At 39.4% G+C, this 283,261-nt stretch overlaps 14 protein-coding genes and 1 pseudogene across 26 annotated transcripts; 6 read left to right on the top strand and 9 right to left on the bottom strand.

The window, feature by feature from the left end:
• Positions 1-460: 460 nt before the first annotated feature.
• On the bottom strand, positions 461-23,587 carry rb1 (retinoblastoma 1). Its single transcript, XM_042498862.1, has 27 exons — positions 23,364-23,587; positions 22,592-22,712; positions 21,588-21,691; positions 21,174-21,308; positions 21,048-21,086; positions 20,849-20,898; positions 20,491-20,601; positions 17,850-17,995; positions 17,654-17,731; positions 16,321-16,430; positions 16,152-16,229; positions 15,109-15,196; positions 14,897-15,013; positions 14,728-14,784; positions 14,398-14,429; positions 14,174-14,250; positions 13,805-14,028; positions 5,109-5,224; positions 4,559-4,713; positions 4,042-4,187; positions 3,789-3,893; positions 3,254-3,367; positions 2,975-3,123; positions 2,092-2,122; positions 1,849-1,991; positions 1,647-1,693; positions 461-1,535 (listed from the first exon to the last, which is right to left on the bottom strand). Exons 1-27 carry the CDS (start codon positions 23,468-23,470, stop codon positions 1,471-1,473), a joined length of 2,745 nt encoding a protein of 914 aa, XP_042354796.1. The 5' UTR covers positions 23,471-23,587; the 3' UTR covers positions 461-1,470.
• On the top strand, positions 6,825-9,083 carry LOC121952290 (lysophosphatidic acid receptor 6-like). Its single transcript, XM_042498863.1, has one exon. It carries the CDS (start codon positions 7,419-7,421, stop codon positions 8,502-8,504), a length of 1,086 nt encoding a protein of 361 aa, XP_042354797.1. The 5' UTR covers positions 6,825-7,418; the 3' UTR covers positions 8,505-9,083.
• LOC121952291 (lysophosphatidic acid receptor 6-like) lies at positions 9,517-13,398 on the top strand. Its single transcript, XM_042498864.1, has one exon. The coding sequence runs from the start codon at positions 12,317-12,319 to the stop codon at positions 13,295-13,297; it is 981 nt and encodes a 326-aa protein (XP_042354798.1). The 5' UTR covers positions 9,517-12,316; the 3' UTR covers positions 13,298-13,398.
• Positions 23,588-25,105: 1,518 nt separating the features above from the next.
• Positions 25,106-40,654, bottom strand: slc6a7 (solute carrier family 6 member 7). The gene is made up of 14 exons (XM_042499384.1): positions 40,401-40,654; positions 37,343-37,580; positions 36,712-36,843; positions 34,536-34,734; positions 33,071-33,209; positions 32,823-32,957; positions 32,023-32,126; positions 31,822-31,946; positions 29,776-29,888; positions 29,544-29,681; positions 29,344-29,443; positions 28,284-28,402; positions 27,337-27,510; positions 25,106-27,181 (listed from the first exon to the last, which is right to left on the bottom strand). Exons 1-14 carry the CDS (start codon positions 40,464-40,466, stop codon positions 27,011-27,013), a joined length of 1,953 nt encoding a protein of 650 aa, XP_042355318.1. The 5' UTR covers positions 40,467-40,654; the 3' UTR covers positions 25,106-27,010.
• Positions 40,655-43,416: 2,762 nt separating this feature from the next.
• Positions 43,417-47,444, top strand: LOC121952611 (annotated as a pseudogene).
• A 681-nt stretch (positions 47,445-48,125) lies between these two features.
• On the bottom strand, positions 48,126-66,368 carry taf1 (TAF1 RNA polymerase II, TATA box binding protein (TBP)-associated factor). Of its 5 annotated transcripts, none has more exons than XM_042498826.1 (40): positions 66,029-66,368; positions 65,582-65,696; positions 65,161-65,290; positions 64,965-65,081; positions 64,486-64,608; positions 63,993-64,234; positions 63,636-63,851; positions 63,289-63,531; positions 62,971-63,202; positions 62,704-62,811; positions 62,415-62,582; positions 61,943-62,070; positions 61,071-61,178; positions 60,751-60,924; positions 60,458-60,631; positions 60,146-60,250; positions 59,861-60,061; positions 59,634-59,775; positions 59,099-59,229; positions 58,939-59,019; positions 58,692-58,841; positions 58,472-58,591; positions 57,981-58,156; positions 57,650-57,882; positions 57,350-57,557; positions 56,513-56,678; positions 56,120-56,331; positions 55,801-55,909; positions 55,608-55,706; positions 55,072-55,249; positions 54,133-54,200; positions 53,917-54,039; positions 53,710-53,802; positions 53,500-53,584; positions 53,294-53,361; positions 52,051-52,167; positions 51,281-51,376; positions 50,467-50,686; positions 50,049-50,220; positions 48,126-48,974 (listed from the first exon to the last, which is right to left on the bottom strand). In XM_042498826.1, exons 2-40 carry the CDS (start codon positions 65,693-65,695, stop codon positions 48,752-48,754), a joined length of 5,853 nt encoding a protein of 1,950 aa, XP_042354760.1. In that variant the 5' UTR covers position 65,696; positions 66,029-66,368; the 3' UTR covers positions 48,126-48,751. The 5 variants fall into 5 exon arrangements, with proteins under 5 accessions (XP_042354760.1, XP_042354759.1, XP_042354758.1 ...); XM_042498825.1 differs by having other exon boundaries at positions 53,917-54,036; positions 56,507-56,678; XM_042498824.1 differs by having other exon boundaries at positions 56,507-56,678; positions 66,029-66,367.
• Positions 66,369-67,385: 1,017 nt separating this feature from the next.
• fam76b (family with sequence similarity 76 member B) lies at positions 67,386-74,238 on the bottom strand. The gene is made up of 10 exons (XM_042499827.1): positions 73,709-74,238; positions 72,823-72,887; positions 72,674-72,728; positions 72,380-72,535; positions 72,104-72,291; positions 71,434-71,484; positions 71,257-71,334; positions 70,158-70,293; positions 69,952-70,053; positions 67,386-68,526 (listed from the first exon to the last, which is right to left on the bottom strand). The coding sequence occupies exons 1-10, from the start codon at positions 73,793-73,795 to the stop codon at positions 68,437-68,439; spliced, it is 1,008 nt and encodes a 335-aa protein (XP_042355761.1). The 5' UTR covers positions 73,796-74,238; the 3' UTR covers positions 67,386-68,436.
• A 3,639-nt stretch (positions 74,239-77,877) lies between these two features.
• On the bottom strand, positions 77,878-85,017 carry mtmr2 (myotubularin related protein 2). Of its 4 annotated transcripts, none has more exons than XM_042499716.1 (16): positions 84,794-85,017; positions 83,405-83,507; positions 83,286-83,309; positions 83,079-83,142; positions 82,835-82,929; positions 82,649-82,753; positions 82,213-82,317; positions 82,044-82,127; positions 81,809-81,958; positions 81,527-81,715; positions 81,219-81,404; positions 80,002-80,208; positions 79,819-79,911; positions 79,620-79,733; positions 79,311-79,487; positions 77,878-79,200 (listed from the first exon to the last, which is right to left on the bottom strand). In XM_042499716.1, exons 1-16 carry the CDS (start codon positions 84,871-84,873, stop codon positions 79,036-79,038), a joined length of 1,941 nt encoding a protein of 646 aa, XP_042355650.1. In that variant the 5' UTR covers positions 84,874-85,017; the 3' UTR covers positions 77,878-79,035. The 4 variants fall into 4 exon arrangements, with proteins under 4 accessions (XP_042355650.1, XP_042355649.1, XP_042355648.1 ...); XM_042499715.1 differs by having other exon boundaries at positions 83,079-83,145; XM_042499714.1 differs by having other exon boundaries at positions 83,274-83,309.
• A 1,234-nt stretch (positions 85,018-86,251) lies between these two features.
• Positions 86,252-88,650, bottom strand: cwc15 (CWC15 spliceosome associated protein homolog). Its single transcript, XM_042499665.1, has 7 exons — positions 88,586-88,650; positions 87,642-87,789; positions 87,369-87,481; positions 87,133-87,233; positions 86,942-87,052; positions 86,676-86,812; positions 86,252-86,595 (listed from the first exon to the last, which is right to left on the bottom strand). The coding sequence occupies exons 2-7, from the start codon at positions 87,776-87,778 to the stop codon at positions 86,466-86,468; spliced, it is 729 nt and encodes a 242-aa protein (XP_042355599.1). The 5' UTR covers positions 87,779-87,789; positions 88,586-88,650; the 3' UTR covers positions 86,252-86,465.
• A 3,716-nt stretch (positions 88,651-92,366) lies between these two features.
• si:dkey-125i10.3 (dextranase) lies at positions 92,367-104,072 on the top strand. Of its 3 annotated transcripts, none has more exons than XM_042499088.1 (10): positions 92,367-92,491; positions 93,246-93,277; positions 93,386-93,497; positions 94,315-94,392; positions 100,665-100,724; positions 100,903-100,995; positions 101,106-102,701; positions 102,825-102,881; positions 103,041-103,140; positions 103,268-104,072. In XM_042499088.1, the coding sequence occupies exons 2-10, from the start codon at positions 93,268-93,270 to the stop codon at positions 103,379-103,381; spliced, it is 2,220 nt and encodes a 739-aa protein (XP_042355022.1). In that variant the 5' UTR covers positions 92,367-92,491; positions 93,246-93,267; the 3' UTR covers positions 103,382-104,072. The 3 variants fall into 3 exon arrangements, with proteins under 3 accessions (XP_042355022.1, XP_042355025.1, XP_042355023.1); XM_042499091.1 differs by having other exon boundaries at positions 100,906-100,995; XM_042499089.1 differs by lacking the exon at positions 92,367-92,491 and having other exon boundaries at positions 93,113-93,277.
• Positions 95,568-99,080, bottom strand: si:rp71-1d10.8 (MFS-type transporter clz9). Its single transcript, XM_042499092.1, has 2 exons — positions 98,800-99,080; positions 95,568-97,708 (listed from the first exon to the last, which is right to left on the bottom strand). The coding sequence occupies exon 2, from the start codon at positions 97,700-97,702 to the stop codon at positions 96,416-96,418; it is 1,287 nt and encodes a 428-aa protein (XP_042355026.1). The 5' UTR covers positions 97,703-97,708; positions 98,800-99,080; the 3' UTR covers positions 95,568-96,415.
• On the bottom strand, positions 104,071-112,905 carry plp1b (proteolipid protein 1b). 2 transcript variants are annotated; one of them, XM_042499093.1, is made up of 7 exons: positions 110,373-110,546; positions 109,831-110,017; positions 109,572-109,728; positions 109,163-109,340; positions 108,832-108,905; positions 107,994-108,059; positions 104,071-104,898 (listed from the first exon to the last, which is right to left on the bottom strand). In XM_042499093.1, exons 1-7 carry the CDS (start codon positions 110,410-110,412, stop codon positions 104,827-104,829), a joined length of 774 nt encoding a protein of 257 aa, XP_042355027.1. In that variant the 5' UTR covers positions 110,413-110,546; the 3' UTR covers positions 104,071-104,826. The 2 variants fall into 2 exon arrangements, with proteins under 2 accessions (XP_042355027.1, XP_042355028.1); XM_042499094.1 differs by lacking the exon at positions 110,373-110,546 and adding an exon at positions 112,801-112,905 and having other exon boundaries at positions 104,144-104,898.
• A 4,826-nt stretch (positions 112,906-117,731) lies between these two features.
• Positions 117,732-138,280, bottom strand: nlgn3b (neuroligin 3b). Of its 2 annotated transcripts, XM_042499876.1 has the most exons (7): positions 138,048-138,280; positions 134,109-134,773; positions 131,040-131,099; positions 129,993-130,142; positions 128,109-128,294; positions 124,258-125,047; positions 117,732-119,324 (listed from the first exon to the last, which is right to left on the bottom strand). In XM_042499876.1, exons 2-7 carry the CDS (start codon positions 134,587-134,589, stop codon positions 118,529-118,531), a joined length of 2,463 nt encoding a protein of 820 aa, XP_042355810.1. In that variant the 5' UTR covers positions 134,590-134,773; positions 138,048-138,280; the 3' UTR covers positions 117,732-118,528. The 2 variants fall into 2 exon arrangements, with proteins under 2 accessions (XP_042355810.1, XP_042355812.1); XM_042499878.1 differs by lacking the exon at positions 131,040-131,099.
• Positions 138,281-144,120: 5,840 nt separating this feature from the next.
• On the top strand, positions 144,121-154,527 carry cchcr1 (coiled-coil alpha-helical rod protein 1). 2 transcript variants are annotated; one of them, XM_042499379.1, is made up of 19 exons: positions 144,121-144,460; positions 145,028-145,322; positions 145,426-145,593; positions 145,725-145,842; positions 146,075-146,269; positions 146,437-146,600; positions 146,699-146,813; positions 147,022-147,132; positions 147,714-147,857; positions 148,533-148,643; positions 148,909-149,015; positions 149,164-149,276; positions 149,376-149,448; positions 150,414-150,532; positions 150,649-150,837; positions 152,980-153,081; positions 153,247-153,380; positions 153,455-153,596; positions 153,691-154,527. In XM_042499379.1, exons 1-19 carry the CDS (start codon positions 144,391-144,393, stop codon positions 153,819-153,821), a joined length of 2,601 nt encoding a protein of 866 aa, XP_042355313.1. In that variant the 5' UTR covers positions 144,121-144,390; the 3' UTR covers positions 153,822-154,527. The 2 variants fall into 2 exon arrangements, with proteins under 2 accessions (XP_042355313.1, XP_042355314.1); XM_042499380.1 differs by lacking the exon at positions 146,075-146,269.
• Positions 154,528-173,340: 18,813 nt separating this feature from the next.
• On the top strand, positions 173,341-262,115 carry gria3a (glutamate receptor, ionotropic, AMPA 3a). Its single transcript, XM_042499938.1, has 16 exons — positions 173,341-173,617; positions 174,018-174,176; positions 190,885-191,124; positions 213,079-213,266; positions 225,895-225,948; positions 226,199-226,360; positions 226,721-226,888; positions 228,763-228,867; positions 231,607-231,714; positions 234,880-235,086; positions 237,473-237,846; positions 241,076-241,274; positions 249,771-250,018; positions 258,179-258,293; positions 259,390-259,638; positions 260,633-262,115. Exons 1-15 carry the CDS (start codon positions 173,530-173,532, stop codon positions 259,633-259,635), a joined length of 2,661 nt encoding a protein of 886 aa, XP_042355872.1. The 5' UTR covers positions 173,341-173,529; the 3' UTR covers positions 259,636-259,638; positions 260,633-262,115.
• Positions 262,116-283,261: the final 21,146 nt, after the last annotated feature.

The following is a 283,261-nucleotide window of genomic DNA, read 5'->3' on the forward strand; positions in this document are numbered from 1 at the left end:
AGAATTTGAAGAATTTAAAGAATTTAACAATCATCTTACCCTCGAGATGCTTTTTAGGACACAGGACCCTGGACGATAACTTCCCATCGAGAGATGAGAAACAGGGCAGGTGATTCTTGAGAAAGAGGAACTCAACTTTGTCATGTTTCTGGTTCATAAACAACACTCATAGTATTTTTCTCTAAAGGGGGGGTCACCATAAAGCAACTCTCCATAAAGTGTGTTAAACACAAACCAAAAACAAAGCCAAGTATGAGAAGACATTTATAAAACTAGAACAAAACACAACAGTCCTCTCTAAAAAGCAAAAATAACAGCGTAACTTGACATCATGATGCTCTGCAGTCTATCAGCTGGTGAGACGATAAATGTGGTGGCATCTGTACAAAGTAATGCAGAAACAAAATCTTATTTTCAAAAGAAATATTTACTACATTTTCAAGGAACTACTTCAATAAAGTACAATATAAACACATTTTAATTTAAAAACTCTGGTAATTGACATTTCTAGCAATATTTTACCTTGGTATACTTTTCTGGAGTGAAGTCCACATATTAATGCTCTATGTGGTGTGTATTCATGCTAACAATTTTACCCACAAGATTTCTCAGAAATCTCCCTATTCCACAAATTAAGATTAACCAATTTATGTATAAAATGTAACATGAAAAAAAATCCTCCAGTTGAAACAAATAAGAAGGTGTTTGCATTCATTGTAGGATGTATATTTTTACCAACCAAATATAAAACAAAAGTTGCTCTAAAACTATACACAAAGAGAAAAACCTGTCGACCAAATCTTATGAAACTTCATGAATTTCGTTTGAGTGCAAATTATATACTATATAATTTTCCTTACTGTTTAATTTTGTTTCTTTTCCAAGCCGTTCCAGACAAGTTTACAAGTCAAACATCACTTTAAAAGTAAAACAGTTGCATGTAAAGACATATGGATTTCCCTCTCAAGATGACAACTAATCCTTTTTGAGGAGATTGATCATGATTTAACACCTGAAATGTTGCATCATGATTGAAACATATGAAATGTCAAAATCTGAAAAGACTGTCAAAAAGAGAAAAGGACAACATTTGAAGGTCCTGATGGTGGTAAGACGCAACCAATTATTTACCAGAAAACCAGAAAATGCTCGAGTGAAAACAATGATTTCTTTAACACCCACAAATTAATACCACTCTTAAAAACAAACACACTAAATCTCCAACAAGTCCAAATTCAAATGAAATTCAATGTTGATCATTATTTTGTTAAAACACTCAGTGAAAGCATCAACAAAAAAAAGAGGAGAAAGTCCTCTATATTCACATATTACTCCTCAAAGACAAAGTTAAATACAAACTAAAATCCAATACTAAATGTACAGAGACACTAGTGTCTCGCTTTGTTTGTGAACAAACAAGTAGTGTTCACTTTGTGATAAACAGTGCAGGTCAGTCAGTAGGTTGTAGAGTTACTCCTTCCTTGATTCTGCGTCCTCCTTCATCTTCTGCTCCTGCATGCGACTCCGAGTGGAGCCTGCATCAAACAAATCATCAATATGTCAGAGGAACATATTAAAAATCCCAAAGCATTAAAAGTAAGAATAATAAAGAAGAATTTGGAATATATGAAGCAGTTTTGACTTACTCATCTCTGCAAGCTTCTGTATGAGTGTAGAATCTCCTCCAGATTTGCTGTGAATTTAAATATATTTAGTTGAAATATGTGGGTGTATAGCATGAGAAATTCTATGTTTTAAATGAACGCTGTGAAGGCTCCTGACTTTGATGTGCAGTTATTATTCTGGCTGCAAGTGCACTATAGCGAATATGACACCATTTGGACCAACCTGCCATCAGCCTCGTCTTGCCCGTCCACATCGAAGCGTAACCTCTTCAGAGGCTTTGGAGTGGAGCCGAGATCCAGAGTCCTCTTAAAGGAGTGATTGTTGCTGTTGACCATCTGATTGATCTTCTGGAACCTATTGGACAGCTGCAGATGAAAACAGAAACAACAGACAGAGTGAGGAAAATCACTGTTACTGCAGATTCTCCTTTAATTCACAACTAAGCAAACAAAAAGAGGCTCTTACCCCAAAAGATTCACCGATTGACACCAGCATTCTGTAAAGGCAAAAAAACTCAAATGAGAAAAATCATGTGCAATTTTGCTTTTCTAAAAACAATGTGAGGGATCGTGCTACTTTATACGTGCGCTTGAAAAACCTTTTTTCTTTTTTCAACGATCAGTTAATAGGAGCCCTTATTTTCCACTCGCACACAGTTCTTGGAGCTCCTTGACAAGAGCCCCACAACACAGGCAATTCTGCGCTGGCTCGACACTCGCACATTGATGCTCAAGCGCTATGTGTGAACTATTTAAAGACGCAATCCAAGAGGCTCGCAGACACTCAACAAATATCTATCAGTCTAAATATCTGGACCTGTCGGGGACTTTGTCGGTGAGCTATATCCAACAAGAGCACAAGACACGGGTACAGGACTGAGACAAGTGGCACTATACGCTTCTCAAGGTATTGGTGTGTATGTGTGTCTGAGATGAAAGAGAGTGACAGAGAGAGGGGAGGAGAAAATAGAAGGTGGACTATTGCACATGATATTTGTGTACAAAAAGTTATTAGGCTAATGACTTACATGAAACCTTGCTGTTCACTTTTTGTTTTTATTTTTAACTAACATCCACCCAGCCCGAGTTGTGATTCGACCTGTGCATCACATGACATACTCACTGGAGATTCCTCCTGGGGAAACACCTTGTGGTGTGTGAACCCCTTGGCCGGTCAGTCACAGAGTGTGAAAACCACAACAAGCTCAAGACTCACGATTACATGACAGCAAGTCGTGTGGTGTGAACAGCAGTGATTTGATGACTTTGAGAGTTGTGTAGCGTGAAGTTAGCTTAAGCTGTCCAAAAGAGATGTGCCATCTGATCTACCATGAACCTGCAGCACTCACCTGGAGCGAGGAGTCATGATCCCTGGAGACATGCGTGGGCTTTTCATAGGGGAGATGTACACATTGTTGCTCCCAGGCACACGCAGAGGTGAATTGGGGAACTTGTAGGGGCTGCGTGGGATTTGTGGGATTGGAGAGAGGGTAGGTGGCTACATAAAAAAAAAAAACCAAAAAAAAAACAACCCAGCAACAATTAGAGGTTATATTTACTGTGCAAATTGATCTGATTGCGCATGTAATTACATCAAAATGTAGTTCCTAAGGTGGGAGGTGTCTTACCCTGGTAGATGCATACTGCAGGATGTTGGTTTTAAGCTTCTGCATGAACACTTGGTTGTAGAAAACAATGATGGAGTCATAGTGGCCCTCAGTGATCAACACATGCTTAAACGTCTGCAATGTACAGTGTGACACAAAGAAATGCAATGTTTAAAATTACTCAGCAAGAACAGAGATTAAAACAAGAAAAAACAGTCTGAATGCCGATAAATTATCGAAATTAAAAGGCAGATTTTACAAAACCTGGGGCCCATTGATAAACAATGTGAATAACCTACCTGGCCTGGAACTTTGAATTCCTGTAGGTGCTAAATGCACTATGGTGCACGTCTTGTTGTTTTCTGTTTTGTTTTGTGATTTGTTTGTTTGTTTTTCTCTTTATTTCCTCCATCCATGTCTCTTTACTTTTCTGTTCATGTATGAACTTTCGGTTGATATCTTTTGTTAATATTTGTCTGATAAACTGAAAAAAATCTCTATAAATAAAGTGTTGAAAAATATCTATTTTTAAAAAATTAAAATTAAAAGGCGTCACCTCCTGGCTGGTGTTGGGCATGTTCTTGTATGCTGTGACGATGGTCTTGAAGCGCAGATCGACACTCTTCACTTTACATATGGCATACATGGCTGACATCATCAACTACAAGGACAATGAGAAGCAATTTAAGATAAAAAAAAAAACAACAGATGCAAGCGAATGAATGAGTAAAGAAAAATAAGACAAAGAGCAAAAGAATAACAGTGAAAAAGCAAATTAAAAGCAGAGAGACAGAAAGCAGTCGTGCTACCTGGTCGAGGTGCCGGTCTCTCATCAGCTCGTGCTCGTGCTGCAGAGTGTGCTGGAACAGGGTCCAAATGATGGGCTCCAGCTCAGGGTGGGAAGACAGCAGGTAGGAGCAGAGGATCTTCAGCCTTGTGTAGGCCAGGCGGTACACTACAGAGAGAGGACACAACAGACACAGTTGGACACGGAGGAAAAAACGAGGGATTTGTGTCCTCAACAGAAAAAAACAATAAATATTAGTGGTCATTGTTACTTTATGGTTATACAAATGTAGTGACTTGTGTTAATAATTAAGTCATTTAAACTAAACTAAACTTAAATTGGGAATCCATCACTGCTGAGCAAAGGTTAAAGATTACTGATTTTTTTTTTTTGTAACATAACCTATCATGAGTAGAATTTGAGAGAATCTGTTATTATAGATACCCAGATAAATCTAATGTTTTGTATGTCTTGTGGGAAATATAAATAAACTAAAAAGTGTCTGGGAAAAATATGTAGAAGCGGGTACAAAATTTTACATTTTTTATAGAAGAGGCTGAGAGAGTTGGACTTTGGGAGTCGTGGAGTCGGGCCGGCAGGCTGGGTGGGAGGCTGAGAGGAAGCTTGAGAGCTGGGTGTGGCCGGGGACTCAGGAGGCAAGACACGAAGGCCAGGACGCATTGGGGACAGGTACCTGTTAGGACAGTGGAGAATCCAATTGGGCCCCATCAGTAACAACATCGACGTTAAAATAAAATTCGAAAAATTAATTAATTTCCATTAAATGCACACCACAAATCACAAATAATAGCTGAGTTTAGAATAATGTGGATGAACAGGTTCAAAGTCACAGAAAGTAAGGCCCAGAGTGTGCATAGGTCATGGAATTTCACGGGTATCTTTTTTATCTTTTTTTTTTTTTTTAACATGACTCCCGACTCTGACGTCATCGCAAGTGACAAGCTATTTCCTTTATGACTCACAGTGGTTTCACAACAGCTTTAGGGGTCTTTGGGTTTAAAAAGAAGGTCTCCTAGCTGCTGCATACCAGCCAGTGACACACAAACAGGTTGCGGATGTGTAACTCACAGGTCAGCTGCGGTGTGGTTGTGCTGCAGCGGTTGGCTGAAGCTGGCTGGAGTCTCGACCTGCTCTGCTGCTCCGCCCTCATGCTCCTGTTTCAGCAGCTCAAACAGCGGGGAGCCCTGCAGAGACACAAGCACAGATATTTACATTTAACTTGACACCAACTAGGGCTAAACAATTAACAAAAAATATTGCAATCAGACCAATTGCAATATCCAGATCCCAGGAGCTTCAATTTGGGTAAAATGTGTCTCAATATACTATTATAAATGAAGCACTGTGTTGCTACAGACATGCCTTGGACAACAAATCATATACAAGTACTAAGGGAACCTGCTTTTGTTACAGACCCCAGCGAAAATCCCATCATCATTACTTTTATGTTTTTTCTGCGACAGTTAAATGCAAAAATTACCATACCTACAAAAATCATGACTCATATTTTAATAGTGGCTTCTATTTTATTTTGCATATCATGCAGCTCTGACATCAAATGCATCTACATCCCGTTGAGAATGACGCACCGTTTACTGGAATTAAGTTCAAGAAAATAAACCTAAACCAAAAGGGGAAAACCTTCAGAAAGCTAATATGAGGGAAGTTTTTCCACCTCTGCTGTGGCTCAAAGATTCAACTTTTACTGATGCTAATTCCATTTTTACCAGCATCATTTAGCCAACCAACGCCTCAAAGCTTTGCAAAAATAAAACACCAAAACAGAAGCTATTCTTCTCAGTTTGAAGTCATGAAGTCTTTCACGGCTCCGTACTACACTTTATCTGCTAAATAATCACAACAATGTCACTGGAGTTTCTGCTGTCTGTATATTGTAATCTCTGCAGTCTTACTGACAAAGAAACCACAGCAGAAACAAGAATTACAGAACTTACTGTAGTTTTGTGTTGAACTGCATTATAACATTTGGAGGAATTTGTTGTTCAAAAGAAAAAACAAATACAAATTAATTTATTTATCAATTGCCACTAGTTTGTATTATTTCAACAACTCAATAAAGAGCCAGTCTGTTTTTCCCCAAAATGCAGCACTGATCAAGTATCAGCGCAACAAGAAAAAAATTTCTAATCAAACTTTAGGCATCTAATCTCCTTTGAAAAACCCCACCTGTCTAATTATAACTATGACCTTATTTATAGATCCTTTCTTCATTTTATGTTGACCAAAGGACACTCCGTATAGTATCCTATTTGATTTTAGTGACAATCACTGTATAATAATACTCTCTCAATACCAGCACAGCAAAAACCACACCCATACACACACACACACACACACACACACACACAGAGTTATCCTTTGCACTTGTCAAACAGCATTGAACTCATTCTCATACAGAGCAACTGTGCAGACAAGAATATCAGCAAAAACACACTGAGACAGAAAATGAGTGATGAGATCATACAGGGAAGTGGGTGTGGTTTACTACTCAGCAGTTTACACATTGCATGCAGGTGCTGACATGCTCTTAGTACATTCTTCATGTCACACACATCCCACACCCGGCTGATGCCACAGACACATTTCAAAAGTACACACGAGACTGCTTTAACAGCGCTCATTCATCAGCTGCAGAAAAAGTTCTGTTCATTGTCAAGATATGGGAGGTTGATCTAAACACACCTACAGCCCTACTTTAAGTTTGTAATGTAAAAGAAAATTGTGGATCACACCAATTTCTGATAAGAGTGTCATTATTCACATTTTCTATAGCAGCGATGGGAGGACTTTGGCCCCGCAGGACGCTCCTCCCTCCTTGTTTCGACAGCCCAGTGAGTTCTTTGTGTCAGAGCGTGACTGGCAGCCTGCTACATACAAGCTTTCTGATATACAACCAGGCAGGAGATAAAACCGCTGTTGCATATGAATAACAATCACCACGCCCCCCCAGGGCTGCTGCAGGAACAGACAGGAAACGAGAAGGGAAGAGCCACTCGACTGCTCACGGAGTTGAGAAGAAGCACATGACTCTTCTCTCAAAAGGATAAACATTTCAACTTTGAGAGACAACTGCAAGAGACTGAAAACTTCACTTAAACGAGGATTGTTGGATACGCAGGACAACTTTCACGTACAGAAAAAAGGACTTTGGATGCTAACACAGGTATTTTGTGGAGTTGCTGTGCAGTTTTTCATAACAAAACCACACAAACTGAGAGGACTTTAGTATTTCACGACTGTTTTTCCTTCCTAAATGAAAGAGAAACTGGCCGTGTGTGCTGCACATGGTTATATTAACAAGCTGGATTTGGATTTTCATGACCGACTGTGAGGAGACTCTTTTTATCTGGTTTAAAAATGTACAACAGCACAGCACAAACTCTGAGCTTCACTCAAAGTAACATGAGTTGCAACAAGAGTGATGACTTCAAGTATCCTATGTATAGCGCAGTTTTCAGCCTGGTGTTTGTCGTTGGACTGATATTCAACTCGGTGGCTGTGTACATTTTTGCCTGTACGCTGAAGCTGCGGAACGAGACCACGACGTACATGATAAACCTTGTCGTTTCAGACTCTCTCTTTGTCCTCAGCCTGCCTTTTCGGATTGTTTACTTCATAAAACGTCACTGGATGTTTGGTGATGTCCTCTGCAAGATCTCCGTGGCCCTGTTCTACACCAACATGTACGGCAGCATCCTCTTCCTCACCTGCATCAGTGTGGACCGCTTTCTGGCCATTGTGCACCCGTTACGGTCACAGACAATTCGTACTAAAAGGAATGCCAAACTGGCCTGCTGCATGGTGTGGGTGATGGTTCTCTCCGGAAGTATACCCACTGGGATTTTTTTGGAAACCTCTTCGGAAAGAAATGCAGAGAAACATTTCTGCTTTGAAAACTACTCCAAAAAACAGTGGAAGGCTGAGCTGTCCAAGGTGGTGGTGTTCATTGAGACGGTGGGCTTCATCATCCCACTGTTGGTCAACGTCTTCTGCTCCATCAAGGTGCTACAGACGCTGAGGAATCCCCAAACCATCAGCCGCGGAGGGAACCTCAACAAGGCAAAAATCTTGAGGATGATCATTGTGCATCTGCTCATCTTTTGCTTCTGTTTTATCCCCTACAATGTTAATCTCATCTTCTACGCGCTGGTCCGAACCAAAGCCCTAAAGGGATGTTACACAGAGCATGTGGTCAGAACCATCTACCCCATTGCTCTGTGCATAGCGGTGACCAACTGCTGCTTTGATCCAGTCATTTACTACTTTACTTCAGAAACCATTCAGAGCTCCATCAAACGCAAATCTGCGCGATGGCAAAACGGCACCAAGCTATTCGACAGACTGCAGATGGACAGCACACACAGCAGTCCAGTGACAACACCCAAAAGCCTGACACTGCGGGCTCTGAGATCTAAAATATTTGACGACGAGTCTACAGTCTAATGACAACTCTTTCATGGGACATGATTATTGATTCAGTAATTGCTGGTGAAATCTGATTCGAATCAGAGGATTTAGGTGGAACCAGAGTGACCTTAAAGACCATAACATCGTAAACACAACAGTCACTAATGAGTTACTCTCTCACCTACTGGACTCCACACAGACTTTAGACTGGGAGTGGAACAAATCGAGGAGGAAACATTTGAAGTGTGTTGCAGCATAAAGACGCTTTATCAGACTGCTGATTCAAAACACACAAGTTAAAGCTCTTCATTCTTATGAGTTTGTAATGTGTATTAGTGGCAATGACAGATGTACAAGCCATGCTCATGTGCACAGTGCAGCTTTTTGCACACAAGACTTTGTAATTGTAGTCTAATTCCTCAGAGCAGCTTCTCCTTTGGGAAAATTCTGCTTTGGCAATGCTGAACCAGTATTACAACTCTTTTTTAATGTGCTGTACTGTGCAATTTTCAAGTAATTGTGGCCTCACTCCACCTTTTAAGCACTTTGTAGAGCAAAACGTTCTATAACAGCTTTGAACCCCTTACACGAAAATAAAAGAGTTGTGAGTTAAAAGGGTTGTTGAGTTTGAAATTCACTACCTATTTAAAAGAGAGGGGTATTGTGAAATATTTCACATTAGCCAGGAATTAGTTTTTCATATGAAGCTCTCTTTGGGTGCCACCAAATAATTTGTCTAGACAGATTAGTCATGCAGGTACCAACAACACAGCTACAGGCACAGTTGACCGGTGCCATTAATGACTCAATATGTTTTAAAAAAGAGATTACAGGTGTGGTCTATATTTGACAGGTGCACTGCACTAACACTGCAGACGGCCTTCTGAGTGGTCGTTTCTGCAGAAAATATTGTGAACTAAAAACGTCAAAGTTTGATGAAAATCATTTCAAAAGACCTAAGCAAAACCGACTCCGTGTCTCTTTCCAAATAGGTAGGAGACACCTTACAGTACAGATGGAAAATGGTGCAGCATGAATATTTGTTCATTCTTGTAAAAATTTGAGTGCTGCAAGACTGAGCACCACTGCATTCCTGTTGAGAGGCTTAGCCTGAGGGGTCTGCGCTGACACTCCTCTCAACCGCAGCCCTACATTGTGAAACCTGAGCAGACGAGCGACAACATGCCTCTTGAGGGAGAAGTACGTTTACAAAATAGAGCACTGTGGTGGTTGCTGCAATCCTGAGACAGATTCTGTGAAAAATCTGCAGTGTTAACCTAAAACTGGCATCCTTGAGACAAGTAAAACAACTGGCCGTTTCTTCAGTTCTTATTTTGCCACGTTGGGCTCCTTTTACTTTCTCACAAACAGACTTACAATTAATATGCAGCTGGACTTTTTCCCCCCAACACAAATCAAACATTTATACTGAATTAATGGTGTCAGCAGAAAATGACATTTGGCCTTAAAGCTAAAGTAATATTTACGATTTTATCAATTACACTTATGATGATATTAATACAGTTTAGTTTCTCCAAAGAGGGTTAATTAATCAAACAGTAAAAAACATTTTGCATTTCCATTTATAACAATAATCATAAAATGAAGGTTTATTTTTAAGAGCACAGGATAATAAATCTTGATCAGTTATTTCTCTTTCAAGACGTGGTTAATCATATGTCCTTACATGTATTTATCCAATTAAAATTTATATTACTAGGGCCTAGTGGTTTACAGCCAACTATGTGTCCTATCTGCCAAATATTTTCTTAATTAATATTATTTAAACAGAGAACTAACTAGGGCCACCCTGCTTTAATTACTTCCATATTTGATAGAGGAACTCTAATGTGATTTTCAGGTGCTAAGACTAACATACACATTCATTACTGTCAAAAGACTTGTCCTGAAGGTTTGAAGTTTACTTCTGACTAATTTAGTCAAAATATTTCCCTCCTTGTTTCTGATAGTCATGGACTGGGATCTACGCTGACTTGCTGCTCCTTTACAGCGCTGGTCCCAAGTCTGAGACACGTGAAAGCCTGCTGTATGGTGACAGCACCTTCTTTCAGTGAATTATTGCTATTTCTTTATCTAACGGCCTGACATATACAGTTAATGATTTACTCCAATCACTCGTGTAGCTTTTTAAAAAGCAGCCATAAACATGACTTCCACCATGACAGTAATGAAACAATCTGTGTTTTTTTTTTTACTGTGAGATTGATAACAGACTCCAGGTCACAAAGAAACCTAGTTGGCTCAAATCAGATAAAGAGTCTATCATCAGGTCAACCCGGTTATCAGTAGTTTTAAAGATCATTCATTATTTTGATGAAATGAGCTAGAAATTAGGTAGCAAGAACAAACCACGAGCGGTGTTTGCAGGAGAGGAGAGAGGAAGAGAGCGAGAGAGGGGGAGAGACCCTGACCTGTGGTTGAGTGTGGGTGTAAACTGCTTCAGTCAGTAGCAGGTGCACAGTTACAGCATCCTGACAAGTTATCCTGCTGCTGAACACCAGCGGTCACTGCATCCATGAGATCCTCAACCGGTGAGTGATGACGTTTTCCGTTTCAATATTCTTCTTAGTTGAATTAATTGCACTTCAGTTCTACACGCGCAGCATATAGACAAATTAAGTTAAATGAAGATTAAAATGAACTGTATCAAATTATCAATGTTTGGTGGAAATTTGAAATTTCGTAGATTTCCTGATGAAGAGAAAGAATCATCTTTTTTGTATTCAAAATTTGAGGGTTTCTTGGGCTTCTTAAATTCTAGAAGATCACATCAAGATCAACTCAGCAGTTTAGATACTCATCAGACACTTAGTATTGGTGATAACGGACTCAGTTTTTATCACATCCCCAAAGCAGACAACAAAAGAAACTCAGGATTATGTGACTTGCAAAAAATGGTCAGACTTTGAGAAAAAAATGTTTTTAAATGCCTTATCATGTCATATAAAATAATTAAAACAATAATGAAAAGAAATACTTTAATTTAACTGAAAATAATAATGTAGTAATGATAAGTGTTCTTGTATTCAAATTAACCTCACATTTCTTTAATTTAATATTCAAGGGCAGAGTATAATATAATGTTAAGATAATACCAGGAGCTCTCTTGTAAGTCCTCGGTCAGTGGTATTGTTTCAGTTCAAATCAATGTGTTTGACTCCCTAAATACCAAAAAAAAACAACAAAAAAGACAAAAAAAGTTGAATTATCTAAATGACGGAGGAAAAAATGACCAAAATCATGACATATGCTAAACTCACTCAGAAGCGCATCGATAAAGACGTCTGACAGTCAGACCCTCGATGATAATGACTGAATGACGCTAAACTGAACACCTTCTTACACACCACAAACTGCAGCCTCTAAATGACCAAGCTCAATCACCACTTCTGACAATCTTATCAAAAGTTAAACTTCCAGGCTTCAATAAATGTAAATTTACTGCAGGACAACAGTATTATATTGTGAGGTGGTTCTTTTTTTTCCCACTCTGCGTGTAATGAAACCAAATGTTTGCTTGTTTTACGAGCAGGAAGATGCAGTTAAAACTTAATTGACTGACTGTTGTCTTGCATATTAAATATGAATTCAGCTGTGTTAGTGGTGGCAGTGTGTTCATCTCACCCTGTCACTTCAGCAAATTTACAATCCATAAAACACCAGACATTCCACTTTATTATTTACTTGTCAACAGGTTGAACTCCAGTAGAAGCAACTGAACATGTTCCTTCCTCCCATCTGATGTTTGCTTCAACCAACTGAATTTCTTCTGGATATGAGAGCGACACTGTGATTTAAACTGCTGGAGCAGCTAATCATTTTGGGACATGGAGCTTTGGAATATGACTGATGTGCCAGGCAAGCCATTCTCACCTCTGTCTAACTGCACTGTGGACACCAGCTACCGCTTCACCTTCTATCAGGTGTCCTACGGGGTCATCTTCCTGCTGGGGTTGACCACCAACAGCCTGGCTCTGCGCAGACTGTGTTTATCTCCCTGCACCATGAACAGCACCGTAATTTACATGGCCAGCCTGTCAGTGGCTGATTTGTTTTTTCTAATCTCTCTTCCCCTGAGAATCTACTACTACCACCAAAAGGCCAGAACCTTGTCCTCCAAAACTGGAGACCCATCGGGTTGGTCTCCTGGGATGCCGTTCTGCCACCTCGCATTCACCCTCAAATACATCAGCCTGTACGGAGGCATCTTCTTCCTCGTCTGCATTGCTGTAGACCGTTATTTTGCTGTAGTGCACCCGCTGGCGTCCACACTCCGCAGGCTGCGTGCTGCACAGCTGGTGAGTGGGGGGATCTGGTGCCTGGTGCTGGGGCTCAGTGTGAGTCTGCCTCTGCTGCGCTCTGCAGTATCTCACCAACAACAGCCCTGTCTGCTGGACCCATCCTCGCAACGCCACCGCGCCATCATCCTGGTATCTCTGGGCTTAGTCACGGGCTTATTTCTGCTGCCCACTCTGTTACTTCTCTGCAGCTACTGCAGAGTGCTGAGAGTGCTTCGCCAGCCGAGACACCGCTCCCGCAGCCGTCAGCACACTCTAACGGTTATTTACTGGGTGCTAGGCGTCTTCCTGCTGTGTTTCGTCCCCTATCACATCAACCTTCTGGGATACACCCTCACACATGTGGGGCTGCTGCCCCATTGTGGCCTGGCTAAGGTGACCAAGGCTGTGCACCCAGTGGTGCTATCGTTAGCAAGCTCCAACTGCTGCCTCAACCCACTCATCTACTATTTCTCCAGCAGCCTGGTGCACAAGGAGGCGCCCGGTGGTGGAGGGAGCGGCAGCCACTGACTGAGACTGTTTCACACCACAACTGATGGAGACGTTTTCTTATCATCTTAATCCACTACTTAACTGACAGATTCACTCAATACACCAGGACTGTGTCTATTCTTACTGAGTATCCTGTTACCCATAGTGTGTGCACTGCTTTGACAGTTTAACTGTTGTAATAAATATGCAAACTTTATATCTTTGGCAGGACTTGCAATGTTGAACAGGTTTTGTGCGTGTGTGTGTGTTTATGTTCACCTCCGAGTTCAGTGCCGTGCATGGAAGCAATTGTCAACTTAGTTATTTTCTTCAGTACATACAATTCAAAAAAATTTTTTATGTTTATGTTGATCTTTTATCTAATTTATGTTATTCTTGAACAGTGGTAATTAATAATAGGGATCTCTTTTTTTGTCATGGGACAATAAACGCTATATGTTTATATTTACAGTGTCTGTGCGTCTTTTTTGCGTCATTAACATGCTCTGTGAGCATACTTTAGCAGTGATGAGAGATAGAACTGACCGTCCTCCATGCAATCCTCTCCATGATGAGGTTCTCGCAGGTCTCCAGGTGTTTGACGATATCTTTGCTCAGAGTGGGCTCGGCCTTGATGAAGCTCTCGATGACTTTGTAGAAGTCAAAGGCGGTGAGGCTGACCACATCCAGTATCCAGGGGAAGCACACGTCTGTTTCAACTGGGTCACCCCCACCTCCATGGTTGTATCCTCCAGTCTTGAAACTGCTCTCTTATCATTAGGAGCAAAAAAACATTTTTACAGCTTATCCCACATCTGCAGGAAGTGTTAACATTTACGTGTATGATAACCGCAAGACACAACACAGTTGTTTCAGAATTAGTACATGACTTCGTAGGAAAATTACGGCACACACCTCCATACGTTGCCATCACCACCTCCAAAGAGCAGGCAAGCAAGGATGTGTGAAATGTGACGTCATTGAGGAGTTTACTGGAATTAAAATATGGTGTGGTTTAAAAGGAAGTAATACTTCATCACTAATTAACATCTCACTCAGAATTTAAAAAAAAAAAAGAGTAAGCATCACCACTGACTAGATTCATAACTGTGATACATTAGAAATTGAACAACACATACCTGAAATTTTGTACAGACAGCCGCTTCTCTTCCTACAGAATTGGGGGGTGGGGGGCAACACAAATATGAATTGTTAAAGAAATGTTCACAATCATGTTACGTGAATTGTTTTTTCTGCTCTCCACTCTGTTCTGTAAACAAAAGTTATAAAACACAGAAAGTGACAAAAAGTCTCTAAATATGTTCAATATTATTCATATTAGTAAATCGGGGGACTGCTACATCTGAACTAACCTGATCTCCTGAATAAATAAATAAATAAATAAATAAAAACGATACAAATACAAAAATCACTTAATAATGAAAAAAAAAAAAAATTAAGTCAAGTACCGATTTCAGCATGGCCTCCATGACTTTGTAATACAGTCGGACACCAAGTTTAAATCTCTGGAAGACAAAAGAAATATATGATATATATATATATATCAAACATTAAAAATGTTGAGCATAGCAGTTATTGTCATTGTTGCTCACTGTCCTCTTCAATATTAGTTCATACCTGCCACCCGAGCACGACACAGCGTGGGCCGACTGCCTGCCCGAACCTTTGGCTGAATGTCTGTCCCAGTGTCTCCAAACGCTTCAGCACGTCCTGCGTCGGGTCCACTGTGCAATTCTGATCACAGTAAAGAGGAAAATACATCAAATTGAGGCAGTGAGATGCAGTTTCATGGGACACGTTAATTAGTGGCAAAACTGCTAGAGACCCACTTTAAAATATGTAGCCAGGTTAGTAGACGGCTGATCCCCACTGGAGGTGAGATCGCCCCTCAGCTGCTGAATGGAGGTCATGGCAGCTCTAATGAGACAAAATAAAAATCAGGAAAAACATGAGCAATTCACATGATGAAATATTCCCAATAATCTGCATACAGGGCAAAAATGTAACAACATTCTCATATATTTGGTTTCCCATTTGCACATTCGGTGAATATTAAGTTTGCTTTTACATTTATTTTATTTTTTTTTAAATCTTTACAGATATTATGGTATTATTTCATATTTTGTACAGAAAGCAATTATTAAAACACCTTGTTCATCTTTACTTTTTCACACCAACTGTGACAAGGTCACAAAGAAAAAAAAGCACTAAAGTATGTACTAAGTCAGTTTCTTAACTGTAATTTTGTACATCTTTTAATTTTTACTTTGAATTTTTTGATACTTTGATGGATTTTAAAAAAGGAGAAAAGATTAGATTATTAGATAGATTATTACCATAAACACTGTTCTTTTTTTATTCCCTAATGCCGCGATAATTTACATCTTTCTGTGGACAGTGTTCATGTGTTTCAGTCGGGAGAAGATTCTTTGTAACATAGGTAAACATGTCACAGAATTGTTTACCGATTGGCTGCTGGTTTTCTCTGGCCACGATTCACCGCCTAAAGTTAAACTATCTCAATTTTTTTAGATTGGCAGCACTTCACCAGAGGATCAAACTGCCATAGATTGCCATAGCTACTGCATGGCAGCTCGCTGCAGGCCGCAGGCTGCAGGCCGCGCTGCGCCATTGCTTGGTGTGTTTTTGGTGTAATAACTATGAACATTCACTTGAGCAACCTCCAAATTCACCAGTTGACAGATGAGCAACTAATAGTGTATACAGGCTCTCAAGCAAGAAGGTTTGACACTGTAGATATGTTAAAAAGGCCCTGCTGAAAGGTAAATATGAGTACTCAGTCCTTCTCCTCCGTAATGATTGTTAACCATCACTAAAACAAGGACAGGTGAGTGAGTGAGTGACTGCTAACCTGACTGGAGTCTGGGGAGGGATGATTACGGTATCTTCATCTGGCAGGTTCTTCTTTGGCGTTCTCTCTACCTGCGATCTGATAACAAGAGATTATTAAACACTTTTCTCTAAATTCCTTTACCAGACCAACATCAAAACACTGAATAGTGAAGAAAAGAAGAAATTACATTTCGACTTTAGGCGCAAGAACAGTCTCGTGTCCGTCAAAAAACAGACGTCCATCAAAGTCTCTGCTCTTGAGGTAGTGCTCTTCATATTGTTGGTTGATGTCATTCGCCTGTGAGGAAAATCAAAGGTTGACGTTACTCACTGGGGTCAGGAAGCACCTTCCTCCATACCACTGTAAAAGCAAGGTTGTTACAAGATGTGCAGTGCATAACATTAGAGAGACGAAAGAGTGCTCTATTACACTTTTTATATATTATCTAAATCCAAAACTATAAATGCTAAATTGTACTATTGTCTATCAAAGCCATGTACGTTGCCTTTTGCAGTTATAAATTATTTCTTCATTGTACATGAGCTGTATATGTTACCAACACTGTATTTAAGGAGCAAAAAAATCACCACAACCTTGTATAAAAACAATTTAGCTGTTTTGGCTGACTACTCCAATATTGCTGCTATGGTGAACTCCAACGAAGCATCAAAATTCCTGAGCTAAATGCATGATTTAAAATATTGATCTAAATACCAGATCTGCAGTTATAGAGATCAGACAATGATATAGAGTCAGACTAGAAATCCCTGTTGGTGGTACTTTAAACAGCCTGAGGCTTGTATAACTGTGTCACTACATGAATGCAAAAATCATTGGAGAAAACAAAAGTAGAAACAACAATAATTTGGCTTTAAACACAGTTTGCCGCATAGGTGTAAGTCTTGCCTTCATACTCCTCATCTCACTGTTCACATTAGCCAGCTAACTCTAAAAGACTTGTCTAAACATAATATAATTGCAAACGTGCCAGAGTCTGTCTGCCTCTATCTGATCAGATCTCAATCTCAAAAAGGTAAACATGTCTGAAATAATGAAAGGTTCCAACTTGTCCGCAGACTGAATCGCAGGCACATCTGTGTTGTTAAATAATCTGGAACGAAATCCCATTAAAAACGCAGGAGGTTTTTTTCCTGTTTACCCAGGCCCCTCATTGCTCAGATCAATAAGGTGAAAAGATTCTTTACATAAGACACTAAATAGCTGTCAGTTACTGGGGTGATGTAGCAGTAAAGTAAATATGTTTAGTATCTTCTTCAGAGGATTGAGTCGGTGTCAGCAAACAGTAGCATCCTGTCTCCTTTGTTTTCATACCTCCCTCTGCAATACACTCCCCTGCCTCACTACAAAGGATCCCCAGCCTGAGTACACATTTTCCTGACACCATGTATGTAAAACCAAACACGACAGCTGTCAGGCACTCAAACGTTCGACATAAAGAGATAACTCATGGAAACAGTAAGCGAAGAGACCAAAACGTAAAGCAGGTGCCTCCCCCCTACCTGAGGAAAATCGGGTGATCTCGAAAGATCCAGTGAGTCCAGGAAAGCCGTGAAACTGGTCTGGTATACATTCTTCACCTGCAAATACAATTAGCATAAAGGGATAAATGAGGCCAAATACACACAAAAAGGAGGGCAAAGAAATGTTTTTTTTAGTGTAATGACTGTAAGAGCTATAAGAAGACAGGGCTCAGACCTCTTCTGCATTGCATTCATTCTCTTTGCACAGAGTTTTGAGAAGCTGCAAATCCACCTCTGGCTCCGGAGGTCGGGTTTTGGCTTTGCTCTGGTTGCGGCGAGATGTTCGTGTCGGAGGGCTCTGAACTTTGCTGATAGCAGATTCTGAGAGAAAAACATTTAAAGGCTTAGAAGATCTCTGGAAGCCATAAACAATAAATCCTTTCATGAAAAAAATATCCAAATTTGACATTCTGTTTTTCATTCTCCATGGCTGCAAAACATGACTGACAGATATACAGCTATATACAGATACAATACTATGCTGTACTGTATTATACTACACTATAATGTACTATACTATAGCATGCTATAAACTTAATACTATACTGTGCCATACTATACTAGACTATACTTTACTATACCATAATATACTCTACTATACTATAGCATGATATAGTACACTATACTACCAGCATAATATAATATAATATAAAATAATATACTTTACTATATATATTAAAAAGCCACAATAGCTAAGACAGAGTGCTGTACATCAGGGAAAATAAAATCTAAAAACATAACACATAAAACAAGCTACAGCACAATAAAACAAGAACAATAAAATGAATAAAAACAGCAGTCATTAAAAACAATTAAAGCAAAATAAAATCAGTTTCATTCAATAAAAATCAATGCCTCACGCTGGGTTGAAGGCCAAGGAGTAAAAATGCGTTTTAAGACGGATTTTAAAAATGGACAGTGAAGGTGCCTGTCTAAGGTACAACGGTAAGCTGTTCCATAAATTAGGAGCCACAATAGAAAAGGCTCTGTCCCCTCTGAGCTTCTGCTGGATTTAGGGATTTCTAGGAGCAGCTGATCAGCTACCCTGAGATACTGGGCTGGAACATAGGGATGAAGCAGCTCAGAGAGGTAAGAAGGAGCAAGACCATTTAAAGATTTAAAAACAAATAAAAGAATTTTAAAATGTACTCTAAAATGCACGGGCAGCCAGTGGAGCGAAGCCAGAATAGGTGTGATGTGATCTCTCTTTCTTGTACCAGTTAAAAAACGTGCAGCAGCATTTTGAACCAGCTACAGATGAGATATAGAGGACTGGCTGACTCCAACATAAAGTGCATTACAGTAATCCATGTGGGACGTAATAGAGGCTTGGATTACTGTTTCAAAGTGCTGTCTAAGAAGGACTGATTTTACCTTTGCCAGCCTGCTTAAATGGAAAAAGCTGGACTTCACTACAGAATGTATTTAAAATCACTGTCCATCATAAAACCAAGGTCCCTAACTGTGGGCTTCACATAAGGTGGTAAGGGGCTCAAGTTAACAAGGGGGGGGGGGGGGGGGGGGGGGGAGTCAGGAAATCGAGCGTTGCACTATTGCATTTTTAAAATTTGCAGGAACCACACCGGATGACAGACTGCTATTAATAAAAGAGAGAAATGACTGTCTTATACTAGGAAAACCTCTCTAAAAAATCTAGGAGGGACAGCATCGCAGAGAGAACCTGGGGGCTTAATATGGCCATCCCCATCCTCTGAAAACAACAGAGTCACAGGCTCAAACTGGATAAAAAACAGCAAAACAAGGAACAATGGCAGAAGGATCAGAGGCAGGAGCTGAGATGAGAGCCCTGGTGGTGGCCACCTTATCAGTACTATACTATACTATTACTATACTATACTATACTATACTATACTATAGCATGCTATACTGTATTGTCCTGTGCTGTGCTGTGCTGTGCTGTGCTGTGCTATTGAGCGAATCCAGCTCCCTGGATGTGTGAGGACGCTGGTGTGAATTTCGCTGCATCACAATCCGAGGAAGAAAAAATATTTTTTCGTCTAAATCCTGATCTGTTGCTCAGGTATTGTTCAGTTTGTCTGTTTGTTTGTGTTATGTTATTCAACTGTGTAAGCGTCCAAGGGAATTGTGAAAGTCGCTATATAAATCTAAGATATTATAATTATCATTATACTATACTATACTATACTGTACTGTACTGTACTGTACTGTACTATAATACACTATACCGTGCTATACCATGGTATACTATGCTGTATTGTACACTTTTAGGTAAACAACTTGAAATCACATTAGGTATACAGCAACAGAAATTCTTTGACTTTTCAGACTCTAAAAGGTAACACCACCCAAAATAAAAATTCTAATATGTTATATCCATTTGAAGTTGACTCAACTTTTTTGAACACGAGCTACTTTCTCTCAAAGCCAGAAACAAGAGAAGGAAGACTCAAACTTGTGATATCAAAAAATATCGTTTGGAGCTGCTCCATAAACGACGAATGCAATCGTGGTTTTGTGGCTCCACAAAATCTGATTTGTGAATCTGATTTTGTGGATCCTAATTCTATTTTCTTATAGTGTTCTCATATAACATTCCAGCAGCCCCAGACTTTAAAGCCTATGATATCACAGATTTGACTTTTTGCACTCGAGTTTTTGTGTTTGGCAGAGTTGTTCACGTTCACTTATATTGCTGGACTGTCTTGGACAAAAGAAATAACGTGTAAATTTAGCAAATGGGTGTAGTTCCCCATTAAGAGCTGGTTGCACAATAAGAAGTCAGAAAAGTGTGTGAGATAAAGGCAGAAGTTGAAGTGCATGACACTGAAGCTTACTGTAAAGAGGCTGCAGGAGGTCAGGAGGGCAGCGCTTAATGAACAGCTCCAGCGTGCAAAGCAGAAGTTGGAATGATATGACCAGGTCATCTTCCATCTGCAAGGCCCTTCCTGCAAACAGCGGACACACAAAACACGAGAAGCATCATCACAATACTACCGCCGCCGACTAAAAACAACAGAACTGTTACTGGACTGTAACTGAGGAGAAACATTTTCCAACTAATCTGAGCTCTACAGCTGAGCGCAAGAGAGGAAGGAAAGACGCTGGAGCAACATGAAAACTGTTCCATAAAGTGTGTTAACAGCTTGGTCCTACTTGTTTTTGTCGTTGTTAATGTGTTAAGAGTTAACCTACCTTTGGCCAAAAGAAACATGGTCCAGCAGCTCCGCATGGTCTCCCTCTCCCTTGGAAAAGAGACACTGAACCATTACTCATAAACATGCACCACATCTTTTAAAACAAGAACTCAATTTTCAAACAAGACCATAAAGGTACGAAAAAAAGAGCGTCACAAGTAAATTTTACTCATGTGGTAAAGAAGTCTCCAACTTACTGGTCATCAGAAACCAAAGCAAAGATTTTCTTGCATGTTCTGAAACACAACAGAAGTTATCAGCTACTATTTTGCCCTAAACAGTCCCATATGAATCACCTGTATCACACTGATATGTTCACTCACTTCTCAAACCGCTGGTAGAGAGCCAGCGTTACGTCGTACTTTTTCTCCAGGCGTGTCAGAGCTGAATTCACCTTGGTGCTTATAGTATCCAAGTTCACATCCAACTTCCTCACCAGAGCCACAAACTGCTTCACACTACAAAAACAAAAGATTTGAGTGAGAGCTCAATAAAAATTGCATAACACTGAGCATAGAAGTAAGGATACAATTGTAAAACCAAACGTAAAGTATTCAGAAATTTTTTCAAACTACAAAAAAAAAAAATCCTCATTATTGCGTCTCGGGTTGGTCCTAGCTTGTATTTGGACCAGTGTGCATAAAGCAACCATGTGTTATCCTTTCACAGAATGTCTATTGAAATGACTGATATCACATGCAATAATGTTATGAGTAACATGCATCATGAAGACTTACTTCAGACTGACTGCCTTCAGAACCTGAGTTAAGGTGAAACAGGAGACATCCATGTCTGTTGCTGACACAAACAGACAAGCCCCCCACACCTTTTTCTGACTGTCCTGAAATGAAATGAGAAAAAAAAAACATGGTTTATAATTTCTATATAATAACATGCAATATTATTTTATTGACTAATGTGCTAGTGAGGAATGTTAATATGAGCACCCGGTGTAAAAAAAAAAAAAAAAAAATATGACCAGCTTTGTTATAGACTGTCTCAATTTCCTTTAACAGTGTCAGAGTGAAAATTAAAATAACATTTGAAATGAGTGTTAAAGACAAACTTGGACCAATCACAACAGGCCAAGAAAGAGGCTCACACATGCACAATGTGCCACATCACCAGATTAGTATAAACTGGCATACTGGCCAAAACTAATTATCACCAAATTTTAAACTCAGTCTCAATGATACATAAGACTTTTGACAGTGTTTATGAAACATCTCTCTGCTACTTTTTTGCAGTGTATCCTCATCTGTTTTCCTTTCACCGGTGATGAAAAGGTAACTATTTCAAAGAAATGTATTTGGATGTCTTTTTTTATTAACTTGCATTTTTTGAGTAAAATCAGTGACTATATTTGCACACAAGTCAATGTTTGATGCCATATTCAGTTACTGTTTGAAAGGCAAAAACAACATTGTAGTCTGCAGTTTTTGTGTTATGCCACAAATACTGCGGATGATGCACTGACCTTTGATTTGAACATTATTTCCCTTTTAAAGCAAAACTGAGAAGCTTTTCCTAAAGCATCACATGTGTGGAGAGGGTTTGGTGTAGAAGACATGTTCATTTTATTTTTTACAGTCAGGATGCCACAATGAGCTCACTCCAAAAGGGGATTTTTTAAATTGAATTATTGGGTAGTTTTCACCCAGAGTTACACAATTTCCACCCATGCCTTAAACTTTGCTTTGACAGGACAGTCAACACAACCACAACATAAGTATATACATACGGAAATTTCATCCATGGACTCTTGAACAGTTTTCCACAGCGTCCAGGCACGGTCACACACCAGGTCTGTCACACGCAGGCTCTTACACAGGGTCACAAACTCAGCATCCTTGTCTCTGTGTCTAGAGGATGGAGGCCATACATCAAAATCATGGCGAACACAAACACAGTTTCAGGACAGATGACAACAATTGGTATTGGCCCTGAAAAACAATATCAGTCGACCTCTAATATATATAAAGTATCTATGTATAACAAAACAACACAGTGAATTCTCTAGACAATAGGACATTAGTAAAATGTTGTAGAGTGCATAGGCATAAATACGGAATATTTACAGTGATAATCATAAACGCTAAAAACTATGAATGGACTTTAAAAACAGATGGTGTGATGCTGTGATAGTGAGGCACTGTGGAAGTTGTTGTTACATGGATATTGACACTTACACGCTGTCAGACTCAGAGGTGTATATTTTAACAGTGTTATAACTCATTTTACATTTGTGACTAAAAAGCTATAGTTCGTGTCAAGCGTTGAGAAACCTTTAAACTCACTGCTATTAGCGCTAAATACAGGCCGGACTTAGTTTTAAGCTGCTAGCTAGTAAGATATCAGTTAAGCTAACTAGCTAGCAAAACACCGACAAAAAAACAGCGTAACATTAGACTACAGTGTTAAAAAAACTTCTTTTAGTAACTAACTAAAAACCTGACTACCGAAATTAGTTGCTGGTGTTAAAACCTGGACGAGACAAAAATAACGTGTCTTACTTTTTAACGGATAACTCGGGACTCTCCTTCTTGTCTGCAGAGACACTTTCAGCACTCTTCAGCTCCTTGTTCTGTGTCGTCCCAGAGCTTCGCTTTTTAGGTGGCATCTTTGTATCCACTTACCTAGCAGGTTAATATGAAAATAAAATACAGTATTGCGTCTGCAGGCGACAAATAAGGTTGACAAAATTTAAAGCCCACTCCACGAGTACCGTGGCAACAATACAACACAACCGAACTGACTTCCTGAAACCGTAGTGAAGGGGGTGTTCGTTTTGTTTCACCGAAGTGCGCGTCGGAGTGCCGGTGCTGGCGGTGTCTCGGGGTTTAGACGCCCCCCAGAGTTAACCTACACTCTGCCTATATATTAACCCTCTCACTGGGGTTTGGTGATCGTATATCTCTGTTTAAACCCCACTATGTAAACACTTAACTTAAAATAACCGGGTTATAGTTTTATGTTTATCCTAAACTCTCTGTGACATTATGACCGGCACGGAGTGCGTTCACCAGGATCACGTGACACAACACAAACGAACTAACCCAAACCTATAAGACGAAAACGCGGGAAAATATCTACGCAACATCCGCTCATTTGCATTTATCCCGCCATCCAGAAGAGTCACAAAGGACTTCGCCTTTCTGTTACTCATACTGTAGATATGGAGTTGACGGCTCGTCATTTCAGTTAAACTAATGCAAACTATGTATTTCGTGCATGTTAAATTTGTGGCCGCATTTCACTTCGTTTACCTTGAGTATGTTTGTTTTTAACCTTTTTACATGTTGTTACGCGCTGATGTCGCTGATGTTACTCCTCAAAGAAACATATATTTCAGCACTATAACATAAGCATATAATCATCATGGTATCTTTCATATAATGCAGACCGCTAATATGAGTTTCAGTAAGCGACGATGGATTAAATATGTGCCTCCTGCTAATCTTTGGGCGACCACTGCCCTCTTGTGGTCACATTTTGTTATTGACATGACGACAAGGTACATGCTGAAAGCTGTCACTTTGTCACCTCAATTACATTTAAAATGTCCTGTTTTCTCTCTGTGTATTTGTTGTTTGTATGTGTCTGATTTCATTCAATATACTCCATCAGCAGGCCACCATATGATCAATGTAAATGTATTAAGTCAAAACAAATAATCTATGTGAACTATGAAAACTCAGGTCAGTAGAACTGATCTTAGCTTTCTACACATACCTGACTCAGAGTGTCTATAAGTCTCAGACACTTATATTTAACACTTTTTAAGACCCTTTCAAAATGATTTTAAACTTAATTCAAGATGAATTTTTGGGACAAATCACCTTTTTCTAATTCAAACACTGCAGGTGAGTGTAATGGCTATTATGTGGTCCTGTGTGGAGGTAAGTTTTATGTAAGTGAGTCAGGTTACATTTGCCAATAGGTAAGTGTTAAGTAGAAAGAAATTATTAGGTTCACTGATAGGTTTAAAGATGACAACTGAGTCAGAAATGTAGATTTTCTTGCAGAAGAGCTTGACTCATTTTAATAAAAAAATTGAATAAATGAATAGAGGAAAAATGTGTCAATTAAGACCTCATAAATTAAGATTTAAGACTATTTAATAACTTTTAAGTCTTTTATAAAATTGAATTTAAGACTTTTTTAGATTTTAAATGGACCTGCAGATACTCAGTTACAGTTTCATCAGACATCACTGAAAGAAAAATATTCAAAACAACAAAAGAATTGGCAAATGTGAAGACAATATCAGCATTCAATCGTGCGGAGCAATATGCAGGAGAATAGCATATTGCAGTGTGTAAAAAAGGCAAAACAATTTGTTAAAATTAGAGGAGTTTCATGACATGACATACAATCCTAAGACAAAAAAAAACATTCCTAATCAAAGGTTTTAAAGTAGTGATCCAGCTTGAAAGATGGTTTTAGAGAGAAAACAATGGTCCTTATTTAAGTACTCGTGATAGAGAGACTTTTAAAAATGCAAACTTTGCTGACTGGTAGGTTTTATTTTATCTGCCATCGTCCTACTTATTGGCAATAGGACACTAAAGAGAGCACATGCTCTTGGAAACCATTTTTAAGTAAACAGCCTGGGAAAACAAACCCTGGGGAATGAAATCTTTAGACATTCAAGATGATCCCAAAATGTTTGTCATCTGTGAAAGAAGTGGTTAACAAATGTTCTTTATATGGGACAGTCTATTTAATCCACCCACTTCAAAAGATCAACACATTCATTCGACAGATGTTTTCAAGTAAGCTGTGTTATCTGGGTGAAGCTTTTTTGAAATTCTTCATATGATTAGTCCCTTTATGTCCCAAGTTAAATTTCATCGGTAGCAAAGGGTCTCGTAAAAATAGTTGTTAAATGTTGTAAAATGTGGTCAATTTGCCAATAAATAACATTTAAACAACTGGTTCCCCTAGCAGGCTGTTAAATCAGTGCAACATCTGCAGCCTCTGAAAGATATGAAACATAATCAAGAGTGATGCAATGACATCAGTCATTGTCTTTTACTCTATGAGCGCCTCTCCAGATAATACATTTCACAATGATATGCAGTGACTTAAAGGAGCAGCGTGTAAGATTATGTGGTATCCAGTGGAGAGATCTGCAGATTGCAACCAGTTGAAACTTCAGCCTTCTGCTGATCATAAAATATTGGTCAAGATACCTTCAGTGTTCAGGAGGTCGGGACGATTCTTATTTTCTGGTGATTACACACTAAAAAAAACACAGTTATTATTTTATATTCCATTTCTGCCAATATATTTCCTTAAATCCTACACAGTGGACCTTTAGGGAGGGCTTTCTATAATAAATAGCAGAGGGGAAACTGACATTGAAGAACCATCAAAGCAGAGTAAACATTAAAAAACTAAAACCAACATGTGTGTAGTTAGTTTTTTTATGATGAGAAAGGATAGTTAGTCCCGCTTAAAAAGGATTTCTACAATACTTGTATAGAAAGAATGTAAATATGTCGGAATTTTCTGCTGAATCTTTGAAATGCAGGAGTTCAGACATATACAGACAGTGCTTAGAAGTTCCTTTGGCAAGTTCTTAAAATGTATTTATTTATTCTAGCGGTAATTCTAGCAATCGTAATTTTTAAAAAAGTTAAATGGATTAAAAGTATTCCTGACTCATTTATTCTGGCAGGCTGATGATCTGTGGTCGCCTCTGCGGGTCCATCAGAGGTCGTTGAAGGTAAAGATCCAGAGTCACTGCAGTCTCTGTCCCTCCTCGTCGCACACGATGAATTAAAACTTGATAATGACTGCTGTCAGTCAAAATGAATTGCACTATGCTACCATGATAATAAATAAGATCAGCAGATGTCCTGCTCGATCATTATCATCCAAAATGTCCATCTAAGAGGAAGATGATCCAAACTTGTAACCTTACATTCTACATGATGTAAATTAAAAAAAAAGTTAAAAAATACATTTTGAATGTCAATAATGATATAAATACAGCAATAATCCACACTGCCCTGCAGGACACCGTCTGCTCAGACGCGGCCACCAGAGCCTAGCTGGGGCGAATTATGTACATCACAAATAAAAATAAATTCCTCTGTCTCTTGACAACGTAGTTTGTTCATCACTAAGCGTTCTTCACTGCTCTCCGGTGCCGTCACGCCTGGCTCCCCATCTCCCACGTCATCGCAGTAAAGTCCATGTCTGTGAGCGTGACGGTGAATGGAGCCTCCACCCTCTCAGGTTCCACGCGCTCCTCCACTCTGCCGGTGCTGTTCAAGTTGTTCACCCTCCAGGAATTCAGAGGTCGAATCGATTTCTTGAAACGCTGAAAAGAGAAGCAAGAGAAAGTCATAAACCTCCCTACGCAGGCCATTTTATCCACCAGCTTTGCATGTTTAGACAGTTACAGCAGTGAGTGTGATCATGGCAGAGGTGTAACCGGACCTCACAGTGACAGAATGACATAATGGTGATACTGACGTCTCTCAGTGTTCCAGTTTCCTTGCTGATGGCCACGATGGCCCAGATGAGGATCTGTAGACAGCAGGTCGCCCCCATGCACACTCCCAGCGCTTTACCCCACAGTGGATACACATAGGAGCCGTAGCGGAGCGATGTTCTGTACATCTCAATGAAGATGTAGGTCAGGATGAACTAGAGTGAGCAGAGGAATGTGTCAGCTGAACAAAAAGGCAACAATGGCAACAGAAGAAGAGTGAATGAGGAGGCCAGCACACAAATGCTACAAGGGGGGGGACTCAGATTGAATGTCAGTTTCTCCTCTTGAATTATTCAGAACTGCTCTTGTGAAGATTTCTGCCCAGTTGGCTTCATTTCAGAGTAGTGACATTATTTTCATTTTGTTGGTGAAACTTTTGCAGGAGTTGGTCATTAAGTTATCATACTTTGTTCTCCTCCAGTTTGATCATCAATGGGATTTTTTTCAACATACTGCGACAGCACAGTGTCTCCCTCCGCATCAGATTACCCTTTGACTGTATGTGCTACATTTCTATATCAAGTAGCCTGGCTGTAAATGGGGATTTTGCTTCAGGTGACAAGAACAGCAGAAATAAAAGAGGGACTGACGTAACATGGATTGTGTAGGTGATGCAAACCAACAATACAGTAAGGCCATAATATGAGATTTAACTCAGCGGTAACGTTTCAGCCTGTACTGAGGGTCATTGCTTTGGTATAGTTATGTCTTAATTTGGAAAGAAATGAACATGAACCTGAAAACATTATCTGAAACCTATCAATTTCAGTGCATTTGGATTTTTAGACAAGATATCAAATAGCACAATAAGCCCGCTGAGTTTGTGGAAGTTTAATAGATTCTAAAAAGCATTAATCACATTAATTACAGATAATCAACGCTGATGTCATATTGTGCATACGAACAACATACTGATGTGTTTACTCACCAGCAGAAGAAACGGAGTGCAGAAAACCCAGCATGCTTTGAAGTAAAGCAGCACTTTGGTGCACCAGGGAGGGCAGTGACGGATCATATCAATGATGTCCTGACAAAACTGGTTCACTCCTAACAGAAAAGTTCACAAAGAGATCAAGGTTAGGACCCCAGCCAAGACATAACTGAGATAGCAGAGAATTAAATATATTCAATGTTTCGACAAAACGGTGAAAACTGAAAAAAAAATTGAGATAAAATATGATCTGATAAGCAGTATATGGAAGCAAATCAGAGACATAAGTATTTGAATTTTTAAGTCACTGAATACTTAATAATGGAATTTAAACACAGTTGAATTCATAGCATTGAAATAGTTTACGTATATCAATGTATTTGTTTTTAATTCACCTCTCCAAGATTAAAATGTGGAATTTTATTGGGTGGTACATCCTTTAATTTTTTTCTGCTTATGTGCAATTGACTGAACACAAACATTCAGGCTGGATTGAATTTGACCAAATTTGTATGTAAATAATGTTCTATTTGAATTTTTCAACCTGAATATTTTTTTAAGATCTGAATTTGACAAATTAAATTTGAGCAACTGGAATCTATTTTTATTGAAATTCTTAATTTGAATTTTTGTGGGTATGAATTTTTAGTTGTGGACTGTGAAAATGCTAAATCAAGAAAATTTTTACATTTGAATTTTAAAGAGAATGCATGAAGTGAACTCATGGCCAATTCAGATACATGGTTTTAAAAGTAAGATATTTCAATACTGTGCGGTGGTGTTTAAATTTCAGTATCAAGTATTCAGTGGCTTCTGAAGTCAAATACTTATGTCTCTTATTTGACTCCACAGTAATCGTAAAAAAAAAACCCTGCTGGATATCAGTGCAGCTGTAAAACAGAAACTGCGTTCGCTCTGAAGCATTTACAGCACAAAAAGTTATGTTTCTCTTCCTTTGCAACTTGCTAAACATCATGATTCCTGGTTAACTCGTATGAAGGAAAGATGTGGTCAGAGAGGAGTTTGATGTGAAGGTTAGGGGTTTGTGATGGGCTACCGTAGAAGAAGGAGATGCCGATGCACATGAAGAGGGTGATGATGATGAGGCCGAAACTAGTGCTGAAGGAGTCAATGAGAGTGAACCAGTAAATCCCTCCCTAAGAAGACACAGGCAGCACGGGGGAAAATGTGAGTGTGATCACAGAGAAGACGCATTTACAGTCAAATGAATCACTTCCTGCAGTTGAACACACTCACATTAGTCACTAACAGGAGACCCATCAGGTAGAAGCAGAAACACAGAGCGCCCAAGAACAAGGACTTGTGCAGCGTGTTTGCTCTGAGGTGTGGAAACTCGTCCAGCACGGCCGTAGTGATGCCCTCCATGTTGCCAAACTGTGACGCAGCAGAGCAGAAGGTATCAAACAAAGGGAGGCCGACTCATACGTCTTTATTTCTGCTCATATCTTTGAGTGGAGTGTGGCCTTACCAGCGTATCGATCCCCAGCATGAACAGCATGAGGAAGAACATGATGGACCAAAACACAGAGCCTGGCAACAGAGCAAGGGCCTCTGGGTAAGCAACGAAGGCCAGTCCAGGACCTGAAGGCAAAAAGGAATACATCTTGTTCAACAAGGAAATGTAAACATGAGGGGTCGACAGATTATTGGCCTGGGTGTTTATTGGGGCCGATATTTGGTAGTTTGCCAATTATCTGTATCTGAGTTTTATTTTAATGATCGAAAACAAAATAAATTAATTTAAATTAAAGCTTTCCTATAAAAGCCCTCCCCAAAAATCTTTCAAAAAAGAGGTTGCTGTGAATTGCTGTATTTTATGTTGAGAGTTTCAGTTTGATTAAACAAACACAATTAAAGGCATTCAAACAGTCAGTCAAAGTTTTGTGTTGGAGTTTTTTATTTTACAAATGCTAAATCTCAACAGAAAGATTTTCGTTTTTATTTTAAATAGCTATTATCGGTCTTATTAACTACTAATAATCAGCATCCGCCCTAAAAAACCAAATATCAGTCGACCCCTATACACAACACATTAGTTTAATACAATATACAGAAGTGATTTTGGTTTTCACATATAATTTTTTTTTTTTTTTTAAAAAGGTGGATATTAAGTTAATATCATTCAATTTAGAAATACAGAGTTTTCCTTCCAAATTTTATAATATGTATGAGTAAAATACTGACAATCCAAAAAAGCCTCATCGTTTTTTTCTCTGTTATTATGCCGTTGCGTTTCCTGCATTACACTCAACTTAGTAGCTTACTAAATTGTTAGTCTCTGCATTGGAGGTTTCGGGTTTTGTTGATGGTGCCGTGTCAAAGTCTGTTCCCTCGTCGATATGTTTCCCCTTTAAGACAGCAGTTGGCTTTCAGATTTGTGATGTCTCTAATCAGGCTTGCACGGCATATGTTTGAATCTCAGTTTTTAGGGAAGTGCGCTGCCATCGCCCCTGTCAAAAGTGAAAACTCTAGTGTCAAACTTTGCACAGATACAAAGCAGTCTAGGCCAGGTCGGACATTTTAAGGGTTGTAACATATTTTTGAATGAAGGGGATTTTAAATCACGACCTAAATACCCATATATCCCATCAAATACAGTGGTTCTCAAACTGTGGGGCAGGCCCCTGGGGGTGCATAGAGCTGCTGCAGGTGGGGCATGGTTGACCAGGGCAAGAAGCATGGAGTGAAACAAAGCTGAATGAATATGATTTATGTAGGGAACCTAAACAAACAACAGTTTGCTGATGCTATCAAGCTCACCTTTACTTCACTAAAATTCAACATGGATCCTTTTTCAGCAGTTGCTTCCCCAATTATTGTTAATGATTGATAAAAAAATGGTGGGGGAAGGGGCATTAACTTTCCCCTCTGAAGGGGAACATGACAGAGAACATTTGAGAATCACTGCACACACACCGTGCTCCGTCTAATTTTCAAATGGTCATCATGTATGACCCAGTGAGATTTTTTTTTTAAATTGCAAATAGTTAAAATTAAAAAATGCTTTATTTATGACACCTGAAAAAATATTATATGATGTAATGTAACAACCTTCAGCTTTTCAGAAAATTAGGGGTCACTCTATTAACATTCTGCCTTCTTTTGATTTCACCGATTACAGGGAAGCGACTGTTCCTTGACGAACCTTAACTTAAACTTTTATGTTGATTATGTTATATTGATTTTTGTTAATATTATATATATATTGTCCTCCTTTTCTGTCTTTTTTGTGGCGTTTTTTGGGGGTTGGGTTTTGTTTTTTACTTCTTTTGTTTGTTTGTGTATATAAATATCTTTGTACTTTTTTTCTTTTAAAAAATAATAATTTTAAATTCCCAAATGGAAACCTGACACATTTTTGGAAGTGCACCTGCACTGTGATTTAAGCATCTGCTAATAATAATAAATCTTAAAAAAAAAAAAAAAGAACAGTGGTGAAGTGCTGGATTTATTGAGTCTGGTCAGTCTAGATTAAAGAAGATCCACCAGATTACTGAACAAAATGTATCTGTACCTGTATCCGCCACCTTTCCGACAGGCACTCCCTTCTTCCATGCCATGTGACCCAGGATTGAGAAAATAGCAAATCCAGCAAAGAAGCTGGTGCTGCAGTTTCCTGTTGTGATGATCAAAGTGTCCCTGAAATCAAAACACAAAATTAAGAGGACTGAACCCGCAACAACAGAGCAAATGGTACAGCAGAGCAGAAACTTACCTGATGACATTGTTGTCAAACTTATTGTAAGAGGCCATAGAAAGCAGCCCTCCAACCCCAATACCTAAGGAGTAGAAGATCTGTGAGGCAGCATCGTTCCACACCTGCAGTAACAGAAATAAACCTTAAATATAAAGCAGTGACAAATCATCACAGTGTTGACAGCAGGGTTCCTACAGCTTAAGACAAATTACATTTAATACTTTTAAAGACATTTTTAATGCCACTTGGGGTGAAATTTAAGCTTTACTTTTACAAAAACAAAACCTGGAAGATAAAAAAACAACAAAACAAAACAAATAAACAAACAAACAAAAATTTTTTGAAAATTCATTTTTACATAGAGTTAGGGGCAGAGTTAAGTGTTTTATTGTAACATAAAACATTATATTTTTGGTCAAGTGAAAAAGTTAGATATGGATAGAGTTGGGAAATACCTAGCATTTACTGGTGAGCTTTATCATGACTTTTGAGTTTCTTACTCTATGTGGAATTCCACTGCTGTGACTCCTGTTATGAAGAGTTTAAGAGGAAGGACTCAGTAAATTATTTTTAAAAAAGAAAAATATTTGACCAATTATTTTGAGATTTTACAATGCAACGTCAGAAAAAGGCAAAAAAAGCCCAACTTCCCAATGCATTAGCATATTTTAGACTTTTGAAAGGGTGATTTAAGACATTTAATACCAACTAACGCCTTATTTTAATATTAATGAATTCAATGCCTTTTAAGACTTTTCAAGGATCTGCGGGAACCCTTGTGACAGACTCCTCAGCCATCAGTGTAGAATCAGACATACCTGTGCATTAGATAATTGGCTCCAGTCTGGCGTGAGGTAGAAAGCAATGCCCTGAAGAGAGCCCTCCAGTGTAGCTCCTCTGATGATTAAAACAATGAGCACAAAGTATGGGAAGGTAGCGGTTACATAAACCACCTGAAAGCACAGACAGCACAGACACATTAGATAAGATATGGCAGCAAAGGGCAGGACTGTGTGTGTGTGTATTTTGCGGGAGCTGACAATAACAACATTGTGTTGATATTCACCTTGCCAGAGCTGCGGATGCCCTTCAGCATACACAGGAAGATGATGATCCAGGCAGCCAGAAGGCACAGTGCCAAGGGCCACCGGACAGGGCCCGGGTCGTGGAGGCCCGCACTGTGCACAACACCCAGCACACGCTCACTGCAGGACACAAGTCAAACACAGGTATATAAACAGCACGCCTTTTACCACATGTGTTACGCTTTAACTGACGTACAATAAAAAAGGCACGGTTGTTGTGTTGGATTTATTAATGACCATGAAGGCATCTGCCTGAAGAAAAAGACCAAGATTCATACTGCTGAGTATGCCAAGCCTACGTCAGTCAGAAGTGCCAGATTTTACTAGGGAAATGGCCTCTGAATGCTTTTTGAGAGTAGGCTCTGGTGACCGGTTCAGCGAACTGACCTTGATATTGTCTCATGCCTCTGAACCCTGTTGGTTTGTTTACTGCATATCAATAAACCCGTTCTTTCACTTGAAGCAGCCAGTAAGCTGTCATTTAGGCATTGTGGCTGAGTAACAACTTTTTCCACCATATTCACAACATTGCACAACCTTTAAAATAAAATGTATTCAGAGAGCTGATAAGTAACAGTGATGCTTACAATATAAAGTATTACACCCATAAGACCTAACAAGTCGAGTCAGGTCAAGTCAATTTTATTTATAGAGCCCATTATCATAAAACATGGTTTGCCTCAGAGGGCTTTACAGTGTACGACATCCCTCTGCCCTTAGACCCTCACATCACCTCAGGAAAAACTCCTGAAAAAGAACCCCTGCAACGGGGAAAAAAAAGAAAGAAACCTCAGGAAGAGCAGCAGAGGATGATGAGGGATGCCTCTTCCAGGACAGACAGACGTGCAATAGATGTCGTAAATAACAAATGAAATACAATCGTGGCAAAAAGGAAAGAGAAAGAGAGAGGGGAGGAAAGGGGGAGATAGAGGGAGAGAGGCACAGCAATAATAGAAACAACTGTTGTTTTTAAAAAATCATCATGTTAAAAGTTGGAGCTCTCATGTGTTATGCGGGTTTCATATGGTATGATGAATTATATTTGCACACATTATAAAAACTGTTGCCACAAAGTCCTGAGTCATGTAAGATGAAAAAGGTGACAGGTTAATCACTTTAAAGGGCCAGAAACCATTTATAAGACTGTCAGAAAAAGTGGACAAATATGTGATATCAAATGACCCTTAAAATAAATATAAAAACTATTAAGTTGCATGGTGACGTACAGTAGAGATTCAACAGTCTAAAGAGGTCTACTGTAATGAAATACTTTGGGTCAAGTGTTTCAAAACATGCATTATCAATTTCATTATCGGTTTCTTTTCATGTCTTCTCTTGTTTGTTTGGTTTTTTTTGCTATGTGTGTATGGTTGTGTATTTTTACATGTTTGTATACATTTGTGATTAAAATAGATAAATTAAATAAATTAAGACAGACAAACTTACTTCCAGAATTTTTCAGTGGGGCTGAGGCTTTTATTGCCGGTGGTGCTGTTTCCGCAGAGACCTGCGTTGGCGAAAGCTTCACAGGACCAGGGCAGAGGGCTCTGGAACGAGCTGAACAGGTAGTAAAACGTCCACGCTATAATGACGTTATAGTACAGGCACACCAGTATGGACACACAGAGCATCCCTATGCCAATACCTGCAAGAAGAGACGCAGTCTTAAGCATCTCAGAAAAACAGGACATTATCCCCTTGCACTACTGTGTAAGGAGATACTGTATGAGACAGGATACATCAGTTAGATCATTTTAATATAGAGGAAGCTATGAACATCCTGTTGCATGAAGTGGTAATTGAACTTGTCAAAATCAAAAAAAGATATTGGTGTGAGTTGTTGAGTGCTGGAGATTTCAGCTGCAGAGGTGTCTGCCCTCTCTTAAGTATAATGCTCAGTTTGTGGTGCTCAAAGCACCAAAACATACATTTGAAAAATCTAACAGCAATGTCTCTTTCTGAAAATCACAACCCTGCTTACTTAAGATAATCCACAGACCTTGTTGTAAGCAGTTTGATAGAGGAACTCTATTATTTTTACCGAACTAGATAAACCAGCCGTATCACTACACAGAGGGAGGCTTAGGCCGGAGATATAGTTGCTGTTAACTATGCGTACGTGTGTGCATGATGGCTGCCATGCATCCCCTGCTTCGGTTTTTGGCGCATCTGCTGTGCACGTTCTCAAAAATTAAGGTGATGTGGATGCAAGATGCAGTATGTGTATGAACAGCAGGGGCAGTGTTGAGGCCGAGCGGATGTGACACAGTAAACACAGCAGCGGGGATTACAGATGGGCATAATTTAGAGGCCTTTTGTACTACCTAAATTGTCGCCGCTGTCACCTTTTCTGCCTTGATCTCAGCATTAACATGATAGTAACATCCTCCCGTGACGCCATGTCTGTTGTTTACATCCCACACATCCAGTATTTGTATATGGCCTAAGCTCTCTCGTACTAGAGGTATCCTCCAGTAACGTGTCCCGTATAGGTAAGTATAAATACAAAAACGCTCATGATGCAGTCGGACACGTACGTGAACACATGGTCAAACACTAACTATTTTTGGCCTTAGATTGTGACATGTATGAGAGGTTTGTGCTCATCCAAACAAAAGATATGATCATAAATGACACCCTCCTCAGTTAAGCTGTATGGTAGCTAACTCATTGGTGCTAGGTGAGCAAGCAGTAGATGCACAGAAAGAGACTTTGCTATTAAGTTTTCTAAATGTATTTGTTTTTGGTGCTTTGAGCACAACAAGCCGAGTGCCATCTAGTTCCATTATATTGGAGAGAAGGCGGACATCTCTACAGCCAAAATCTCCACAGCAACTCACACCAAAACAATCTAGATTGATAACAGCATTACAGGCAAGAGGGAAAATATGTATTTTTTATTTGGGGTCGAACTGTCCTTCTAAGCTGCTAGTGGCTCATACGGTGATGGATGCTTATCTCTTTTAAAGAGCTCTGTTATCTTGCAGATTTTGGGGTGAACCATCCATTTAAATACAGCTTTCCAGACACTTAATGTTATGCTTGTTTACCAGAAACTATTAACTTTCTTTTATAATACCTGGAGCAACTCCATCTCTCATAATTCAGCCTGCCAAGTGGCTGTTGACATTTCCAGTTTAAAATAAAGACTATTCTTATGAAAAAACCTGCTTTTCTGGCTCTATTTTTAGGAGTTCCTGCAGGTTTCCTCATCAGATGTTTATATTTAGCAAGTGAGTTGCAGAACTTTCAGGAATTTTTAAGCTCAGCCACATGACGTGTATCAGTGAGGCGGCAAACTGATCACAGAAAGTCAGTTATTTCCTCGACTTTACTGTTAGCCCGGACTTACTGGTGACACGGGGATTGTGATGTCAACGTGAGGTCCTGCGTACTCACATCATTACACATGCTTCAAACTGGAAGCTCGAGATTCCTGGATAATTAATATGGAGGTGTGATCTGATTTTTCTGTACTGTTTGACACGGTCTAACTAATTGCATGAGGTCACCACCCTGACATAATTATCTCTGAAGGGTTTTGAGTTTGTGATGCTGAATCACGGCGGATGCAGATGTATAAATAATACTGGGCTGAAAACATGATACAGGAGGTTGTTACCTTTGAGCAGAGGGCAGCACTTCCACACAGTGATGGGACCAGCTGCTCCGTACTGGCCTAAACTTAGCTCCATGAGGAAGAGAGGAACACCCGTCACAAAGAGCATAATGAAGTAGGGGATGAGGAACACACCTGTGAAGAATAAAAAATCAAGCAGTTTGAGGAAAGGTGGCGCTGGAGGAGAAATCCACTGCAGTTATTTTGTGTTGCTATGTGTAGACGGCTTGCAGAGGCAGGTTTAACTTAAACAATCTCTGTCTAGGTGGCAGCTGCACAGACTGATGTTATTCTACTTTACTGTAAGTCAAGCTCCAACATGTTTGAATCCACGTGGAGATGCACACTGCAATAAGCTGGGTTAGACACTGTGTCTGGTGTGCAATCATGGAAAACTTAAAGGATTAGAAAATGTTTTGTGTTTTAGCTCCCTGTGCTGAAGGCTGCCATGGAGACCTCTGGACTAAGGGGAAGATAAGCCATTATGATTAGGACAGTGCACACCCAAGGGCAGGGCGACGAGGGCCTCTTGTCCAAATGGGTGTAACAAATTATTATAGACGTACAGTGCACCCAGGCATTTGAAGCATTTGAGACTTCAGAGGGCAGCGAATTATTCTTGGAGGCAGCTCACCTCCTCCATTGCGGTAACAAAGGTACGGGAACCGCCACACGTTCCCCAGTCCCACGCAGTATCCGATACAGGAGAGCAGGAACTCGTACTTCCCTCCCCACTGCTCCCTCTGGACAATCGGAGTTGGAGAGGGTGCACGACTCGAGGCCCGGGAGTCAAACTGTGGCTGTGGTGCAGGCGTAGCTGTGGAGTTGTGGCCATTTTGAGCGACAGTATGCCCGTTCAAGTGTACTGAATTCTAGGGAAAAAAAGTGAGAATGAAAATATAAATAATATAGTTGTGAATCAAAATCTGTATTTGACCAGTTTTCACTTTTCATGATCAGGTTGTCAAGTTGTTCATATATGGATCATGTAGAGAAGATAGATAGATAGATAGATAGATAGATAGATAGATAGATACTGCATTAGTCAATCAACAGAAAATTAATCAATGCCAATTTTAATAATTAATTATTATTTAAGTACAGTACCAAGTGCAAAAAATCCCCAAAACAATAAAAGATTTGCTGCTCAGAGGTGCAACTGTAAAACAAGTTTTGTGTAAGGTTGGTGCCGTCTGTCTATCATAAAACCGCCAACTGGACTATTTCTTACTCTTCCACCTCTAAACATGAGAGGAACTATTTTCTCAAGTCAGGTCGCAGGGGGAAGCCCAATTAAGATAACAGCATGGCTTCTGCTTCTGCTACACGCTGTTACTGTCATTGTTATGTATTTAGGATAAATAATTTATCGATTATTACAGTGACACATACAGTAACCATAGTATTATTAAAACGATTCTAAATAATCAATAATATGTGATATTCAGAGGCAGAGAGTACGGAAGAGGGTTATATGACCAGGCATGAGGGGAAATTAATCAAAAGAGGAAGTTTTTTTTAATGTCACCATAAAGTTGAAATGTCAAGAATAAAGTCAAACTTTCCGCATTAATGGCAGGAATATGAAAAAAAAAATCAGGAGCTGAAATCATCTTGTCTTTTTTTGCATTTGGAGAATGTCAAGAAATGTCGAAAAATAAAGTTGACATTTCAAGATTAATGTTGAACTTATGAGAATAAATCAAATGACAACATAGTGTATATGTCTATCTTAACAAAATGCCTTGTGTGTTGCCTTGGTGCCTTGTGTTGAATTAAATTGTACTGGTTTTAGTAACAAGTAAACTATATATTCTTTAATTTTACCAGAGTGTGGTTTAAAGTATTGGGACTTTGAAGAGATTGTGCTGAAAGCTGTGTCTGTTTAGAGGGAAATACTACGCAAACTTGGAGAGGCAGCTGCATTCGTGCAAGCTGAAATAGCTAGCAATGGACAGATACACAGATATTGAAGGTAACACCTGCGTGGAAGACAAAAAGGATATGTTGTAACACAAGACACTATTTGATGGAGTGGAGGAGGTGACTTTATTCTTAGCATTTCGACTTTATTCTCAACATTTCAACTTATTCTCATCAATCTGACTTTATTCTTGACATATTGACTTTATTCTGCACATTTCAACTTTATTTTCAAAATGCTAGATTAAAAAAAAATTGTCTTTTTTTTTGTTGTGCGTGGTGCCTACAACTCTTGCATAACAGACTTCAAAGCATGACCCAGGAAGCTGAGAAGCTGAGGCATTTTGCACAATGTGAAGTGGTGACAAGATGACTTAACAAAGGAATGTATTGACAAATTGCCGTACCAAGAGTGAACCGAGGACAGAATAAGAGTACATGAACAGCATCAAAGACTGTGCTAAAAGAATTATATATATATATATATATATATATATATATATATATATATATACAATACAAGAAGCATTATATATCATTTACAATCATTTTCGGTTACTATATATTATAGTAATATTTTTAATATTTTCTCAATTACTTCCTTGATTCATTGATTTAGTCATTAAAATATACATATGACTTAATTTAACCATTAAGGGCCCCACTGTGATTCAAAATCTTTGTTCAAATGTCCTGGCAAAGACAGCAGTATCAAAAGTTTACTTATTTCACGTAATGGAGAAGCTGAAACTTTAATGTTTTGTGTTTATTAGGTATAGAGGGGAAAAAAATCAATACAGCACTGTATTGTGATATTTTGGATGGCAAAATTGTATCGATACACAGCTGCCAAATGCATTTATATATATAAGTGTATTAAAATAAAAGATTATTAATAGTGCAAATACACAATAAACTTTTAGTAATCCATCAGATGATACAGATGTTGTTTTCTTGCCTTTTGGACACATAATTTGTTGTAATAAAGTTCATGTATCGCAATATATTTTATTGCAATACTGCGCATATCAAAACACATTTAAAATCACAAATATATTGTATCATGACTTAAGTGTTGTGATAATATTATACAGTGTAGTCTCTGGGGATTCCCATCTCTAGTATTTAGTATTCATACTTTCAAAAAATTACAGCAATAATTCATCGACTGCATAAATTATTGCCGATTAGTTTTGTCCTAATCGACAAATCGATTAATCAACTGATCGTTACAGCTTTAATAATTTGAATAACCATTTCCATTTCTGAGGACTTTCTAGTGCTGAGAAAAGACTAGGCCAACTGTAAATGACATAAATAGGGCTAAATGAGAAAACGGGAGCTGAGTACAGCAGAAAAAAAGCAAACATCGTGTAAATAACACACAGCTACACCTCAGGAGACAAATCAGTGTGATGCCAACGCCTCGATAATGCTGGAAACGGAACTAAACACATCAAAACATAACCTCTGTGGTGTAAAAACATGAGAAAAGTCTGTGTAAACACATCTGTTGAGTAAATGCACTGAGCTCAGGCTTTATCTCTCCTGTCTACAGCGGTTAGCTGAAGACAAGCCCCGGAGGTGAGACAGCGATGTGGACGGACAGGTTGGACTACTTCATTTAAAGAAATGTTAGCTGTCCTGCCACGACCGGGCAGGCTACACCTCCTGGAGTCCCGTGAGGTGAAATTAAACCACTCGTGAAGGTGTCCAACGCTGTTTTCAGAGCCTAAAGTGAGTCTGAACAAACAAAGCTCCGCTCCTACCTGCGCGGTGGGTGCACTTGCTCCAGCGGGGCTCCCGGGTGCTGCTTTGCCGCTTTCGTCCTGCATTTCCCCCGCAGCGGCACAGGTGGTGCTTCACTGTGTTACCTGTCGCTGGTTAATCCACATTTTAAACAGGAGAGTCCTCTTAGAAGTGCGCCATGTTGCTGTAGTTTCAGTGGCAGGTGAAGACGTGCGGTCGGTCGGTGTTAACTCAGTGAGACACAGCAGGGAGACATCAGCGATGACGAAGAGGAAGCAGGCCGGTGGGCGGTGAGGTGAAGGACAGGAGGCAGGGCGCAAGTGCAGCAGCTACCAGACACCTCCTCCTCATTCTCCTCCTTCTCCTCCCCCTTCTCCTCCTCCTCTCCCTCCTGCTCACCTGCTTTGTTTTGTAAGAGGTGACGACAGGGTTGATACAAAGATGTTTCGGGAGGGGCAGGTGAGTCGTGGGGAGCTACCTCGTGTGGTAAACTTAATAATTCGTAAAGTCTTTACCCAAAAGAATATAGTCATACCATTAGTTTTGTAGTGAAGTGCAAGTTTTGGGCTATTAAAACTACGGGTTGACCGATATTGGTTTTTCAGGACTAATACCGATACCAGATATTAGTAGCTGATGAGACCGATAACCAATATTTGGAACATATATATTGACAATAAAAATAAAAATATTTCCTTAAATACATAAAATTTGCAATATAACAAACACTAAGACAAAACTTTAAGTGCCTTTAGCAAACTCAGCATCATACAGTATACAGCAAGTTCCCAGCAACTTCCCTTATTATTAAGTCAAGTGAAAACTTAAATAAAATATGGATAAACACAAATGGCTCCCTGACGTTTTACACAGTAAAAAGTTCCTCCCATGCTGACACTTTCTTTGCACTTTTTAATAAATCAATTTTATCGCTGATCACTAAAATAAAATGCCAATACAGATAATCTGCAAAATGCCAAATATTGGCCCCCAGTAGTCAGCCAGGCCGATAATCTGTCGACCCCTGGTTAAAACTTTATGGACTCTGGTTTACACCACCAACACAAACAGCAATAGTGGGGTTAAAGTTGTAAATTCCCATGTTAAAAATACTTTAAATGAACAGGTAGTAGGCTACATTAGCTAAAATGTTATTACAATGGAGCATGGAGAATTATATAAAAAACAAACAAAGTGTAGGCCTAAGTAAAAATGACAAGTGATTGAGTTTGACTGAGTTTCTGTACTGTGGCCTTAAAGGTCCAGTGTGTCACATTAATTAGTTAATAATCACCTGATAATAAGAATTGTTGTGTTTTCGTTAGAATGAGCCTTTTCTATCTACGATATGGAACGGGTCCTCTTCAACAGAGTCCGCCATTTTGTAACTACAGTAACCCAGAATGGACAAACCAAACACTTTCTCAATAGAGCCATTCACATATACATCAGCAACCACAGTACTCACACATGCCTGGTACACGAGAAAAGTTTAATCTCTGCCACAGAATCCTACGCACTGGACCCATGAATAGATTATTCATCAGGCCCAAAGTGTCAGAGTCTCCCCTGGCTTTAACCTGCAAAAAGTCAATCAAATAAACATGTACAGACCAGGAGGAGAATCATTATGACATGAAAAGAAACATAAAAAGACAACAAAAAGATGCAAAGGTACTGCAAAGAGACAAAATAACTACAAAGAGACATTAATCAACCACAAGATGACACAACATTTCCAAAACAGACACAGAATTATCTAAAATCATATAAAATTGCTGAATAACTACAAAGAGAGGCAAGCCCAAAGCCTGTTTGTCTTGGTACTTTATGTAGGAGAGGTGTTGGGGCCTTTTTTATATCTGGGCCCAGAAGCCCAAAATGTTTCCCCTGACTATAAATATAGGCCCATTTAATCCACAATTTCTATACCCCCAACAATTAAAAGAAATATACAAATATCCATACCAGACTTGGTGTATGCATACATGAACTCTTTAATAAATACTCATATATTTATACCCATATTCTCCTTGTTCTTCACAGGAAATTATGCATCTTCTTGCTTCTTGTCTTTTTTTTTTATGATATGGTCCCACAAAGCTCACAGCCACTTAAAAAGAGTATTTACAATCTATAATACAGTAAATGCAACCTTTTTAACCATCATGTTCAGTGGTGGGTCAGTTAATTTAATGTCCATATCTTCAGTATAACCTCATTTAAAGTTCTGAAGTGTTTTTTATAAATTAGGGTTAATGTTAAAAAAACAAAGTAGCACTTGATCCCTGGTGTTTGGGTGAGAAAGGTGGAGACTTTGAGGTATCACTCACGTGTTTGCGAGAGAAGCTGTAAATCTTTTGTTAATCAGCTTGTGTGTGTGCGTGTGTGTGTTAAAGAAAGAGAGAGAAGCAGTCTCTGACCACACTTCACAGTACAACTTCCTCGGGTGTGTTGGGTGCATTTGAAAGCGCTCAACCACAAATGCTCAGCAATAGCATTTATTGTGAGAAACAATGAAACCAGCTGCACACTATCATCTGTCTGTTAACACTACAGTCTGAGAAATAAGTCCTCCTTTGTGTGCTGAATGTTAAAGAGTTAAAATTTCCATGACAGCTAAATGTGACATGATGACTCAACCGAGGGAGCAAACAGATACTTCTATCAACTGTTTCCATGGCTATAGGTATTGTTACTTCTATCAGTCGTGATGGTGTGATGTTGAGTGGCTCTTTTTTTTTCTTAGTAGCAACTCATGGACTCTTTAATCCACATAAGCCCATGATGCTCCTTTAAATCCATCCAATCTGTCGGGTGTCTGTACTTAACAGCCCCACTCAACAGATCTGGGTCAATGGATGGTAGAGTGAAGTGTTGGTGCTGTCTGTGCAGAGTAACAATTGGGATCTTAGATAGTTTAAAATGGACATTTAGCCCAATTTTGTCCAGTTAACATCCTTGTTATGTTGATTTGAGGTGGAACAACACATAACTGGAGGAGAGCTTGAAGAAGTAAGAAGGTTCACTGAAAAAATGGAACTTCAGAATCAGTTTGAGGGTGATTGGAGTCAGTATTTTTGCACTCGGCCATCAGTGGACTTTGACGCAAGTACAAATCTTCCTTGCAGTGAGTTCACAAGCAGCTCTGTGAAGCTGGACGGCAATTCAGATCAATACTGCAGCATCTGGACGGACGATGAGCAGGCAAGAGACAAGAGTTGCAACAATCGGTCATTTGCCCTGGATGCGAGAATAAGACTAGATCATTTGAAATCAGCGTGTAATTCCCCCTTGCCTCGCCGTGCCAAGGATGGGATGTTGTTCAACTTCAACTGTCAAAAAGACCACTCGGACAGTGAGGAGGCACGGGAAGAAGAGTCTGCTTTAGACTTGGTGGAGCTCCTTGATGTAGAGGACGATGTGCAGGATGAAGAGAGCTGGTAGGCGCCATCAGACCTTTAGAAAAATCATCTGAGGGTGCATTGTAGGTGGGAAAAAGTTTCGAATGATCTCTGATCTGACTTTAGTAAAGTTGTGACAATATTAAATCTGAAAACAGGACAGAAACCTATAGGTTGATCTATTGTTGAAGTCACCAAACAATGTAAAAACATGTTAAAAAGGGAAAGTTCACCCTAAAATCAAAACTACATATTTTTCCTCTTGCATTTACCGTTCTCTTACCTAGCACCACTGGGCTGTTACAGCTCAGCTGAGAAGGAAACCATTTATGTTTACACCTTACGCTATCATGAGCTTCTCATCCATGAGTAGATGCACACTTCCTCCTGTGTGGCAATATGGTTGGTGGGTCCCTTTAAGGTGCTAGTGGCTCACATGGTGGTGGATGCTAATCAGGAAAGCGATGACTATGATTAACAGATATTTGACGTGAAAACTCTTCTGAAGAGCACTGTTCTGTAGCAGGAGTGGGATATGTTTTCAGTGAATAATGCTTTTCTCATAGGTTATACGAGTCTCCAAAGAAGCAGCAGTCTGTGGAGAGAAGCGAGTCTGCTCTCAGGTGGTGTCGACATGTCCTGGATAACCCCAGTCCTGAGATGGAGACGGCATGTCGTTCACTGATAAATAAGCTGGATAAAAGTAAGCAGCCAGCACAGACTCAGTCATTGTCCTGCAAATATATATATATTTATTAAAAAATATTTTTCGAAGAGTGATCTTGGGCAAATTGTGATTTGTGATATTAGGCTTTCTAAATAAAATTTAGTTGAAAATTGTATAAAGTTGGTCACAGGTTTAGGTAATGCCCTCTTTCTGTATTGTCAGGATCAAGTGGTCATTTCTATAGACGTCCTGCAGTTTTGCATCATAATTTGGGCTCCTCTACGGACAAAAAATCTGTCAGCACGACACACAAGAATATCTCTAACACTTCAGGTAATATAATAATGAGAGCTTAGGATGCTTCATGGAACTTCATGCAGAAATATCCCATTTTTAAGGGAATATTCACATAGAAGACCTCTGTGTTTGTCCAAAGAAAATTCTATAAGATCATGTTTTTTTCGTAGCAATTGATTGGCATTTATTAATCTGCACAGATGATGAACTGAACATCAACCATGACTTCATAAACTCAAGCTACAAACTGCAGGACATCACAGACGTCCACATTATGGCTCGTATACAGGAAGCCAGTGAGTAAAGAGGAGTGTTTTTGATGATCTTATTTACAATGCATACTCACTGAAGGCTGATTGCAATAACCTAAGTCCATATTTTTTAGGTCTGCGACAGGACTACGTTTCCACGCCTGCTGGGAGAAGCCCTGAGTCATCGCTGAAGTTTCCGCCCTACTTTAACACTACTGGTGAAAATATAGGTGACTTCACTCCAGGAAATAAAACTGAGGCTTTGTCTTCCTCCTGTTGGCAGCCTGGTCTGTCGCCACTGAGGTCTTCCTCTTACCAGTCACCGACATCAGCAGCGAGGCAGGGCTGCCAAAGTCCAAGACTGGCCAGACTTCACGAGCAGGTCACCCAGTTTAAGATGCTGAAACTCGCTCAGAATCAAGGTACACAGAGCACGCACATTTTCTTCAGTTTATCTGTATTTTTTAGTATAATAGTACCAGACATTTTCTATTATGTTTTCATTAACAACCTACTCCAGGATTACCACAGGCCTCATTAGGTTTGAGTCCAAACGCAGGATATTAAAGGTCCAGTGTGTGGGATTTAGTGGCATCTAGGGCTGAATGAGTGACTTAGTGGGAATGGAACAGCTCTGTAGCCTATTTGGATATAAACGCCTCATTCTAATGTAACAAAAACAGAAAAAAAAAATTTTTCAGGTAAAACCAAATTTTATTTTGAACCACAATATTCACCACTGCTCATTAAAACAACAAAAATACACATTTTTGTGGTATTATTTTTGCTTTAGTAAAATGTAGCCTGTTACATAATGGAAACCCCTTCCTCTACTTTTTTTAATTTTATTTTTGGAATCACTGAGAAACAAACAAACAAAAAGCAGGTGGCTGGCCACGTGACCTGAGAAGTTTACTGAATTAAACTAAATATAAGCTGGCGCTGGAGTGAATTTATTTCCTATGTTGGGACCTGCACATAAATCGGGATGCCGTATTATCTTCATTTAGCTCAGAAAGCAGCTGCCAGACAGTCTGGAGAGGTGATAGTGTCTATGTAGCCACATCCCTTGGATCTTTTCAAGGGCCCAGCCATTTGTATAGGTGGACCTAGATGTGATGACCCTGATGTGTTTTGCAGCATCACCCGGCACGACCAGATCTCCTCGGGGCACCAGCCTCCGCTCCCTCCAGGTTGTGAGGAACAGCAGAAGTTTAGACACTGATGACGATGAATCTGCTGAACAAATCCCCACTTCACCATCAGGTTTGAATCTGTTTCCTCACATAATAGCACCACAACAAAACACTGCAATCATTTTTTAGAAAATATTTTAACACCTGTCCAAGCAGTCCAAACTGATTTTGATTATTTTCTCAGGTGCGTCATCTGTCACAAATGGGTCGAGCTGCTGGTCTCCGTCACTTCCTGCAGCGCCTGTGAACTCCAACAGCTCGATGCACTCAGTGAGAACGTCCTCAGACCGTACGGCGGCCGTCAAGAGACTCCTGAGGTCTCAGTCTCTCAGCCCCTGCAGGATCCCTCACCCTGCTAAAAGATACCTGTCTCTTCATGGGCGTGTTTTTGCCTCACCTGACAGGTCAATCACAGTGGCTTGGGGTGGAAATGTGCACTCCACTCAAAGGTGAAAGATGAGTCACTGATTGTAATATTATGACAAGGCAGAATCAAAACATTAAGACACTGCTGTCTTCTATCTTGAATTAATTTTATTTGTGTGATAATGAAAGCGAAACATGCTTTTTTTCTGCAGTTTGTTCTGGGGTTTTTGCAAACATGCTGCATAACAACTAATTCTTAACATTCACAGACTAGTTAGAAATATTGGCACAACATGAGTAATTCAGAGTTTATCAGTGTGGAACATAAAGTTGATTTGTGATGTAGAATTCAATGCTGATTTGAATGTGGAAGTGCAGTTCAACTTGATTTAAGTGCGGCTGATACCAGAATAGGCTGTTTTCTGCAGAATTGTTGCAACAGGAAGTGTGCAGTTCACCATCATAAAAGAACTACACAATTGACTTGTGTTCAATAAGCAGTGTGTGTTACCAGGAAATAGATTCAAGTGTGGTTTTGGTGCAGTTTTTTTCTGAAAACGTATTCTGTGTTGATTGTTGCAACATTTTGATGGTGTTTTTACATTGACGACATGATTTAGACTGACCCAATTAATGCATGGCAGTTTCAACTGTTTCCCAAATCCTTATTTAATCTTTTAGATGAGTCTACTATATATAGCACAGCTCTCATGGACGTTCTCTCAGGGAGGTTACATTTCTTTAATTGTGTTCCAGTATTTCACCTGCCGTCAAATACTGTTTGCATTGCTTTAGTACTTTTCCTTTCTTTGAATCCGTCAAAAGCCTGTTGTGTTCAGCTCTCTTTGATCTCTGATCTTTGTACCTGAATGAGATCCATGAACCTGCTCTACATGCAGCACAAATGAAATGTTTGAAGAATGAAGTCATTGAATGTTAATTATGTTTTTTTTTTTTTTTTTTTTTTTAACAAAAATACTAAAATGTAGTCAATTAATAACAATTTTAGAAGAGATGCTTTTAATAGTCTCCTGGCAGCACAGTTCTGTTGGAGTACCCTCTGCCGTCCATAATGTCTTTGAACATGTTTTATATGTATTTTTAAATGTATTCAGCGATGGCAGCTGTGGTGGTCTTACTGAGCTCTAGACAAGATATTCTCCGTAAAACGTATCACTACTCATAACTGAGGAAAACGCTATAAAAAAAGAAATGATGACAAAACTTACTTTCTTTATACTTAATAATGTTGATTTTCTGTTTGATTGTCTTCTATATAAGAAAGGAACTACATAATCAGCACATGAAAAGCTCAGGTGCATAGGTGTAGGTTTGGGGTCCTTAATTTCCTGCATTCTTTTTATTTTTTCATACCTCAAATTGTGCATGCGTAAATGTCTTTAATATTGTCAAAAATAATTTTCCTCTGCTACTTTCACATTTTATGTTTGGACCGATTAATTAAAAAAAATAACCAATAGATTTATCAAGGGTCAAAATAATTATTGGTTCAAGCTCAAGGCAGCACGCACGATAACAAGTCTCTTTAGTAGAAACGAAAGCACGGATGTAAGAAACGATGTTGTTTACAGTATTATTTGCACCTGTGTTTCTCCTGTGATGACCTGCCAGAATGTCTGCCATGTTTTTCGGCCACTAACCCGTCAATAAAATCCTAATCCCAAACCCAGTCTTGTTTTAACTCATTATGCATTAAATATTAAATTTGAAATACGTGTTTGAACATTAAATGATCTCATACTGCAGTTCAATGTCTGTTACTAATATATGATTTTTTTAAAGAAAGAGCTGTGTGTTAACAGTATGTTGCAGCATGTTTATTCTATTTTTCAATAAGGAGGTGGGATAGAAAAAACAGACTGGCTTAACTATTAGCACAGGTTACGAAAGAGTTAAAACAGTGCAAAAGGACTGTACACAAACTTTCATGTTTAGAGACACACACGGAACATGATATTCAACTTATAAAAGGCAAACTGAGATTTACAATGTGCTGTGTGTGTCTATACGGTGTGTAAAACAGAGGAGGAAGCTATAAACATTATTCATTTATGATCATTTACAAAAAAAGTATGTACAAAACATTTTTCTGAGAAATCTCAATTTTAAAACTGTGATTATGAACAATGTTCTTTTTTTTAATACTGCGGATAAAATAAGAAAATGTCACTAGTTGTCTGAGTCCATGTCGCTGTCTCCTCCTATGGATCTGAATTCTTCGCTCTCCTCGTCTTCACTGAGCTGGACCTGCGAGAGCACAGCCGGGCCTCTCCTCCGTGCTTCATCTTCCTCATCTTCCTCCTCCTCTTCGCTGATGCCGTATTCTTCTCCATTTCCCATACTGGAGGCCTGCATCTGACTGCGGCTCTCAGTCTCATCGTAGCTGCCGTAACTGACATGGAAGAGAGGGAAGTAAGGAGATGGAAATGAACAACAGCTATAAACTGTGCAGCTAATCGGTTTCATGCACGGAATTGGAACTATGTCATGTGGCATTGTCTCTATTAAATAAAATGAAATTCAGTTCAAGTAAACATAATCCTCAGGGACTCTGAAATCAAACTCTCTTTCCAAAACCATGGTTGGCATTTTCAAACAAAAGCCATTCAGTGTATTTACATTTTGGTTTTTACAAGCAGTTTTACTGTTCGTGGCGGAGTCCGCCATTCTCATTCTGAATTAAAGTTACCAACCTACCTACACCTGTGGGATTCATAGGAAAGGATGATTGAAATTGAGCCTTACTGTTCATATTTCACCTCACTGATGTCAGCTTCAGTTTCCTGTTCATGCTCTCACTGCTATATTAAAGCTGTATTAGGTTACTACTAATACAAGCTAAACATTTCCCACTGCTGCTGCTTCACATTAAAAGCATTTAACTGCTGAACGATGGGTCAGCATTTATTATGAATCAATCACAGAACACAAAGTCAAAGTATCCACTTAAGGAGTGTTTGCTGCAGTATTAAACAGCATTTCTTTTTATACCACAAAGAAATCTAAAGTATTCCAACCTGATGTGAACATTAGAATAAGCTATGTCATGCAGATATAACTGTAGTTTATATGTCATAGAACATTTTAAGACTTTTTGTTGCATTTTCCTAAGATAACCCGATGAAGTCCCAAAACATTTATGTTCCAAATACATTTCCTATTGTTAATGGTGTAACAGACAGTGAGCTGGAGTTAATGTTCTATTATTATCGGCCCAGTGTCTTCTACTCATCTGTTGACCCGCAGACATAGGCCCGTTTGTACGTGGGGCGCCTGGTCTACCAGAGAAGCTACTGGGTGCCCCATTATATTTTTAGTAGATGAATAAAAAATGTCTTACGTTCCCTGTAGAAAAAAATAATCCCAAAAGAGAAACTTAAATTAATTTCTTTTAAAACTTTGAGACTTCAGTCATCTGCATTCTTGTGTACTGCTACAGTATTTTTGGCTCCTGGGTTGGTTGTACCTGACATTGCTGTCTTCCATGTGAGGCTCATCAGGCCCGTCGCCATCATATGACATCATGCTCTCGTCTTGCTCCATGCCCATGCGGGCGGTGTCTTGAGCTCTCCGTGGAGGTGCAGGTCGCACATCTACCTCTCTGTCAGAGTCACTGCCGCTCTCGGACAGGTGTATAGCTGAAAGGAGACATACGACCAATTAGGATGTTACACATACCACAAAAGGCTGCACATGATAGATAGAGGACTGTCAATTCATATCCATTTTGTTTATGGAGTTTATCTGTCATTCTCAATTATCTATCTACAACACAATACTGCTGTCATCTTATATTACAAGGTCATGCTTTTTTTGCTTCTCTTCTGTTCATATTGTTTAGTACATCTGTGGCCATGTTCTGCTGCCGCTGCAGACGGACTTACAGGAGAAAGGGTTGTCGCCCTCCTCTTCGCTGGCGTCATCTTCTCCGTCAGACATGAGCAGATCCTGGTACAGCACGCTGGCTTGTGCTGGGCGGTTAGATAGTCCGTCATCTTCCTCCTCCTCCTCCTCTTCCTCCTGGTCGTGCACGCGTCTGCGAGGCGGCAGCAGCATGTCCTCTTCATCATCTTCGTCCTCTAGATCTCCGTCTGCATCCTCTGCCTAAAGAGACAGGCCAGACAGGTAAGTCATAGATAAATTAGTGAGCAAACTGAAATGTGAGAATAAGGATTTCAAATAAAAAATAAAGAAAAACAAATACTTAAAACACTTATTCAAAGTAAATGCTAGTGACATCTTTTAACCATTTTTAAAATGTGTTTTTCTTTTCAACATAGACAGGCATTGCTTAGCGTCACCAGAAATAACAGGAAAGGAGAAAGTTGACCAGAGGTCCCCGCTGAGTACCAAGCTTGCTCAAATGTTATTGGAGCACAGAGCGAAAAGGGGCGGGACTTAGGAAGGTCTGAAAGCATCAAATAAATCCAGAATTAAACTGATAATACAAAATACCCTGTGTCAGCAGAATCAGTCAATCCAACTACAATAATGATTGGAGAGTGGTATGTATTTACCTCACATAGTTTGTTAAATAAGAAATTGAAGGCCGCAACAATGACATAGCCTGAAATTCAAGTGATTTTGATATAGTTACTTGCAGAAATATGTAAAGTACTTTTTCATTAGTGTGTAAATGTACAGCAGTGGTGACCTCATATCAGCTCCATGACCTTTAGATAAATCTGTCTTTCTTACAGGAGCAGGAGTCTTGGGTTTGCCATCATCTTCCTCCTCAAAGCCTTCAATGTCCACATCTGACTCTTCCTCCCCGGGTCTTCTGCTGTGGCGACCCTGAGGGGCAGGATGATAAAAGTCTGAGTAAACTCTTGCCCAAAGACAGCGGCAAGAGGCAAATTAACTGCACTCATTTTACTCTGTGATGTTTCTGTAATGTTCTAGTGTGACAATCTAACATGAGAAGGCACAACAAAAGCCTGTAATGAAGCTGGGTGCTCTGAGGATGGTCTGAGGAGAGGTGGCATGTGGTGGCGAGCCATATTTCTGTCTCTCTCCATACCTGCCCCCCTCTCTTCTCTGGAGCAACCACTAGAGGTCCCTCAGAGAAAAGGCTGCTGGTCTCTCTGGGCAGACTCCCTGAAGCCCCGCTGTCAAACAGATCAGCAGGCTGGCCGACAGCGCACAGAGCGGCGCGCACAAAGGGACAGACGGGACAAGACGGCAGGAGTGACGGAGAAAAACAGGGTGGGAGAAAGGAGACACTACAGTGAGGAAACTAGACTGCAGAGATTAAACATGAAAGTCTGGAAAGGAGAGTTAGTGCAAAGACAGAGTGAAGAAATACAAGGAGCCAGGAGAGCTACAAGGTGTGGCAAGGAGACTACTGCACAAGGAAAAGTTTAGGCTGCCTGCTGTGGTACGCTATGAACAGCTTAATTTGCAATGTATCTAGATACCACAGTTTACAATGCTAGTAAATAAAAACTGAGCCCTGGCTGCTCTCCTACCTGCGGTGTGTACGGCCCAGGCGTCATTGGGTCCAGGCACTCCAAGTCTGCTGCGTCCAGAGCCGCCTCTTTAGCGGTCGAGATGTCCTTCTCCAACTGGGTCAAGTGCTCATCGTACTGCAGGCAAAACAGATGATTATTATAACAATGACTCTTTTTCCTGGTCCTAGCCCGAATCAAATCTAAGAAACATGGCAAATTATTACAGCAATTTGACAACAGATGTATCACATTTTTTTATTAAATGCAGCCCCCCTGTGTTGTACATTTGTACACTATGCCTAATATTGCATAGATTTTCTTAAACTATTTCTATACTAATAGGGTGTTTGAAAGGAGGGATAACTATTCTTTAGCTATAGAAAGTTTATCATAACAGTACATTTAAAATAATACCCTATACATGCAAAGCAATCCACTATCATTCTGAATATGACAATATTGTGAATTTGATGTTGGTCATGTAAATAGCATATTCCGATCCCATATTCTGAATCAGGCCGTATTCCAAACATAGCATTTTCCAATTAAGAATTGTGGGATATGTCACTTTTATTCAGTTGTATAACAGCACATTTGGAATATGCATATCAACAGGGCTTTTACTGCGATTTGCAACACGTCCTCTTTCCTGTGCATTTTTGTTTATGCATAGTTCACAAACCAACTCGCCAACACTTTGCAAGGCTGTGGGGCAGAGATGTATGTCGACAATAAACATCCTATTTCTGCTCAGAAGGAGAAACACACCTACTTTTAAACAATATGAAAGACTTGGTTTATTGGATTTGTGCAATTACTGCAACGCCGAACTTCTCAAGAAGGTGGCTGAAGGAATGTCAAAGGGAGGCTGGTTTTGTACGGTCCAACAAGTCCACCACCGGTGGAAGACTTTATTCCATTTTGATGCAAAGCAGTTAAATGACAAGTGGCACCAGATGCTCCACTTTTCCATATATTGACATGATAAATGGCATATCCAACAGAGTATCCACAGCTGCATGTCTATGGAAATATTAGTGGACTATTCTTTTTAATTAATCATGTAAATAGCTATTAGCTTTTTTGAAATAAGGTACAAAAATGTTCCTTTTTTTTGCAGTCACTGTTCCCTGCATTTTTCTGCAGCAAGTCTGAGAAAATGGTAAAGCTCAGCCAAACGTAACTTCCTGCATAAATACTCATTAACATGACACCTCTCTTCATTAACAGGGGGCAAACTAAAAGCAAAGACCCAACGTACCTCTGCCAAAGTTTGCTTGCACACATTGACAATATCCAGGGCTGTCTTAGTGTATGGACTGTCTGGGCCTGTAAAAAAAAAAAAAAAAAAAGTGAGTAATGGTGCTTCAAACAACATCTTTACTAAACTATAGAACTCTGTTCCAAGTAAGACAGACGAGAGACTGACCTGAAAGGTCACAATAACAGTGATGTCAACTCACTTACCATTGTACTTGATACTGTTGGTGTGGATGAGACTGACATCTGAAAGGAACGACTCTCTGTTCTGATATTTGTGTTTGGAGATGTACTGTTGAACCATGAAATACAGACACACAGAGAGGCACAGATTTTTAAATTCAATTGTATTGCCAATATCAAACATATTAAATGAGTTTTCTTGTTTCAAAGGTTGACACCTTGTAAGACTCTCACCTTGCGGATGCTCTCCAGATCCATTGGGTTCACTATCACCTTGTAATAATCAGGCACAAACTTTTTGTTGACGGGATGGTGAAACGGCCATGACTGTGGTGAAAGGAAGAGTTAAGGAATGAGATCAATAACTTTTTCTGCGTTTGAACTGATTAGTGCTCTTACATGGACTTAGGTACAAGAACATGGTAAGAAGGTTTGACTCACATCAGGAACAACCATCATCTTCTGGGTCACGATGTTGTCCAGGATGAAGGAGAAGGCCACCTGATCGTCATCATCCAGCAAAGGGTTGATGGCTTTCTCCAGCCTCACCAGCCTGTCCTCCTTCTACACACACACACAGTGTTAATGAGTATTGACAAAATTGACAAAAGAGCAGGATGATGTGAAATGAGACAAAACATTCACATTAACACTCACCTCTTTCAGTTTGGTATCGCACAGGTCCAGCATGGACTGTGCAACCTGTGTTATTGGATGTTTTGCTCCTAGTGAAACAAAAACAAAGAGCTGTCTTAGCACAATGATACGGGTTTAAAGTCTCTCTAAAACCAGAGTAAGACCTGAATCTGTTTTCAGGAGGGGTGATTAACGGTCTGATTTCCACTGCATAGTTCAGCTCCACTCAACTGTCAGCATAAGCAGGATTCTCAGCTGATCACCATAGCAATATTGTATGAAAATGTTAAACTTCTTCGTCCTTGGTTTAAGGCAGGAGTGCTGCCATTTTTTGAAAATCTGGGTTGGGTGATTACAAGAATTCCCTACTGACTGTAGTGCAGCTATTTAAAAATGGCCAGTTTGCACTGGATGTCCCGTGTTGTGCTACTGATGATTATCTCTGACATTCAGTGGTGTAGGAGTCAGAATGTGTATTTAGTCTGTGTGGTTCATTATTTGTTTAGGATTCACACGTTCTTTTGATCACTTTTATTTCAAGTCATTCTTACTGACACTAGGGTGTGGTTTATCATCGTTTTGTTCATTCACAGGCGGTACTTAGACAAAGAGGGTGAGTGGGCTCCGATATTTTCTGTTTACCGTCTCATTATGTCACGTTATATCAAGTTTTTGTTAATGAACACCATAAAACGTATTAATATGAATTGATCTGAACAACTTAACACAGTTAAGAGCCTGATGAGCCTCTTTATGGCTTTTTTTCATCGATAGCATTGCGCTGCATGTTTTATCTCCACCTTTGAGTTTTGGCTCAGCTAGCTTTGAACTTTGACCAGGGCAACACCAAGAAAGTATTTTTGTCAATGGAAAACCGAAAAAGAACGGTTTCATGCAAGTTGTATTGAGCCGTGCTGTACCATGCAGTGAAAATCAGGCTAAACGTTCTAATATCTTTACCATTGTAGGTTGCGCTGTTCTTGACGATAACTTCGACTGCTTCACGGAACTCCTCTCTCGATGGATACATGCGTTTGCGAACATTCTCCCTCAGCGTCTGCAGGTCCATGGGCCGAGTGATGATCTTATAGTAGTCCTTGACAACCTTGGCATTGACTGGTGTGTGGAATGGATACGTCTACATAGAACAGACAGAAGTAGTGAATGAATGAATGCTTATATTTTTATGCCACCTAGTGGCCCATCTCTCACGGGATTATATGACACCTTTGCAACAAGATGCACAATAGTCCATAGTACATGTTTCATTACATGAAGATAGCTACCGGTATTGCTGGCAAACAAAAAAACAAAAACATTTTACAAAGAAAAGACGAGAAAAATAAATAAAATAAAATAAAATAAAATAAAAATAATAATAATAAATTACATTGGCAAAAAAAAATGAGACAAGAAGGTGAGACAGTAGAGCAGTAAAGGAGACTGGACACAGTACATGTTGCTGAGGTGGATAAGTGTGTGCCTGCAGATCTTACATTGGGGTGATCCCGCATGTCATTGATGATGCTCTCCAGCACAGAAGACAAGGTCACCATGGGGTCAGTGCGTCTGCGGTGGATGGCCTTGTGTGGTTTCTGCGAATATTATAAAACAAAAACAGTTTGAAAGATCAGCTTAAAAGAATCTCAGTTCAAAATGTGCAAGAACAAGCTGTAAAACATCACTTACATTGAGGTAGTCACAGTGCACAGCGTTGCCTACGCGTCTCTTCTTCTTTGGTGGGAGCTGTTGTTTGGGGAACTTGAGGACTAAAGATTTTCTTCGCACCTCATCAGCACTGTAGCAGAGAAAAAATGTTTGGATCTGCAGCGGCTATACGCTATTCATCTCTCTAACACTGTGTCAAAGTGACTTATGTCCATGACCCATATTTAAAAATACCACCCTAATTTATAACTGGGAGAATCTTGCAGAAAATGCAAAAATCAGAGTACAGATCAGAATTATTTTCAATGGTTGCAGATGTGAAACAAGGACAATTCATTACCTCTCTATGAGCTGTTTGCCCAGCACAATCTTGGTGCCCTCCACCTTGATCAGCTCCTCATTGTCATTATGGATTACGGTCTTCTCCAGCTCCTCCTCCTGCTCCTCTGTCATGGCAACTGGGTTAGAAGGCGGGGCATTGGTTTGATAGTACAGCGGGCAGAACTTATTGGTCCTCATGTGTCCAATGGCTCCACACGCGCCGCACTTTAACTAGGGAAAAGAGGCAAACATTAAGGAACACGACAAATAATCTGCCTGTGCTATGTGACAGTAATACTGAAAGAACAATACACATTGAAAGCCATAGGTTTGCATTTAGCTGGGTACCAAAAAGCTGGAGAGGAAAGAGTAATAGAGAAGTATAGTACTGAATCGGCAAGCTTACTTTTACCTTGAGGTCTGGTCTCTCTTTGACCTTCTTGGCCTTCTTCTCAGGAGGTCCCTTGATCTTGTCTTTCTCTTGGTTTCTCTTCAGCCTCCTCAGCTGCTCCTGAATACGCCGGCGCTCCTTCCTCATCTCTTCTCTGTGCTGCTCATCAAAGAGGGCAAACTTTCGTCTGCAACCACAAAGAGACACAGTCCTCGCTGTTTTACATTCACTTTTTCAGTCAACGGTATGGAAGTGGCATTTCTATGATATAAGTTCTTATTAGGCTAACCGCCTGGTTAACACTGGATGCTACAGTATTAACACACAGGACCTTTGGCATATTTCATATATATAAAAACAGACTAATTTAACAGTGATTATGATTTGATATAAATGCAAAACATAAGGCAAATACTTCAAAATAAACAGCATGTTGTGTACAGTCGCATCAAAACTAATATGCATGCTAATTATCAAAGCCGTCATCAGGATTTGATGTTCCCATATCAAGCTACACGCCTACTCGGATCTCCATGGTCACCCTGGCTGAAGCTTAAGTAGGAGCGCCCCCATGTTCCGACAGAAAACAAATGCAAATTTGTAAATTAATTGTAACGGCACAGGATACACATGATTATGTCTGATTTTCGAAATAAGATGTAAATACATGTATGAAAATAAGATTATTTGGAATATATTAACAGGATGTATTTAAAAAAACGACACCTGTGCCTCCTATATTATGAAATCCCTCTAAATTGTGAAGGAAATTATGAAATTATTAAAAATAGTATGAAAATGAGTGCACTGTTTTTACATTCAAATTCACTGATATTAATTGATTAGAGGGAGACTAACATGAATTCATCGTCCTTGGTGGTTCTGATCCTGGTGTAGGCGTCGATGACGGAAGCTTTTCGTACTGTCTCGCAGCGGACATACTCCTTGCCGTCCTCATCCCTGAAAGTGCGATAGATCTTGAGTCGCCGTCCTGTGGCTGAGGAGTTGAGGCTGGTAACGGAGGAAGTGTCGTCGTCTTTGTGGGAGCTGGTGGACAGGGAGCTGGCTGTAGAGTGAAGGGAAGTTAAGCTTACAGTTAGAGACACAAACTAACTCAGGTATGTCCTCAGTGCACCGCTCTCTGACTTTCAGACTCACACAAGCCTTTGCGCCTCTCCTTGCGTCCCTTGTGGTCACGATCGCTCTCCTCGCCCATCAGCATCCTCTGCAGCTCCTTCCTCTCCTGCTCTTCCCTCTCTCGGGAAAGCTGGGAGCTCGTTTTCTTGTTCTGCAGCATGTTCTCAATGTTCTTCCCCATCTCCTCAAAGTCACTGTCCTCTGCTGAGCTGCTGTCTGTGTCTGTGGAGAGCACCTCTGTTGACTCAAGCACTCTGTGGTGGTTGTGGTGGGGGGACGACAAGAAAAAGAACTCAAGTTGTGCTCAGAAGGAATCCTAAATAACATATAAAACCCTAAATAAGACTCTCACTTGTTCTGAAGATCAAAGATCCTCTGGCACTCTTCCTTGTAGCGCTCCTGGTGTTCAGCAACAGAGAAACGAGAGCCTCTGGCGAACTTGCTCATGGGTCCCTCGCCTGAACGGGCCTGCTCTGTGGACATGGTTCTCACCACGTCAATCACCTCCCAGCGTGAGAGCTTCTTAATCTAATACACATACAAACACACGATTTAACAAGCCTTAAAAATAGGGTAAAAAACACAACCTAAAAGTAAAGTTTCATTTCCTGCATTTGTCCTGCATTCCTGCATAACAAATCTCACCTGCACAAGTTTTTGCACATGCTCCAGTTACCGTGAATAAAAGATGGTAGAATAGACTATTTAAGTTATCCAGTGCTGTGATATACACAATGATTATCATACAGATCAAAACTTAGATCCTCTAATAGGGGATGTTCTCTTTAAGCACTAGGCTGTCCTACATCTGCTTCATGTGTTTGCATATCATCACGGTCTTACCTCTTCCTCTGGAACGCCGAACTTGCGCAGCAGCTGCTTTGCATTCTTCAGTGAGAGTCTCCTCAGGTCAGCGTCTGTCCCTGTCACTGTTTTCTTAGCAGGCTGTGGCTCTTTGTCATCCTGAAAGAAATGCACAAGATCAAGTTTCCAGCCTCCATTTTAACACAATGCGGAACAAAGGAAGGCAGATTTTTACTTTGGCAGATTTTTTACGTCTTACCTTTTGTTGAGTGGGCTTGTTGGGTACTTTGACGTAGGAGAAACCTTCTCCGCAGCCTGTAGGATCAGCCACGCCTGTAACTTCCAACAGGCATTTCCCCTTCATGGCAGAAATGAAAGCTCTTGTTGTGTTCCAAGGAGCCGTCCGCACCTAGGATGTTTGAGACAGGATCAGGATCAAGTTGGGTTTTTTTTTTGTTATGTCAAGTCTTCAACGCTTCGTTGTGAGAAAGCGCTTGGATCAATACCTCATCATCGATCTTCATTTGAAAGTCCTCTTCGTTCTCCTCCTCTGGAGCAAAGAAGGATTTCTCGCCATATCCAGCATCCTAATGGGGTAAAATAATAAAGTGAAGCCGTGCCACTTGTGTTAACCATCTATGGATATTTATAGGCAGACACTGTTACCTTGAGCCTTTGCTCTGCCACAAGCATGCTATAATAAGCACAACACTGCTCTGGAGACACCATGGCCCTGATTTCCTCCTCTGTAGGCAACCTGAAGTCCGGCTTCAGCACCCACCAGTTAGAATCCATTCCTGGCACGTGGACAAGACACAGTGAGACAATTTATTGTATCTGCAACCTTCAACTTGAAGACAAAATGCAGCATTATAAGGAAAAAACATGTCCTTCCTTCCAGCTTCCATTATAGGTATATGCACATTAGAAAAAGCATTGTAAAAAAAGCATGACCTGCTTAAACTGTCCTTATACTACAGCTTACCTTTTGTGAAAAATCCATAGAAGTTGTACAGAGATCTTTCCCTTTTCTGATTCCTGTCTGTCAATTCAAGGCACACATACTGCTGACCTCATGCACAGTACTTCTAAATAACCTCAACACTGCCCTGATATGACACAACTGAGTTAGGTTAGTCCAAAAAATGATGATGATCACTGAGAAGCGGGCGCACAGGGTTAATGAATGAGCGTGAACTACCTGTGCGTTTGAAGTCAGCGCACAGTTTTAGTCGTTTCCTGATGCTGCTCTCTGAGTGTGAGGGAAAGGCTTTCTTTATGTCTTCCATGCGGATTCTGCGTGGCCGGTCTTTGCTCTTCCAGAACAAGCGGTAAATGAACACCTGCAGAGCACAGATGAGACAGGTGAGCATCCACAGCAGCAGCTCAAGTTTTTTTTGGAGAATTCAGGCAAAATAAAAAACATACTTGTAGGAAGTCTCTGATGTGTGTATTGGCTCGTTTGGAGTTGGGCCCAGGAACTTCAAACAAGGGGCACTGCTGTCCAACTACAAAAATGTCCACAATCTCTCTGATGTAAAGGCCGTGACGTGTTCGTAGAACCAAGAAATCAGTCTCTGGCATCTTGTGCAGGTAGATCGGAGCACGGAAAAGGTTGTTTTCAAATGCCTAAAAGAAAAAGACATCTCACGGTTTGCCATGATAACAGACCGACCATTGGAATACTGAGACTTTGACCGTGACGGTGCTAACCTGGAGCAGCTGTCCAGGGTGAAGAGAACCCAGGAAAGGTGATGTGTGGCAGTACACGGTCTCTCCATATTTACAGTCTGGTGCTCCAGGATCTTTTCCAGGTTTCTGAAGAATAAAGTAACAATGCCATAATGTCTTTTAACAACTCAGTCAAATAAAGCATGGAGTCAAATGTCATTGAGTTGAATTTGACGATCTGAAATAAACACTGCAATGAAATACAAAACATTTCTGCAAATAAATATGACAATCACAGCATGTCTTTACTAACAAAATGCAAAGTCATGGCTGGGAAACAAAACCTAGACTCACCCTTTTGTAGTAGTTTTTGATTTTTGTGGCCAAGCCAACTTGCATGATGAGAGGGGGGTATTCTTCGCTGTACTCTGCCAGGATCAGATCTCCATCTTTGCCTGTCAGGTCCTGCGGGGTTCGCATGAAGAACATGTCCCCTCCCCCTGATGCCTGCCGCTCCTGCTCCCTCATCTATAGTAAAAAATATTAAAACATTCACTCAGAGCACAATAAATGTTGTAGAAAAATGGTGAAACACTACGAGGTTATCTGTTTATAGAGTAATAGCGCTCTTTTGAGCAGGGCCCCACCTTGGCCTTCTTCTTGATGTGTTTGAGCAGCGGCTGGACAGGATGGGGACCTGGCTGAGCCAAAGCCCCAAACGAGTACTTCTTCAGAGTCGGCCGATGGAACTGGCGCAGCTTCATGGGCCCCATGTGAGTGGGGAAGAACGGCTGTCTCAGCTCCAGGGCCGGGATGGAGTGCTGTTAAAGACACATCGTTAGCTCCATCAAATTACAAGACTTCTACTCTTCAGCTGTTTCAGCTTATAAATACAATGACAGTTCAAAGCATTAATATTGACTGTGTCCTGTTGACTTTAGCTTTATTTTTGTGGGCTGCTGCTTACCTGTATGATGTTGCCACCAAACGTTCCCCTCAGGCCCTGCTGTTTCGGATAGTAGAACTCATCATTGGAGAGGTTCCAGGGGTCCTTCACTTCAGGCTGGGACATGTTCTGAGTTGAGAGAAACCATATTTCCAAATAAAAGAGTTGTCATATCGTATCTCTTCTTTTTTTTTTCTGCCTGAATTGTTAGACAGGTGCCTGTTCAAACTGTGCATTTGGGGCAGGTCGATTACTCGGCTTCTGGTATTGCTGCTTGCAGATTTCTCGAGAACAGCTCATCGAAGCAACTTTACACTCGACACTGCACTTCCTTGGGTCCTCAGCAATATACCACCAAGTGTGAAGTCGATTGGATGAACAGTTGTCAAAAAATCAAAGGGCAGGGGCGGCTTCTAGTTCAGGGGGTAGAGTGTGCGCCCCATATGCCTCAGGCTCCTGCAGCGGCCCGGGTTTGAGTCCGGCCTGTGACCCTTTGCTGCGAGTCATTCCTCCTTCTCTGTCCCACCTTTCCTGTCAATCTCAAACTGTCCTATAAAATAATGCCCCCTAAATATAATCTAAATAAAAGACAAACTGACAGGGACTTTTTCTATTTTAGCTAGATCCTATTCTCTGTCCAAAATTTCACAGTTACTGCTCACATGTAATGGCACATTAAACTTTTATGGTTTCCGGTGCAGGTATTCTGTCAATTTCATTTCTTTCATTATTTCTGCTACTTCATTATGTAGCCTTGATCTTCCTTATTAAATCACATATTTTACACTTTCTTTTTCAAATCAAAAACATCTCCACTGCAGATGAAGACCTTGTAATCTGACATTTCATATGATCAAACATGTTCCTCTGTCGACCCTGATGAGGCAACGTACCTGCTGTGGCTCATCTTTGATCACCCCAGTCTTCCCCAGCAGGATGCGGCTCTTTTTGATTGCCGTTTCCTTCTTATTCTCTTTTGATGGGGAGTGGGAAGTCATCTCCTCCTTTTCATTGGGGATTTCTACGAGAGAAAACAGATGGTCAAAACGAGCAGACTATCTAATTCAGTGATGACAACACTGTCATTTTGAGCCCAGACCACAAAATAATGCAGATCCCCAAAATCTACTTGGAGACTAATAAAAGCTGCTCCTTTAACGTGGCATAAATTACACACAGTCACAGACATTAATTAAAAACATGTATGCATAGAACTATTGTTTGTGTTCCACTTTCAGAAACACATAGATTTCAGAAAATTCTTACTGTATATTTTACTGAAAATTTCAATTAAAGATGCCAATTTTGGAGAGAGAAAAACAGAGGTGAATGCGTAGCGTATCAAAACGGCCATTGTGAATATACCTAGGATGATATTTTCATCATTGGGATCCAGTGTAAGAACAGGCGGCATGAGCATGTGATCCATGTCCTGATCATCCCAGATAATGTTATCTTCCCAGCGTCCATACACCAACTCCTCATTATCAATGGGGAAAATGGAGAACCAGGGGGAGTCTTCTTCATGAGAAGCTGTAGAGGGACAAAAACAAGTAAAGACAATACAGAAAATTAGAGCTTAGCTTGAGATTAAAAAATGAATAAAGGTTTTGGTGAATCTAATATTGGCATTGTTACCTTAAAATAAACTCACCTTGGTTATCATGGCTGTTTTTTTCCCGCTTAGAGCCAGAGATGGAGGCAGCTTTGGGGATGGGTGGAGGTGTGGGTGGCACCAACTGGGAATTACTTCTTGTCAAACCTGTAAGATTAAATAAATATACCAGGGTACCTTACAATAAACTCACCTTGGTTATCATGGCTGTTTTTTTCCCGCTTAGAGCCAGAGATGGAGGCAGCTTTGGGGATGGGTGGAGGTGTGGGTGGCACCAACTGGGAATTACTTCTTGTCAAACCTTACCCTGCTGTGCGTTATAAGCATTTGCATTGCGGGTCATGCTCGAGGGCAGCCAACCTGCCAGGCTGGCTCGCTGAGTCTTTGTGCCCTTGTGTTTTACGTCCTCCCCATTCCAGATAATATCGTCCTCCCATTTCAGCTGCGTGACCATCAGGAAGAGCTCATTCTCCAGGGCTGATCTGTCCTTATCTCCATCTTCATTATCATCATCGTCGTTGCCATCTCGCTTGAAAAACTGGAGATATTATTATAGACAATATCAGTGACACTATCAGAAAAATTTTCATGTTATGATGGCTGCAGAAGTTCATGTTTGCATACCTCATGTACAGTCTCTGTGATTTCTTTAAGCGTGTCCTGCTGCTGAGGCTCACTGGTCGTCATTTCTTTTAGCTTGAAGCCGTAGTTGAAGTTGCTTCCATCCTCAGAGACGCCAAGCATGTCGTACCAGAGCTGTGCGGGGCCGTATCGCCATTCTGCTACTTTAGGTCGAGACTCTGCCTCCTTGTCCCCATCGCCACAAGTTTGTGAGAACTTGGATTCCACTGGAGCCATCATGGTTATCTTCAGGACACAGAAAGGTAGGTGGGGAGATACAATGACTTATTGCCTGACTACCACCAGCTCACAGTAGAACCTGTGATATCCTGTAACAATGAAATATTTACCTCATCATCAGACAGACACTGCTCTGGGGGAGGAGCGGGCGCATACTCGTAAAGCCATCCAGATTTCTTCTCCTGGCTTTGCTCTGTTGGTTCTCCCTCTGGAGGAGGTGTCCCAGGCTGAGGGTCTCTGTGCTTTCGCTTTTTCTTCCTGCGGGCACTCCTCCAAACTGATGGCATGTTCTTTCCAGGACCAAACAGCCGTAAGAACCTAAGCACCTGGTGGTAAATCCAAGAGAAAGTGGGTATCAGTGCAGTCCTTAATTTAAAAAAAAAAAAAAAAAAAAAAGACGATAATGACAAAATAAATCTTAAGCATGTATAATGACAATTAAACAGATGCTTGTAAAGATGTCATACCCTTCCTGGCCTAAACTCGGGGAAGAGCTCTGTGACACCTGGCAGTGCTTTGGCTGCATCTTTCTGCATGATACCAGCAAGAGGGAGGGTGAGCCTATCTGGGGGGCCTCCAGCCCCTAAGTCCTGGCAGGGACGGTCAGTTTCTGACTCAGAGTCTGAGGAGCTGCTGAAATCAACCTTATCAGCTGTAGAAGATGGTGCGATGATGGAGGGCAAGATGATGCCATCACCCTCTTCCCCAACTGTGAGGAGAGACAGGGACAAAACCACAGCAGAAGCAGACGATCAAACGTCATGTCATGATATTCGTGATCTAAAATGCTTTAACCAAGTCTGAAGTGCTACTGAGTTTACAATACAATCAATCCAGTGTATGTTATTCAGAGACAACACTAGCAAATTCACACCCCTATAAGTTTTCTTTACAAGTTTCAGCTTAAACTCTGTTAAAGAAGATGAGTCAGTCACAATCCTTATGGGTAAAAATGCTCACCATTTGAGCTCTGAGATGAGGGTTCCTCTTTCTTAGCAGATGTAGGTAGACTTGGGGGTGGCGGTGGAGGCATGAGCTTAGAATCAATATCCTCGCAATCAGCATCATAGTCATCTTCATCATCTAAGATGAAAGAATTTAAAAATGTTGAAAAACATTCACACAAAATAAATGGAAAAGTGAACAGTCCACCAACATTCTGGAAACTTTGGTAAGGAATGAAAAAAATGTGAAAGAAGTGATACAGTTAATGATTTGATTGTGTAAAATGGTGTAAAACTTGTAAAAAAAAAAATCACTTTTAATGACATTTTGAGGTTAAAAAGGTATAGAAAATGCGTTTAATTATACATCCTAAGAAATAAAATATTAACAAAAAAAAACACAATTAGATGTTAGATGCAGTTAAGTAAGGTGTAATTTCTAATCGACTCTAACAACAAATCAAACAGGACTCTAAGGAGCTGTAAGTGGATCACCTGTTTTCCTGCTGGGTTGCAAAGACCCCATGGCCTGACGGTACTTTTTTGTCTCATCCTCAGCGACCTCACTGATGTCAGAATAATCAACTGCATCCTCTGTGCTCTTCACCCAACCTGGATGAGGACAAAGATTGAAAATGTAATTTCTGGCAAAATGAATGGAGTACAGTTACTTTTTATAGTTAAACTAAACCTTCTGCATCCACAGTACCAGACTCCCTGCTTTCCTCTTGATCCTCCTCCTCCTCCTCATTGGCAGTGATTTCTGTAATGAGTGTGCCCAGACCCAGAGTACCCAAACCAGCCAAATGCTTTTTGGACTCCTGGATGGGAAGAAACCACAGAAACAGAACATAAAGTTATAATAAATAACACGTTCTAAAAAACGAATCATGAAAAAATAATATTATGTATATATATATATATATATATATATATATATATATATATATATATATATATATATGATATGGAGAGAGAGAGAGAGAGAGAATTTCCATTGTGATTTTTTAAAAATCTTAATCTAAATGCTGTGTATAATTATACTAATATGACTTATGATGAAAGTACTTTTTAATGTTGCAGGGGGGGAAACAGATATTTCAAACACCCACATTGTCCAGAACACTGTCATCCTCAAGCTGTCCATCTTCATTGATGTTTCCAAAGAGAAAGCCAGTTATAGAGAAAGGACGATCTTGGTCCTCGTCACTGTCTGAATCCGACATACTTGATGGAAAAAAACAGAAAAATCAGACTTCATGATAGAGTTATCGTTTGTCTGCATACAAAATCAGTTTACACTACCAACTCATACATGTTTAGGCTACCACTTATGTTTCGAGAAAACATCGCAAAAAAACTTAATGTCGTTTCAACAATAGGTAGCAATACTTCACATGTCTTATACTTCGTACACATACATAACATACAGAAAAACCTTGTTATTTGTACTACAATGGAGTAAGTTAACGTTTAGCAGCTGCGTTTGTTAACTTTTTATCTTACTGGCAATACAATTGGTAGTGCAAAAATGTTTAAAATGTCATTGATTCACTTACCTTTCGTAACCGGAGTTTCAGATTTGGTTTAATTTGGTTTCAGCCAGCTTGCTGTGTCGACTGAGCTAATGTGCTCCTTTCAGATGAGCCAGGCTAAGTAACGATAGCTAAGTTAGCTAATGTTGCTAAACAAATAACTTGTAATACGTTCACTCAAATCTATGGAAACATATTTTCTACATGTGCCTGCATTGTGGGACCAAAAGAAAAACCACAAAAATCCATATAACGCGGTCTTTACAAAGCCAGGTTCGGTAAAAGCGTTTGTTTTGATTTGCGAGTCTTTCGCTGCAGAGCACTGCGTCAGCTATGCTAGTTAGCGAGCGGAAACTCCAAGTGACCCGGATGTACAGCGTGAGGCGTTCAGGATCTCCCTGAACGCGGTAAACGTGACAGGATCCAAGTTTGTGTTACACCGAATATCAGCAATATACATTACTTTTTTAATTTCATTTTTGTACTGTGTTAAAATAAAGGCTGTTTTTTTTTACTGATACTTTGATCAAAAACAGAATTTATTAAATTGTCTGTCACTGAAACACCTTGGTCATAATACAGTAACATGTATCTGCAATACATTGTTTTCCCCTGGCGGACATGGTTTTGTGTGACTCGTTAAAGTGATTTAAATTAACTGCATTTAAAGATGTAATAGTGATGTTTAAGTAAGTAAAAGCAAATCACATGTTTTATTTGCTCTTGTTATTCTTACAGCTCCTGTCATATACCAGTACATATTAACTCCATAATCTGTGTGTTTTTGATAGTTTGACTTCTGCTGCCCCCAAGTGGCTCAACAATCAGCTCTTGTAGGTTTCAAACCTGCTCACTGTTCATCCTTGTGGCATGCTGTCAGGCATTAGCAGTATTATGTAGAAATGTGTGTCACTCACTTATAGTGGATTTTGAGTTGCTCATCTTGAATAATTTCATTCAAAAACCGGATCTGAACACTGAAACCCCTTCCTACTTTTTGACATTATGCTGAACAGCATGTATGTGAAATTCATTAGTTTGGAGCTGAATTCCATGAACATGAAAGTGAATGTAACACTATGAAAATGAATTCAGTTGCTCTTAAACTGTTTTTAGAGCAGACTGAGCTTTTTCAGCAAGGGCCCTTAAAGAGACAGACACTAAAACGGAGTGTTCCAGATGGAGGGTGAATACAAGTATATTCAGATGGACAGTGTGAGAAAAATAATGTTTCTTTTTTTTTGACATAAAAGCATGTAATGTTGTAGTTGACCCCCCCCCCCAAAAAAAAGTATGAACCAGAAAATGAGCATAATATGGGACCTTTAAAAGTTTCAAAAGTTAAACACATGTATGTTCAATAAAAAAAACAAACACACAGTAACAGTTTAGCCAGTTTTAATAGTTTTAAAACACTTGGTTTGGAAAAAAGTACAAAAGTGATCCTGGACGCCACAGTATGAAACCAGCCCAATAATGCAAGGTGATAGGTGTGTTCCTTTAAAAAGCATCTTCTACAGACATGTTAATTTCAACTGGCCTTAACATACACATACTGTACTCACTAAAACAGATACAAGCAATAGTTTAAATACAATGGCTGACCCCAGTAATACATTTACAAGTGATTCTTAAAAAACTAATTAAAAGGGAGGGGGAAAAAAAGAAGTCTGACCACAATGCCAACTGGTGTCTGGCAGTAAAATCATGCAGTATTACAATCGTTCCACTAAAGAGAAACAGCAAAGCACTACAGCTGTCACACAGTGAGAAAGAGGGCAGCCAAGAGGTGTTTCTCTGTCAGCCTGCCAAAGTCTTCATTGGTTGTTGATGAATTGTTATTGAGAGGGTTCTCGACTGTTGAGCAGCGGCTCAGTGGACACCCTTCCCACGTTTGCATACATTGTAAAAGTTGCGCAGGGCCTCTCCATTAAGGAGAACTTGTCTCCCACAATCGCATCAATTTAGAAAAATATAACTAATTGCTATTGAAGAGAATCCCAAAATGTGGGATATTCTCTTAGTATGTTGTGAAGAAATAAAAAAGCCAAGAAATACAGTTGAATAAATAAATTGCATGACATCCATAAAAATAAGTGGATACACTGAGTTGACAGAATGCTATCCACATATGCACACCATGCTTTCCGTTTTGGCCCGGCAGTGTTAAAAACGAGGGCACCATCCTCTACTCCGTCCAAAGTCGCATCCTATGAACCAGTGGAAAAGTTGCCATAAAATATCTAAAATATGCGGACATTTAGAGAAAGGTTTCTTTGATTCAACAGTTGATTTCCATGTACAACATGGTCTCTGGCTTTACCAATCAAGAAGTAATCAATGTTGATGGCAATGGGGAAACACAAGAGAGGGACTTTCAGTGTTACAACAATGAAGTCGCTCTGTGTTGTTACCCGCTGGCCGGCCTATTGTTAGGGCAACAGCAGTGAACTTCCTGTCCGGTCAAACTTTTTGCCTTTAGAGAGCGCAGCCACTTGTTTCATCAGCTCCCTGTTCTTGCTCTGTGGAAACAAAGGAGAAATGTTATAGTTCTGAATTTTTAAAAATCTGAGTGGAGGCATTTGTGAAATCACGCTGCACATTTACATCGGAAATGACGTGAAATCTTGACTGTCTTAATGGCAGCAAACGCATTAGCTGCAATTTCAAAGCACTTCCTTTTGTCACTTATGTACCCATGATTCATCCAGCGCTACAAGCGAAAGGGCTTGGCTCAGCGTGGTCTACCTTCAGCTGTTAGACTGCACTGACAAAAACGCATTTGGTGCATCAAACACGTCAACATGAGTCACACTCAAAAAAATAAAAAATAATCCAATGTTTGACAGGAAATGGCTTAGCTGACACATTGTATCTGTAACAACAGACTGCAAACTTATGCAACAAGTGAATCTTCCCTTGCTAAATAGATGACACAATGTCTTTCCAGATGGTGATTAACATTTTAAGCAGTTACTTCACAATACTGACCACTATACATTCTGATACACTGCACACCCCTGCGCGGTATTATGCGAGCTTTTCTAAATAAATCACAAACAAAAACAGTAATGATCATCATGTAGTGTTGTGCTGAACAAAAGACAATTGTGACGTGCATAATTTCTAAAACTATTACTGATTACAGATTAGTTGGGGAAATTAGAGAACGGGGTGTGTACTCCTTTGCATGGCAGTGTTTCCCACAGAATTAGAATCTACCTGTGTTTGTAGTTTACGATAAAGTTTAACTTTCACTGCACCTGGCGTTCTGCTGTTCCGCCTGTCCCCAGAGTACGCTCTGCACTCCAAGAGTGTTGTGCAACAATAAACTGTATACATATTCCAAAAGTGTTTCTGACGCATAAAAACATACAATCAGTACATGGCAGCGGGTGGTTTAATCGAGGTGGGATGCCACAAATAAATGAATGTGTGGGAAACCATGCATTGTCAAGTGCATGGGGTTTTTTTTAGATTCCAAAAGTGATGTGTGCATATTTAAACAGTAAGAATACACTATGGAAATTTAAATGGCACTTTGTTTGATTGAGGTTATTTCTACTGGACCTTTAAGCACAGATAAAAGAAGCCGGTATTTAAACTGTCTTAAGTGAACATCAGGGATGACAGAACTAAAATTAAAGACATGTTTTAGTGATGATTGTATTTCCACACCTCCTTGGAACCTGCACATCAGAACATTTGGGCTCTGTAAACTTCCTCAAACAGATATGACCACTTAGGATGCAAAAAACAAGTAGATATAAAGTATGTATAAATCAACACACCAAAGTGCCGTTACAGTTAGGTGTGTTGATTGATTATATATAGAATGGTGTGGAAAATGACAATAACCATATCAAAAAATATTCTAGAGCAAATTTTGAATGCGGGTTGGCGTTGAAGCTATTATGATTGCCACGTGTGCATGTGTCATTTCCTACCTGCTGCTGCTCCATAGACTCTTTGTGCGATTTCTCCATTTGATTCATCTTCACTCTCATGTTGGATTCCTGGTACTGAAAGTCTGCTTTGAGCTCTGTGAGCTGGAGGGAAATTAATAATCAGTACGTCACACGAACACAAGCAACCAACAATGATGTGACTTTGAGTCATCAGCGCCGGAGGTCAGGCCAGACTGATAACCCACCTTTCGGTCCTTCTCGAGAATGGTTTGATCCCTTTGCTGCAGGAGTCTCTTCAGTGACATCACTTCCTCTTTCAGCTGGCTGATGAGAATGAAGTTGTCCGTTCCTCCAGAATCCATCGACTGGGTGATGGAACTACTGAAGGGAGAAAGGAAAAAGCATGAGGCCAGCACTGATATGGGTAGTTAAAGGTATACTATGGAGGAATGGATGGTGACTTTTTGTTCACAGTATCGCCACCTGAAGTGAAAACCTACCCCCAGATTTACTCTCAGCGAGCTTCACTTTGCTATATTTGCCTTTTTTTGGCGCTGTGTCCAAGATTTTCACAGCTTCCTCAAGAACGAAAGTTACCTAGATTCTGGCACCTGCTTATTACGTTTTTATAAAGTCCCAATCTCATCTGCACCCTGTGCTCAGGAACGTCCCAGAATGAAGCAACATAAGAATAAAATAATAAAATACAGGCAGAGGGCAGAGTCTCGGCAGAAAAAAAAAAACACTGCCACACGCTTCTACAGGAGGGTCTACAGGTCTGAATAAGTGACTTTTAAAACTTTTTAAGACCATCTTCATACTACTTTAAATTAAATTTAAGACCAAAACTTCAATGGAAATACACAAGTGTGTACTCTTTCTGTCTTTCTACCTAAACGCACAGAGGGAGCAAAACTAGAGGCACTGCACCATATATGCATTCAGTCAAAGTCTGTTCACCCATAGAATCAGGTCCCTCCTGTTATCATATTTCCTGTAGCACCAACACCAGAAATTCTCGCGTAAAATGACTTAAAAGCACGTACAATTTATACAATTTGAATTTCAGACAATTTAATACTTTTAAAGGCCATTTATTAGTAAGTGTGTATTTAAGACATTTAAAGGAACTGTGGCGACCCTGTTATAGTGGGTCATAAGTGTTTATTGAGAGGGATTCATTTTGTTCCAGTCTATACATTGTTTTGGGGAAAAGCCTGCATAGTTTACCTTGAACATGTGTAGACAAAACTATTCAAAAACAAAAGGCAATTTTTACAGTAAAATTTTTTTAAATAAAAGCAACTTAATGATTTTTTCAAACCATTGCAACACTCATCATACCTGTCCCCGTTGGATGGCTTCATCTCCAGTTTTGGTTTCTTCTTTGGAGTCTCCTTCTGGATTGAAGAAGATTTATGGCTGCAATGAAAATAAAAAATGGCGATGTACAAATTGGGCCTAAAAACTCATTCTTTTGCGATGTATATTGTGCAGTTTGAATGAGAAGGAAAGTTTTACCTCTGCTTCCACAGTCCCTGTTCCTGCTCAGGACTCAAGCTCCCACTCAGTCTGCAAAAGAGAAGCTAGCTGTTAGTGAGCCAGATCTTTATTTCTACTTATCAGTGCTTTATTTAAAAAAAAAAAAACAAAAAACATAAAGCGGAGTCCTGCACCAGTTTGGATGTATTGTAACAAGTAAAAATATTTTTATATAAATTTAAAGGGTAGGGCAAAAATGAACTGAATGCCGATGGGAGGCGGCTGAGAGCAAAAACAATAACAGGTGCTCGAGCTGGGCGTGTTAATGCTCAGCAGCTTCTACCTGATCGGACAACTGTATCATGAGGCAAACTCTGACAAAGTGTACAGACGACATTCAACAAAACATCTTTCTGGAGGTGAGGATGCAGCTGACTGATAGCTCCAGGGCGGTTACTTTGGACATTTGGACACATCAATACCGCAAATTGGGCAGACGTGTAGCTCCACCAGAAACATCTCCAAATGCAGAGTAGGGTGCAGATTTAAGAGATTATTTTTCTAACATCTTAGTTTAGATATTAAAATCGCATTAATATTGGTGTAGGAAAAACCAATCACCCATTATCCCTTCAACTGTCGATATACGATCGGATCGCCTATTGACACAAGCCTATTTGAAAAACAGCAATGACACGAAAGGACGTACTTGTGATGAGAACTGCTGTGCCTGTGTTGATGATGGTGGTGGTGATGATGGTGAGGTCTTGAGTGGTGGTCTTTCTCATTCAGGGATGAGGAGTTGGAGGAGCCGAAGCCCTTCCTCTGCTCCTTGGTCTTCTGCAGGACGCGGCGGTAGGACAGAGTACAGAGCCAGCATAGCAGTTTCCCGTCCACCTGTAGTACAAGACAGAGACAGTAGTTCAAAAGACGTGCTGCTACACATTCACTGTCAAATGAGACTTTGCGTGTGCAAGGTTTATACCTTTCTCCTGCCTTCCTCCTTACGGTCAAAAGCGCACTGCTGTTTGCACTGCTCACAGGTCTGTGGAGGTCCATATTTCTTCTCTGAGTTAGTACAACGCTGACACTTTGTCCCGATAAAAGCTGCGATGATGTTACAGTACTGGCAGGGTTTGGGCTGTAAAGAGACAAAAAAAATGGTGCTTAGAACATTTACACATTAAGGACTGTTCACAAATGTACACCAAGTTCAACTCTATAGATATAACTGAGTTTTAAAGTGCTTCAGGAAAAACAGGAGAGGCCAGTTACTCACTGTTCCAAACTGTTTGACGTTCTGGGCGCACTTCTTGCAGATTGTATTGGTTTTACTGTAAAGAATAAACATTTATTTACATCCAAAACAAATGATATGAAATGCAAAGACATTTATTATTAAGTCTTCATTAGGAGTACACATCTCACCTTTCCTGCTGAAACTCAGATCTGCAGTACGTGCACTTTACTATCGGATGCGCGATGCGACACTCCTGTGGCAACAACAAACAACAAAAAATGTTCCCCTGAGTTTGAGAAATAAATTGTCTCATTACAATGTACACATAAGAAACAAGACTGCCTCATGAGTCCTTGTGTGTTTGTTGCGCAATGCCTCTTGGCTACACCATCAGTGGAACACCTGACTATTTGGGTGTAGACACCAGGATGACCTTGCATTGTTACTGCGTAGAGTCAGCCCAACATATCATAGCAGCAGGGCTGTGTTGGAAAAGACAGCAAAAGCAGAGCCATTCCTGGATAACTTTATGTGGTATTCTTTAAAATTTAAAGTGAGAGGAATCTCACTGTAATTGCAATACAGTTGATTCTGTGTTTTATCTATACTGTGCAAAGAAAAGCTGTCTGCAGGGGGAACCTCTCCAGTACTGGAGGGATGTTTATGAAGTGATAAAGCTGTCCATTTTTATCTCTCCTCCCCAAAACAGTGCAGTCAGTGAAGTAAGGAAAGGTGGGGAGGTTTTTAAAGGGCTCCCTAGGAGCAACAAGTGAGTAAATACGTGGCAATTCTTAAAAGCACAAGTCTTGTGATGCTTTGAGAACTAATGTTTGGCAGGTAAAAACGTGGCATTAGTGTGCTATTACTCTTTTACAAACAGGACAGTCGTACTGAATGCCCTAAACGAGATTACAGTCACTGTAATAGCGCAGATAAAAGCTGTTACATAATCTGCCTAACTTGTCATAACACCATCACACCAGGTCGACAACAACACCCGCAAACAGCATCATTATTTACGGTCTGGGATTGTCTTATTTACAATCATCCTCGATCACACACACAGCCCGGTACCTTGCACAGCTGCTGGCCCTGCGACAGCTCCTCGAAGGGGTACCGCTGGTTACACTTCGTACAGGCGTACAGAGCCGACGTTGCCATTCTCGCCCAACTAATGTCACCGAGCTAAAAGAGGTTAGCGGAGTCCAGCTGCAAACTGAACGGATTTACGGCACTATTTCCTTTCGAGCCGCTCGCTAATTGAGAAATAAAAACACACACACACCGTGCTGGCATCCACTGATAGCTAACGTTAGCTAGCTCTGCTAGGCAGCGCAGGGCAACACAGAAATAGCTTAGCTGGAGGGAGCAGGCGAAGAACAATAAACTCCAAATATTTGGGATCTTTCACTGCACGCACGTTACCCAGTCACACTAACGCGGGATCAGTCGTTCGTTATGCCGCCACGCAAGAAACCCGTTAACATATATCTGGCTATTTAGATGAAGTTTCCACTGTTCTCGCCAAGAAAGGTATTTTCCTGTTTTCCTTCTCTCTTTTTGTATCAACGCCGTCGTCGTCATGTAACCGGAAGTGGTCGACGGCTTCAGAAGAAGAAAGGAAACCTATCGCGACACGACAGCCGTCCGCGGGATTCACATTTTGAAATGAGCAGAGCCAATCACGTGTCTGCATTCAGCCGACAAAGCTGCACATCATGTATGAACATGTCATTAACTTGCGCAGATTTTTACTTGTTTGATCACTAAAGTCACGACTTCAGACTTCATTCCTGTGACAGGCGCTACAGACACAAGAACAGATTGTTCCCACGAGCTGTCACTCCGATCAACAGCGAAATAATCACTAAATCACTCATCAATAAATCAGTCATGAACGCCAACACATCCGCTGCCTGCATTATTGTTTTGAAGCTTTTAATACACCACTGTTAACCTAATCTGTCACTGTCAATATAAATCTTACACGCTGTGTATGCAATACATAAGTGTATAGACGTTTTAACTCCATCGTTGGTCATTTATTTATATAATGTTTTTGATTGATTGATGTATATGTAGAGAGAGATGCACATCACAGCCCCTCCTTTTTCTTATGCCTCTGGCAATCAGTTTAGTTTGTAAATCTTCTTAAACTAAGTCATGTTTGTGCTTTTCTTGAGCTCCACACCCAAATCACAGTTTCATTCTGAAATACACATTCTTTCCAAACAAAACGTTTCTTTATTAAATTATATTTACCTTCCCTACCAAAAAGAAAACATTGTGTTATAAATTACCTGGTGGTAAATTATTTCGTGCTTTATGCATTATTTGTGCTATGTTAAATTCTGCTACATCAACAAACTTCAAGGCATTTCACTTAAAAAATGAGAGTGTTAGTGTATTCTCAACATCCTACATTATTAACTATCCTTATGTCTCTTTTTTGCAGTTTGTATTATGGATGTAGGGTGCTTTTGACAGTGTTAGCCCATTTAACAGCTATTTATATGGCAACGCAAGTGAGCAGTGAGGAATATACAGCACTGTGTGATCCAGAATGGGGCTCGTTCTTACCAGTACTGCTCCTTACCAGTTAATCTCACACTTTTATATAAACATGAATACACCTATTTTTTCACAGTTGTGAACATTATAGTCCTGTCTTTTTTTTTTTCTTCCTGTCCTGTTTTGTTGACCTTGCGCTTAGCTGTTATGGCTGTTTCTCTGTATAAGTCTATTGAAAGAAATTCCCCCGAAACAGTCGAATCCTTGTATGTGTTCATAAACTTGACTAATACATTTGATTCTGCTTCTGGCTATATTAACTATAAGCTCAGTCATAGCACCAGACACAAATGTAGCATTACACCCTGTTTGTCTTTGGAAGAGCTATTTATGTGTAATAATTGAATCATTATTGACATTAGTTTAAATGGAAATCATCCCTGTTCTTTTGAATCAGCTAATTCTCACTGCTCTACAAATGTTTAGAAATGGTTATAATGGATTTAAGGCTAGTTTTTAAATCATAACACCAAAGTGTCATGAAGGTCCCGGGGCTTATATTATCAGGAGCTAGAGAAGGTCACAAGATTATCACAAGCTAAGATAAATTTGCAACATCTCTCAAATAAAATGTGGCCATGTAGGTAAACCATCATTGATAAAAGGACTCCAGGAAGTGAAAAAAAAACAATCACTGAGACTCTTAAAGAGGATATGCTGTTGCACATCCAAGCTATACTGCTGGATACTGCTGATTGATAACAAAAGGGTATTAGCAGAATAATATTTAGGCCTTTAATGTAGTCCATGTATGGCAGAGGATCAGTATATATCAGTTTGGCCCAACAAGATATCATGGACACATCATAAGACACTGCATTATAAGGATTGGTCCCACCACCTCTCTACAAAGGAACAAGACACACTGTGGTGGTTTTGCAACTTGTTTTGGTCATTATGCATCTATTTGTGGTTTTGTGTCTTTTTGTGGATATTTTGTTTCTCCTTGTGCTCATTTTTAGGAAATGTGGGTCTCTTTTTGTTCCCTTTGTGTTTCTTTGAGGTAATTTTGTGTCTCACTGTGGTTATTTTGTCTCTTATTGTGATGTGTGTCTTTGGGGTAATTTTGGATCTATTTGAGGCCATTTGTGTCTTTCTTGGTCTCCTTGTGGTTTATTTTTTTGTCTCTGTGGTCATTTTTCTGTCTCTCTGAGATAATTTGGGGGTCATTTTGAGGTAATTTAGTCTCCTTGAGGTTCTTTTGTGTCTTCTTTGGTCATGTTGTATCCCTTTGTGGTTGTATTGTGTCTCTGTGGTTATTTTGAATGCTTTGTTGTCTTTTTGCAGTTCATTTGCATTTTTTTGTTATCATTTTTAGTCTCCTCTTGGTCAGCATGTGTTTATTTGAGTGATATTTTATAGGTGAAGATCAGAGGGGCCCATGAAACTTGGGGCCCCTGGGCCTGTGCCCAGTAGCTGTTCAGTTATCCATCCATGCATTTACTGTATTCAGTATCATAGTAACAATCGTCAATTGCAACTCAGTGCTTATTTAAACTGATTAGATCTCATGTCTGAAAATTGTGGGACAACTAACAATCAGTTAACATTAACATTCAATTCACATTGTTAGAATGAGTTTATTGGAGGGTTGAGTAATTTCTATCGGTCTCAAATTTTTTCTTTAATGTATCCAGTTAGGAAGTCCCTGTATAACCCAGTTCAAGATCTTATACAGCTATATAAAACTCTCATTGGTATTTTAAACAAAAGACTCAAAAGACAGCTTTTAGCATTTGGTGCGCTGTCAGAAGCTGAAATGGTAAAATAGGAAGTGGGTAAACTCTACTTTACCTCAGCTACTATGATGGATGGAAAGATGGACCTATCAGTTTCAGTTCCTGTCTCTTTTTCTGACCTTTCCCCTCTGAGTCAGTTCAACTTCTGTAAACCTTATGTTCACCGTCTCCGTCTCACAGGCTGTGTTTTCACCTCCTCTCTCAAGAATTTCTGGGACCACAAGGAGTAGAATTAGGAATAGTTTTGCTGGATCACAATGAAAACTTGTGATGAGTCAATGGAGAAATAATGTTAACAGTGCTTTCTTCAAAAACATTCTTCACTCTCACAATTAAAAAAAAGACCCCAAAAGTTTGCAAAAAGTTGACTACATAGTATCAGTATATTTATTAGTTAAACATTTTAATATATCTTAACATTTGACAATACAGTTTTCTTTTTCTGCTGCCTGCAGTATATCTATTCTAAAAAAAAAAGAAGTTTTGGAAGCACCTCAGCCTCACTTCAGCCGTGTGGAAATATGTTCATATTTTAATAGCCATACATTTTTCAAGGAAGAGCGATTCAATAAGAGGCATTACAAATTATTTCTAAGTGATAGGCATTTAGCAACAAAAGTGAGGGGAATAACAATTCCATTAATAATTCAAGGATGACCTCCAGCATATTTATGGCTAGTCATTTAATATTAAGGTGTGAGAGTGAAACAGCTTGAATATGACTATGCTAATGTTTTCATAGCAATCGCAGCCTAATCTTAGCCTCCAGCACAACCACACTGTTAATGTCAGACTTCATTTATTACAAAAGGCACTCTTGTATATTATGGAAAGCCGGTAATCATAACAAGAGATAATGAATGCTAATGTCACTTAAGTGCTGCAGTCATTTGAAACACAATAATCGGGTAAAGCTAAGAAATAAACTGGAGGCTAATGTAACAAACCATACTGACTCCTTGAAGCTGAGTCCTGTGTTTATTGCAAGTATTTGAATTATGCAGGAGAAATGATAACTAACACTGTATTCATTATTTTACCTTGGCAATTAAAAACTGTGCACACTTTTCTCTCATTATTCTCCCAATCAGTCATTCAGAGCAAGGCACAGATATTCATTAAACTTAGAAAAACAAAAACACCCAGAGCAAATTATTAGTTGTTACGCACTCTTCTGCCTTTAAAAACATACAGTCTGATACTAGCTTTAAAAAGCATGTGTAAAAAAATGTTCACACTAACATTTTAGTAAGTAACAGATTTACTATTTACTCATTCAAATTAACTATTGCATATTCTGTGTCGCTTATTAATAATGCATGGGGATATTTTGTATCAACTGATGAAGAGTGTGGGACATATGTACAAGACTGGACTAAAGGATAATAAATAACTAGTTAGAAAAATGAAACTTACAAAACTTAAATCACTCGCTGAGAGGAATGCGGTATATGACACATTATGTATTAATAAAAAAACAAAACAAATATTTGGTCACAATAAGCTAAAAGCACTGCCTTGTGCCAACTTATTTAATGCACTCTATGTCTATTTTTTTAGAAGCAGCTAAAATTACAGCCCTTTAGCTACATTGTATTCATTTAACAACTCCCAAGCTATTTAGTGGGTTTTAGTAATAGAGCTTGAAATTTTGCAGTAATGCACATCTTCACAATTGCTTCAGCTGCTCTGCTTTCAAATCATCCATACATTTGCAGTGTCAAGGAATGAAGTGTGTTTCTATAAAGTGTGTAAGGCATACATATTTTACCCGAGTAATATTGTAGTGTACTCAAAAATGATCAACACTGATTGTAGGTAGGTCGATATGCTAAACAGTACTCGCTATTCTGGTTACATGTCCTCTCAACCCGGGAGGAAGAGTAAAATATGGCTGTAGTAAAGCAGTCTGAGACAGACACTTTTGACCTGTGAGAGGTGCAAACACATCAGACTTTTGGTGGTGGTTTATTAAGTGTATCACCCAAAAAGGCAGTTTGGCACACAGGTCCTTCGTGGCGCCACATGTTGACAGCTACTACACCCTCTCACAGGTAGGATTCTGCGACCAGCCCAAGGGTCTAAGTCGTGTCAAACAAATGTCTGCACAGGCGTGATGGAGCGTGTGGGGGAGCCCGCCCGCTCAGAGGAAGAAGAGGCTGAGCGGTTGGTCACCTCTCGCTGCAACTCGTCCACTCTCTTCTGCAGCTCGGCGCGCTTCGCCAGCAGCTCCTTGTAGCGCTGGTGAACAGGTTCCTTGCACAAAAACAAAAGTTAAAGGTGAAGTTTAGCCACTAAAATGGAGCATGTGTGGAGTGCAAACAATTTCTTTAGAAAACACTTAAGAAACAAGTTTCTCAACATACCTGAGGCCTCATGCGAGGGTTCCAGCGGATGTAGTAGCCGACCCAAAGCTCCAGGTGGCGTAAGCTGACTACGGGGAACAGCACATGGTTGGAATAGTTGACATACAAAGGATTGGTAAACTCCTCCAGCTGGCTGTTTATGTAAGACCACAACGATACCGTTCTCTTGGGAATCTCCTGCAAAATAAAAGGTGTGTTTGTCATTAACACTGAATGCACAATAAGCCAGTAACAAACTTTCTGCTTCACCCTTTTTGTAATATTTTACTTTTTAAAAGTCTCTTTTTGGGAGAAACAAAATGCTCTTACTTCTTTCAACCTCTGCTGTTCGCTGTTACACAAGAATGTCCCAAACAGGCAGCTGTACAGGTGGTCCAGTATGGTTACCAGGAAGTATTCATTAAACTCAAAGGCTGCAGGAAACTTGAATAAAAACAGTTTCATTAGTCTCCTTAAAAGAGTACGTTATTTTAAAAAATTCTTCCACCTATGACCACTTATTGCTTACCTGGCGAGTCAACTGCCAGACACAGTCGATGAACTGAATAAAAACAGGAGAGCGGTCTGCGTCTGTGTGGTTCTTATCGCCATGACCGATACGCTTAAAGAAGAGGAAAGATCAATCAGTGATGCAATCAGAAAGACACCACATGTGGTTTCTGAAACCAAAAGTGTGTAAGAGTGCGTTTACCAGCTGGAAGCGGTGACCGAAGCTCAGCCACTCTTTCTCAAGCAGCACCTCGAACCCGCGAATGGTGCGGTAGTAACCGTCCAGCATGAGCATGGCCAAGGAGGTGAGCTGGGCTGTGCGGTCCCAGCCGTCACTACAGTGCACCACCACTGATGTTTTCCCAGACTCCACCTTGTCTGCAATTCGCAGCGCTCCTGCCAGGATCAGCTAAAGACACATACACATAAACAACAAGGTGAAGAGACTGGAAACTGGCTCATCTTGGATTTTTATACCTAATTTCTCTCCTTGAAAGATTCAGTTGGTGTCTTGACATAGTTAGGTGTCGTGTTGAAGGCACAGTGAGAAAAGGGGCAAAACAGTCCTTCACCCTGGCCTGTTAATGCTGGGGAAGCATGGTTTTTAAACTCATAAGAGAGACATTATTACATTTCCTGCAGATCTGATTCGTTGTTATTACCGTAGTATCAGTGCCCTACAGCCATTCACATGATGGTGCAATAGACTAGCATGTTTTTAGTGAATTTCATGCATGTTTCGAGACAGCCTAGCAGCGCTAAAGTTACTCAACATCATTAGCCTATGTTCTGGCAATATGTTTTAAGGTTATCACACAGAGACTTGAAACCTTACGGGCTACAGGTCCCTGAAGGCTCACAACTGTTTCTAACCCTGTTTGGATAAAGTGTTCGTTCAACCAGAAACAGCCCCGAACACACTAGACACCAGTTAAAGAAACTCATTTTAGCGTGCAGAAAGCATAATTTCACATCTAATGGGGTGATTTAAGGGTTTATTTCAAGGAAAACAAATCTGGCAATTGTTAAAACATAAAAGAAAAACAGGATGGTTTTTCTAAATGTTGTATGTTTGTTTGTGTCATCTATATATGAAGTGTGTTTTATGATGATAAAATTACTGTTAAAAACAAGCACTTTCAGTGATGATAAACTGATGGTGCAAACATGCCCCAAGTTTCATTGGCTCTACCGGTTGAAGCACTCTCGCTCAGTTTTTAAAAAAAATAAATTGTTCCTATTAGTCACTTAGACACAAAAACATGGACAAGTACGCTCCAGATGAAAAAACTTCTCCTTAACTCTTATAGTGAATGCTTTATTTTCTGTCTTGGTGTTGAAGGATGGGCTGTTTTGAAGGTGTTCCCATAAATACCAACTGTCGCTATCACAATCACAATGATGCATCTCTATATTCACCTTAATGTGCTCAAGCCAATGAGTGGACTCCAGGTTGGAGAGCCAATGGGAGTCCTCGATGTTGGGGTAGACCACATCCTTCAGCTTGCGGAGGGACTCTCTCATCACGTGGATGTTGTGAATATCCAAAAACACCAGCTCGGCGTTTTGATACGCATCCTCGCTTTCGTAACCACCGCCTTTCATCTGAAGAACAAAAAACACAAGTGGAGACAGAACAGGTGGTGAGACAGCTCATCCATTTGGCAAAAAGAGCTTCCTTAAAAACTATATGAGGATAGTTTTTCTTTTAAGAATATCTAATAAACCTTGTTGGCAGCAGCGTTGACACTGGGCCTCGCATCAAAAATAAAAAGTTTATGGGACTGCGCATTTGCGTCCATGATCGCCTGGAGGTATTTCTCATCCTCTTTGCTGCGCTTTCCGTTGACTCCAACCATGGGCTGACTGCAGCGCGTCACTGTCGCCTGGCTCTCTGGATGGATCCATGACAACACCTACACACAGAGCAAAACAGAATATGAACACAGACAGTCCAACAAACCAGCTGCACAGGAGCCAAAGTTAAATAATTATGAAGCGTCACTCACAGGTATCCGTCCCTTTGCTCTGAAGGCAGCGACTCTCTTCAGCTCTTCGTCTGGTATGTTGACAGGCACCGCCAGGGTTGATGGGTAGGTGTCACAAACCTCATAGTGGTCGTTTACTTTTGTTATCCTCCAGCTTTCATTGGGTATACCCTTTACAAACACACCAGCAACAAACCTAATGAGCTTTCTGTCACATTACGCTAAACAGTTGCACCCTGTTGTTTTTTTTAAATACCTGTCTTTTGTATTCAGAGACGGCGTCATACACCTTCCATCCGTTTTCAGGAAACACTTGCCCATATTCAAAGGCAAAGATTTGCTGTGGGGAGTGGAAGAGAAGTTCAGCAGTCAGGAGACAGCGCGGAGCTACAGTGTCAGAGACAGAGCGGCTGAGGATCACTCACCAGCCCGTTGGAAACAGGAAACGCAAATTTCACCAGCACTTCGAAAATGGACTTCCTGAGTGTGTCCTCCATTTGTTTGTGTGCAAATCGCAGATTGCGCATATCCTGCAGAAAAGCAGAGCAGCAAGTCACGGTCAAACGGCTGTATGCAGAGATAGCAGAAAAAGCAATTACAGGTGCTAACATTATGCTGTTGTGGACACAGCTTGTTCAGAGGCCCACTTTTTCTCAGTGACCCTAAATTTCTGAAGGATTGTTTACATTGTTTACATAGCAGCGATGAAAAGATGTTCATCTTCTTCTTCCTCAGCCTACGCACTGAAGAACTGTCATCTACTGTGCTGTCTGTATATTCTTATATCTGTCAGCTGTACACCACTGAATCGCTATTTACAACCAGTGTTTTTATTCCAGACTGTTTCCACATCTTACTCACCTTGCAAACTAGTCCATAGGACACATCACCACGGCTTGACGCACTTCCAATCTTTTCCACACGACTCACCACCCCGAGGGGCAGGTCCAGCACAAACGCTGGCTCCTAGAGACCAACAACACATTAACTAAAGCTGAATGATTCTTGGACAAATTTGCAATGCTTCTTGAAATTAACGAAGCATACCCTGTCCATGCATCTGAAGAAAAGCCTGTAGTTGGTAACGGTCACTGTTCCCCTCAGTGCTCCGATGAAAGGACAGAAGTAGGTAACATCTTGGGCTACAGAATTAAAGAAGAAAAATAAGCTTCATCAGTCAAGATTAGCAAATGTATAAAATATTGCTTTAATGTGGAAGAAAGCTGCTTTGCCTTTAATACATGCAAGTTGTTTTGATTAGAGTTGTGATTGCAGCAAAGACAGAACCTACCCATGTCTTGCACAGTTTCATTTGGAAGTAACTGCGGCTCTTCTTTGTCTGATTCTCTAAGAACCTGCTGGAAACAGAAGATACAACTTAGACCTGAATGTAATGCAGTCTGTTGACTTGGACAATGCCATTTGCTAAATTAATCAACATAATTATTATCATTCAAAGACTAATACTGAATAGTATGTAACTCACAAGATGGCATACCTTGGCAGCAGTTTTGGGTCTAACCTGAAAGGTGCAGAAAAGAAGAGTCACGGTGCGATCACTATCATTAGGATTAATGAAGCAGCAGCATGTCAGTGTACTGTGTGCAGGCCACTAACCCTGAGCTCAGGGGAGAGCTCTGTGGACGTGGCCACAGAGTCAGAGGACATGGCAGAGGGCGGCTTGGCCTGGGCAGAGCGGTCAGAGCGAGAGGTAGAAGTGCTGGAGAGAGATAACATGATAACTGATGTAGTAGTCTTTATATAGTCTAAGGGTGTAACCACACTCATTTCTCATCGCAGGACACTTGCGGCAACACCATTATTTGACAAATAATGAGCTTAATTAGAAAAATTGTTGAATAAATATGATTTTATTTGAAAAAGCTGAGTCGCACCTTGGGATTCTTAGAGACTGTTCTTTTTTTAAGATGGTGCATTAGTTTGTTTTGTGGTTGTTGTTTTGTTTTTTTTGTTTTACCTACACTGACGCTAGAAATATTTTTTTGAGCCTCCACTACCTCCACTATAAATGAGTTATAAAACTTACCCTTTGATGTTTAAATGTTAAAAGTTGAAGACGAAATCCTACAGTTGAAAACAAAAGAAAGTTTCTTTTTTTACTCCTGTCATGCATACTGGTTAGTAAGAGCAAACAGTTTGGTTTTGGCCAACTTTTAAATGAGACATAAAATAAAATAATTCCGATGAAACATCACTGTTTTAGGCTCAGATTTGGTTACTTTTGTTTTTTTTACCTGTTTCTGGCTATGATAAATGGAGTAAGTTTTGCAGTTTTTAAAGAAAACATGCCTTCCAAATCCACGTTAAAATATATACAGCAATTTCAGTTTGTGTGCCCCTCCTCTAAGCCCAAAATAAATTCAAAAAAACATTAATCTCCTGTGCATAAGTTATTTGATATGATCCCCCCTTTTTGAAACCACCCTCTCCCCTCCCATAAATTACGAACAGTCCCTTAAAGATTCAGTCACACTGAGTAAGGATAAATGCCAAGTCCCTTGATGCATCAGGTATGACTAGGAAATTGTGCGGATTTTTAACATTATTTTCAGATGACTGATACCCAAAGAAATAATTTACTGTTCTAAACTATTATGGACACCTCAGTCCATACAGGATCGATGGTACGGGTTTTATCGATTAGTCAGATTGAGTATGCGAAAATACTCCTTACGGATATTTGTATATATTTTCATATCCCCAAATGATTAGTCGACCATTTGATTTAAAGGGATAGCAGCCGACAATGACAAGAGCCATTAAATGGGGCCGTAACTTACTGTCGACATCAGTGGTCGTTTCATGGCAGATTATCAACCACACTGGATTATTTGTCGAGTTTTATAGTCACTTCTTAAGGGTTACAAAACTACACAATTATTAGAGATGTTACCTGATGTTATAAAACATAAATATAACGCCTTCTGTTAGTTTCAAAACTTTTAGCTAGCTTAGAAAGCGATGTGTTGTGGTGGGTTTAGCTACCTCGACAATGAATCAACACTCGGCTGTCGGGACGAGGAGCGCTTCGAGCCCAAACTGTCGATGCTGCCGCTCTTCTCCATCTTCTCCTGCCTCGGCTGTGTGGTCGGCTGGCAGTGTGGAGCCCGAGAGTGCGATACAGAGCCGTCTGTCCACCGAAGAATGTCTTTAAATCCCCCCTCGGAGTACAGTAAATCCGCACAAACAAAAGGAAGCTGCCATGTTTTCCCAGCAGCCTTCCAATCCCTGTCACAGGGAGGGGATTGTTGGACATGGCGCCGCGTGCAGGCCGACTCGAGTATCGACTGGAGTATCGGCTGGTCGCGTGCTGCCTTCACTGACTGCTGTGTACGTTTTGACGTGCACAAACATTTACGTGTATTATTTCAAATATTCAAAATATAATGTAATAAAATTTAAAATATAATATTATTGCTGTGCATTTAAAAAGCAAATAGAATTATATCTTCGAACTATTTTGGGTAAAACACCATACACACTCGTGCATTGTGCGGTATGTCTTCGTACATTCTCGATGTTTCCTGTCCGATAATTAATTTGGGTTGAATTTATCTGCTTGAAGCTGGCACAATTTGTAAAAAGACAGCTGCAATACAGTTTAATGTACTGAACATTTAGCATATCTTATTCATTTATATATTAAAAGTTGAATGTGGGTATTTAGGGACTGTTCATTACTTGTGAGAGTGGAGGGAGTGGTGCAAAACTGGGGAGGCACTTTAATGTGTCTAAACACTGGAGAGGGAGTTACGTTTTTTGATTTGACTTGACGAGAGACACTTCACTTTAAAGAGTCATATTTTGTGTTTATTATAAATACCCTCAGAATCCCAAAACATACAGGTGGGTTTTAAAGGCCCGTTTTATTTAAAAATCACACAATTTATCATAGCCAGAAATCGTGAAATATGGCTATTTATTGATGGTGGAGGGAGGCTGATGCAATTTTAACCAGTATCTCTTAGAGACTTCAGGACAACACACACACACACATATATATATATATATACACACACATGTAAATATGTGTGTGTACAAGTGTGTGTACCCCTGACTCTGATAAAATACCATCCCTTAAAGATTACTATAGTCTATGCCAGCAATAATATAAAAATAAATAATATTTATAAATGTATTACATTATTTCCTGTGAATATTACATCGGGGATTAGGTTTTCTAGATAGATATTTCTTTAGTCTATACTCAATGAGAACTGCAATAAATACCGTACCAAAAAATGAGGATAAAATTAAGTAGGAGGTCAAATATTTGAAAATCAGTGTGTTGTGAAGAGCTCATTCTCGGCAATGGCATCATTTTTTCTCAGAAATTCCTGCAAGCAATTTTTTAAACACAGTCTGAAAGATTTTGTTTATTGAAGTTTATGTTAAAAAAAAAAAAAAACACACCTACAGAGAGACTCAGATGTTGAATCACAGTTAACAATTTCATCAAACTTTCATGAGCTTTATTTAAAGGATGTAACTCACCAACTCATATCATTTATATACACAACATTTTACTTGATGACTGTACAAATACTAATGCATTTGAATACAGACCGTATTTGAATGACATCTATCATTCTTGGAACAAAGTGTTGGAGACAAAAGAAATTAGATTAAAAAAAAACAAACAAAAAAACAACGTCCTTTACTTTACATATTTCTCCATGAATTTCTTGTGAAACTCAGAGCGCAGTGTGTCATTGACAAAGCGTTTCTCCTTCCGTGCTTCATCCACTCCTTTGGCGCAATTCTTGAATACAACATCATCATCCCACCTAGAAAAGTAATAAAGTTTTTATTTTTTTTCTTCAAACACAACACTCATGTTGTGCATACGTGTGTGTTTGTGAGATACCTTCTCTTGACTCTGAATGTGTTCTGTGTCTGCGTCATCTGCTGTTGCTGCTGCTGCCCTGCCAGATTGATCAATGGATTGCCACTCAAGATATTCTCCATGCGAATCCTCTCCTCCTCTGCCTTTTGCTCTCGCTCCTAAGATGGGAAAAGAAACAAAGCCACTAAAAAACTGAAGTAACCTCCTTGCAAACGTAACTTGTGTCTTCATTTGGTAAATGTGCTGTCGACCTGGTACAAACGCGTCAGTCTGAAATGATACTTTACTTTGCGTTCTTGCTCTTCAGCCCGCTCCTTCTTGATCTTCTCCAGCTCTGCCAGAAGAGCTGCAGTGTCGTCATCATCACTGTCCTCCTCAGAGTCCTCATCCTCATCGTCCTATAAAAAAAAACAGCCTCATCAGGAACAGAGCTTAATGAGTGCTAATCGCCCTTAATTCTTGCAGTGCAAGCACTTACATCAGTGAGAGGGTCATCAGCATCAAGATTGGCCGCTGGGATCTGATCCAGTCTGGGCCTCTTTGAAGACGATGACGAAGATGATGATGATGTGGTGTGCTCTGGAAAATTAGGGTCAATAAAGTATTTTAAGCAGCTGTTTTCATGGGTAGAAACTTTAGAAAAATGAGGGAGAAATACATGCTAAAATACATTTAAAAGAAAAAAATAAGTGTAATATGTTCAGAAAGACAAACCTCTTGGTCCTCTTTCTCTGGTCTTTTCACGTGCAGCTACACGCTCCCTCTCCTCCAGCTCCCTGCGGAAGTCACGGGCACGCACCTCCTCTGGGGCATCCTGGGTAGGTTGCCTGAGGACATGAAAACATTTGGTGAAAAAAAAAAAGTTTTCCTTCCTGCATATATCCACTCATGGAGTGAACAGACAGAGGGTGCAGTAGGAAAGTAAAATACTGGATCTAAACCAGCAAGCAGTGCACTCAAAGACACTCTGATGTTTGATATACTGACCTGTACTTGATCTTGGTGTGACCCGGAAGATCTCGACTTGAATACTGCTTGGACAAGGCACTCAAATCTCCCCCTCCTTCTCCTTTACCCCTACCTCCTCTTGCCGGCTCAAATGTTGGTCTCGCAGCTGTAGTCATCTTTGATGGCTCTGTTGTAGCAACACATGAGAGGAGTAAAGACATGGACCAAAAAGTAAAGTGATGCTCATAACGGGGCACACAAGACCCGGGAACAATTACACCAAGAGGGAAAGCTAGATAGATACGCAAAGAGGCAGCTGATGAAAATACAGCAATAACTTGTTAATAATGAGGCAGCAGAATCAATCGTGCACCATTTCTCTGCAGGGAAAGGGTGAAATCACCTCTGAATTACAGACGATATGGTTGAGTGGTAACGCAGTTGTGTAAAGTAAAAGCATTTATGTTTCTATCATTGGTTGAGAGACACTTGGATAATATGAGTGTATCTATAGTCTCGGGGCTTTATGATCCTCAGCTCAGCATCCTCTTAATTTGACTCATTAAGATCTTTCAAATGGCTTGATGTTTTCGACATTGTTTTTTCCCCCAGGTCAGTTGTTGATGTTGGTTTCCCTGGGTGGATATGTTGTGAGAGAAGCATACCCAATAATAAAATAATAAGCTTAGCAATATATTAAATATGTCTTTGGGCTGATCAGATTATAAACATTGTTATCGTCTCTGGGTGACATATTTGCCTCTTCTCGTTTAAGTACAGAACACAAGCTAGCCAGTTAGCCCCCACAGCTAATAATGTGCTAGCATGCTAACCTGATCGAACAACGCTGTTATGGAGGAAAACAAGGCTAATTCGTTTCACTGCCCTACTCTGTTTTGTTTAAGTAGCACAGACATGTATCTTTTATTTAAATAAAAACAGAAATTCAAACTATAAAATTAAAATACAGGAAAAACACTTACGGAGCCGCTAACACACGAGAAAAAGAAGAGCCGACACCACGGGCGACGTCACTTCCTGTAGTAACGTGAAAGGGGGAAAAGATGCGTTCAGAAACACTTGGATATTAGAAAACACTAGAAACCTACTTACTGAATGATTTAATTTAATTTATCGTGAAATTAATAGCCTGGGTTATTATTTGCTTAAATCACTGAATCAGCAGTGTCTGGCGTCTGGCTTTTCATTCCTTTCTCACAAACCTTGCTCAGCAAAGACAGAATACCATCAAATTATTTATTTAACCTTTTGAGACCTGGGCAAATTGACTTTATTCAAAAAACATGGAAAGAAGGTAATGAGCAACAAGAGAAGAAATGACCCAATTAATGATCAATGTTGTTTTGTTGCTGTAACTAGTACTAAAAAAAATAGCCTATTCTACAGTTTCTACATCTAATCCAAGCATACCAAGCATCCGCTCCACCAGAAAATTATATCCACTTATCTCATGTAAAGCAACCTGTTACATACAATTCTGCATTAATTCCAGCACCCTTGAACTCTGCAGCATTGTATTACTGTTTACAGATTACACTGTGTTGTTGTATATATTTACATGTATAGGCTGCATGGTAGTCAAATGTATAATTATGTTGTTAATGTTTATGTGTTGTGTTAATGTTTGCCTTGTTCAACTTTTTGTTGTCCAATGTTCTAGCTGTATGTCTATATTCTGCATTTTTACATTGAGAGCAAGAAGGGAAACAAACATTCAATTCCTTGTATGTACACACACACACACACACACACACACACACACACACACACACACACACACACACACACACACACACACACACACACACACACACACACACACACACACACACACACACACACACAGGCCTTCTTTTAAATAATAATAATTAAAGCTGATTCTGTTCACAGGAATGTGCAGTATTGTAGTGAAGAAGGTAGGGGGCAGATTTTATCAGAAAGCTATCATCAAAGCTCAACTTGCCTGGCCTTGTATTCCTTGAATGTCACATATGTGTTGGCTGTAACTCTTAACTGTCAGGTTTTCAAAATTGTAATATGGTTTCATTTAAACAACACGTGCAGGCCATACAACACAGATGAAATACACACACGAGTAACACACTGAGGTGAAAAAGACAGGGGACAACACAGGGCAAATTTCTACAAATTTTAACGCTTTGAAACTTGAACAAATTGTCTTAATTTCTTTCCAAAACATAGGCAGAATACAGTGAGCAACTTGAAAAAAATAGAAAAAATGACCTGAAAATTAGCACCAATAAAAACCAAAAACAATAACAAAACCAAAAGTAAAAAAAAGTAGAACAACATTAAGGAAATGACCTGAAAAAATACTTAAAATAATAAGAATTCTGGAAAATAATTTTAAGGCTATTATGGCAATTATTAATCATTTTTGGACATTTTCACCTTGCTTTAAATTTTTTTTCTTTATATTTATACATTTCCTGAAATTTGCAGGACATTTCTTGCAAAGTGTTTAATTGTAATTTTCCTAAGTTTTTCAAAGATAGCAAACAAATTTGCTCTGGGTGTGAAGGTTTAAAATATTTGTGAGGGGATCTGAATGCAGCAAGTTCCAAATAGTTACTAGGCAGAGACTTTAGTATTTGTAATTGTTGTTCTGGACAGTGTAGACCTCTCGAGGTGAGGTCTCATAACAATAAATCATGAAGTCCAGTTTTTAAAACTAACATGAAAGTGAATGACAGCATAAAAAGCCAAACCAGAATGGCCCCAGAAAAACAAGGTCCTTCAGCTCTCAGTCAATTTCTATTTGAACTTTATTGTCCCCAGCGGGGAGATTTGTCCTGCGGCCAGGTGACACACAGAACACACATACTTGAACCCAACATACAATCATAACAAAATACATTTTAAAACTTTAAAATCAGAGCACATACATTTGTAAATCTTAGATTTGATAGTAAAAAAATATTATTTGTTTGCAGATTTCCAAGTTTTTTTTAATTTTTATTTCCAGTTTTCACTTCTTCCCATATAATTTGACATACATTTTAATGACACAAAAATGCAGTTAGGGACAGCATGTACCCTCCTGTTTGTGTGCCACATATTTCATTGAGCAAAACGTCAGTTCCCATTCCACAGTTGTGTGTCAGTTCTGCATGTTCTATATGCCATGAATCACTTTTCACGATCTTGTTTTGATAACTTTCTGTCGGAGAGTTTTTACTGAGGATGTTGGCTGAGGTTCAAAGATGCAAACCAACGTGGGAGGTTCGGCTGGATTCCTGAAATCTTATGTGTCAAAAAGGTCTTCATTTTACACTGCCAAGTTCAAATGCTCCCACAGGGGACAAAACCCAGAAAAGAGAAAACAACAACGATGCAAAATATCTGCCAAAAACAAACAATTCAAAGCATGACTGTGATTTTCTGCAAGTTATGAAGCAACCTCTTTGTGTGATGTGATCCTTTGCATAATATATAGGCTACAGGCATATACAGTATATGTGTGTGTGAATGTAATAATGTGTGTTTTTGCCTTTTAAATATGCCTTTTTTCAGGCTATATTTAAGAGGTCAGTTCACTGAAAAGATAAAAAAAAAAAGGTTTCCTCACTTACCTGTAGTTGTATCAAGTCATGTAGATAGTTTCCGCTGCAGGTTTTGGGATATTTATCTCTGAGATTTCCACCACGATCCTGATACAAAGGAAATGAGTGGGCTGCTGTGCTCACAGCAATGAAAATCAGCAGCAACATCTCTCTACAGAGAAAGTGTCCCAGATACTGTGAATAATCTACAGACCAAACTGTGAACATTTCAGTCCATTCAAATCTAAAATAATATAAAAAAACTGAGGTTAAGTTTGTGGGTGCGTCTGTTTCAGTTTCACTGGGGATATTGCATATGTTGCCTAGATCAGTGGTTCCCAATTGGTCCAGTCATGGGGTCCAGATTTCTCCTTGGTCATTAGTTCAAGATCCAAACATACGATAAATTCACATAAATCACATATTCAATTTTATTTCACAAAATTTAAACAACATGTTGACTAAGAACACAATGAAACTAAGAATAATCAGAAACTGTACTTCAAAATAAAAACTCTGTGGCGGAAATTCACTTTACCTTAACATAAAGTGCATTTTTTACTAACTTGACACATTCACAAGTCACATTCTGTGCATTCAGAATGATCCACAACCCACCTCTGGATTGTGCCACTGGTTTAGCTGAAATTGAAAGACTCTGATAGGGCAGTAGATTAAATTCCAACCAAGAAACTGAAGATCAGGTCTCTCTTGATTCCTGGCATCCTCCCAACTGGAACAGCATGTTTGTGAATGAATGTTTTTCTCCTGCAACCAAGAGCGAAAAAACATTATAAAGGCTTCTTATGAAATGTGTTAAGTCAATGAGCTGCAGAGTTTTATGTCTGACTGCATTAATAGTGTGGTATGTATTAAGCGTCAGTCAGTGGGGAGTGGGGGGCGGGGGGTACTAAATTGTAGGTTTGGTTTAAATGATATGAGGTTGTGTCACACTTTGCAGAGTAAAGATCAATGCATGAAAACCCTATTTTGCTTTTAAGGAAAGAGTGATTGTGCAATGAAACATTTCGCACTTGCGGAAACACGAGACTATCAAACAGTGGCACCTGTCTGCCCACTCTGTGATTGTCATGGAAAGCAACCCACCCACCCATCCACTTGATCAACCTGCATAGCAGCATCCAGGCGCGGCACTTGAGACTCACAGGGGGTGGATTTGGAAACGACAGAGGGGTGGGGGCTCAGGTTGAACTGTCTCTACCTGCCTGCCTGTGTGACACAGAGACCGAGAAGAGGCTCGACACCATTGTGCTTTGACAGCGCTGACACAGCTGACCTGAACAGGTGAGAACACAATATGGTGCAAAGGCTGGACTTCACACAATTTCATGTTCACTGACTATGCCGGGGGTAAGGGCTCATTACAGAGTCAGAATTGCTTTCATTTTCTATGCATAATGGATTTGACCTGGTTAATTGGCGCTGGCACATCTCCAGTGAGATTCATCAGAGGAGATTAAAGCACTAAGTGCAGGTCAAAATGTTAAGAGGAGCTCAAAGAGAATGCAGACAAGATGCACAATGTGACAGGACATGAAACTGTAAACACAGGGCGGGTTCAGATCCTGAGCAGACAGCTAACAAGGAGACTAATGTGAAGAACATTTCTCGCCTAGCTCTGTCAAGATGACATTGGTTTTTTTTTTAACATAAAATGTGGTAAACACTGAGAAAAAAAAAGCATCCAAAAGATTACCTGAATTATGTAAAGCGTATTTATGCTCAAAATTCTGATCCAGCTGAACATAGGCGTCCAAAATGGTTAGTGCTATAACAAATGCTTCAGTGTCTCGTTTACATTCAGAGTGAGCTGTTTCGTGCAGAATGCAGTATGACGGGAATGCAGTATGTATGAGATGCTGGGTCATTAAACAGGTCTGAAGTCAGTGGTGAATGCAGAGAGAAAGAAAAAAAACCAAAAACTAGACAGGAAGCAGATACAGTATATCACAGTTCTACACACAGTCAGTGCAGTTTTGTTGGGATGGAAGTTTAAAAAGCTTTAAATTAAAATGTCATCTTTAATACATTTCATCAGGTTGAACATCTGAGAAAACATCATGTCGAAAGGTGAGTCCCTCTTGAATCTGATATTTCATTTTTTGTAAGATTAAAAACAGTATGTGAGTATTCTCGGATCCCAGTGCTGATGAAGAAGTGTGTGTTTGTGTTTTGTAGATGTTAACAGATACAAGGTGTTTCAGACCACCAGGGTGCGGCATGCACTGAAGAATGATGGCTGCTGGATCCATAAATCAAAAGAGGAGAATGAAGAGCAAGAAAAAGCAAGGTTTTCGCTATTTTAGACAAATCTCTTTTTCTGTAGTATGTATGTATATAGATTTAATTAAACTCCTAATTGGTTATTCAGGCTCGGTGGTATGTTTTAAAATTTGTAACATCAGAAATGTGAGACTTTCACAAGCTTAACTAATTTCCACTAAAAGATGGAGATATATATATATATAAAATATTTTATTAAAAAAAAAAGTCTCACCCAAAAAAATCAATATCATTTTAATTGTACACTATATTTCGAATGTTTTCACTGAATCAGCTTAATGTCAGACAGTGATTTCCAACAGGAAAATTAAGCCGATATATGTCTCTCTTCACAGCCAGACTCCATTTATAAAAGTGGTGATTTAATATCTCCAAACACAGGAGCTGCTGCTCTACCACTGCCTCCAACAGTTATTTTGTTTGTGTTATTGTGAGACTTTGGCATTTAAAAGCATTAGCTTGGATTCACCAAAGTAACACAATAGCACAAACTAGCTCCCTAAACAAAGCCGGGGGAGACCAGCAGCTCCTGTGTTCGGCGAGCTAAAATGACTGTTTTTGTCAACGGAGCCTGGTCTAATATTTATAAAGATGAATTTAAGACATTGTGAGACTTTTAAAGGACTTGCAGACACCCTATGAGGCTTGCTTTCCTGCTTTAACACTGTAATTTAGTGTAGGCATTGTTACTATATTTTTAGACCCTGTTTAGTTTAGTTTAGTTTAGTTTCTAATTGTCTACATCACAAACAATGACTTCCTGAAAGAGAAATGACTGAAAAAAAAGATCCTGCAAACTTACAGCATTTTCTTCTGTCTTGCAGTACTGACCAGGAGGTGGAGACCAAACTGTCTCCAGTCAGACAGAAATCCTACGTCCTGTCCACAGCCAGGAAATTTGAGTGAGTATTTGAGAAATGTTGCCACGCACTGTGTTTAAGAACAGAGTTGTAGACTGAGCTTACTGAACAACGAATAACGGGGGCTGTAAAACCCCTGTAAAACTGTCTGACAAACTCCAACCACTCAAATGCAGTACCCAGATTTGGCCAGCAGATGTTACCATTTTTTTGACAATATAAAATGCTACAAAACAGGGAATTATTTTAATGTTTCATAATGAGTCAGTGCTTTGCAAAGCTCCCAAATCATTAGTAAATGTATGAGATCTGATGAGGTCATATCTAAAAAAAAGAAAAAAAAGAGAAAACCAAAAAACAACCAAACAACAACAAAAAACAAAACAAAAACAAAACCCTCCAAACAAATCCAGTGCTACTCAAATGTGGTGCCGTGACACATTTTGATACAGTGTGATAGCACTTTTGTAAGTCAAACTAAGACTCTCCTTTGACTCTGTTGTGTCACTGAATAAAATAAAAGTATAAAAGCTTCAGGCAGAAATCTCCATCTGTGATATTAACATACATAAACATTAACTTAACCCTGGGCTGCTCTGCTGCATCCATAAAGACCTACAGTGCACTGCAGGCTGACTCCTGCTTTAGCTGCTTGCTGAAGCACTGATCTGAATACAATTCTTACTTAAGCATTTACCCTTAAGGCACACAGGAACAAACAACTGCTCTAACACCTGCATATTTGCCCTTCAATCACAAAAACGGTCCTTTCGGCTTTCTAATTAACATCATAAAAATGTAAATACCCAGTTTCAGCTGCACAAATATTTTACCAGGCATCATTTTTCACTGTGTTAAATACTAATCTCAGTGTTTTGCTGATCATTTTACTCTAACGTGGTATTCAGTATTCATAAAGTCACATTCAGAGTTATGTACTTGAGATTTAAACAGACTGTAAAGATGCTCTAAAACATTTATTGACTGTTTACATAGTAATCATAATTATTAATGCATGCAGTAGTGTTCCCCGCCCTGTGTATTCTGCCAGCTGTACCTATTGCCTTGTCATTACATCACCTGACTTGAACACGTACATGACACACACACACACACACACACGCACGCACGGACACATGCGCGCGCGCGCACACACACACACACACACACACACACAGAGTCTAAAACTCCTTATTGTAAATTATTAAGCATACAGACACTTTTGTGCTGCAAAAATATTTCAAAAATACATTTATTTTGCTTTTTCTCCCTGAGATCAAAATGTAGCGTCCATTCCTCACTGCAATTGGACAAAATTATACTTTTGAACACATTAATGTTTAAAGACACCCCTCCCCAAATAAAAAAGGGGCTCAACTTTATATTCAGACAATATATTCCTTTTATAACTACGTAATGGGCCAAGTAAACAGCAGTATTAAAAAAACACACTGTTTCTCCTCCATATTCAAAGTTTGTTTCTCAGCAGGCTTGAACTTCACGACGAAAAAATCACTTAGGAAAAAGTTTTATGCGTGCATCTTTACTTTTGTTTTGCAAATATTCTGCTTGGAAACTGGACCACAATAAATCCTCAATATCTACCTACATCTTCACGATGTACTAGTTCCTGTAATTACAGATTCTCAACAAGATAACACTTGACAACATTGCTAAGATTTCAATCTGTCCTTTTATCTAAGCATGCCAAGAACAATGAGGTGAATCTGTTACTCTGCTTTCATGTTAACTGAATACACACTGAGCGATTAACCCCCCCCCCACTGTGGGAACTACTGTGGTGCAGCATTCAAACATTTTACTCAATTATTAAATCTAAGCACAATGTTGACTCGTAATTTATATCAACACACCCCTTTCTTCTGGTGAGCTGACAATCAGAGCGCTCTGCAAGGAGGCTGGGGGAGGTGGTGCACGATCCTCAAGTTGTAAAACAAACCAAATCAGTATTTCAAAAGACAAAAGTAGGCAGATTTTGTTGAATTATGCAGTGAATATCTTTCCTCGAAAGTACTGATGTCTGATAGTCTGAGGCAGTTATGAGTTATGAGGAGGGTCCAGCAGCTGTGAGGTCAGTGTGCATCTCCTGTGCTGACAAGGAGGGTCCAGCTGCTGGGCCCACGCCGTGTGACGGCATTAAATGACCCTCATCGATGGCAAAGTTGTTCTGTGGGTAGATGCCACATTTCCTAAATCCCTCCTTTACAATCTGGACACCCTCCTCCTCCTTCACTACCTGATACGTCCCTTTAAACACACCTGAGAACTCCTTTTTGCTGATTGCAAAGTGAGTGTCAGTGGTGCAGCCGTCACCTATGAGTGCTGCAAAGCGCTGCTTCAGGAGGACAAAGAGACCCGCGTCGAGTGGCTGCAGGATGTGAGAGCAGTGAGGCGGAAAGCATAGCAGGATGACGTCCTCCTTCCGAGCTGCCTCCACCACCTCAAGGTTCACGGGAGACTTGTGGCCGTCGAAAATGAGCAGCAGCGGACGCTCCTTTGGTGCGTGAAGGAGGAAGTGTTTGAGGAACCATTTCTTGAAAAGGTCAGAGTTGGTACATCCTGAATCTGACCATCCATAGAGGGCGTTCAGAGGCCCTTGAGTCTTGTAACATACTCCTCCCGGGTATGCCTTTGAGTAGATAATAAACGGGGGAATGTCCACTCCAGCTGCACTAAAACAAGCCAGGACGGAGATGTTGTCCCTTGAGCCTGGTGTTGGCTTGTAGCCCAGACTGGCAGATTTGGGGAGAATCACCTTCTTCCTGCCCAGCTGAAAGGCCGTCTCGTTGCAGTTGAAGATTTGATGAGGCTTGTCTCCGAGCCCATGAGCGTCCATGACAGTGCTGAGTAAACGGAAAAACTGATCCACTGCTTCCTTTCTCACACATACCGTCCTCCCACGGACAACATTGTCTGCTGGCTGAATGGTGATGTTCTTTTCTTGCCTTTTTCTAAAATTGAGCCACCAGGTCTGGCCTAGTTTAGAAAACGCCACCCTCCGATGCTGCCGCTTATAAATGGATGAGGCAAAGGACACCAGCTGTTGCTTGGTCAGTGGGAATCCATGCTTGGACATGTACAAAGAGAATTCCACCAGCAGCTCCTCGTCGGCAGACGTTATAAGCTGAGCTGGCCCACTGCGACTCCCCGGTGTCACCCGTCCACTGACTCTGTCCCCCAGTGAAGATTTAGGGACTCCAAACTCTTTGGCGGCTTGTCTTACCGTACACCTTCCTGACTTCACCTCGATCAGTGCGCGCTCCATGGCCTCCTCTGTCCATTTCTTCTTCTTCTTCCTTCCGACTTTGTCAAGATGATTTCTCGATGGCATTTTTGTCTAGGATGGCACAAGAAATGCATGCATGAGTAACACATTAAACAAGTATGATATATACAATCAGTCTACTTACGAGAATGTGTAATTAAAATCACAAAAAAACTGTTCTAAAAGACTAAACACCTTGAGTGCCTTCCATCCTTCTTTGTCTATACATAACCAACAAAGACCCACAGACTGCACACAGTCTTTTTCCTGACAGGGAGTACATTACCTCCTTATTTTAATCCCAGTTTAGTTTACAGAACAGCTTCCTTATTTGTTGTTGCTTACAAGCACATTGCTCAAGAAGTGGAGCACAGAATCTCCTGCATCCAATATTCATGTTTGATGGATGGAGGCACTAAACTGAAGTTTGGTTCTGATTCACTAATTTAAAGGGTCGTTTATATGACATGTAAGGAATAATAATCCTCAGCTGTTTCTCTGGTGTAACACTATAAGAAGTTATTGTGCATTAGGAGCCTGAAGAGCACCTTGACCCTCTTTCTGGTAAGCCTAGCCAATTTATGAAGATGGGATTATTGAGAAAAAGGTTTATTGTACTACTTTTTGTCCATGTGGAATTTGCAGCTCTAGATTAAAACAACATCAACAATAATAAAAACAAAGACTTAACAAACTTAAATTGATTGCAAATCAATAAAACATTTGCTCTAAGAAATGTGCAAGCAAAAAAAAAAAGCACTTTCTCCATCCACACCACATATATAAAGGTCTGGATCACAAATACCTGCAATGCTGACCAGCCAGTCTTGATTTTGACAAACATAGTGTATGAGGCTTTTAAAGATCCTGTTTCAAATATGTTTAACTTTATTTCAAACTCTTAAACAAATTAGATACCATTGTTTTTGTTTTTTTTTCTTAATCCAACTCAAACAGCCTGTTAGTTTTTCAACTGTATTTAAACTAGTCCAGGTTTAGGCTACTCGAATTTTGCTTTATACTTGTCTGTAAAGAAATATAATAGTTCCATTCATTCAGGTACGAAAATTACACTGTACATGTACTATATGTACTGTACATGTTCTCACAGTCAAAGCTCTCCACCTGCAAATGGAAAGCTGTTAAAATACAGACTGACTTACTGGTGTTGGGGAGTCGTCGTACTGGCTTTTAATGGGGGCAGAAGAGGACTCGTCCTGTGCTGGTTGTGACGTCCAGCACCGTAGCGTTACTGTTTGTAAACTACAAAAACGTGAAGCCTGGCGTTTTTAGAGACGAAATTACGCTTTAAAAAACACATACTTAGTGGCAGTATTTATTCCACAGTCGCCGTTACACGTCTGTCGGTAAAAGAAAGTTTTAAGTATACGGTTAAGTTTAGCCAGAGCCCCAAATTTCCCTGCCTAGCATGAAGCTGCTAACTAGCAACATGTCCACATAAAAAAACAGCAGCAAGAGCGGAACAAAACCGGAAGATGAGTGACGGTGTCTTCAAAATAAAATAATTAAAGTTCTTGTTACAAAAATAAGTGTCCAACTCTACAGGTACCCAGATGTCCACACTGTGAGATGTTCATTTATGTTACATACTGAAAATATGTTGTATATTTTCGCCGTTTTTTGTGGGTCACTTTTTAATTTTTTTTTATTTTTATACTTTACCCATACATAGCATTTTATTTTATTATATTATTATTTTTTTAGGTGTTTGAAATTAAGTAGGCTATATTCAATTCATTGAATACATCAATAAATTGCACCACAGTGCTCGTATGACGTGGAACTAAGGCTGTACAACAGATTGTAGAATAATTATCAGAAATTTAGGAAAGCAATCAAACAAACTAAAAATAAAGGCTAAACTCTTCACTAAAATGTAATTCTACAGCACACTAAAATATTCTTATTGTGGTTATTGTTATTTCTAACGTTTCTTATGCTGCTGTCTTGGCCAGGTCTCCTTTGAAAAAGAGTGTGTTGATCTCGAAGGGACTTACTTGTTCAAATATGAATTAAATAAAAATAAGAAATAAAACCGCTGAATTTTCCCAAATTGGAGGCTTTTCATATTTTAGTGGTAAATGTAATGCAACTTATTTCAGATTATTTGAAAGCATTTGTGTACTTTTCCATGACCATTTAATACTTATATAAGACATATCTATTTCCATTTCTGACGACAATATGTGATGTGAGAGGTATCAAGGCAAGTCATTTGAATCATCAGTTCCAGACACTTCATAAAGAGTAAAAGGTTAACATGCTTTGCTTACAGTGTTTACAGGTGGGCAATGAGCTTATAATCTGTTGAGTTACATTCTTATTAAGATGTTTCGCAACTGCAAGCACTGCTGGCTCTAACAGGCCAATTGTAATAGATGAGTGACAGAAACTGGAACTAAACTGACTCATGCATGTAACTGAATCACATTCCTTGTTCAAGAAAACAGCTCCACCCCCTCACTTCATGCAATGTGTTTAGTGGTATTTACATCGTTAATAAACATTGTGTTGACATTTAATGCTCTGTCAGCTTTGCGTCATCAATCAAAGTAGCCGGCTCTTATACTTTACTTTTACCATTCAGCTCTGGTGTCTTATGTGTGTTTTGTTGTGCTCATCCTTCAATGCAGGTCAGTCTTTTTGTGCAACATTATTTGTGTAGGATATAGATGAACCTGTCAATTACATAGAAGGATAAAATGAGTCATATTCTGAAGCTGCCATAACATTTTAGTATCCTGGCTGATAAGGTTGTCTCTGACACAACGTATTTAGCAAAAAAGTATTTACATAATATCTTGCAAAAAACACTCTTTTAACCATCTCAATATAGACCTTTGGCTTTGATGACAATTTTTAACTTAAGTACTTCAAAGCTGATGAAATCTTTTCTTAATTGTGACGCATGAATTAGCATATTATCATTTGCTACCGTTATGTTTTCTGCTTTATAATATAAATGCCTTGGTTCTTTCAACATGTCTTTCTTATTCCTACCCCGTAGATCACTAGATTCTCCGGTGAGCCCTCCTTTCCAAAAGATGCAGTTTACTCCGTCTGACGGGTATGTATGTGTTGAATTTTAATAGCAAAAAACTGTGCAAACTATGAGTAACCACAATCCACTTGTTTCTAAATTTGCATTATTAATCTCAGTTAAGTCTCAATATTTAAACCAAAAGTATTGAATTCAGTGCCACATTATATTTTGCAAGTTTATCATTTCCCATTCTGTATTTTAGCAGTTCATCTAATCAGGGAAATTGTGAAGCCATTCCTCCCTGTAAAGATGCTCAGCCTGAGGGTTCAACAGCAGAGACCACAGACGATGCAAAGTAAGTATATGAGAGTATCTCTACTGAGTGTAACTGCTGCTGAGTGTAGGGATTTTTATTCATATGTAGTTTTTTGCATAGTTGGGAATAAGTAACTCCCTCTGTTACAGGCCCCAAGCACCCAAAGAAAAACTTATCACAAATGGTGAGACACAGCCTGAACAATCAGTAGCCAACACAACAGCAGAAAACAAGGGAGATGCTGCTGTAGCTTCCCAGTCAAATGTTGAACACACTGACGGGGCAGCTGAGGTCTCTGCAGAGATTCATGTAGCAGAACCTATCCAAAATGATGAAGCACACCCAGTTTCTTCAACAAGTCCAGAAGCAGTGTCTCCTGTGGAACCAGTTGCCAACTCAACTCCTGTGGAAGATCTTGTTGCAGAACCCTCTGCTGCAGTTATCACAGAGGATGGTAAAGACACAGTTGAAGCCCCTGTTGCGCCTGCAGTAGAACTGCAACTTCAAGAGGAGCCTTCAACCGTAGCAGTGCCAGCATATAAAACACATTTAGAGGATACTGAGGTAGAATCTGTCCAGCCTGAAAAGGGTATTGGTGAGGAATGTCATCCAGAACAGGCTGCAGAAAAAATAGTTGAAACTGTAACTGAGGTTGTAGTTAAGTCAACATCAGACACAAGTGACGTGGTTAATGCAATGCCGGAAAAAGGGGCTGCTTCCCAAAACAGTGTTGAAGCTGTAGCTGAGGTTGTGGTGAAGTCATTACCTGACACGAGTGACACTGTAAGTGCAACACCAGTAACAGAGGCTGCTGTTCCCCAAGTCAGCCATGAAGCTGAGGTTGCTGTGGTTTCTAAGACCCCTGATGTGACTGGTTTACAAGAGGAGGCCGCTCTTCAAGTCAGTGTGGAACCAGTCCCTGACTTAGTGGTACCATCTGTTTCCGAACCACTTGCTCAACCAGTGACTGAATCTGCTACAGAGGAGAGTTGTGTGAAAGGTCCTCCTGAACAGGCGACTGAGGAAACTGTCGAAGTTGTAGCTGATGTTGCTGTGGTACCTGAGCCACCTGTTGTGAATGGGTCAGCTGGAGAAGAGGCCATCAGTGTGGAACCCGTCCCTGATTTAGTGGTGGAATCTGTATCTGAAACGTCTGCTCAACCTGTTGCTGAAACTACAGAGGGTAGTTGTGAGAAAGGTCCTCCTGGACCAGTGAATGGGGAGACTGTTAAAGATGTAGTTGATGTTGTTGTGGAGCCATCGCCTGAGATGCCTGCTGTGACTGGTGCAGCACAGCAGGAAGCTGCTCCCCAAGTCAGTGTTGAACCAATCCCTGACTTAGTGGCAGGCACTGTTTCCGAATCTCTTGAAACTGCAGTCAAGTCTGAAGAATGTAAAGCTGAACCTGCAGCCCAGGCAGAGCCAGTTTTGAAGACCACAGCAAAAGAGGTAGTTGAGTGTGAAATCCAGCCTGTTGATAACACTGTTGTTGAGCAAAGTGTTGAGTCAGTACCTGAGAGTGCAGCAGATCATGTGGCGGAGTTGAAAATTGAGGATGCTGTTAAACCTGTAACAGCGCCAAATGCTGAAGCTGTTCTGGAAAAGTTCTCTGATAGACCCATTGAACTGTGGGAAGCATTAGATGTGAAGCCACCGACAACAGAAGCTAATCCAGAGCCTGTGAAAGATCCAAAACAATTCCAGGCCGAAGAGATCAAACCGAATCATCACTCTGATGAAACCATGTAAGTAAGCTCTTATAAAAAGGAAACAATTCTATTTTACTGTTTGTCATATTCATATTCATATATTTCTTACTTATACAATTAAATGCATATTATTCTTTGCTGATGACTATTTTATTTTAGATCTGATATATTTCAAAAGCCCAAGAAGAAGCAAACATACCCGCAAATCAGGATCAGGTAATGTCTCACAATGTCGAATTACAAACATTATATAAGTTATGAAAAAGAAAAACTTAGAGTAAACAGTGCCACAGCACATTTTATGGTACAAACAAATTCATACAGAAAGGTTAACATTGTTGATATTTAAAAAAAAAAACTTTCTCTCCACTGCAGGAATACCAGCATTTGTTCAATCTGTGACCAAACATTTGTTGGAAATGTCAAGCTTCACCTCAGTGACCCTGTGATCACCTGCCACCCTGAATGTCTAAAGGTTTGTTCAGTCAGTTAGGAAACATACTGTACATCCTATCTCTCTATGGTTATATATATTGGTATGTACTGATAGACTGAAAGGCTCTGGTCATTGCATAATGTTAATTTTGGGTATGTTTTTGCAGTGTGGTGTGTGTGCAAAACCCTTGGGGGACTTGCTGATCCCCATGTACTTGCACGAACAAGACGTCCAATGTCGTGACTGCTTTGCAATAACTCTCAAGAAGACTCAAGCCTAAGTGGGACAAAAAATGATGCCGGAGCAGACTCAAAGCATATTGTGATTAACATGTTGTTTGGCCTGTTACCTTAAAGGAGCTCTATATGATATTTATAGCCTATCAATTATTCAGAGGTTGATTCACACGGCTCTCAACATGGAGGTAGCTGAGCTGGATTGATGTGTTTTGGCTTCACTTTTGGGGGGCTGTCATGTCATCCATCTTTATATACAGAGTCTATAGTCCAGGACTACAACACACAGAGGTAGAGTGACTTTATTCTGTGCTGAGGATGCCATCACACCAATAGGCTATATCTTTACATTGCAAATAGTTATTTGCTGCTACATTAGTTCTCTGAATTTATTACAGCGCACCGTTTACTCTTTATTGTTTTTTTTTTTTTTATAATCTTAAACCCCTACTGAAAGTTTTTTAAGTACATAGTGTATTATCAAGATTAAGAATTATGTAATGCAATGGTCTGGCAGCACATTATTTCTGTGGTAATTGGCAAAGATGTTTAAATGAAATATAATCGACATGAAAAGATTTTTATTGCAACATTCTGTATATGATTAAAATAAAATCACAAATTACTGCCTCAGATTTGAGTGGTTTAATGAGCCTTAATTAAAAATGAGCACACAAAACACAGCCCAGCTCAGTAAGTCGCAGGGCTACACATCAAACATGAGTCACCTGGAGGCACATTATTGAAGCATCAACACCTCAGTAACACAAAAATAGCTTATTTTAAGCAGTAACCCAAACACATCCTGAAAAATTGATACATGTCTTTGTTTCCCTCCTACACAGTGGCATTTAAATGAAGCAAGAATGCATTATGGGTGAATGCAAAGTACATGTAAGTGAAAGCACAAAGGGAGACGAGGGGATACACCTAACCCATGTAGAGAACTTTGGTACATTCAGCCTCCCTTGCTGTAGTTCACACGATGTTGCTATACAAGATGGTGATAATGAGGCAGCAGCAAAATCATATTCAGAACCAATGTATGCATCAGTAAACACAAAGCGGAGTGCATGCAGTTATGACAATAGGGGCGAGCTGTCATTGCTCTTAATTATTTATGAGACATCATACATCATAATCTGACAACAGCATCAGCACCAATGAAGCTTCAGAAAACAAATAAAAGAAGAGATGCAACATGGCAAGAGGTAATGAACAACAACACTAAGAGAATCATCTGAGAGGAGGTTTTGGGAAGAAGGCCGGAGCTCGCTGCTGGATGTGAATTATCTTCATCTCTCTGTCTGTTGTTCATACAAAACAGTGATGAGAAACATTTGTCTGTTATTGGACACGTCTAAAGAAATACTGTAGCAGGTGATCCACATTTGGAAGTCGCTGTTTCCCAGAGGATGAATGGAAGTCTAAAAGTTGACTGTCCATCATAGCCAGAGAATTGGGGTTTACTGGGACGGGGGAGATGCACTTAGCGGACCCCTTTCCTGCCCAGGAACCGCAAGACTGCGTAGTTGTAGGTAGTTGCAGCCAGATACAGAAACTGCAAAGGAAGACATTGAAATTAATGTGGAAAGGAAAGAAGGAAAAAAATATTGAAAAAATGGATTTGGCTTTGAACATACTGTAAAACCTCAATTAATAGCCCAGGCTTTTATTTGCTTAAACCACTGAACACAAGAGGCTTGGGACAGGTGTCTATATGGGACAGGCTTTTAATTCCTTTCACACAAAACTGTTGCTCAGCAAAGATGGAAATATAACCAAATTATGTATTTAACTTCTTCAGACCTGGGCAAATTGGCTTTATTTTATTCAAAAACATGGGAAGACGAGAGAATGTAAAAAAAAAATATAAGAAACAAGAAATGACCTGAAAAAAATGCTTAAAAATCTCAGTAACTGTGTTAAATCATTTTAAATACATAATTATGAATAAAGTTCACCGGCAATTTTGCAGTAGCTTTTTGAAAAGAATAGTCTTCTAAATCTCATAATCTCTTTTTTGCAGTATTCTTGTTTACTATGCCGATAATACATCTTCTTTGGTGCTTACCTTTTCAGTAAAATTAGCTGAATGATTGAATTTTAGAGAATCACTGTGTGTTAACATTGTGTGTAGCATGTCCATATTGTATGTATTGTATGTGTGTATTGTTGTGATCTAACAGCTAACGAACGTTAATTCCAGCAGCTGTAGCCAAAAACACGGTTTTATACATATAAAGAACTTCTATAAACCAGACTTTGCCTCTAATTGAGACAGGCCTTTATTTGTCAAAATGTGTTGCCACACCCAACTGGTAAAAGAGACTTGGGATTAGGCTTTTATTTGACATTGTATGGTAATTATTACTGGGTTATATGTCCTGGGATAATAATAAACACCATGGGCAAGCAGTTAGCATCCGTTTAGCAGCCTAGGTTTGTGAAGGACGGGCCAGACCGGGCCGGCCCATTTGACGTCTCTGCCTGCCCAGCTAACGTGTAAGTTTTCACACAGGTAGACACTTTACTACAATACATCTATGATGTAAACGAACAAATTAAACAGGGAATAAACTTACCGTGTTTTTAATTAAAAATGGAACTACGGAAAAGGTTTAAAGCTTGGGACATATAATGTGACAGAGCTGCAGCCGCTGACGACCTACAGCAGCTAGTCGAGAAGTTGCAGGTGCTAGCTCATTTTGAAAACCGTTTTCACCGAAGGAATATGCTTTATCCGCGCAAAGCTAATTCATCTCGGTTTTGAAAAGGACTTGACGAAGAAGAAGAGGCATGAGTGGAGGGAAAACGGCGTCTCCAGCTTTATTAGCATCAATAAGGAGTGGAGCAGCACTGACAGGGAGGGTGAGTGGACTGTTTCCATGTTTATCTCGAGGCTGCTGTTCAGTGCTGTCCATTACAGTGCTGTTTTTTCTGTGTTGTGTGTATTTGCCTGTGGTCAGCTGGTTGGGCAGGTATAGGGCCTAAACAGAGCTGCTGTTGTGGTGGTTTTTGGTGTGCATTTATATGCCTTTACCCAATGGTTTGGGCTATGCTGTTGTTTCATTTTACCACTTTAGGCAGTGTTACTGGTCATGCTGTTCAGTTGTTGTCTGTTTGTGCCTGTTTCTGTGCTTTTACACAGTGTTGCTGGTCATGTTGTTGTGTCAGTGTGATGCTCGGCGTGTGTCTTTGGTCATACTAGCTGTATTTTAATCTGTATTTGCGCAGCCCAGTTGTACACCGTCTTCTAGCAACAAATGCAACTGTTGCCGCTGTTGAGTTTAAAATGTGCATTTGTCGTGATACTTTTTGGCACCCCATCTAAATCACATGCCCGCTCCACAGATGTGCCCTGGACCTGGAAGGGTCAGTTCTTCAAATGTTATTGAGCTATGCAGGGAAGGTTGGAGATAGTAGGGTTTGAGAAATTTATTGCTGAGATTTCTGCACCCAGCTCAATACAGTTTTTGATTTTGTTTGTGGTGTGCACAGAATTAAAATCAGACTTTGGTGGGTTACCTATTACTCTGTAAAATCAATATACTTTGCTGTGATCAGTGTTGGTCAGAAGTATTTCCTTGTTAGAAAGTAGTTCCGTGTAAGATTAGGTTCCAGGTGTTTGAGATGTTGCTGCTAAAACAATTTTTTTTAATACTTTGAGTACCAAAAATGTTTTCATCAATGGGAAATTTTTTCACTTTTTATGAGGATTTCAAAGTTTAGTCCAGCCCAGTGTTGGTGGTAAATGTAGTCAACTGAAGCAATAAGTTCCTCAGCTTGTGCTATATCATTCTCAGGGACCATCCACTACCTGTCTGATGATGATAAGCCTCTGGAGTCAAAGGCCAATATTTTGGGAGATCCACTTTTGCCAGCAGATATCCAGGCCAAGACTCCCTCTACTATAAAGCTAAATTGTCATCAGATGATAGCCAATGGGTTCCAAGAATGCTTTTTGGCCAATTTGTTCTGCCTCTCCGCACAGATGGTTTACCTGCTTGCAGTGCCTACATGTAGCAGGATGCATTGCACACAGCCTCGGCCTCTTTTCACAACATTTAATTGGCTTTATCTGGCTCAACTAACAACACCTTAATATCTGTGGCAGTCAAAACACTGTAAAATGTATCCTCATGGATCATAACATGCTCTATTTTTGGATGCCATTTTCACTGCTGAATGCATAGCTAGTTTACAATACAAGTGAAGTTCTGTTTTTGAGCGGCATGCAGAGCAGAGATGAGCCTGTAGTCCTTTCTTGCCTCAGACTATGTCACTGACATGTCACATGACATCCCATATGCAGACTTTCTCGGTCCTTAGCCTATTGCATGCACTGAGTAAATTAATCGACTACATTTACCATCAACATCAATTGGACATCCACAAGTAAAGGGCCCAATTTTTTCCTTTGGCCTCTGTTGTATTGGGGTTGGCAGCAATAATGTAAGAGACAAAAACCTAACCAAAAAAAAAAAAAACCCCACAAAAAACCCCAAATTATCTGCATTGCTGCAACTAAATATGTCTTTTTGTAATTAATCGACCCTTTGTATGCAACCCGACTGGTGGTGTTTACAAAAGCAATCGTAAATGAAATATTGCATCAGAGCAGAAAACATACAGATCACCAAGGAGTTTGCTCACCAGTGCTAAGAGAGTAACCCCGGCACCAGCAAATGCAGCAATGTACAAGTCATAGGTGACGTAGAACTGTAAGACATATCAAACACAAATCAGTTTAGTATACATTTAGAGAGTTGAACCAATCCGTTGCATGTTCGCATCATCCCGTTTCACTATATAAAAATGTTTGCTTGCACATCCATACATCATTGGCGCTGCCAAGAGGTAGCCAAAGGGGTTCACGGCCACCCTAATACAATCACTGGACCCCCTTGTGAAAATAATTGAACCTCTGTGTGTTGTTTTTAAACTTGAGAAGGCTTGTCCCAAGTAAATATTTTGCTCCTCACAACCTTCAATGAAAGTTGTATGTTTGTATTTAACCCTTTGAAACCTGGATCAACATTAGTTTTCTTGTACAGAATTCAGACATTTGAAATGTGATATCTTTCAAAAACATTGGGGAAAAAAGGCAATCAGCAACTTGGCATGGAATGTCCAACAAACTGCAAAAAAATTAAAATGTGGCAAAAACGGTATTAAAAAAATAGATAGACAGAGATCGAAAGCAATGTTTTTCAGAAAGTAGATAACAAGGGAAAAATGTCAAGAAAACTATATTTATAGTTTTTAAAAATTATTTTTCAGTTCAGTTATGGCTTTTGGTTTAAGTGTCCCCTTTAAGATTTTCAGTGGCCCCATCAGGCCCCCCATGAACATTTTTTGGAGGCGCCACTGCCGTCCCTTATTAATTCAGAGGAGATTTCACATTGATTCTGCACACTGATTTTAACATGAGGGCGCTAACATCATGAAACACTGAACTGTGTGAAATGGAATATTGGATTCAGCTACTCACTTCGCTGGTTTTGCAAATAGACGCCAAGGTCATCCCACAAGCCTTGCCTGGCATTGCATTCCAAGGAAGCAGACCTTAAACGAAGACATGACGTAAGTGAGGTACCTCTTATGCTGAATCATGATGAGCTATGACACATTTGCTTGCACCCAGCATATCGAGGACACAGCAGCGAAGAAATTAAGATAAAGGCGCAGTTATCTCTATTATTTCATAACTAATTCAACAAGCAGTTTTGCATCCCCCTCCGTTGATTAATTCATGGCTTTCACGGACACATTAACATTCTCATCAGGAGGACATGCGGTCAGTCATTATAAGAGCAACGCACCATACTGCCTGGCGTCCATGCAAATCCAGCCGTGCTGATTAATGCTGGGGGTGGTTTCAGCCAGGATGTTGATGTTGTGGCAGGTCTGCTCCATGTTGAACAAGAAGTAGACTGGGATGGCGGTGAAGGCGAACACTGCCAACCAGATGAAGGCCAAGATGTACGTCACTATGATGAACTGTTGAAATAAAAAGTGCAGTGTGTAAGGTCAGAGAAGTGTGGCGTAGGTAGCTCAGGTGATAAATGTGGTGTCATTATATGTCAGCTATCAGGCGTAATTAATGATTCTGTACAGACATTTGCACAAACAAAGAACATTTCATTGATCTTAGGAGCTAAAAACAAACCAGCATTGAGCATCTTAACAATGACGTCATATATCACCGCCCTGTCTCCTCCCTGTTCTCACCGTCAGGCTGAGGCAGCGGCCACAGTGGGTGCTCCTGAATTCACCAAAAGTCTGCTTGACAGCGCTGGTGGTGTAGAACCCCTCAGCCAGCAGCAGGATACCATAGAGGAAGAAAAATGACGCCAGGCCATAGATCACATACTGGAAGTATTTGATACTGGGACAGCCACAGGGAGAGAAGTCAGGTCAAACAGTGAATCAAACAATCCTCAAGAGCTCAAAAGTCATAATTCAAAGAATTCATTGAAGCGTCACTCACAAGGAGGCCATGACCACAAAGTCTTGAACGTTGCGGGCGAAGTAAGTCTCGACGAGAACTTCGGTCTGGGACAACGCCTCGTGCCCGCAGCCACAAAATAATGCCATGCCAGCATAGCACAGCAGGGTGGCCACCAGGGACGGGTAGGGCACTGCCCCAAGGCAGCGGATACAGCAATCATAACAACCTGAGGGGGCATAATATATCAGCACACAGGCGGCACACACCGCACATATAACCACACAACACATCTACGCCACGGTGGGGGGAACTCTTTTACCCTGTGGGGGGGCTATGAAAAAGGCCTCGCTCTGTCTGCAAATCCATGAGCATACACCAAAAACCCCACCGACAGGCAAAGAAAGCAACAGAAGAAAAAAATTAGTTCAAGCAGCGATCCCCAATAAAGCGTCCAAACAATAGCCACTGACTTCACCGCAACCTCATGCACTTCCTCCGATGTAAGCTGCGCTGTTGAAGCAGGTAGCAAATATCCACAGTGTTAATAAATGCATTGGCAGAAATGGGATAGAGGGAAGCACCTAAGGCTTTGCAAAGCCAAGGCTGCCTGACCGGAAACATTTGCTGCTTCTGATCCTGTACTCCACACAACAAGAGAGATCCCAATGCCAACCAGTGATGTACAGTGCTGCCTACAAGCTACAGTAAAATAAGCCTTGACGCTGACTTCATCTGTATGTGAAAGCTCCTCTGCTGGTACCAACACCTCACGGCTCTACTAACTCTGGTCCTGCCCTCAGCGGTCACAGGCGTCACCAGGCGTGTGAGAGACGCTGGTGAAGCTTCAGGGGCCTAAAGAAAGAGCTTCTCTTTGTGGCTGCAGATACAATGTCCATTGTCTTTGCCACTATCAGGGAGGAACAAAGGGCAGCGATGTCAGACAAACAATAGTGCCACGATACACACAAACAGTAGTATGTGGAGGCGGGGGGGGGGTCTCTACACCATCACTACTCAGGCCATCCTCCCTCTGCAGCTGGCTGAGACTGGTACCATGGCACTGAGTGTCCATGCTGGCGGGGGCTGGGTTCAAGTGTGCAAAGAGGGCAGAAGCATAATGAAGGAGAAGGCCAATTTGAATATCTTCACAACAACATCAACAACCCCACTCAAAATTTGTAGCTACACATTTTTGCTAGCCTTTGGTGCTTATTGTCTGAACTTTTTCAATGCAATAAAACATTATGATAACTTAAAGGGGTAGTTTTTAAGGATATTTTTTAGTGTGGTGGTGTGAAGTACTTATCCATAGTCAGTGTATTGCAGACAGTAGATGTCACCCGACATGCACCCAGTGCGAGGCAGGCAGGAGTCTGACACAGAAGTGAAACATTGTACTGTGGTAGATGGGGGCCAGCAACAAAAGTTATTTTAGTCACTCCAAGAAAGTCCCACCTAAAAGAAATCTAAATCAGTTTAGGTGTACATTATACTGAGAGTATTGTCACCACTTTGCCTTAATGTCGAACAACCCATTTTGAAAGGGAGGATGGCTTCAGTTTCTTATTTGTGCTCTCGTCAAAGCCACCAGACTCCAGTGAGAAAAACAGTTATTTTAGCTCGCTGAACACAGAAACTGCCGCTCTACGCGTCTTCAGTCAGTTAGTAAGTTTTATATTGTGTCTTTGATGAATCCCATTTAATCATTCTAAACAAGTCAAACATTTGAGGCAGCAGTAAAGCAGCAGCTCCTGTGTTCATTGATGTTAAATCACTGTTTTTCCTCAATGGAGTTTGGCTTTGAAGAGAGTCATACAATAGCTTCATTTTTTTAGTTGGAAAATTACTGCCTGACATGTAGATAAAGCAGTGAAAATACTCTCAATAAAGCGTACACTTAAACTGATATAGATCTTTAAGGTGGGACTTTTTGAGGTGGCTGAAATATGTCCACGGCATTAGATTTCTGAGCTTCCGCGTCAGACTGCAGCCTGTTTCTCCAAACTGGGGTTGCGCCAACTGATATCTACTGTATGTGATACACTGTCTTTGGACACCTTATACTTAAAAAAAAAACACAAACCCTAAACTATCTCTTTAAGGTTAAGGTTAAATAAAAACACACGGGCAAACATTAGATAAAACAGCCAGCCTTCCTCATGCCACTATCACAGATCATTGGATTTTAGTTGGAAGGAACGGAGGTTGTGAGTTCAACAAACTGCTCCTTAAGTATAAATAGTAACAGCAGGGAGACTGCTAGAGTCCCAAAAAATGATAGTGCCTGCAGACGCCCACGCATCAGCTGTGCCCTGCTGCAACAGTGGTTACAGTGACAAAGTGATACAGGCCATCATAGCCTCTATTGGAATTCAGTGCAAAAGGCAGAAATGCATTTGTACAGTAGAGGCAAGATCATCAATCAGAAAGCTGTAAAAAAAAAAACAAAAAAAAAAACGAGTGAAAGCACACAAGTTGGTTGTACATGAGAGAAAAAAAACAGAGGTTGTTTGGGTCTACAGCTCTCATGGAAATTTGCTAATTTCTACCCATGACACATGTGGGAGTATCTGACCTCTTTCACATGAGTGACCTGGCATGGCCTTGGTATGATGGGAGTCAATGGCCATCTCTCTCAGCCACTCTGAGTCCAGTTTTGTTTATGGTTTAAAATGGGTTCAAAAAGGGTAACGAGGGCTTCTCTCACTGAAAGCAAGCAATCCAGGCTGAGCCCGTGTGCTGTTTTCTCTCAGAAACCATCATCAAATCATACATTAGGATCAAGAGCAAAGGGTTAATTTATGGTGAATCAGTATGTAGATATCAGAAAACTTTTGACAAATGAAAACACAGGATCAGTTTTACAGCAAATCTCTCCCACAGGGCAACATGATGTCTAAGGGGCAGAAAGGATATATTAAAGGCAACATTAGTGAGTTATTGAAATCCACATTTTCAAATCACATTAAAAATAGATGATAAGAGTTATTAAAGATTTCGTGCACTCACCCATGTCCAGAAAGAAGTGCAGGGGGTTATTGAAGTTTTGCAGGGTGGCTTTGTGACTGTGATATGAGGATATGAGAAGTTATTCCCCGCCACTCCTATATGAATCTGACTCGCGCTTTTGTCTCATCAACAATAGATAGACCACATCTCCCCGAGTCACATCTTAAAGTCACAAAGTCCCATTTCAGCTGCCAGTCATTATTTATGGAGCCATGGGTTCAGAATTGGGGACAGGGAGAGGGTTATAAATTCGAATATGAGTTATTTTCTTGGTATTTGGCTATATTTACTGCATTTTAGCTGTTGTGACTAAAACTTGTGGCTTCCTCTGATTACACTAAAATATGTGTTTTTGCATGCATACTTTATGCAGTATATCAGCTGCAAATATTAAATCGGTTTGTACACTTTTGCCATTCTACAATAATTTAAATTTCACTGTTTTCTTTAACTGAATATGCACAATGCAAATTCATACAATGCAGAGATTTTTGTAGATGTTTTTGCCCTAGAGTTGCTGGATTATTGTGAACACTTATTTCTAGTGTGCATTTCATCAACTTCCACTAGTTCATTTGTCCATAGTCAACATGCATGTGCTGTCTGCACACGCACATGCTCCATGTCAGCGAGACACAATTAACAGAGCAGCATCCTCAGAAATACACCGAGATAAGAGATACACACAGACAAAAGACTGAAATAAATCGAAACGCCAGTGACTGACATCGATGAAGTTGACTAACAAGGGTGACATTGACGGTCGGGTCCAGCTGCTGCCCTCCTTCCCTCCCTCCCTCATGTTTGACCCAGTTGATGTCAAAGCTGGGTTCAGTACAAAGGAGCCAGTGTGGAGTAGGAGAAAACACCACGCTATCCTCTTTTTTTTTTTTTTTTGGAGAAGCCCCTCAACCTATTTTTGCTTCCCATTTGAAGCACATGACAAACTGGACATAACCGAATAATGTAAACGGATACTAAAAATCACTTTGTTCTATTACATTACATTGCATTTACATGAGATGTTGTCAGTATTTGTAATAAAGTAAACTTTGTCACTTTCTAAGGGAGCTCAGATATCTCAAAAACAGCACATTTGAGAGCTGTTGTTGAACATTAATCCATTCCTCACAAAATAATAGCCTTGTGGATTGGTAAATTGCTTGGTTTGAGTTTACAGTCTGTGGCCTTTTGTCTCCTAAAAACCCAAAGCAATATAGCATCAAGTAATTAGCATGTAGGGAGGATTAATGACATCCAAAAGTGAGAGAGCGGAGAGGAACGACGCCTTTGAAATCTCTGAGAAGACCATGCAGAGAGAGAGGGGAAAAAAGAGACGGGGCGCATTAATTAACCTCGCTGCTGTATGTGAGAGTGTGTAATGGTTGTCAGCTTTACTTTCAAGATGTGAATTAGCAATAATGTTGACAATCAAAGGCCGGGATTAGGTAGGAGGACAAGTTTTGGAGGCTTGCTGGCTTGGGGTGACACGAAGAGAGCAAGTCATTCATTTATGAATATTCCGCAGTAGCTGATGCAGATGGTGGCCGAGGATGCAGGCAGCTCGGATGATGAATTATTGGGCAACAGTTAATAACACCGCCTAACAGTTATTAGGTAATCCATGAACTGATTTTGAACTAGTGCATTACTCTCCAAGCTTTCAAGTAAGTTGCAAATGCTATTAAGATGCATATATCAATATATGTTCTGCATAAACACATAGAGAGTGGTGCCTATATCATGATCAGCACCATGGACAGCAGCTGTGAGTGTACTTTAAATCAATGTATGTGGCTGTGCCTGCAGTATGTCGGTGTGATGTTGCACACTGCTCTGTCTTTGAATAATTTTTATAATTGTTTGCTGTGTGATAGATACACTCGCCAATATTTACGCACTGGAAGTGGTAATATGCATGTGTTTATACAGGGGCGGAGGGAGGCCCTGTAAAAATATTTGCACCACCTTCAATCCCTGTTATGGTAATGTGTGTTATCTTGTGACAAAACGAACAAACAGGCAGCAAACAAACAAATAAACAAACAAGCACTTGGAGGACAAAAACACGTCAGGCTCAGTCAGAAGTGAATTCGGTGGCGATGACCTCCTACCGTGTGAGCTTAAATTATTTGTTTTACCGCATGATGAAGTAAAGGGAGGACTGAGCTGTTCTCCAACAGGGTGTTTATTTGCTTGCGTGTTTGATTGTCTTTCATGATAATCTCAGACTCTGCTGGTTGCCTGTTTGAAGCCTGGGGGAACTGCAACCAGGCGCTGTGTGTTCTAATATTTTTAAAGATTTTGCCTAAAACTGCAGGAGGAGCAGAGCAACAGCAGTTAGAGGCACATGTGGAACATTAAGGAAAGATGGAAAAGAGGACTGTGGTGCTGCTGGAGGTAAATAAACATAAAATTGTAGGCTAAGTGATGAGCATATTGGCAGAGACACTCAGTGAGGTTTTTGATAGTGAAGTCATTTTCTGACGTAAAGTGAGACTCTTAAGCAGTGACTGTGACAGTTATGATAAATGGTAAAACATAGCTGCTTGCTATCAGACAGAACTGTCACTCAAAACAACCCCTTTTCATCTTCAGTCTGACATTGCGTCTTCTCTGACTGATTTTCGTGGGAGAGGGCATTTGATTTTCACTAACCAATCATTAGAGACAACACATCCACCTGAATGTAACATAATTATAAGTCCAAATTGACGTGTAGCCATTCAAAATACTGGTTTTCCAGAGGTTTTAAATGGAGGGGAGTGAGGTGTCTTGATCATGTTTGATCAGGGCTGTATAGTTACAGATTGTAGGCCTATGTAATCAGGATTACTAAAAAACAGGTAACAAAAAATGAGTCAGGATAGGACTGAAATACATTATTGTTGCATCTTAAAATATAGCAACATTTTCAGCAAGTTCTCTTGGGTTTCAAGAGCAAACTCCTCCATTTGGCCTTTGATTATAAAACAGCAATAAAAATGTAAGCAAAACAAACAGCAACCCAAATGTTGTAGAATACACACAGTGCACTCGTAGTGTGTGCCCGTACTGTTTTCATATGAATAATTTGATTTGACCAATTATAAATGCTGCATATGTGAAATGCATTTATTTGCATAAAAAATGTTTTGAGATGCTGAAAGAGTAAAACATTTGGGGCTTTGTCAATTTTTTTGTATAATGTGGAATATTTTCAGTGTTTGCTTCTGAGGTGCAACTGTGTTCAGATTAGATTTAATTTTTTATTCTATCTAGTTGATTAGGTTAATAATTATAAAAATTGCCTTGCGGTAACTGACTTTATTTCAACGTAATCTGACGCAACCCTGTAATGATAAACAGCTTGGCGACGCTGGTAGTCCCACTGGTAAAACCGACTGGCTGATTGTTATTCAGCCCCCTGAGCTCATTGGACTGTTTTTTCAAACTGCTGTTCATGTCATGATGGCAGACAAATCAGTCAACTCAATAGAGTGGGCGAATTCAAAGGTCTGCACCCAGGCAAAAAAATGTAGTGTAAAATGAGCAAAAGTAGAGTAAAGTCATGAAATTAGCGAATTGACACAGTAACGTTAGCTACTGTTAGAGAACATAAGTCACCATAAACTATTGGTCATACCAGACCAAGTCATAAAACCCTTAAAATTTGTAATAGATCAAAGGTTTATTTAATTGTTTACTAATTACAAATGTTATTTGTATATGGAAAATTGTATTTTTTTTTTCCTCCAAAGTAACAGTCTTGATTTAACCCTTAGCGTAAACTAATCCTGACCCAACTCCACTTTAATCCCAAAACAAAAACAACCTCATTCTGTTTATGATATTAAAAGTGTGCTCCACTTTAGAATCAGATTCATGATAGAACCATATGAAAATAAAGAATAAAAAATGAAATCAATGCAAGAGAACCATCTTTTTTATTCTGCAAATTCTTCTTTTTCACCAAACCTGGTCCCGTCAATATCCACAATGCCACTTCTCTCCAGAGCTATCAGTCAAAAACTGGGGTGTGCCAGTAGCAGCTAATGCAGCCTGGAGCCAGTGGCCTCTAGCAGAGATAGAGAGTGGGCTTTAGACGTCTGGTAAACTCACTTCTTTCAAACTTTAAACCCTCAGATTTTATTTTTCATTTTCAAATGTATAGCTTCAGCTCAGATTTATGAGATTTTTTTATCAGCTCCCTCTGGAGTCACAAACTTCTTAACGCAACTTTTTTTTTTTTCCACAAACGCAGTAGTACTCTCCATGACCTGTAAACAGCCTTTGATGTTTAATTCTCATGCATTTGCATACATGAGAGGCACAAACTGGGGCGAAATTAACCTCAACTCAAGGTTAACACAGTCACTGTACGGCTTTTGATGACATTTCATATGCTTTTGAGTATTCCCCTTAAACTCTGCAGACTTTTAAAGACACATCATCATCCCAACTTTTGACAAGACTCATCTTTAGTTCCAAAAATCTTTTAATAGTCGTCTCATTTAGAATAAACAACATTATGATAGGTTCAAAGAAATCAAATCTCAAAGCTAGATGTCCATCATGTCCATTCAGTAAAGAGCGACCCCTGGATATATCTTGGTATGCACGGGGTCCAAACCACCTGGAATAGGAGCAATAATCTGTAAGTCTCATGAAACTCCTTTTTAAATGTGAATAATTGAGTTGGTATACATACAATTACAATGTAATTACAGTTATCTTTCTGAAGACCTTACAGTTTCATAAACAAACGACAAATAAAATGTTGGTCTAAGTTTATTCTGTACAAAGAAGCCAAGCCAAAAGAACCATGAGTTGGTTGGAGTAGGAAAACACATTTTAAGCAAGTCTCTTTTTATAGTAAAGCAGAAGTTATATTCCTACAGTGTATTAAGCAAAAATTGTAGACACGTGAAACAAAAATATAGCAAGGTTACTCAAATAGACTACAATAGATTACACAACACTACATATGCAAAACTGAATGGTTAATTCCAAACAATGCCTAATTTACACTTTTGTAGCGCACTTCTCAGCACACACCCACACAATCATACTCAATCACACACACCCACACAGCAGTGCTATATTCTGCACTACCAGATAGAAATATTTTGGATAAAATGGACGTTTTTACCACATGTGTGACCAGTAAAATTTCAATCCATTGTTGTTATGATACCACAGTTATTCCTTATGTGAGTGAGTTACAAGGCATTTTAAAGTAATTACAGTAAAAATACATTTCCATAATAAGCAATGTACCATGAGAAATATGTATAAAATAGCTTGATAATAATAATAATAATAATAATACTGCTTTTCAGCTTTTCCCCGATCTCATCTCTGTCCACCACGAGTTGTAATGTCACTTTGTTCCACGAGATCAAAATAGATATCACAGAGTAAGAAAAAGCTTCCCATACAAATCCAACTGTATAAACATTATACTAAGTTCTCGCTAGATAAAGTTCCAAAAAAGCCAAAGTGGAAAATGAAATGCACTTTTTCTTTTTGTTTGCTTTTGAAAATGATTATTATAAAATGACTCTGCAGTTAGACTTCCTATTATGAGAGAGCAAAGGCAGGATGTTGGCGGTTGTACACCTTTGGAAAAGACAGAACGAACATATTCAATCCTATTTTACCTACACATCCTAAATACAGCTTTACATTTCCATGTTTTATGTACGTCACGGCTCTCCTTCCTGATCTCCTCTCATCTCCTGCCAGGTTATACCCGAGTGGTAGAGTGGGTGCTGGGCAGGCCTGCAGAGCTATAGCCAGCGGGGAAGGTGCTGTACGGACTCATGTTTGAGAGGCCCATCAGGGAGTTTGGGATCATGGTGATGTTGTTGGGGGTCATCAGAGGGATGTCGTCAGGGGAGCGGCGCTGGCTCAGAGAGTAGTCCAAGCTGGGCGAGACGTGGAGAGGATTGTGAAGGGCTTCACACTGGTTCCTTGGCTGAGATAGGGTCTCATCTACAGTGTTGGTGTGGCTCATGTTGTTGCCTTTGCCGTCACGCTGGGGACTGGGCTGCTGGGACGTGTCCTGCCGGCTGCGCTTGTCCTTGCGGTAGTACAGAGCGGCGAAGGCTAGGACGTTGAGGAAGAGCAGTGATGCCCCTACAGCAATGGTAACGCTAAGCTCTGTGGAGTAATCCCTCGGGTTCGGCATGATCAGAGGGCCCATCTCCCTCCCCCCTTCACCATCATTGTGGGCGGTGGATACAGGAGGCCGGCCGGTGCTGCCAGACCTCTTTCCGTTGGACTGGGTGGGATCCAGCGGGGTTACCTTGGTTGTGGTGGAGGAGTAATGAAACATGTCGTGGAGGTTGTAGAGATGGGGCACCAAGTGTTTCCAGAAGGCTACCTTGGTGGCGCGGTAGTGATCACGGATACGAGGTTTCAGGCCGATGTGTAAGTACAGCTGGTCGTAGGGGTCGTACTTGGACCAGGCCACCTCCTCGAAGCGGTTGGCCTTGGTGTGGATGAACTTGGTGTCCTGTGGTACCGGTTTGTTGGGATCCCTGCAGAAAAATGATAGACAGAAAACTTGAGTAATGAGAACAAACTAGTTGAGTGCCCATTTAAAACATGCCTGTTCTGATTCTATGACCTTTGATATTGCTGCATGCAGTTTCTCAAGAACCGGTCATCCAGACAACTCCAGACAAATCTCTGAATCCTGAGCAATACACCTGCCTTGACATAGTTGCATTCCCTAGCAATGTATAGGTGTCATTTAGGTGCAAAAGGTCACACAATTTTTTTTATGGCCTTAAGTCAAAGATTGGCTATCTCCAGGAGCAAATGCATTTATTCCTATGGTCACATTGCTCATGCTTGTAATGTTTGAATGTAACACCTCTGGTCTCTCTTTCTTCATCTGACTCTATCAGTTGAATGGCACAGAAAGCTTACTGGCATATTATTAGATTATTTTATTATGACTATGGAGTCTTGATTTAGGTTTTAGTATAGTTCTTATGATAATTACTCATTTTAATATTTTATCGAACATTATATTTTCTAATATTGCTTTTAATGTAATTATGATGTACTTTAACACACTTTGTTAATGCACTTTATGCTGTGCACTTAATATTGTATCACACAATAGCATTGTATTGGGTGGGACATTATTGTGCTGGTCAAGGGGGCAAGACTCAAGAATTTTGCTCTTTTTGTATTTTTAATATGAGATGCAACAGTAAAGTGAATGTGAATCTGTCCTTAAATGTATTGTAGCAACCCATGGAGAGCGAGCTGTACCACATTTTGTTTGGGAGAGTAAAGGCCCTGACACACCAATCTGGCTGTCGGCTGTCAGATTATGTCGGACTGTCGGCTTATGTCGGACTGTCGTCAAGCATCTGTCACCCTAGTTTTTGCATTGTGTCGCGCACCATTGGTACTATTTGGTCCTTGACAGCTTTTTACAGGCAATTCAGCATGTTGAATTTGAAGAAGTTGAGCCTGTCAGTGAGTGAAATCTCTCTGATTGGCAGTTCAGTTTGGTGCAGGAGAAGAGAAACAGAAGTGAGGAAAGCAAACAAACGGTTACAGTCAAGAGGGCGTGAGACTGCAAAAAACTTGTTATATTAGGTGAGATTTTTATTTTTTAGCTTTTGAGCTCTTTAGCAGAAACATTTCATAATTGTTTGTGCTATTGTTTGTTGGCACACGGTTAATACCCTTCGTTCTTTATACTCGTGGTGTTGTTAATGTGCTAACTGTCTAACCAGCGTCTTGAATCTGTCCTGTCTGACTTCCAGTTTCCCTTTTTGAATATCACATGGGGCTACCGTACAACTGCTGTATGTATTGTATGTGGTAATTTGCTATTGACAGTGGTTTTTGAATTCTGTTTAAGCAAACGTTTTTTGGCCAAGACAGGCAACGCAAGGCGACGCAACATTTAGCCTTTGAAGCCACTAGTTGTTTGATGTCTTTGGTGTGTCTGGGCCTAAATAGTAATAGAGATCCCCTCTTGATACACTTATGACGGTGTAAACACAATATGTCCGTAGTTCTCAAGAGCTCTCATTTGACACCACACCTCCTTGGTTCCTTAGCAATACAACCCCTGACTGGATGAATGATTGTTGAGAAAGCAGAAGGACAGACGGATGTGATGGAAGAGAGCTAAATGGTACTATCAGGGCTGGGCGATAATTTATTAGTATTGTTAATCAACTTTCAGCATATCACCATATTGCAATGACACGGTCTTATCAAGATATGGATCCATAAAAACTGTTTTCTAAATTAAGTATTCAGAATGAGCTGTAATTAAATACAGCTTGTAAAAAAAGGTAATTTGTCACTGTTTTTTTTTTTGTTGGCATTTCAAATGAAAGCATAAACAAAAGGCCTGTTAAATTGTGGAAAACGCGGAAGAACTCATCAACATAATGTAATATCACCGTCTCTCCTCAAGGGCTCAGCATTCCCTCATTCCTACAAACTAAAGAGCAGCCTACGGTGACCTGCCCTGTGCCTCCTCCTCCTACTGCGAGAGCCATCATCCACAAAGACTCATTGGAGCTGTGCATTCAGTATGCAGGAAGACTCCAGCAGGGCAACAGCAGTGGATTCCTCCACTACAATACAACTCACTTAGGTGTCTCTTATCTCCTAAGACACACAGCAAATCGGTTCCTCTGTATGACAAACTGTAAAACAAGCTGTCAGAGGGCTGCAGAGATTCACTCTGTTGCACTTTCAGCAGCATGTTTTTCCAATCCTGAGTCACTGTTAGCGGAATATCAGGTCAAAATCGGGCTTCTCTTGGATGGTAAACTGTCATTTGCTGAAAACTGGAAACTTAATTACACTGAAAAACTCTCCTGTCTCGTGACAATATTTTAAAATGTCACTGCCTCTAATGATAGTCAAAAGGGAACACTAACTTGACAGTTTCATACTCAAATCTTTACAAACCTTTAATAAAGACGTTAATTATTATTATATTAGGTCCCAGTGTAGCAATATTGTATAATATGCAAGTGAACATTGATGTGCAGCATACATGACAATTTCGTATTGATTAAATGTGCCACCACTGCTTGACAACACAAACCCAGTAAAGCTGGCGGAGGTTTATGGAGTTCATCTTAATAGCCCCTTCAAATTTTCTCTTCAGCATAACCTTTTTGTTAACAGTAAGTGACTGCTTTAAACATTTATGTGATGTAAGCTGTAAATTTTAAGACCCATCACCTTCAGGAAGACTAGCCAAAGCGATGAAACTTTGTTATGTGGGTAAAGAGAGGCCATATGGAAACCTAAACCGCCTCTTTAAGAAGAGACAACATGGTATTTAAACAGCCACAGCTTTTATTTGATGGTGTGTGACTGTACAATTAGGCATCGCCAGCATTTTTTGCTTTTTGTGAGCTGTGCACACAATTAAGTGTCTTGCGAGTACAAAGTTTATGAGGGTAAAAGTTAACTATTCTTTACATGTAAAGTAAGGTGGAATACATTTGAGCTAAGGGAAGCAGAACTAACTTGCAGTAAGAAGTGCTCATTAATGATAATTTATCATTTATGGACTTTCATATTAACTGATAAAAACTGAAGCACCACGTTCCATGTGAGAGTTCTTTTGAGCTAACAAAGGAGAACGGTAGATAAAGGCTGGAAGACATGGCAATGGGCGCTCAGGCTGCACTTAATTAGGAGGCACTACTTAAGGCTGAATCCTGCAGTCCTTTAATCAGTGTGATAAAGAAAGGGTGAATGTAGCAGAAGTTAGAGGTTGAACATCTCAACATAAATAAAGTCTACAGAAGTGAGGTCAGTGTGTTATACCACAGGCCAGGAAATGAGTGTGAAATGGGATACTGAACGCAACTATGTGTAAATAAGTGTGATATTTGGATTGGTTGACTGGAGGAATATGTGGAGTTTTTTCTGGGAGATTTTTGTCTTTTTTTTAAAAAAAAAAATTTAATGGTCTGCCTACAAAGAACGAGTGAAAGCAGTAGTGGCTCAGCTGCCTGCTGAGCAGCCGCCAGCAACACCAGAGAGAGACAGCGGAAAAAAACAGCATGCAGAGCCAGCTTATTTTCACATCGAAATAGGTGAATTTGGGCTTTTTCCAACCAAACCAGAGTTGGTGAATGTTTGAACAGTCGAAAAACTAACATAGATGTTTTTGGGTTAGTTTTATTTTGTTCATATTGAAATTGAATGAAGCATGTTTTACAATGAGTAAACCATACAATTAAGCCAATCTTACTTCTGTGAAAGACGAGAATGTTCAGAAGTAAATTCAGAAGATGAAAGGTTTTGTTTTCTTGTAAATATGTATATATTTGGTTTATTTTCTTAGACTAAAAAGCTCAGAAAGCTTCTAGATATTAGTGAACTGCAGGGTTCCCACATGTTTTCATGGATAAAATTTTAAAAACTTTCCCATGACTTTTCAAAGACCTATAAAAATATATATATTTTTTCTTTTTCTACTTATTCAGCATTTTTCAAAAAGTATCAGATTCAAACTCTATTAAAACATAAAGTCAGCCAGCTGGTATACATGGAGGGAGAGACAGAACATAGACAGAAAATTTAAAAAATATATGTTATAGTAAACAAATGTCATATATCGACAGTTACATGAATTAATTTTGCTGTTATGTGATATTTGGTGGAAGATTATCCCCATTAGATCACTGTGACAATTTCATTACACACAACAGAATTCCACGTCTTTTCCAAAACTTTCAATATTTTTTTTTTTTACCAATTTCATGACTTTTCCAGGCCTGAAAAATGTGATTGCAAAATTCCATGACATTTCTAGGTTTTCCTTGACCGTGGGAACCCTGGAATTTGCTGCTTAAACATGACTCTCAGCTAACACTAAAGGGGTGGCAGGAGTCACACACCTGCATGAAGACATTGGCAATTGCTGGTTTTGGGGCTTGAAATTTTGTTGTTTTAGTGTTTCGTGTGGTGAGATGACACAGGAGTCAATGTAAAGATGTGTATTGGCGCAAATTCGCTCTTGGCTGAATTTGTGTGACATTGTGTCGCAAAAGCTTTCCAGTATTTAGATCTTTGAGTAATTTAAGTGAGTCTTTCATTGTGGAAAGTAAACAAAGGAAGGAGTGAAACAGTAATGTGCTACTATGACTGTATGAAAAATAATAGAGTCTTGTTGTCTTGGTTCATGCTGGTCTAAAGCCTGAAGCCTCCTTGTTTACATCACTTGATTACAGCCATTCATTGTACTTTACTACAAGCCAAGTTAGCCATTAGCTTACTTGCCCAGGTAGTTAGCATTACTGTTAGCACAGCTATTGATGGCAAATATTTGCCAGTTGCTACATTCTCCAAAAAACACTCTAAATATACTTTTGTGTTCAGTGTGAACAAACCATACACCAAATTAATAAGCCATATTAATGTTAACATGTATTTTGGTTTGTCCTTAGGTTTGCTGTTACTCACCCACTCTTGGCGAAGTTGGTCCAATAAGTCATCACCACAGCGCTAAGCATGATGTCATTCCTGGAGAAGTTACAGGGGAACAGGTCAGTCGGGCCCACCATGGGGATGCCAAACACATAAGGCACCTCATCTCCGTGTGCCGAGTCTGACCACACCGGCTTCATGAGGCTCTGGCAGTGGTGGTAGAAGGCGTAGAAGTATGTCGGCGAGCCATAACGGGCGTGTAAGTCAGCCGTAACCACTGACGGTTCCACCCATTGGTGGTCGGTGAAGAGGGCCACCAAAGTCTTCCTCCTGGTCTCCGGGTTGTCCTTGTCAGCCCAGTCTGTGTACATGAATTTAATTGTCTCCCTTAGCGTGTCCTTCCCTTCTGGGTAGCCATACAAACTGTCCACAAAGTCTGACACAGCAAAGTCAAAGTCGCTGCCAGACACGCCGTCCTCCAGATCCATCACGTTCTCAACAAAGCGCAGTCCTTCCCCCTGATTAACACCCAGCATTATATCATAGTTAAGGAACTCGCCCTGCTCCATCAGGATCTCTGGGTCATCTGGGATAACATCTCCGTCAATGACAGGGCCAAAAGCGACGCGGTACCGGGCAGCCTGGATGTCTTGCTCCACCAGCTCCCTCGCACTTTTCTTCTGCAGGCAGGAGACCATGTCCACGGTGTCCAGCACGTTGCAGCCAACCCTCTCTGCCAACATGCGAGTGTACTTGACTGGTTGATAGTTGACAGCCCAGCTGGAAAGAGCTGAGCCGCTCTGGATGATGGCTCTGTGGAACAAACCTTGGGACAGAAGTTTCAGAAGAAAACGACACAGATGACAACAGAAGCCCGGGGAGTAATGGTTAGTACCTCGTCTCACCAAATCATTAGTATTATTGTCAGCACAAACCTTAAGAGCAGTCTGAACCGCCCCGAGCAAACAAACACATGATTCACTTTTGCTTTTTCTATTCACAATTAAATCCAAGGTTTGTTGACATACAACATTTAGGTAGATAAAAGCAAACAAGCCCACATGTGATTCACTTTGAATACTAACCAGGGAGATAAAGCATTAGAGTGAAAGGGAGTGAAAAGGCCAGATTGAGCCTCGCTGATGAGAAGCCTCTCAGTAAAGCAGCTTGTGGGAGAAATGAGCCGGTAATAGGATTCTGGCCCATTCTGTTGTTATTATAATGCTAAAAAAACGACAAAAATACTTCCTTTTCTGTTGATCCCCTTAGTTTGTTTCATGTGGAGGCATTACTTAATGCGGATGACGGTGAATGCAAGTCAAATTAATGATCAGTTTGCAGTGTTGGTTCAGTGAGGAGGTTGCTATTTCTCCTCACAGCAGTTAATCACACACGTATCGTAGGATCGTTAATACTGTGTGTCTAACAGGCTGCATAGCTTACATATAGACTGCTGATGCCAACTGTGCGGTGGAGGGTCTGAGCAGGGAGCTGAATATGCAGTAACCCTGATCCTTCAATGTTGATACAGTAAACACGATGCTCGGCTGAATTGTTTATATGCAGTGCGTCACCTCTGCCTCTGGGGATTTTGTATCTACCACCTAAAAATGACAAGTGATATGTATCAAGTCAAAAAATACTCTGCTGAGGTTAAGGCATAGAATTTGCTGGAAAAAGAGTGCAGGGACAGTGTCACTTTCTCCCTCCTCTGCTGTCATTTATTTCATTTTTTTTTAGGGCAGCAGCTAGCTAGTCGACTTCAAAGACAGCCGGAGGTCTTTGTGCATTCGCTGCAGCCGAGCGAGGGCATCAAATACGAACCTCACAAAGGACAGTTGCCGCAGCCTCCCTGGCATTGACGAAACACACAATTTGTGCCCTTCTTGTGATTCCGTCCAGCATCAATGGGAAGGCCGGGGCAATAATACGGCAAAGATAAGAGGGCCAATTCCCTGTGGGCCACCCACATTGAAATACGCACCTTTGATTCTTGCAAGGCGCTTGGGATAAGTGTTAACCAAATGGCATGATATCCACTAAAAACTTTTTCTTTTCAGTGGATATCAGATACCACTTTCCTGTGGGTGATGTTTACTTGAATTCATATTAATTTATATTGTCATTTTGAAAATTATACATTTGGAAGCATGAATTTGTAGTGGAAGCTGGAATAGAATGTAACATATCAATTAAATCACTGCCAATATATGTGGGGAAATCATAAGTATAGATTTAGAAAATATCTAAGGAATTTGGCTTTTTTTCTTGTCCTGCATCATCCTCACAACAACCTTGTCTCTGGTAAACAAAGGGCCTTATGCAAGAAGTGCAACATATCCTCATAGAGTGCTTCGTACAATATCAGTAAAGTAAAATGAACCAACTACAGTTCGTATGATATCCTACAAATTAGCACCCCACGACTGAGGTTAAGTCCTTAAGGCAAAGTTATGTAATTAATGTAAAGTTACGGAGGTTAGGTTTAGAAAAGAAACGTTGTGAGGACATACCTTAAAATGACTCAAAGTTCACAAATGGTTCCAAATGCACATCCACCACCCCAATCTGGGTCCTTACAAGACCACTTGAGGCCACTTCCTTGTTTACCCAAATCAGCACATTAAGCATATGATCGCAACCTTCAAAATATTATTCTAAAATACATGGATTATGCACAAATTACTACCACATGATTACATGGTATATGTACAAATTTGGGCACATTTTGCTCCTCTCTTGGGTAAGGGGAAATTTTATGAGTGGCTGAGGGCACTCGTAGTAAGATAAGAAAAAATAGGCATGAATTTGGAGTAATCATAATGATTCGATTATTACATTTGTGGGCTACAGATATACTGTTGGTCCATTTTATCCTTAGAGTTATTTTAATTTATAAAATTGATTAAATCTTTCAGCTTTGAGTACTTATTGAGTATTTTTAAGAATTAAATATGTTTTCTTGATTACACTTTCACTCTCAGTGAAAGAGTGAGAATACATCCTCCAACACTGCTGCTGACACATTGTTTAAGTTTATTTAACGGTGTGCTGATTTCACTTCTACTGAAGTTCATTTTCTCCTCACTGCCATTTTTGATGACATCTCTCCAATTGTTGGGCATGTGCCAGTGTCTTTGCACACAGCACAGCACCTGCCCTTAGGGGTGTTACCAATATTAATAGGTTCCCTGTGATTATGAGCACACCTAGAGCTGATCTGGAGGGTTAAGAACATTTGGTGCATCTGGAGTGACTTATCTTGACTTATTTTATTGTTTCTCCTTGCAGAAAATAAAGAGAAAATATAAATTAAATTTCAGAGAATGTTGCTGCATGAGGCCCAATGTCTTTACTCGAGGCTTCTCAAACACAGAAGACTGATGCAAATCACCACCGCCTTTAAAACTTTGGATAAAAAATGGCAAACAAATCTGACCGACGCCAAAAAACGTAAATATTAGTCAGTTGAAATGGTGAAAACTGGCGTACACAGGTGAGCCCAATGACGTGGTGAAAACTTTATAATGCCAGTAGGCCTGTTTAAGAGCTTCACATTTTAAGAGGCAAAGCTTTTAGGCTGATTAGATTGAGTAGAGGGGGAACAAAAGCAATCACTTACTTAACGAATACCCCCTTTAGCCTACTCCCATATCATAACACTTCATCTCCCTGACAGACCATTTAGAACTGCACTTGACAGAAAGAACAAAATACAAAAATGATTAAAAATTATTGTTCAAAAAGTAACATTGACATCTTTGTGATAAGAAATTAATATGATTGTAATATGAATACTGTGGATTTTGACTTTAAAGTACTTAAGCATTAGCTAATAACTGAAGAAATCTGTATTGATCAAAGCCAGAGATGATGGTGATTCTTACCCTCTGAGTGGTGGGACAGAGTGAGCAGACTGACACATGAAGCTCCGATTCCAGATCCAAAAACTGTGATGCGACCCGGGTCTCCTCCAAAGTAGCCAATGTTCTTACTGATCCAACGGAGGGCTTGAATCTGGTCCAGGAGTCCGTAGTTTCCTTTTGCTGCCTGGTCACCAGTGCTGAGGAAGCCTGAGGTATAGAGATAGACGGCAGAGCTAGAGCTGAAGTAGATATCTACAGTATACTGTATGTCACAGCTTTGATCTGAAGTTGTAACCCAGCAGGGCATCTGGGTGAGCTGACACAGTTTCCCCTTAGGTGCAAATATGCCTTTGCTCTCTCCCTCAGTGTCTCCACTACTTTAGTCAACTCCTTGTAATAGTCTGCAAGCAGCGGTGTCCCTCAGGAAGTGATCAGCGCTCAGCTCATCAAATCTGAATTCTCCCCTCGCGTGCAACTTCATAAAATTCAATGTGCATAAATAAATAAATCTCTTACCTGTGCCTGGTTCTCTACATGAATTTCATCAAACCACACAGAGGTCACTGCTGCTCTTACAATTGATCCTATTACTTATTCCCTTGTCTAGTCTCATCTAAAGAACGCACTATTTTGAATGTTAAACACAAGGAAAATTCTTGACCTTGTGAATGCGTGTGAATGCTGCATCTCTCCATACTGTGTATAAATAATTTTCCTTTCAAGAATGGCAAAGGCTGATGATCTTGTACAGATTAGATAAATCCATCTAAGAGAAGATAAATCGTGTTTTCACAATGGGTCTAAAACAGCTTGTGTGCAACAAGGACAGACCATGATAAATATTTGCATCACTTTCCACCCGAGGACAATATTTATATGCAAATCAAGATATGCCATGCTACAAAGATCTCAGTTGCCTATATTTTCTGTTTACAGTATTTCCTTCTGTCTCTACTTGTTTTCATAGGTTATAACAGCCACAGAAGTGGAATAAAAAAGGATACTTTGCAGATTTTCTACCAGCTTTGTATCACAACAAAGAGTGTATGTGTAAATGCATTATGGTAAACTTCCCTCAGTCTTGCCAGTGGCCAGGTCTCCTTACTCAAAATGATTTCAGAAACATATTTTAGTGCACTGTTTAGCTGTATTAAGAGAGTTTGTGAACAGGAAGTGGACACCTTACTATCTCCTGTTTTGTGTAAATGGAGACTGAAAAAACTTCTGTCAAATGGCAAAACAAAGCAGTGCTGACATGATATAAATATGAACCAAGATTCTGTATTTGCATTGCCTACTTCTCACCTAAGATGTTTTCAGAAACATATTTTAGTGCAATGTTCAGCTGTATTACAAGAGTTTGTTTACAGGAAGTGGGCACCGTACAGTTTTCTGTACTGTGAAAAATGGAGGCTGAAAAAAGAGATCATACAGTAAAACAAAACATTGCCAATCAAATATAAACTAAGCCTCTGATATTGTGTTGCCTAGTTCTTGCCTCACATGCTTTGAAAAACATACTTTAGCCCACTGTTTAACCATAATGTGAGATTGTTTATTACCAGCCGATTGCCATAATGACTTTGGGTGGGAAACTTGCATTCACCCACCAGCATGAGCTCTTGTTGGTTTGATACAGGGCAGTACCTTCTGGTAGTTGTAGGTTTTTCTACCTATTAAGCTAAAGGAAATGCCACAGCCTTTCTTCTCTGTCTTCTCCGGTTATGTAGCACCAATTTCAAAAGTATTGTCCATAGACAACCGAGTTTTATGGAAAGACCATCTTACTAGCAGTGAAATACCTGTTTAATTAGCATTGTGCCAGTTTATCCTCCCACATTAAGTGGGCTAAATACCCCATTTAAAGCACCATTAAAAGTTACCACACAGAGACGGTGTCATCACCTAATATTCCAATCCTGTAGTTGAGCGTGACGACAACAACATTCCCATAACTGGCTAACACGCTGCCGTCCATCATGTTCCCAGTGCCCTCCATATAGGATCCTCCGTGGATGTAGACCATCACAGGCCGAGCTTCAGAGTCCCTTATATCTGCAATGTCAACACACACACACACACATGCTGAGCAAACAACTGGCAAGGCAACAGTAATGAAATGGAGAATTAATGGAGCAGTGTTATTAAAACTTTATATCAACTGTTCAGTGTGAGGTATGAGTAAGGAAAGCTTAGAAAAAGGTGCTTAGAAGCAGTGGTAGGCTTGTGGTTTGGAAGCTGTAATGACATTTAGAAAAAGCATGGCAAATACACTCTGACATGGGGTGTATGAATAAAAGGGTCAAATGTAATTTACAATTACTGTGCATGTAAGTGCACAACTAAGCGTATTTGCTCTGTGCTATATCTGAAATTCTCTCAATTCGAGGTAGAAAAAGAAGAATATCTATTGATTTGACTCACTTGAGAGGAAAATTCTGTAATAATTTTACAGTATGACATATAATATGCATGCACAAGCATAAATTACATGTTTTATGTGTGTAGACATGGACTGAAAAGTACCACTCTACACCGAGCTCTTGTTATCTAGTAGTACGAGCTCAATACAAACTGTTATTTTTTTCAATAGAAATAGAAAATCTGTGTTTCATGTTTGGCCACCAATTTATCATACTGACCAATGAATATCTTTAAAAGGGACTCTCAAAAGGATGTAGATAATGCGATCTGTGGATCAATGTGCATGGCAGCAGAGATGTAGCTCTTACTGAAAGGATTGCCACAGAGCTCAATTCAAGACAACGAGGTTGTAGCAACAGCAAACTTATGTAATCAGAAATCAGATAACACCATTTTTCGTATTCCTCTCAAAATAAAAGAACCCCCACGGTTCCTCAGGAAAGTAAAAAGTAAGAAGTTTAAGATCTTCATCCACCAAACTCAAGCTAAAAGAATCCATGCATCAAGACTTTGAGCTCTTAAAAATACCTTCAGATATATGAGTCTCAGCATGTGAGAAAGCCGCCCCCTTTTTCCTGTGTTGGCTCCCTGGGATTCACATGAGGAAAAGAGAAGTACAAAAATTCAAAATAGCATGGTTGACTGTGCCTCTAATATTTAATATATGGTCCAATTATAATGTCAGAATCAGGAGAAAAAAAGACCCACAACTTATATGTGATAAAAAAGATTACATACAGCATGTTGCACTTTTCCCTGTAATTACTTTCTGACAAAATGTAAATGACTTTATGCGAAATCTTGTACGACACAATTACATTATGAGTTAGAGCAGTGTTACAAAACAATCTGTTTGTAAGTCTGTTTTTATTAAGTAAGCATATTCCTGTTCCTTGTTAGATACTTGTAGGAAATGGCACAGTGGGTGTATGTGCTTGTGTGCACATACACCCACTGTGTTACCTTTGAATGGTTTATTATCTTGTCGTTATATTGATCCAGCTGCCTCTGCTTTGACTGGAGTAATACATCTTTCTTGGTTCATTTCTATCTCTCTGTACAATTATATTTTAACACAAAGTGTCATGTCGATTCTTCAGGTAAACCACTACAGGAAAGCTCCTGAAGATATAGGCTTTATTGATGAATGATTAATAAACTCTGAGTTTTTAGTTGGGAAAAGGACTACTGGAGATAAAAATGAAAACAGCAAAGGTTTCACATCAGTGAAACAAATTGTAAAGTAACAAAATGCCCAAGGTGCATTTTAAATAAACAATGACATACTCTAAAGAAATAAATAATGTATAGAAACGATGGGTTGTGTTATTTCCTGAGATGTGAATGCAAGTGTGATATTTAATTAACCTGTTTGCATGCCAGGCGAGAAGGCCTTTAGGCAGACCAGGAGCTTTATAAAACGTGGGCTGCACCATTTTGGACCTCTCAAGCGGGCTGTTTATCTGTTGCTACGCTACTGCAGGAAAAGTCAGTCAAAGAGTGGCATGTTACATACAAAAGCTGAACGCGGTCCAACTTTGAATGCTGAATGTTCTGTGCTGCACTGAATGCTTGTGAGGGAGGCAGCCTCAGATGGAAACCATATTCAATGGGTGTATTGAAGTAATTAGAGGAATCTGTTTGTCAACACTAGATTTAGTGAAGATACAGCTTTACTGTGGGGTTACATTGTTCTGCTAATCTCCAGATTCACTGCAGACACACAAAATGTTCCCTTGCTGGTTCATTTCACCGTTCTATTAGATACAAAACCAGGAAGCATTCAGCAACTGACAGGCAGAGGTTGACTCCTGTACCTCACTAATTGGCCCCCAACAGACACATTGTCTGAACAAAACAGCGATTTAGTAAAATATGAAGAAACTGTAATTTTTAGAAACATGGAAAGCTGGCACTGCTAGCTTTACCAGATCTCCAAAGTAATTCTTCAGGATTACTTCTGATGCTCAGTGGTGACAGCCAAATGTGCTATGCTCATCGTTTTAAATGCTGGAAATTATTGCTTAGTTAAGGTGGAGCACAGCCTGAAAAACACCTTACCTCAGCAATATTTCACTGGATGTCTATAAGTGGGAAAACAAGCACATATTCTGGTACATTTATGTTTAGCTGTGCTTCTCTGTGAGTATCTATTCGGGCTGACCTCAATGCTTCATACCTTCAATCCTTGCCATGATAATCAATGTCTAAATCAGTATTCCAGTGCTTTGTTTTTTGTATTTTTTTACCATTAAACTGATGGAGAAAATTTAATGGAGGTGACCAGTGTCAGACCCAAATGGGGCCCATGTCCTCAGACATATAAATTGGCTGTCCAATAAGGAAAAGGAACAGGTAAGACAAATTGTGGACAGTTATCTGTGGCTGGAAACTGAAGTGAAGTGCTTGCAGTGATGTGGCATTCGAGTAATAACTTACAGCACCTTCTCTTCCTGCTTTTATCAATGTCTCTTTCACACATACAGCAGTGCTAAATCTTTGCAGTCAGTTATGGTTTGGGTGGTTGATTGGCGTATATGAATATGAACCCGTCTGGGTCATGTCGTACCGAAGCTTCAAATATTTGCCGGTAATTATCACTGAAGTTCAGCTCTAGTATCTATACACATTCACCACAGTATTTTTTACAATCTGTCTTAAGCTGTCTTCCTGTTTTATCTTGTGTGTATGTTTTCCTTTTTTTTAATCATTCTTTGTCTCCTCTCTAAATTTTCTAAATTGGACTTTTGTTTTTGATGGGGCTTTTTGGCCTTTATTTGACAGGACAGCTTCAGCTTGAAAGGGGTAGAAAGAGAGGATGAGATGCAGCAAAGGGCCAAGGTTGGAATCAAACCTGCGTCCGCTGCGGCAAGGACTGAGCCTTTTGTAGATGGGGTGCACACTCTACGAGGCAAGCTAGTGCGTGCCCCAAATTTGGATGCTTTTGCGGGTCTGTGAATGCAGCACAGGCGAAAGTTGTCATGAGTTCTTTTTTTCCCCTCAGCAGCAGTTTGAGGAGTTTAGGTCGCTGGGTGGATAATTGAGCTGTTGTTCCTGTCAGAGCTGATCAGATCAATGGATGAGAGGAGCAGCAGCTGCAGGCGATTGAAAACAAACCTTTAGACCCAGCACAAAGAACGGTTAAGTTGAACTTTCACTACATGTGACATTCTACTGCTCCGTCTGTGCCCAGAATATGCTCCGCGCTCCAAGTGTGGTGCTAACAATAACTGAATAGTTCATAAAAAATAAAAAAAATATGAAATTGTGGCGGCTGATGTTTAAATCGTTGCGGGCTCCCATGACTGAATGTGAATGCATAGGAAACCTTGCCAGTAGCATCAGCATCTATTTAATCACAACCAACTACCAATATATGGATACAGTCCTGCTGAGAACATGATTGTTATTTCAACTGAGTATGATTGCAACAAATGAAACAATAATGACATTGCTTTGGATGGTAATTCAACCCTTGGTGGCAGCAATGACATGAGCAGTGGTTGCACACATGCTTTATGATGATAACAGGACATCGATAATAATGATCAATAGATATAGATAGATATTGCTGTCCGTTTTACCACACCGACTCACCATCCTCCGTCGGAGCGTAGATGTTTAGATATAAACAGTCCTCGCTCTGATCCTGAATGTACGTGGCTACTGTGTCCAGGTTATAGGTGAACCATATGGGCATCATGATCTCTGGCACCGTGTTGTGGATGTTCTGAGGGCACACAGGCATGAAGTGGGTAGCATTCTTGATACCTGACCAAGAGGAGGGCTGATCGGGGGGCATGAAGCGCTTCTCGCCAATGGGCGGAGCAGCATAGGGGACCCCCAAATACTGATCAACGGGCCGGAGCACCTCGCTGGGCACAGGAACCCGGAGGCCTCGCAGTTTCCCGAACTGGGTGGTCACTGTCGGGTAGAACTTCTGGCTTGTGGCCTTGGTGAATGACCAGCAGGAACATAATATCCACCAAAGAAGAGCACAGTGGGTGATGGTTACAGTCCCTTGATGGTGTAGCAGGTGTGCAGGCAACAGATGGTCTCTAAATGTAGCCAGCCACATGGTCTGGGCAGGACAGTGCCCTCGCACAGCACTAATGCACAGTGTAGTGTCCACTCAGTCCCTCTGCACAGACCCTGTCAAACAGACATCACTCACTGCGCCTTTGGCTGTTATCAAATCCAAATACACCTCAGCCAGGTATGGACTGCCCCAACTTCCGCTTTTCATTGCAGTGCAAACGAATCTGAAAACAAGACGATCATAAAAATGAGAAAACATTGAAACTGTGGGAAAAAAACCCTCCTTAATATCTGTGTAATTAACTGTGTAAAAATGTAATTATCTTGGGGCTCTAAATGCATACTTTTATATGAGCTTTATATCTGTATGCCACAGCCACTGTAACTCATCAATGCTAATAACCATTTGGGACAAATTGCTGTCTTAAAAGAGCAAATTTATGCTTTGACATGTACTAATCACTGAATACTGATCTCTGTGTATCAGTGGGGGAGGAGACAGGAGGAATCTGAAAAATCCGTCTGCTGTGATGTTGGAGTGATGCTGCGAAAAACATCTCAAGATAAAAGGTGTTAAGCACCCTTTTTCTTATGTAAAAGAAAAAAAAGAGAAAAAAGAAGAGAAAAGAAAGACACGTCTTTAATATGCATTGAAGAGAGCTTAGAAGGACATTACTGCAAAAAGAATGATCTGACTTGTGAAGTTTTCGTGTTTAATATATTTCAAAAAATATCTCACGTTATGAATGGTCTTTTTAGTGTCTTACATCTAAGCAACACTGTCTGTCACTACCTTGAAGATGCATAATGGAAGTGTCCCAGAACAAACATGTCTGATGGGACCACACAAGCACCAATCCGTCCTCATAAAGCTGAGTAATTGCAGGTTAATTGAAAGACTTGAGGAACGCTTATAGGCGGCGAAAGACCATTTGAGTTTGATATCACAGAAAAAGGATCCTTAGACACCTCTTTCTGAGAATTTGATTGGTCTTCATCTGCTGCAATCCATTTCCCCATCTTTTTAAAAATGTTTTTACTTCTATTGACAAACAGTAATGGTTAGATTTCAGAAAAAAAGGTTGTTTTTCAGCTTGAAGCCACGAATGATACCCTGTTGATTCTGCTTTTCTCTTTATTCTAAAAAAAAATCCTTGATCTTGTTGTTCCGATAATATTAGACTCCTTAATGCAAAGATGCAAACATTTGCTTTGCATAATCTGTTTTCTAAACCAACTGCAGTCACCATCAGATCGTCTGTGAGGGGATAGTTTCTCTAGTTAGCAGTTCACCAGTGTGCACGCTTCAGTGAACAGGGGGAACACACATCCACCCCCCCTAATCACATGTGCATATTCAAATAAGGTATCAAATGTAAGCTCACCCATGGAGAACTCCAGAGAGCAAATTGTGTTCCAATTAACTACTTTGTTATCCAAAATGCATTCCGTCTTAGCCCTCATGGTGTCGGATAGCAGTAAGGATAATATGCTTGACATCGGGTTCTCACTGTCTCATCAATGGCAAAGCAAAAACAAGCTTGTTAACCTAATCAAATCTATTGACGAGTACTGCCTCGAGCATTGTGAGAGACTGCAGCTAACAGCTCTCTGTCAGTCTGATGAACCTATCTATTAAGACGAGGGGGACAATTTCTTCCTCCCAATATGGGAAGCTAATTAAGCATAGATGTGGTGCATTGGCTTTTCTCTTCCCCCTGCAACATTGTGTTTACACTAGCAGGAACACACAAATTAAAGGCTGCTCTCTTTCACAGGTGGAGCACATTACCTGAACGCCATTGCCAGCTTTTTAAAAGAATAAGACACATCATAGTTCTATCACACTGGTTGATTTGAGAAATATTGTTCGTCTCTGCCCTGGGCCGGCTTTGTCTGTATTAATTAACAATTATGAATGTTCCCCACAGCCAGAAAGGACAAGACTTGTTCAGTCCCCTATCTGTTATGTGACAATGATGTACGGCTCCCGAGACATTAAAATGGAAAAGATAGAGAACCTGATTTTTTTTTTTTCTTGTAGATTGGGGCACATATCCTGGTTTGGAAGTGACACTGATAATAAATCATTTGGAGGTAAGAATCCTCTCTGTTCACAAAACCTGCTGCAAAATCGCTGTCAATGGTCAAATTAGCAGGCTGTACGGTGGGTGTCACCAATCAGATGGGGTTAGTTGTCTGTATACGAAGCAGCCCTAGGAAAAAAAGAAGACACTGCTGGGGCTGCTGTACATCAAAGAGACACGATGAATTCTTAAAATTTCCCTTTAAATTCCACATGCATTCATTATATTTGTATCAATAGATGTGCTTTTTTCCCATCTATCTTACATCAAATCAAAGTTCTGAGTGAAACCTTTGCAACAAAGCTAAGGTGTGCATAATAGACAGCACTTTCATTTTGTTTTGCTGAATGCACTGCAGACTCTCTGAATACAGCTGGGCTGCAGAGTTTCCAACTTGAGGTCTGCGATGGGACAGATGTGGATAAAGGCTTTATAGCTTACACCAAATGGGCCATGTAGTAAAAATGAGCCATCACTCAGTGAAGTTTGATACACTGCAAGTTTTGGGGCAATTTGGACTGGCATCACGCCCAGCCACAGGAAAGGGAAAGAAACATGAGGGGGAAATATGTCTTGCCGATGCAATGCTTGCAATAACTAAAGTGATAAGTTCAAAAATCACAACATGTTATTTTGCACCAGTCACATGTTTATGCACCACAGAGGGTTTTTTTTCAAGGACTCAAACACTTTAATTTGACTGACTTGATCCCAGTTACAGAGCCATTAGAATGATTGCTATAATCATGTTTCTCTCCCACCATTACTATCTCTACACCTACATCATCGACAGGCACACAATTCAACACCAATTCACCACTAATAAAAATCTCTAGGACAACAGCTTATCGATTAGGTTGAGGTAGAGCCTGGGGGCCCTCGACATGAGAGCATTTGAGAAGGAGCCTAGTATGTCAGACAATGCTGGGCTCCCAATGCCCTTGTAATTCGACTGGTGTGGATCAAAAGCGTTTTAGTGGATTCCCCAAATCCCCCCTAATTTTACAGTGCAATAAAGAGGAGCGGGGATTGACGCAGAGACCTTATAGAGATCGTGCAGGTAGCACTCAACATAATGATCAGAAATTAATGCGAGGAATCCAGAGCCACAGAGAAAAGCCACAGCCCAGATAGCATCGACAAACTGCTGTAGTGTGTGTGTGTGTGTGTGTGTGTGTGTGTGTGTGTGTGTGTGTGTGTGCTGCCTCACGTTGTGACTGGGAAGCTTATTTAATCTAGGACGGTGTAATACTGGATAAAATGGGGGAAAATATAGCGAGCAAACACATGCTCCACTGTGGTCTACCGCTGAGCAATAGCTTTAAATGCAACAATCAGCTTAGATTTCAGTGATCAATCTGAACAAAGATGTGTCCCACGGAAAAAAAACAGATTCATTAGGTTAACTCACCTGCTTTTACTGAAGCTGATGCGCGCTCCATCTCGAGATTTCCTCCATACCATGCCCGTCTGTTCCGCCACAAGACAATGTGTGAAATATCTCCCCGGTTTCAGTATCACACGCACGGATCTTTACTCTTATCTCCTGCTTTGCACAGTCTGTGTGCTTTGCGCATATACGACGCCAAGGTCAGGAGCGCCAACGGTTTTAATGGAGCGCCCACCATAGAGATCTCTCTACGGCGCCCACTGCCAGCGCGTTACTAGGCAACCACCGGGATACGCCAGTGCATTAAATTCACCCTCCAACAACCGACAAAATCCCAATTTAGAAACCATTAAGTAACCACCGTAACCCCGGACAGCACTCACGTACCCACACGCTTTGTGCTCCCCGTCTACCTTTGACCAGATAAACACGTGAGGCTATTGAAGGCGCGTGCAGGCCTGCATGGAGAGATGTGGAATACATTACACTCCATTGGCATATGCCTTTTAGCAAATTGTGACAACCAAGGCAGAAATAGGGATAGGATAAGAAAATTGCAAACCGTCCTCCACTGTGTTTTCCCCACTGGCCTTGTAATATATTTTAAATTAGATTCCTAATCAACTCATCTCCTTGTAACAAAGTCTAAACAATATGATCCTACTAATGAAACGTCTGTTCTCTCAGCACTGTGGGAATTTTATCTAAAATAATAATAATACATTAAAAAAGCAACAATGAAGAGCCTTGCGATGACAGTTCTGAAGTATCAGGCCACTTGTTTTTCAGATTAGATGAGCAATGTATGGAAAGACAAGGATACAGATTTTGGCATGTTTTATGCTTTTTTCCCCACATAATTAAAACCAGGTGGTAACCTCCAGTGCATAAGAAATGAATCTATTGCGGAAATGCCTAAAACTGCCATTCCCTAAATGGCCACTTGAGTGTGGCTCCAAAAGGGAGTCGACCGTCATAAACACCTATGTTAAAACTATAGATTTATTATAATACCTAAGTTCCGGATGCCAAAATGGCATCTCGTCATTCTAATGGAGTTATTGCCATACTTCAACAAAGTTTTCTAGCTTCCGGGTTTACTGCCGCGGTGCGCGGCTCATATGCGCAGTCATGTTTCTCCTGCTGGCCTCAGTCACGAATTGGAGCACACCTCATAGACTTTATATTGTGATTACATTGCATATTTTAAATCGCAACAAACCCCAGACTTTCATGCCGGAGTCCGGTGTTCACTTCCTGTCTTAATATGATGTTTTTTTTTCCACAACTTACCATGCTCATCCTTTGCCAAAGCCTAACCATCCATGCATGTGCATTTGTTGATGTCCCATCGTTGTTTGCTGTGTGCTTGTGTTGCTTTAACATATACATATGCGGCATGTTTGTGTTGACATCTTGGTAGTGGCATCTTGGAACATAAATAGCTAATGCAGAGGGATACATAACATGTAGACATGGAAATCCATGACAAAGCTGCAATACGTGACGACTTTGGACGCAAACCTGTTGGGAGGTAGCAATTGCAACAATAACTGTAATGCAAATTCAGTCAGTCCCCGTGAATTCTGCACGGCCCGGAAATTTTGACCGTTCACTGCAACTTTACTGCAAGTTTTCCCATGCAGAAAGGGGGAAATTATATTTAATTGTAGAGTTGCATGATCAGCTGTTGTACCCCCCCCCCCACAAACAGATTATAATTATGTGGGAAACACTGAATGCCTATAATAGGATACAAATCTCAAACAGCATTGCAACTACTTGTGCAGTTTTCACGTACCCCATGATTTCATTGCAAAAAACCCTCCTATAAACATCAAAACATACGTCACAATTTTATTCGTGAAAAGCTGCTGTTAAATCAGACATTTTAGGTGGAACAATCACAAAACAACCCACGAAATCCTGGAGGGACTGAAAAATAAGCATGATTACAGGTTGGTACAAAAATGGATTTGGTCTCAGTAGCTACATTCAAGATTCATGATATCTGTTTACATTTTATGAAGGCTCACAGGTACGCATATTTAAGGGTGGAGCCTCTTGAGTGACAGGATGTCTGCAAGGTGTCACTACAGTCTATGAGTTAGATCCACCCGTCGCTCCTCCACAGCTATACCTTCATACATATATACCTACATGAGATCACTTCTGGCTCCAAAAAAAAAAAAAAAAAAAGATGGCAACGACCAAAATGTTGATGCTTAAGGCTTCAAAATGGGAGTTCACAAACCAGTGGATGGTATCTGAGTTAATTCTGCCGTTATCTTATTTATGGTAAATACATGAAAATGTCAGAGGACTTTTATTTTGACAAAATTAAAGACATTTACACCATAAACTGAGGCAGAAAAGGCACAAATTGGTGCATAATAAATCACCAGAATGCGTTAAGTAAAGTGTTGTTTTGGCAGAGGACACCCAAACCCCTCTTTCATATTCGTCTACCCTAAATGTTGAAATGAAACCTCTATGCCTTTGAAAATCCTCCCCTATTAAGCCACAACAGTGAACTGCTTTGAGGCAAAAATGACCGCAAGTGGCAGCATATTGGTCCAGTGCAGTAAAGTGAAAGTTGCTTCTCTTTTTATGACACACTTATCCTGTAAAGTGAGAATCACTGGAAAGATTGTGTTGTTGCTTTTTACATTCCTTCCTGTAGCTTCCAGGCTGCTTATGTAAAGTATTTCTTTATCTGGGGATTTGAGCTCATTCTTCTGTTGCCTTTTTAAATTGAACCTGATATCAAAATGTGAGTCACTACACAAGAAATCTACTAACATATACAGTATGAGGTGAAGTCCAGACAGTTGCTGACAGAGCAAGTATTTCTCTCACATATGCTTTTTGCCCGGTATAATGCCCAGTGGCGATGGCTGTGCTGTGATTTGTGCATGTGCACAGCTGAGGGATCGTCTTTATAGTCCATGGGAGAGATGCTGCAGAGTGATGTCTGTTTTAAGCAGGGTTACCAAAGCAAGGAAAGCTTTTACTGAGAAAAAAAAGGCCTGCATTTATCTTCCGTTGATGCTCATGCAGGGAACAATCTGTTTGATACACATAGTGGGTTCTCGAAACTTATATAATATATAGATCCAATGTGAAGGCATGGAGATCATTATCTTCCTTTAAGAATGTCAGTCTATGATGCATACAGTGTCTACTTTAAGCAAGGCCTTATGGATCCACTATTATGTTTTTAATGAGGGCATGTTTCTGTCTATGCACTGGACCCATACCAGGATTACCCATGTGGCGTGTGAAGAGTTCAACAAGCACATTTTGAAAGGAAGACATTTTAATTAAAGGCTCAAGTTCCAGTCCGTATATTTGCAGTCATGGACAGTTTCTCCCATGAACCCCTACAGTAAGTGTGGGCTGAGTCAGCTTGATTAGGGACGGAGATAAAGCAGTATCCGTGGCCATGGGTGTGTCTGGATATCCTTTGTCCTTAAGTGAGATTAAGAGAAATATTTTCATTCTCTGTTATGATGAAAAGATTCACGCCTCAGGTGTGGGAGGAGTTTAAAAGACTTTCAGCTGTCCTGAAAAGGTCCCAGAAATGGCTAGATGGGGGAAGGAAGCAGGAGGTGAGAAACTCATGACTTGAGTACTTTGCCTACATTTTTATTTCCCCTTCACCCATTCATAATCCAATTGTTTTACAGAGAAGATTTCTACTGTAATACACTCGTGAATCATTAGCTGTTTTTATTATGATATTTTATGTGTTTTATATATATATATGTATATATATATATATGGAAATACTAATACAATCAACTTATAATGCATCGTTCTCTGTTTAAACACATGTCTCTACTGCAGTCCACTCTAGATGTCGTGGAACACTGCGATTGGTTTACAGAATCCAAATACATTTGTGCATTTGGGTGAAGTCAGACGAGAGTAATCAGTAATCATCCCAGAAAAGTGATGCTTCTTGGAATGGAGGAGGGATCTGAACGGGTTTAATATGTTTATATGTATTGTATTAAACAAAGACCAAGACAATTCCTTGTAAATGAAACCCTATAGATCTTATTCTAAGTCCTAATCCACCTGACACAGCCTCTGGGGTTAAAAACACTGGATAGTGACCGAAACAACAAGACTGCTGCTACAAGTGGCCAAAATGAGCTTCTGTCTCAGCATGTCGAGGCTCACCTGATCCAGGTAAGGACACATTCAAAAAGGGCCGAAAATAAAACTACTTCTCCCTAAAATGGAGAGGAACCAGTTGAGGTGGTTTCGGCATCTGATAAGGATGCCTCCAAGGTGCATCCAACTGGGAGAAGACCCTCCGGCAGACCGGGGACAAAAAAAAAGGGATTACATATCCCATGTGACCTGGGAATTCCTTGAGGGATCACCCAGGAGGAGCTGGAGGATGTGACTGAGGAGGAGGATGTTATTTGCCATATTCCGCATTTTTTTCGACAATTTAAAATCCTGTCTCAACCTGCTGTCTGCCTTCTTTAAAATGCTCCTCCTCCCTGTCATATGCACTATAGGCAGCAAAGGTCCACCTTGATTAGCTCTTAAGTATCCTTCAAAGAAACAGAGCTGCATCTTAATTCTGCCCTCTTTCTGAAAAGGGTCAGTGTTGTCTTTGATTTCTGGATTCCCGGTGGCTCTGATCCCTCCTTTTCTCTGCTTTGTTCTTTGGTACTTGCTGCAGTGTTTGTTGAGTGCTGGGAGGGTACAACGTGCCCAAATAATGCACAGCACTCCCACTGCTCTCCTACGACAACCACTTCAATATGTTATGGATATTTTACAAGGTCCAGAGTTTTTTATTCTGTCATCAGTGGGCAGTGTACTTGTATTTTTACATGTTTTGTTTTTTTTGACATTATTTGTTGAAGTAGAACCCTCTATACTTTATTTTCTTTGGTGCTATTGTATTGCAATTGTATCATTATATGTAAACGAATCAGCCTAAAATGCCTCTTTGTTCCTTGAACACACCATAAATAGATTAGATTAGATTATATGAAACTTTAATGAACCCCAGGGGGAAAGTGGGTCAAGGCAGCTGTAGAGAAGAGGATATACTTAAGGTAAGAGCAAACAGAAACTGCTGCTGAAGATACCAGAAGAAAATAACACAAGATCTATGAAAATATAGTTGCTATAGTGCTTATTATAGCCTTCTAAAGAGAGAATATACCTTGACTCATCTAACAAGCAATAGATACAGACCTTCATTTGAAAGTGAGCTCATGTTTGCATTTTAAAGGTTTACAGCACAAAAATAAGCATCACTGCAGACTGTGTCAATCTGTCAAAATATACAAATGCATAATTAAAGCAAATTATTCATATACTGATCATTTTACAGTCGGAGGTAACATATTTACAGATGCACCTCAAACCAAAAATTCAGTTTCAAAACCTCATTAAACCAATAACCATTCACAGCTGCATGTATTTGTTGCCCCGAAAGCATGCTCAGTGGTGCTTTTGCTGCAGGACTGGAAATACCATGGAGAAATTGTCTGGTTATCAGATATCCCTGGGTGTTCTTCAGGTGAAGGAGTCCAAGAAAAAGCAGTTTCAGATTAAAACTTCATCATAGGTTTTCATTAGATTACATTGATCATCACATTAATATCTCTCAAAATCGCATTGATATTGTAGTCGACATGCCCAATGGAACCACATTCAGAAGAGTAAAGTGGTACATTCCCCATAATTAATTTAACGCACAAATAAATGTGCAATTATCGCAGACATTCTATCAGACATTTCTGTGTGCCAGTCAAACTCGCACGCTCCTCCCGTGTGCAAAGAAACTGTGTGTTTACGTTGTCCTGAATTTCGGCTATCAGGTAAGCCGATACCGAGGTTGTGTGCTTGACTTGATACGCCTCTGATTAACTCAGCACCAGCCAGTATAGCTGATGCGGGGTTTTCGTGGTGGGGGTAAGATCTGAAGGCAGCCTGAGAGAAATGACATCCTGCAAGACAAAACTCAGGGAAAAGGACAACAAATTCCGGTGAAGTTTCTTTCACTTTCCCGTGATGCACAGCGCGAGTGTAACATTTGGCAGTTGTGTTTGATAAGTCATTTCATTATAATAAGTTAATAAACAGACATATTTGACGGGTTACTTCGAGTATTTGAGATTTAACTGACGTGTAAATTTAACGTGAAAAGTTGACCAGCAGAAATTGAACAAGGAAAGTACTCAAGAGGTTACCGTTGCACACCGTAACTAAGGCAACCACTAGTGACGTGACCGCGGGAGAATAAACTCGAAAAGAGCACCCAAACACTCCGGGACTGTTTCTCTGTTTAGTTCGCGTCTTCCTGTCAGTAATAGCGTTTGTACTGAACATGGAGAGACATAACGTGGGAAGAGAAAGGCTCATAGTACCTACTGACTTTACCACACCAGCGGTTTCCAGTAAGTTTGTTGTTTTAGACGCATTTTTGGTCTACACTTGCTCGTAACGCAAAATGTTGAGTTCAAGATGATGCTAGCTAACGTTAGCCTACAACGTGACGTAGCTTATTTTGCTAAGTTTGTCTGCAGTTGTCAACTTCAGCGTTAACTTATTACCGTAAAACGTAATAATTAAATTAATAACCTGTGCTGTTATTTGCGTATTTAACCACTGAAATTAACTGGCTTCTATGTGGGACAGGCGTCTATATGGTACGGGCTTTTGTTTCCTTTCACACAAAACTGTTGCTCAGCAAAGTTAGAAATATAGTGAAATGCGATGTAGCCACACCGGGCTAGTAAAAGTGACTGGGCGTTGGGTTTACATTTGAAGTTTTACGATGTTAACAAGAAGTAGGGGAATACAGTTGTCATATGTAACTTGGAAACTTTCTGTCCAGTGTTAAAGACAGTTTTTTTTTAGGAAACTTCAGAAATATTCCATTGGCATTGGACCACTAACAGTTATACAATACTAGCCTTGTTAAGGCATGCACGCCCATAAACATAATTTACTTTGCTATTTAGGGAATACGCAGGAGGACCTAGTACCCCCATCGCACTTCACATCAAGTGTCCACTCTGCTGGAGCACACAAAGGTGTTGAAATTGCAGGGACACCACCACACATCTCCTGCATAAATCCAGGTGTGACATCCGTACCATCAGGAGATCCCAGATCTGCCAACCCATGGCTTGCCATCACTCAGTCACAACAGGAAATCTTGGAGCTGAGGAAAGAAAATCAGAGGCTCATGATATTACAAGGGGAGAGCATAAGGGGAGGGATCCCTGTGGATCACCTGACAGACCGTAGGGCAAGGTGTTCTTCACAATATGTTTTATATAGTCAGAAGTATTATTATTGTCTGTCAATAATAGGTGGTATATTGGGCACATGAATAGCTTCTCTTCCTCAAACACAGAAGTTCAGAGAGAAGTGAGCAGTGGTCCAGATGGGAGTCAGAGTGGCGTCAGGAGGCAGAAAAGCACAAGGCTGATGCTGAGAGGCTGAAGGGCCAGGTGGAGGCTCTAAAGGAGTCTGCAGAGAGACACAGGGAAGAGATGAGAGACAGAGACAGCACCCTGAACAGGTATGAGATATGCTTATGTAAAGCAGTCGACGTATTTCACATGTTGTAACGATAAACGTCTATGAACATAAACACTGAATGAATGATGAGTCATTTAGAAGATGCTTAACATGGCATCCTGTCTTCGACAGACAGAGTCATGAGTTGGAAGCAATGCGTGAAGAGCTATGTAAAGCAAAGACTGATCTCAGCCAACTCAGAACAGAGCTCACTCACAGCAATGCACAGAAGGAGAAAATGAGCTCTCAGGTAATATTTTTACCAACAAAACATTTCATTTTGACACTGATGTTGACGAAGATCACCTGAGAGTTACTAGTGTCTTGTACTTTTTACAGTTTGTAGTCTGCTGTTTTAGTAGTCTTGTGTTCTTAAAGTTTTACAGTCACTTCACAGTTTTTGATCTAGCAGGTATTACTATGATTAGTTTAATATGTATGAAGATTTGATTTAATCAATTGAACATTTTTATTTTTTGCAGCTTGAAAGAGTAAAGAGAGAATCTGGTCATGAAATTACAAAGCTGAGGAGAGATTTAGCGAGGAGTAAAGAGGATGCCCAAGAGCTCGCTCTGAGGGCTGAGATGGCTAGGTTACAGGCTGCGGAGGAGGCCAAACAGCAGACTCTCCGACTGTCAGAACAGCTGGAGGAAATGCAAAAGAAGCAGGAGGTGGAGGTGTGTGGCAAATATCTCCAAGGAAATTTAAACAATTATAAACTTTTGACAACTGATTTGAGTGATTTCAGCTCAAGGCCCTGCATTCAAGAACCCATGTCAATAAAATACCGCCTTATTATCTGTATGTCTTGAAATTTCCATTGTTTGGCTCTCTTCACTTTTAGCTGCAACGGCTGAATGCTTCCCACTGTGCAGAGGTGGGTGCAGAAAGAAATACAATCAGTGAACTACAGGACAGACTTCAATCGATGACCTCCAAAGTGCTGCAGCTAAAAAGCACTCTGATGGAGGTATCTACTGAGAGAGATGGGCTGAAAGAACATTTAAGGTGCCACATTCAATATAAAACCAAAGAGAACTTAACATTTGTAGCACTTTGTAGTCAGATTCACTGATTTTTTGAAGGGGATGTTGTTTATTTTTCAGCCAAATGGGACAAGCTTTTGAGACACAGTCGGCAACACTACACAGCCTCAGAAATTACATCGGCCAGCTCGCCCCAGAGAATGGAGAGAAGGAACAATTAAATAAAGCTGTCGAGGTGAAGACAACATAAACTGCATTGATTGCAATCAGCCTACTGTAAATTAATTGCACAGTGAAAAAAACTCCCTTCATTTCTTTCTTTTCCCAGCAGGTTAAAAAAAGCATTGTGGAGAAAATAAGTGTTACATTTATGAGTTAACGTGAATGTTATAACAATTCATCCTAGAATGTTGACTTTCTTTCTCATATCATCTGTTTTGTAGAGGCTGAACAAAGAGAAAGCTGCGCTTCAGATGACCACAGAGCTTTTGACCGTCAGGCTAAACTCTTTGAATGAGATACTCGCCCTCCAAGAAGAAAAAATAGTGAATAAGGTGAGTGTCACATAGCAATCCAGGGTACAAGCCCGGTGTATGCTGATAACACATGGTGTGCAGTAGCACTGCTGCTTACAGGCTCCCTATGCAGACCGATCAGCTACCCATCATTGTGTGCACTTGACTTTAGGCTGTAAAGTTTTCATTTTAGTCTTATGTTAAAAGTTTGTAAGTAAGTGTGGATGCACTTTATGGATCTCCTGCAGACCATTTTGAAAAGCAGACCACAGGGTTTAAGATTGATGATGAAGCAGCTCCTGACAGGATGGCAAAGCCCCGCAGGAGTAATTCAGTTGGCTGAACACTATTCAAATGTTGTGTGTATATATATATATATATAGTATGACTCTGCAGGTGACATATAAGCTTATTTTTTCACTTTTGGTTGAAAACTCTTCTCTGATAGTTTGTAGATGTAGCTGTGGGTAGAAAGGAAAAATGATTCTTTCATTCAAAAAAGAAAAAGCTCAAGTATGATATGGAAAACAGCAAGACTAATTTGTGAGCAACAGGTACTCATGCTATGATGTATTTTCTGAAGTATTGTGTATTTTTACCACACGCTTGTGTTGTAAAAGACTTTGACAGGCTCTTTTGTGAAGAATGGATCTGATGACCTTCAAGTACTGCAGCTCTGGAGAAACAAAGTGTTCAAGTTGTGTGTCCAACTTCGCTCAAAGGACATTGAATTGAGAGGAGAGAAGGATGAACTTCTTTCAAAGGTAAGAAAATGGTCTTCTGTTACGCTTTGATTTTTGTATTGTTTTTTTGCCACCAAAATGGTGGAGGAAATTGAAAGGAGGTGGCAAATTTAAGACAAACTACGCCAGTGTCCTGAGCGCAGTTATCAAATTCAAGCATTAAATTGGCAGCATGGCGAAAAAAAGGACCAGGTGGCATGAATTTCTGACAGTTATCTGGCTGCCATCAGTAGTGAAGCACTTGGTTTTGCATGTAGTGATGTGGCCTGACCTGTGGTGTTCTGAGTTAATAATAATATACAGAAAAATAGCAGTCCACCTTTGCCGATCTGTTACCTCTCTCTATCTGTCTCTCTCTCTCTCTCACTCTCTGTCTCTCTCTCTCTCTCTCTCTCTCTCTCTCTCTCTCTCTCTCTCTCTCGCTCACTCACACACACACACACACACACACACACACTCTCAGTGCTGCTAATTCCTATTACAGTCGGTTCGGATGTGGGTGGTTGATTAGAGTATATGAAAATGATTGATTGCTATTAGCCCCCTGCCTCCCCAAGGTCCCGTCACGTCCTGTTGTAGCTTTAAATATTCACAGGTAATTATCACTGAAGCTACGAAGCCCCTAAAATGGCAACCAGGACAGACATAGAAAAATAATGTCCACTATGTTTAAAATGTGGTTCTGTGTGTGTTTAGGTCAGATTCATGGAGCAGCAGCTCCAGCAGGAGCAGCACCGAGCTAGTGTACTCCAGCACAGTCTTGATGACAGGATAGCTGAGCTGGACCTGGAGAGAGTGGAAAAGGAGGTTAGTACCAGAACAAGTGATGTGATTTACGTGGCTGTCTGAAATTTTGATGATGCACAATAAATTTGTGGCTCCTTAGGAAAGTGATAAACACTCTTGCATTTTTACCACAGCAGAGGATGCTGACGATATGAAAACTTTGCTTGGTTCCAACAGCAGTTGAGGTTTTAAGAACAGCAGCTGGGCACGACGACATACTCAAAACTGAGCATCACAGTAAACTGGTATACGATACACTATTAAATGTATGTGGTTTTCTTCCCAGACTTTGAAACAGGACTTGGCCCAGGAGCGAAAGGAAAATTCACAGCTCCAGACACAGAGACAGAAAGAAGAGGCTGAGCTAAAAATCCTGACAGAGGCAGTGCGAAGGTAAAACACATTTATCTGGATTAAACAATGAGAGGATTAGGTGGTAAATTAGAGTCATAAAAGAAAAAAAGGTAATTGTTCTTCTCATTGTTGAAAGATTCATTAAAGTTAATGCTTTATTGTCACACATCCTGGCTGTGCCTTACAGGTTCAGTCTGGCATTTGAAAGCAAGGCGGCAGAAGTGGATGCAGCTCAATCAAGGCTCAACGCCTTCACCCAGAGGCTAACCTTTGCAAAAGGACGAGTGGAGACAATCCAAGGTGCGGTCACACTGGAGGTTGATGGTGTGGTTGCAGTGCTTCAGTTTGAATTGCATATTTATGGTAAAGAAAGTGTGTCACAATGTTTTTGTTTTTCAGGTTTGATCATGAGGAGGGCGGCTCTGCAGAAAGTTCAGCAGGCCAGTAAACAGGCAGAACAAGCTGCTGACAGGTATGATGCTTCACCAGCCGTTTTTACATGATGAATGCACCTAAACAGTCTTTACCCAATGCAAGAATATCTTTTTGTGTCTGGCTGTACAATAAAGTTAGCCAACCACTACATTAGAAAAACAGCTTTCTTATTTAAGTACTGACATGAGTCTTTGTGCAAAGAATTTATAAATTGCTGCAGTAGTGTATGTTTCTTTTCACAAATATTTGTGAATATGTGCTTTTTGAGAGGTTTTGCAATGATGTGTTTCATTGCAACTAACTGCATTTTTTAACATTAATTGATCACATAATTTACTCTATAATGGCAAAAGTCATTCAAAATGCAAAATGTGCATAATATTGAGCCCAGAGTTAGGTCTTAAAAATGCTTACCTATTCTGATCAACAGCCCCAAAACCCAAAGCGCTCAAATTAAAATGTGAAATGAAGAAAGCTGAGCACCTCTTTGCACTTTGTAAGCTGTAAACAGCAGATGTGTCAGTACTTTTACTTCCTAAATGATGAAAATGAATGACTACTGGTCAGACTTGGAGTGCATTAATTATGAGAGAATTCATTTAATCCAAGAACCCTTTCAGCACTAATTTGGGGAATTAGTAAGAATTCTTATTATAAGCTTAATGTTTGCACTGTCCAAATAACTAGGCATAAAAACAAGACGCAAACTGACATGACATGATCTGTTTCAGCTTTGTTAGGGTGTAAACATGGCAGGGGAATATGGCTGATTTCAATACTGCTTTATTAGTACAAATATTTTGCAGATGCACTGTAACAACATAACAATTCAACGGTGGTTTGCAAATTCAGTTTTGTTGTTTGTTGGGTTATTAGTCTACATGTAAAAATAGTTTAGAGTTTGCCTTCCTCTGTTATACACCATGCAGTTGCTTCTCCGCCTCTCTGCTTGACTTTCTGCTCCTTTATTTGCTCTGCCATCTTGTCTGTGTTGCCCTGCAGCATCACAAACCTTCAGACAGAGCTTAGTTTGGTGTGTGAAGAGAGAGACAAGCTCACACAGGAGCTCAAAAGAACCCCCGAGCTCATCGAGAAAGCTCTGGCTGATCTCAAAGAACAGTGTGAGCACCCTTACAACTCCCAACACCTTATTATAACACATTATCTGTTTATCTGTTTGGTATCTATGTTTTGGCAATGTATGTGACTCAGTTTACCATTTGTACATCCTCCGCAGATGAAAGCAAACTGAGCCGGCCGCAGCAGGCGCTGGAGCAGAGCTCGGTGGAGGTCCGGCAGGCTGTGACTGGCAGAGAGGAGGCCGAAGAGAGCCTGCAGCAGATCCAGACCCAGCTGCAGGAGAGCAAGGTCAACCTGGAGAAACTCCGCTCTGAGCTGCTCAACCAGCAGGAGCACAGCGAACGTGGTGAGGCAGCAGCTACCTTAAGCCGCATGACTGTTTTTTCAGCCTTGACTTATCCAAGGAAAGCATACTAAGCACTCCTGCTCTATTTCAGAAATGCCCTTCGTCACAGTGTCCACATAGTCACACCTGGCCACTGCGGTCTCCTCGGTAGCTCCACTGGAGCACTTAGGGATTAAAGGACATGCTCAAGAGCACCTTGACAGTAGCTGATCAGGGAGAGTTACTGAGTTTCCCTAATACCTCTTTTTCCAGTTGGTTCAAAGATTCAGCCTGGGTGCTTCTTGGCTTTAAACCAGCGTTAGGATATGGTCACAATTTTTCTGTCGTATGTCGTCAGGTGGCCCCTGTATGTTCAAAAAAGCATGTTGCCACTTTTTAAGTAAATATGCCGAATTTGTTGGCATCAGTTGCCTGTGTACACACACATCCACTAGTCAGAGAGCATCATTAGCATTGATTTGTAGTCTTATTTGTGCCCACCTGATGAACGCAAGTTCAATATCCACTCTCCTCTTAACTGTGTTTTGCTTTACACCTACTCCTGAGGGAAATATCTGGCTCTTTAGCTGCTAAATGCTCTGCTATTTTTACCAGTAAGTTGCTACCTGGGTCTGTTTGGTGTTGGAGATGTAGTGTGCAGTGGGTGAACTAAAACAGTAAAGTTGTGGGCTAATAAAAACAAACAAACAATGGCATGAAAGTTGAGGGGAAGCGTAAAGTAATCATTTTCTCTGTGGGTTTGTTGTTGTGATTTACTCCATTCATATACATGGCATCATGGTATCCATTGGTAACATAAAAGTATTGAGTATAGCTGCTTTAATGACGCAGATATCAGTTTCAGACTGCTGAATTTAATTTCTGTTAAAGTGAGAGTGTGGGACTTTGTTTGTGTAATTACTCTCACTGCCAGAGGGTAAAGACCACTGTCGTGCATGCTAGGGGTTTTTCAGGGCCAGTACTGATACAGATTTTCATTAGGTAATGAGACCGATAACTAATATTTGCAACTCATATAAATTTACAATAAAAATGAAAATCTTTCTGTTAACATTTGGAATTTGGAATATAACAAACTCCTACACAAAACTCAGTTTAAATGCTTTTAGCAAATGTTTCATTAAAACTGAAATGTTCAACATCATATACAGCAAGATCTCAGCACCTTTTTTTATAAAGTCAAGTGAAAATTTAAATAGAAAATGAATAAATATAAAGTTCCTCCCATGCACACTCTCGCTTTCTTTGCACTTTTTAATTAATTAATTAATTAATTTTTATCATCGATCATTTAAAAAAAAAATACAGATACCCAAAAATGTCGGTCAGGCCGATAATTTTTCAACCACTAGTACATGCCTATAACATGCCTGTAGGTGAGCCCGCCGCATGTCCCCCGCCCCTAGGAGAGCACCATTCTTCTTAGATTTTTATCCGTCCTCTGAATGCTGTTTTTTTTTTTCTGGAGCATCCACTCCAGAAACTTCTTTCTGTTCCTCAGAATTTGCCTCCATAGCTGTCACCAAACTCGTGCTCTGTCACTATCATCTCTCGCCCTTCTTGCCCTGTTTTGCTTTGGCTGGTTGACATAAAAATGCATCTCTTTGAAAGTTTCCACATACACCAGGACTCCAGTGAAATATACACAGTTTTTCCAGGTGGGGATCAGTTTGATCAGCATTGTGTGTATGTGTTTGGCGAGGACCTGAATGTAACCGATGTTCATTTAGATGTAAAAATCCTGCACTCCAGCTTTAATTTCTAGGTCATAATTAGCTTTGCTGTGTATTCCTCTGTTCTTATTTAAAGAAAAGGTGAAGTAATGTTAGACTGTAGCTTTGATTAACCCCCCCCCCCCCCCCAAAAAAAAAACAAGAGGTGCTTTTTCTGATTGTTAGGCTTCTGCTGTGTTGTAGTCCTTTATGTGCTGTAGGAGTTGGATTGTAAAAAACTGATGAAACTGGAATTTATTTGATCAACTCCTTGGTTGTGGAGGTCTTGCAGTCTATGAAAATTTACAAACAGATGCAATAAAATCCAGTTTATCGCCAAAAGTACATAAAAATACATTAAACTCTGTTTTCCAGTGTGTGTGTGAGATACTGTATTGAGGAGTGGTGCATTTGTTTTGTTCCCCTTTAGCCCTGCAGGAGAGAGTGTCTGAGATTGAGGACTGCTGTGCTGAGAAGCTGAGAGAGATGGAGGTTCAAGTCAATACTGCCAGGAGAGAACACACCAAAGCAGGTAGCAGGATTAGCACCATGCTATCTCAGCCCACAGCAGCTTATCGTAGGGGGGGCTGAAGTCATTCTGTAATGCAGACAGTGATCTAATATGATTGCTATTGTTTACAGAGTATATAGCAGCATTTCCCTGTGGCTTTTGATCTGTCTGTGTTGTCTCTTGCAGTTATGACTTTGCGGCAGTTTGAGAGAGAGGCAGCAAGGAAACACAACGAGATGAGAGAAACCCGACAACACCCAAAGAGGGAAGTCCAGAATAAACAACTCAAGGAGACAGAAAGAGACAAAAAACTACTGCTGGTAAGAATTTTAAAAGCAAAAGACGGTTGTGAAAATGTTTCTGTCTGACCTCCTGTGACCTGTATCTGTTCCAGGCCAATGTTGCAGAGAGAGGGCTGACAAGTGAATATACAAGAGCTCACACAACAGCTCTACAAAGCTCTGCGGCTTCCGCAGAACATAGAGAAAAACCGTCAGAGAATAGTCGCTCCGTGGGAACAAAAGTACCTGCAGACGGTGAGCAGTGTCCTAACTCATCATGCGTCAGACACGTCCTAACATTTACACAGACATGATTGATCTGACCGATGGCCTGTCTGTATCCTGTCAGAGAGACTTCTGTCTGTTCTGGAGGAGCTCCATTCTCTCAGTGCTGCAGTGGTAAACAGCTCTGAAGACTCTGCGGAGGAGGAGGGACAGAGTGACAGCGTGGGACCATCCACAGGCAGCCTGCACAGCTGATACCTGATGATGACTCACTGGAGCCAGTGAACGCACCTTTCATTTGTACAAAAAGGTGGGCAGTGTCGGAAAAAAATACAGTCAGTGGAAACAATTTGTTTGAGCCAAATATCAGAAAACCAAGCATGTCATTGCTACGGGGTGTCTGAGAGGAATTATAGCTATCTAGTACAGACGGCTTTAATTTAATACAAACATAAATTCAAGTTTATAAAATTCTTCCGTACTTTTTCTACGTATGTCCCCAGGGGGACTGTTTTTTTTACAGATAATACTGGACAGACATTGGCGAGTCTTTAAACTAAAGGAATGAAAGGTTTAGATGTTTATGCGAAAAGCTAGAGTTTCAGTTGCAGAATAACCTGTTTTTTTTCATTCTCTTGCTTGGACTAAATCGCCTCACCAGTAAGGCTGTATTCTGCACTTAAATTTCTTTTACTCATTTTAAATTATATTTCCCCTCAAAACTGGCCCCAAAAGAGTTTGAATTATTCTAATCAAATCGATGAAATGCTTAAAATATATATTTATACTACATATAGAATAAAATAATTTATGTTTTTGACAAATAATTGGAGAGTTTGTGATGACTTAAATAAATGCAAATATGAGACTAGATTTGTCAATGTTAGCACAAGATAAAAATCCACATCCATCTATAAAATAATGGACATAGCTACCATGACATCACCCATTGGTTTGAAGACTGCTGTTACGGAGCCTCAAGTTTGGCATTTCGGCTGCCGCCATCTTGGATTTTTGGAGCCAGAAGCGACCATATTTGGATTATATGGTGGCGCTGTGGAGGAGTGAGGGGTGGATCTGACTTAATCTGACTTGGTATTGCATAACTTTGGACCTTAATAAAATGTAAACGGGTGAGTTATATAAAAATTCACCCCCCGCATACTTATCCCTGATGTTGATATTAGCTGTAGAGACCAAAAGCATATATTTAGTACCAGGCTGTAAATATGTTTATTTGTGTAAAGTTAGGCATTTCAACATGGGGGTCTGTGAAGATTGACTCTGTTTTGTAGCCAGCCTCAAGTGGCCATTCGATTCAACTGCCGTTTTTAGCCCTTCGGCTTTGGCTTCATTTTTCAGGTTGCCGTTTGATTGTATCGGATATCAAAGAAAAAATAACTCGGTTGATAGAGTTCTCGTTCTGCTGATGTGAATGGAAGTCTCATCTGTTGACTTTGATGGTGGAAGTTTATGTGATGGTCCAAGTCTTTATTGGTATGAGTTAATAAAGTCTTTCATGTTGCAATTTTCTGGCGTGTTTTGCAAAATATTGATGAAGCAATCCATGATTTGATAAAACTCTCAATTTATTACCATTGCTAATTTCCATTAGCAAAGTCAAAACCCATATAAAGATGAGCAACAAATATAGCATTGTTTTTAATAGGTGAAATCTTTAAATAAAATGACATTTTTGCATTTAAAGTTTGACTTTAAAATGCACTGGTATTTCTCAGGTTTATAGTTAGCTGAGGGCTTGGGCTTTGATATGAAAAAGCAGCTTTTAATGTGATTGGTGCATCTGCCCTGTCACTATATATATTACATAGGGACAATGGGAAGACCTGTATGATTTCGTGTTGAAGAAATCAATATTTTCTATTTGAAGTCCCTTAATAGAGGTCAATTTTAAAATGACTCTGCAATCACAGGATGGATGATGATAAACATCATGATGAACCAGATAATTGTGCTATTTGTCATGTTGTCATGAGTGCTAATACATTTTGCAGTAGTTCAAAGTTTGGAGCCTCTGGGTGAAAACATCTCACGGAGGGAGAGCTGAGCGAAAATAGAGAAGGAAAGTCGAGACTTTATTAGTGTTTTCAAAGAGCATCAAATATAATTTGCAGAGACACACTCATTTCTGGAGAGGTAATTCATCACAGCAAGCGCAGGATGAATGCATCAAATTAGATTTTTTAAAAGAATATTATTGGATTTCAGCAGTGCACTCTTGCTTACATCTGCTGCTTAAGAGTTTGCAAAACAGCACTATACAATTTGTATTGTGCTGTATATTAAGCCACTGATCCAAAAATCAATAATGTCACCGATGACACAGTGAAGGAATAATGAACGGTCCAAACTTGCTTGTATAATGGTGGGTAATTTTAAAGAGATGTTACACGCAATCTAATATCTAATCTTTGAACATTTGTGTTTTTGTGAGAAGTACTTTGGATCCCATCATGCATTAACATCATACATTTATGCAGAAGCAGTGTCATATCAATGCCACTGTTATATAAATGATTGTGAGTCATGACTGCAAATTTTAAGCCTACTGCTGGGATAAAAAAAAAGAATTACGTAAAATAAATCATAAGTCACCATGGCAGTTTAAAACCAGCAGAGGGCGATGTTGTCAAAGGCGAGAGCAACTCATACAGTGATTTCCAGCATTGTTTTGAGCTATACTTTGTAAAGTGCAGTTTCTTCATTGGAGTATTATAGAAGACAGTGGATGATTTCTTAAGGATATACATGTGATTCTTACCTGCAGTTTCAAACAGGCCAAGAATGAGTGAGAGTGCCTATATGCACATATAACGAAAAGAAACCTACCATCTGTATTATCTGTAATTACTTCTTGAATCAATCTAAACAGATAACATGTCCAAAACCACTTAATGCTGTTTCTCCACAATAGAAAAACAAACACAATTCTTGTGAGAAACTTGAAGCACAATGCAAATATTTTTGCTCTGTCCCACGTGTTGCAAAAATATGCATTACAGCATACAGCCTGAAGAAATGCATTTATCCATCTTGACCGCCTCAGAAATGTGCAGAGAATTGCATAGTGGCAAGTGAATACCATGGTTAACCTGATGAATAATTTAGTAGAGCATTGCAATCCAGACAAGACATGAAGCAAATGAGGTAATAAAAACCAATCAATAAGCTCCCAAAGGATTTTTATTCACAATTCAGAATTAATGGAATGTAAAATGAGCGGTTCAAGCAAACTAACGTGCCAAGCAACTGTGTTTTTTACATATCTGACTCCAAGCAGCACTAACATGCTATGTTAAAACGTGTGTTGTACTTGAATAATCATAAAATTTATGAACAGATCAGAAACAGACTTTCTTAGACGTATACAGTTACTCTTTGCATCTTTTTGTTTTGCTGAAATGTGACAACTGACCTTAAACCAGTTCTGTGACCGCTGTGTGTTGGTGTATGAACCCTCCTTCCTCTGGTTCTGAGGCTGATACTGTGCTGTCAGAGTGCAGCGTGTCAAATCCGAACATCTGCTGTCATCGGCCCTGCCTGTCATCAAGTGTCTGCATCAAGGTTCAGTCCTATACACTTCTTTTCTGGTATAAGCTGACCTGCAGGTTCTTTCCACTGTTGGGATGTTGTAGAAAGAATTTTGCCCTTTCGCTTAATGTTATCGGTTTATTTTCACTAAATGATTAATGGCCTTATTATTGCTGAACCTTGCATCAAATATTTATGAGACAACATGTAGAAATCAGTTCTTACAAATAGGTTGGGAATGGAAAAAGAGTGCTGTGTTGTCCTGTTGAGGAATATCTGCTAAAGGTCAGGTGCTCTCAGCAAAACTTTTCCATGGCTCCTCACCTCTCACCTCTACCTATTGATTTACTTTCTCTAGTACTCTTACTGTCTTTTGGCTGCTGCAACAACCAAACTCCCCTGCTTGGGTTTGATAATGGTTGATCTCATTTTAACAGATGATCAGCTTTCTATTGCAAGATTAGCTTGATGCTTTATTTAAGGCATAAATGCACAGCTTATTGCTTAACTCTTTGCTGTCAAGTTTTCTGTCTGATTCCCTCGCTTGATAAACTTCTGTCATAGCCAAAGTTAAACTTCACGTGTCTGAAGTGCTGTGGAAACTTAATCATCTGACTGTAAAAACGTTCTGTCACACTTTGCCAAATGTCCCCAAAGTCAAGTCCTCTTGGGATCAGTCCTCATTCAAGTTAGCTACAGCCAGTGACTGGAATATGTGACAAAAAAATCCATAAAACTGGTTAATTTTTACCACTGTTTATTCTCTCAAGGACATTAGTGTTGCTCCTCAAACATGTTTTATAGAAGATAACAGTAATCTGCCTTGTTCTTTGCCACCACTAATATTTAATAATTTAATTTAGAAATGTGCACTCTGGAATGCTAAGTCCTGTGCAGTTGTAAGATTAGAGGATTACAAGCTATAACCCCCCCCCCCCATTATTTCTTTAGTTTGCATCTTTGCAAAGTTCTTGCAGGCCGGAGGTCAGAGCAAACTTGAAGCAGTGCGTGAGGTTGATGTAATCCAGTAAGTCAGGGGGGTTGACCACCAGTGCTGCACGCTGCATCAGAGCGTGGTGGATTGTTGTGCACTGCTGTGGCAGGCCATGCTACAGGGTAGAGCAGCAGCCACGGAGGAGCAGGGCGAGGAAAGGAAGCCAAGTATCCCTATTTATAGATGTAGGCAATGTGGGGCATTGTTTGTACGGTCGCAGTATACTGAAGTGTCCATTCTTCAAACTACAGCAACAGTAAATATTTCCCTGTAGTTGGTGGAAATGAAGCAAAACTATTCTTATAATTTTTTTTTTGTGGAATATCATTGATAAACTAGAGTGACCTCAAAACACTGACTAAAGTAGATGATAAAAATACTCTTTTACTCAGTTTTCTGACCAAGAGCATCGGGAATTAAAAACATTTATCAGGGAAGAAAATTACAGCACAGTATGTTATGAGTTTTTACACACATTTCAGATCAATAAAAAAGAGCTTGAAGCCAGACGTCTGCAAAAAACATGGTTTCAACATGGTTTCAGTAAACATGTCGTCATCTGTGCCTGATGAGGTCTCCACCTGTGCCAATCAGTCACCTTGTTTGCGGCTGTAATTGCAGTTTCCCTTTGGGATGATCAGTGCAATTTGAAATGCAGTGGTGCAGTGCTGGTGTTGTTTACCAGACGCAAGAATGATTGTACAAATGTCATGAAGGAAATGTCTCACCTTTTATAACCACACTGCGACAAACAAAAAGGCCCTTGGCCCTGTTTTACCTGCTCTAAAAACTAATACATGGAAATGTTAATCAGGCAAAGTCCTGATTAAAGTTGTGATTAGTGACATTTTTGCTGACGTGGAATCACTTTATCATAATTGATGAGTCATTTGGAAGAAGCTGTGTGGTTATATGCACGTTATTGTGGGTGCAAACTAAGCTATTGAAATCAAAGTATGTCAAGAGTAACACCTGCATAGAAACTTCAATCCGCAAGATTTCTTCAAGTAATGCAGTTGTTTTCTACTGTTTTCTAACACTTTTGCCAGCAAAAGTGAAAGTAAAAGCCAACCCTAGATTCACTCTTATTTGTTGTTCTGCCTCACTATATTTGCATTTTTTTGGTGCTGTGTCTCTTGGATGCATCTAAAGCTCTCATCCCACCTGAGCGCTTTAGGGGCACATGCCCATAAATATCCTTAGCATAGAAAATAAAGACGATACAGGCAGAAAAATGCGTCGCCACACACTTCTATTGGGTCATGAGTGAATTTGATTGAAAGGGATTACTTGTGTATGAGTATTTACATATTTTTTTTAGGAAAATCCTGTATGTACATCCTGTACATACCATACTACTAGCTGCCAAAATTTTAACAACTCGACTGGCTTTGCCTGGGGTCCACCTTAATAAAATGACAGTTCATAAACAAAAATTAATAATATTTGCCAGTATAAAGGGCCATAATAAATGCATTGCCTGTTTCCAACCTGTCAACGTTTACTGTCCCCACTCGTCTTTGCCAAGAGGCAAATCAAGTCCCAGCAGCCCCGTGCAGCCATTTGCAGCAACCTTGCACAGGTCAAGTGCATGCAGGGACATTTCTAGGGTTTGAGGACATTTGAGGGTTAGCCTGGATTTGTACAGGGATCCTGTGAATCCTCCCCTAGCACCTGTTTTGATGAACATGCTCTGTACTGATGCTTTTATGCACTCTGACACCTTATTTACATTTCAAGTACTCAACTTTAAAGTAATCAATTTATTGTCACTGTGAATAAGAAAGTGGTTGGCACCCAGCACCCCTTGGCAGGTCAGGTTTGGCCATGGGCCTTTAATTGAGTATCACTGGTGTATAGGCTTGACATATGTATTGATATTTGAAAACATCTGAAATGCTTTTTTTAAACTAATAGTGCATTTTTTGGAATAAAGCATAAGAGCACGCCTCTGCATCACACGTAAAACCTTTCAAAGTTTGTACCTGCCTGTTCTTGCAGACTTGTAGCCCACCTGTTTTAGAGACCTTAGATGATCTTCTATAAGAAAAATAGTATGAATGACTCATTTTGAAAATAAAACTTTCTTGTACTTGTGTAGGTTGCACCTAGCATTATGTTTTGCCCTTAATTCATCATCTTAATACTTCCATCAGCATCACAGATGCCTCCTGTTCACCATCTCAGTTTAAGCGTTTAATGTGCTCATGCAGATATGCAATCCCTGCTGAGCATCGAAAATACACATTTAAAAAACCATCAGGAGTCCCCACTTTCTTTGTGTTTGTATCATTGGGAAATGTTGGCAGTAAACAATGCATTCAGAAAGTGCTTTGCTGTTGGATGAGATTACAAGCAATTTAGACTGGGATCAGCCTCCACTGGCATCACTCTGCTTAGGCAGAATGGAAATAACTGCAGCACTCTCCAGCCATGCTCACAGTTTGTTTTCGGAATATTATGATTGAATATTTGACATAACACTAAAACATGAGATTACCACATGAAATATCCCGCAGAGTGTGTGCGGACTTAACTTTACTCCGTAGTTTTAGAGGTAATGAGAACTACGGAGAATATCAATGGAAAGTCAGCCAAAGGGCAGAAAGTCTAACGTTAGCTCTGTCCTTTAAAACATCTGTTGTTGAGATCTCATCAGGCAGAAACAGAGAAAAAAGAACATTGATAATTAAAACTGCCAGGCTAATTTGTTTTGTTCTGTAAGCGCTTTGCCTGTGGGATATTCGGTTAAAGACGTGGGAATGTTTAATCAAATTTCCATTAATATTCTGTGCTGCTGCACCTTCACTCCCTCTGGTTACCAACATGCTGTTCAAAAGAGACTTCCTAATTACCAGATTTTTAGACTTTCGTTTCATCCTTTTCTCCATTTGCAAGCAATCTGTTCTGCAAAATATAATTTGAATCAGTTGAGGCTCTGTTAGAGAGGATCGCCGTGTAACAGTTTAATTACGCACTCAATATAGTAATGGACAAGTGGACCCCCCCCACCCCCAGTGGAATATACTCTTTTCAGTTATGTATTATCGCAGTCTTTTATCATGTCAAGAGGAAAAGACATAGTGGTGCGCCAAAGCAGTTCTGCCATCTGCATGCAAAAATAAATACATTTCAGTTTTTGACTTGAAGTAATGAGCCTAATGATAACATAGCATCATAATTAATTCCTCTAAATGAACATTGCATTGAACTTCCCTTCTTTCAACAGATATGCTAATATTAGCTGTTAGGTATTATAAGGTGTAGGATAAAGTCAACTAAACAGATTTTGCAAACAATGAGGTTAAATCATTGCAAAACTGTTAATAGCATATATAGGTTTTGGTGTAAAAGGCTTAGCAGAAATTCTCAGAGATCTACTCATAAAGGTCATAACAGATAACATTAAACTGTATATTGCATAATGAGGCAGGAGGATCTTTTCTGGAAGGAAGCATAAACTTCCTACCATGTAACAAATCATGTTGTCTTATTCAGTATCAGTATACTTGGTGAGTGATCTTAAAGGAATACTCCACCCACAAAATGACAATTTTTCATATGATTTCTTAGTGTGTTTTATGTGTTTTGTTTTTTTTTTGTTTTTTTTTTTACACACATACCTCCACGGTGAAAGGAGAATTCAAAAAAAGAGGCAAACAGCCTTCATGAATTGAAGTAAATGGGGTCCATGTGTATCATAACATCTGTTTACAAACTCTCAGGCAACTCTGATTTATCCAATTGTATGCTCACTATAGTTACCAAACATGCATTTTGGTTTTAACATTGTGATTTATAACATGTCAGCACAAACAGTCTCATTAAAAGCAGAGAAGCGTGCCTGGGCAGGTGTGTGAGTTTGACCTCATATGCATGTGCATGCTCAGTAATGCTCAGGTCGCACTACTTGCAGGTGGTATTGCTTTAAATTGCAACATTTTATTCATTCATTTATTGATTAGCTATAACCGCTTATTCTCTTAAGGGTTGTGGGGGGGCTGGAGCCTATTCCATTTGATATTGGGTGAAAGTCAGGGTTGCCAGACTATTGCAGGACTGACACATAGAGACAGACAACCATTCACACTCAAATTCACATCTAGGGCCAATTTAGAGTCACCAGTTAACCTGACCTGCATGTCTTTGGATTGTGGGAGGGAGTCGGAGAACCTGGAGAACATGCTAAGTCTGCACACATGGGTCCCCCTTCTCTAAGGTCTGAACCTTGCCCCAACCCTTCTGCTGTTAGTCCACAGCACTAACCTCTACACCACCATGTCGTCAAGCAATGTTTTCATGATTCAGTTATGACGGACCTGTAGTATAAATAAGGTAACACTTACAGTTTCATTTATGCACAGCTAACAGAAGTCACAGACAGCCGGTTTGGTAAATGAGACTTGTGTTATACTGCACGAATCATGTGAGTGTTTGTCAAACTGCTGTGAAATGTGGATCCCTATGACTTCATCTTCACATGGCATGTGATTAAAAAATGTTTTCTTTACAAATTTCAGGTAATGCAGCGGGTAATTGATATACAAACTTTGTGGTTCTTTACATGACTGGAGATTAAAAGTTTGCAGCAAATTTATTATAGAACAGAAACAAAATCTAGGACGCCGTGCTCTCCAAGAACCAATGTGATTGCCAGTAGTTTGTGAGAGCAGCTAGCAAGTTGTTATTACAGTTAGAGCTGAAGAAAGAATTAGTCATTAGTCATTTTTATCCATTTTTTTTAAAAGCAAAAAACAAATAATTACTGTTTGCAGCTTCTCAGTTGTGAGGATTAGATGATTTTACATAATTAAACTGGATACTTAGTTACAATTGTTAGTTGGACAGAATAAGACAAATCTTCTCGGGCTGTGGGATATTGTAATGGGCAATTTTCTTACATTTTATAGACAAAACAATTGAAAGATAATTCAAGAAAATAATCAGCAGATTAATCGCTATTGAAAATAATTGTAAGTTGCAGCCTCAATTATATATCCGTACTGAATTAGAGAGAATGCCCGACATCCAACATCAGCATCTGACAGGGAGCTGGAATAAATGCACCAGCTAATGGGCCCTTCCTGGCTCATCACAGTATTATCCTTTTATTAAAAAGTAATACAGAAGAGCAGTATCTTATTGCAATGCACGTTCGGTTCTGAATGCCTTCCTTATGCAGCATGAGCTGTGTGTACAGTGTTCAGTCTATGTCAGCTTGGTGCATTAGAAGTTTGGGATTTTTCCCCATGATTTGTTGCAGATTTGCTCCAGCTTAGTGTGGATGTGTGGGAAGTGACTGAGATCAGCTACAGAATCTCTGAAGTCATCCCGGGTATTCAGTGAGCGTCTTATCAGAGCTTCAGCTGGGTTATTCAAGGATTTTCACATTGCTGCTCATGCCTTTGTCACAACCTGTTTAGATTATTGTGATGCACTTTCTACTTACATAACACGTCACCCTTGAATCATGTTCAGTTTGTTCGAAATTCTGCCGCCAGGCTCTGAGCAAAGTCTCCTCACTAAGTCTGACAAGTTGACCTTTGGTGTCCATATTGATAAGCTCTTAAAAAAACTCAGACCAAAGTTAGGTTCTTATTTTTGTTTTTCTTTTACTGCATAAAAAGACAAAAACATTTTTTTTCAGTATTTTTTTAGCATTATAGTCAGTCATAAAAAATGTTCAATGAACTTCACTGTGTTAAAGCTAATTTTTTATTGCAAATTACCGCTGTGCATATCCAGTTTACTGGCACATTACTCCAGTAGCTATAACACTAGATCATCAGATAAAAAAACTCCTCCTGCTTCCAACCACCTGTACAGAGTTGAGTAAATCTGCCTTTACCCTCCACACCCTTCAAGCTTGTTTTGAGCTGCAAGCCATACTAAACTTGGAATCTTTAGCCTCTCTTACCATCAAAAAGGCTTTAAAATTAGCTTTTACAGAGTAATATTATTGCTTTAAATAAGTGCCATTAGTCTTTTTCTGTCTGTTTTGTGTAAGTTGTTGTGTTTTAGTTTTAGCTTTTTTTGTAATGCTATCTGTCTCTATTTGTAATTGTATATAAAACCTTTTGTTTTTGCTGCCCATCTTGACTAGGACTCCCTGGCAGAAGTTATGTTGTATCTCAATGAGGCCTTTCTGGCTAAATAACGGGTGAATAACACATATACATTTGTGCTGTTAACACCTCTTAACGTTGTCTCCCAGGACATTTTCAATTGATTTTAACTACTTATAAGTGGCAAACCACCAGCCTGTATTCTCCTAAATGCGCAGTATATATATATATATATATATATATACACACACACACACACACACACACATATATATATATATATATATATATTAACAGGAACATTTATATACTGTGCATTATAGATTCACAATTTGAATTTAGGTTTTAATGGCTAAAAATCACTAAATCACCTATCTGCTGCAGGATTAAAATGCACTAATGTGAACTGAGTAAAAGATGAACATATTTCATTTGACTGTACTGATTGTGTTCATTGGATGAGTGAATCCAGTCAGTGTGTTTCCCAAAAAGTCTCTCTTTGTCTTGGCGGCTTTACTTGTAGTCACGCTGGCTGCATGTATTTTTAATTGCCGATGTAGGTCTGTCTATTAGTCATTCCTTGACTTTTCCTCTAGCGCCATAATTTCAGTACTTTATGACTTAAAGGGGATCACTCCCTAAATTCAGAATTCCAGTATGTTATTTTCATGGCCGAGGGAAGTTTAATCAATATTTATGTACAGGAGCTACTCTCTCTCTCAAAGCCAGAAACCAGAGTAGTATGTCTCAAACCTGTGATGTCACCGTGTGTAAAGTCTGGAGCTGCTCCAAAGACCGTCAATAAGAGCCTGATCATGTGGACCCTCAGAATGTTCCTTTTTTTAATACCCAAATGAGCTTTACTCTCTTGTAATGTTGTTAGTCTTGACACAGAAAATGTTCCCGTATTCTCAGAACGTTTGACATGGATGCTCTCGGTGTCATCTGGACATTTCCATCACCCTCAGCTGTTCTCCATGATAAATTCTAGTCAGCATTTAAACATGCAAAATTAAGATGATGAACATGCTCTTAGACACGCAGTGATACATGAATAAGTAATGATACTGTATCAGTCACTAATTTGTTTCTTGATTAAAATTGCATTATAACTTGTGCAATCCTTGCCAAAGTCGGATATTCTAAACCGACAAAAAATGGATGAGACATAAAAAATGACCTCAAATGTTTTTTTTTGTAAACTTGTTTTAAAAGATCCCATAAAATAAAGTGATGTCTACTTTCCATCACAACTTTTTTTGCAGGTGTCAAATTCAGATTAAGTATACTTAATACTTAATACTCAATATCTTGACTTTGTACTGATTTAATTGAATATAGGTCGAAAAAGCATCACAGCTTTTTTTTTTGGAATCAGGGTTATAGAAGAGAACTGCAAAAAAAGAAAAAAATGCCATAGACAGTACGATAATTTGTACATTAATTTTTATTTGAGTGTCCATCTTGGTTCAATAGTTCTCACGTGTCGGTCGAACACAGAGACATCATCTGCTATGGAAACGCTGTAATGGATTGATTACTCAGAGCTGTCAGCTTTAGCTGGTGTCGTGGTGAACACATCTGCACCCTGCGGTTGTTCACTCAGCTGCTCCAAAGAAATCCTTTTATGTTGACTTTTGTCTGCCCGCAGCAGCCTTTGTACTCAATACTGTAACCCGTTCATATACTGATGAACTCCCTGGCTCTGAACCCAAATTATTACCCTACCTAAATTGTCTGCTGAAATTCCTGAGTGGTAATTCTTCTGTTTATTTGTTTGGGGCTGAAATATTGCCATGTAATTATGAGAAGTAAAACAAATTAAATAGGATTTAAATGGTGAAGACCAGAGAGACACTGTCCAAGTGAGGAGCAATAAATTGCCGGTCTGTATTGTAAGACAAGGCATGTTGAGAGGCTCCGAGCACTCACTGCTGCTGAAACTATGTTGAGCCATAAATACAGGCAATTTACAGGAAGCCTTCAGAAAATGAAACATGAAAGGTTTTATCGTGAAGTTTTACAGCACTCAGCGCTCTCCCTTTATCTCCTGACCTTTCTGGGAAGCTTCACACCACTTATTGCAGCCCTGACCTTGGGCACCATAACACAAAGTACAATATCATGATTTCATCTGAGGAATTTTACGGGTGTTACTTTTATTGTTTAGTTACAGGTGAAACCTCCCTTGGGAGCCACTTCACCAGACAGGCAGGCATGTAACATACCGTCCATGGTTTTGGCTCATGTATTATTTATCGCACTGTACGCTATTCCCTCAGGTCTTCTCTCTGCGTATGATGTTGGTTGAATGATAGTTGTGACATTAAAGCAGAGTCTGATCTGCAGAGCATCCAGGAGAGAAACACGTTATCGCACTTTATTAGATTCTATTTGCTACCTCTTGATCCCTGATTGAGAATAAATAATGACTCTAGTTACACAGTTCACAGTTTGGTATTGAAGACATTGTTTACAACTGCATTTCTCATCTTTAATTATCCCGTGCCAGCCCTCATTTACGTTATCTGGCCTGAGGAAAATGAGGCTGCTCATGCATCAAAGCACTTCTGCTGTGCACTTTTCAATTCTCCCAGCAGGCTTTGGCCCTAATGTCATCTTACAGTAAATGTGAAATGCAGAACATGTTTACAGCCTGGGACAAAAAGCAGTTTTGGTCTCTATAGCTAATTTCAACTCTAATGAAAACTGGGGTGTAATTTTTTTTTTTACAACTTACTTAAATTTTGTTGAGGCCCAAAAGTTATGCATAATTAGGGGTGAAGCCACTTGAGTGACAAGCTGTCTGTGAGTTGGTGCTACAGTCTTTGAGTCAGATCCACCCCTCGCTACTCCGCAGCTCCAGCCTCTCATCCAAATATGGTCACTTATGAAAAAAAAAACAAGATGGTACTGGCCGAAATGCCAAAGTCGCTGTACAACAAATGGGTGACATCACTGTAGCTACACACATTATTTATACAGTCTATGGTTCTGCCCCGTCTCTGCCAAGCAAAATTTGTGCAAAATGTCCCTAAGTAATTTATGTCAATTTTGTTGGGTTTTTTTTCAGTTTTTAATATAAAGTTTGCCTTAAATTTCATTCTGGTTAGCATAAAAAAAGAAATCTTAAAAAGTCTTAACTTGAGTAAGTGTAGGAAACAAAAAACAAAAGGAAAAAAACATTCATCATGCATAACTCTGCTTTTTACTTGATAAATGCTTTTTATCACTGACTTACACCATGCAAATCTGAGAGCTCTAAATTTACATCGTTATGTCAGCATCTGTTTGACAAATGTCCACGTGGAATTTTAGAGAATGATCACGAGTGAGTCAAAATCCGTCGCCTTTTTGATGACTTAATCACTGTGGATGTGTCTGTTTGTAACTGTGTGCTCTGTGTTAACAGTGCTACGGGTAACACTGGATATGTGTATTTAGGCCACTCTGCTCCCTCAGGCTTACAACTTGTGTGCATAATTCTGTGGGTTATAACAAGCAATTGCTATATATAGAAAAACAAGGTCAAGTTCACAGGAATTGATAGACTGGTATTGACAGGTGATTGAACATGTTTGTTCTGTGGTTGGTTGTACGTTACGCATTATTCTATTTTTAAACTGACCTACAATCAGTTAATACAGTGGAGCGATTTGCAGTCTATCATCACGTTGCTCATGCTTAGCCTCTTGGACCAGTGCCAGTACAACACCGTGCTATTAATTGTGTCCGCCATATGGTCGACACCTCATAAATGCCATTTTTACTTAAACTCCATAGGAAGTTCTGCAAAGACCTGCTGACATTTACACTCAATTGAATCTTGTTAAAGAGGTTGTGTATCAGACAGAGAGCGAGACTCCCTGAGCAGATCTCATTTGCTGTGGTGGAAAGTGGGAAACATGCCCAAGGTGTGCTGAGGAGACCTGAATGTTCTACTAGAGGACTTCTAATACTAGAAGTATGAATGCTGTCAGATATCTGTGCAGGAGCTTCTCATCGAGGGAAACTGTGAAATCCTGAAAGTCACTGTCTTCTATTGATCCCAGAGAATCAGAGGCCGCAGAGCCACACTGGCATAAATTGTACCATCAGACTGACTCGTTAAGAGGCAGAGTGGAGGGAATCATAAAAATGGCAAACATATCATCTTTATTCTTAACACGTTCAGTGATGAATTCACTGCAGCAAAGTTTCTCTCTTCGTGTCACTTTTCTCTGCTGAGAAATGTTCTTGTGTCACACAGGGTCAGAAAGGGGGAGAGTATTAATTTTCTTTTGGCTTAAGGTAGAATAGTCTGACTTTTTTGGGAGATTTACTACTTTTTTTTTTTGGCCTAATTTTCAGCCCTTCTTTGTTGTGCCATTTTCACACTGGACGCATAAGCACCCTAATATATCAAATGTTACACAGCCACCCATCAGCAGTTGTCTGGCCTTTGACTCCAGAAGCACATTTCTCTCTGTCGATCATCAAATGATTCTGTTTCTCTGCTCTGTTTTCATCCATGCTCCATGCAGAGCTCTGTCTCTGTTTGCTTATGTGTCTATGTGTGTGTGTCTCCTCATCTCTTTAGCTCTCTGTTTATAAAAAAAACTCACAAATATGTGGAAGCATGGGATGCGTGTTTTATCATATATCATAATCATATCATTTATTCATATATTGTAGATGCTTTATATTGTTTATAATAGATTATTTGTGTGTTTTCTTGTTAAATTCACTTGCAGCTTGTGGAAAAAATATATCAGATGCCAAAACTATAGCTGCAGATTGCCAGCTGGCCCCAGAGTTCTGCACTGCTTGGCACGAGGCGTAATATAACTACTCGTAACATAAATAGTTACATCAAAAAGACAATTGTAAGATGCGATATGTTTCATAAAAGTGCTCCCCATAGGATGACAGTTCTGTCTCTGTATAAGGGTTTTATTAATGTGTACACCAGTGAAGCATGTCAGAGGTCTTCACGGTCCAAAATGGCAGACCCAAACCCTACTGGAGATACCTGATCTGTTTTTGGCCAATGATATTGCAGACTTGGCTGGTATTAAAGACCCGTCCTGGTGCATGTCCACAAGGACTTTTTTTATGGAAGATAATAGTTTAAATTGCTGTAAAAATGCAAATATAACATACTGGTCTTACCTATCTTACTGTTTCTAATGGAAAATAATGTTTAAGACACACTATATTTTTATTTTATTTTATGCTATTTTCACCTGTTTTGTTGGGGTTATTGTTGTTGTGATGGTGGTTGTTGTTGTGGTTGCTGTTGTTGTTGTTGTTGTTGTTGTTGTCATTGTGATGTAAGCTGCTGTAATTAATATACGGGGCTCACAATCCATCTTTCCTTTGCTCTGTCTCTAACTCGCTGGCGCCTCTGCCACCTTTTTTTTTTTACTTAACTTTTGCTCTCATAATCTGATCCTAAGTCAGCCTAATTATCAAGCAAGTTAAACACACAATGCTTATGCATTTCTCTCACTATCAGCACAGATCACGGGTCTTCCAGGGATCCACTTGGATATTACACATAATGCTAAAACAGACCCTGGATCCAATGAAGACCCATAATAAAAAAACTATTACTGGACTTGAACCCATATGGGTCCTGGGTTGGAGCTTGGGTTATAGGTTCTGGGTAGACCCGTAAAGACCTTGAGTGCACATTAGAAGTATATGATTTATCAGTTCTCCCCATTTTAACACTGTTGCATTTTGTTTGACGTGTTATAGTGAGGTTGCTTTTTTAAAGTCAAGAGTTGGGCATTAATATCTCACTTTACACGTGAGACACAAAGTTCAGCCCTGCTCACCACACCAGTAATTTTCATACAATGCCTTTCTGTTTTAATAACATGGAGAACTGAGTTGCTTGTAGTTTATTGCACGCTGCACTTTCTGCTATCCTTTTGTATTCACCAGTTGTTGAAATACAGGCACCTCTTGCGTTTTGCAAGAATTTAATTTAAACAATCAGAGTTTATGTTGAAGTAGACTGAAACTAATTGGATCATTCTTCAAGTGGCAGGAAACTCATATCTCCCAACGACATACTAACGGTGGTGTATGTCTGCGAAAAGGTCATACCATCCAGACATTGTTTTCGTTCATGGAATTGAACTTAATTATAGAGCGGTTGTTCTACTTGCTCTGTCCTGTGAAAGATCAGAGCTGTATGCCAAGCATTAAATCACATCCAGATCAATAAGCACAGGCTCTGTAGCTGTTCTGCTGTGCCGGTTTTGCAGCAGCCTAAATAGGAAGCTGTAATGATTTCTACCACTCCAGCACACATATATTGTATATATATATAATACACACATACACCCGTCCCAACAAATCACACTTGGTGAGCATAATTGATATTGCATTGCTCAGTTACTCTAATGGAATGTAAGAGTCGTGCTGCATAGTGAGTAAGCAATACTGCAGTGAATAAAGCTATTTAACTTTAATGTCTTGAAACAGATAAATGATTAAAGAGAATGAACTTCAGGCAGAGGAGTGGTCGTCCTTAGGAAATAGACTTCAATAACTATTTAAATCACATTCCTGTACAGTACTGCAGTACAGAAAGTGCTTTAAATGATATACCACAGTATCATAAAAAGCACTCTGAAAATCAGCTGTAAACTCACTCCGCTGGTGTGATTTGGTAGATGTTGCATTTAGCACAGGCTGCAGACATTACACACTATTGATTTAGACAAAGGTAAATAGAGTTGCAGTGTGCTAAATTAGAAACGGTAAAAAAAAAAAAAAAAGAAGCTAGCTATAAGTTTGTGGATTTTACACCAAATCAGGCACAACTGCTTTGAAAGAGTTTTATCCACCTCTTCATTGCTGGAGTTAGAGATTTGCTGGCATTGTTAAGTTTTAAGGCAAGAGATTACCTGGCAATCAACTCTTTAGGCTGTGCCACTGGTGCAGCGATGTTGTCTGCGATTCCCATTCCTGCCATGCGAGTCTGATTGCCAAGCGGAGCGCAACTTCCCTGTCATGTTGATGGCGTAATAATTGGATGGACCATGTTAAACCACAAACAGTTTAAGTCTCTACACGCTCAAGCATATGTCTGTGATGATTCCTCCCTTGTAGACCCTCTGCTGTCTCTCTGTCTTAAGATTGCTGGCGAATGCAAATCTTTTGTTTAGACTGGTAACCATAGATGGATTACTGAACAGATGGAGCCCAGGGGCCCAAAGTGTGTGGGGGCCCCCATGGCCTTTACCTGCAAAATGTCATTGAAATGAACATAAACATGATCGGGGAAAAAATGAAAGTGAGATGCAAAGGAACTGCAAAGACACACAAAATACAGTATTTACAGGGGGGGGGGGGGGCAAAACCACAGAGACACAAAATGACCAAAACAGACACACAAAATGACCTCAAAAAGACACAAATGACAACAAAGAGATGCAAAGCTACGACAAGGAAACACAAAATACTACAGAGACACAGTATCACAAAAAGATGCATTATGTCTACAAAGACATGCAAAACAACAAATAAAAAAGCAAAACCACCACAGAGTCTCTTTTTTCTATCTTACTTTTATGTAGGAGAGGTGGTGGGGCCTTTTGCACATATGAGCCTAGGGGCCCATTTTCTCATAAAAGAGAGCCACAGGAATAAGTCCAAAAACTGCCAATTTGCACTCCTGGTTTCCTTGTCTGAAAGTCAATGTTTTTTTTTTTTTACTGGGTGTTTGGTTAGATGCCTCAAATAAGGTCTGTGGTTAACAAAAGCTTAATAGACCTTGGCATTTTGTTGACCATCTAATTATATCACTTGTGAATTTCGAAGCTTTTATGTGTCCTAAAAAACGGCAGTTGCTAACGAGCAGCTAAATGAGACTGAAGAATGTCATCAAGCTGAACATGACTTTAAAGCCTCGCTGTGGTGCTGAAGTTAAATTATTCCACCATAGTGTAATTTGTTTATAGCTTCAAATTTGCTTTTTTTACTTTTGGCTTCAAAAGTCATTAAAGTGGTTTTCATCTGTGAATTTTATCTCGCTAAACAAAACATCTTAGTATCCTACACATTTGTCACAGAGCTTATTTTATGCAATAACTTAAAATCTGATGGAAAAATTCCATTGGCTTTTTGTTGAGGGAACCAGGGCAAAGCTAACTTCAGCGTCGGGCTTTGTCCTTCCTTCCTGCAGCACTCCATCCATCCATGCTTATGATAATATAACATGGTGCCTGAACGAATATAATGATGCAAACAGTAAAAATGATTTACCCTTCACCAAAACATCTCTGTTCAATTACACAAATGTGCTGAAAATGTCTTTTCAGTGGAAAAATGAATCTGTTCCCATAGCCCACTGACGACGCAAGAAGGCTGTGTAGATTATTAAGTCAACAGCAGAGAAAAGGACTTTATGCCACTGTATGAGTCTTCCAGCTGAGGACTGCAGCAATATGCTCCTCATGCCGGCGCAACAAAAGTAAGTCAATTAGGATTCTAATGTACAGCATTAGTGAGGCCACTTGGCAATCAGTGATTAAACAGTGATAAATCAGTGCATTAGCTCCCACATACAGTCTCTGCACTCAAACACCTGCAGGGGACAGGACAGCCTAAGATTCTGCTGCTATAGTATGCAGCACTGCTGCTGCATGAGTGCAGCTACAAATCTGATCACAACAGGGATGCAGACAAGATGCATTTGAGAAAAAGGACACAGACAGACAGACAAACATGGCCTGTGTGCACACATTGCATGCACGCACTCACAAGTCAGCAGTATACTGTTGGTCCACTATGACTATAGAAACTGGTCTGTGCTGCTCTGCATTTGCACCACACACACCAAAACCCAGCAGAGGCTATACACCACCTCACACACCAACTCTGCAGTGACGTGAGGAGGAAGACGGGAGGCTGCTCTTATTATAATTCAACGTCAGACCAAGTTTGATAAACGCCCCCCCGCCTCTCCCCTCCCTCCTCTTTCTCCCTCTCCTTCCTCCTTCTCCCTCTCTTTCTCTTTCTCTCTCTCTCTCTCTCTGGCCCATTTCAGAGGTCCTTATCCACAGTAAGGAGATCCGCTTTTCCTCTCCTCCTCCTCCGCCACCACCACCACCATCTTTGAGATAAAACACTGGCTTTCCAGCAGCAGAGGGCTGGCTCTGCAGTTGCGCTGGCACACATTCAACGTGGGTGCACACAGTGAGTGAGGAAAAGAGAGAGAGAGAGAGAGAGAGAGCGCGAGATAGAGACGCCGCATCTTGTGGATTTCTTTGCGTACCCGCTCCGTGTACATGGTTCTCCCTGTTCTCCCTCTGTCACATCCAGACCAGGAGTTGATTTCACTTCTCGGAGAAAAATGTGGCATCGCGCAATCGCGACAGTCCTTGTTTTATTGTATTTTTGGGGGGACTCGTTGGCAGGCTTTCCAAATCAAATCAACATTGGTAAGTTCAATGGGATGCTCTGACTACATTTACATTTCTTTGTTCGCGTAGTCTATATAGGACACGTCTCCGCAAGTGGCACTGATGAGGTTATTTGCATAATTCATTCCCAAGTTCACTTCTCATAAAGCCAGGAGGTTGTGGCATCCTGCGCGTCTTCGTAGGCGGTTTGGTAAAAATAGAGTTGATCGAAATTTTGCTTTCTGTAGAGCATTGTTTAGTTATTTCTCGTCTGCCTTTCTTTAAATGAACAGATCATGTGTCCAATAATGCGTAATTGTGCGGCACTGCCCTCGCTCTGCACAAAAAGTCCTCTCCTGATCGCAGGAGTGAAAAGTGCATTCTTCATGTATGTTGGGAATTAAGAGCGCTGTTCTGTGTGACATTTTCTTTCCTGTAGGTGGACTGTTCATGCGCTCTACAGTGCAGGAGCACAGCGCCTTCAGGTTCGCTGTCCAGCTGTATAACACCAACCAGAATGTGACGGAGAAACCCTTCCACCTCAATTACAATGTTGACAACCTGGAGTCCTCCAACAGCTTCTCTGTCACACACGCCTGTGAGTAGCTGTATAAACTGCTTAATAAGAATTTTTCTTAGCGTAAAAACAGCAGAGAATGTTATGCTTCCATTGTGTTTTGGTAAAAAAAACAAAAGATGCAATTATTTTGTTTTTCAAATTCTACCCCGAAGTAATGATGCTGGCTCCAGTCTAACATTCACACACACAGTATGTGAGATGCTTTACTATAATTGTCTCTTTGGCAGGCCAATATGAAAATTACACAGATGTTTAGGAGCTGAAATTGGTGTTGGGATATAATGGATTGGGCTCATACTTTAAACACACCTGCCAAGTGTCTGGACTAATACACAAAACTAATACACAAGTCACCAGCTGGATGATGGAGCATGATGGCCTGTAATTGGACAAACACAGTGATTTTGTAAACTGAGTAATTCAGTAATGCCAGAGATGCTGATGAGCAGCACTTAGATGACTGTACTTGAAAGTAGGGTAAAACAAACAGTGCTATTCTGGCTGATACCACAGCCGGGCTGTGGTATCAGATAAAGGCTGTAGGTGATGGATGTCAGTGACAACTTGCATTGTGGTGGTGGCTACTTGTTATGTGTTATGTTGGCTGTGTTGTGTGAATTGTTGCATTTGAGCATGTCTTTCGTCTTGAATGTCCCACCCCTTCACCTCCAAATGAATACAAGACATAACTTTTGAGATATTCCAAAGTAAACTTCACCTCTGAACCTTGATAAATAGGCTTATGTTGAGGTTTTGGAAGGTAAATAATAAACTCCCTAAATGTTATTTTTCACAATTAGTCAAATATAGTGCAAATTAGTAGCCATCTTTGGGCTACTTTGGGTCCAAACCAGGCTATTAATCCTTTGAAGCCTGGAAAAACATCAGTTTTCTTGTGCTGCATTCTGATTCCTTTTTAATGCAGTTCAACCTTTGAAAACTATGCAAATTGGTTTGATTGATGCCTCACAAATTGCAAGAAAGTGACTTGAAAATTAGTTTTAAGAAGGAGAGAGAGGAAACTTATTTGAAATTAATAGTAATGGGGCGCCTGACTCAGTGGATAGAGCAGGCGCTCCATGTATCATGTCGTCCCCTGTCTCTCCCCCTTTCACACATCAGCTTTCCTGTTAATTAAAGGCATAAAAGCCCCAAAAAATAAACTTGAAAAACAAAAAAAAATAAAACGGTTAATAATAATAAAAACAGGGAAATGTCAGCAAATGTATTTATATTTGTTCATGTATATATTTTTTTATTTAAATATATAATATTATTATTATATATATCATTATTTTATAATATTTATTTGTTATTATTGGCTTTTTTATCTATATGTTATTTTGTTGTCTTTTTTTAAAAAAAAGTTAACCTTTTTTCTTTTCTTTTTTGGGGCTAAATTTGAGGTAATTTTCTTGTAACTCGCAACCTGCAACTTCTTCCTGTGCATTTGAAAGAAATCAAGGCAGTTTGCCCAAGTTTCAAAGGGTTAAATTGTCAGTCTCTCTGATAATGATTTAAAACATCCCATTCTCTTGTAACAACAGCAACACAGTGGCATACATTTGTCTTACTACACCTTTGATGTATAAATAGTCTACTGTATCAGCTGTAACATGCTGTAATCCATGTAGTCATCTCCGCAAACATGATGGATTTGGTAGGAAGGGCTGTGGAGTGTGAGATGGCTTCATAATTGGTCTACCAGTCACTCCTCTGCCATGTAGGGCACCAAGCTCTGCCTGGAGAATTAATTTGTTATCCTTCTTCCCACCAACTGCACTTCACACTTCACGCTTAAGGATCAGCTGCAGCTCTCCAAACTCTGTCAGCTGCCGTAGAGTCGGCTGTGTAACCTAATGAAGTGAGAAAAGGGCCCAAAAAGAATGGAAAATTGAACACAATTGTGCCAGGTATATCTACGGCTCGGCTATGAGAAAAATCTAAAATGCTGCTGAGGTGATGTAGTCGTCGGTGAGTGGAAGCAGCAGCCTTGGGGTGAAGTTGCAGGGAGACGCAGTGTTAAACACTCACACCTTGACGCAGTTCGACCACAGCCTTGCTCTGGCGGCTGCTGAGTGATTACACCAAGACGGCTGAGGGGTCAGTGCTTAGCTCAAGGGCACTTCAGCAGTTGCCACGGAGGAAGAGATGAATATTACATGCTTGGCTTGTCAGGATCAGGTGTAAAGCACAAACTCTGCTGCTTGGGCTTGTTTTTCATTTCAAGGAGGCCTTTATGTCCAATTACTCATCGAGCAGAAACATTTCTTGTGACAGTGTCAATGAGCTGTTTTTCCACCAGTCGGGTTGTCTTTGGTCATATTCATTTATTCTACAGAATAATGCTCAAATGTAACATTTTGGAATTTATTGTTATATTATCCTCCAGCAAGTTATTGTATCGAACTAATGTGCCACATGTGGAGCCCTGTAGAGTTTAAAAATGAAGGCATGTTGAATTACTGTATATTTTTGGATGGTGCTCCTATTAAAGATTCAGACCATAGCCAGGCTTCTTTATGAGTAAACCTGAATCCATTGTCTTTGAAAGAAGCTTAAAGTTTTTCCTCCCAAAGTATAAGAAGAAAAACAAGATAATCAGGAGGATTAATTTCAGTGAGATAAGCTGATGCAAGCTAAGCTAAATGCTTCCCAGTTGAAAAAGACTAGTGAGCAGCTCATTATGCGGCCCAGCAAGGCCAGCTTGTGACTAAGACATTGCTTGAAAATGCACCAAACTCCATGATTCTTATTTTTAGTAGTCTGGATTGCATAATGCCCTGCTCGCCTGGCAGGTGTTGATGTAGCAAATGAATGTGATGATTATGATTTGACACATTTCTATTCTGGCAAGGATGACAGGTTAGTCATCGCTGTGCTTTCCCACAGCTCGCATCGTTAGTTTTGATAAGATTAGCATGTGTTGAGATGACAGAGATTTTAAATCTGCTTATTGCTTGTGATCTTTGGGATTGTCTGCAAAACTTTTGTATGAAACAAATGAATAGAGTAATAAGGTGTGTGCATTAGACGAATGACTTTTTGCCTTTGTTGTGCATATCCTGAATGGAATAAAGCAGGACAACACTGCTGTCCTCCAGCTGGGTCAGTATATAATGATTGTTACAAATCCCTGATGGCAAATGACTGTGTTATTGGCAGTGCGGATCAATAGGTGGAGGGATAGTCCAACAGGAGTGTGTATGTGTGTGGCTCCAGTTTGTTCTCTAGTATGGAAAAATCAATCCTCACCAAGCTTTCATTTTCTCTTCCTCGGTCCCTCTCTGCTAATATATGGCTGTTCTCCAAACTTCTCCTGGCCAGAGACGCTGAATCTTCAGTTTGATGCTTGCATAGCAGCCATGAAAGTTGAAAAAAAAACAAACAAACCCGTAAACAGCAAATGACACATCGCAGCAAACTGTATATTCAGCCATTGCAGCTTGATTGAATTGATCCCGACAAAGAGAACTTCACTGTGCCATTGTGTTTATTACCGCACCAATTTGTGGCTGGCTGGAGTGAAGCTGCAGGATGTATTGATGTGACACCTTGCCCCGGGCCAGGTCAGATTGTGTGCATAAATGCAGGAATGGGAAGGTTACATCCATTAGAGACTGAGGTCAGGGCAAGAAGAGACAGCGGAGACAGAGCCGCTGGTTCCGGCTGGACAATCAGAGTGGAGTTCAACCAAGTTCATGTGGGATTATACAGTACTTTTCTGAATATGATGACAGTGAGGACAGATCATTTCACGTCCTTCTGAAGAAGCCAAAATGACCTGGCCCAGCATTGTCCCCACCTCAGCATGCCGTGTCCAGTTGCCTGACTTGGTTGAGAGTCTGGATGAACTGCCCCGATTCGGGCTGCAGACACTGCCATCACTGGGAGTTATTAAAAATTACATGGCCCAGCAGTGGCCCAAACTCGGCATGCCAGAAGAAAAAAGTCCAGCTGCTTATGGGTGCCCAACTTGGCTGAGACTCGGGAGGAATGACGCCCCAGCACTGGGCCAAATAAACTACTTAATTTCCGGCTGCCATCGGTGTCATCAGAGGGCCATTATAAAAATGACCAGGCCCAGCATCGGCCCACACACGGCGTACCAGAAGAAATAAGTTGGGCCGCATCAGGTTTCCTGACTCTGCTGAGACTTGGGATGTCTGAGCACATACTTAGTTACAGTGGATGCTGAAGTAAAAAACAAACATCCTAAAAAGCCACATCATGCATTTTTTAAGACTTCACTTCTTCCGTCTAAAGTGGCAGCAGGATGAATCTACTCATAACAGAATTTTCCCAGAGATGAACTTTTAATTTAATCAAACGTCAATATGACAGTGTGTTTCTTATAAGAGCGTTTATTATAGCCACCTATCCTCCCTCTGCGGTGACTCAACCAGTGTGATGCTGCTCAGACAGAGGCTAATGTTAGAGCACTTCACTGTGTAGGCAATGGACAGTCCTACTAATGCAGCATAGACCAGTTTAAGGAGCCAGATCTCCTCCTCCTCCTCCTCCTCCTCTACTTCTTCTACTTCTTATTCTTTTGCATTATTAAGACCGTGGTGAATACATTGACTCATAAGCTGTGTCCAAATATGGACATTTTAGTTTTTGCAGTTCTTGTATGCAAATTGAGTATGTGGAAAAAGTATGCTCATAACACTTACAATATGAGCTAAAACTATCCCATTACTTTTTGCCTTGTGATCTGCATAGAGACAGTAAAAGCAGGGAGGATAGAGGAGCGGCAGCACACACTGGCACATTAAAATTTCTAATGTGTTATCCAAACAACCTCAAGATAAGATGTATTTTCAGTAATGCAGAAAGGGAAAGGATCACCTTCACCTGGTGTGAAAGTCACATTGTTCATAGTTGGCTGTGTATCCTGGATTATAAGATCTAATGGTGTAATATTCAATACATTATTTAAAGGAGCTATCTGACATTCAGAGTCTGGGCCAGAATTGCCTGCACATGGCTCTCACCTTTGATGTCACAAGTAAATGTGGAGGTGACTTAGCTGAAGTGGCAGCAGCAAAGATGGTCTATAACAAAAGATGACATATTAAAGGCTGTGCCAATGGTATGAAATGGTGTACATTCCAAATCTCCTGAGTGGGCAGTCTTCTCTCCCCTGCATCCCCACACCTCATTTTGAAGTGTTGTGAACTTTGTGTGGACGAAAGCTGATTCAGTACAATACATCACTATATATTTGAAGAATATATTTGAAATTTAAAAAAAAAATGGTGTTTTTGCTCCTTATATTCCCCCTTGTTTTTATTTGCTATCTTAATGTCCGATATCAAGTGGAAAATGATATCAGTTGTTGCCAGATGTGCGTCACAGTGTGTTGCTGAGGCAGAGACAGGTTCACATATATGTGGCTGGTGAAAAATGGGTCTAATATTTACTTATGGTGATTAGTGGGCGAAAGAATCGGTCGTACTTGGTGCTCACGTTCTGCTAGTCGCTTAAAGGGCAGAGCAGTGGCGAAACCCACATGACAGGGATACAGGAAATCACTCTAAAGTGCACGGTCTTGTTTCTGAACTGTTTGGCTGTGGCTAACAGTGAAAACAAAGGCAGCAGTGCTGACAGTGCTAACAGTGTTAACCTGGAGTGAAACCAGAGGGTGTGCATTTTGCTTCCATGACAACGTTGTCCCTCCACCTTGGATTGAGAAGACGTTATCAGCTGTAAACACCATATGAGTGAAGTGCAGATCGGCGCCTATGGCTAGACAATCGGAAATGTAGGGAGGGACGCCCATGCATTAACACGCACATGAAGCTGTCCCTGCTACCAAAACAAAGAACAGAGAAGCTCGATTACAACACACAGAGGTAGTGTGACTTAATTCTCTGCTGTGGACGTCATTACCTCATTAAATCTTTACATAGCAAAAAATGGTTTGCTGTATATTATTGCTCTGAGTGATATATGTAGAACCGTTAAGGGAATAGTATAGACATTATATGAAATATGCAGGTTTGCTATTTTGCCTCGAGTTAGGTGAGTAGATTGATACCAGTTTCGTGTCTGTACACTAAAAATGAAGCTACATCCACCATTCAGACTGAAAGCCTACAAGCACATCTGCAGTTGACACTTCTACAGAACATGTTGTATCTTGTTTGTTAAATTCATACATGAATCAGAATGCAAAAACAACACATTGTGATATTGGGAATTTTTTTTTTTTTGGCTGGGTACAAAACTTCCCAGTGTTTTATTGTCTCTGTTAGGTTGCCAGGCAATCAGAAACAAAAACTTAATCTAAATCTTAAACTAAATAACTGAAAGTTAGAGGTGCTGGATTTTGTTACCTTTAGACAGAACCAAATTAGCTGTTTCATCTTGTGTCCAGTCGTTGTGCTAAGCTAAGCCGAACAGCTCCTGGTGGTCGCTTCATATTTACTGCTATTTCTTTAGTGTCAGTGTTTAGTGTTATACGTATTCACGGATGCAGCAACTCCCGCCGAGCCATCATTACAAGAACTGCGAGGTTTCAAGAAGAAAGAAAAATGTAATCAGAGGATCTTTTCACATTGGATCATTAGAGGTTTTGAAAATGTTTTAATATCTAAAGGTAAATGTCAATTTGGAAATGCTTTACACAGTTTTTGCTGTAGTTACTGTATTAAAATAAACATGCTGGAGCATAACCAAACAATACGTAACAACCTTGGATCCATCATGACACTGAGAACTCATTTAAACCGACAAGTCATGAATGATGCATGAGCACTAGAGACAAGGTTGTCAAATTGTTTGGCCTAAGGGAGAGAATTCTGCATGATAGTCTCTATCTTAATCCTCACTCTGTGGCCAGAGTAATGAATGTGTATACACACAATAAATTATTATTGAAAATGTTGAGGTTTTTTTTTTATACCGCAGCATCAGAGTCAGTGATGTCATCCTAATCAGAGGGAGAAAAACACTCAATTATAAAAACTTGTTCAGCATGAAAACCATATTCCCCACCTCTGCTGCAACCAGACATCTTGTATGTTTGTGTTTCATGTGGAAGCTTTAAATGGATCCTCTCGATTTGGGAGCCCTTGAACTGAAAGAGACACTTACCCAAAAGCGTGTCCTTTTATCACGATGCACTGATAAAAATATCTGAGTTACTGCTACTGCAGCCAGAGTCCTGTCAGTTTGGATGACCTGCCCCAAGTTGACAAGTACTCATCCTCAGATTTGTCATGCCGTTCTCATTGGGGAGCATAACAAAAACATAAAAGCTTTCAGAGCGTCTGTAGAATAATTTTATCTAACTAAAGCGTCATTTCACTCGCAGGCAGTGCCTTTTACTAACCGATACTTGCACTGACGTAAATGCATGGTTTGACCCTTAGTTTAATAAGTGCTTTTAGGGTGTATTGCTGCGGGGTGACACTCATGGGTCATCATGCAGCATAAATGCATTAGCTTTTTTTGAACAAGGGAGTGCTGATGCTAAAAAAATGACCAGAACTATAATAGAGGCTTTTAAATATCAGTTGACAGAAGGCATCACTGTCAGTCGAGTGCTAAAAGCTCATTGTAAGATCTTATTTTTTGTTTTTCTCAAGCTGAGTCACTTAGCCCTGGCTGGTCGTAATACTGCAAAATGGCGGAATAGTACTGAATAGGTTCGAGGGCAAGCCACTGGAGATGTGCAGTTAGTCTTTCATCCTGTGCATCAGAATGTGCGTACATGTCAGCGCTGTAACGGAGCGACGGTGATCACTACTGACAAGCTACAGTGATGCTGCAGCAGTTTGTTGCAGTCTTACACAACGTCCTTCAGGGAGGCTGCCTCTGAAAAGCTCTGCTGTTATTCACTAAATGTTACCTGAGATTATCCAAGGACAACAAGCTGTGAACTACACCGAATAACGCCAAAGAAAAACCAAAGATGCCGGCGGGGCAGTGAATTATTTAGAGGCGGCTGCTTTCATAGATTTGGAGAAGTTGCATGAGCTCAGCTGTTGAATGTAAAGCAGCAGTGATTTCAATTTTCTTGAGACAAGAAAATGTTCATTATTCAATATTGATACAGTTCATGGTGAGATATATTTATGTTGTGTTATTTTACAACATCAAGCACCAGAGCAAATGATTAGAGATAATGAGTTATGAAAAGGCTGAGAGTTATATTTTATAATTAATTTTAATCCATAAAATAAATTAATTTCATACACTTGAATGAAGAATTTTGATGTTGTTGTAAGTTAATTGAAATGACTTTGCACACAGTCATTTCATCTCCCGCTTACTTTTTTTCTTGGTGCGTTTTTGATGTGAATCCGTGTCCCAGTATCTTCTGCAGTATTACAGCATTACCTTTTTAAATTGAATGTGTTGTATTCATCTGTCCCCTGTAATAGTCGTCCTTGGATGATGTTTTTTTTCAGTATATGCAAAGCATGTGTAGGTGGAGTGTTAGCAGCGCTTTCACTGCGCTGCAGTGAGATATTAAAGTGCATTCTTTCATACAGGACTCCAATAGCCAGGGGCCCTGTCTGTGTATCGCTGCTGTAGATTTCCTTCTGTCATGTTCTTTTAGCATGTGGGCTGAATCCAGTTGTATTCCTCAGATTAGAGCTAATCCAAGCAGTGTTGCCCCGCTCTTTGCGTTTAATGAGCATCTGCTGGGGGTAACCCGCCGGAAGAAAACGTGTGCTTTAAACAAAGCTGTAATCTGTAGAGAAGAGGGAATTCCAGCCAACATGCAACTGCACTGCCTGAGGAGAAACACCTACTCAAGCTTCAGTCCCTATATGCCCTCTGCTTTCTCTGTGGTTGGTCATCTGGGATGAATTGCACAACAATGCAGAATGTAATGCGGATACAAATATAAAACGCTTAAATGTCATAACACAGAGATCATTTAAACCTAGTGCTCTTTGCCTTGAGTCAGATTTTCAACTCGAAACAAACATTTACTGGGATTTTGTGGCGAAATTGAACCAGCATATCCTGACAACCCTCTCAGTAGAATGAGTACATCTTATTAAACTCAAACTATATGAGATACTGTGAAGATTAAAAGCTCAAAAGCTCATGTGCAATTTAGTAAACATGCATAATGTATTTGATGTCATTTCTTGTTAGCCATGTTAGCAGCGAGCCCCTATGAACGGCAACGTCAGTCTTGTCAGTCGACACCACTTTCTTCTAGACTGAAATTCCTTAATAACTATTGGATGAATTGCCATGACATTTTGTACAGACATTCAGAGGATGAATCCTAATGAATCTGTGTTGCATAATGTTTCCTCTTGTGCCAGCTGCAGGTTTAAATTTGTGGTTTTGACAGAAGTAGCTCAACAACTACTGGATGGATTGCTTAAAATGTGATTGCAGAGCTAATTATATCCCCATCAGCTTCAGCTGCACTCTGTGTTCAGTGCAATTTGGACAGTGGCTATGTTTACATGCACGCTTATATTCCAGTATTATTCAGAATAGGACAATGTCCCATTTGGATATTCCATATGAGGTCTTTTTCCAAATTAAGCATTTTCTGATTAAGACATGTGGAATATGTTGATATTATTTGCACATTCTTTGGACATGTATACAACGCATACGGAATATGTTTTTAAATTGGAGTTTTTACTGCAGTTTGCGACACACAGCCTCTTGCTTTTGTACAGTCGGCTCTGTGTGTTGTCATGGATACGTTGTACACCAACTAGCCAACAGTTTGCAAGGTTGGCGTAGAAATGCATGCCCAGAGGAAAAGCTCAAATTTCTGGTTAGAAGAAAAACACACACGCTTTTTAACATTATGAAAGACTTTGATATTGACAGGTTTCTGGAATTGTGCAAATGTAGCAACACAGACATTTACAAGGAAGGAGCGAGGGAAAGAGGGTGGCTGTGTTTGTACAACAGGCCACGGCTTGCACAGCTTCATGTACACAGGAATATCAGTGAGATTTTTTTCATTTTTATTAGCTGTGTAAACAGCTTGGTAGGAATATTTTCCTTTTTGGAATAAGAGCAAAAAAAATGAATATGCATGTAAACCTAGTCTATATGACTGCATGCTAACATGCTAAGACGAGATGGTAAATACAGTAAAAACAGTCCAGCTTCAATGTTCATGATTACGTAGGACAGCGGTGCTTCAGAGTATTGTATGATTTACACTGTCAGTGAGTTTCCATTTTAATTTTGACAATTGAGCTGCATTTTCAAACATGCACAACAGGATTTCTGAAATTGACTTTCAGGTTTGTCCTACATCATAACTTAAATGTTCTAATTAGCTTAAAAAGGCTTGAAGGATTGAGATGCCTGAATGTAATGGAACAAATCTTTTAAATTAGAGCGTTGTTAAAGGTCAAACACTGTAATGGATTCATGTGGAAGTTAAAGGAGGATTTTAAGGATTGACGCAGGACAGAAATCTAATTTTATGCTTTGGAAACAAACATTAACCATGGTTACTGTAGGGAGGTGCACAGTTAATGACCTGTTTACAGAGCGAGTTTAGGTCTTTAGTGACCTCAAATATGAATGTTTTCAGTTTGGGCCTTTTCTTTGACCTGTCCATTCATGCTGATTCAAAACCTGGGATGCTTTATTCTTTCCATTAGTACTGAGAAAAATTAAATTATGGACTTTTCACTTTTTTATTCTGCTGAGACATTGCCTATAAATAGAGGGCACTTGAATTTTTTTGATGCAAGTGCACGACAATTGCATTGGAATGTTACTCTAGGGCATTCATTTTATGTAAATATGGTACATACTTATCGTGGTTGTCACTTACGTAGGTTTTCCTGCATTATGGGCTGTTAAAAGAAATTGAATTATCAAGGGTGACTTTTTTTTTTTTAGTGAATTTTGAGATTTCTGATGGTAACATGACTACAGCTGTGATAATGTTCGAATACACCCACTCGGAATATATCCTCGCTCAGGTGTCAGACACAGACAGAGCCCTGAGATATCCCCAAAACATCCCGCTTCACCCTGTCCAGCTGACACACTAAACAGCTGCCGCCAGAATGCAAAGGAGGCATGTTAGCTGGAATAACAGGGGAGAGATGCTGGCTGTGTGTCCTGACCCTGCAAATCATCATTCAGGAGACGGCACAGCTTAGCCGCCCAGCTCGTTTTCACGAGGAAACACTGAATCTGCTGAGTGTCTGTCAGTCAGCACATTTGCAAGATTTGTTGGCATCCTCCGTCCGGCCTAGTAATGCTGTCTCATTTGAAGATCCCCTTTAAAACAAAAGTGGAAACAGATCCTGATTACTTTTAGTTTTTGACTTCCAGTTATTCACAGCACTTATTTTCTTTGCTTTTTTTTTTTTTTTTTTAAATCTCTGACTTAACATTTTCTATCCTTTTTGATAAAACCTGCAGCTATTAATAGAGCATGTCAGAGTTATTGGTTTGGCAGGAATAAGCCATAAGGGGTGAACTGGCTTAAGTTAGAGACAATCTGTGTGTCACAATGGGGAAATGAATCACGTTGATTTATTGCTCATAGTTCTTTCCACAGTGATAAATCATGCAGAGGTTACATAACCCCACATGTGACATCAGGGGTTAATGGTCTTACACAAAACTTGTTATAATAACATGGATGTGACATGACATAAATTATTACCTTGGAAATTTGGCATAATGATTAATTTACCATAAGGAACAATAATCAGCTTAGGTTGACAAGAAAGTCGGCACAGACCTGAATGAAGATTAAATTGAGACTTTAACTTGTGTTACAACCACAGTGTTTGGGATCTGTCTTTTACTTTCACACACTGAAGGGCTAATTGATATCTAAATGGGTGTACTTTTCTACTTGCTCATAGGCTTATCAGCTTGATCTTGTCCAAGTTTTTGCCCAAAGTAAAAAGCTAATGTTTGTTTTTTATTTAGATTTTATTTCTTGGGATTACCTAAGGCTTTTAGATCTAGTTTAATAGGATTGTTTTTAACAGGAAGTTTTTAGATATATATACGTAGATATCTTATATTCTGTTGCACTGCTGTGGGCTGCGTTAACAGCATTTCATCTTTCTTTATGTATGCAGATACATAAGAAGAATGACCAAAAAAAACCCAAGCTGAATCTTGAATCTTGAAATTGGAGCATTTTGCACGCATATGCCTATTTCCGGACAGACTGGCAATGTTGAGAAACGCTTTTGCAACTCAACTCGCAGACTATTACTCACATTAAATAGCAGTCCATTTCCATGTTAAGGTAAAGTAAAGTAAAAAAATAAGGACTTCGGGGTCAAGCGTACTCGTATCCGGCCCTGCGTCACTGTTTTGAAAGCCTCCTTTGTCTTGTTCATGCTATTATATGTTGAAAGGTGCAAGTAATTCATATTTTTGGGACCCCAAGGGCACTAAAGAGGCATTCCATAATAAAGTTAGTGTAGTGCATATATTGGGCATTTTACTGCATAAGGCTCTGAATAGATGTGAACAGCCGTCATGCTTAAAGGCAGAATTATCTTTAAAGAAACAGGCCTCACAGTAGCTTTTTCAACTGTCTGCAGATCATCACACATTCTGTACCTTCTATAGTTGCTGAGTAAATCCAGTGTTTCTCTTTGACCCCATCTTTTATGAGCTGGTAATTTTGGGATAGCAGCTGCATGTTTGTGCCGCGTCCTCTGCCTTCTTCTCATACAGAACATGTGACCCGGAGACAAGACAGGTATTCCCATGTGGCTGAGACCAACACGTTCTCCCTCTCCCTTAGGAAAACAGACTGCTGCTCTCGTCTCCTCTAGTGTCGCTGCAGGCGCTGCTCTCAGACAGCAGCAGAAAAATAACTTCCCACCCGGCCTGCAGTATAAACAGGTTATTTGTTATCGTCACAAAAAGTAAAGTTGTTGTCCCTGCTTTGTCCAAGTGCAGCATCCAATTCCCTCAAACCTCAAGGCTCTCACCAGTCCAAAAAAAAACTCACCTCCTCATCTCAGTGTGAGTCCTCCATTCCTTCCCTCATTTTCACTTTCTTATATGCATAAAGTTCAATTTTCTCTCTGCGTGCGGTGTTCCCCTTTTCAGGCGAGGATAGCAGCTCCCCTGTATTCCCCCTCAGCAATAGAGCTTTAGGAATTCACTTTGTAGACTTGGCTCTGCTGTGCACATACACCGCGGGTTCATCCCTACATCAGCGAGTTTTATGATAGACTCAAGAAAAAAAAATCCACAGCTGTCTGCAGGAGAGACCCTCAAAGCTGCAAAAGCCGTGAGTTTCTGGAAGATGTATAACAGCGTTGGTGCTTCTGCTGCATCTACCTGTTCAGTTTGAGGAGATGGCGAAGAGAAGCAGAGAAACAGATGAGGGAGAAAAAAAGAAGCGACAGTAATGACAGGCAGATGTGGGTGTTTGTTAGGTGATGGAGAAAATAAAATGGAAGTGCACTGAAAAGTGAAAAGATGTGGATTTTTTTCCCCCAGTTGGATATTAATCATGCATATAAAGCATGTGTTAGTATTCAGAACAGAAATGCATACAACCTGCAGTGCATAAACATGGCTCCACTTCCCCTCTGTAATAAAGTAAATGATGCGTATCTTCATTGCTGACCATGATCAGGGGAATTCACCGTAGCTGACGAGTGTTTACTGCTTCATGAGCCCAAATATATGATTTCATTATCCTTCAGCAGAACAGGCTGTCTATTTAACCTTGACAAACACAATGCTATTGTTCCCATTGTAAGGAGAGAATTGGCTGATATTAGAGGAGCCGAGGAGTGTTAATTTTATTGCTGCTCTCTATTCTTGTTGGATTGCATGAGCTGAATATTGTGTGCTGCAGAAGGAATTTTGCGAATCTGTAATTTGAGGAGGATCTGTGTTGTGTTGAATAATGTTATCTGCTGAAAGAGCCGCTGTGAAGCAGCATGCTGAATCCAGAACTGAATAGAGGATCATCCGCTTTGACATTTTTCTGTTTATGAGGGGGGAGGTTTATTTAACTGTTTACGAAAGGCCCATCGAGTCCTTGAAATGAAGCAGAAAAACTGTCCGTCAGATTTTAACAGTGGTGCATCCACTCCTGGAAGATTACAGCATCATCTTTTTACCGGTAACACCGAGCAGGTTCAGGTTTTTTTATTCCTGTGCATGCCTGTGTCACCCCGGTCTTTCATCAGCAGACCTGATGTGTGTGTTAAAGGCTGAGAAAATGGAGGGACGGAAGAATAATAAAATGACTGAGGGGAAAGATGACTGAACTGAGCTATCAAGGCTCGCTATAGATGAATGAGGGGTTGCCTTATAGGAAAGCTGAACAGAAGCAACTGCAGAAAAACATACAGTACTGAAGCGTCAGCTTAACACATGGTGAAATTACAGAGCTGTGAAATTGTTTTATTGTGTTCGCAGACATAAATGTGTGGGATTTTTTTTCATCTTTGACCATTTTTATTTATAGTGGAGTTCTACATAGCCAATGCAGTTTTTCCAAAATATGTTTTCCCACATTTCAACCAGACATAACACTTTACTATAACAGTTTACTTGATTTAAAAGGTTCATTTGGATGACCTTTAATTGTTTTGTTGAAAATTTTGCTTTTCAAGGGCAGAGACATTAATGAACTGATTACAAATAAATCGTGACTTGATGAAGGGAGCATCATTTTATGTAGAATTTTGTGTGCGTTTACTTGAAGGGACTCATTTTTTAAAATGTTAAAGGAAACTTTGCCAGTTTTCAACCAGGATTGTGTCACTGCGATCTGGGGACTGAGTGTGTGCGATGTGGCTTCTCACCATAGTGGCAGCACTAGGAACTCCCTGCTCGTGCTGTGCCGACACTTTTGCGTCCTCCAGTGGAGTTTCCCTTTAATTAAGAAATGATGAACTCAAAACGAAGAAATACTTTCATTTAGTCATGGTTCAGTGAATTATTTTATTTTATTAATTATTTGCAACCTATTATCAAGACACAAATTGAATTGACTACGGCTGCATTCACATTACAAGCAAATGTGGCTCAAATCCATTTTTTTTCTCTCTCATGTAACACAGGTCAGATTTTTTCTGAGTACTGTGAAAATAGAAATCCGATTTTTTTTTCAATCAAATTTGGGCTGCATTATTAATACTGCATTGTCAAAAACATGTGCCTGCAAATCACAGTAAAATGCCTTGTGTCAACAACTGATGGGATTCTGTCGACAGAAATGTAGTCAGAGAGCTTTTATTTTGAAATGGAAACTGAAAAGTTTGAGTAAAACAGATATTTTTGTATTCCCTTATGTCTGTGACAGTTAAAGACATTGAAACTGTTGTGAAAGGTCTCGTGATGTCAACAGTAAATTTCAAAGACCAATTTCATTCTTTTTTTTTTGTTGAAAGCTGTGAGAATCGTGTGGAAAAAATCAACGAGGCTCAATTTCTCTAGATGTGCCACAGCTGAGCAGCAGCCGTGCCGCGCCTGACCAGTGCTGCTCACGCCGGCAGTGTGGCTGCTCTAATTTGTTAACATTTCTGTAACGCTCATGTGCTGCACACGCAGGCAGTGTGTCCCAGCATAAGTCGTCACTCTTTAGAGCCCGGCTGCCAGGCGCTTCCTGACAGGTTTGGCTTGATTATTTGCCGTGAGTGCGCTGACAGAGACATATGAATGTAGCTAGTTGACCAAAGCCAATGTCTGCGACAGCCCTTTATCCGAAAACAAATGCCCATTGCTCTGAAGGGCCATTTTTTCCCCAAAAATATGCAACACACTCTCCCAAACAGAAGCACATGGCTAATCATTATGCAGAATAACTTTTAGTACCTACTATGGTGATCATTCAGGAAATGAAGCTTGCACTCATTCATTTTTTCCCCAAATGCCTATTTCACAAATATGATGTCGCTTTTTTCCAACGCTGGATTTCAACCAGCACATTCCTTACAAAGACACCTCATAAAATCCAATCCGGTAGATAATAACATGAATAAACACTAATTAGAGATACTGAGCAGCTTCATTGAGCAGTGTTGGAATCTGTATTGAGCAGAAATATCCAAGGAGCTCTCTTGGTTTGACCAATATGTGCTTCAGTTATTACTACCATTCAGACGAGGGTCATATCTCTGATTTGGTCCTGCTGGCTGTTATTAAAACCATTTATTATGTACAAATAAAATAAAAATAGTTAACGTCTTGTAAGACCAAGTGCCTGCTGCACTGAGCGTTTATGGCCGGAGCTCATTTCCATAGGCCCGCAGATGGCAGCAGATAGAGCCTGTTATAAATCTTTTATAGTGCAGCACAGCGCGCCGCTTCCACATTTGCATGCTCATGTTTCAGGGTATTTGTCCATTAAGAGCTGTGGCCAATGCACTGATTTCCCCATTATTTCTGGTTGATTACCCAAGCAGTTGCATTTAGACCAAGGAGAAGTGAAGGGCAGCGGGCAGCAGAGCATGGCCATGGGGAGCAGACATCCCACATGGCACCCATTTATTCAGATCGCCGCTGCTTTACTGGGAAGATTAATGCCATGAACCCCCCCTTATCTCAACCTTGCGTTAAAGTTTTTACCCCTAAATTAGATAGTTAGTGCGCTCAGCTGCTTTCAATATGTTATGAAATTCTGACCTTAACTTTATTTGAAAGGCCAGTTTGTGCTGTTGGCGTCCCTGCTGACTGAAAGAACGGCTGATCACAAATGACTCTGTTTTGACTCTCTGCCTGTCCCTGACTTGAACCTGCTCTCTGTCCCTGTCACCAGTCTGCTCCCAGTTCTCCCGAGGAGTCTATGCCATCTTGGGCTTCTATGACAGGAAGTCCATGAACACGTTGACCTCCTTCTGCGGGGCGCTGCACACCTCCTTCATTACTCCCAGCTTCCCCATCGACGCTGACGTGCAGTTTGTCATCCAGATGAGGCCCGGTTTGCGAGGTGCTGTTCTCAGTCTGCTGGACCATTACAAGTGGGAGAAGTTTGTCTACCTTTACGATACCGACAGAGGTAAGAGCGGCCCTCTGGGGAAAGTAAAACACACATTGCAACATAGCAAGCTTTCAGAAGGAGACGGATGTGTAGCGCAGAACATCTTGCTGCAAGAGAAAGTGTAAAAAGTAATTGGTACGCCAAGCTCTGCTCATGCAGAGGTGTTATTACGCAGTGTATATGATCAGTCTTTAATATGTAAATCCCTCATCCCCAATCCTCATTCTAAGTGGTCTGATACATTTTAATCTATGTCGGTAATGATCCTAAATTACTTCACCATGTGGCTGAATGCTGCTCTCAGAGGCAGTCAATAGCTGCTCGCTTCCGAGGAATGAGTCATTCACAGGTGCTGCTGATCCGCCGCCGTAGTACGACTCCAGCCGCCTGAGCCTCCTAATCCTCGCCACTCTCTGATTATCATTTAGCTGTAATTGGATTATATAAAGACAGAACACAACATACTGTAACTTTTGCGTGACTTCACGGCCTCCTGTGTCCCTTATGTAGGCCAACTATTTACAGACTTGGGTCTTTGTCATCCTCTGAGGGTCAGCATCTGGAGAGGCTTAGAGGTTTAGAAAGAGCACAACAATCTGTCTGTGTAGATTGGAGCACAGGCGGGAGCATAGACTGTTTTTTAGCGGCAAAGATATTAGGGCTATAATCAAGCAAAGAGAATCTAGGTCTTAAATTCTACCTACTCTTTAACTAATCAATTGGCTTTTGGGGAAAAGAAATGCACGTTACCTGTAGCTTAACTAAATTGCCACAGTGCACTGAGTGTGCTGTACCTGGTAGCGTTGTGTGTCCACCAAAGCGTTATTTTCCTGTCACAGGACTTCACATTAACATTTGCCCAGGGCAAGTAAACTCTGTGTTCAGGCAACTGGAATGCCTTCAGAGTGATCTTCAATGTAATATTATCAGAAAATAAACTGAGCCTTTTTATGGTTTTCCACCTGAACTGCATGTACGGGTCCGCCTCACCACTAAGCATCGAACAGGACTGATGTAAAAAATCTGACATTTTGGACACTATAAAAGTTAACTCTGGGGTTGATGATGTCATATACAACGTAATATTACTAATGTTAAAGAAGTATGTCATTGATTAAAAGAAGGCCCTCACATAAAAGTAGGCAGTCTATGCAGTAGAAAGATGCAAATACTTTTAAAAAACATAGAAAATAGATGAAAAGTTGCTTTTGCTTGAGGTGTAAAAAAAAACTACAACTACCAGAATGCAATGCGCCTTAGAAGCTCCTGCTAGTGGGTGTTGTAATGTGGAATGGTCCTTGTGAAACAATAGGGGCCAGCCAGATCGTGTATTACAGTTCGACAATAACCTAAAACATGTTTCTGAAAACATTCGAGGCAAGAAATATGCAACTTGGTAACAGAATCTTAGTTTGTATTTGATCAGCACTGTCTAGTTTTACTGTTCGATCTCAGTTTTTCGGCTTCCATTTCCAAAAAGAACAAGAAAAAGCTAGTTCAGTAACACAATCTTGATTTATATTGGATAAGCATTGCCTCTGTTTTACAGATTTCTTAGATTTTGGTCTGAGTGTGACCACAGAGAGAGGGGCGGGTGTGTCTCTTGCTCAGATCTATACTCTTACTCTTACTTATACTTGAGTATGTGTTGGCGGCAGCAGAGTTGGCAGCAGTTGGTGGGCAATATGAAAATGTGGAAGTACAATCTGTAGTTCAAGCAACAGCCCCAAGAGCCAGCGAAATTCCTACATACAACGTCACATAATGACGTAAATTACATTATAGGAAAAGGAGGGATACATAGGCAGTGGTTAGATGGAGGAAAGTCTACCACAGTTTATCTACACATACTACCTACATTGTTTTATACAAAGCTTGTTTAAAATTTGTGCAGTATCCCTTTAAATCGACTTAATATTTTTAGCCCAGAAGCTAATGTTGGCCATCCTGCCATTCCAAAAAATGGCTCTGTTGTGATCGTATCCCTCTCAGAAGCTTTGTAATCCAGTCTTTTTGGAGACTTAGTAAAAACATCCATAATGATAAATCCAGTACTGAATGTCTGCTGTGATTATTTATCCGTCTTCCAATTAAAAATGAGAGTTGAAAAATGTTTAACTTTGGGTAAATTGCTGCGCTTGTCACTGTCAACAGACATCCGATCACAGCGGCGAAGGGGCGTGACAAATGACACAAAGACTAACTGTCACTGAGGACAAATACAAGTGCTGAACAACAACTGTTGTTTTTTCAGCTTTAAAGAGACACGCTTTGGTGGACACACAGCCTTATTAAAGAAACACAAGCAATGATCAATAGACCAGAAAAATTCAGCCCTCAAAGATGTGCTGCATGATGTGATTCCATGTGTGTTTTTAAAGTCGCGTTTCTTGTATCTGAAATCACTGGGTAGATGGAGAGATTTTCTAGGTGCAGTCTCTGCTGGTAAATGTGCCAAACTGTTCAGAACTGTGCATTCCAAGTATTTTTAAACTGACATAGAGCATTTCTAGGACAAGTGCACTCCTTTTTCACTTCCCCCGCCTCACTTTATGCTGTATATCTCCAGCTCAGGTGGGTGTCTAAACTAAGGCTCCGACTTATTCTCACAGAGCCACTTCGTGTGTTTTAAAAAGAAAAAATCTGCAAAAACACTTTGTGGGGCGGTTTTTTAAACACATTTTCTTTGTCTCGCACAAAGTAAGAGCTTCATAACAAACAAAGACAACAGCAACACTTCCATAATTGTGATGTATGTGTTCAGAGGGATGTGTTTGACCTCATTAAGGAGGTTTTTAGCGCTCTCACATTGGGAGAGGACCTTGGTTTCGCTGGCTGGCTGATGTGTCTCTGTGTTTTGGTGGCAGATTGTAGAAGCTGATAATTGGTTGGCTGGCGTGGCTGAGACAAAATGATTAAGCAGTTTATAGCCTCTCTTGGGCACAATCAACCATCTCCAAAGTGCCTCCTGATGTGGCCCTTAGAGCTCTTGACTTTTTTGGCCTCCCTCACCTGCTGCGAGGAGGCTGACGGGGCCACCATCTGTAATGCTGTGCCCGTTTCCACAGCGTGACACAGTGTAAACACTGTAGTTTAGGATGGATTCCCACATGCTGCACAGCTTGTGTTTGCTGAAAGGCTAGTTAGCCGTCCTATTTTGGCTGCCGGTCCCAGCCCACTCCTCCCCATCAAGGCCAGCGCTCATCCAAATGTCAGTTTAATCTTCATTAGAGGAAGAGGGCTCTTTTTAAGGCCGGAGAGGGACTTGCAGGGTGTTCTCGAGAGACACTCGTGTGAGTGACTGTTGATAGTTTGTGGGACAATATGACAGTAATGGGCTGTCGAGGTGTTTCACCCTTAACAAGACACTTGCCACTTCTGAGCAGAGCTTTTTATCAGAACAAAAGCAAAGGCAACTTAAAGTCAGCTTGAAATTGGAAAAATCATTAAAAAGAAACCCCTGCTGTATGTCTTGGGGAAGTGGACTCTGTTTTCCCTTTCATCACACACCATGAGAAGGATTTTTTTTTATCATAGCCCGAAGGCATAACTACCATCAAAACTATATCTGTATGATAGGTTTTTGACTGTAATAGAAAATAAAATGGCCAGTGATACCACTTAATGTACCCATGCATGAACCACATATTATTTCAGTCATTTTCAATGTGTATTTCAAATTGCAAATCGCCATCAAATGGGTTCTCTTTCATGCTGAAAATGCCTTCCCCTGACAGCATGATTTAAACTGCTTTAACTGACACATTCGTAATGATGATCAAATAATGAGGAGCAGAGTTTGTTTCCCGCAGCTGCCTCGTACAGAATGGGAGTCTGTTACTGTTTCAGGCAGCCCACGTCTCATTAGAAGAATTAATTGTTTGACAAGCATAACTGATACAAACTGAAGAAACTGCTCAGATCCAAGAAAAGCACAACAAAGACTTCACGCCTTCACACACACGGGTCATTAAAGACATGTTTATCTGGCACGGTGCAACATCACCTATCCTGGATGTGCCGGCTATGAAATGTGCTCATTAAACAAACTTAATGGTTGCTGGCAGAAAAGACGTCTTGAACTGAGGAACATCTGGACATTACCAGCTGGCCACTGGGAGTAGGACTACACCAGGCTCTTTCATATTTACATAGTTTACTACAAATTGCATATACTTCTTAAATAATTGACAAGGTGGTACCACAGTATACCCTCTATGCTGGTTATTAAGACATCAGAGTATAATAATTCTTGTCAAAAAAAATGATAATTCACAAATAATCTTAATACTTAACCAATTCTACTTGCTTAAAAGCAGCCACACTATTAGAAATACCAAAACACACTGTGTGGGCTCAACAAGCTGACTCTATGCTGACAAAAAATTACACTGATGTCAAGAGAAACAAAGTCCAAGTGCTGTTATGAAACATTAATAAAATTAAAAAAGAAATTCCACTGTTTTTAACAGACAGAATCACTTCTCCTAATTTGTGTCTCGGGGGTGATTTTGGGAGCCATTGTTTCATTAAAAAAATAATATGAGAAGAACAGTATGTTCCCCATGTGATACTCAGGAAGGCTGTTGTGTATTGCATTACACTTTGCTTCGCTGTCCTCGTCCTCTCCTCTGTGTTGACCTCTACAGCAGGTATTCTGATGAATGCAGTAATGGAGAGTTATTAATCAGTCTGCTGATGTTGCTGCAGTCCTAAAGTCTGATACCTATAGTATTACATGTGTGCGTTATATCATTCAGCAGTTTTTTAATTAGTATTTTTTGCAATTAATGTATTGAGATGTCAGTGGTGGAAGAAACACTCAGATCTGTTACCAATATAACAGTGTAAAAATACTCTGTATCAAGTAATAGTCCTGCATTGAAAATGTCTTAATAGCAAAATGTACTTTAAGTATCGAAGGCAAGAGTAGTAATGAAGTGGAGAAATGGCTAGTATTTCATTATTGTACATTACTGGATTGTTATTACTATTATTCATGCAATCTGCATAAATGTGTGCAGTATCCTGATTTTGTAGCTTGCTGAGGTGGTGCAAATTTCATATATTTTATAGTGGGGCTATGTAACTTTTAAAAGACAGAACAACACAATGTTCCTCTTACATATGAAAAGGTTGATTTCATAAACTATAAAACAAACACATTCTCAATTCAACACACTACGGAGTTTTGCTGTTATGAGCATTAGCTTACTGTGGCTAATGCTGGCTAACTTAAGATGAACATGAGTTTTCAGTTATCCAGTAATTGTTACATGTGCCCACAGTGTACAGCTTAAGCTACATAGTCTATCTTTAATCCACATGGCATGACATATTAATGAGTCATATTATATGAGTTTATCACATGTTAATCCTTAATTTGTAAAGTCATTTTAGCTGTTAAAACTGGAGTAGGCAGAAAAACTGGATACATATATATATAGGAATTCCTTCTCTGAAATGACCTCTGATTGGCCAGAGTCTCCCGTCATGGCTTAGATTTTCTAAAGCGTGAAAATGGAGCCAAGAGGGGGTGAAGTCTAGTGTTCTCTCAGTCCACCTAAATTTCAATTTTGCTCAAAGTTTATGACAGGATTTTAGCCCAATGATGCCAAAAATAAACCGCCTACCCCAGCTTTGAGTAAATGTAGCCAATTAAAGAATAGTATTTCCATTTGAAATGTAACACAGTAGAATTCTTTAGTAGCCAGAAATGGACGTACACAGGTAAAGCACAAATATCTTAACATTTTATTTAAGTACAACACTTGAGTGAATGTCCTTGTGTGAGGTACCACTGTATAATCTAATCTTTACTGTCTAATGTAGTACTACAGATTCATGAACTCTGCATAAACCAGATCTAAACTTCTTTTTGTTGCCATTAAAATGAAGGAATACAGTCTAACAACCCTAACTGCAGCTTTTCCTGCATTCTCCTGCCCCTCTGACAAATGGGGATGGTCGGGATGGTGGTGAATTTGCATTCGGTGTGTAATCACGCTGCCCTGCTGCTGAATGTCTGGTTGGTTTCGTCTCCGCAAGGAAACGTCTGATTAATTGCACACTGCTAAAGAGCTGCACTCAGCAGTCAGGCACACAGGCTCATTAACAGAGAGTGGGTGAGAGAGAGAGCGAATGGCACAAAGCAGCTGCTCCGCTCTGTGAACACCTTACTGCACCTTCACTTGGAGATGGACATATATCAATAGGCTTTGACCCCCCTCCCCCTACTCTCTGTGGGTAAACACTGTTTTCCTCACAGGCCCTTATATTAGTCCTAAGGCAGAGATTTATCAATCAGGCTCCTCTGCTTCAAGGGAGCTGTTACCCTCCCTCTTCAATGACTCTATTATGCCTTGTGGAGAACATAGAAAGAGCAAAGGAGAGCGTCTCTCGGATACACATGTAATAGAAATGCAGATGAGAAAACACATGGCTGACAAAAAGATCAAATTTTGAACTTTTAAAAGAGAACAGTGCTTTTTTTTTCTTGTTTTGTTAATCAGATGATGTTTATTTGGCTCCATGTTTTTAAAAATCCTCTCTGACTCAGTGGCGAATTAATTTAAGATTCTCTGAGGGAATCAGATTGCCTCTAGTTTACAGCTGGGAGTGGAGTGTGTTTGGAAAGGCAGTTTGGACGCTACGAGTATGTGTGTGTGTGCCGTGACGTCATTAGTGAAAACCTCAAAAGAGCGGTGTGCAATCAGTGAGAAGATACAGCTGAGGCGTTAGCTGTAGTGTTTCTGCATGAAGCAAACCTCCCCTGTTATCACTCCGCTCTGCCAGACGCCCAACATGGCACCAATTGATCCATGCACATCCACGCATGCAGAGGCAGTGCAGCTTGAAAACAACATCAAACAACACGCAAGCTGCGGACTTTCTGCTCTACACTGCAGTGCCGAGCCTATTGTATCGACAAAATCATGTATGTGAATTATTAATGCAAAAACATTTCTTGGAGTTTTCCAGCCTGGGAAGTGAATTTATAAAATGTTGTGCTTGTATTTCTTAGGGTGGATCATTTGTTAGTTACAGATTCTAGAGAGTTAAAGGAACACAGTCACTTGTTATGGACATTCTTGCTTTCAAACATTAAGACACATCTTCTCCATTGAACAGATTGGCCAACAGACTTGCATTGTAGAGAATGTAACACACTACTGTAGCTACAGCAACCTTCAGAAGGACATTACATAACTTAAAACAGTTGCATCACTTTGTAAATCTTTGTTCTGTGCTTGAAAGGGGGAGCTGCAGCGCTTGGCCTGATCACACACAGTATGTACTCTGGGCAGTTCTACATAAGCAGCTGAATATATGTGAACAAAGTTATCACTGCACCAATCTAGGATGCATGCATTGCTAAACTGTCAAGAGTGGACATTGTAAATGAGAGGGAACTCATCTCAGTGCAGAGATCATTGTTTCAGGACCTTGGACAGTTCCTTCATCCCTCAAAGCTTTCTGTGCTTTCACCTCTGTAAACTGTAAGCTGTATGAAGCTCATTTATGTTTTAACCATCCCACATATGATCTTCTATTCATACTGTAGTGAAATATTTGGACTAATTTAACTGTAAACAGGAATAAAAACGTGTAGAAACATAGCAAATGCAGATGCATCCAGAGAGGCCAGTGACTACACAGTTTGAGCATGAAAATGATGTGTGTTATGTGGCATTGCCTCAGTCTAAGTCTCCAGTTCTCAATCAAACAAACATCTAGGATATGATATGGATAAAATGTCATTATTATGCCATTTTATGTCTCAGTAGTGCTTATATTGTGATATAAAGTTGATTGTGAAATTGTTCATTTAAACAGAGAGCCATTTCATGCATTTTTGTTAAAATTTTATAATGTAAAACACTTCAGCCTACAAGTAGTACACCCTGTGCATGCTTAGGCATGTGTGCATTTGTGCTTTGCCTGAGCAAAGTTCAAACACATGCGCACACCCAATAGGGCATATGCGTGATACCCGTCCATGTGTGAAACTGTTTGTACCGATGTGTTTTAAATCTAAAGGTTTTAGTGAAAATGCATGTTTTGGAAGTAGTAATCATATGATATACATGGATAAATGAGACGTGAATTATACTGCAGGAGTCGTGTGAGAGTTTTTTAATGGATGTTATGATATAGTTTTGCTGGTATTAAATGTGGTCCCCTATGGACATGAAGGACTCTTTCTTCACTGTGGAGGCATGCAAAGAAAAAGTTGTCTTCTCAATTTCAGTGTAAAACAGAGTGAGTAACTTTTTGCAAGACGAGCCGAGGTGTATCTTACTGTGGCGAGATTGTTACCTATAATGTGACAATAGTAAATAGAGTGTTGTAAGAGACAACCAGGTCTTTGCTGTAATCTCACTTGTGTTTGTTATGGAGGCATTAAAATTAATTTGAGACCTGAGACATCTTAAAATCTTGTCAATAACCTGGCTGAAGCTTGGTCAATCATATCTGCCATATCTCTTTTAACAATATACAATCAATGCTTAGCATCTTTCTCCTGCCTCTCACTCATAATTCTTCCACTTAGAAACAAAAAATAGAAAACAATCCACAAGGTAATTTCAGTCATTGATTATCTGATTAGTAATCTGTACGTAGTGATTCTAGTCATCCTGCTCTTATTTTAAATGTCTATTCCATGCTTATGGCTGAAAGAGAATCAGGGGCGAGCATGTCTGGAGCAAGAGGTTTATTCTAGCTAAAGTAAAGATTTTCCCCTCAGCTCCACACTGTTGTCTCAGCTGCTCACAGAGACAGAAATGGCGAAATCTTCAAATGAATAGAAAAGAAAATGAAGCAGTACGGAGACGACGAGTGAGGGAAGGAACAGAGGAGTCAGCAAAGCCTTTGTGCCTCTCCTACGTCAGAAAACAGCGAATGGCACATGGGGCCAAGCACTGTCAGACATGCTGTCAGATGCACCCAATGCTTTTTACTCACTGAATTCAGAGCCCCCTCCTCTCCTTTTTTCCCTGTAAGATCCAGCTTGTCATATCTAATCTGCTCTAACCTCGCCACTTTACATGACCGTGTAAGAAACCAGGTGACTAATAGAGTGCCTCTCTGCTTTATCGGCTTGGTTTATGCCTCCACTCTTGTCTCTGTGTTGCTCAAATATCTCCCGTCTATTTCAGGACACTTGCTTTCAGGTTAACGCAAGGCCATTACAACAGTAGTCTTTTTGCATTATGAAAGAGATTGATGTGATGTGCGCTTCCCTTTTTGCCCAAGAGAAAACGCCATTTTTATTTGCTCAAGAGATGGGAGGGTGTTTTTTTTCTTTATAGGGGAGCTGAAAAAGAACAGGCAGTTAGTGCAGCTCTCACTGATGGGCACAAGCCAGCCTGCTCCATTTCTTTGTATGTGGTTCAAATACAAATAGCTATGCTTTATGTGTGTTTTTTTGTCTTTCCCCTTATCCGTGTTTATTTTTTTATGACTTCAGAATCTGAACCATAAAAATGGACATCCGGCTGCAGGCATCGTTGTTTGCTTTCTAAAATAAAATGTAATATATACAGCATTCATTCCTTTTTGCAGCAGAAAGATAAGGTTTCTTTCTTCTGCGTCATATCGTTATTATATTATGTTACCTCATGTAACGCGCAGTGCAGACTTGGTGATGCTGATGTGGTCGTTCCAGTATTTTTACTGTAACGGCTATGGCAGAATCTTTGCATAATCTTATATACAGCTTTCTTAAACAAAAAACAAACCAACCAAAAAAACTATAATATTCATCATTCTTGCTAAAGAAAGCTAAGATTTCTGTTTTCCATGTTGTCACTTCGCACGCATGTGATGGCGTCATTATGTTACGTAACAATTGGTGCAAAACCATGCAAAAACACATGGTGGCCCGAAGAATGAATGATTAAAACTATCAAAATACCTTTGCACTCTGCTCATAAAAATAAGCATATATATAATATATATATATATATATATATATATATATATAAATAAATAATGAACATTTATATATATATATAAATATTTATATTCTTTTTTTTTTACATTTTACATTTTACATTGAGAAATCTTTTGCTGCAGTGTTTTGTGTGTTGATTTCCTGAAAATCTCCAAAAAAAAAGGCGATATGTTGTTGTTTTTTTTAAATCTGTGACAGAATTTTTTGGTTCTTTTATCAATTTTATGTTTTTTTTAACTTGCACCTTTTAACCTAACTGTTTATCTTAGGTTGTAAAGATTTTAGGGATATAAAGCATTTGAAAATACTCCAAGAAATGACATCACAATAAGCAAAAATATAGATGGATCATTTCTAGTGCGGAGTTCAAGAGTTTAAGTGCAACAAAAGGTCACGATTTACTCAGAGAAATGTGAATAAAACTTGCATAAAAGATAAAGGAGAGATGCTCGACATTCTCTTAGTTTCTTTGCAGCTGTCATTAGATAAGAAATAATCTGTTTGATTAGCTCTGATCAGGGATTTGGCAGGAGTTAATGGTGTGGGGGTGCAGGGCTCTTCGCAGTTCAGCTAATTTGGAGCAGGGAGCTGTTATCTGCATTGGTCTGCATTGGGAGTAGGCGTTGTTAGGCTAATTGTACTCAAAAGTGTCCTTTTACTGTCATTTGGCAGCTTTAATCCTTTTTTTTATTTAACCTGCTCTGTGAGCCACTGAGAACAAGTCTTTGTGGAGTCACATTTAAGCGTTGAGATTTTTTGGAGATTTCTCTGAAGTAGGTTCAGTGGCTTTGTCTGAGAGTCCCCTTTGGTGTCGCGCTCAGCTTCGGGCATCCCATGACAACGGCACAGTTCAGATGCCTGCAAGAGAATTTTAAAGAGGTCACCTTCTCCAGGGTGGGGGAGGGACGACTGAGTCACAGTTGAGGCTGCACACCACGCTTGGCCATCATGTGAGCTGCTGCCCAAGACAAGCAAGAAGAAACACACGGCCAGGTGCCAGCAGAGCCTTGAGTCCATTTTTTTCTTCCAGCTTTGTCTGTCAAAGAGGAAATCAATCTCTCTAAAAATGAATTATTATAAATTTGATAAAAAACTTTTTCTCTGAATTAAAAAATCTAAGCCTTAGTGAACATATTTTTAAGTCAAGTAAAGAAAAACAAAAATTATGCAAAATGCCATATAGAAGATGCGCTCTACAGTCCATGGCTGTGAGTAACCTACAGTATTATTTTTCACACAGTTGAACCCAAAAACGCGCTTTAAAACCGATCCTCTGAGCTGCAGAGAACACCATATCAGAGGAGTACATACTGATCTCCTGGGCAGTGCTGTGTGGGCTACTAAGCTCATACTCAAGAGAATATATGAGCTTAGTTGTGGAACAACTCTGCTTTGTGTTGCTCGCTCTAACAATTGCCGTCATCTTTAGGCGCTTCTTTGAGAGCTTTTTTGTGGACAAACTTCAAAGCAGACTGTGTTTACAGGATGGAACATAATCTCAGTGTTGTGTTTATGGTGTGGTAGCTTGAAAGAAAAACTTTTTGGAAAAAACATCTATTTGTGTTTTCCTGAACCGGATTTCTAGCTGTTAAAGTATTTCGGCCACTTCATGTTACACATTGGTCCTCTGCCTGGCTGTATTTCGTTATTGCAAATGTGATGTAAAAACATTTTAACTGCTGTCGCCATGTTGCAGGTCTGGTTCGTGTAAATGTTGGAACCTACAGGCTATCGGTATGATGACAGCAAGCCTCTGGGGGCAACAGACAATATATTGAGATTTGTAGCAAGCAGATATGTGGATCTGTGCGCCGCTCATTTCCGCTTATCCCTATAAACAAATATCTGCATATAAATGCAGATACATTTATCAAAAGCTCATATAAAGCTATATCCTCATCAGACGATTGCATCCTGGCCAATGTGTTCTGCCTCTCCACATGGACTGTTTACCGGCCACTAAAAACATGATTGGTCAATACTACTTGGACTACAAATAGACCAAAAACTGGAACTTACAGATTCTACAAACATATGCAGAATCTGTTCATGTCAGCATGTGTCATCTCTTCTTTCTCTTTGAGAAGCAGCCACTAAAAAATGGTTTCAGTTGTGTGTTGATGAAAGAGCAAGCTGTCCAGTTGCAAACTGGTGCAGAATGAAGCATGGAGGAAACAGATGTTGCAATAACTCAAAAGCTTTTTCTTTTCCTTTGTTGTTTGCCTACAGGTACTGTATGAGAGAGAGACAAGAGTGTGTGTGCGTGTGTGTGCTTCTCTCTGTGTACTTCTGACTTCAAGGTGCTTGCATCACTTTAACAAATGTCAAGAAACATTTCATTAGATTTCAAAAAGTCAAATTATGTAAATGTGTCTTTGTTTATCAAAGCTGTTCTTGACTTTTAATATTTACAGCCTGACTTCTTGTTTATTTAACCCTGCAGTAACTGATGTTGTTTGGCTTCTTGAGAGCAGTGGAAACAACCTGTAAATTCACACTGACATAATACCCATTAACTAAGGCAACCTTGTGAGCAAACAGCTGCCTATTTACACATCCAGCATCCTACATTAGCATTTATTTGTCGCATTTGTGGTTTCTGGTCCAATATTAACTCTCATTTACAGTAGCTCTCTTTTTGGTCTTTGCAAACTTTTGAGGTAAATATCTGACTCTATAGCTGCTAAATGCTCTATGTTTGCAAGCTAGTTGCTAACTTTGTCTGTCTACCATTTAGTGCTTAGCAGGTAGTGCACAGATGGGTTTTCAGAGCTGCCTGTGGTCACAAAACAACACTGATGTAAGCTGAGAGATTAGACAAAAAAATAGACAGAAAACCAAAACAATGAGATGAAAGATGCTAAAATGTTCTTTAGAATTTAGTTGAATGATACACGTTTCACATAAAAATAATCATATGATTAAGTGATCCTTCATCCTTAACACCAGAGCACCCCAGGGCTGCGTTTTAGGCCCTCTGCTGTACTCCCTGTACACACAAAGCTGTGTTACCACTTTCGACTCCCACACCAGCATGCTGGTGTGGTGGACCTGATGACCGATAACAATAAAAAGGCCTACTTGAAGGAAGTAGAGGACCTATCTCGGTGTTGTCAAGACAACATCCTACTCCTGAACACCAGCAAAGAGATGATAGTGAACTTTGGTAAGAATCAGGAAATGAGTTATGCCCCCTACAATATCATGGGATCCTTGGTGGAGAGGGTGGATAGCTTCATGTACCTTGGTGTCTGAACCCCTGATGGTCTGGCTTGGGTGCTGCAAACTCACTCAATGGTGAGAAATTCTGCATGGAGATTTTCTTGTCTTTTCTTGTCATTTTGACCACAGAAAGCATTTTTACACTACAAGTCACGTATAAGTCACCTATTCACACATACATTTTTATACTTGTGGCCTAGGCTACCGTACATGTTGCCACCTGCTACTCAGTTTTTTATACATTCACATGCATCACATGGTGATTAGAGGATGACCCGCTCTACCTCTGATCCACAGCCAACCTCACGGAATAAGGCCAGGATAGTCATTAAAGATCCCAAAAACCCAGATAACAGTCGTTTTCTACCTACTGAGGTCGGGGAGATGGTACCAGATACACCAGGCCAGCACTGAGAGGTTTAGGAAGAGCTTGTACCCTTAGGCCACAAGGATCCTAAATGAGGACACTGCGGAAGACTGCCCAATCATATATTCATCACTATGCCCTTCTTAATGGACAGAAACTGAAGGAACACATTTCACTGGCATTGTATCATATGATTTCACACAAACAAATTGGCAGATTGATTGTTAATATAAAAATGTCGATTATAGCCACTCTAAAGTAGAATTAATTGATGTCATTGAGCACAGGGGAACTTTGAAACAACCTGACAGATTCACTGTCAGACATGAATTTGGCTAATGTAATAAGCAAGCAGTCCCCTATTTGCACATCCAGCAGACACACAGCAGCATTAGCATTCATTCAGAGTCGTGTTTCTGGACACTTGACAAATGTACTTCCATGCCTGATAACTAAAATCTAGCATCACTATGCACTTAAGTGATTCATGTGTTGCCTGACATGAAGGCTGTCTTTGTAACATTTTACTTGTGTGAGAAATGAAATTTTTTTCTCCCTACTATAAATAGCCTTGTGACAATATGCTCCTGATTTTGAATATGTATTATTGTTCAGGGACGGTGCTGAATAATTGACTCCGTAAAATGCCCTTGATAGTTGTCCTGCCTGCTGGCTGTTGTAAAATGTACCATCTGTTTACAAAGTCAACCAAAACTCTCCAACCAAAAGACTTGTAATTTGTGCACCGCTTGATGAATCCCACCAGCGTTAATATTCATCAAGAGACCTCAGATGTCCTTTGACATTCAGATTTCACATTTGTGCTTATTGAAGTTAGAGTACACTAAATGTCACAACTCAGATCATTCTGTTGGTTCAGGACTTTTTAAACTTGCAGCTTTTATTTCCCCATATCTTTAATTGTAAGCACACTGAATAGCTTAACATCGACAAGCTCATACAAATGTTTAAATCCAAAATATCCAGCTTAGTTTAGTGACAGAGAAGGAATGAAAATAAAACTCTCAGGGGAATCATTTGTAAATCCCCCCAAATCCTTTTTCTTAAGCAGCTACTAACATGTCTCAAAATGTCATGCATATCCCAGCTTATGGTGTTCAGTACTATGTGTCAGAGGACTGGGAGGAGAGCTGACACTCAGCTTCTGCCTTTTCATTTCCCCTCTGCCACCAGAGATACACTGTGCTGGATTCTTGTTTTGATATCTTCGAGCTGATATGAAAAAAAAAACAAAAAAAAAACATGTCTCTGCCTGTCTGACCTGATAAAGTCTAGCTGATGACAGAGCCGGATCCAGTCTGAGGTCAGCTCTGCAGCTTTTTATAATGATCACACTCCTCACAATGCACTTAGACAGGACAGTTGCACTTACACTCCTTCTGAATTCCATAATCTCCCTGAGTGTCAGACATGTGGACACACATCTCCTCATCGTCTTTAGACTCCTGAGTGGCTGACGTGGTGGCGCCCAGCGAGAGCCACTTGTCTTTAAAGGCCATACCTGATCTGAGTGCTGTCTGCAGAGCACTTCTCTGTGAAGGTCACCAGCAGGGGAATGGAGGGCGGACATGTCAGCTGAGTCGCTGTGCTCTGAATACTTATAGGAGTTCTATTTGGGAACATGTCGACTCACATGTCACCAGTGGTTGTTTATGTAGTGTATGGATGATTTTTTTTTTTTTTTTAATTTCTGATTAAATGATGCGAATTGGAAATTGGAATCAGAAATACAGGTTTGCGCTGCCTGACGTGTCCTAAACTCAGGTCACATAAATGCTAAACACAGTTCTGAAAGCCCTGTTGGTGGCCCCCAAAATGATAAGGATTTGCTTTAAATTTAGGTTTTTGGTGTTACCTTAAGTAACGTGTCTGTTCCACAATCAAATAAAGCTTATGTCTTGGTAAATAGACAGTGTTTACAAGAGATCCTTTTTAAAGGAGAAATCCACCAATTTATTCATTAAAGTATATTAAAAGTTGTTGGAGAGTACTGCTGCAGAAGTTGTATAAAGCCTTGTGTGGTTTCAGAGGGAGGTGTTTGAAATCTAATAAATTCCCTTCACTTGTGTCCACGTCATTTGGGGCTGACGACTTTAAAGAGAGTTTGAAAATTAATTGGGTTAGAAAGAAGTGAAGTTCTAACACATTTGTAGCTTGCTTCTCATCTCTGCTTCAGGCTTGACGCTGCATAAGCTGCTAATAGCATACACACACACACACACACCTGATTGTCCACCGCAAACTCTTGGTGGTTGAGTTACATGCCGGAAATTGTTGGCGCCAGTTTAGTCAAGGATGAGGAATACCTGAAATAAAAAGATGATATTTCTGGTTCTGCTGCATTGATTTTTATCCTTTCTCTAAGCTGTCTGAGTCAGACAATGTTATAAAAGTGCAGTGCTAAATCAGTGGAGTACTCTTTTAAAGATGTCTACAGCCTTGTAAACTTTCAAGCTACAGTTGGTAACTTTTATGAATAAATCATATTCTTCTGCTCCCTTGTGTTGCTTATAATGATTTCCCTTCACATGGACAAAAATGACTAATCAGAGCCAAAGAGTCTTTAAGGCAGCTTTTAATCATGTCAGTCACTGTTAGTGAACTGTGGTCAAACTGTGAGACTAGGCAGCCCTGCACAACTATGAATCAAAAATCTGTTACTCCATTGTCAATTTCTCGCCTGAATTGTTTTCCTAATTTCCATATTTCCATATTGGACACGGTCAACCGAAGCGCCAAGCACCGCCCACTGGCCAGACCAACTTTCATATTTTACAGTTTAACATTACTACTACAATATGTTTCTGAAAACATTTGAGGTGAGAAATAGACAATCCAGCGACAGAATCTTGATTCACATTTGAGCAGCACTGCCTAGTTTGACAGTTTGACCGCAGTTTATGGGCAGTGATTGACAGCTACCTTAGAGAACTCCTTGGCTCTTTTTGGCACATATGTGGTAAAGTCATTATAAAAAATGCAAGATGAGAGAGGAATATAGTATTTTCACAGATTATGTCTTTTTTTGTGCTGTGTGAATATATTGACAATTTGAGACTCTTTGGCTCTGATTGGTTACTTTTTGTGCACTGTAGTCGTATTTTAGCAAATGCTTTTAGAGGTAGTAAAAAGATAAGGAGAAACATGATTTTAATCACAGATTATCCGTCTCATGTACTAGTTTCATTATATCGTGACAGTTTCAGCAAATGCGACACAAAATTATTTTCATAAAAGCTACCGACTGTAGCTTTAATGAAACTTAATAGGATTTTAGCTTAACTTTAAAAATGAGTTTTCATTGTTACAGTACAGAGAAAATTGGATTGTGAGATTTATTGTCATCTGCTAATCAGAGCTACACTTCTCTCTGAATCTTTAAGAAAACTAACTGAAACGCAGCTCCACATCCTCTGCATGCAGTTTAACTGCAGTCTTCTGCATCTGGATTTTACCATCACATTTTTAGTGTGTTGTTTGACACACAGCTGTTCCTGATGAGATACACACTGATTCAAATGGATGTAGTGTCTATAATTTAGTTTCTGCAAGAATTTAAAAGTTTAGAGAGAAAAGATCCCTTCCAGACATATTCAATATGTTTATACTGTGCTTTGAATAATAATTTGTGTCTAATGTGGTGTTTCCACAAAAAAGTGTTGACTGCTTTGCCCCTAATCCATAAATATGCAAATATTAATTTCAAAAGTTTAACTGGTGGACACAGGATGTCTCATATTTTACTGAAAAGTCTATTCTTAGAGTATGTGCACTGAAGGTTTCAGTGTTCCACTTAACACCGTTGTGTTAGTTGCATAATGATGCACGATGATGCATGATTGGCTTCTAAACTCGCTGTGTTGTCTCAAATTAATGCTCGTACAAAGATGTAAAATCAGATTTAAGAAACTTTTCTTGTACAGCAGATGTGTGTGTGAAAACAACCTTCTAGTGTAAAACTCTGGACATGCATCACTGCGCGGTGAAGGTCAAAGCAAAATCGAAAATAAGCAAAACACATTTTTGAGTGCAGAGGGACTTTAAAATGCAGGTCTAATAGCAATAACAATTCAATAATTCAAGTAATGAGGAGCTATAATATTAAAAGAGCATGTTCACTGTAGCTTTAAAATACCCATCCCTTTTAAAATAGTGCATGGAGAACTTTGTAACCCACCAAACCCTTCCTACAGTAGTAATGACTTCTATGCATAAGCTAATAAAGCATCCATACAGCAGGTGATATAACAGCTTCAGCAGCCACGATAGTTAAGAGCAGTGTGGTGTGTGCTGCAGGGAGGTAGCGCATCACGCACATCATGACTGTGATACAGAGTGAGAACCAGTTTCCATTTAGCCTGAGTGATGCCAGCTTCCAGTAGAGAAGCTCTGTGGCTGACTTGTATTTACATAAACACATTTTAGACCGGCTTATTCAGCACCCGTAATAATATCCCTTATTTTTTGGAATCAGCAGTTTTATCCCCCCTCTGAGAGAAAAGGGTAACGCAGCATGTGATGCTGCTTTGCTCTGCTCATTTAGTCCAGTCAGCTGCAGTGTGTTGGCTGTGGTAAATCATTTCCTTTCTGTCCGTTAGTTATGACCCAGTATGGCATGTAATGAGCTCCTGCCGCCGTGCATTGTCACCACCACTCAACGTACTCCGTGCACCGTTCTTGAGCATAATGGAAATATGCAAATTTCTGATGTACGTTGTCATTATCTGTCTTGGGAGCTGTTTATTTATTCAGCTTTTTTTTGTGTTATTAATATTTTTTCTGCTTGATAAGGTGCTCCCTTTGTAAGGGTCATTGGTTTTCCTATATGATGACTTTTTTTTACTGGCTGCAATTCATCCCAGTTTTTCTTTTTTGTCTTACATCCCCAGTAGACAGTGAACTAGATTGTACTGAGTTACATTCATTTGAAGTGGAGTCACTGAAGGGGTCTGAAATTGACGTTAGATACCAGCTTTACGGTATGTAAAGACAAGCATTTCAAGATTTCAAGATGTTGCAAAAATAGAAATCCGTACTGTGCTAATAATAATCAAACCCCCCCCTCCCCCACTCTCTCTGTATCTCTTTAGTTTTTGGATTTGAGAGAGTTGATCATGCTAACTAATATTTTTGAGAGAGACCATAGGAATAACATGTAAAATTTTGAAAATGGGTGAAGTTCCCCTTAAACAGCCTGCTGTTCAGAATTATTAAAAATAGTCAACAGTGTCTAAACACACAACTAAACTTGAACCAGCAGACTCTGTCCCTAGGAGCACACTATATTCACACTACATATTCACACAAACCATATTATATTTACACTGAGTAAGTATTAAATAAGTAATTTTTACTGCTGGGCTGGCTATCAAATATTTTATGCCTCAGGGGTAGCCAATATGGCACCCGCGAGTGCTTCATCGCCTGCAGAGAGCCATTGAGTCGCCTGTAGGGTATGTAGTGCCAGCCATCATTTGCATCTCCGTGGTCAATTACGCCGACGCTAAGTGCACCCAGACTCTCATGGTAAATGCATGCAAACAGCCCAGATCAAGCTAACATCGACAGCTTGGCGGAAGTATATAAGCTAGATAAAGTTTTCAAAATAAGATGTGAATAAAGGTCATGCTGAGGTTGGGAAAATAGACCCCCACAAGAGTGGCCCACTGGAAAAATTCCCGAACTTCCCAATGGCCTGTCTGTGCCTGGATTAGTGCATAAAAAACTCAGTACAAACAAAACTTTATGAACAAGCTGTATGTTTTAGGCTGTCTTTAAAGGCTGATCTTGTTCATTTCATTTCATTGCTCATACTGTCAAAACTCTTGTTTGCTGCAGAATGTAAAAAGCCTAAAATTACTTTTCTCACCTTACTATTTCAAACAAACATAATAAAAGCGTTCTGGTTTCTCTCCTTTTCAGCCAGAGTCACTGGTGTCTCTCTTTGGCTGATTTAGAAACTGCCTTTGTGGCCATGATGACTGCTGACCATGTAACCCCCTTAGTTTAATATCAGTGAAACCGTCCAAATTCCTGCAGTTGTATCAGGCCTTTCAATGTTGCTGCTCGGCCAGGTTACTGTCAGCTCAGCTTCTTCCTTTCATACAGCTCATCTACTGATTCATCCCACGGCACAGTGAGCTCTGCATTTAGTTAGACCGATTGTGCTCGCTGAACTGCTACTTTAGCAGTCCGTTTCACTACATTTGCTGGAGTGTGTGCTACACGTCTTACTGTTGTGTCTTTGCTCCCCACTTGTGTCAACTCTAGCCTTAAATTTGCAAGTTTGAATTCCCCAGTGAGGCAGGAAAGAGATAAGTGAGGTGACCTCCTGTGACACGCCGCTAAGGCAGCATGGGACACAGCCAGTTCCCAGTTAATAGTTAGTTAATTATGCTCTGTAACCTCTCTATCTTTTTTTCATGGGTGCCACAGCTTTAACTTAATCTTTTGTGGATATATTGACCTCTCTGTGGACTCTTGTTCCATCTCGTCTTTATTCCTGAGTCTTCTTTGTCTGTGGAAGTTTTCTTCTACCATCTTCCTAAACTTGCTGCTCTGATATTAAGTTTAAAGTGAGTCATTGATCATGTGTATCTGACAGCAGTGGTGTATAAATATACATACACTGTAAATGCCTACATTGTGAAACCATGGGGCTCATGTTTAATAAATAAAAAATGTCCCGAAGCATTGTTTTCAGTATGTTTGTCTGGATTCAGATAAAACAAACACAACAGATTTGTCAGATTCTTTCTCCTATTAATTTACTCTGTCCATACTTCACTGTTTAGAGACTGTTTGAATAACACCCAGATGGACACAGATCAGAGCAGTTTTTATTCTGAAATCACTCCCCAGCTGGCACCAGCCATCAATAAGTTGTCAGAAAGACGTTATACTCCTGTGTCGGACAGACATTAAATTTTTGCTGGAATGGAAATTGAGTTGATGATATTTTAAATGTCTAAAGACGTTAAGATTTCATATTCTGTGGACGTAACATTTGATGTTTTGCAGACATTGAGTTTTTATTGATTATGTTTTTGGGGTTTTGCCCATTCATCCGTCTGTCCATGCGTCCCATTCTTGTGAATGTGATATCTCAGTAGCACCTTATGGGATATTTTTCAAATTTGGCACAAACGCCACTTGGACTCAACAGTGAAACTGATTAGATTTTGCCTATAACATGCCAAAGTCAAGGTCACTGCAACCCCATCTTTCTCATTCTTGTGATGTGATATTTCAAGAACACCTTGAGGGACTTTTTCCTCAAATTTGGCATAAACGTTCACTTGGACTCAGGAATGAACTAATTAGATATTGGTGGTCAAAGGTCAAGGTTGGTTTGACCTTGCATCCATCTCATTCTTGTGAACAGGATATCTCAAAAACGCCTTAAGGGAGTTTCCTCAAGTTTGGCACAAACACCCACCTGGACTCAATGCTGAACTGATTAGAATTTGATCGTCAAAAGTCAAGGCCACTGTGATCATTGTGAATCACTGTGAACATTTCACACAAATGTCTTATGAGATAAAATGATAAAGTAATTGCATTTTATATCCAAAAGGTCAAAAGTCAGCTTCACTGTGACATCATAATGTTCTACAAAAACATTTTTCTGGCCATCACTCAACGTCATAACTAACCGATACTGAATTGGTGACACTAATCTTGGGTGTTCATATCGAAAGAGGGCTGATTGTATAGGTCCTCTGTGCTGTCAGGGGGAGGATGTGCGTGAAGCATCCATGTTTTCACCGACCTGAATGTAAACTGTAAGTGCAACTGGACTGGTGCACGGAGGCATATAATCACAAGGCTGTAATTCTAGTTTTCCATACTTTATAATTAAATGTCGTTATTCTATGTCAAAATAATGTTGGCAAAAGACAAGAGGATATTGGATTTTGGTCAATAAACAATGTAACTTAAAGCCAACAAAACATCATCACAATCTGTCATCAATACTCAAATTCACATTGGCTTTAGATGTTCTGACACAAAATTTTGGTCAACCAATGTCACAACCTAAATTTAACCAAATAACATCTAACAACATTGGTGGCCAGCTGGGGTGGTACATTACCTTGTTTACCTGTTGTAAACATTGTCTATCTCCATTTATTTTATTTCTTACAAGGGGATTTTATTGTTCAGATAAATAGTTTATCACTGCATCATAAGTTTGTTAATGGCTGTAATAAAAAGCTTGTCAAATCAATCTGTTCAGACACTGAACATGTTGCTAACCATTCTTGAAAGTCAGAATACCCTGGCAGCTCTTCTTTGCAGCACTTTGGATTCTCAGCACAGCATCTACCTGTCGGTGTGCTCTAAAAAAAAAAAAAAAAAAAGACAGTTGTGTGATGGAGCTCTTCTCCCTCTGCTCCTCCAGGTTTTGCAATCCTCCAGGCCATCATGGAGTCGGCTGTCGCCAATAACTGGCAGGTGACAGCTCGCTCGGTGGGGAACATTGTGGACCCCACAGAGTACAGGCGCATCATCGAGGAGATGGACCGCCGGCAGGAGAAACGTTTTCTCATCGACTGTGAGGTGGACAGGATCAACTCCATACTGGAGCAGGTACAGAGCCAACACACACCTTGTTCAGCCTGTTTTATTACATTTCTGTCCTTAAGTACCTTTTTTCAGCCCTGTGGCCCTGCATGTTTTGGTGTTTCTGATGGTGTAAACAGTCTTTTTCTCACTTTTTGCCTTAAACATCATCTCCATCTACTCACTCAGTGAAATGACACACTCTCCTGCCTTTGTTTGCTCGCCACTTTTCATTTCTTTTTTGTTATTACCCTAAACACTGTGAGTGCATCATGATTGCCTCAGATCTCCGGATTCTCATTTAGAGGGCTACGTTAAAACAGGCGAGTCGGGCACACTCAATTAAGGCTTGTTATTTGTTGTTTTTTGAGCGCACGTTGTTTGAGGTCACCTGGGCTTAATTCACGTGGAGAAATTAAACAGCCTCCTCATCCTTGTTTCCTAGGTGATCATCAGCTACAGTTTTCCCACATGAGTCTTGATTCAGATTTCACTGTTTGCAAATGCATGTTGCTCACTGTGGCTGCACCGCAGAGAATGCTTTTTTGTCAAAAACGCATTAAATGAGGGTTAACAGGAAATTTGCTTACTTAGAAGATCGTTAGTGTTCATTTAGTGGCTTAGAAGCTTCACTATGTTGCTCATGTGGTCAAATTTCACCTTGCAAATGAATTTTTAAGTGCACTGTTACTCAGGATTCATTGAGTTAAATAGATGCTGAGATTTCACATCTGTTTTTCTTTTGATTAGTAATATACTAAACTTGCTTCAAGCAAATGGCTGGGCTTTTATCTGGAGAGATGGATGTTGATTACTTCTTATTGTTGGGTTGGGGATGAGGGGTGTGTGTGAGTAAGTGTGACAGAAAGATGAATGAATGTGGTAACATTTAGAAGGGTGACTGTACATTTATGTTTAATGTATGTGAATATATCCATATTAACCTGACACCTACATGTAATATGTATATATTATCATATCAAGGCATTGTGAAATGAGTACATGGTAGAAGGCATAACATTAAAAGTTAAACAAACAAAAATCTCATTCTCTATATAATAAACCTAATCCTAACCTAAATATTTCTGACTTTATACACCCAAACTTCAAATGACACCGAACATATATAGATGACTTCTTTAGACCACAAAATTATATGTAAGATTTGGATCCAAATATCCATTTTAGCAACATGTTATAGTTTGTTTTGTTTTTTTAGTCAGAATGTGTATACACACTAGTTAAATATGAAACTGCAGTCGCCTGAAACATGACAGCTTCTTGGCCACACTTAAAGCTATAGTAGGAAACTTTAATAATAAATAACTTTTTTTCACATTCACTTCAGCTGTCATTTTGACACAGCACTAATGAGATGGAGAATCTGTGAGAGAAAAAAAAACCCTGCCTACTCTTTTGCTTTGTAGCATTTTAATGGCCTTACAAAAACAACCAATCAATGTCTCTAGGAAGGAAATAGAGAACATTTAAACAGTAAAAAAAAAAAAAAAAAAGCTTAAAAAGTAGCTAAAAATAATGTATATACACTTCACATAGTTAGATAACTAAAACTATTGGATAAATGACTGAGCATTGAGTGTTAACTAGAAGTAATGAGTAAGCTGAAATAGTTAGCTAAAAGTAAAATAAAATGGATAAAATAGCTCAACATTTAGCTTCTGCCACTACTTATACAATGCAGCTTCTAGCAAACTAACCTAAACATTAGGAAAGTAGGAAAAAATACTTCATCAGCTTTGTCAAATATTTTAATAAATGTATTAAAAATATTGTGAATAATGTTAAATAATATCCAGTTCATTGTAAAATCATATAAACACATTTGGCACATGGTGTTGTTAATGATGGGGTACTTGAGTATAACTGATAGGGGCACAGGGGTATATCTCAAAGAAAAGGTCGGGTACTATCAACTTAAACCAACCTCTGTTCACATTTTCATGACAAGACATGCAAATAATTACTGTCCTCTTTTAGAAGGAACGCGGGTGTCGCGTGATATTGTTTTGCTCTTGCAGCTAGCACTTAGGGAGTGTGCAGAGGTCAGGGGAGAGGTGAATTGTTGTGCATATACAGCGTGTGACTCTGGAAGCTGAGATTTATGCCCTGTCTCTAGCAATCAGTGTTGGTTTATTTCAAGAATGAAGCTGATTTCTCCATCGAGTTGTTTCAGTTTTCTAACCCAACCTTAAACATGCAGTAAAGGCATTCAAAAATGCTTATACAAGTTGTTTTTGAGGTCACTGACAAATGACCGATCTTGTTGTTTAGGTTATGAGGACTTGTTGGCAAATAAAATGTGACCAGTTTGACAGCTAAAAGTTAATGTCTCTCTTCAGTTTGGGTCATTGCAGCTACTGTACACAGGTGCTCAGCAGATTAATATGTTACAAAAACCATTAAGCCCACAAACGCAGCCTGTTTTCTGTGTGTGTGTGTGTGTGTGTGTGTGTGTGTGTGTGTGCGTGTGTGTGCGTGCGTGCGTGTGTGTGTGTGTGCTTATTTAAACCATTAATCCCGAGCACATCTTAACCTTCTGTTCTTTGCTTAGATATTTGTGTGTAAAGGCTTTTGCCCTCTACGTAATGATCTTCATTATTGCTGCCCTTACGAGTTTCACTCTGACCTTCACTACAGATCTGTCTTCATTTCTTCTGACGCGAGGGAATATTCGTAGTGAAGGCACAGAACGTTTTCATTTATTAAGAGAAGTTTGCTTTTCTCTGCCCTTCACGTTGATACCGAATGGTTCTTCAAATGTTCTCAAATTGCCCCCATATTAGATTCTAGTTATGGAATCAGATAATGGAGGTCATTTGGGTTCACGTCAGGCCGATCCAATCATAATCTCTTTACTGTGGCGGATTAATGCGAGTGGTGGCCTTGAAGGCAGCATCTGTCAGACGAGCATCTCTCCAGATGCTTGAGAGCGGTAGGACGGACCCACGTCTCCCGAGATGGATTCCTTGTACGAGCTGTGACATCAACACTTGCTTTAATGTAATATCAGCTCCCAGTGTAAGTAGGACACACTGTCCCATAACAGCAACAACAATGAGCCTACTATAAATAGCCTACCCTCCTAGCCTGAGGGAAGATCTCTCACAAAGGCAGGAGTGAGCAAACACAACTGAGATCACTCAGGCATCAGGAAGCAAACGTTCTGGACAGAATTTATTTTGCAACCAGAATTTAGGATTTGACCTCGTGAACACTAAAATCATCAAAATGAAATTCTTTTTATACCTGCATTGCGGCTATTATTTTTTACCAAGTGTATTACACATGAATTCATTTGCAGATAGCCATCATTCATTTTGCGCTAATTACTTTAATCAGAGTAGTTTCACTTGTTACAGGGCTTTATTTGTTGATAAGTGTGCTGTGGGGTATTTTTACTCCCCTGCCGGCTCTCTCACCGCCTTTAAAAGTATCAGTCTGTCTCATCCCTTCACTAAAGTAAAGACGGAGCGATAAACACCTCTAAGGCTTCTCATCAATAATAGAGGCACAGTGGATGTATAATCGCTGCCAGAGGAGCAGTCACCTCCAGCCTCCTCCTGCACAGTGGACAGACAGTGAAAGAGTCCGAGGGAGAGAAAAAGAGAGAGCTTGTGGGAATTGAGCCATGTAGTGAGTCTGCCTGTCTGGTGCTTTGGAGGGAAATAGGAGAAGTGCTGAACGCCCAGAGGTGCTCTGGAATTCCACTCCCAGAGAGTTGGATAGTAAAACAAGATGGTGTGTTAGGGATGAGATTACATCTGTGTGGATGTTATTCAGTCTTGTATGTGCATAGTAGTTTGGTTTTGCGTGGGCGTTGGTTTTTAAGGCCGTGACAGAACTAATGGTTTATGTAGCATAAATATTTTCTCTTGAGGGGGTGGTTTTTTTAAATGTTTGTTTGGTCCCAGATTTTTTAAACAGCTGTGCTAGTGGCTGTGTTAGGCTGCTACTAAAGTACACATATTTGCGTTTCTAGGACAGTGATGGTATGACCCTACTAGGCCCTACTCTGCCTCACCCTGATTGGTTAACCCTGACATTCTTACCTTATGGGTTAAGGTAAGAATGTCACCCATACCAATCCCATTGCCTAAATCAAACCGGTCCAACCAACAAAGACAACAAGTACTAGCCAATCAGAAAGAGTGTAGGGGCGGGTCATGCCTTCGCTATACTAGGAAAGGCAAATATACCTAAAGTACAGCGGTGCTTTTAGCATTATGCAAATATCAGCATGCTAACATGATCACGGTGACCATGCTTGCATGCTAAGGTTATTTAGTGATATTTTCCAATATGTCATGTTCACCCTCCTAGTATAGCCTGTTAGCATGCTAAAATTTGATAATTAGCCCTAAACATTAAGCACAGCTGAGGCTGATGGGGAAGTCATTTTGTTTTGCAGGTATGCGGTCATAAATCAAAGTATTTAGAAACTGACCTACTGACGGTGCTATATGAAAAGTAAAGGGATCAACAAAGTAATAAGAAATTGTCTTTTACAGCTTTTAACATCTATACAAAATGCCATGCCACTCCATCCTATACTTTTTGAGACATTTCACTGAAAATTAAAAATATGAATATTGTGGTGGAGCTATTATCACCAAAGTCATGAGGATTTATTCAATGAAAACTATAAATGTCTCTACAAAATTTCATGGAAATCCGTAGTCCGTCCATCAGTCCGTAGTCTGGACTGACCAACTAACACTGGCATCCCCACAGCCAAGCTGCTAACATGGCTAAAAATGTATATATAGGTAACTCCATGATGCTTTCACAGTTGATAAAGAGTAGGTTTACTGTACTGTGATTACAGGATCTAATACAGAGTCAGTTCAGCGATAGAAAGTTGACAGTTTTGGCGCAATATTTGCTTGCTGCAGTGCGGTTTAAAAATTGTGTAAACCTCTGTCTGTGAAAATTCAACTTCTAGTTTAAAAATATTTGAAGCCTACCAGTGCAGTTTTGGTCACTAGTAGTACTGTAGGGGAATGTGTTTAGCTGAGGAGGATCTTTGTTTTGTTTGTATTTCATCTTTTACCTGCATTAGCATAGGAATGCATGGACACATGATACACTTTTGCTCACTTTTGTCTGGACTACAGAGAGCAGGAATGAGTATAGTCATTTAGTGTCAATAATGTGCCATAGAAATTAAAAAATGCATCAATAAAAGAGGAAAATTATGTAAATAATGTAATTTTCAAAACACTCTAAAGAGATTGTGCCATTGTTTAAGTATGCAATATTTAGTGTTATGGTGCTAACTCCATAAACAACACTAATAGCAGCAACAGCGCTGACAGAGCTAACATTGTTGGGATAATGGAAGGGTGGGGCTACGTTATACGATGTTCTGATGTCGGCCATAACACGGTCATGGTCACCGTATACGCACAGTGAAAATGGTGTTGATGAGCTAGCCAGTGGGACACACTGGTACTCACGTGCACTAACCTGCACACACGGCATGTTTAAAAATTTCAAAGGTAGTAGTATACAAAACATAATTGCCATGAAGTGAACTCTCTGGCACCTTTCTAGATTACTGTCAGTGCAGTTATAACCAAGAAGGAGCTAAAAACCATGAACATTATAGTCACCCTGACCAACTGACCTCAGACTATACTAAAATAATGATTAGTCATGAGGGTCCTAATACATATTTTCAGGAGAGGACACTTTACATTTACTTGTCCTTTGTATTTTCCTGTCCTTTATTTTCCAAGTTGTCCTTGCTAATTCATTATATATGAAATCTCACCTCCAACTGCAAATAAAAATGTGAAAGAACTGCATGAACTGCAATGCCCCATAAACTGACTGCAGCAACAAGACAACTATCTGTGCTTAGCCCTTCTTTTCCTTTTCCTTAGCTTCCATTATAAACAAGAAAACATGGCTTCTGAACAAAGAAAAACATTGGACTGTAAAAGAGGAAGTTTTTGTGGAGTATTCTTTGTAGCCCAGGCATCCAAAGGAGACCCCAGAGAAGTCTGAGTAAAAACCAACCAAAAAATGAAAAACAACATCAAACATGCGCAAGCAGGGGAGTTGGCAAGTGCACAACTGCAACAAGGATAGTAAGGACATTACAACTTCATACACTTTTTTTTATTTTGTTGATATTGGCATTCAATAAGAAGACTGTGTGAACTTCAGAAGTATGGAGCTGATGGCTGCTGAAAGGAGAGAAAAAACAGACGCTTAAACTGTCAGACTGCACACGGTCCCAGGGACAAAACAAAAAAAAGTGCTTGTAGTGTACCAAATCCATTCAATGAAGTATGAAGGGAAGTTTTATATTTAATCACATTTTAAATATTAATACAAAGACTAGAAATCAGCAAGGACTCTTAACATTTTCTTCAAAATCTGTCTAAAATATTGTGTATTTTTTTGTATAAGGTGCAGGCAGAAAGAAAGCCAGAGGTTTCATAACTACTCTCCATTAAGGATTGAGCTTTATGTTAAGGTCTGCTCACAATAGGGGATTTGGAGCCATGTTTAACTGATCCACAGCCATGTCCTTCCTCTGCTGTGTTTTCTGTCTTTAATGCACTTCTTTGACAGTTAAATCCCTCCTCACATTATGCCCTGTTTTGAGTAGCGTAACAATAATTAGTTGACTGGTGAAAAGGGACAGTCATCAACCTTAGGATGCCCGTTCCAGTTCTGAAGAAGGCAGATGACAAATCACTGTAACAAAGAGAAGCCTCCATCAGTGGGAAGAGAGTCAAATCCTCTTGAAGGCACTTGGGCAGACATCCAGCTCTGTGCAGGACTGTGGCTCCAGTCTCCTTAATTAGAGTCGATTCCCGCAGGAATATTTAGGCTGATCGTCCTGCAGCCCGGCCCGGCTGTGGCCCGCTTCAAAAGGCACAGCACAGACCTGCGCGTCCGGACAGGTGGGAAAGGAGGAGCCCTGAGGACGGGCAAATAAAGATAATTGAGACCTGAGACAACTGCTCTCTGTCTGTCCCTCCTCCTGTCTGCTCCACAGCGTGAGGAGATGGCTCCATATTTCTGATTATATCGTCCACAGAGAGGTGAATACAAAGGTAAAGATGGAGCAGGAGTCTGTATACCGGGTTTATTTGTATCGCACTTCTGGCGGTTGGAGGATGATGTGCTGTGTTTTATTTTTAACTGCAGAGTGTAGGATTTAAAGATAAGAAAACAACACTGGATTTGGAGTCTAAGGCTAGGGATACTTTGACATTTGACATCAGAAAATCGATACCACTCTCAAATCTGTTTGTTATGAGGCTACAACATTAGCCAGTTAGCTAATCTTAGCATGAAGGTGCTATGTGGAGTTTGGTATGCCTTTGAGAGTTAACAGTGGTGTTGAATGTGCTTTATTTCCTTCCCCATAAAACATTTGCAAAGCTGATTTTTTTTGTTGCATTTTTTAAAACCTGTGTTTACGTTCTCGTTTAGTCTTTTTATTTCTCCCCTTAGCAGGCTTATTGCTGGGTTTCTTGGCATGTTATCGGCACTAATTGCAGTCGAAAGAGTAACAAGACATGAAACAATACAGGAATGTGTATTGCATTATTCGCCTGAGTGTATCTCAAGCAAAATAGAGACTCACTCTTAATTTGTTTTCTCATAAGAACTTTTGACAGTCTCTGGAGAATGAGGTCTAGACATTGGAAATTGGAGTTTCCCTTTCACACGTCACACACAACAGGAGGTCTGTGTCTGTTTCAGAAGTGTTCTTGCTCACTGGAAATACTCTGTGTGGTGCAGGTGATAGATGGCGCCCGGGTAGAGCATGCAGGACATGACATGGAGAACACTGCATACTTTGGTCATAAACAACAGTTTCCCACTGTTCCTTACATTTCAGCTTCCCAAGCTTCAGTTCCCAAATCTTGTCATCTTGGCAACGAGAAATTTTCAGTCAGCTGTGGTCAGCTGTATTCATGTAAATGACACTTTTTGTTTTCTTACGGTTTCACGTGAACATTGAATTGGATTTTTATTTAATTTGATAGAGACGATGCAACTTAATATACTTCCAATACAGAGTATGACACTGAAATATTGTATAAAAAGTATATAGGTATTGCTAATTGAACCTGTGTCTGTAGTTAGGCTTTTACATATAGACCTATGAAGTTATTAAAATATTGAATTTTAAACATCATAAAACCACAATGCACTATAAACATGGAAAGCACAATAAAATACATGTACCGCAACACACATACTACAACACACATACTACAATACACATACTATAGTTCATATGCCACAATACATACATGATAACATATACTACAATACACATACTACAGGACATTTACAAAAATACATACATGATAACATATACCACAGTGCACATATTGCAATACATATAGTACAATATGCCAGAATACACATATCACAATACACCAATACACCTACACTAATACCCCTTGGGAATTTTCATTGCAGTTAGCTAAGAGTGTGTACAGCTCAGGTTTACGTTTAGCCAGCACTGGACTTTTGTTGTGACGGACTGTAATATCTGGAATCTTGTGATAGCAACGTCATCAACTCGTTGTGAATTCTCCTGACCATTTCTTGCTCTATTAACACATAAGCACTACTGGACATTTCATGGACTTTGTAATTTTTGAGCTGGCAGGATAACGTTTGTCTAATGTTCAATCCAGCTGATATGGACATTTACATTCTCACACACAGCTCCTCCGGGTAATGTCTAGATAATTTCAGGTCTGCAGCACATATGTGAAAGGGGCTTCAAAAATATTGCACCATAGCGTGACCAGTGGTCAAAAACTCAACAGGGTACCTTTAAGCTGAAAATATAATAGTTGTCCTTTTCTCAGTTGTAAGGACATGTCATGTTTTGGGCTAACTGATTACCGATCATGAAAGCCAACCGCATTTTGGGAGCTGTTTATATGATTTAGCCCTCTTGGTTTGACTCATCGCAGATGCACTTTGGACTGTTGCCAGATGAGCACATTAACTGTAGGAAAAGGATGACAGGGCATGGCACTTAGACTATCCTTTCCATTCAATGAGCATTAAAAATGTAGGAGCCAGTCGGTACAATCAGTGCTGCAGGTTCCCTCTCGCTTACAGGCCGCGGGTCTTCTTTCCCCCCGAGCTGTTTGAAGAAGCTGTTTTGTGAGAAATGGATTTTGACAAAGAGGAAGATACAGGTCCTGTGACAATAGAAGTGTCGGTCTCTCAGTGACGGTAGTGCCTGACCTCAGGATCCCGGTGGTTTCACATACTCACAAAAAGCGATTATCCCAGGGGACCATGAAACTGGAGCATCAGGATCCTAAAAATATTTGTTATGCCCAGATGCTTTTTTCCAGAACAGCACTGCCAACAGAGGGATGGAGCAAATCCCACAGCAAATCAAATGAAATAATCCTTTACAAGAACATGTGTACTGCTCACATAGTGGCAGAAACATCGCTTGAGGTATGTAACTGGTTCATGTTTTTTAAGGTATTTTTCAGACTTAGTTTATTTTCAGAGGATTTATTAAATAGAATGGTGAACATGCATTACCTACTATTTTTTAAGAACCGCTCAACCAATCAGTTGTGAAGTCTATTTGTGTGAACATATATTCATTTATTTGTTTTACAAAAGCTGCGTATGGCCACAATTTACAAAGTTTCCTGACTTTAATCTGTTGTCAATATGATAATTCTTATGTAATTCCATTGTGTATTTGTAGAAACTCTTGTGTTAGCGTGATTTTTTTAGATGCTCACAATGAAAACACAGTGACTAATTACGTAAAACCAGGGTCAAATTGAAAATAATGATAATAATTTAGTGGAAACGGAGCATTTTGCACAAGCTTTCAAAGCTTTTGCAACAGTAAGCAGTGGCGCTGCAATCGGTGCCTGCCTCCCTCGTAAAAATAATCAAAAATAATTAGAGGCCTCTGTGTGCTGTTTTTAAGCTTGAGAAGACTCATTCCCAGTAAATGCTTGTTGCATACAATCAGTTTACTCCTTCAAAATGTATATTTGTATTTTTACGGAAAAGTCAACTAGCCTATTTGAAGAACACTAAATCACATGTATATACAGAATACATTAATACAGGATTGTTGTGGAACTCAAAATTTTAACTGTGCTGTTATTTATCTATGCACATTAGATAGGCTAATTAGTAACACTAATAACAAAAAAAAAGTATATCAGGATGTTATTCTGTAACTCTCATAATAACATAGATTTCAACTAACTAACATACTTACACTGCATAAAGGCATCCATGAAATTCAGTTATAGCTCTTGGTTTTGTGGTGCCATCCCATGATTTTCCCCCATCTGGCCAAAATCTTTGTTGGTGCCAATGTCTGGAAGGAACTTAGTGATTTCAGTCTTGTGTGATCATTAACTGTTCTCATTATGTTCTGTAGCTATACTTATAGCTAATACATGTATGTCAGGAAGAGGTTGTACAATTTTTAGTTTGGAGTTGGCTCATTCATTGATTGTGTAAATGCAGACAGAATCAAACAAATGCCACCTGTTTTAGCAACCAGATATCCCAACTTTAAAATAGTTGTCAGTCTCTGTGCTTAGTGCCAATGCAGTTGTCAGGGGATTTTCTTTTTTTCTCTCCAAGTCAAAACATTTTCAGGCTGTCTTGAAAAGAAATACTTGACACAAAAGCCCAACCTGTCAACAAGATGCACATGAAAATCAACAGTGAATGACTATGAGGCAATATGATTTTTTGGTAGTGGCACTTCTAAAATATTTTATAGGTTTGGTGAGATAGGGTCACTGAAAATCTTGGCATGGCATAGCATAACTGAAAGCCATAACTGAATTTCAGGAATTTTATTATGCTGCTGAAGTACAACAACCTACTTCCATCACTACAATCAATATTGATACGATTTTTATTTAAAAAAAAAAAAACACCAGAGCTCTAATTTTCAAAGACTCATAGCACTCTGCTGATTCATTTGTAATGCTTTTCACTTTGTAATACAAACCTTTTTGTCATTTGTCATTTTTATCAACTTTGTAGTTTGTGATAAATTGGTTGCAGAAGCTTGTAGCATTTGACTCCCAGCTGTGGTTTAATAAACCAAAAAACCTGCCATGTGTTTATGAACTTTCCTGGCATTCATTATAACTTTTACCCCTCCAGTAGACAGCCAAATAAAACACAAAAACTCCCATGTTATTATTTGTTTTCATGTGCCTCGCAGCTACAGTAAGCAATAAATGTTTACAATTGCTTATTTTCTAACAGCTAAACGCGGTTTCAGTCAGAAACAGCAGTTGAGGTGTCAGTTTTGGATGCGCATATAGAAGTGTGAAGTCTTGTGCTTTCTGCCTGAGTGTGCTGGTGACAAACGGGAGTTGTAGCCCAGTCTCTGCAGGCACTGCAGCTTCATTTAGTGCTCACTGTGTTGCTGCACTACTGCAAATGAAAAGCTTTTCAAGACAATTTGGAAGACAATAAGTAGAAAAGATTCCAGGAATTTCTGCTTGTGAGTAAGAAACGCAGAATGTGGGGCAGCAGTGAGAGGTGCAAAATGTCGAACACAATGAAATCATTTTTGCACTTCCGAGAGAGGTAATTGGATTTATTGTAGAAATTTGTCAGAGTGTATAAGCCGGTCGGAGGGCCGACCTTGGAGCATCAAGGACATTCCCTCTCTAGAGACAATTAGGAGACATTAAGGCAGGAGTAAGCAGAGGAGTTGAAAGTGCACAGATGTGAGACTCCATGCACTGAATAAAAAAACTGGAACATTTTTGCATCACTGTACGCCCGGCCGAAATGAAAAATATGGAAATAGCACTAGAAATGTACCACGGGGATGCATGTCCTTGTTTCAGTGCTGTTGTAAAAATGTCTCATCTATATTCAAGTCCTCTATAAAATCTCTCCAACATGATATCACTATCACTCTGGACATTTAACATTTAGCTGATTTCAGTGCCTGAATACACTTATATCAAAATTGTGGGGGAGTGTAGAAAGTGAAAAGACAGGGAGAAAAAAAGCATCTATCCACCCCCGCAGTATCTTTTGAAGCTTCTGCGATGGAGAATCAGAATTGAGGGAGAAAGAAAATGCGTGTGAAAGAGTGAGAGCGGTTTGGCTGGTGAGGAAGTTTAAAGAAATCAGCGAGTGCAGCTCTCTCTGTGTCTGCTCGCTCAGACAGGTGCTGTACAACGTTTTGGGTTTAATTAAGTCTAGTGTGCGACTGAGACAGGCGGAGCAGGAAGAGGCAGACTGTAGAGCACAGGCAGCTGCAGAGAGGGAGAGAGAGAGAGAGAGAGAGAGAGAGAGAGACAGGGAGGGAGGTTTGCCGGAGCCTTGACCTTATTTTACATGTTGAAGTTAATGGAAAGGAACAAGTGCTGTCATCACAGTTTCTCCCCTCTCTGTGTGTGTCTCACACAAACACACACAAATGTACAAATGTGCTCACGCGCTCCCTCTGCAAATGTCTCTCTAAAATGTCTTTTTTTCCCCCTCCACTTTCTTTCTACCAACTACTCTGTTATGAAATTAAAGGTCTTTGTCATTTCTGAATCTCAGCCCTCCAAATGTTCTCCGTGTTATGAGATGTGACTCACTGTGTGTCTCCTCCTGCGACTTGTAGGTGGTGACCTCGGGAAAAAACAGCAGAGGATACCATTATATCCTTGCCAACCTGGTGAGAGCTCTCTACATGAAACAATCCAACAAAGCCCAGAACAACACCGCTCAGCGTGATGCAATGCAGTGCAAAGAAATGCAACACTCTCTGTAGTGTAGTCAAACCTCTCAATATGTAGTTACGATAGACTAACAATTGGTTGCAGTAATTAAACAGAACTATAATGATGGGCAAGTGAAAGAAGTTTTTTCTTTGCTGCTAATGATCCCTCATCCCTCTCGCAGCTACTTGTGCTCTTTGCTCTCAGGGTTTTTCCAACATGAGCCTGGACAGGGTCTTTTCTGGTGGAGCCAACATCACAGGCTTCCAGATCATCAACCCAGACAGCTCCATCGTCCAGCAGTTCCTCCAGCGCTGGGAGCGCCTGGATGAAAGAGAATTTCCAGAAGCCAAAAACACTCCACTGAAGGTCAGTGAGGCAGAGCCGCCGATGCTGCAGTTACATTTAATTCAGCATCTTCAAAGACACTTTTTCTCTCCCTGTCTCTCTCTTCAAGTTTTAAGGTAGTAACTCTGCTGAATCTTTTCACTGCTTAAATAACTTGTCACCTGCTTGCCCTTGAACAGAAGCGTCTTTCACACTTGCACAATTTCTTATGTCAATCATAATGCAATGCTTTGATTTTTTTTTTTTTTTACATCTTACATCAGTAGCGCTGCTCTCTGTGTTTACTGAGCACTGCTGCGGAGAGGATAACCTTGCTTTGATAGTGCAGTCTGCATGATGTCAGCGGTGCGTCACTGGGGTTTCTTTTGGCCTTTATTTCAGTACACATCAGCGCTGACCCACGATGCCATCCTCGTGATCGCTGAGGCCTTCCGGTATCTTCGACGCCAGCGAGTGGACGTGTCTCGCAGGGGGAGTGCGGGCGACTGCCTCGCCAACCCCGCTGTGCCTTGGAGCCAAGGCATCGACATAGAGAGAGCCCTCAAAATGGTAAGACCGAGGGGTGTTCACTGTCTCTGTAAACAGCTCTGCTTTTGATTTGATTTACCCTACGGTTTAATCTTCAGATTATATCACTCTTCCCTCTATTCAGCTTCAAAAGTTATGGATTTTATCCCTCTGGCACAAGAGCTGTAACAGCACCATGTTTCATTCCATACAACATGTTGAAAACAGTATTATTTTTGAAATATCAACTTTGATTTCATCTCTTTGTCTCAGGAAAAAGTGAAAGCAATGCGCCTCATTCGCCAACCATTTTTAAGATGAAATTTCTTCTCAAAACCATTTTACACATTTTTCACCAAGATTCTGAAAATCACCAATGTTTTCTGATTTTTCTGCGATCTTAGGTAAGAACAGAATCTATGCACACAACAGAGCACTCTTACGCACATTTTGTGCTAACATGTCTGTGCAGAATAATTGGATATTATGTTTTCTTCAATTCCACAATTGTATAACAATATTGGATTTATTTTGCAATAATATTTTAATAACTTATAGGATTTAAAAAAATAATTATTTACATTTAAAAAAAAAAAGCATAATGGCCTTTTAAAACAAGCATGCTACTTACACTTCAAATCAGTTATGGTAAAGGAAACCACGCCATCTAATTATTTGTGATTGATGGCATTAGAAAATATCACAGGCGGTTCAGATGGGACATAAATTGAAAAAGTAGCATTCCGAGTAATTGGTTTTGATAACTTAATTACAGAAATGTAACCTAAAATAGTTCACTGATGAAAACCTTCTATCTCCCTCTTTCTGTCTCTCTCAAACACACGCAGACTTACATACCATACGAACCTTGGAGAGCACCATGGCGCTCGTCTCTATCCCCACACATCCCCACTCTCAAAATTATGCTACGATAATGCATAGAGTTTGTGGTTTGTGTGGTTGATTAATGTGTATTTGTGCATCACATGCATTTGTCTGTGTTATTTTATCTCCATTCCTGAAGCTACTAAATATGACAGCACGTTTGGCGTTCACTTTCTGCCGAAGCTCCTCCACTTAAAAACAGAAGGGTTTTTTTTATGTTTGAGTCCTGTGTTCCACCCCTCTTGAGACTTTCATTTTGGCATTGTTGACTTCATTCTCTCAACTTCTTCTTTAGTTTCTGTGTGTGCACACGGCCCTGCCCTTTTATGGAGTTTTGCAGGGTGTTTACCAATGCTAATTTGGATCAACTGATGTGTTTTTAACATGAAAAGAAAAGTGGATTTATCATTATAAATGACAGGTGTGAACAATTCTGTTGTTTAAGAACATGCAGTGAATCTGACATAATATCCACCAAGTCAAGTCAATATTTATTTGGAAAGTCCATTATTACAAATCATAATTTGACTTAAAGGGCTTTACAGCATTTTGCATTGTCCTGGGACCCTAACAGGAGAGAAGGTCCGAGGCAAGCTTGAGCAAGCCCTAACTATAATCTTTATAAGGGAGGAAATTCTGCTCTTAAATGTGTAAGAGGTGTCTGCCTCCTAGACTTTTCTAAAAACAAATTTAAGAAAAAACAATAAAAAAGATGTTAGTGAATACGGCCCAATGTTTCCCTTGCCTTAAAAATCTGTAATTTTCCCTGCTTTTAGCACAAATGTCCAGAATTGTCAGCCCTCCATATTGATCTGATTCATCCAAAAACAAACCTCACAGTCACTCCAAGTTCGCCTGCCAAAACAGCTGCCTTCCTAATAGACTGTGAGCATAAAAACATATTGCCAAGTAAAGGCGCTGGAGGGAACTTTTGAAGCCATATATAGAAACAGTTTGTTTTCATGAGGAGTTTGCTCACTTACTGCATGTTAGAAGCTTGTTATAATTTTTTTTTTCTTGTCACCTGGCAGGTCCAAGTACAAGGTATGACAGGAAACATCCAGTTTGACACATTTGGCCGAAGATCTAATTACACAATTGATGTTTATGAGATGAAGTCGGGAGGCCCCAGGAAGGTAAGTGAGCACACAGCCTTGGAAACACCTGTCATTACATAAATTATATGGAATGAAGTACTCTTAAAAGTATTGTCATATGATAAAGATGCTAATGTTGTATGTTTTAGAGTCATTTGACATGAAAGCAAGTTTAAACAAGCTCTGTAAAAGGGATTTTACTTTCTCTTGGCATGTAGGCAGCACACGACTTTTAGGGTTGGTTCTGATTTGAGCAGACGCTGCCAGTCTTGCAAAGCCAGCCCAAATCATGAGAGTGCACATCCCCTCCGAGATTTTAATCTGGAAAACTTCCACTGAGAATCACTCGAGCCCTGCAGATGGATGCTAAACCAATCTACAAACCTTTCGGGAGTGGCAGTTTAGATGATGACATGGCTCAAAAACATCACCAACAGCTATTTAAATTGCATGTTGTGGCTACAAACTCAGGCATTAATTCTACTGCAGGGCCTCACACTGATTTAGAAACAGATTAAAGTTGATAATTCAGAAGATCTCAAAGATTAAAAGAGCTGCCATGTGTTTCAAACTTTTAAATTTGATAGTGAAAACCACTGGCAGCCCAGTGAGTGGTACATCTGTCCAATCAGATGTCTGAGGGGTTCATGCTGATGCCTGAATGAGCTGTCAATCACCTTAAATTACAACAAGCACATTCCTACTGAGTGTAGGCAGAAAACAAGCTGAGTCTAATTTGTGGGCTTGCTTTGCAAGATTATATTTAACTGATGTTTTGTACATTATCTAAATGTATTTATTTAAATGTGACTTTTTGAATTTCAGTTGAATTTTCAGCGTTTTCCACAAGACACAAAACCACCAACACAGTAAAACTCTCCATTATACCTCCCTATAATGCAGCTCTTTTAGTTGTAAGAAGTTTTACAGCACAAATCCCAACAGCAGCTGTCTTTGTAGCATTAAAGAGCACCTGACTTTAAACTGCATGTTTACTTTGTGCTAAGGCATAGAGATCTGTAGAGACATCCTTTGTCCTCTTTTGAGGAAATCAATATCCAAAAGGATGGAATTTATATTTTGGTTATGTAGCCAGTAAAAACCATTTAATTTTACAGGGTTTCCACAGTCATGAAATTAAGTTTGAAATTATTAAATTATGAAAAACTGTTTTCAAGGCCTGAAAATGTTTTGGAATTAATGAAATGTTTTGGAAAAGTTTTGAATATCGAATATAACGTTGTTTTGGGTATTGTTATACACATACAGATGTTCAGATAAGCCATATCCAGATACAGTGTTGGGTCTCTGATCCACTTGGATTGGGGAACCTCACGATGGGGCATGACAGTGAATCACTCTGTTTCTCACAACAATTTATAGACATGTGCACTAAGTCAAAATTTTAATCCAGATACATGTCAAGTTGCCTTGACATCTATCTATAAGATAGAAAAAAGGGGCGTGGTGACTTGAAAAGTTACGGAAAAGTTCAGAAAATCTATTAGTAAAAATGTGTAGTAACCTCAATTTTACACTATATTTAAATAAATACCAGCCATAGACATGGACACAGAAGAGCCACAGCATAACATTAGTATTCACTTTGTCCATTTTGTCAACAAGCGTGGACACTTGTTTTGTTCTGTGCCCCGGTTTGCTAAATGAGCTAACAAACCAACTGAGGAGAAGTGCACTCTCTCAATAAACTCATTTAGCCATTTAGCTCGACAGCTGTAAGACTTGTCAATGCCTGTTAGTTTAGACACTAAATGATTTTGCTGTTTTCTTCAATGCTGCTAACAAAACACAGTCTACTGCCTGATTAGTTTGTAAGCTCGACTTACTAGAACAAGTCTGCTCACAATGTGCATCGACCAGCCCCCTTAAGGGCTAAAAACTTTATATATATGTTTGTCCACAGTTTTTCTGACTTTTAATGATAAAAACAAATAATAAAAACCAAAATTGGCAGCAAAAAAGAACAACATTTGTATTTTCAGTGTAACTTTTAGCATCATGTATCATGCTCCCTCAGTGCCCTGCTTTAACTGGGCAGGCCAAAGGCAAAAACATTGCCGACAACGCCGCGGCTTGGCTAGCTCCCCTAACCCTGAACTCTGACAAGGTCCCCACAAAAAGCTGGCACCAGAAAGGAGGTGTCCCCATACTGTCTACACAGTTCAGCTCACAAGGCAACACACATCACAGCGGCCCGCACATCCAAACTATCTGCAGACAATCTGCAGTGACAACAGAGTGAGTATTGTGCATCATAGCTACCAGAAGTGGGAGGCGTCGACTTCTTCTTGGCTGAATTCATCAGAGTGTAACCGAAATAAACACAATGCAGCCACTGGAATCATCTCAGGTTCAGTAGACACAGGCCAGTGTTTGTTTTTGTTTTAGATTATACTGTGTGTGCTATGTGTTAGTATAAATAGAACAGTAGAGAAACCTACCGCGCTGACTAGAAAAAGCACATTTAGACTATTAGGTTTGTATTAATTTTATCAGTCTTCGAGTGCTCTATTGGTGCTGCTTTCTTGTTATGTAAGAGCGCATTTGCTGAACCAGGAATAGATTACGCCTACTCTGCTGAAGTGTAGCCCAGGTGAAGTGAGAAGCACCACTACAAGCTTTTTATAAAATCCTACATCAGGCAACATGTCTACTGCTGTACAGATAGAGCCAACCAACTCACACGTACTTGGAGGCTCTACTGTGAGATGTCTTTCTGCTTCTTGTAATAAATGTGAACCTCTGTGTTGTTTTCAGATCGGCTACTGGAATGAGTACGAAAAATTTGTATATATAATGGATCAGCAGGTCACCAACGAGTCCTCTTCTGTGGAAAACCGAACAATTGTGGTCACTACTATTATGGTACACTCTCAAGCAGGTTTTAAATGTTTCACCTTAAGATTTCTGCCACTCAAGGTCAAGGTGTCCATTGTTGCAATCTGTCCTGGGAGGGTAGAATTATTTTGTTTTGAGTTGCTTTCCATCCACTCACTACATGTTGAAACAGTCGATTCACAAAGAGTGTTTCAACTGTATCCGTGTGGGTGCCAAAGCATTTTGGTTTTTTTATATTACGGTGGGCTGTTGTAGTAGTGACGTCACAATAACGGCTTTGGTAACGATAACGATATAAAGATAGACACCATCGTATTCACATTCAGTGCATACGTAAGTAAACATGTTTCCCTCTCATTAAGTAATCCGTCAGTGGCGGCGGGGTAAATCAGCTGTGTCTCGCCGGAGACATGAAATGATCTGCGCGCAAGGAGGACATAAACAGCCAAAGGCGGCAACCTTTGGCTGTTTATCTCTTTGTTCAAATTTTCTTTGGCACTGAATTTAAATTATAGGCATCTCTACAACCAGTGCTCCCAGTATACCAGGCTCAGGGTTAGACACAGTGCTAGTTAGAATAGTTCCAGACAGATACCACAGGTTAGTAATCATCAGCCATTTTTAAATGTAAGATAAGGTGCGCCTTATCTTACATTTAAAACCACGGCCTCTCGCTCCTTCTGACTTTGCCTATTATGTTTTCATCTTAGACAAATTCAGAATGTAATAGTCATACATTCTCATTTCAATCTGTCATTATCCTCATGACCAGGCAGGAAGTACAACAGTGAGGAAGTGAGTGAGGAAGGGAAAACAGAAGAGTAGTGTCACTGCATTATTTTCTCACTGCCAGGCATGCCTTTGATTTGAATAGAGACAACTATTATTTTAGATACATCACAGTCATGTCATTAACGTCATGTTGCTTTTCTTACATCCCATGACTTTATAGTAAAACACCATATTTAATGAAAGGCCATCCTATTATTATGGGGTGCGACTCTTTCATTTTGTTTTTTGTAACATTGTACACAACTGCAGAATGAGAGAGAAGGTAAAGGCGGATGAGTTTTAACAACAATGGAGTAACATTGATGTGAAAGCATCACGTAACAGTCTCCTCTAAAGATGACTTTTAAAGGGGACCTATCATGCTTTTTCACATTTTGTGTCCTATTTATAGTGTTTCAATGAAGCACGTCCATAATCAACGTGGACAAAGTTTCAAATAATGAGATCAACGTATGTAAAACTACCTAATCCCTGTAAGCAAAACCCTCAAGTTGCTGACCGTTCTGGATACAATACTTACTTTTTTGTACTGTGGCTACAGTGTGTCATTGTGTCAAGTCATTTTGGAACGGATTTCTTTATGTGGTCATCCGCTTAAGGCACGCTACTGCAAGTGTTTACATCACATAGCCTGCACTTCTACATGTAGCTGCACACTAACGTCAAAGAAATTTGGAAACTTGGTTGTTGATGTTTCTAACCAGTTTTGGATAATGTTCCTGTTGGAACAAATCTGGTTGTGTTAAAAAGCTTTTATTTGTGATTTCTCACAGTAAAGTAAAAGTACACTGCTAACGATCATGTAGCTACATGCTAACATTAGGGAAACATGTTATCTCTGTTGCTGATGTTGTAAATTTCTCCCCTGATTTTGGATCGTTTTCTTGCTGGAACGTGCTTGGTTGTGTTTATAACTATTTATGGTAATTTTTAACAGTAGAGGGTAGTAGTACTTTCTCCATTACAGCAATTTCCCCAGCTGCAAGTATTCTGCTAACGTACATGTTGCCAATGCAATCTTGGTTGCTGATGTTGTTCATTTCTCTATGATTGCGGATCATATTCCTGCTGGAATTTGTTTAGAAGCTTTTATATGTGATTTTTAATGGTAAAAAAGTGCTGCTAGTCTCTGTTAGAGCCATTCCATGGCTGCAAGGACATTGCTAATGTACATGTAGCTACATGCTATCATAGTTAAACATGTAATCTTGGTTGCTGATGTCATAAATGTCTCACAGATTGTGTCCCAGATTTTGGATTATATTCCTGCTAGAGAATGTCTAGTTGTTTTTAGAAGCTATTGTTGGTGATTTTTCATAAAACGTGCCTTTAATTTCTGTTACTGTCAGTCCTTGGCTGCAGTTACATGCATAAATGCCAAAATATGGAAGACCTGCAACTGGTATCCAATCCCAGCAGATTTGGCTTTTTTGGGAGGGAGGCTTAAATTGACAGGCCCAAAACAGACAGAGGGTCAATACAAGTTTTATAGCACTGTGAGTTTGATGTAAATGATGTGTTTTTGACCATTAAAGCATGTAAACATAGTAGATACCTTATATACAAGTATAGAACTGAAATTAAGCTTAATAGGTCCCCTTTAATGATAGTCAAAGAACCTCTGAAAAACATATTAATGCCATATGACAAGAATAAATCGCCATTGCTGAATATACTCAAGTTGACATTAGTTTGTCGAAAAGAGGTTTGATGGCAAGCATGTTACTAATTTTAATGAAGTCCAAGCAAAGAGGTGATGTGGAACAGTCAAATGATATAATCAAGGCAACAAGCAGATTATTTTATTGTCACAATAGTAATAAATTGTAAGAATGAGTATGACTTTTTATGTGGTCATACAGCTACTCTTCTTTGCACTTGATATTTGTTTGATGAGTGAATTAATCTCCATGTTTTTGATGTGTCTCTCTGCTGTCACTGACGTTTACTTCATGAACTGGAAAAGTGCTCCATTCAGCTTGTCCTGCTCCTTGTGCCACGCTGATGCAAAGCACATGCAACCCCCTGCCTTTTACCCATTTCCAAAGATTTAGTTTGCAGATGAGGTTAGCATGAGGGAGCCCTGACATCCCGCTTTGCCTCCTTTATATGTGTTAGATGCTTTGCTCCTCCCACTGGCCTCGTTGGCCTCTTTACTCCAGCAGCAGCCCGCTTTTTTAGTCTGTTGAGCCCCCCAGTAACATGCCTGTAACTGATACTGTATAGATCCTTTTAACCTCTGCTCTTTTTGTCTTTTGGTGTCCCCCACGTGTGTGTTTGTCACCCCAGCATGTGTGCATGCTACAGTACCAGTCACGGCCTTGTGTGACCCTTGAGGTCCGGCCACTGTGGATGTGTTTGTTTCTTCACAGTGAACTCAAAATTATGTCTAATTAACAGGAAGCTCCGTATGTGATGTACAAGAAAAACTATATGCAGATGGATGGAAATGACAGATATGAAGGCTACTGTGTCGATTTAGCTTCTGAAATTGCAAAACATGTGGGGATAAAATATAAGCTGTCAGTAGTGCCGGATGGGAAGTACGGAGCCAGAGATCCAGAGACCAAGACGTGGAACGGGATGGTTGGTGAACTAGTTTATGGGGTAAGTGTCAGTCCGCCTGTGTCGCCCATAAGGGGGAGGGGGTTATATCATTTATCATTTCCCGCAACTTAAAGTGGTAATCTCGAAGATTTCAAACCTAGTTGGTTTGGCAACACTGGTTGTTACTGGTTGTAAAAACAAATGTGGTTTTCTGGTCACAGAGCTCAGGGGGGCAGCAAAACACACTATTATCGTTTTAATAAAGAAGAATTAATCAGGCAGTAACTGGACTTTCTCCATTATTCTGTGAGCGACCATGATCTAATTTATACTGCACATGCCATGTTTCTGCAGAGAGAGTAGGTTACCTTGGTAAGTTGGAGATGTGCAGTCTGTTACTTGCAGCTCTTCACCTAACACGCAGACATACCAGGCCGACCGATGAAATAGAAGACTGCAGAGTTGGTGAATGAAACCACTCCGATTGGCAGTTTAGCTCAGTGCACAAGGAAAAAAAATGGAAGAAAATGCCAGAAGGCAAACAAACAGCTTAAGTCAAGTGTGTGTGAGATGTGAGATTAGAAGTAGCTTGTTATAATAAATAGGATTATAATATTTTAGCCATTGAGCAGAATAGGTTCATAACTGTTTGTGTTATTGTGCATTAGCACCCTGTAAATACCATTTTTTCCTTCAACATCAAGTTGTTAAGGTGCTAATTGGCTAACTAGCGTCTTGAATACGTCCTGTAAGTCTCCTGGTTTCCTTTGTTTGAATGACGAATACAGAATACCGCTGCCTGCAAGTTTTCCTGTCACACAGTCCCAGAATATACGTGCTTGCTGGATGCTGGCTTTCATGTTTAATCTCTCGGCGCCACAATCTGCATTTATTGCCAGTAGTTTTCTGAAGTCAGTTTTGGGTGTCTGGAATTTAATAGCGAACTGTGTCTGTCATGTCTTGTTGCTGTAAATGACCATTGTCTTGTCAAGTGCTATGTTCCCTGAAGAACACATTGTGTTTCCTGTGACTCCTTTATGATAAAGGTCACCTTGTATTTCACAAGTTACATACTTTTAATGTGAAGCTGCAGCTGTAGGAAATATTCACATTACATTAGCAGTAACATAATGCAGCATTTTTTCTCTGAATGTCCCTCTTGACACCTTGTTCATAATACCGCAAATATATTAATATTACAATACTTACTTTTTTTAGTGGGCCACAGACTCAATCACCATTGAGACAGACAGACTTTTAATTAGATGAAAATCTTCGAGATTACTACTTTAACCCTTTGATTTTTTCAGATGACTTTTAAGCATAGTAAATGCATTGAAAAATCCTCCACATCTGAACATATGAGAGGTTTTAAAAAAACCCACTTGGCCTATTTCTAGTCAATGTAAAATATATCCATGCATATTATCCTGTAAAGTATTATCTTGATTAATTTCAGTCATGCAAAAACACACCCGATGTAAAACATCGTTGTTTAATATGTTATACTTTTAATGGGAACTGAGTGGGTTTTTGAAAGCCTTTCGTCAAGTGTAAAATCAGCTAGACTGGTTTTGTCATGCGTCTCGTGGCTCACTCGCTCTTGAACTGGCTTTAACAAGATGATTTGCATCTTTTATGAACCTCAGCTGCTGAATGAATAATGTTTAAAAATATATATAACAGCGCCGACTGGAATCTTAGAAGAAATCTGCGTGCAAACACTGCTTCAGTGCAGATTTTTTCAATTTTACACCTGTAGTTTCTGCTGTTATGGCTGTTTCACAGGGCACTCTGCACTCCTGTAGCCCTTCCATTATTGATAGCTTAGATAGAAAGAGATCATAACAAGTAAAATGGCCATGAGAAGGCCTCTGCTATATTTATAACATCCAGAATAGTGGCCACTTTTGGCTGAGACCCTCCTAACTTTTTGTGTGTTAAGTATTTCCATATTTTGATGTTTAGTCACCGCAGTGAGATACTAATTGAAAAGCATGTCAGGCGATTGCAGAGGATCTGATGAAGGTGAATTTTACAGGCTGATTCACATTTCATGGACTGCTTACATAAGCTCCTCCACCTCTGTCTTCCAACCCTCTGCTTGATTCATGGAGGAGATTTGGATCGAGACAAAGACATTAGCCAATACAAATGCTGAGTGACTCATTTTCAAATGGCAGATATCCCTCTCACAGGCATTATCATGGGTCTATTCAGTAAGCTGTCGCATTTCACCGTGTCCAATCTCTTTACTCCATGAATCCCCTTTAAGGCTGAGTGCCTGGGCATATATATGAGATTATAAGACAGTGTGACTTATATATAGTCATGGTTATTGGTTTGACTTTATTGATATTTCCTTCATTAAATCAACTTGTAACACTTTGGTTGGTTGTTTGTTATGTGAGACTAACTCCCAGTGTGCCTGTTCCCATTTTCACAGAGAGCGGACATAGCCGTGGCTCCTCTAACTATAACGTTGGTACGGGAAGAAGTGATAGACTTCTCGAAGCCCTTTATGAGCTTGGGCATCTCCATTATGATTAAGAAGCCTCAAAAGTCCAAACCTGGGGTGTTTTCCTTCCTGGACCCACTGGCCTATGAGATTTGGATGTGTATAGTTTTTGCCTATATTGGCGTGAGTGTGGTGCTCTTCCTGGTGAGCCGTTTCAGCCCGTACGAGTGGCATCTGGACGAGAATGATGAGGCCAAAGACCCTCAGAGCCCCCCAGACCCTCCAAACGACTTTGGGATTTTTAATAGCCTGTGGTTCTCCCTGGGCGCCTTCATGCAGCAAGGATGCGATATCTCACCAAGGTTGGTTGTTGCATTCACTTTCCACCATCCCTCAGTTGTCCTCGTCATCTCTCTGCGTTTTATAGTCCCATACATACATCTCCTTCCTGCCATGGTGCATATAGGTTATTTTGAGCTTTGCTGTCTACCTGAACCTCATGCTTCACTTCACTGCACTCTCCTCCCATTTCTTTCTCTAAACAAACCTTTGTTTTGAAGCTGCATTCTGGCAGTGATGCTTTGCATCCACAAAATAACTTATATCCACCATGCTGAGGGCTGTAAAATGCACAGGGGTCATTACATCTCATTCCAAGTAACCTGCTTGAATTTCTCATGACTCTTGGAGGGCTACCGTGTTTTTGCTGCATGTCCCATTTTACGGTCATCTCATTGGTGCATATAATTCATTTTGTAGGAAAAAGAACATCATCAGCACCATAACTGCTTTCCTAATGCCATCTATTCATCTCTTTACTCATCACTGTTGTGTGATGCCCCTGACCTCATCTTCAAGGATTCTCGCCTCTGTCATCCTTCTCTTCTGGGACTTTGGGAGATTTTAGAAGCTGGTTGAAGACCAAAGATAGATTTTCACAGACTTAAATTAGTATGACATTGGATTTATGGATGATGTGGAAAAAAGTGGGCTTTTTATGGTGGGATATTTAGCATTGATTCAGGTTTTATTCTTTGTCAGGACACAGTAATAACAGCTCTTTAATAATTAGTATTCATTAAGAAGTAACATCTAAAGGATAGGGGCAAAATATGTGCAAGTAAATAATAGTCTAATAACCTACCGTGTAGCTTCTGAACAAATAGCACCGTGCAAGGCTGAAAAATTAACCCAGTGCCAAAGTGCCAAAAACTGTGAATCCTTGATTGGCCACTGGAGGCTGGCTCTAAAACAGAGCACATCCCCACAGGCTCTTATGTAAAATGCCTCCACACTCTTGTCTAAACATGGTCACTCTTGACTCCATTGGCTACGTCAATTATTTATACAGTCTATGCTTCTGAATATGCTTCTGACTCCCAGCTGCTCAGTGGGATGTCGGCCTGGTAAATTGTCCCATTAGCGGATTTAGATGGATGATTTCTTTATCTGACAGTTAGTTACAAGAGTGTCTTAGTGACATTAAAAGTAGGACTGATTATCAAGGGCACCATGGAAGGCGAGCCCTCGAAAAGCCTGGAATAAAAAGTGCTCCTGCTTGAATTTTGATATTGCTAAGGTATTAGCACGATAACTAAATTGAAATCAGTTGAAGAAACCGTTTGATTGACTGAACTCTTTATAAAATAGTTAATGGAAGCTCTCTGAAGCCCTGCTTACTCCTCAAAGGCGCAAATTGGTTTCCTTAAACTCTGCATTATGATTCGTCTCTAAACGCAGCCAGAGCCAAGTGAGTGACTGTTTATGCTGAGGGAGCACCAATGTACAATTTTGTGTCTATAGCCAAGAAAGCAAATTGACTTTGTCAAAAAAAATGTCAAAAGTAGCATGATGAAGACATGGATCAAGAGAGGAAGGACAAAGGGCCCACAGACTGCTTTTACAAAGGCCCAAAATTTGGTGCTACGCCCCTGGTTAGTTTTGGCTAAATAAACTGTAAGCTGAGGTACCCAGGTATGTTGTTGAGCATAACTCTGGTCAATGCCATGACAAAGCACCGAAGAAACAGCTCCTGCTTCCTTTGCAGAGCTGTGGGTCTGCACAGTTGAATAAATCAGTGTAAAAAAAAATCAATTAGGCAGCAAATTGGCTCTTATTTTAGCTTAAAGGTACATGCAGTTTTTGAATGAAATCTGCTGATTCTATCATTTTGTAAGCAGCACTAAAGGCCCTATAGATCAGCAGTTTCCAGGTCACTATAATCACCAGAGGAAGAAGCGTATTATCTGATTCCTACACTATAATCACACTTACTGTTAATGCATTTTTTTGTGGCCACAACTTTGCCTCTGGCTCAACCATGTTTAGATCAACTAATCTCGAGAATGGTCATTGACCTTTATGTGATTCATTCTGAATAAGTATCCTGATTAAAGGCCATTTACAGATAAGACTTAAATAAAATCTGCATAGAATAACAACCTCTTTGCTGATGGAGTCACAACATAACAGTAGATATTGCTGAAGGACAAACAAAATATTTACAACTCGAAAGCGCCACGAGGAGAGCATATTTTGCACTGAAAATAAACGATGAAAACAATATATTAGGAGAAATCCAGAGCATCTGCAATGCAGTGATGCGGCACAAATGGATCCTCGTTTGAAATGAGAAATGTGAGTTCATCTGAGAGCAGCACATTAAGAGGAATATGTGTGTGATCGTAGAAGTCGAGGATGGCACCAGAGAGAATAGTCAAATTTGAAAAATATGAACCCAGAGTTGCTCTGCCAGGCACAGATTTAAAGTCAGAGCCTTTACGCTGATGTGGAAACTGTGAAGAATTGGTTAAGGACCAGTGGGCAGGATGGGAGTATCTGTGTGACGGAGCAGTTTGGCTCATCGCACCCTGAATTCAAGAGCAGAAAAAGTCTCATGCTGCTTTTACTACAGACTTGTTCTGTCCTCTCTGGTCTAAATTTGTAGTGGAGAGCGTTACATTTCACAACAGATGGAGTAAAACTTCTAACAAATGTCTGCACAAAACATTGGCAGAAACCAACAAGTAGATAAACTTGCTTCTTGAAACGCCAAAAGATGAAAAAAAACCCACCATATAGCAGTACTCTGGCTAACTTTGAGTCAGTGTTGTCGCTGGAATTAACCCAACGAATCTTGGACAGATTCAGTGGCATCGCTTGTCACACGTCTGGCACCCTCCTGCAGGCGGCTGGATTTAGGCTGCTGCTGCTGGGCTGAGCATTTCCTGGGATGGCTGCTCACCTGAATTAGCTCCAAAACTAAATGTGGACACAGTTATATTGAGGTAATGAGGCTTATTATTACTTTCAACAAATTAATCAGCTGTAAAGGCAGCTATATTAAGTTAATGATACTTCGCTTAAATGAATTATGCAAATAGCATGGAGCAGCAGGGACATGTCGGATAATATTGCAGCCCTCATCATTTAATGGGTTAACTGGAGAATTTCTCTAAAAGTGAAACATTCTTTAAATTAAAGAGATAGGTATGAGCTAAACCTCGAGGCTGCCAGAAAATGATCCGTCTCCCCCTCCTTGTGTAGATTTGCTGCTCTCATTGCTCTGTCTGCTCTGTTTCTTGCCCTCAGGTCTCTGTCCGGGCGTATTGTCGGAGGAGTGTGGTGGTTCTTCACCCTCATCATCATCTCCTCCTACACGGCTAACCTGGCTGCCTTCCTCACTGTGGAGAGGATGGTGTCTCCGATCGAGAGCGCCGAGGACCTGGCCAAGCAGACAGAGATCGCCTATGGGACATTAGACTCAGGCTCCACTAAGGAGTTCTTTAGGGTGAGTGTCTCGGCTGGCTGTCATCCATGCTGTCGCCGCACTATATAACGAGAGCTGCTCTTACTTAAAGTTAGCCAAAAGCTCCGAGCTGAATAGTTTCTGGGGCTTTCCTTTGGGTTTTGATTTATTACCTGCAAGGTGATAAATCGAATGAATAATCCATAATAAAATGTCCAGAACTGTGATTTTCCCCCGATGCAGCATTTCCAAAGTACTAATACTACAACGAGACTTGATTAATTCAGTACATCATAAAACAGTGGTACACGCTGTTTTATAAAAAGGAATTACTAAAGGAGTAAACTGCAACAAGAAAATTGCATGCATTTGTTATGTTAAGGCATTACTTAAAGATGGATCGCAGAGATGAGCTCATATTTTTCAAGAGCAGAGCATCGCTCCTTCTTTGACTACCACAAAACCTAATTATGGTGTTAGGTTTACAGGAGGGAACACCTTTTGTCAGCCTGGTTTCACATCCATTTGTTCCCACAGAATGAACTTTGGTTCTCTCCATCAGGATCAAAAGTTATTTCCCAACTTTCTGGCAACAGGAGTAATTAAGCCGTACTCCCTCTTCCAACCATCAGTGGAGTCATAAAGCAAACTTTGATTATTCTCACAGCACCTCCACTAATGTGTAGATTAATTCTTATATCCACTACTTAAACTTGCTGCCAAAGCAAGGTCATAAGGAGCATGAAGGTCTTATAATTAAAAAACAGATAAGGGTGCCATATTCAGGTAACAGACGGTGTAAACCTGCAGGTCTTTTAATTAGTGAATCATTTTGAAACTTATGTGTCCTTATGAAATGAAAAAGCATATTTTCCCCAGTTTAATTCTGTGTCCCTGTATTTGATCATTTATCTTTTGTTATATGCTAAATATTTGTCAAAAAATCAAAATCTCCATCGTTTCTCTCTCTGTAAAACCACATTTTCAAATTCTTGATGACTCATCCTGAATTCAGGGGCATTTACAAAAAACGTATCCAATCATATGAGACTTTATGAAACAACTAACTACATCTGTCATATAAACTGCACTACACAGTTTGTGGGTTGTAGTGGCTAAAACACAATATTGGGCAAAATAGGAAGAGATGTGTGTTATCAGTGGGCAAAACCTTTATTTCATTTATGAAACAATTTGGTGGAGGTCTACTTTATTAATGCCTCCCTCGTCCTCCTCCTGATCTAATGGTGAGGGAGATGTGTGTGGAGCAAACAGTTTGCTGTAAGTCTGTATTGAGAACCCCAGGAATTAGTCCTAAAAACTGGAAAACGGTTAGCATTTCAGCACTCGTGGCTCCCTTGTCTCAAAGTCAGTGGGTTTTTTTGAATGGCTTTTTAGTTAGATGCCTGAAATAAGGTCTGTGGTTAACAATAGTTTAGACTTAGACGTTCATGTTTTATTCTATAAAATAAAATATGTGAGTAAATACTTTGAAGAATGAAGCACTGAAGCTTTTATGTGTCTTATAAAAGGTTTCTAACAAGTGGCTAAATGAGACTATGTCATCACCCCTTCTAGTTACATTACTTCTGGTAATTGCATCAAAGCTTCAAAAATCACATGAATGGTGTTCAATTAAATAATATCTTGCTGAACGTGAACAACTGAGCTTAATTTCTGCACTAATCCATAACCAAATGGAAAAATCTCAAAGGCTCTGTGACGATGGAACAAAGATGAAGCTAACTTCAGCGTCGGCCTACAGAAAAACATTATTCCTGGAGCACTCTATTGTGCTTAACTCTAAGCCTGCCTGCTTTTTAGGAGTCCTCTAAATTGTCAAGGATTTGATTTAAATCCCTCTTGTAACTGTACATAGCTTGAATCTTACGTTTCTCTCAGAAATACATCACAGAAGCTAAAGATGATTTAATTTCAATGTCAATGATTTTGAATTTGGATTTAAATTGTGAAGTAGTTCAGTGTCCATTTCTGAACTGCTGCAAAAATCTCTGATTCATAAAAAATGAAGTGAAAACGACAGTTCAGTCTGATTATCAGGCCAGTTCTTTTTATGGGTCTGAAACTTTAGGGAAAAGAACTTTAAAGAACTGCAAGATATCATTATAATTCCAATTAGTGAGTCTCTGTTGTTAAAGTGCAATCTCAAAGAAGAGGTCCTATTTGTTAGAAATGGAGATATCATTCACACCAAGTGTCCAGCTCTGAGCTATGTCTATTTTTAGTCCTTTAGTCGGTCTCTTGGTGCGAGTGCTCCGAGTCAGTCTAAGATGTTTGATAAATACAAACCCCGTGGACTCCGTTAGACTCTGGAGTGATCAGGATGGCACTGTGTGTTAGTTTCAGACTCTGCCTCGGTCTGCAGGGAGTTACGAAATCACATCAGTCTCTCCTGAGATCTACAGACAACTTGTGCAAATATGCTTAAATACAGTAAGGGTAGAACAGCTTGTTTCTGTCTGCTATTCTTGGTTTTCTGCTCCATTTTACTCTCACAGCTGGCATTAGATGGCTGTCTTGTTAGAACAGAGTCAGCCCAAACATGAAAGCGTACATAGCTCAGAAGAGAGAAAATGTGGTTAATAGTGGCGAGGAATGATTTAGCAGGGATGCGACCGAGTGGAGGCATGTGCAACGTTATTATGACCCAAGCCATTTGTAAAGGCGTTCAAGCAGAGTTGCACGGCCTGCTGTGCCAAGCCCAACTCAGGTCTGAAAGCACTGAATTGGAGCAATCACCATGATCACTGTGGAGGAGGTCATCTGTAACTTTCTGTCTTCTCCACTCCGGTGCTTTAAAACATTACTTGTAAAAGAGGCGATTGAAAAGAAAATATTTTATTTTGCAAAGAGAATAAGAATCCAGCAAACTGTGGCATGTTTAAATTGAATTTGAACTGTTTCAGGATCCTCATTAATATGGCATCTAGGGGGGGGATAATCATTTCATATTACATGTAGTTTTCTATAAATAATTATTTTAATATGGCACATCCCGAGTCACATAGCTGTGTTAATTTCTCCCTCTTTTATTGTGAAATAATTCAAACTAGACTTCTGTTATTATGACTGCAGGGACAGGCAGCAGATGCAATGTATAACAGGACACTAACATTTTACTATATAAACTAAAGTTTAATTTCAAAATGAGTTTATTATGTGATAAGAGCGGGCTATAATTCTATCCTGACAGAAAGTAGAGACAGAAAGAGATGACAGAAAGTAAAGAAAAAAGATTTTTAGGTGATCGGCACATGCAGCAGCCCTAAAAAATACCCCTTTGACATGTATGTTGAAGAAATTCATACATATCAGATTGATTATTTCTGATGCGTCCTGGTGAATCATCACAGAAAAAGCAGCTCCATAAAAGCAGTGGTGGATGTGTTAATCCACCGTGCATTTGGCAGGCTGTGATTTGTCAAAGGTGCTCCTGAGGAGATAATTGACAGGCGTGGAGTGACTTCATCCTGAGTGACAAATATTCTGCCTTTCTTCCTCCGAACTGGAAATGTCAGTGCAGAGGAGCCATTCTGAGGAGCGCTCATTGAAACTGAGTGATTCAGAGCTCATGATTAATAGGAGCTGTAAATACCTTGTACACTGATCTTCAAAGAAGATCATACAGCTTCCTTGATGCATGTTATATACGATGATAACCGACATGCCCGTTTTTCAAACACTCAGTCTTCAGTCTTTTCTACTTTTCAGGAAAGATATAAAGTATACTTAGTTCTTCTTTGGTGTCGTAGTTTTACTCAACATTTACCCAATGAGGTTTCTTTCTGCAAATGCAACTAACCAAGACTGTAAGTTTCTGGACTGTAAGAGATCTGGGTACGAATATGTGCACACCACGTTTTGGGAAATAAACTCACTTTCTTGACAGTTGGATTCAAAAGGCAGTGCTGGACCTTGCATATTTGGTGCCCTAGGCAAGCCCCCAGTCCCACCCCCTACCTTTGAACGCACACTTAAATTTTAAATGTATTTATAATTTATAAACAATGCAATAAAAAGTAGATTGATTAACTAGACAAAATTGATTAAATGCATCTAAATTATGATACTAAAATAAAATAAAATAAAATATAAATTTAATGAAAAAGTATAATAAAACTAGACAACTTAAAATTACAAAAAAGATTAAAGGGAAAGGACAAAACAAATAAAAATAATGATGTTAAATAATGACAATAATAATCTTGAAAATAACAACAGAAAATATATTAAAAGAATAAATTTGAATGTCATAAACTCAATGAAGTTTAGTGAATAAAAAAAGATAATGTAAAACCATTGTCAATCGAAAACCTCAGGTAGTTTTTAAAAACAAAAAAACAAAGAAAGAGGTGACGGTGGATAATGTTAGCAAAAGTGGAAAAGGAAATAACAAGTAAGACCTAGTTTGTTCACTTTCTGTCACAGAATCAAAATACGTTGATCATTTTTACTTTAATTACAGCGGTGCTGCTGCATGAGCCGCGCTATTATTATTTAGTTACATTATGCCTTTGTCTCCACTGATCATGAGTATGCAATAAATAAGTTTTAATTACATGCTTCATCATACCGCTCAATAAGAACTGCATGCAGATAAAAAATAAAACAGCAGAAAGATTGCACATGCTTTGTTTGGCCTGTCGTCTCTGTTTCTGGATGACAGCGTGACAGACGCACACGGAGGGCCATGAATCACTCGCAGCTTTCCAGTCAGCTGCTAACAGATGAACTGGTAGCTGGAACGAATTTGAGTTTACACCAGTTTCTTTCCAGAATGGATGAGGGGCAGTAAACCCAAATTCCTCACTTGCCCTGTTTGTCAGTTTAAATATTGTTGTGTTTACACAAGTCATAAATGAAAATTGATGTGTTAGATAGCTTGTCTCTGTTTAGCTGCAGCTGCAGTAGTGAGATTTAGGACTCTGACAGCACGTGGAGCTGCACAGATTTCAACTAAGGCGACCGATCTGCTCCTGACAAGCATGCGTCTTCATGTAACCCAGAAAAGAATCGCTGTTTTCACACTATGGTCAGGCCTGTCACCAGCTATTACTGTCATGTTAACAGTGTTTACATGAACACTCAACTGAACTGAAATCCTGCATATGTCAAGAATGATTCACTTACTAGCCTGAGCCCGCAATCCATTACATCTGAGGTGAATTATTTACACAACACGGCCGTACACACCACCAAGCTGACACAGTTTGTCAATTCACTGTGCGTTTTCTTTTACTTTTACTTGCCACACGTGATGTGGAACTAACTCACACAAATAATGACCATACAATAATAAACCAGTCACACACACTTGATTCGTGTACATCAAATACTATAAATAAACAAGCTAAGACATGAGATAGTGCCCAGTTAGTTACGGACAACCTAAGTAATGAAACTTGCAATCCATAAAGCCATACAGTATAGAAAAATATTCAATATTTCAAATTCCATTCATAATATGTGTTGTTAACTAGAAATATGACAGAGCATCATTAAATAATAAAATGAAAATAAAATGTTATATACATCAGATAAAATTATCTGATTTTCTTCAAAATCTAGCTCTGGAGTTTGGGAGTTCTGACATCAGTTCACACTTCCTGTTTCCCTGAGCGATTATGAACCTTCCTGTCATGCCACATATTCACAATCCTGACAAGTAGCTCCGTGAAGATGAGCAGAAATATCAAAAGTTTGAACCCAAAGTTTCCTCTGAGGCGCTTCTCCCTCGCCGAGCTCAGCAGAAGGTCACATTAGCCCAGTTTACTGCAGCTTCTCTATTCTTCCCCTCTATTGTAGACAGCTGTGTACTCCAGCTCCCCGGTGACCGGCGATCAGCCTCTCGCCGGCCATTTTTAGCAGCATACTGAGTGTCAGAGCAGGGCTGTGCTGTGCATGTCTGTAGCTGCTCCAGCTGGCAGCTGACCGGGCCACAGAGGTGAAGCTGTCAGTCTCAGAGTAAGCAGGTCAAATGTGTTAAAGACTGTGCCATTACTGTCAAATAACAAGAACTATTTGAATGGGTCTTTGGCTTAGCATCATGCGGATTCATGAATATCGCCTTAGAACAGATGACTGTGCAATAATAATTGCCTCTTGTCTCATGATTTTAATCTTTTTTGAGTTGAATTGGTTTGCATTGATGTGGAATAACACATCAAAGGGTGGTGATTTTCAACTGACTCTGTGTCACCAAAGTGAGGGTAGCGTTCCCGCAACTACCCGCAGATTTGCATCACTGACGATGCCTTTCGCATCACACAATGTAAAAAAAATAGTGAAACAGTAAAGACAATCTATCAGCTGCTGCTTAAAACAGGGGTAAGAGAAATAAGAGAGAAAACAGCCTGCACAAGATGCATATATATTATATATTGCATTATGTAACAAAAAATTGTACATTCACTTAAGTACTGAACTTAAGTCACTTTTTAAACTGCATTACTAAATTAAGCCCCACAACAATATATAAAGTTAAAAAAATAAGCCCCACTTTTACCAATTGAAACATTAAAGTCTGGGTAAAACAAAATCATTGATTTCTTTCTAAACACATTATGAATCTTAGAAAAAGCTGTTATATGTATGTAATATTCCTGTGTCCAGGATTTTCTGGGCAGGCTTAAAGGCCTGCTCAATGAGACTGAAGCCATCCTTAACATAATCCCTTACCGACTGTATAAAAATGAAGAATGAGCCACTGCAAAGCAACAGACAATCAGCTAACTTAGTGCCACAAAGCACACTTCCCCCGAGCAAAAAGACGATCGGCTGTGCAGATACAGACTCTCGTTAGCAGCTTAACCTGCTCCCACATGGGGTGAATGGAACAATACTTGTTAGAGGCAACCGTAACATAGTTTCAGCTCTTTCAGCAGACACACCCCTCAGTGTCTCAGAGCAGAGAACACTGCTCATTTTTTCACAATTTTGAAACCTAATTTAATATACTTGGCAAATTTTCTTATGATTCAAATTTGGCTGGGTGGTTAATAGCACATTTTTCTGCAGTGTGACAGACTCATTACACATATTTATTTTTGCTTTACCCAGACTTTAAAGCTTTGAAAGCATTAATGCATCACCAATTATAAACCAATAATATTTTATTTATTTTTATATATAGGTAAAAGGTCAAAATACTTCTTCCACCACTGATTACATATAACATCATACAGTCTATAACACTTTAAACATTAATGTTCTATTAAACACTAATTATAAAGCCCAAAATATAAATATCAAAATGATAAAATAGGCATTGTTCCACCGTCGGCCACCGATATAAACAAGGAGTTTGCTGCATTATTAACTTGTGGCACACTGGTATGTGAAGTCTTTGCACTAAAACAATCAGTGGAGAGGCTCATTGTATAATACTTTTTAATATCTTCAGTTGCTATGTGCTGTGTTTCAATTTATAGAGTCATTAAGCTGCACACAATTAAATGTTGCATAAGCACAATAGCCAGATCAATGGACTGATGTCTCTAAATATTTAAACAGAAATGAAAGCATGATGACAGTGACTCCAGCTGTGACCTGCTGGTCGGGACACAAATGAAGGAGGACGGAGGAGGTCACTCCTGTCTGTTAATATTGATACCAAACATGGCCTGTATTTTACTTCTGCTGAGCTGCCAGATTGTCAGACTTCAGGCTGCTGGCAAAGAGCCCACTACTTCTGCATGTGTTTTTTATTTAAAGGGTGAATCCACTCAGAATAGCAAGAGGCAGAAATTGTGCTGAAATCTTTAAGCATATTGCACGTCTGGCCACGCCTCAATCTGTCACAGCAGACACATTAGGACCGTGGCCAGGAGGTGCAGAATTTATTTTCCATGTGATTTAGAGTAACTGAGCAAAGTGGCTTTGTTTCTTTCTTTCTGTCTTTCTTTTTTTTACATGTGAAGACGGCAATGAGCAACTTAAGAAATGAACCACAAATGTGCAAGAAATTTTGTAATAAGTAGAAAAACTGTGGGAAAAAAGTGAATTAAAAAGCAAAGAAAAAAAGGAATGACATGAAAATAAGTGCTTAAAAACTAACAACAGACCCAATTCTGTGAAATCATTTTAAATGTATAATTACAAGTATAGTTTTTGGTCAGTTATCCCTAGCTTTAAAAAATAAATTCTAACTCGCCTAATTTGCAATTTGCAAAACATTTCTTACCAAGTTGCTCATTGCCTTTTTCAAAACCATCAAAGCAATTGGCTTAGGGGTCAAAGGTTTAAATATTCATGATTGGTGCCTGCAGGCAGCCCATAAAAAGTGTTGTCAATCCAGGTTTCAAAGGATTAAAGGATCAGTTCACACACTTTGGAAAATACTCTTACCCTAGGTGAGAAGAGTTTTACCACTCTAAGACTTGAGAGTGGTATCATTCTTCTCATGCAAGTATTTCCCAAAATTATGAACTTTTCCTTTTACTGAAACCCTCAGTGGCTCATTGTGAATGTTTTCATTGTTATGCGCATAACTAACCTGTTTCTGTCTTCTCTCTGCAGCGCTCCAAAATAGCTGTTTATGAGAAAATGTGGTCATACATGAAATCAGCTGAACCCTCAGTGTTTGCCAAGACAACACCAGACGGGGTTGCCAGGGTACGAAAGTCGAAGGGCAAGTTCGCCTTTCTACTCGAATCCACAATGAACGAGTACATAGAGCAACGGAAACCGTGTGACACCATGAAAGTGGGCGGCAACCTCGACTCTAAGGGCTATGGTGTGGCGACACCTAAAGGCTCTGCATTAAGGTGGGTGGGATAATATAACAATATCCTCCATGTTGTTATAGTATTCCACCTACCCTGATGTCTCCTTTTGCCATTCTCTTTTTCCTCACTCCTTAATTCTTCTGTTTTTTTTCCAAGTGCATCAATGAGTGAACAGTATTATGAGTTTAATCAACACGTTCAGCCATTTTTATGTTCTGTCCGATGTTTCTGGCTTGTGTCTCTGTTTCTTCTTTCTCTTAAGGTTGTTGGTATATTAGTCATGCTCAGTAAATCCATTTGAATGTCGATGTGTCACCTTCCCTAACCCTGTTTGTTTTGCCCTTCAACCTCTCCTCCCTGGTTTCTGTGGTGCCCTTTTGCATTGCTTCTAATTCAACACTGATATTCTTTTGCTAGTTACGATGCTGGTTTGTCACTTGTGATGAAGCTGCATGCTGAATGTTCTTACTTCTTATTCAACAATGACAGAATGTCCCCATCCCGCACACTTCAGTTACAAGCAATGTAACCCTCCATGCCACCTCTCTAATATTTAACATTTTCTTTGCTGTAAAAATGCTTCTTACCCTCCCACACCAGTGAAATTCTTTACCAATTTGTCCCTCCCGTGCTCCCCTTCTATGAACCATTGATATTTATCACTATTTTTTACTAATATTCTATATTAGATTTCTCACGGACCTGTTCATTTTCTTACAAGTTATGTTTTATCGTTTCAAGAAATGCTGTTAACCTGGCAGTGTTAAAACTGAATGAGCAAGGCCTCTTGGACAAATTGAAAAACAAATGGTGGTACGACAAGGGAGAGTGCGGCAGCGGGGGAGGTGACTCTAAGGTCAGCCTCAATGTCACCAAAGTCGGGTATCCTAGAACAGAGTAATCGGCAAGGCTGTCGTCACTGACTGTAGTCTTTGGGCCCCAAATATCTGTTAATATGTTACAGATATATTAGTTTGTTTTTCCATTTTTATATCTTGCAACTGTGATCAACTGGGAACCCTTTACTTGGCTAATGGAGGAGTAAAAAGATAAGGCAAAGTGCAGAAGCAGGACAGAAGATGATCAGATTATTCAGAGCTTAATATTCTCGTGACAGGTAGTTTTTCTCTATTTTTGACCTGTAGTTATGAAAGACATAAACCATCTTTCCCTCTGTTTTTTTATATCTACAGGCCAAACATGACAGCTTTGTATCTGGCATACTAATGCCAGCAGGATGAAGGATCTAATAATATTCAACGATCAATTCCTCCAAGTCAAACAATGTATGCACTCTCCACTCTGCCGCCTGGGCGTTAGGGCAGGCACGGGGAACAGCGTTGTCTTGAGGGGACTAAGCATCGCAGGCAAACGTGAGAATTCTAATGACAGAGTGACATCTAACGGTCCAAACTTTTTTGTCCAACATCCTCTCATCGAAATCCAGCGTTAAGACTGACAGAAACCTTTGGTTGGTCTTGATCCAAGGCCAGTCAAAGTCTATCCATGGCCACCCTGACCTGGTAAACCCTGCAGTAGTAGAGTGTAAGATGTGACCAGGGGCCCCATTTGTACAAGAGGATTTGATTTGAATCTCATATTTGTGGTAAGATGATTGTGTCATAGTGAGCAAATAAGTGAGTAATGAAGCACTCAGAAAGTGAGACTATGCAACTTTTGCTAAAAAGCAGCCACATTAGCTAAAAGTGGCAGGAACAAGACACATTAAATTATTATTAATAAGAATTAATTAATATAGTAATATTAATAATTATTTCAATTTTGTAATTTAAAGCATGCATAATGCATACTTTTGGCATGATAAACCGTGTAACAGCTGCAAAAGTAGAGAGGAGTCAGTGGAATGTCTAACTGATGTCTGTTACATCAAATAATGGCGCCCCCAGAATTTTTCATAGGGGTGTTCAAATGGGACAACTGAAAAGTTTGGGGTGGCTCACCAAAACCAAAATCCAGAACTAAATTTCAGGAAGTAAATTAGGCTGTTAACATAAATAAAGGCTAGTTGAAAACTATGTCAGTATGGAAAGTTGAGGAATCACATGATATTCTTTGGTTTCATGTTTTAAAGTTAATTTACTAATATATCTGACGTGCATAAACAATTATTGGTACATTTTGAGTTCCACAACAATGCTGTTTTAATGTGTTATGTATCTAAACATGTATTCATTCATTGTTCTTCAAACAGGCTAATTATCTTTTTTCTTTAAACAGACTATATACAGAATATACAACTTTAATTTAGAGTATACTGATTGTAAGGAACAAAACATTTACAAGTGCTGAGTGTTACAGCTAACTAAATCTGAAACATAAACTAAAAGGTGGTGAGAAAAAAATTAAAATTAAAATAGAAACTAGACCTTAAAAAACAAACTAACAACTGAAACAGTGTTTTAGTCTTTGTTAATTTGGCATGATGAGGCATTGGTGAATATGTTTATAGAGAAAAGGATGTCTACGTGACTTTGAGACAGTTACCTTCACAAAGTGTTGTGTTTGGATTAAACAATCAAATCTAGTTTAGATTTGATTGTTTAATCCAAATTATTATTTAATAAATAAAAAATAATTATTATTACTACCTCAAAATAAACCAAATTGAAAACAAGAATTTAATCCAAAGTAGATATAAAAAAATACTACAAATACAAAACTTTAATAACTTTGCTTGAAACAAGCCTACTTAGGTTTAAAAACACCAATGAAGTTGAATTATTTTCTTGAGGAGACCAAAGATTGTATCGGGGTGGCCGTGACCCCCCAGCCTTTGGGGCACCACTGGTTACAGTAGCTTTAATTTAGTGAGATTTATAGATTAATTGCTTTTAATTTTTCATTTGTAAAAGGAAGATGAGTTATTTCATCTCTCGAAAAAAGTCACATAGTCTCACTTTAGATACATTTTCAGAACAAGGGGGGTAAAATATTGAAAAGCTTGACTGATTATTATCATGACACCTGCTTTATGTGCTGATAGTCTATCTTCAGCTCTGCAGAAAAGCCTGGCCCTTTTTTTCAGTCAAATCTGTTGTACGACCTTTCTGTAAATGAGGCCCCTGATCTTTTTGTTTCAGAGGCCAGGGCGCAGTAACAGCTCTCAACTGTGGATCCATCTCTGCCTCTGCTCTTCAGCTTGCAACATGACCACAGTGCACTTGGCAACATTGCGAGAGAAGAGACGAGGCAAACTTTGCTGTTATTGGCTGTAGTCATCCATTCCTGAGTGAGCAGGATATGGATACTACCGGTGGGATAACACAAAGACGCCGTCTCATCTCGCTGGCAATTTGCCTCGACCCCCTGGTTAGAAAGAGAGAGAGAGAGTAGATGATCAGTTTAACACTATCACATCTGACTGCCACATTTCTTTGTCCTTATTTCACTTTCAGAAATGCACGTGTGGGTAATTCAACAATGAGATGGAAATATATTGTATGTAACTACCACTGAGAAAATATGACATTCACAGCAAAATATTAGATCAATGAAATGCTATCATTGGAATATTTATATCCATATATATAAGAAATCAATAGAGATTTTTCTTTTGTTATTTTAAAACCAAACAGAAGATTAAAATCGCGTATCAACAGCTGTTACTTTAATTAATCACAACTGGATGATTTAAACACTTACGTCCTTGTGGGTATTTTCTGTTAATACTGTGTGATGTTTATTTAATTTGACATCATACAGTTTGTGATTTATCACCTGGTTTGACCACCAGAGTAAGTATTGTGCATGGGTTCTTCATTTGAATTATTTTGTGTGGTCAAGAGTGTTTTTAGATAATTTTTTTTTAGACGCTGTTCTCTTGTTTTGCAGACAGACTGAAGGGTGAAGTTCTGATGTGATCAGATGGAGCATTGGGGGTGGACACAATAAGAGAAACACCTGGACAATGTATCAAATCCAACACAACAATAAATACTATTTTTGTGAAGCTTACGGGTCTCATGAAATGAGAGGTAATGCAATAACTACTTAAAGGAACAGTGTGTAAGATTTAGGGGAATTTAGTGGCATCTATTAGTGAGGATCGCAGATGGCAGCCAGCTGAAACGTTTCCAGTGTTTGAATTCCTTCAGTGTTCAGGAAGTTTTAGCGGAAGCTGAATTATCTGCAGAGATCTCCCCCTCTCAAAAATAAACACCAAGTGATTTAAATTGTTAAAAACTACTGAATGAAGCAGTGTCAAGTCCATCGTTGCATCGCTTACTGACATTTCAGAGATGGGCCGCTGGACTAGCATCTGCTAATGCGTGCTCACATTTATTTAGATAACTTAAGATCTAGACGTTAAGGAGGTCTTTACTGGGAGCCAGTGCTGGGAGCAACACTGAATTAAACACTTTTCAAAAATCAGTGTTTTTCTGATGCGCTCATCATGGAGGGACTGCTAGCTATGGTGGCAATGCAAAAAAAACGCAAAGTGCCTTATCTTAGAGCCAGCGTTTTGTTTTTCTCTTCTGGGCTACTGTAGAAACATGGTGATACAATGGCAATCTTGATAGACAATGACGTGCTCCCCATGTAGATATGAATTGCTCATTCTATGGAGAGTAAACCCCAACAGTTCTTATTTTCAGGTGATTATACACTTAAGTATACTTATTATGTTATATTCCATATCTGCCAGTATATCTCCCTAAATCATACACACTGGACCTTTAAATTACAATTAGATTAGATTACTATAGAGGATAATAATTACTGCTCTAACATAGCCTCAATTTAAACAAAAACATCATCAATTATTAAGCTTCACAAATGTAAGATTTATAGCAGTAGCTGTTGCATGGCTTTGCAATAGATTGCACAGGTGTCTTTGATATTCTGTCCACCTCCCGCTTTTTATCAGAGAGCTGGATTTATAAATTGTAATGAACCTTTAAAATGCAGACAGACAGCCTGGGGAAGAAAAAAACATTTATTTTAAGAGTCTACTGCTATTGTAATAATATTTTATGTAGTCGTACAGTGGAAGGTTTTTACTTTTTTTAAGTTTGACAATTTCTTTTTTCATTCAGCAGTGTTAAAATATTTCAGTCATGCCCTCTGGGGAGCTTAAGTCCTCAGGGGACTCAAGGCCCTTCAGATTAGATGCATCAGTTTGCCCCCTTGAGGAAAATATGTCAAATACTCCCAGATTTGAATGAAATCTGATTGGTCAACTGAATGCATAATTAACAAGTCTTTGCATAATCAGTCAGTCAACAGAGAGAAAGCAGAAGTAAGAGAGGTGGCTGATGTAATTCGTTGTATCCTGTGTGCTGGTGCCGGTAACTATTGACTACAGGATAATTATGTATTTTTTTATGTCTTGAACATGAGTTCCCTGTTGACCTTAGTACTTTTAAATCTTACAGCATACTCTGCCATTGAAGTTGCTGGGTTTTTTTTGGTTTTTTTTCCAGATTTAGGCATGCAGGAGGTGACATTTAATTAGCTACAGTTGAAAAGATTCAGGATCAAAATTGTCACGTGCTTGCACAATATGTGCAGTGAGATGCAGTGTTAATAGCCTTGTATGTAATAAAAAGAGACATTAATAATTTAAAATCAAAGATAAAAAAAATATAAATAGCCTACACGTATATACACGTGTATCAGCCTAATTTGTAGGCGGGCTGTGCTATTTTTCTATATAAGACTATAAAAATGAAGAAAATTGATAACATTTATTTAAATGTATTTATTTATATGTGCATATTTTGTAATATTTTATTGTTCAAGTTATATAGGATTTTTTTTTTCAAAAGCAGTAAAGTTAAACTTAAGTATGAACCACTGATCAACTGAGAGGAGGAAGTTCTCTCGACAGATATGTGACTGAGTATATCTAGTTTAATTTCTAGGTTTTGCTCAGTGGGCCCGAGTTATGGCCCTTAATTCAACTACGAGTTCACTTTAAGTGTTACTGCAGCTCATGATCGACTTGTTTTGCTCACTACATTTCCCGACATTTTCTGTTTGTATAATGATCCTGTAGAAATTTAATTAGCGGCAGCACATTATCATCATTCTTAGTTTTAATTTGAGCTGGTCATGGCGGAGAGGCTCTCAGGTTACTGTAAATGTCAGTGTGCGCAGGTCTGATAAATCACATTTTCAAGCTGTGGAGCTGTAAGCTGCGATTACATCAGAGGTTTGGGACGGCTCTTTGACGGTAAATGACAGGTGGATTAATATACCAATACAGACCAACCACACTGCAGTGGGCAGTAGAGCAGAAATACTTTAATACTGTGATAATATGTCCCTGGGACAAAACAATTACAAAGTCAGGCTGATGAGGGACTTGAAGGGAAACAGATGTACAGTTTTTATTTTTCTCCATCAGTGTTTTTTACTGGTGCTATTTTTCACCTCTTAAGTCCCTTTGATTTTTCTTTTCAGCGCCAGCAAGAATTCTTTGAATTTAGACATTACGTCTTTTACGAATTTTGTAATTTTCAGTGAACAGTGATCCATTTTCCAGTGTATAAACCAAACATCAAACATTCCTTGCAATTACTGCCATATTCTGTTTCTATGTATAATTGATGGTATGTATGGATGGTCATGCAGCTTTTATTTAGTTTCAGATTAGATATAGGGAAATATCTGAGTTTTTCTAAACTGTGCTTATGTGTATATTAGTTAAAAGTCCATGGCCACCACCTGGTGGTGTGTCCGAGGTCTTTATCTGATGACCAGCAGCTTTTTTTTTTGCAGATTTTTAGTTTTAGACCTAAAAAAATGTGGATGTGTTATCAATAATACAGAGAAGAGGCAGGTTTGTAGAGTAAATCACCCTATTCACTTTATTAGATTATCTCCAATCATGATCTTTAACCAGCTGTAGTTATTTTATTGTGGCTAATCGTTATCAATTATTAAAATTTAAGCATCCTTTCAGGGAGGTCAAAGGTCAACAGTCAACCAGTGTGTCACAGAGACACAAATACTTGAAAGTGTGATACAAGCCACTAAATGCTCATAAATAATCAACTTTTTTAAAAAGTGCTTTTTAGTGTGATCAATATGTTGCCCTTAAACAGCTTGATTATGACAAATTAGAGGAAAACGCCTCACTTGAAAGCTTTTATTGTTTGCAGTTCATCTTCAGTGTCTCTAAATCGCATCCAAAAAGTGACCAGATAATAGAATTACAGACACACTGTGTCTAAGGTCTTTACTGCATCTGCTTTGATTCATAAAGCGTAACAAGCGTTTAGTTCAGAATTCATGTTCAAATCTCTCTCTGCTCCTCTGCCAAAAAACGTCTGTGAAACAAATGAGGGAAGTTTTTAGTTTCAGAGCTTAAAACAAAATCATCATAACTTTGCCTTTCAAATAGTTCTGACTGGAGAACAGGACTGCAGATCATCCACTTAACATCTTGCATGACTCTTTCTTTTAAAAAAAAATCAGAAAACATGATTTTTATTCTATTCAACATGCAACGAAACACAGTGGTGAATACAATATATTTGGTGATGTTGGATTACAAATGCTGATTTTATTTCTGAAAGGAAATAAGCCTGGGAATCTATCAGTCAAGGAAAATTGAATATAATGTCTTACAAAACTAAAAAAACTATGACTCATAAGAAATTTGGTGTTAGAAAGTATCTTTAGAGACAACCCAATTTTTTTATTTTTTTATTTTTACCGCATCTGGCCTCAGGAACACCTTTGTGGGTGATTTTGTGAGACATTAGCCTCTAACAGCTGTTGATGAAATTGAACTGCTGTGTTTTGTCTGTTAGTCAAGAAAGGGTTCCTGTTAGATCCACCTTGCTAAACATCAAAAAGGCTGCCCATAGCAAAAAAAGGTGCCCTCAGCAATGACTGCCTCTGTTTTCTTTTATTCTGTGAAAGCTATGCAGCAGCTGCTTTATTCTGCAAGTTCAAATCTTTTTTCTCTTCTTGTGATCAGTGTGTGCCGATTACTCAAAGCGATATAGGTGGGGTCTGGCATGCTAGGGTAGTCATGGATTATGAAAGGTCATACATATACTGACATATTATATATATATATATATATACTGTAGTGTTGCTTGCTATCTGTGAATGTGTTGGCCAGGACCCTACTCTATCGCTTTGCACAGTATAAAGTAGTTTAAAAAAGTTTAATAACATAAAATAACATAATAAAATGTTATTTATGTTATTTCCCACGTGAAGAACTCCTGTAAACCTTGCAGTATTGAAACTCAGTGAACAAGGCATCTTAGACAAGCTGAAAAACAAATGGTGGTACGATAAGGGTGAATGTGGAACCAAGGACTCGGGAAGTAAGGTCAGTCGCTGCAGGTCTTTTTATACTGATTGAAAAATGCATTTTGACCTAACTGTTCATATGCAGACACCTAAAGCATACATTCTCATAGACATGTTAATCAGGACATCAATACTCACATTAAAGACTACATTTACTTCACACATAGTCTAATTTCTTTACACTTTGCACATGACTTCATTACTGCTGTATGCAGACAATACAATACTTGTAAAATTGCAGCATGATTGCACACTATTTTTTATTCATTTACCATAAAATCTTGAAAAGTTGAATCATAGAATTGCAACCATTATACTGCTATTTAGTCATCCAAACCCTTATTGAAATTTAGTTTATTGTTGATGTTATTAAGTAATAACTCCAAAATGACTGGCTAGTTTCCCAAAGGCATCCTTATTCTGACAAAGTCCAAACTGACCTTTAAATACCATCTGAGCACAAAGTGGTCAAATAGTATTTAATAGTCGGGTCTCATATTTGGAGTGTCAGAGTAAGGAACTTTTTGTTTTTTACATCTTCACGTAATGCTTAGAAGTCAGTTAACTGACTTTTTAATTATAAAAATTGAAATTTACCTCCTTTAGGTCGACAAAATGTCCCTAAAGGTTAGAATGCAAATGGTAAAACCTCACATAAATTAATTTCAATATCACTGTTTGGTTTTTAATAGCAGCAAAATGGTTCAATTCGCCCTCCACAGCTTGCCACTTTGATTGTAAATGCAGTGTGTTGAAGTTGAGCAGCTATGATAGTGAATCGAGGGTTTAATCTGTAGACCTGTACGACCACGACCGCCTTCCTCTAGACGTGGCCTCGTAAAGAGCCCATAAAGCAGGATAGATAGCATCTCTGTCTACATTCACCTTCCCAGCTCTTAGTAATAACTTGAGAGGAGGAATTAGACACATTTAAGTTGTTCTAATTTATCGTACTTGTAGGCTAAATTAGGCATTTGTATCTCAGAGGGTTTTGTAGACACAATTAGCAGCCTCCTCTGAGTAATTGTTTAGTCATAGTGCAGCAGGATGTACATTGTGTTTGGTCTCAGAGAGCCAGTTTAAGAAGTCTTAACGGTGGTCTTTACCTCCCCCAGGACAAGACAAGTGCACTAAGCCTGAGCAACGTGGCAGGAGTCTTCTATATTCTGGTCGGAGGGCTTGGCCTGGCTATGACTGTGGCTTTGATAGAGTTCTGCTATAAGTCACGGCAAGAAACCAAAAGACTGAAGCTTGCAAAGAATGCCCAAAACTTTAAGCCGGCCCCTCCAGCAAACACCCAGAATTTTGCCACGTACCGTGAAGGCTACAACGTGTACGGGACAGAGAGTGTTAAGATCTAGAGGGTGAGTCCTTTATTGTTTCCTAAACATGAATATGTTAAATCACAAAGGAATCTTGTCCAATACACAAATCATTTACATTAGGTTAATGTTCTAACTTCAATGAAGAGCTCACTCACCATTATCCGCCCATTTCCCAGCATGCCTTGTTTTATATATAAACTCTCCAGAGATTCCACTGTTATGGAAATACGCTGTTTGTGTTTAATCCATGTTAACTGAAGTCATGGTTGTTTCTTTTCATAATAATGAAAACAATGCGAACCATAATGAAGGTTAGTATCAAATTCAATCCCTACTCGAGTGCACTCATGCATCTGAATTGTGGTAATGTGATTGAACATTGTTTATTGGGACTTAATGTTTTGAGTTTAGTGAACTTGTTTTCTGAAGTTCAGCTAACTTAACTCGTTTCATGTCTCCACAGTGAACAAAGAATCCAAAAAAGGCGGATATTCTTGATGAGTTGTATGCTCAGCACTTCCCAAAAAATAATTTTTTGTTTAAACCTTGCGATTTAAAACACTTCCAAATAAACAGTCCCCTGCCCGAATGTGGAGTGTGTTTAAACTCTGCTCAGTGGAATGCATGAGCAGAAATGAAATGCCCTCGCCATGTGCATTACTTGTATTCGAAAGTGTTTTGAATACTAAGATTTTAGTGAAACTGTTTGAGAAGAAGAGTTGTGTGAAAGGTTGTAAATGGATGTTTTGATATAGTTTTGCTGTTGTTTAAATGTTGACCCCATTTACTTTCATTTATCAAGAATGTTTTCTGTTTTTGGGTTCTTTGTAAAGGCATTTTAGTTTGCTTCACAAATTCAAGGTAACACAGGTTGAGTCATTTATACAGATGGTCATTTTTTGGGCGAATAACTTGTTTCTCAAAGGCAGCAGAGGAAATTGTGTTTTTGAGCTGAGCCAACCAGTCAGATGATTTACAGTGTAGTGGCATCTTTTTCATTTGATCTTTATCCTTTTGCGTATCTCTTCTGCAGAAGTGAAATATGTCAATTCCCTCTGGTGCGTCTGGATGGAAACAGCCACTCTGTGTGACCCCGACACCCCGAGGCTGGCATCCTGTAGGCAACAGCCTTCTTTGTCATCAGCTTGGACTCAAGCCTACAAGTCAACAAGTGCTCATTCTGGGTTGTGAGGCCCGTCACACTAACAGAGGGCAATGACGCAACAGGACTTTTGCTTCTGGAAACATGAGATTTGCCTCTTGTAGTGCCTTATGGAGCATTTCAGCGTCATGGCAATGCAATTAAAATTGAATTCACTTGAAAACAACAACAAAAAAATCTGCGGATCTATAGGGCAAAAAACATTGCTTCAGTCGACAATTAGATGAACTGTTGTAATTTCCGTTGTTTTCTATTTTGATGAAGAAAAAAAAAGCCATGATTTGCAATCAAAACATCCTGGAGTACTTATTAAGTCATTTTACAGACATATTTTTGTGGTGAAATCTTAAGTTGGATAAATGTTATATTTAGTGAAGTAAAGTCATTTTCTTGTTTTACTATAAGACTATTTTCAGTTTCATAATATTTAGGACAAGCATCAATCAGTAGGGTTAAGCATCAACTAAAGTGACAACATTGTACCCCTGTTTCTACTCAAAATATCAATAATATGAAAATAGTGGTCATCTGAAACTGCTTATGTGGTGTTATTTTCAAAGCCTGTTGGACATCATATACAACTGACTGTATTCACTTAGATGCTTGTTTTAAATCAACCATGTGAGACTGCATATGTTTCAACTGCCACTATCTGGAAACAAGACTTTTTTTTCCCTTTTTTTTTTTTTTTTATTGAAATGAGGTCCGCTTTTAGTGCCATAATGTTGAAAATCAAAAGCATTATAAATCCTTTAGAGACTATGAGATTGACCCCTTTTTATGTGACAGCATATTCAAATGGTTTAACTGAGCTTATGGTTTACACTTTGTACACACTTAGAAGCCGTTCTCATGTAAATGCAGTATCTGCAGCTGTGAATCTCGACATTTCTTTGGTAAATGATAACACACCATAGCTTCTTTGGTTGTGATAAGCTTTCTGTGTCTATGCATTATGCAGAAGGTGGACTGTACATTGACGGAAGAGCTACAAATGAAAACGTTCGTCTGTTTGTATAAGTGGACTTTTTATAAACTGAAGGAAAAATCCTACAAACGCTATAAACCATGTACGCCTACATTTGTTTAGTATATTGGACTTTCTCATCCTTTTCTCCCCGGATAAAATGCATGTGAATTTGGTGATAGTTTGATCAAACTGCAACTCGAAATGGACTCTGGTTTAGTTAGACCCATGATGACATTTGATCCGGTTTGGTTTTAGTTTTTCCAGTTCATTTGTAACAGTACCTCAACCATGAGAGTTGCATGTATGGACACAATGAACCTCTGTGGAGAGGTCATGTACAAAGGATTTTATTACATTTCCTTAATAAAAGCAGGTTTATATTCACCTTTTGGACTCTCATCCTGTTTACATGTAAAAAAATATATGTTATAAATTATATATTATAAAAATAAATATATATATATATATATTTCCATTAACTGCCCTGCGATAGTGTGGCGACCTGTCCAGAGTGTACCCTGCCTCTCGCCCAACGACAGGCTGGGATAGGCTCTAAAAATGTGGTCTAGTATTTTGCATTGACAGCCTTGTTGTTTAAGTTTTAAGGTTTAATTCTGTTAAATCTGACTTTTTCGCACTTTGGGAATAAAATATTTGCTGTTTAATCGTCACATTGGTTACATAATCCGATTGATGCTTCATGATGCTTAATGATTCACAAAAAAAAAAAGGATTTAAAAAGCACACAAACCAAAAAACAGAAATACCAGCATGCGTTTGTATGCCTCAATGTACCAGTCAAGCTGCAGTTACAGTTAACATCTATGTCTGTGAAAACATGGACGCTTCACTTACACCTTCCTCCTGGCAGCTCAAAAGATCCCTGTAATCAGAACAGTTTCACAGTGAACACACAAGATACGTGTCACCAGTTCAGTATCTGACCAAATTTCTCACCTACTGTTCCTAAATTATGACGTGTAATGATCAGAAAAGTGTTGTTTTTTTTTTTGCAGAACATTATGATGCCATCATTGATTTTTGACCTCTTGGATATAAATTGTCAGAACTTTATCATTATATCCCATTAGACATTTGTGTGTGTATGTGTGATTTGGCCAAAAACATGTTTGATGAAGCCACAGTGACCTTTGACCACCAGATTCTAATCAGTTCATTTCTTAATCAAAGTGGACGTTTGTGCCAAATTTGAGGAAATTCTGAAAACAAATGAAAAGGATGGCGAGGATGCAGATGTGCCTGGCTAGGGTGATTTATTTTCTCAAGACCAGAAGTGACAATTTACAGGGGCAGTCCCGTATTTGCCTGTGGTGGAGACAGCAAAACAATGTTTAATGTCAAATAACAAATAACAGGATATTATCAACACAAATGAGCTCATAATAAAATAAACAATACATTCCAACCCATATGAACTATAAAGACACAATAAATTTCAAACATGATTGTTAAGTAGAACTGACATTACATCACCTTTAAAGCAGGGTGAACATGGCAGGTGATCAAACCTCAAATGTGTACCTTAAGCCCCACCCATACTCCGCCCACAGGGCTTAAACCATAACACTTTTTTTTAAGTTATATTTCTAGCCATAGTTGGGTTTCTTTACCCTGTTTCAACATTTAACATCTCTGACAGCATTAACATTCTTATACATTGGTAACAAAAACTTTGCAGCAGTGGTCATTATTGTCCATTATATCGCTGCAGAAGTGAGTTTCTACTTGGTTTCTCTCTCCTGACTCCTCCTAGGCGCAGGTGTGAACTAAAACAAATTATTAAAATTAATTAAAATACTATATAATGGACTCTATATAGTTTATGATGACTGTATTTAGTCTGACTGCAAAACATCACTATCAGTCATAATGATGAAAACACTTCAAATGAGACAAATAAATCCCAAATCTCCAAATTCAGCAAAAATAAAAAGTTTATCTGACACTTCCTATTGGTGAGTCAACATCTGAACCAGTCAGCTGTTCGATCAGCGGAGCGCCAGGCATTAGCAGTCAGCGGAGAGCAACGATGTCGCGTCGCCTGGATCTAAAATCTGCGGCAGCCCGCCTCGAAATCGCGAGATTATCGTCGTCCAGTTTTGCATGACGTCATAGCAAATCGGGCATCCATGGTCGGAAACAGATCTAACCGGCATGCATTCCTCCTCGATCGCCGGTGATCGGTTCTGCGCAGAAATGGGTAGGCTCGAACGAACCTACTGAGATGAGAGTTTGGACACTGATTTTGCTCCCTCAGTGAAATCACACTCACATTGGTATTTTTTTGATTCGTTTTTCCAGTGACCATGCTGGGCTCCTCGTGTTTACATTCTCGGAAAGCCTCAAGCAACCTGTTAGATTCTTACAGGCTCAGAACTTTTGCGCGAGCTACACTCCGCGACATGGATCTGATGCACGTGGGTACAACATGGATGTATCACAACCATGGATCTGATCACAGCTGCAAGTTTGATGTATACAGACTGCGATGACATCATTTGCTGAATCGCCATGCTGAATGGCAGGCTACGATCTACGTCCATCAACGTCATCACGCAAGGGCAAAACGTCATCGGTCATCCATCTACGCCGCTGTAGTGGTAAGAGCAACATTTTTTTTAAACTTATTTTTAATTGAAAAGATTTCATTTACAAATGTTATGGCATACAAACACCAAGTAAACAACTTTTTTTTTAAACAAGGCACAATCATACAAAAATATCAAAATAAATGAAATGAAATAAATTAGGGGGATGACATGAGATTTCTAGCAAATAAATGAAATAAAAAGGGGTAAGATGTCTACAACAGTCCACTAGAGGTCATCATATGTTATCACTTCATAGTATGCTCTGAGCAGAGACTTTTTTTCCTTTCATTAATTTTAAGTCACTGGGGTAATAGTCCACAAGATTCCTTCTGAAGATGGAGGGGTTTCATTTTCCTGCATTTACATGTATGAATGAAAAACTTTGCCAGGAGTATCAGACTGTTCATTATCAAGTCACATTTGCTGTCCTTTGTGGTATACCAAATACAATCTTGTGAAAGGGTCCTGTAGAGAGATTTTGGTTGATAACCAGTCCTGCAAATCCTCCCAAAAAGTCATAAAGTACATACAGTGGAAAAACAGACAGTCTGTTGATTCAGTTTCATTTCACAAAAGCTGCAGTTGTTATAGTCAGTATTAAATCTCTTCCTTAACAGTTCATTGGATGGATAAATATTATTCACAATTTTGGAGCAAACATCGAGCCATAAGATCATAAAAATCGACATGGCACAGTTTGTCATCCAATATTCACACAAAAGTTCATAGAATAGTTTGTCGTCCAAATATCATAAAAATTAAAATGATCAAAACAATCAAAAAGTCAAACAGTTTGACTTCATCAAGAAGTCAAACAGATGTCAGAAGCCAAAAGTTCTTTTTATACTGGTTAAACACCAGTAGGAATCTTACACCTGTATATGGGGGTTGTGGCCTGGATAGAGTGTAGGTGTTTACATATTCCAGTTGATGACATCATTTAGGTCCACAATACTCAGAAATAGTAAATGTAGCAACAAAAAACCTCACAAAAACAGAAAACAAAAAACTTTCATTTGCACATGGTGACAGATGTTTACAAAAAAAGCAGCAAAATCTAGGTCCTCATTTAAGCGTGGGTGTTTAGTAGCCTGTAATTTATGATTCCCAAACGCTTCATGTTTATTAAGCTTCCATTGTCTGTCTCCTTTTATTACGGAGGGTGGGGTGCGGCTTGGTTGCTGTTATGGAAGTCCTGATAATGTCGAGCCATGGGATAGTTCACATTACCTGAGTAAATGGCATATTTATGTTCTGCCAACCTGTGTTGTAGCCATCTTTTGTCCTTTCAATTTAAAGCCGGGACATTCTAGTCTGTAGATAACAAATGTTGTCTTGCAGTTGATGAAATGGTTAATGGTAAACTGCCTTTGTGATGAAAATCCATAAATGTTTTAGTCTGCTTCATATTTTGACAGCGGTTGCATTTGTATGTTCCTTTAGGTTTTGAGGTTAGCCATGTCTGTCAGGGTTTGGGTGGAAGATAGCTGTGTACCAGTTTGTCTTGTAACGTAGGGCATCCCCTGAAACTTTTAAGTGGGGGTTCAGGGAACTCTGGAGTGTACAGTCACTTTCAATAATGCCGCAGTTCCTGGTAATAATCCGTTTAATGTTTTCTAATGCTTTTAATGCTTCTGTACTGTTTGTTGTGACAAATAACTCTCTGTCTTTTTATTTCTGTAGGAGGATTTCTTTGTAGAAGTGTCTGTCTGTCCAAGTCTTTAGCTCTGGTGTTCGCATTTTTCAGGGTATTGTTTTTATATCCCCGCTTCTGAAAGCGTCCCGTCATCTCTTTACACCTACCATTAAAATCCTTTTCCTGATCACAGGAGTGAGACGAATATGTGACCAGGAAGACGAAAAATCATAAAGAAGTTCACAGTATAGTGTGTTCTCCAAAAACCATAAAATAGGTCATAGGATATAATCCACCAAAAATGGCATGAAAAAGTCTTACTATAGTATGTCGTCCAAAATGGCATAAAAACATCATAGTATAGTATGTCATCCAAAATGGCATTAAAACGTCATATCATAGTATGTCATCAAAATCATGAAAAAAAACGTCATAGTATAGTATGTCGTCCAAAATATGAAAAAACATAATCGTATAGTATGTCAAAAAACGTCATATTTTGACATTTTGCCATACTATAGTATGGCATATTGGTCGTTTTTTCAACATGCTATTTTTTGTTGTTTTTGGCACTTTTTGCAACATCCTATCCTGAGGCGTGTCTTACCATGCTATTTAATTTTGACATTTTTACCATACTTTAGCCTTGTATTTTTGGTGGATTATTTGGCATGCTATTTTGTGTTGTTTTTGGCTGTTTTTGCAATATCCTATGCTATGACATCTCTTGGCATGCTTTTTTATGTGGTTTATTGTGGTTTTCAGCAGTTTTTTGGGACATGTCGTATTTTGACATTTTTGCCATACTATAGCCTTGCCTTTTCGGTCATTTTTTCAACATGCAATATTATGGTGTTTTTGGCTGTTTTTCCAACATTCTATGCTATGGCATGTCTATGCGCACTGTTTTATGCTATTTTGAGGTGTTTTCAGTTGTTTTTTAGGACATGTCATATTTTGACGCTTTTAGCCATAGCTTTGCTTTCTTGTTCAATTTTTTGACATGCTATATTGCGGTGTTTTTTTGTTGTTTTTGCAACATTCTATGCTATGGCGTGTCTTGGCATGCTATTTCATACTGTTTTTAGGTGTTTTCAGCAGTTTTTGGGACATGTCATATTTTGACATTTTTGCCTTAATCGTGCCTTTATTATGGTATTTTTTGCAGTTTTTTCACCTTTCTATGCCATAGTGTTTCTATGCATGCTATTTTATGCTGTTTTGGGGTGTTTTCAGTGATTTTGAGACATGTCAATTTTGACGTTTTTAGCCTTACTATAGCCTTGCCTTTTGGGTCATTTTTTCAACATGCATTATTTTGGTGTTTTTGGCCGTTTTTGCAACATCCTATGCTATCGCGTGTCTGGGCAGGCTATTTTTTGCTGTTTTGAGGTGTTTCCAGTTTTCGAGACGTGTCAATTTTGACATTTTTTCGCCATACTATAGCCTTGCCTTTTCGGTTAGTTTTTCAACATGCATTATTTTGGTATTTTTGGCCGTTTTTGCAACATTCTATGCTATAGCATGTCAGGACACAGTATGTTATGCTGGTTTGATGTGTTTTTTTAGCTGTAATTGAGACATGTCAATTTTCACATTTTTCACCATGCTATAGCGTGTCTTGGCACGCTGTTTTATACTGTCTTGAGGTCCAAGACAGCAATTTTGACATTTTTCGCCATACTATAGCCTTGCCTTTTCGGTCATTTTTTCAACATGTATTATTATGGTGTTTTGGGCCGTTTTTGCAACATCCTATGATATAGCGTGTCTTGGCATGCTATTTAATGCTGATTTAAGGTGTTTTCAGGTGATTTTAAGACGTGTCAATTTTGAAATTTTTCGCCATACTATAGCCTTGCCTTTTGGTCATTTTTTCAACATGCATTATTTTGGTATTTTTTGGTTTGGTATTTTTGTAACATTCTATGCTATAGCGTGTCTTGGCATGCTATTTTATGCTGTTTTTTGAGGTGTTTTCAGGTGATTTTGAGACATGTCAATTTTGACGATTTTTTGCCATACTATAGCCTTGCCTTTTCGGTCATTTTTTCAACATGCATTATTATGGTGTTTTTGGCCCGTTTTTGCAACATTCCTATGATATAGCGTGTCTTGGCATGCTATTTGATGCTGATTTAAGGTCTTTTCAGGTGATTTTGAGACATGTCAATTTTGACAATTTTCGCCATACTATAGCCTTGCCTTTTGGGTCATTTTTTCAACATGCAATATTTTGGTATTTTGGGCTTTTGTTGTTACATTCTATGCTATAGCGTGTCTTGGCATGCTATTTTATGCTGTTTTGAGGTCCTTTAGTTGTTTTTGAGACATGTCAATTTTGACGTTTTTAGCCTTACTATAGCCTTGCCTTTTCAGGTCATTTTTTCAACATGCATTATTTTGTATTTTGGGCGTTTTTGCACCATTCTATGCTATAGCGTGTCTGGGCATGCTTTTTTAATGCTGTTTTAAGGTGTTTTCAGCTTGTTTTTGAGACATGTCAATTTTGACATTTTTTGCCATACTATAGCCTTGCCTTTTGGGTCATTTTTTTTCAACATGCATTATTTTGTATTTTGGGCTTTTTTTTGCAACATTCTGCGCTATAGCGTGTCTTGGCATGCTATTTTATGCTGTTTTGAGGTGTTTTCAGGTGATTTTTGAGACGTGTCAATTTTGACATTTTTCGCCATACTATAGCCTTGCCTTTTCGGTCATTTTTTCAACATGCATTATTTTGGTGTTTTTTGGCCATTTTTTTGCAGCATTCTATGCTATAGCGTGTCTTCTTGGCATGCTATTTTATGCTGATTTAAGGTGTTTTCAGGTGATTTTGAGACATGTCAATTTTGACATTTTTCACCATACTATAGCCTTGCCTTTGGTCATTTTTTCAACATGCATATTTTGGTGTTTTGGGCTTTTTTTGTTACATTCTATGCTATAGCGTGTCTTGGCATGCTATTTTATGCTGTTTTGAGGTGTTTTCAGTTGTTTTTGAGACGTGTCAATTTTTTTGACATTTTTTCGCCATACTATAGCCTTGCCTTTTGGTCATTTTTTCAACATGCATTATTTTGTGTTTTTGGCCCTTTTTGCAACATTCTATGCTATAGCGTGTCTTGGCACGCTATTTTATGCTGTTTTGAGGTGTTTTCAGCTGTTTTTGAGACATGTCAATTTTGACATTTTTAGCCATACTATAGCCTTGCCTTTTGGGTCATTTTTTTCAACATGCATTATTTTGTGTTTTTGGCCGTTTTTGCAACATTCTATGCTATAGCGTGTCTTGGCATGCTATTTTATGCTGTTTTGAGGTGTTTTTCAGGTGTTTTTGAGACATGTCAATTTTGACATTTTTTGCCATACTATAGCCTTGCCTTTTCGGTCATTTTTTCAACATGCATTATTATGGTGTTTTTTTTGGCCGTTTTTGCAACATTCTATGCTATAGCGTGTCTTGGCACGCTATTTTATGCTGTTTTGAGGTGTTTTGAGCTGTTTTTGAGACATGTCAATTTTGACATTTTTTGCCATACTATAGCCTTGCCTTTTTTGGTCATTTTTTCAACATGCATTATTTTTGTTTTTTTGGGCATTTTTTGCAACATTCTATGCTATAGCGTGTGTTGGCATGCTATTTTATGCTGTTTTGAGGTGTTTTCAGGTGTTTTTGAGACATGTCATTTTTTGACATTTTTCGCCATACTATAGCCTTGCCTTTTCGGTCATTTTTTCAACATGCATTATTATGGTGTTTTTGGGCCGTTTTTGCAACATTCTATGCTATGGCGTGTCTCTTTGGCATGCTATTTTATGCTGTTTTGAAGGTGTTTTCAGCTGTTTTTGAGACATGTCAATTTTGACATTTTTTGCCTACTATAGCCTTGCCTTTTGGGTCATTTTTTCAACATGCATTATTTTGTATTTTTTGGCCCTTTTTGCAACATTCTATGCTATAGCGTGTCTTGCATGCTATTTTATGCTGTTTTGAGGTGTTTCCAGTTGTTTTTGAGACATGTCAATTTTGACATTTTTTGCCATACTATAGCCTTGCCTTTTGGGTCATTTTTTCAACATGCATTATTTTGTGTTTTTTGGCCCTTTTTGCAACATTCTATGCTATAGCGTGTCTTGGCACGCTATTTTATGCTGTTTTGAGGTGTTTTAGCTGTTTTTGAGACATGTCAATTTTGACATTTTTTGCCATACTATAGCCTTGCCTTTTGGGTCATTTTTTCAACATGCATTATTTTGGTATTTTGGGCCGTTTTTTGCAACATTCTATGCTATAGCGTGTCTTGGCATGCTATTTTATGCTGTTTTGAGGTGTTTTCAGGTGATTTTTGAGACATGTCAATTTTGACATTTTTCGCCATACTATAGCCTTGCCTTTTTGGTCATTTTTTCAACATGCATTATTATGGTGTTTTTTTTTGGCCGTTTTTGCAACATTCTATGCTATGGCGTGTCTTGGCATGCTATTTTATGCTGTTTTGAGGTGTTTTCCAGTTGTTTTTGAGACATGTCAATTTTGACATTTTTTGCCATACTATAGCCTTGCCTTTTGGGTCATTTTTTCAACATGCATTATTTTGTTTTTTGGCCCTTTTTGCAACATTCTATGCTATAGCGTGTCTTGGCATGCTATTTTATGCTGTTTTGAGGTGTTTTCAGTTGTTTTTGAGACGTGTCAATTTTGACATTTTTTGCCATACTATAGCCTTGCCTTTTCATCATTTTTTCAACATGCATTATTTTGGTGTTTTTTGGCCCTTTTTGCAACATTCTATGCTATAGCGTGTCTTGGCACGCTATTTTATGCTGCTGTTTTGAGGTGTTTTCAGTTGTTTTTGAGACATGTCAATTTTGACATTTTTTGCCATACTATAGCCTTGCCTTTTTGGTCATTTTTTCAACATGCATTATTTTGGTGTTTTTGGGCCGTTTTTTGCAACATTCTATGCTATAGCGTGTCTTGGCATGCTATTTTATGCTGTTTTGAGGTGTTTTTTCAGCTGTTTTTGAGACATGTCAATTTTGACATTTTTTGCCATACTATAGCCTTGCCTTTTTGGTCATTTTTTCAACATGCATTATTTTGGTGTTTTTGGCCGTTTTTTGCAACATTCTATGCTATAGCGTGTCTTGGCACGCTATTTTATGCTGTTTTGAGGTGTTTTCAGCTGTTTTTTGAGACATGTCAATTTTGACATTTTTTGCCATACTATAGCCTTGCCTTTTCGGTCATTTTTTCAACATGCATTATTATGGTGTTTTTGGCCGTTTTTGCAACATTCTATGCTATGGCGTGTCTTGGCATGCTATTTTATGCTGTTTTGAGGTGTTTTTTCCAGTTGTTTTTGAGACATGTCAATTTTTGACATTTTTTGCCATACTATAGCCTTGCCTTTTTGGTCATTTTTTCAACATGCATTATTTTGTGTTTTTTTTTTTTGGCCGTTTTTTGCAACATTCTATGCTATAGCGTGTCTTGGCACACTATTTTATGCTGTTTTGAGGTTTTTTAGCTGTTTTTGAGACATGTCAATTTTGACATTTTTTGCCATACTATAGCCTTGCCTTTTTGGTCATTTTTTCAACATGCATTTTTTGTGTTTTTGGCCGTTTTTGCAACATTCTATGCTATAGGTGTCTTGGCACGCTATTTTATGCTGTTTTGAGGTGTTTTAAGCTGTTTTTGAGACATGTCAATTTTGACATTTTTTGCCCATACTATAGCCTTGCCTTTTGGGTCATTTTTTCAACATGCATTATTTTGTGTTTTTTGGCCGTTTTTTGCAACATTCTATGCTATAGCGTGTCTTGGCATGCTATTTTATGCTGCTGTTTTGAGGTGTTTTCAGGTGTTTTTGAGACATGTCAATTTTGACATTTTTTGCCATACTATAGCCTTGCCTTTTTGGGTCATTTTTTCAACATGCATTATTTGGTGTTTTTGGCCGTTTTTGCAACATTCTATGCTATAGCGTGTCTGGGCATGCTATTTTATGCTGTTTTGAGGTGTTTTTTCAGCTGTTTTTGAGACATGTCAATTTTGACATTTTTTGCCATACTATAGCCTTGCCTTTTCGGTCATTTTTTCAACATGCATTATTTTGGTGTTTTTTGGCCGTTTTTGCAACATTCTATGCTATAGCGTGTCTTGGGCAGCTATTTTTTGCTGTTTTGAGGTGTTTTCAGTTGTTTTTGAGACATGTCAATTTTGACATTTTTTTGCCATACTATAGCCTTGCCTTTTCGGTCATTTTTTCAACATGCATTATTATGGTGTTTTTGGCCGTTTTTGCAACATTCTATGCTATAGCGTAGCATGTCAGGACACAGTATGTTATGCTGGTTTTTTGATGTGTTTTTTTGCCATTTTTTGCCATGTATTGAGACATGCCTTTTTGGTTTTTTTTTCAACATGCATTTTTTTGCTTTTTTTCTGTTTTTTATACTGTTTTGAGGTTTTCAAGACATGTCAATTTTGACATTTTTTGCCATACTATAGCCTTGCCTTTTCGGTCATTTTTTCAACATGCATTATTATGGTGTTTTTTTGGCCGTTTTTGCAACATTCTATGCTATAGCGTGTCTTGGCATGCTATTTTATGCTGTTTTGAGGTGTTTTTTCAGCTGTTTTTGAGACGTGTCAATTTTGACATTTTTTGCCATACTATAGCCTTGCCTTTTCGGTCATTTTTTCAACATGCATTATTATGGTGTTTTTGGCCGTTTTTGCAACATTCTATGCTATAGCGTGTCTTTGCACGCTATTTTATGCTGTTTTTTGAGGTGTTTTCAGCTGTTTTTGAGACATGTCAATTTTTGACATTTTTTGCCATACTATAGCCTTGCCTTTTTGGTCATTTTTTCAACATGCATTATTATGGTGTTTTTGGCCGTTTTTGCAACATTCTATGCTATAGCGTGTCTTGGCATGCTATTTTTTATGCTGTTTTGAGGTGTTTTCAGCTGTTTTTGAGACATGTCAATTTTGACATTTTTTGCCATACTATAGCCTTGCCTTTTTGGTCATTTTTTCAACATGCATTATTTTGGTGTTTTTGGCCGTTTTTGCAACATTCTATGCTATAGCGTGTCTTTGGCACGCTATTTTATGCTGTTTTTTGAGGTGTTTTCAGCTGTTTTTGAGACATGTCAATTTTGACATTTTTTGCCATACTATAGCCTTGCCTTTTCGGTCATTTTTTCAACATGCATTATTTTGGTGTTTTTTTTGCCCTTTTTGCAACATTCTATGCTATAGCGTGTCTTGGCACGCTATTTTATGCTGTTTTGAGGTGTTTTCAGCTGTTTTTGAGACATGTCAATTTTGACATTTTTTGCCATACTATAGCCTTGCCTTTTTGGTCATTTTTTCAACATGCATTATTTTGTGTTTTTGGCCCGTTTTGCAACATTCTATGCTATAGGCGTGTCTTGGCATGCTATTTTATGCTGTTTTGAGGTGTTTTTTCAGGTGTTTTTTTGAGAGACATGTCAATTTTGACATTTTTTGCCATACTATAGCCTTGCCTTTTTGGTCATTTTTTCAAACATGCATTATTTTGTGTTTTTGGCCGTTTTTGCAACATTCTATGCTATAGCGTGTCTTGGCACGCTATTTTTTGCTGTTTTTGAGGTGTTTTCAGCTGTTTTTGAGACATGTCAATTTTGACATTTTTTTGCCATACTATAGCCTTGCCTTTTTGGTCATTTTTTCAACATGCATTATTATGGTGTTTTTGGCCGTTTTTTGCAACATTCTATGCTATAGCGTGTCTTGGCATGCTATTTTATGCTGTTTTGAGGTGTTTTCAGCTGTTTTTGAGACATGTCAATTTTGACATTTTTTGCCATACTATAGCCTTGCCTTTTTGGTCATTTTTTCAACATGCATTATTTGGTGTTTTTTTGGCATTTTTTGCAACATTCTATGCTATAGCGTGTCTTTGGCATGCTATTTTATGCTGTTTTGAGGTGTTTTCAGCTGTTTTTGAGACATGTCAATTTTGACATTTTTTGCCATACTATAGCCTTGCCTTTTTGGTCATTTTTTCAACATGCATTATTATGGTGTTTTGGCCCGTTTTTGCAACATTCTATGCTATAGCGTGTCTTTGCACGCTATTTTATGCTGTTTTTGAGGTGTTTTCAGCTGTTTTTGAGACATGTCAATTTTTGACATTTTTTGCCATACTATAGCCTTGCCTTTTTTTCGGTCATTTTTTCAACATGCATTATTTTGGTGTTTTTGGCGTTTTTTTTTGCAACATTCTATGCTATAGCGTGTCTTGGCATGCTATTTTATGCTGTTTTGAGGTGTTTTCAGCTGTTTTTGAGACATGTCAATTTTGACATTTTTTGCCATACTATAGCCTTGCCTTTTTGGTCATTTTTCAACATGCATTATTTTGGTGTTTTTTGGCCGTTTTTGCAACATTCTATGCTATAGCGTGTCTTGGCACGCTATTTTATGCTGTTTTGAGGTGTTTTTTAGCTGTTTTTGGACATGTCAATTTTGACATTTTTGCCATACTATAGCCTTGCCTTTTTGGGTCATTTTTTTTTCAACATGCATTATTTTGTGTTTTTGGCCGTTTTTGCAACATTCTATGCTATAGCGTGTCTTGGCATGCTATTTTATGCTGTTTTGAGGTGTTTTCAGCTGTTTTTGAGACATGTCAATTTTGACATTTTTTGCCATACTATAGCCTTGCCTTTTTGGTCATTTTTTTTTCAACATGCATTATTTTGGTGTTTTTTTGGCCGTTTTTTGCAACATTCTATGCTATAGCGTGTCTTGGCACGCTATTTTATGCTGTTTTGAGGTGTTTTCAGCTGTTTTTGAGACATGTCAATTTTGACATTTTTTGCCATACTATAGCCTTGCCTTTTCGGTCATTTTTTCAACATGCATTATTTTGGTGTTTTTTTGCCGTTTTTTGCAACATTCTATGCTATAGCGTGTCTTGGCATGCTATTTTATGCTGTTTTGAGGTGTTTTCAGCTGTTTTTGGACATGTCAATTTTGACATTTTTTGCCATACTATAGCCTTGCCTTTTTGGGTCATTTTTTCAACATGCATTATTTTTGGTGTTTTTGGCCCTTTTTTGCAACATTCTCTATGCTATAGCGTGTCTTTGCACGCTATTTTATGCTGTTTTGAGGTGTTTTCAGCTGTTTTTGAGACATGTCAATTTTGACATTTTTTGCCATACTATAGCCTTGCCTTTTTGGTCATTTTTTCAACATGCATTATTTGGTGTTTTTGGGCATTTTTGCAACATTCTATGCTATGGCGTGTTTTGGCATGCTATTTTATGCTGTTTTGAGGTGTTTTCAGCTGTTTTTGAGACATGTCAATTTTTGACATTTTTTGCCATACTATAGCCTTGCCTTTTTGGTCATTTTTTCAACATGCATTATTTTGGTGTTTTTTTTGCCGTTTTTGCAACATTCTATGCTATGGCGTGTCTTTGGCATGCTATTTTATGCTGTTTTGAGGTGTTTTTCAGTTGTTTTTGAGACATGTCAATTTTGACATTTTTGCCATACTATAGCCTTGCCTTTTTGGTCATTTTTTCAACATGCATTATTTTGGTGTTTTTGGGCCGTTTTTGCAACATTCTATGCTATAGCGTGTCTTGGCATGCTATTTTATGCTGTTTTGAGGTGTTTTCAGCTGTTTTTGAGACATGTCAATTTTGACATTTTTGCCATACTATAGCCTTGCCTTTTCGGTCATTTTTTCAACATGCATTATTTTGGTGTTTTTTTGGCCATTTTTGCAACATTCTATGCTATGGCGTGTCTTGGCACGCTATTTTATGCTGTTTTGTGTTTTTTCAAGCTGTTTTTGAGACATGTCAATTTTGACATTTTTTGCCCATACTATAGCCTTGCCTTTTTGGTCATTTTTTCAACATGCATTATTTTGTGTTTTTGGCCGTTTTTGCAACATTCTATGCTATAGCGTGTCTGCACACATGCTTTTTATGCTGTTTTGAGGTGTTTTCAGCTGTTTTTGAGACATGTCAATTTTGACATTTTTTGCCATACTATAGCCTTGCCTTTTTGGTCATTTTTTCAACATGCATTATTATGGTGTTTTTGGCCCGTTTTTTTGCAACATTCTATGCTATAGCGTGTCTTTGCACGCTATTTTATGCTGTTTTGAGGTGTTTTCAGCTGTTTTTGGACATGTCAATTTTGACATTTTTTTTTGCCATACTATAGCCTTGCCTTTTTGGTCATTTTTTCAACATGCATTATTTTGGTGTTTTTGGCCGTTTTTTGCAACATTCTATGCTATGGTGTCTTTTGGCATGCTATTTTATGCTGTTTTGAGGTGTTTTTCAGCTGTTTTTTGAGACATGTCAATTTTTGACATTTTTGCCATACTATAGCCTTGCCTTTTTGGTCATTTTTTCAACATGCATTATTTTGGTGTTTTTGGGCGTTTTTGCAACATTCTATGCTATGGCGTGTCTTTGGCACGCTATTTTATGCTGTTTTGAGGTGTTTTTTCAGCTGTTTTTGAGACATGTCAATTTTGACATTTTTTGCCATACTATAGCCTTGCCTTTTCGGTCATTTTTTCAACATGCATTTTTGGTGTTTTTTTTGGCCGTTTTTGCAATTCTATGCTATAGCGTGTCTTTGGCATGCTATTTTATGCTGTTTTGAGGTGTTTTCAGCTGTTTTTGAGACATGTCAATTTTGACATTTTTTGCCATACTATAGCCTTGCCTTTTTGGGTCATTTTTTCAACATGCATTATTTTGGTGTTTTTGGCCGTTTTTGCAACATTCTATGCTATAGCGTGTGTCTGGCATGCTATTTTTATGCTGTTTTTGAGGTGTTTTTTAGCTGTTTTTGAGACATGTCATATTTTGACATTTTTTTGCCATACTATAGCCTTGCCTTTTTGGGTCATTTTTTCAACATGCATTATTTTATGGTGTTTTTGGCCGTTTTTGCAACATTCTATGCTATAGCGTGTCTTGGCACTGCTATTTTATGCTGTTTTGAGGTGTTTTCAGCTGTTTTTGAGACATGTCAATTTTTTGACATTTTTTGCCATACTATAGCCTTGCCTTTTCGGTCATTTTTTCAACATGCATTATTTTGGTGTTTTTGGCCGTTTTTGCAACATTCTATGCTATAGCGTGTCTTGGCACGCTATTTTATGCTGTTTTGAGGTTTTTCAGCTGTTTTTTGAGACATGTCAATTTTTGACATTTTTTGCCATACTATAGCCTTGCCTTTTTGGTCATTTTTTCAACATGCATTATTTTATGTGTTTTTGGCCGTTTTTGCAACATTCTATGCTATGCGTGTGTTGGCACGCTATTTTATGCTGTTTTGAGGTGTTTTCAGCTGTTTTTGAGACATGTCAATTTTTGACATTTTTTGCCATACTAGCCTTGCCTTTTTGGTCATTTTTTCAACATGCATTATTATGGTGTTTTTTTTGGCCGTTTTTGCAACATTCTATGCTATAGCGTGTCTTGGCACGCTATTTTATGCTGTTTTGAGGTGTTTTCAGCTGTTTTTGAGACATGTCAATTTTGACATTTTTTGCCATACTATAGCCTTGCCTTTTTGGTCATTTTTTCAACATGCATTATTTTGGTGTTTTTTGGCCGTTTTTGCAACATTCTATGCTATAGCGTGTCTTGGCATGCTATTTTATGCTGTTTTGAGGTGTTTTTTTGCAGCTGTTTTTTTTGAGACATGTCAATTTTGACATTTTTTGCCATACTATAGCCTTGCCTTTTTGGTCATTTTTTCAACATGCATTATTGGTGTTTTTTGGCCGTTTTTGCAACATTCTATGCTATAGCGTGTCTTTGCACGCTATTTTATGCTGTTTTTTGAGGTGTTTTCAGCTGTTTTTGAGACATGTCAATTTTGACATTTTTTGCCATACTATAGCCTTGCCTTTTCGGTCATTTTTTCAACATGCATTATTTTTTGGTGTGTTTTTGGCCGTTTTTGCAACATTCTATGCTATGGCGTGTCTTGGCACGCTATTTTATGCTGTTTTGAGGTGTTTTTTCAGCTGTGTTTTTGAGACATGTCAATTTTGACATTTTTTGCCATACTATAGCCTTGCCTTTTTGGTCATTTTTTCAACATGCATTATTTTGGTGTTTTTGGCCGTTTTTGCAACATTCTATGCTATGGCGTGTCTTGGCACGCTATTTTTGCTGTTTTGAGGTGTTTTTTCAGCTGTTTTTGAGACATGTCATTTTTGACATTTTTTGCCATACTATAGCCTTGCCTTTTTGGGTCATTTTTTTTTTCAACATGCATTATTATTGGTGTTTTTTGGCCGTTTTTTTTGCAACATTCTATGCTATAGCGTGTCTTGGCATGCTATTTTATGCTGTTTTGAGGTGTTTTCAGCTGTTTTTGAGACATGTCAATTTTTGACATTTTTTGCCATACTATAGCCTTGCCTTTTTGGTCATTTTTTCAACATGCATTATTTTGGTGTTTTTTTGGCCGTTTTTTGCAACATTCTATGCTATAGGCGTGTCTTTGGCACGCTATTTTTATGCTGTTTTGAGGTGTTTTCAGCTGTTTTTGAGACATGTCAATTTTGACATTTTTTGCCATACTATAGCCTTGCCTTTTTGGGTCATTTTTTCAACATGCATTTTTATTTGGTTTTTTGGCCGTTTTTGCAACATTCTATGCTATAGCGTGTGTTTTGGCACGCTATTTTATGCTGTTTTGAGGTGTTTTCAGCTGTTTTTTGAGACATGTCATTTTTGACATTTTTTGCCATACTATAGCCTTGCCTTTTTGGTCATTTTTTTCAACATGCATTATTTTGGTGTTTTTTTGGCCGTTTTTGCAACATTCTATGCTATGGCGTGTCTTGGCACGCTATTTTATGCTGTTTTGAGTGTTTTCAGCTGTTTTTGAGACATGTCAATTTTGACATTTTTGCCATACTATAGCCTTGCCTTTTTGGTCATTTTTTCAACATGCATTTTTTTGTGTTTTTGGCCGTTTTTGCAACATTCTATGCTATATGCGTGTCTTGGCACGCTATTTTATGCTGCTGTTTTGAGGTGTTTTCAGCTGTTTTTTTTGAGACATGTGTCAATTTTGACATTTTTTGCCATACTATAGCCTTGCCTTTTTGGTCATTTTTTCAACATGCATTATTATGGTGTTTTTGCCGTTTTTGCAACATTCTATGCTATATGCGTGTCTTGGCACGCTATTTTATGCTGTTTTGAGGTGTTTTCAGCTGTTTTTGAGACATGTCAATTTTGACATTTTTTGCCATACTATAGCCTTGCCTTTTTGGTCATTTTTTCAACATGCATTTTTGGTGTTTTTTGGCCGTTTTTTGCAACATTCTATGCTATAGCGTGTCTTGGCACGCTATTTTATGCTGTTTTAAGCTGTTTTTGAGGTGTTTTTTTGTTTTTGAGACATGTCAATTTTTGACATTTTTTGCCATACTATAGCCTTGCCTTTTTGGTCATTTTTTCAACATGCATTATTATGGTGTTTTTTGGCCGTTTTTGCAACATTCTATGCTATAGCGTGTCTTTGCACGCTATTTTATGCTGTTTTTTTGGTGTTTTCAGCTGTTTTTGAGACATGTCAATTTTTTGACATTTTTTGCCATACTATAGCCTTGCCTTTTTGGTCATTTTTTCAACATGCATTATTTTGGTGTTTTTTGGCCGTTTTTGCAACATTCTATGCTATGGCGTGTCTTGGCACGCTATTTTATGCTGTTTTTTTTGAGGTGTTTTCAGCTGTTTTTGAGACATGTCATTTTTTGACATTTTTTGCCATACTATAGCCTTGCCTTGCCTTTTTGTCATTTTTTCAACATGCATTATTTGGTGTTTTTTTGGCCGTTTTTTGCAACATTCTATGCTATAGCGTGTCTTTGGCACGCTATTTTATGCTGTTTTGAGGTGTTTTTCAGCTGTTTTTGAGACATGTCAATTTTGACATTTTTTTGCCATACTATAGCCTTGCCTTTTTGGTCATTTTTTCAACATGCATTATTATGGTGTTTTTTTGGCCGTTTTTGCAACATTCTATGCTATAGGCGTGTCTTTGCACGCTATTTTATGCTGTTTTGAGGTTTTTCAGCTGTTTTTTTGAGACATGTCAATTTTGACATTTTTTGCCATACTATAGCCTTGCCTTTTTGGTCATTTTTTCAACATGCATTATTTTGGTGTTTTTGGCCGTTTTTGCAACATTCTATGCTATAGCGTGTCTTGGCATGCTATTTTATGCTGTTTTGAGAGGTGTTTTCAGCTGTTTTTGGGAGACATGTCAATTTTGACATTTTTTGCCATACTATAGCCTTGCCTTTTTGGTCATTTTTTCAACATGCATTATTATGGTGTTTTTGGCCGTTTTTTGCAACATTCTATGCTATAGCGTGTCTTGGCACGCTATTTTATGCTGTTTTGAGGTGTTTTTTTCAGCTGTTTTGAGACATGTCAATTTTGACATTTTTTGCCATACTATAGCCTTGCCTTTTTGGTCATTTTTTCAACATGCATTTTTATGGTGTTTTTGGCCGTTTTTTGCAACATTCTATGCTATATAGCGTGTCTTTGCACGCTATTTTTATGCTGTTTTGAGGTGTTTTCAGCTGTTTTTGAGACATGTCATTTTTTTTGACATTTTTTGCCATACTATAGCCTTGCCTTTTTGGTCATTTTTTCAACATGCATGCATTTATTTGTTTTTTTGGCCGTTTTTGCAACATTCTATGCTATGGCGTGTCTTTTGGCACGCTATTTTATGCTGTTTTGAGGTTTTTTCAGCTGTTTTTGGACATGTCATATTTTGACATTTTTTTGCCATACTATAGCCTTGCCTTTTTGGTCATTTTTTCAATGTCAGGATTTTTTCAACATTGCCAGGTGAGGCCGGTCATTTTGCATTTTTTGCAGGTTTTTGAGGTGGCCTTTTTGCAATTTCTATGCTATGGCATGTGTGTTGAACGCTATTTTTTGCTGTTTTGAGGTGTTTTTTTCAGTGTTTTTGAGGACATGTCAATTTTGACATTTTTTTTGCCATACTATAGCCTTGCCTTTTTGGTCATTTTTTCAACATGCATTATTTTGGTGTTTTTGGCCGTTTTTTGCAACATTCTATGCTATGCGTGTTTTGGCAATGCTATTTTATTTTATGTTTTTTTTGGTGTTTTTCAGCTGTTTTTGAGACATGTGTCATTTTTTGACATTTTTTGCCATACTATAGCCTTGCCTTTTTGGTCATTTTTTTTCAACATGCATTATTTTGGTGTTTTTTTGGCCGTTTTTTTTGCAACATTCTATGCTATAGCAGTGTCTTTGCACACTATTTTATGCTGTTTTGAGGTGTTTTCAGCTGTTTTTGAGACATGTCAATTTTGACATTTTTTGCCATACTATAGCCTTGCCTTTTTGGTCATTTTTCAACATGCATTATTTTGGTGTTTTTTTGCCGTTTTTGCAACATTCTATGCTATAGCGTGTCTTTGCACGCTATTTTATGCTGTTTTTGAGGTGTTTTTTCAGCTGTTTTTGAGACATGTCAATTTGACATTTTTTTGCCATACTATAGCCTTGCTTTTTTGGTCATTTTTTCAACATGCATTATTATGGGTGTTTTTTTGGCCGTTTTTGCAACATTCTATGCTATAGCGTGTGTTTGGCACGCTATTTTTATGCTGTTTTGAGGTGTTTTCAGCTGTTTTTGAGACATGTCATATTTTGACATTTTTTGCCATACTATAGCCTTGCCTTTTCGGTCATTTTTTCAACATGCATTATTTTTGGTGTTTTTGGCCGTTTTTGCAACATTCTATGCTATAGCGTGTTTTTGCACAGCTATTTTATGCTGTTTTGAGGTTTTTTTCAGCTGTTTTTGAGACATGCTTTTTGACATTTTTTGCCATACTGCCTTGCCTTTTGGTCATTTTTTCAACATGCATTTTTATGGTGTTTTTGGCCATTTTTGCAACATTCTATGCTATGTTTTGGCACGCTGTTTTTGTTTTTGAGGTTTTCACATGTTTTTTTTGAGACATGTCATTTTGACATTTTTTGCCATACTATAGCCTTGCCTTTTTGGTCATTTTTTTTTCAACATGCATTTTTATGGTGTTTTTGGCCGTTTTTGCAACATTCTATGCTATGCGTGTCTTGGCATGCTATTTTATGCTGTTTTTGAGGTGTTTTTTCAGCTGTTTTTGAGACATGTCATATTTTGACATTTTTGCCATACTATAGCCTTGCCTTTTTGGTCATTTTTTTCAACATGCATTATTTGGTGTTTTTGGCCGTTTTTGCAACATTCTATGCTATAGCGTGTCTTGGCACGCTATTTTATGCTGTGTTTTGAGGTGTTTTCAGCTGTTTTTGAGACATGTCATATTTTGACATTTTTTGCCATACTATAGCCTTGCCTTTTCGGTCATTTTTTTCAACATGCATTATTTTTGGTGTTTTTTTGGCGTTTTTGCAACATTCTATGCTATAGCGTGTCTTGGCACGCTATTTTATGCTGTTTTAGGTGTTTTCAGCTGTTTTTGAGACATGTCAATTTTGACATTTTTTGCCATACTATAGCCTTGCCTTTTCGGTCATTTTTTCAACATGCATTATTTTTGGTGTTTTTTTGGGCCGTTTTTGCAACATTCTATGCTATATGCGTGTCTTGGCACGCTATTTTATGCTGTTTTGAGGTGTTTTCAGCTGTTTTTGAGACATGTCAATTTTTGACATTTTTTGCCATACTATAGCCTTGCCTTTTTGGTCATTTTTTTTCAACATGCATTATTATGGTGTTTTTTGGCCGTTTTTGCAACATTCTATGCTATAGCGTGTCTTTTGCACGCTATTTTTTGCTGTTTTTTGAGGTGTTTTCAGCTGTTTTTGAGACATGTCAATTTTTGACATTTTTTGCCATACTATAGCCTTGCCTTTTTTTTCGGTCATTTTTTCAACATGCATTTTATGGTGTTTTTGGCCGTTTTTGCAACATTCTATGCTATAGCGTGTCTTGGCACGCTATTTTTTATGCTGTTTTGAGAGGTGTTTTCAGCTGTTTTTGAGACATGTCAATTTTGACATTTTTTGCCATACTATAGCCTTGCCTTTTTGGTCATTTTTTCAACATGCATTATTATGGTGTTTTTTTGGCCGTTTTTGCAACATTCTATGCTATAGCGTGTCTTGGCACACGCTATTTTATGCTGTTTTGAGGTGTTTTTCAGCTGTTT

This window comes from Plectropomus leopardus, chromosome 13, assembly GCF_008729295.1.
Source record: "Plectropomus leopardus isolate mb chromosome 13, YSFRI_Pleo_2.0, whole genome shotgun sequence".
Lineage (NCBI taxonomy): Eukaryota > Metazoa > Chordata > Actinopteri > Perciformes > Serranidae > Plectropomus > Plectropomus leopardus.

Coding starts and splice junctions, on each gene's coding strand:
- rb1 (XM_042498862.1), bottom strand. CDS start 23,470: ATGCCACCTAAAAAGCGAAGCTCTGGGACGACACAGAACAAGGAGCTG. Junction 20,602..20,848: donor CATGTTTCTTTTGGCCAAAG/GTAGGTTAACTC, acceptor CGCTGTTTGCAG/GAAGGGCCTTGCAGATGGAA. Junction 14,785..14,896: donor GTGTCGTGCTCGGGTGGCAG/GTATGAACTAAT, acceptor TTTGTCTTCCAG/AGATTTAAACTTGGTGTCCG.
- si:rp71-1d10.8 (XM_042499092.1), bottom strand. CDS start 97,702: ATGCCATCGAGAAATCATCTTGACAAAGTCGGAAGGAAGAAGAAGAAG.
- slc6a7 (XM_042499384.1), bottom strand. CDS start 40,466: ATGCAGGACGAAAGCGGCAAAGCAGCACCCGGGAGCCCCGCTGGAGCA. Junction 32,127..32,822: donor GCCAATTATCTAATGCACAG/GTATGTCTGATT, acceptor CTGTTACTGCAG/GTGTGGAACGATGCTGCCTC. Junction 29,682..29,775: donor TGCTGGGGATCGATACGCTG/GTAAGGCCACAC, acceptor GCTGCGTCACAG/TTTGGCAACATGGAGGGCAT.
- LOC121952290 (XM_042498863.1), top strand. CDS start 7,419: ATGTACAACAGCACAGCACAAACTCTGAGCTTCACTCAAAGTAACATG.
- taf1 (XM_042498824.1), bottom strand. CDS start 65,695: ATGTCGGATTCAGACAGTGACGAGGACCAAGATCGTCCTTTCTCTATA. Junction 60,062..60,145: donor ACCCTGGACAGCTGCTCCAG/GTTAGCACCGTC, acceptor TTTTTCTTTTAG/GCATTTGAAAACAACCTTTT. Junction 58,592..58,691: donor ACAAGCCCACTCAACAAAAG/GTAAGACGTAAA, acceptor CATTTCTTTCAG/GATGACAAAGAGCCACAGCC.
- fam76b (XM_042499827.1), bottom strand. CDS start 73,795: ATGGCAACGTCGGCTCTGTACGCCTGTACGAAGTGTAACCAGCGGTAC. Junction 70,294..71,256: donor AAGCCATCCAACGGGGACAG/GTATGATGAGTG, acceptor TTCTCCCTTCAG/TAGTTCCATCACCCAGTCGA. Junction 70,054..70,157: donor TTCTCGAGAAGGACCGAAAG/GTGGGTTATCAG, acceptor ATTTCCCTCCAG/CTCACAGAGCTCAAAGCAGA.
- mtmr2 (XM_042499713.1), bottom strand. CDS start 84,873: ATGGAGAAGAGCGGCAGCATCGACAGTTTGGGCTCGAAGCGCTCCTCG. Junction 82,754..82,834: donor TCTTCAGATGCATGGACAGG/GTATGCTTCGTT, acceptor GTTGGTCTCTAG/GAGCCAGCGTTTGTGCTGGA. Junction 79,488..79,619: donor AACAGCAGAGGTTGAAAGAA/GTAAGAGCATTT, acceptor TTTATTTTGCAG/GAGATTCCCAAGAGAACGGT.
- gria3a (XM_042499938.1), top strand. CDS start 173,530: ATGTGGCATCGCGCAATCGCGACAGTCCTTGTTTTATTGTATTTTTGG. Junction 173,618..174,017: donor TCCAAATCAAATCAACATTG/GTAAGTTCAATG, acceptor TCTTTCCTGTAG/GTGGACTGTTCATGCGCTCT. Junction 226,889..228,762: donor TAGAGAGAGCCCTCAAAATG/GTAAGACCGAGG, acceptor GTCACCTGGCAG/GTCCAAGTACAAGGTATGAC.
- si:dkey-125i10.3 (XM_042499088.1), top strand. Junction 102,882..103,040: donor TACCCGCAAATCAGGATCAG/GTAATGTCTCAC, acceptor TCTCCACTGCAG/GAATACCAGCATTTGTTCAA. Junction 103,141..103,267: donor GCCACCCTGAATGTCTAAAG/GTTTGTTCAGTC, acceptor ATGTTTTTGCAG/TGTGGTGTGTGTGCAAAACC.
- plp1b (XM_042499093.1), bottom strand. CDS start 110,412: ATGTTTCCGGTCAGGCAGCCTTGGCTTTGCAAAGCCTTAG. Junction 109,729..109,830: donor TTTGTGGTCATGGCCTCCTT/GTGAGTGACGCT, acceptor TGGCTGTCCCAG/TATCAAATACTTCCAGTATG. Junction 108,060..108,831: donor CTATTTGCAAAACCAGCGAA/GTGAGTAGCTGA, acceptor TATGTCTTACAG/TTCTACGTCACCTATGACTT.
- LOC121952291 (XM_042498864.1), top strand. CDS start 12,317: ATGGAGCTTTGGAATATGACTGATGTGCCAGGCAAGCCATTCTCACCT.
- nlgn3b (XM_042499876.1), bottom strand. CDS start 134,589: ATGTGGCTGGCTACATTTAGAGACCATCTGTTGCCTGCACACCTGCTA. Junction 131,100..134,108: donor CTACGCTCCGACGGAGGATG/GTGAGTCGGTGT, acceptor TGTGAATCCCAG/GGAGCCAACACAGGAAAAAG. Junction 130,143..131,039: donor TGAGACTCATATATCTGAAG/GTATTTTTAAGA, acceptor TTGACATTGCAG/ATATAAGGGACTCTGAAGCT.
- cchcr1 (XM_042499379.1), top strand. CDS start 144,391: ATGGAGAGACATAACGTGGGAAGAGAAAGGCTCATAGTACCTACTGAC. Junction 145,323..145,425: donor CTGACAGACCGTAGGGCAAG/GTGTTCTTCACA, acceptor CCTCAAACACAG/AAGTTCAGAGAGAAGTGAGC. Junction 149,016..149,163: donor CTGACAGAGGCAGTGCGAAG/GTAAAACACATT, acceptor TGTGCCTTACAG/GTTCAGTCTGGCATTTGAAA.
- cwc15 (XM_042499665.1), bottom strand. CDS start 87,778: ATGACTACAGCTGCGAGACCAACATTTGAGCCGGCAAGAGGAGGTAGG. Junction 87,053..87,132: donor CTGATGACCCTCTCACTGAT/GTAAGTGCTTGC, acceptor TTTTTTTTATAG/GACGATGAGGATGAGGACTC. Junction 86,596..86,675: donor ACATTCAGAGTCAAGAGAAG/GTATCTCACAAA, acceptor TTACTTTTCTAG/GTGGGATGATGATGTTGTAT.